Source organism: Lonchura striata, chromosome Z (assembly GCF_050655825.1).
Source record: "Lonchura striata isolate lonStrDom1 chromosome Z, ASM5065582v1, whole genome shotgun sequence".
In the NCBI taxonomy this organism is placed as follows: Eukaryota; Metazoa; Chordata; class Aves; order Passeriformes; family Estrildidae; genus Lonchura; species Lonchura striata.
Window position 1 is genome coordinate 31,545,070 of NC_140740.1, and position 288,358 is coordinate 31,833,427.

A 288,358-nucleotide genomic window follows, 5' to 3' on the forward strand; every position below is an offset into this window, starting at 1 on the left:
GATCTTCCTCTTAGTCACATATTGAATTTTCCCATGAAGTTGATGTGTTTGGTATTTTTGATGTTTGACATGTTGATCAAATAAGTCCATCCAGGTCTCTGAAAAAAAATGTCCTTCTTGTCTCCTTTCTTTCCATGCTCAGTGCAGGAGAATGTAGCATAGTTCCTATTTTCATTATTTGTTAAAGATCACATATACTGTAGGATTGACTTTTGAAATTATTGACATGGAGTTTTTAACTGGGGAACTGATGCTTAGAGAGGCTATCTGGAACAGAGGCAGTGTTAATTAAAAGGCCTTCAAAGGATACAGCTTGGGCAGTACTATAAATTTTGGTCCATTTACATATTGGGGTCAATTGTCCAATTACATCTTCAAGTTATGAAGTCCCATCCTGCCAGATTGGTCTCCTCAATTCACTGTTGTTTACACTTCTTGAGCCTAAAGCTGCTACGGTGTCCTTGGTTCTCAGGCTGGAAAAGGATTGTTTTGTCTAACTAAACTTGCTAACACTTTATATGAAATTCAGAGTTACACACTAAGGCAGTACAGAATCCAAAAAATATGAAAGCTAAGACTTAAGGGATCAGAATCAAGAAATGGATAATGCAGCTGTGATTTGGATAATGACACAGGAAGAAACAAGATTTCTTTTTTCCTCTTCTTTTTTTTTTTGTTTCATTAACTATGTCAGTGTCTGTCCCATATTCGTCCAATGTTAATCTCTGTACTGGGTTTGGGTGGCCAAGTTTTAGTATTGGGATTGCTACAGGGCTTGCTTCTGTGAGAGGCTGCCAGAAGCTTCCCCCATGTCTTTGAGCCAATACTATCCAGCTCTAGGGCAGACCCACTGCTGACCAAGACTGGGCCAATCAGGAATGATAATAAAGCCTCTGTGGTAACATATTTAAGAAGGAAAAAAAGGTTATTGTGAAGATGTAGTCGCAGGCAGGGAAGATCAGGGTGAGAATATGTGAGAGGAACAATTCTGCAGACACCAGGGTTGGTGGAGAAGGAGGGCAGGAGATGATCCAGGTGCCAAAGCTCAGATTATCCTGCAGCCCGTGGTGCAGCTCATGGAGAGGCAGATGCCCCCCCTGCAGCCCATGGAGGTAACAGGGATGCAGAGATCCACCTACAGTATGGGGAGGAGCCCCAAATGGGAGCAGGTGGGTGCCTGAAAAAAGCTGCAGACCAGTGAGAATCCTGCACTGTGGTCCAGGTAGGACCTGCATACCTGTGGAGAGAAACCCACACAGGAGCAGGCTTCCTGGTAGGAATTATGACCCTGTGGGGAACCCACACTGGAGCAGCCTGTTTCCTGAAGGACTGCACCTGGTGGAAAAGGGACACAACTTGAAGCAGTTCATGGAGAACTGCCTCCCACAGGAGGGATGCCAAACTGGAGCCAGGGAAGGACTCCTCTCCCTGAACAGTGGTAGGAACAACGAACTGACCATAATCCTATTCCCTGTCTCCCTGCACAACTAGAGAGGACAAAGTAGAGCTGGGATAGTGAGAGCGTGTGAGGAAAATGTTTTAAAGATTTCATCTTACTTCTTATTATCCTTCTCTGATTTTTTTTTTTTTAATAAAATAAATTATTATCTCTAATTCAAGTCTGTTTTGCCCATGAAGGTATTTGGATCTCCCCAGGTGCTTATCTCAACTAACGCATCTTTTGCTATATTTTCTCTCCCCTGTCCAGTGGTAGAGGATAGTGATAGAGCAGCTTGGGTGGTTGCCTGGCATCCAGTCAGCATCAGCCTGCCACAGGCAGGTCCTTGCCATAAGATCAGATGCTACTGTTAGAAATAATGTTCTTACCTCAGAAATCTAACCCAGTCCCAGGAGTCCCAGGAGTAACTCAACTAACTCAGCAGGTTCTACTAGGCTGTGCAGTTTAGTACACAGTGTTAATAGCTCTCTGGAGCCAACAGGTATATTAAAACAGTATAAAAACTACTCAGAGTGATCATATCTCCTTTGACATCCTCCATTGCATTGACTGCAACGTTTCCTTCAGCCGGGTTTGGTTTCAGCTTTAGTCACTTGCACTTGCAGCACTGTAACATCTAGTTTTTATGCAACTATTAATCAGAGATAATTCTGCTTTTTGGAATCACAGCAAAGAAAGTGAATGAAGACTAATGCCATATGTTCTACCCAAATTACTCTCTAGAAGACTCTAAGCAAATAAAAGAAATAACCTAATTTTCTACAACAATTTTGCAAAACATAGTTTATGCTTTATATATTCATTACTATTTTCAAATAATACTTACACTGGTATATATGTGCCTCCAATTACCACAGATATCATTAGAAATAGCATTTAATTATAACAAAACTAATAGTATACTTTTATATTTCCCTTAAAAGCTGATTTGCTTGAGGCTATTACTAAAACTGATTAGCATTTTCAGTTTCTGGAAATTATGTTAGTGTTTCTTCTTCTGTGTAACATTAATATGCTCCTTTAGTTGTGTATTCTGCTTACATGAACACTTTTCATCCTCCTGTGTCTGTGGAGATCTTATTTCAAGAACAATGAAAAAATTACAGTAATTATTTTTAGGAGAAACAGGAACATAGCTCTCAGCTAATTGTTGAAATAGCTGTGAAAGATTCCTCCTTACCCTTGGAAGTCTTAGCAATGGAAAGAAGGTCTGCAGAACAGCAGCTCACACCTAGTGATATGCATTGTGCCTTCATAGATTATAATAGTTTTACAGTGCTCCTCTGTGATAGAGTGTGTATCTGCTTGAGGGTGTAGATTCTGGCCTGGGTCTCATTAACAGCCTTGGTAGGATGAGGGGAAATTAAAAAGACAAAAAGGAGCAAAGAAGCAGAGAGTAAATTCAGAAGTAATTGAAGTCTTTAAATCAGGATCGTCCTTTTCCAAAGAAGACGCTCAATTTTAATTATGTAATTTGGACTTAATACTTCTGTTTTGTTTTGCTTTGTTTTGTTCTGGGCCTTGCAGAGCTCCTTGATTGTTTGTTGAGAGATGGGGGACCATTGTGCTAGGGGCCCGCCCCCCCGCCGCGGGGTATAGGTGACTGGCGCGGCTGAGAAGGCAGGTAGGGATTGGGATGAATCAGGGTTCCCACGCTCCCCCCTTCCGGAACCGATGGCGTGGGAACCGGAAGTGAGGTCGTGGGAACCAGGGGGCGGAGCGGAAGAGGCGTGGCAAGGGGCGGAGGGAGAGGCCTGGTGGGAGTCTCCCTCCCCGGGGGTGGAGCTGAGGGGCGGGGTGAACCCCGCGTCACAGGGGGAGTGGTTAGGGTAGGGTGGAGGAGGGACATGGGCGGGAAGGTCCGGGGAAGGGGCGGAGCTTCGGGAGGCGGGAAGAAAGGGGTTGTGGGAAGAAGAAGAGGCACAAGTGGCGGGAAAAGAAGACATGCGGTCACCGCCATCTTGTGCCCTGGTGAGAAAAGGAGAAGGGCGGCCATTTTGTGGGAGTCGGGGAGAAGGGGGAGACGAAGGATTTTCAGGCATTTGGGGCACCTTAAAACGAACAGAACTCCTACGGGACGGGACTGTACATTGCGGGGAAGAAGGGGAAGGGGTAGAAGCATGGGCAGTGCCTGCACTGCCCTGCGGGGAGTCTAGGACATTCTCAGAGAGCCCAGATTCTGCCTGCGGACGACGCCGGGATGACTGTCTGAGAATGCCCGACTTTAGGGAAGAGGGAGAGGAAAGAGGAGTAGGGTTTTTCGCGCTAGCCGCGGAACTGGGGACAGGTTTGTCCTCGGCTGGCTGTGGCAGGCTTTCATAATGATTTTTAATAATATCTCTAATTTGTAAAGCCAATAGGGTGAATTTGGAGAGAGAAAGATCCTGCTGTCGCAAGATCTCTCTCCCTACCTGATCCCAAAAGGGGATCTGATATAATTTAGCTGCCGAAACATTGGGAAAAGCCTGCGACAGCCACCGGACAAACTTTTTTATCTCAGATTTTTTAACTTTCACCCCCCCCATTAACAGGATGCCCACAACTTGGGTATACAAGCCTTTCTGAGGCACAGACAGTTTTGCACCCATACTGTCGGTTGGAAAATGTGCCTCGGAGCGTACAGTGGGGGAAATTAACAACTAAAAGGAGAAGACTGTCCCTCCCGCTCTCTCCCTAAGCCTTCAGCCTCCCGCCCGGGAAGGGAGGCACCAAAGAAAAGGGATTCTTTCCCCACCCCAGGGGAAAAAGAAAACCCAACCAAAGAGGGAATAAACCCTCGACCGGGAAGGATAGGGGAGTGCCGGGGGAGCCCAAATAAAGAGAAACCAAGGGATCCCCAAGGGAAGGACAGAAACGAAAAATCCCACTGTATCTCACCGACGAGGGGGAGCCGACTCCAGCGGTGCTGTCTGGAGCTGCCGGATCCGTCCCCCGGGAGCGCCGCCCACTAAAACGCGGGTCTGCTCCCACCGGGGGTAGCTGACGGCCACGAGGATAAAATCTTCAGGTCCCGAGGACCCTAAAATCCTCTGACGAGGGGTCCAGCGCCTAAAAACGGGGCCCCACGTTGGGCGCCAGCTGCCGCGCTCCCGCCCCAGACCCTTGATCTCTCTAGCCCCGGCTAGCTCTCCTTGGGGCGAGAGTGGGCAGTGGAGGCACCCCCCGCTGCTCCTTGATAGGGTTTGGAGGGTGCTTTTGTGGGTCCCTGGGAAGGCGCTGGCAAGCCTCGTCAGTTGGAAGGAAAGGCGGATCCAGTTGGGGGCTGAATCTTCTTTATTGAGGGCCAACGGGGCCAACCGCACAGAAGTGGTGCCAGCCAACTGGAACAATTGGGAGGGGTCTGACACCAGGTTATATGGTCTCTGGGAGGGGAAAACCTTGGGGGAAGGATATTGAGGAACCAATGAGGTGAGGGAAAGGGAGTGGCTCCGGGATGGGGTGATCTGGCCTGGTCCAATGGGGTTGGGGAACGGGAGTGGCCCCAGGTCCTCGCCCAATCACTCGGTGCCCTAAGGAGAAGTTTCTGGATAGAGGGGAAGGAACACCGAGTGACGGACAAGGCACCTGGGAGGGGATAGGGGAGTGACTCAGCACTTTCCAGGTTGATGGATGGGTACTGGAAAGGCGGGAAGGGAGGACCAGGCGGGAAAACAGAACAAAAGGATGTACCAACTGGGTAATAGGGGGAAACCGGGACAAACCATTGGGGAAATACAATTATAAAGAACCGTACATAAAATATAAAGAAAACGCACTACCACATCCCCCGAAGCCCTGGTGTCGGCCACTATCGACCTCCGGTGGTCCCAACGCCGATGCTGACCGAGGAACCCCTTCTCGGTCAGCCCTTCTTCGGGCTCCCCCGAGCCACTGCCAGACCGCCCCTCTTCGCCCTCAGGTAAGTCTACCCGCCAAAAAAATTTGCAGCCCGGCCGTGGCTGCTCCCGGGCAGGGTAGAGAGCACGATGACGAGGGCGCAAGAGGGTCCCGGAGCCTCAATCTTCTCCGCTCGGCGTCCGGCTCCTCTTAGCACCGGGCAGAGCTCCCACGGCCGCAGATGTTCCTCTTCCCTCCTTCTTCGTCTGTGAGGCGGGCGCCCCCACTAATTTGCCCGTTTTTTCTAAAAGCTGAAGGAGGGAACCATCCTCTGCTACCATATGTCGCGGCGCGTGGCATGCGCCCCCCCCTCGCCGCGATACCCCGAGCGGTGGCGTGCTGGGCGGCGAGAGGGAAGAGAAGGGGCGGCCGCTCCCCCCGGGGTGCTCTGCTGTCCCAGTTGGTGGCGCGGGAACAGAGGAAGGCGACACGGGACTTGGGGTCGAACAAGATGGATTTATTCAGTGAGCCCCAAGACCTTGGGGAGAGGGCGAACAAAGGTTTTATACAGAACTTAAGGGGAGGGGAGTAGGAACAGCAACCAATGAGGGTAGGGCTGGGGAGGAGTTTAAGGCGGGACTAACATAACACAAACCTATCAGGGGAAACAGGGGAGTGGAGTAACACAAAGTAACCAATAGGGTGTTGAGCCTCACTGAATAGACAGGGAAGGGTCTGGAAGCAGGGGAGGAGGCTGAGAGGAATGACAGGGAATGTTCTGGGGAAAGGGGCAGGGAAAGGGAGGATTGACAACTTGGAGAGGAGTGGGTTAGGGAAGAGCTTGGGGAGATTGACAGCTGGGGAGAGGAGGAGACTGGGGGGTTGGGGGGTGAACAGGCATTGAACAAATATCAAATAAAATAAAATAAAAACACACCACCGCATACTTCTGTTTTGTTTTGCTTTGTTTTGTTTGGGTTTTTTTCTTTTGTGTGAGGAGTAGTCAGTTTCATAAGGGGGGAAAAAAAAAAGCCAGCAGCTGGATACAATAATGTGTACACTCTCCTACTGGCCTAGGAGTAAACATGTGAATTCCAGATGCTGAGGGTTGTAAAATGCAGATTATTCTTTTTTGCACCACTATTATAGTAATATTGATTTTTAAATTTCTTTTTCCTGTGAGTACCTTGTTTTGAGGATTGAAAACTTACAATAAATCCTTTGATCCAAATTTAATCTGGCCAATGATAAAGTGGACATGAGTCAGCTGTGCCCTGGCAGCCAGGAGGGCCAACCCTGTCCTGGGGTGCATCAGGCACAGCATCACCAGCTGGGCAAGGGAGGGGATTGTCCTGTCTGCTCTGCCCTGCACTTGGGCAGCCTCACCTCACATTCTGGGGACAGTTCTGGGTGCCACAACACAAAAAAGACATTGAGCTGTTAGAGAGTGTCCAGAGGAGGGCCATGAGGAGTGGCTGAGGTCACTTGGTCTGCTCAGCCTGGAGAGGAGGAGACTGAGGGGAGACCTCACTGCAGTCACAACTCTCAGGAGGGGAAGAGGAGGGGCAGGCATTGATCTGGTCTCTATGGTGACAGTGATAGAACCCAAGGGAATGGCCTGAAGTTGTGCCAGGAGAGGTTTAGTTTGGATATGAAAAGGTTCTTCACCAAAATTTTTGTTGGGCACTGAACAGGCTCCCCAGGACATTGGTCACAGCACCAGCCTGAGAGAGCTCAAGAACTGTTTGGGCAATGCTCTTGGGCATGTGGGGTGACTCTTGGGGCTCTGCTGTGCAGGCCAGGAGTTGAACTTGTTTATCCTTGTGTGTCTCTTCCAACTCAACATATTCTGTGATTCTGTTACCCTCAGTATACACATTTCAAGTTAGGAATAAGTTAGGTCTTTCCCCACAAATTAGGAAAATTTCTCCACAGATTAGGAAAACCAATGGAGAAATGTTCAAAAAAACCCTTGTCATAGCAGAAAGGCTTATTTTTTTTCCTCTCCTGAAATACACAGTTGAGGTTGTATGAAGTACTATGTCAATATTATTCCTTACTTGCAGGAATACAAATCAATTAAAGATTTTAAAATATAAATCACCTTTGTTGAATTCAATGAAATTACTTGCTGGCAAAAAGCTGCATGCAAGAATGAGAAAAGAGGGTGCTCCAGAAAACATATGTATGTACCTCTCTTTTAGTTAGCTCATGGGAATCTCCTCAAGCACACATGAACAAATTAGATATTATGTGATACATAGATAGATAGATAGATAGATAGATAGATAGATAGATAGATAGATATTATGTGCTTAGCTTTATTTATCTTCATCTTCTTTGTTAGTATCACACCTGTGATCACCCAGAAAAATAATGTGAAATTTCATCATTGATGTTTTCTATCTATGAACACAGTACCATTAGAAGGTCACAGGATCACAGGCACCTGCTTATCTCAAAGCAGAAACAAAACCAACCATAAATTTTGAGGGCTTTTTCCTAGCTTGTAATCTAGTCTGTTGATTTTCTACATTTCTTAGAAAAATTGAGAAAGTTATTAAGAGGAGGAAATAAGACATTTTCAAAAATTGTCTCAAAATACTCAGTCAGCATAAAATGTTGTAGGGGGTTTTGTTTTTGTTTGTTTGTTTGTTTGGGTTTTTTTGATGGCTTACTTGGGTAATTAGGATCTTCCACCAAGCTCTTTCTTCCTTCTGATTCCAAAATATCAAGATGAGACCAAATAGAAATACTAGGTTCAAATGTCACAGCAGATTATAATCCAGATTATAATTGTATCTTTATGTTCTGTCTGCAATAATAGTAAGTCAAGAAAACAGCTGAGAACATGCAAAAGTAATCTTTAGGTGTGGGGGTTTTATTCTGTTTATAAATTGAGATAAATTTTAGGACCCTCTCCATTGCATGTTAGATTATTTAGTTTACAGCTGCCTACAGCTTCTAAATGGTCATACAAATGATGTAGCAGGATTATGAAGATGAGAATTCTTGCTCATGTAATCTATCCCTTGGTGTAGCCTTCTTCTAAGAAGATAATTTCTGAACTGTAATATTATTTAACCTTATGCCATATTTTTCTGTATTATACAAGACAATCTTATTCAATTATATCCTCCATATTTAAAATTTGAAGTGTTTACAAAAAGAAAACAATTCACTTTATTTATAATATCTTCTAATGATAACTTCTAGTGATACTGATGAGGATGTGTGATACTTGAGTACATCTGACAATTATTGTCTTGTAATTAAGAGTTCAATGTTTGCAGTTAAACTGCATTACAGCAATGAACAGTTGTACAAGCAAAAATAAAACATTTTTAAACTATGTAGAACTCTTTGCTGTTGCTTGACTATGTTTCTTTAATATTTGTTCTATTATTTCCTGAAAGAAGTCAAACCCCTCCTACATTCTAGCCTTAGATCTTGGCAACTTTCAATAATAAAGATATGCTCAGTATAACTACAAAAAATGACTGCCAATTCTGTTTGTGCTGTTGTTGTGTAAGAGTTCTTTTTCTCCCTTGGGACATCTCCTCTTCTCATGATTTACAGTATGGCCATAAAATGTTGTTTTATGCTACATTTTGAAAAGAAATGTAATCTCAAGAAGACAATGTGTTTTTCACAAAATATAGGACTGCTTGCATTTTGTTGCAGTCCATTTAAAATTTATCTTTAGACTAGGTCTTTACCACATTTTCTTTCCTGAAATAGAAGACAATTCTATTAGACACCTAAGTGACTTCTGACATTCAAGAACCAGCCTCTGTTCCCTTAGATACTCTCAAAGTGGCTATTTAAAAAATCTATAAATATTTGTACTTGAAATCAACACAGAGTTTCTAGACTGCTGTTCATACAAAAATAACAGCTAGTTCAATTTGCCAGCAAGCAGATAACTTTAGCTAAACTCAAAAGGAGTTTTTGCATTTTACTTCATCCATGGAAAGATCAAAATTTTTCAGACTAGTTGCCTATATCATTATAAAGTTAATGGGAAGATAGAGAGAGTAAAAGGAGAGAAAAAGAAGGAGGGAGAGATAGAAATCATCCCATCCAAACAGAAACAAAATGGATAGAATTAATCTACTTGTGTCTTTATCTATGGAAACAATCTATTTGAATTGTTCAGAACACAAATGTGTTCAATGTTTCTAATGCCCAGTGAAACAGCTTTCTCAACAAAATAAGAAATCATGGTTTAAGCATTAAAACATGATAATGCAAAATGTCTGAGCTACTTTTATAAGGGATGGAAATGAACATTATTAAAAATAGGAAGGAGCTGATTGAATTGATTTTCATAAATTGCCATTTTCTTATTTATGAAATGTGAACTTTGTATTACTTATTGATAGGTTTTTCTTCCCTTGTTTCTTTTTTATAACATTATAGGAAATATTTTTTCCATGTGGTTTCTAGTTGGAAACAAATTTCATTTAGGAAATCTAGACATCCACAACCCATTTAGCTCCCATTTTCACAGCATTAGCAGTCAAATGGAAGAATTTTCCTTCAAGCCCCAGTGGCTCAGATTGAGAATCCTTTAATCTGAAAATAACTATCTAGTGTCATAGAGGCATTTGGAGGCTACAGGCACAATGAATTGGCTACTGTGGAAATTCCTCATGATTAAAAATAGAAATGGAGACCCTAAATTGGTCACATGAGTTTAGTTGATTATGCAGCACTTGAAATACATCGTTTGCATCTGGTTAGCAGCTCTTCACCCTCCAGGCATTTTTAAAATAGATCTGATTCTCTCCTGTTAGGAAATCAAAACTTTGCCTGTTTTCACATCTCTAGGTTCTAGCAGCTGAAGGCTGCTCTTGTATTGTTAAACCATTTAAAGCTTTTTCTTTAACAGAAAGTTCTATTTCTTCTTCTTCTTCTCTTATTTGATTTTAGGGGGAAAAAAATTATGTCCAAACACCAACTAGTTCACTTCAAAAATGCACAGCAAAAGGAGGAAATTCGCTATTATTAACACTTTTAAAAATATGTACCTAGTGATAACACTTGTTTATAATTTAAGGTGTACATACATTAACTGACATGCAGAAGCCTTGCTCATGGACATCCACCTATCATGCAATTTCCCCTTTTAGGCTACACAGCTGAGTGGTCCATCTTTGAACTCAAATGCCTTTTTCTAGTATTTCCATTGGAAAAACTATTATAATTAATGAATTAAAAAGACATTTTAATACCATTTTTTTAAGATGACATTTTTGCTTTCTCTTATTTTAGCAGATGCAATAATTTCAGAGAGCTGTTGTTGCATCAGCTTGTTATCACCAGTAGCCATTTTTTATCCTTATTACGCAGAAATTGATCAAGGTGAGTCATCTCATTTATAATTAGTCCCATGGTGGTTAAGCCTGTGAATGACAATCTAGTTCTACATAACACCAGAAAGTCAGAGCTGGAAGGTATTCACTGAAGTGAGTGAGTGACCTCCTTCTTGTGCCTGTGCACAAGGTTCATACTGGTGTTGAGTGGCTCTAGGTTCCTGCACATTGTGCACCTATGGTATGTGAATGGAAGTATGCAATCCAACCTATTCAAAAGAGAAATCACTAGGGATATAAACCATTAGAAGTAGGCACATTCAACCTCCTGCAACCACAAATAAAGAGAAATAAAGGCACTTTGCTTCTAGGTTGTGGTGATGAGGGCAGCGGCGCTCTCTTGATTGATCTGTGTGAGTGGCTGAGTATGCTCCCTCCCTTGTCAGGTATCTTCCAGAGCCATGATGAGCCAAAGAAAGCATGGAAGAAGACTAGAAGAAGAAACATGACAAAAAAGTCATTCAGGTATTCAGTTTAACAGCAAAAATGCCATTTTCTGTTATTTTTACTATTCTGTTTACCACTTTAAAATATATTCAGTGGTTTTGAAACATTAAACTTTGGAGGTTTATCCACAGACATCCTGCATATTTTCCACTACTTTCATACAGTCTGAATTTGCCATCTTACACTCCTACTTTTTAAAATTATCTTTGTTGTTATTTGGTAGGGTTTTGCCGGTGGTTAATTTGTTGTTGTTGTTGTTGTTTTTTGTTTGTTTGTTTATTTGTTCTTTTTTTGTTTGATTTTTTTAATCATACCTTCCCATTTTGAATGTCAATATAAGCTATGTTGGGATATGATATAATTCAGGATACACTTGTATTTCATTTGTACATCAAATATATAACCATTTGAAAAAAATTGTCTTCTAATTCAGATGCATCTCTGGTTTCATTTATTGCTTATTTTGGTACAGGGTTCTCATGCTTCTTGAGATTTGTACTCAGAATAAGTGAGATATCAGTTTAATGGAAGATGCTAAACTTAGGCAGTGGTCTATTATTCTATACTTTTTCACCTAATTTTCTAACACCTTCCCACACATGAGGGGCTGACACTCTACGTGTCTTTCCTAGACTCTAACTACTATATAGTATTCCTAGAGAGAGACTTCAATTTTCAGTTTTAACTCCTCCATTAATTAAGGTTCTGAGGCTGTTATAGCTTCATGAGGTTCAAGGAATAATTCATAGTAATCAACATGAAAAATGAAATATTAGTCAGATCAAAGAAAGAGATGGCATAAGAATAAGAAAAAAGCTTGCAGTCAGACAAGAATGACTGAAAATGCCACCATATCCCTGTAGCAGCTCCTAAGGGCACAGGTATTTTGTACAAAATGGAGCATTTCAGGAGGGAAAGGAAGGAAGGGATAAGAAACACTATCTCTTCCATCTTAGCTACAATGCTGTGGGGAAAATAAGTGAATGATATGATCTAGAGAATATATTGCATTATTTACCTGAAGAAAAATATATGGAACACTGAATTCTTTATCAAGACTGTTTGGTCTTGCTTAATTAAGTGCAATATTATCAGCCATTCTCCAAGATGAAATGCAGATGCTTAGATAATTTTACTAGAATAACATAGATCTTTAGGACCTTTAAATATCTGAAAAGAATAAATATTAAATACTTAAATGTTATGGATTTTCCTACAGATTTTCAAAAACCTGTTGTATATGCACTTTAATGGAAAAGAAACAGAAAACCCAAATCAAGAAACAGGCAAAAAATTTACAACAAGCCCTGGACTTCTTTCCTGAGAAAAATTCATCAAGAAAACAATCAATATCTTATGGTACTAATTATGTTATTCTTGCACAGTCTTTCACACTAGCACACTATTGTGAAGGGATCTGTTGCCAAGAAACAGAAAAAACTGTTTGTTGCCCAGACAACCACTGTAAGGGAAGATTAGGTTAGCCTTCAAGACACCATTAAATTGTCTATAAAGATTGAAAGTGATTTGTTAAATACATATCACTGAAATGTTTACTAGAAGAGTTTTTAAAATATGATAACTGCTTGTAATAACTCAAATTCTGCATAGAAATGTCTATATTTTTATTTAGTTTTTTTATCAGCAACATTTACAAAATATCCTACTGCTGCTGAAACACACTTTCTTTTCTGGATATCTTGCTCCCCCACAGAGAACATAGGTTAAAAACAGAGATTATGCTTGGAGAATGTGCATTTCATATGAAACTACCATTATTTTTAGCTAATTCATTGGCAAATTCAACTCTAAATTTGATGTTGAAGTTCATTTGGCAAATCCTCTGGATTGCAAGTGCCAGTAGAGATTTGGTAGCCAGTGCTTTTCCTTATCTGAGTGGTTTGGCTGAGAACCTTTCTCAATGGGTTTTTTCCCCCTCATTTTGTTATGAGCCTTCAACTGAGAATACCATTTGTCCAGCTTAAAAACATAAACAAAACCTCCCAAAAAATCAACAGCAACCCAATGCCACAAGCATTCTAACAAGATTTCATGAAGAGTTTCTTCCTTTTTGCCATCTTCTAATTTTCCTTCAGAGCTGTTCCAGAAAATTGATGTGCACAAGAATGCAACTGCAGAATAAAAGATTAGATAGGGGAGGTCTGGAAGTTAAATTGGCCCAATGGAATTCTTTTCTTCATAATTTTTGAATTCTTGATTGGAGATTTGGTAGTGTATGAAAATTGCTTAAAGGTACTTGAGAATTTCTATGGCAGCTTTGTTTTTGTAGCTCTGTTTTTTGTTTTTTGTTTTTTGGTTTTTGCTGGGGGTTTTTTTTGTCATATTTACTGCTTCTAGTTGTTGTTGGGAGGTTTTGTAAAGATGACAAGAGGATTTTCAAAATTTTCCTAAATTCTGATCTTTAGACCTTGAGGTATTTTTTTCTTTTTGCAACCAGACTGGTTTACAGGGGAAAGAAAATTACCTTCGGTAGGTTCTGTCTCACACAAATTCCAACTGCATTTGTTTTAGATTCCTAAGATTAAATATTCAGTAACCATACGTATCAATCAAAACTGGCAACTAAGTCAATATTCTTCAATTTTTTTTTACTTTGTTTAAATTCTCACATAGCAAAATTATGCCTGTCTCAAACTGTTTGAGATTGTCATTGCTAGCCTATTATTCTGTTCAAAATCAAAGTGTTATCTTCTATTTTTCTATTTGAGTAATAAGCGATAAGAACTTGGAAGAACTAGGTTTTTTAGCTTAACCAATTGCAATGGAGCTTTGATTTGCTAGAATTGTGTGAATATTCCTGAATGGCAGAACTACTTCATAAGTTTGTGGAGAAACTGTATCAGAAACTGTACATTTTAAAGTAGTGTGTTTATTTTTGGGGCTGAAAAAAATTAATTTATATTATATTATATTATATTATATTATATTATATTATATTATATTATATTATATTATATTATATTATATTATATTATATTATATTATATTATATTATATTATATTATATTATATTATATTATATTATATTATATTATATTATATATAATTATAGGCTGGAAAAAACCTCTGTGGTCATCAAGTCCAACCTGCGGCCACACACCACCATGTCTACCAGACCATGGCACTAGGTGCCACGTCCAGTGTTTCTTAAACATCTCCAGGGACAGGAACTCCATCACCACCCTGAGCAATCCATTCCAATCTCTAACCACCCTTTCTGTGAAGAAACTCTTTCTAATTTGCAATTTAAACCTCTCCTGGGGAAGATGACTATGTCTCCTTGTCTGCCACTCATCTATCATGAGAGAGTGACCCCCACTTCACTACAATCTCCTTTCAGGAAGCAGTACAGAGTAGTCATTCCTGTGGATCTCATACACTACTGGCTGTGCTTTGTCTGGTCTATACCTTTTCCTAGAGTCAGCATGATAACCAATCAAAATTTTTGTCTAGAAAACTCTTTCTATAAAAAAGGCTTTCTTTTTGCCCATAAGTTATATATTTGACTTAAAATATATTTGAAAAATAATAGTGCAAAAATAATAGTTTAACACATCCTCACAAGATTTTGAACATTGTGACTTGCCATTATTACATATGTATTTGTGAAAAGGACCATTGGTGTCACAAAATATAGAAACAAATCTGAAGCACTGAAGTAGTAGCAATTTACTATTTCTTATCAGCCCAAAAAGTAGAGGGGTTATATCTCCTTCTTGAAGAATGAAGGCTTGTGAAAGTTGCTATATTACAGTAATACAGAGGACTATGTACATTGCCCAGGTGGCTTTCCTTTTCTGTACTTTTATTTGTATGTACTGAATTGTACAACAACACCTTTGGACAGAAGAACTGCAGCAACTGAATATTCCTGTTATAAGTTTTTATGGTTTATTTATTTTACTCGGAGTCTTTAATTCTATTCTTGAATCCATAAAACTAAACAAGTCACTGAACCTGTAATGGCAATGTAGACTACAACACTGGAGAGTCACTTGCCTGAAATCTACCACCTTAGTAACAGGATTCAAACTTTTTTAAACTACAGGGCCAGCATCATTAGCTTGCACATGTAGCTGACAATTTTTTGCATCTCCATAGCAACATCTTTACACTCACTGGTGTTTTAGGACCAAGATTTATAGGTGTACTGACAGAATTTCTAGACACTGGTGGAAAATATTAAAGTGTATTAAGGATATTAAAAATATTGTGGGTAAATTATTTCTTTCTTTTTTTTTTAGTGGGTGTGACAGATGAGGGAGATGAGGGAGAGCTAGTTAAAGGTGGAAGGGATTAGATAACATCACTTCCTCTTACATCATGGGGCAACTGTAATGAAAATAAATCGAAGAAACAAACCAAGGAAATGCAAGTCTGCTGGACTGGAAAAAAAAAGCCTTAAACTGTTAAACTAAATTGTCACAGTCATTTCAGACAAGGAAGCCCTGAAAGAAATATTTTCAACACAGTTCCTTGTGCCAAGCCTGAAAACTAAACAATTTGCAAACAATCCTGATAAAATTTCAAACCACATTGCCACAGTGTGGATTAATTTTTCACAAATGTCACAAAAGATGCAAATGCTCTATATCCCTATTTAGTTTACTTCCACTGGAGTGCACATTTCACAACGTGTTGTCCAAGCTGTAAACAAGGGTCAGGTTCTGGTCCATCCTTTGCAGATGCATGAAGTAAACATAACTTCAGGCAGGAGTAAGAGTTACCACCTAACACAATTCACCATCAAGGGACAAAGAAATGTGCATCTCTTTACAGGATCGGTCAAAATACATAAAATTTCAGCGTTCCCATTATTCTTTTCCTTTTAGAGGTGCAGAATTTCCCATCAAGGCAGATTACAGGAGACCTACCAAAACTTTATTCAGTCATTCAGAACTGAAAGACAGGTAAGACCTCTTGCCAATGGCAGCAAACATGCAAGTAAAGAAAAATACTTCACTTTAACTAGCAGTGTCAAATTTGTAACCCTGCAGTAGTTCAACATGATTAATTCTGGGTCAGCTTTAAGTATTCTAGAATCATCAGTTCACTGTGCCATAAAATAAGCCACTTACACGTCAGATTCTCAATGTATTATCAGTTTAACAGACCAACAAATTATAAGAATTACTTCCTCTCTAAATGTATTACTTTGTAATTTTTAAGATAACATTGAATACAGCTGAAAATGAGTTTTACTACCATTAAGTGAATATTCCCATGGAGTCTTTTTTAATTAATCTACAATTCCTCCTCCTGATCTCTGACTCTGCACTGTCAATTAGTACACATATAATAAAGGCACAAACAAGTTAGGATTAAACTTTGGCAACATAAAATGAGTAAAAAATACCATTTTACACATGACCAAGAGCATGAACAAAAATGCTAATAAAAATAATGCTAATGTGCTGCGGGATGAACACGCTCCAGCACGGTGTGGGTGGATGGAGGCAGAGATCCCTGAAGCTTGCTCTTGGGGAAAGAGGTTTATTGGGGGTGCAGGAGGGTCTGTGCCTCGTGCTCCCAGGCGCAGCACGTGGCTGGGCTTAAGAGGGTGAGGGAGGGGAGAGACAAAGGGAGGGTTTAGGAGAGGGGAAGCTTCAGGAGGGGAGGAGGTTCCAAGGGAGGGGGAGAGGCCCAAGAGGGGGAAGAGGTTCCAAGAGGGCACGTGGCTTCTCGGACCCCCTTATCAGGGGCTCCTAGGTGGGCTGGGACAAGGCATGGGCCAATGGGGTTACAGACACTGATGTTTTAGGGGTAGGTACAGAGGTGTGGGATGAGCCATACATCTTTTGGGGGGTGGGATGGAACAGTCCATTTCACCCCAGGACTCATCCAGGGGCAGGAGCGACATCCGGCTAGCTGGGAGAACTGTTCTCATCCTAGCTGTATTATTTATGAACAATCATATCTGTCTATCATCTGCAACAATGTGCAGCATTTATATTACTACATATTCATCAAAAGAAATCCACAAAACTACAGGAAGGATCAGAATTAGCTGGTCATTTTGTAAAGACTGAACAAGATTTCTCTGTGGATAATTTGTTTTTGTGAGTCTGTTTCCGTCAACAAAGTAATTAATAAGTGAGAAGTATTTTCTGGTTTTGTTTAGTATTTTGGCACTACCCAAAGTATATTATTACAGAACGAAAACAGCAATATTGGCCTTGAAGCTTAGGATCCCAATGGAAATTTTTCTCCTGGTTAAAACATGGGAAAGATCTGAATCATGAGATGCCTACTTGCTAACACAAAAGACAGAAGAAGCTCATAATGGGAACTTCTCTTCTGAAATACTGAGTGAAATGATTTAGCATGGTACAATATCTCATCTGAACAGTCACTAAGGATTATCTTTCATTTCATGCCACATAAATCATCATGTTTTTAACAAGGAAAAAAATGTCAAATCCTACAATTTCTCAATTTTAAAGTTATCTGGGAGTAAATAGTCAAAAGGCATACTTTGGAATGTGGGTTATTGAGTCCATAAGTGTCAGCAGCCATAGACCATGAATTTTGACATTTTAATATTTCATAATTTTTTATATTAGTGTTAGTACAATATTGTAGTAGGTTCAGCATTCATTTTTATTACAAAATTGAGACCATCTTTAATGAAACAGGATAAAAAATGTTAGGTTAAATACAGTTACTGTTCCTTTTAATTTTTCAAATTTTTAATATATTTTCAAAGACAATAAATTTTTTTTTCATCTACACAGCTTCTGCAAATAGTATTAGTTCCAAGAGTTACTGATGGTCCTGTCATAACTTTGTCACAATAAAGAAAAGGATATAAAATTCTGTTCCTCAATCTGCTTTCACATTAATTTACAATTTCCTCTTCTGCTTTCAGTGCTTTTCAGGCCAGTCACTTGCAGTATGGAATCAAACTTTTCTGAAAATTTCCATACATATTCCATTTATATACCTCTTCTGATATAGCAAGGAATGTCTGAATTTCATCAGACACAATGCATTTATATTTCTGTCTTTTTCAATATTAGGTTGCTTGTTAGAAAATAATCTTCAAAGAAAACAAAGCATCACCAGTTTATCCCAGCCTGAAGACTAATAGCTCACACGGAATAATATGGGAGCATTTGACTGCTTAATTACAAGCAATAAGGAGAAGCAGGCTAATAACATAGAATTCATTAGCTTGGTGATGTAAATTCTGCCATGCAATGTTTTCTGAGGATAATCCATACATACCCCCACATATTTTATTAATTACATATATTAAAAATCTCAATTTATTTGTAAGCAGTACATCCAACCTCTCCTTTTATTGTTACAGAGTCACAAAGGAGAACTTAATCACTGTAATAATCTCCAAATAAATCCACTGAAAAAAAGTAGTTGCATAAAAAAAGCAGTGAATTTTTCCCCCCTACTTTAACATTACGTGCAATTATTTACCAACACTTCTGGTTAGTTGGAAAAGTCCCAGTTGACTGGAAATTACCAATGTAATGCCCATTTACAAGATGGACTAGAAGGACAATCCAGGGATTTACAGGCCTTTCAGACTTATGTCAGCGCTGGGGGAGGTCATTGAGAAGTTTATCCTGGCTGCAGTCATGCAGTGCATACAGGACAACTGGGGGTTTAGGCACAGCCAAAACAGGTTTATGGGAGACAGGTCCTGCTTGACTAACCTGATGTCCTTCTAAGATAAAGTGTCACACTTAGAGGATGATGGAATGGTTGTGGATGTGTGTACCTAGACACAATCATAGTATGCCTACCCAGAGATATCCTACTCTACCTAGAATTTACCTAGCAAAGTTCCTGATGCCATTTTCAACAGTATCCTCCTAGAGAAACTAGGTGTTCATGGTGGGAATGGATGTACTTCTTCACAGGTTAAAAAACTGACTGGATGGCTGGGCCCAGAGGATGATGGTGAATGCAGCTAAAACCATTTGGAAGTCAGCCACTAGTGAGGTTCCCCAAAGCACAGTATTGTTCCAATCCTGTTTCAAATCTGAATCAGTAACCTGGGCAGGGGGGTTGAACAATTCTTCAGCAGGTTCTTAGACAACACTAAGTTGGGTAGTTTTGACCTGGTGAGGGCAGAGGATCCATCTACAGAGGGATCTGGGCAGGCTGGATCTATGGGGCAATACCATGAGTTTCATGAGGTTCAACAAGCCTGAATGCCAGGTCCTACACTTTGATCATAACAGTGCTACAATCTGGAAGAAGAATGGCTTGAGAGTTGCTTGGCAGAAAGAACCCTGAGGAGTGCTGGTTGAGCCAGCCATGTGCCCAGGTGGCCAAGGAGACCAATAGCATCCTGGCCTGTATCAGCAATAGTGTGGCCAGTAGGTCCAGGGCATTGATTGATGCCCTGTACTTGGCACTGGTAAGGCCAGACATCACGTTCTATGTTCATTTCTGGGCCACTCACTTCAAAAGGACATTGCAGTGCTGGAGCGAGTCCAGAGAAGGGCAACATAGCTGTTGTTTAGACAGCATCTTGTGAAGACCTGCTGAGGGAGATGGGGTTGTTTACCCTGGAGAAAAAGGGGACTGGGAGGAACCTCATTGCTCTCCACAACTGCTGGAAAAGAGGTTGTAGAAAGCTGGGGGTCTCTTCCCACATGTCTCAAGTGAAAGGATGTTGGATAGTAAAGGCCTTGCTTTCTATCATGATATGTCAGACCTGCTGCTCTTTGTACTGTATTTACATATAGCTTGTTGGAGTAAACCAGCTCATTTAACTTCCAGGTGGACTATTTAACACAACAGTGTAGAGAATAAGTGTAAGTTCAAACTTGTCCTTGTCATTGCAAAAAAAAAAAAAAAAAAAAAAAAAAAAAAAATCTAGCACTTTTTATTGTCTAGTATGAGTATCAAGTGATTTGACAAGGGTTGGTCACTAGACAAATATTGTACAGGTAGAAAAATATTTTGACCCATGCTTCAGTATGCTTCTGCTTCCACAGTCTGATGTTACCACTAAGAAGGATGCACAAATGATGTGAACAGAAGTGCACTAGCTGTGCATAATTTCATGTAGATACAGTTATTTTTCCTGTCATGTTCTCAGTGCATGCTTTTAATATTACAAATGCTGATCTCTCTGCCTTTTTGAAATCTTTGAGGGTTGTCAAATGTTACAGATTCTAAAAAGGCCTGAATAGATCAACTTTTTGAAAAGTGCCACCTGATCTTTCTATTCTTGCTATTTACTCTGTCACCTCTAAAGTCATGTAACTAAAGTCATCTCAGGTTTCAGTTTTCAAGAATTGAAATTACCTCATATAAAACTGCTCTCCCCCTCCCCCCCACAAATTATTGCATTACAATAAATAAGGATGTAAATTCTGTGTTTTATATGCATGTAGAATTCTATGGCTAAATACCTATAGCAAGTATGTTAAAACTGACAATTTTATTCAGGCTTGCTTGTATCGTAGCTTATAATAGAATTTGTCTCAGAGAAGCAGAGAAAAAGATGAGAACACTATTTGTATGTGTCTGTTTACTTTTAGCTTTGAATAACTATTAATTTTTACATGCTTTACACCCAGAAGAGGCTTTTATAAAAGAATACTCCATACTTTAAACACGTTTTCACAGCAGGCATCTTCTGTAAATATTTAGACAAATGTAGAACAGATCTGGTTATTTTTCTCTTGGATTGCCCTCAAGGTTTTGTTTGTTTGTTTGTTTGTTTTTCACCAGAACCCTGATAACTTGCAAACAGTTCATACCAGTTGCATTACAATAGTGTAAAACTATGGCTGAGTGAGGTTTGTAAAGACTGCACACAGGAAAGCATTCAGCCTTACAATTTAATTCAGCATAGGATTTGATTCCACATCAGTGACCACAAGCTGGGTACACTGCTTCATTCAAAATTGAGCAATGAAAAGCAAATTATTATAGTACTTCATATCTGCTCTGGTACTGAGATATGATAGCCTGAACTGCAAGCAAAAGGAAGACTGTAAAATATATTCTTCCATTTTGATTCACACTAAAAATCTGCCTAGCCAAACATTCATTGGATAGGTGCACTGTTCTCTGGGTTAGAAACTGGTTGGATGGCTGGGCCCAGAAAGTGGACATGAACAGAGTTACATCCAGCTAGCAGCCAGGTGCTAGTGGTCTTCCTGAGGGCTCAATGTTGGGGCCAATTCTCTTCAATATTTTTGCAGAGATCTGCATGAGGGGTTCAAGCTATTTCTCAGGCAGTTTGGAGATGGCACCAGTTTTGGTGGCTGGCAGTGTTGATCTGCTGGAGGGCAGGAGGATCTACAGAGTGATCTGGACAGGCTGGATAGATGGGCCCAGGTCAAAAGTGTGAGACTCAACAGGGCAAAGTGCAGGGTCCTGACCTTTGCTGATGACAGCCTCAAACAGTGCTACAGGCTGGGGACAGAGTGGCTGGGCAGCAAGAAAGCTACCCACCAGAAAATTACCTAGAAGTGCCGGTTGACAATGGCTGAACATGAATCAGCTGTGCCCAGGTGGCCAAAAAGGCAAATGGAATCCTTACTACTATTAGCAATAGTGTGACCAGCAGGACCAGGGCAGTGACTGTCCTCCTTTGCCTGGCAGTGGCAGGAAAAGGGTCCTCAAGTCCTGTGTCCAGGTTTTGGCCCCTCACAAGACCTTGAGGTGGTGAAGTAAGTCTAGAGAAGGGCAGCAGAGCCAGGGAAGGGTCTGGAGCACGAGTCCTGTGAGAAGCAGCTGAGGGAGCTGGGGGTTCTTAGCCTGGAGAAAAGGAGGCTCAGGGGAGACCTTGCTGCTCTGTGCAACTGCCTGGAAGGAGGCTGTAGCCAGGTGGGGATTGGCTTCTTCTCCCAGGTACCATGAAAGAACAGCTCAAGCTGTACCATGGGAGGTTCAGATTGGACAAAAGAAAGAATTTCTTCACTGAAAGGCTGGTTAAATATCAGAATGGACTACCCAGGGATATGGTGAAGTCACCATGCCTGGAAGTAGTCAAGAAACTACGGAATGCAGCATTCAGGCCCATGGCTTAGTTGCCATGGTGGTGTTTGGTCAAAGGTTGAACTTGATGATCTTGGAAGACTTTTCCCACCTTAATGATTCTGTAATTACTTGATTTTATCTGCATCATTTTGCTGTAGGACAGGGTTTAAAACTGAGTGTCTGTAGTGGGATATTTCTTCTGTCATATGTTGTTAGTATCCAACAATCTCAGGACTATTCATATATTCATGTTCTTATGCTGAGACTGCACTGAATTTCCTTCCTGGAAATCGATACATTTCTACTTCTGCCTTCAATTCAAACCAAATTGTTCCATTTCTCTTCCATCTCTCATTGTTATTACGATTTATCTTTGTGGTTTTCCCTTTGATGAGTGTGATTATGCAGCTACTGACAGCACTGCTTCTGCTGACATAATCTTGTCTCTGTTTATTTCTGAGTTAGAGTGGATAGTGTAGTCAGGAGGTCATCATTGTGGATGACAGACCTGATTTAGTTTCTTATATATTGTGAAGGCAAATCACAACCAATGATGTAATAATATGCTACATAAATTCATAGTTTTTACTTGCTGGAACAAGTTATTTGGATCCAAACAACAATGTCAAGGGTCTGTGTTTCTTAGGCATCAGATTCAACTAAGGACCTAGGTATGTTACAGTAAACAATCAATTCCAAAACTGTTGAACAGTGTTTTGCAATTTTTTTTCCATATTAGAAAGTCAGACAGCATAGCCCTTTTCAAATAAATTTTGTAGTGAGTGGGAGATTAAGTCCAAGTAAGGTCATCCTGCAGCCTTCTCCAATTAATTTACTTTTTCATGGACAAATTATTAAATCCGTGATTCATAATTTGTGAGATAAAAAATTCTAGCTTCTAAAGAGAACAAGTTGTCCAATGCATGTGCAAGGGGAAAAAATTGATTCCTAGAAAAAGACCACAGTGGAAGCTAATTTATTCTGATCTGTGTAGCTGGAATCAAGAGAATGTTGTCCAGCTGCTCTTCTGTACAAGTAGCAGCAGTTCATGAAAATTAAATTTTTCAGCTTTGTAGAAGAGAAACTTAAAAGTCTTAACACTGGCTTTTCTGTGTCTTAGCACTGGCTTTTCTGTTCTTCACATAATGAAATTATACTCTACAGGATAGTCTAAATACACTGACATAACCAATGAATTCTTGATGATCCTTAGTTGATTCTCTGTACGGGATCAGTACAGTCCAGTCATGATTTAAGCAGTGGAGCTCATTCTATGCAGTTCATGTTTTTAGTCTTCATTACCATTTGAAAACAATAATTAGCCTAAGAATTTATTTATTTCCTTTGCTTTTTCTTTAAGTAATTTTTTTCTCTGTTCTTGAAGTCTTTTCAAATTGCTTATTTTCAGTGGTGTATAATTTTTTTTTTTTTTTTTTTCTGTCAAATATTTGACATTCCTAATTGGTACATCAGAATGTAGATAAAATAAACATAATTTACTAAAAACTGAAGCTTATGGAAATTACATTATCTTCACACTTAAGTAAATACATGAAGTCATTAATATTTGTGTTTAAAATGCAAGAGTGACCCATAAGGTATAACACCTATTTTTCAGTAATAGAGTTAAATTTTAAAAAGACAAATTATCAGTTCTTTATCTCAGGAAGAGACTGTCACACAGCTTCATAACACGAACAGGTGAAGTAGTGGGATTGTCCCTTTTACAGGGGTGTGCTAGGGCTGTCAGAATTGGGCCAGAGTCCCTTGTGTGATTCTATTTAGTAATGCTATTTTCATTGCTTAGAAAGTTAGTATAACTATGTAAAATAATCCTTCTTGTTACATAGAACACATAATATAATTAAAGTAGTTCAAGTGTAGTTTTCCTAAACCAATACAGAAAGAGAATACAAGTAAATGGGCAAATTATTATTGCACACTTTTCCTACATTAACAATCATGATTTTTTTTGCTTCTTCATGCAGTGATTTTACCAGTTCCTCTTTGACCAGTGCAATAAGCTCTGTGTTTGGATGGTAGAGCTGAATATGCTCTGAAATCTAGTCCCTTCCCTGATGTGCAGGCAGCATGATACTACAGGAGAACAGTGTAAATGTAGACAAATACATACTGGAGCAGGATTAGGAATATTATGTATCAAAAAAGGCAACAAATTTTGCAGGATGGTGAAACATTCAGTCTTTAAGGCTGTTAAATATTCTAATAAATTCATTAACAAAGGCTGATTTCAGCCATTTGTTTTTCACTGCTGTGTATCAAGATGGGTTTAACATTTAATCTCTGAAAGACATTATGCTAATTGAATTCTGCAACAATGTAATTACCTATTTATTTATTTTATCATCTTTGTTTGAAATGGTATCAAATGCTATAGCAAAATGAAGCAAAGACATAGGATACAAACAAGATTTATTTTTTAAATACAAACCTCCCTGGCACTTGTAAGGACTGGCCTGTAGCAGAGCATTGTGAGAATGAAGCATTCTAATGGGCTTACCTCAAAGAGAAATTGCATGATTAGAGTCCTTGTGAAATTAAAAGTTTTAGCTAGTTCTCCATGACTAAAATCTTCATATTGCCTTCCTTTATTGCAGTTATTACAGCACAGCTTAGGAAGCTGATTACATCTTTTTAAAAGGGCACTGCCCCTAATTACCAGCAAGAGTCTGAGTGAAACACCACAACAATTGCATTTGTACTTGCAGGAATAATTAATACAGCTTGGGTCAGCTCTCAGGTTCCTCCTATTGTTGTTTAGATTAATTATGCAAATATTTAAAATTTATAATAAATCTAAGTATAGATGTAACTGATTAACACGGTAGAGCATGTGAATGTTTTTCCTGATGGCACTCAAGGGGTTCTGACCCGTGACCTTCCCTGCACTCTGGCTGAAGCAGCACAGTAGTGGTGAAGACCTGTAATTCCATGAATCATCCTTCCAACCATTATTGTAGATAGATGTTAGATATGACAACTTCCAGCTGGAACCTCTCTTGTTGACCAGGTCTGCAGATAAATGACTGAAAGTGGTTTGGTGAGCTCTAGTGCCAGTACTTTTGGGTGAATCCCATGAACTTCTGTGGTGTAAGTGGCACAGCAAGTCACTCACCATTGTCTCATGGATTATGGGGGCTTCATTCTGCTCCTCATCTCTCTCTTCCAGCTCAGGGGCTGGGGACTTTGATGACAACTGGCCTTACTTTTAAAGACTGGGGCAAAGAAAGTATTTAAGGTCTTGAGTACATTAGTCCTTTCCTCATCCTTTATCATCATGTTTTCCCTGACAGCCAAGAAAAGATAAATTCTCCTTAGCCTTCTTTTTGTTGCTTTTCTAGCCCCATAGGTGGACAGTGAGATAGACTGAAAACTGACTGCCAGATTCAATGACAGTGATTAATGACAGTGTAAGCAACCTCTGCTGTTCTCCATCATCCCCTATGTTGGTCAACTCAAAATAGAAACCTATGAGGTTGGTGAGGGGGAATTCCTCCTTCACAAGTCCCAGGTGACAAGTCCACAGTAACATTTTTGTCCTTTGTGTATTTCAGGAGTGGCCATGAAAAACACTGACCAGTTCACCCAGGACTTGGGGGTGCACCTCATCAAGTCCCATGAACCTAAGTATATCCTATTTCTTTAAATGTTCTCTAACTGCTCCTCTTCTTAGAGGAAATCTCCCTTTTTCTAGGCTTTCCTTCTCATATTAAGAATCTTGGATTGCCACTAATTGGTCTTACCAAGAGAGACTGAGGCACAGAGGCATCAGGGACTTTTTCATGCTTTTTCCACCAAGAAAATGTAAAATTTCTCTTTTTCTGTAGTTAATAAGCTTGTATTTTTGATAGTAGCACCTCTGGAAAGCATGTGAAATGAAAAAAAAATACATAGGAAAGATGACGAGTATCAGTTAGAGGAATAAATCAAACAACCCTGTTGCAACGAAATCGAGATTTTGCCCTCTTTAAAATAGCAGAGTAATAATTATTCTTTTAAGTGAACTTGTCCATGGATTTCCTCTCTAAACCCTTTCTTAAATATCTCCTTCTGTAATTTGCTTTTTGCCTTTCACTGTATTTTAAAAATCTAGGTATTTTCAGAGTAATTCTGATTGCAAGTGGGGGAAAACAATAAAATCTATGTAATATAGAAAACTGACCTATTCTTGAACACTCCTATGAAAGCTTCAGACTCCTGCAAGAAGAAATCTGCTGTCAGAATGAAACTTTAAATAAAATCCTATACTAGAAGTATTGGTTATTTTTTGTTGTTTTTGGTTTGGTTTGTTTTTTTTTGTTTGTTTGTTGCTGTTGTTTTGGTGGGGGGTTTTTTGTTTGTTTGTTTGGTTTGTTTTTTTTTTTTTTTGAGTGAGTTATGACCATTTAAATTATCTATTGAATTGTGAATGTCTCCTTCCATAGGCTGGAGTGTACCAGCAGCGACCCGCTTGGAAATAGTTTGCCTGTTTTAGCAGTTCTCTGTGGGCTAGAGAAGGCTTAGACAGACATTTAATGCAGTTCAACAATGTCCTCTCTCTGGAGAGGAATATTCCTGAGGACCAGAAACAGATTTTACTGAGCTTTGGCCCTCATAATGCCTGTCACTTGCTAAATGAAATTTTAGTAGACAGCTATATTTTGAATAAAGTTCTAAAATACTCTGAGGGCCTCAGAGATGTCTAAACATTGCTCTAGCTCTTGTCTTTACTCCCAAGCTGCATGAGGAGAGGTTCACATTGGATATTAATAGGAATTTCTTCACAGAAAGAGCAGTTAAACATTAAAATGGGCTGCCCAGTGGGATGGTGTTTAAGAAAAGACTGGATGTGGCATTTAGTGGTATAGTCAACAAAGTGGTGTTACTTCATAGGTTGGACTTGATATCTAGGAGGATTTTTCCAACAGAACTGATTCCGTGAAATAATTTTAATTTTCATTCAAAAAAGAAAAATACTTTTTCCCCCCATAATAAATCAGTAATGAATTGTGCTGTCAGTCAGAACCTGTCCAGGTGCCTTCTCAAATTTCATTGCTGATCAAAATCACAGAATCAGTTCAATCAGTTCCAAAGCATGAAATTATTATGAAATAGAGACTTTCAAATATGTTTAGGTGCTTGGAGAAATAATAATTCCAAATAACTTCAAAAATACTGTCTTTTTCCTATCAACAATACTTCTTTTTTGATAAACTACTGCTTATACATAATACAATGAGAGTAAAATCCCAGTTGCAATGTCTGACATCTGATTGCAATAGCTTGTTTGCTGTAATTAAGAACAGAATTGGTTTACAGAACAAACAGTGATAAAATCACAGTGAGATCCATATGTTTAAATTTATTAGCCATTCTCTGGATATTGCTGCAATTTAGACTTTTAATGCAATCACAGTTTTAGAAACTCCTGTGAAGTATATGTTTTTTTTCCATGTCACATGAGGTACCTTTTATTTGTTTCATATTAGTAAATAGTTGAGACTATTCTTGGCATAGGAAACTAAACAGCAAGAGTCTGTGTTTTTATCTGAATTATTCAAATTGTTAAAAGAGTGTTATTTTTCTTTTTTTGGCTACACTGTATTTTACAAATCAGGGAGAATCAAAACTGTTGTTGCAATAAACAACATCTGAATACTTCAATTTAAAAGTTTATTTTAAACTTCCCAGATCTTTATATTAAATAAAGTGTGTGAATATATGTGGCCTAATATAATTGGATATTTCATTAGGTAATTTCTAGAACTGCAGGAAAAATTTACTATGGCCAGATTGATAGTCGAAGCACATGTGACCTGCTGGAAGCATGACATATTGTTTCCAAAACCAACACATGGTGGTGATAGGAAACATCCAGCTATTATTTAGGGCCCAAAAGGTTTTGGCTTCATAATTCGTTTGAGAAAGTTAGGCTAATTGCTACCTAGTAAGGACAGCCTGTGTGTGATAAAATATAAAAGTGATATTTTAAAAAGACAGTAGCAACATCCAAGCAGATCCAAAATATAGTCCCATAACAGCTGCTGCAATCCACACAGCACCATGCATGCTGAACTCCTCTCAGCCTAAAATCAGAAGCCAAATGGGAAAATTATTTGTTTAAGGTTGTGACTTTATTTCCAGTGACACAAATGTTTTGCACCACCTTAATCAAACATACTGTAACCTACTGAAGGAAATCTCCTAAGAAATAGTAGAAAGCTCTTTAAGTGTATGAATTAGTGACAGGTCAATTTCTTTCCCCTATATATCCATACACCCTCTCAGATATTTCCCTGTGTATTTAGCTGAACTTAAGAGGTGTAGCTGGATTCACAGATTAGTCCAGATGGCATTTGTTCTAAAATTCAGAAAGCTGAAAATCTTCTTTCTTTTACTCTTGCATTTCTACAAACCTCTGTAGAGAATAGCCAATCCCTCACAGGCACAATACCAAAGCAGGGGCAGAATACTGAGTGTGGTTTTATGTTCTGTGTAATTTAAAATATTTAAAAATTCAAATTTATTTTTTAAGCTTTTTAAAACCATAGTGCTTCATATCACAGCTTCGTAATTTCTTTATTTCTTTTTATAGCTACAGTGTTTTTAAAGAAAACTCAACAAAATAGTGTGATTGACTATTAGTTTTTATTGAGTGAGTACAACCACCATAAGAATTTTCAGCATCAACTTACAAGTATCAAGTGGGAGTATTTTCTTTTCTACATATTTTTAAAATCAAACTGTATGTATTTATGTGTATATAACCATAAAAATTTACTGTATCAGTGAAGATTTTGGCCTGAATTATGGCCTTGACCATCATAGTTTCTAAATCACTGAAAATAAGTTTGTAAAAACTGACCAGTTGCATCCTTGACAAAATGAGATATGGAGGAATTAATAGATATTAGAAGAAAATTTCTTAAAACAAGTGTTAAAATTGTCATCAGCTGCCCAGCTGAAAAAGCAAGGAAGCCAAACTAAACCAGATAGAAATACCTTGTGAAAGGAAAAGTTAAAAAAGAAAACAATAGAAAACAACTCCTATCTAATATCACTGATGAAGATTCAAATTTTTTTAGGAATAGTTGCTTCCAGTTTTTTGTTGATTTTTTGTTTGTTTGTTTGTATGGGTTTTTTTAATTAGGGGAAACCTATAATAAAGTAATTAGAAATAATGTGGCAATCTATTTCTAAGTAGTGCTCATTATCAAATTTTTGTGTGTCAAGAGATGTAGAATGAGTTTGCAACAGAAGGGGAGCTTAGCAGAGGCCTATTCTACTTATGCCATTTTGCATAGTTCCACCATAAACAAAATCAACTATACATCAAGCCAGAGAATACAGAAAGCAGGAATCAGGTTGTTATAATGCTGGTGTTAATCAGAGATGTTAAACCATTAGGGATGGGTCTTTTTGACCCATCTTCCATTCCCATGTCAGAAAGAATGGACATTGGAGTTGTAAGGCACAGATAGAGCTACAAAAAATCAGTCAGTTTTGGGATTTCAGTGATACCACCTACATGTATGATTAGTTCAATTAAAAACCGTCACATTATGGACATGACCCTCTAGGTAAGTAGATAATTTCACCTAGCTGGTGGCTGGTGATGGGGAGTGCTCCTTTGTCAGGGCTTCTCAATGCAGGCCATTTTGGGTGGTCCACAGTACTTCCCTTTGCCAATGTCTACAGATGTTTCATATTGGATGTTGGAAGTTATACTCCTGCTTATCTCTTACGGATTGATTTTCCATAAGCTTTCTAAGGCATGCTTCAACCTGGTGATACCTCAGAAAAAAATTCTTAGCTGCTGTGTACTGTTTTAAACTGATTTCCTTCTAGTTTCAATAGCTGAACCTTAGCTATTGTATGTCAGTGGGTATCACTCACTTTATCTGCTTTCATGACTTTGTAAACTTTAATCATATATGTTATGATCATATATAGATTTTACTTTGCTTAAATGAAGAATTGAAATATTTTAAATAAAGAATTAAACTCTTTTAAGAAACATCTCATAAAGCTTTTTTTTATCCTGAGGTTATTTTAGGTTTTTGTCTCTGTACGTTTCTATGCACTGTGTCCTTCTTCAGATACAGAAATCAGAGCTGCACAGAGTATTTAAAATGTTGGTGCAGCAAGTTCTTTAATTGAGCAAAATTATGTTCTCTGTCTTGTTCTCCATACCTTTCTCACTGATATACAGCATTTTCTAGGTTTTTGTTTTCTGCTGCTGAATGAGAAGCCATGTTTTTAAGATATGTCAATGTACAGGGACATGAAAATTAATATCTGGTGTACATTTAATTCAGGTAGGTTATTAACAAACCATTGTTAAGGCAATATTGCACATGTTTTGCAACTGACAGGTTTCTAGATTTGAGATCACTATCAGTGTCTTTAAACTGGAGTATTGGAAAGCATTACACTACAATTATCTCTTGCTTGTTACTATTACATTGTACCCACTTTTCAAATCAGTGACCTTCAACCCAATTGGATTTTTTCCTACTGAACATATCTCTAAAAATGTTCAGAGATTATAATAGTCTACAAAAAAAAGTCATATAGTACAGATGTATATTTAAACTAGAGATACATTTTTTTACCTTACATTTTTTCATTTAATTCTTTAATTTCACCTGGAGTAGAGTCACATTAAATGTTTTTCAAATGAGTGCTGAAGCATGGTGTCATAATTTTAGTGGTGGTTGTTCTTGGTATGCTGTATGATAACTATATGTTTTAAATCCTCTGAAAGAGAGCCTCATTGAAAGAGATCCCATATTATCAGTTTTGTACAAATAATATACAATAATAGGCTAAATATATTGCTTATTTTCTTCTACTAGCTAATTTAAAACTCTTGCTGGTATCAGGTTTCGCATTTGCACTTGGAAACTTCTTCTGTTTATCTCCCTTTGGGGCTTTTTTCAGTTATATTGTCTCCATTTTTATTAAGACTTTTTCTCTTTGGTAAATTTCAAAACTAATTTTAATTTGTATTCAAAATTATTTGTAGTCTTTCTTGTCCTTTATTAACTTACAATACTCTGTCATCTACTAATTAATCTTCAGGATTTATCACTGTTCCTCTACCTGTGCAGAATGGATCAGAATGAAATTCAATGGTTCTTCAGGCAATTCCTGAAATTTTTCTCTCTATATTTGATCTAAATCTATAAGCCTGAACTTTGTGAATATCTCTATGACAACAACTTGCAGATCAGCTTCTCTTCTCCTCTCATCTCCTTATCAAATCAAAGCCTTTTTGGGTTTATTTTTTTCTCACTCCCTTTCTCTATTTCTTGATTGGCATTGATGGTAATACTACCCAGCCTATCACTCAAATATATAATGTGGTTGTGACACTCTTCTTAAATTTCTATATTTTCAAATCTGGAACCTTCTCAAAAACCTGATGCTTTTGAGAGTATAATAACTTCAGATGTGGGTGTTATGGATATTTCTTTCCCAAGTAGCCATATGGCTGAAATTCTTCTCAAGACTTTTATCATATTATGTTTCAGATTTTGCAGCACCCTTTTCTGTGGCTTTGCTCATACAAGTCAGAATTCTGCTACAAGAAGTAATTTCTTATCTTTTTATTTTCACTCAGTAATCTATGGTTATTTCACTAGTGCTATCTGCTTCTTTTAATTTTTCAGCAATAAACCTGTAATTCCCATTTTCCCTTTCTATTTTTTCCATCAACTATAATTTTCATTTAGTCTCACTTTCACTTGACTCATAATATCAGTTCTTATCATTCCCTCTTTCTATCATACCTCTACTTTCTCCCAGGCACAAAACACATCCATTGGAAACACGCTTAGTGAATCAGTCATTCAACTGACCCCTCCATGCGCCACTTTGTGACGAACATCATAAAATTGCCAGAAAATAAGTGAAACTTCCACAGCACCAGCACAGTACAAACAATATTTTCATCAACAACATTCTTTGAAAGAATATTTTGAAGATTGGTTTTGTAAGAATGAGCATTTTTCTCTTCTATTAAATAAATATATTCATTTTCTTTTCTAATAATTACCTGTCTTGAGGAAAAAGTTTTTTTCTCTTTAGTTGACTGTTATTCATGGAAATGAACCCCTCCTGTTTCACTAGGTACATTAAGTCCCACTTCAGATTAAGAGATTACACTGATACAGATGAGAGAAAAATCAAAGACTCAGGAACACCTGAATATTTATGAATTAAAAATTGCAAACTCTGTAATATGGTTCCCTGTTTGGCTTCCCCTCCATTAATGAGTTCCAAAAATGTGACACTGCTGATGATTCTGTTTTGATTTTGAAGGATTTGCAAGGGGAAGAATGTATTTAACTACACCACTCGGGCACTATTTTGTAGCACAAATAATCTGTTTTTGTAGAACCATGCAGTTAAAAATATGTGTGCCGCAAGTTAAAAACAAGAGCTCTATATAGGGAAGCAGGAAGCCTGGAGGCAAGTGTCTGAAAATGTGATGGTACAACATAAAATAGCCATGCTATGTGTGCTAGTTTCCAGTCATTTGTACCTCACTCAGTTTATGGCAAAGACGATAGAAAATGTCATGTACTTTGTCCCATTTTTCAGGAAAATTTTTTACCTCATGATTTTGAAATATAAGAAGATTCTAATATTACTGCTTCAGTTGAAGCTGAGAATGATTAAGAAAAGGCCTAATTTCTTCCTCCAAGTGTGTGTAAGACTTCCAAATGAAACCTTTGCTTACATCTTCTGTCTTTATTTTTGACAGTTCCATTCATCTCTCATTTATTCGGCAAAAAAAGAATGTTGAGCTATGTTCAATTCTGACCCTGAACGGCAGGGCACCTGCTCACCATGAGAGGTTCGTGTCTCCTCTGGAAAACTGGATAGCAAAATTCCTAACTAGCAAGGTGTTTCTAATCTGCAAAATAATCATATCTGAGATTTCCACTTGTAGAGAATACAGAATGCTTGTAGTGTACCAGCAAGCCAGTCAGAAACCTTCCTTTTCCCTTGAAAATTCACTTTGAGTATCCTTGTACAGCACATTCCCTTGTTATTTTCAATCAGAAAATTCTCTATATATCATCTTGAAAATGAGAAAATTACTGAATACTTTTTGGTTTGTTTTGGGGTGGGTTTTATCTAGGAGTTCATTATAGTTTGTATTGCGACACTCAAAAATGACATGGTTTTGGGGATCTGAAGTTAGGTTTCTGGGTTTGTTTCAAGATGAGCCTTTTGTTTGGCACACAAGCAACTTGAAAGTTTCAGACTTGTGACTATCCCATCTTAAAGAAGCAATCTTTGAGAATATTTCCAAAGACTGGAAAAGTATTCCAGCTCCTTGACATCTTTTTTGGAAGCTAGGGTAATCTTAAGAGAAATCTAATGCCAGCATTAAATAACAATCTGCAAAATAGCTTTAAGAGTCTAACATAAAAAGAGAAAACCTACTTGGTCTTATGCAATTATCCTATCAATTGCTAAGTTTTGCTCTAACATTAATATGCTCTGAAATAGAAGATATGAGGTGCTGTATCTAGCTTTGATTTTTATGATCAATGGCATTTGTTATGTCTCTCTATGGTAGTTCAACATTGCACATTCAAGCACTGAATCTTGGAATGAAACCCCCTGGATGAATCCTTAGATGGACCTGCTTGAACTTTAGTACCTGATTGATTCTTACAGCTATGAGACTTAATCTGGAATTTATTTATTTTGCCCTGATATGTACAGATCTTAGAGTTACAGGTTAGAGATTATGTAAACATTCTTATCTACCTATTTTGAAGACAGAGGAGAAAAGAGAGAAATATCCTAATATGTTCATGTTACTTCTGGTGATTGTTTGAACTCTTGAAATGTTTTCAGAGTTTTCCATGGCCCAAATCTTCTACTTTTCAAGAATTTTGAAAATACTGATTAATTACTAGAACAAATACTTTTCTGGGTTATTATTCAAAGAATAATGCACAGTTCCCTTGCAGCTACTCAGCCCTGGCCTTTGATGTGCATAATGCTAGTACTTATTGTTTTATATCTTCTTAGTCTCTCAGACATCTAGCATGGAATAGGGCTAATAACATGGCTGTAAGACAGAATGTGTGGCTCTCCTGAACTGCCTAATAAGCGCTCTAACTCTTTAAACAGCAAGGTGACCCAGCACACTAAAGAAAGAACAGAAGACAGCAAACCTCAAGAAAAGCTAAATCTTTAAAGGAAAAGGTTTCCAGTTTAATTATGTGATTCCATATTAAGGCAATATTATGTTCTTTTGAGAAAATAAAATTTTAAAATAATTTTTCATGCTCAGGGAAACATCCCTTTACTAATCTGAATGCCTGATTAATATTTTTATACTATTCTTCTCTTTTAGCTGTTACACATAACAGTCTTGAAAAAATAGGGAAGTTGATTCTTTGTCTTTACCTTGTGATTTCTTATTTTTATGAGGGGAAAATATGTGTATATAGCTTTTATAAACAAGTAATTGTTATTTCCTTTTTTATTCTCACACAGATATTAAGATTATGTTGCTCATGACAGCATGGTAATCTACCTAATTTAACCCAGTGTGAAATCTTAAAAGATTGCTTGATAGTAACAAATGGAAGTAATACTTGAGGAAAAATTGGAAGGTTAAGGGATTTTTTTATTATTATTATTTGTTTAGTTTAATCTGTTTTATCTAAACCCTGCTGCTGGTTTACATATTGACGCATCCCTCTAAGTTTTGTCTCCCAACAACAGGAGGCCTAGATAGCACAGCTTCACTGTCACTGAGCCAAAACCAGAGGACTTTCATCTAGGTTGAAAACAGCAGATGTTCATACATCAGAGATGGAGAATTTTGTCCCTCTTCGTAATGACATGTTTTATTGCTGTAATTTTGGAGGGTAGAAATCTGGCCAACTATGTGGATGAGTTGGAGAGGACTAAAGAACACATTTGCAGATTAGGGATTATGGTCATTTCTGACAGCTCCCTTAATGAAAAAGTGGAGGTTATTTAGAACAAACTGGTTGCTGAGCTGTTCAACCCTGACTAGTTTGAGACAGGAAGATGGTTTTTGACAATGAGGAAGCTGCCCCTAACAAAAATCTTTTCTTCTGTCCCTCAGTCTGTTTTGCCATGTGAATCATCCTCTGAGGAATAGTGTTCTACAAGCCCTTTAATCAATCACAAAGAGATCTTCAAGCAGATGACATTTTTCCCTTGAATATATGCCAAAGCAATTTGAAAGAGCATGCTTCAGAGATGTTCCAACCAGTTGTTGATAACTAGGTACAAAAAGTTTGCTCTTATTCCACAATAATTCATTATTCTACAGCAGTAGAGTCCATTCACCTTATAGGAGTAGTCCACACATTGCAAGTATAGCAGCTTGATAAAGATGTTAATCTGATGCTGTGGAGTGATGAGGCTTCTGTACTATTCCCAAAATACCTGCAGATACCATTTTAAATGATGCACAGGAGTACGTGTATTTCTTCCAAGACTCTTTTCTCTCTGCATATTTATGACCCTACAGTTTGGTGATAATTGTCACTCTCCAACTCTATCTCCTTGGCTTGTCTCTTTCCATGTTAGGGCAGTTGTTGACCTGCTTTCTCAAATGGTATCTGCCTTTTTTTTCTCTTTTAAATCAGAGACCAGAATATATTCCATTTAATTTTCACAGCTGGCATCTTTGATTTACTATTTATCCGAGAGGAAGGAAGGACTGATGGCTCTGAATCACAGAGCAGTAGAATAATCTGAGTTGGAAGGGACCTTAAAGACCATCTAGTTCCAGCCACTAGAGAAGCACTGAACTATTGCTAGAATTCCAATTCCTCTTCATTTTTAATCTGAATAATTTTATTCAGCAATAAGGACAATTTTGCTTCTGGAATGTATCCAAATAGCATTTCAGGGCACTCACAATAATCATACATATTTAATGTGTTTAAATTATTGTCCAAATATATGTAACAAGTACTTCTTGCTCATCATGGGAAATTTAATGAGTAATTGTTTAATTTTATATGCATAATTGTTTAGTTTTGTGACACTTTGATCCAAACTAAAAAAAATATTACAAAGAAAATCAAATATACACAGCAAAAAATTTTTTCACTGTGCAATCAGAACAGGAGTATCTATTAATTAAAGATATATCCTTATTAATACAACATTTGAGGGTAGGGACAGTGTACTCAGAGTGTTTTTGGCAAAATGCATATTTATGTCTTGGGTTTTCTGGTTTTGATCTTTGGAAGTAGCTGTGGAAAAGTCTCTAAGCATATTTGCTCCTCTTTCTTGGCAAATGCTTTGAAATGATTCTACCTATGTTCACCTTCCCAAAACACCAAGGCAGTAATTCCAGCTTTTAATACACATCTACACTGATATTTTACAGTGATTTTCCCTGCTCCACAGGATGATTGAAACTATTTGCTAATGTTGGAACTGGAAGATTTATATTTTCCAAACTATCTGTGTATTATTGGCTAGTAACCTGGGACCAGGTTGCTTTGGTCCCTGAATTGAAGTAAAATTCACTGAAACAAAGGAAACACCCAAGATTCTGTGATGGTATTTTCTTGATATAATGACAATTGACTGGAATTTTAAAATACCCCAGCAATGGTGACCTGAATTTTAATTCAAAAGAAAACCTCTTACTTATGTTAGATAAATATAAAAAAGGAGTAATGTGTGAACTATAGCACCCAAAAAGTCCCCCAATAAATTCACTTCAATCTAATAAATGCTTTCACAACATACTTCAATTTAAAAATTGAAATGAAACAACAACAAAAACCCCAAAATATAGAGATAAGAATAACCAAAAAGTAATAAGATTCTTTCATAAGTTTTCTTTTTAAACAACAAGACACTGAATGTGTGACAAGTTCCATCAGGAAAGTAAACCCAGGATTGTTTTGATCAGTTTTGAGGGTTTAAGTCTCAGAACCTGACAGAGAGCAGGTATCAAAAGGATACCACTAAACTACAAGGTAAGACACTGTTCTGAGTTCAAACACACAGAGGTAGTGAACAGACACTGGTAATTGCTGCTTCAGAGGGTCAGAGACCACTGCCAACTCTATACCCAGGACTTGCAGCAAGCACAAATGCATGTGTGCTTGATTCCCTGAATATTTTCCTCCTTCCATTTCTTTAAGCAATATTTAACTGTAGATATATGTGGCCAGACTACAGTGTAAGAAAAATAGAGCAAATAAACAGACATGTTTCATGATGATAGTGAATCTATTCAAAATTCTTAGCATAGCATATGACTAAAAAGTTTTTAAAGTCTTACTACCGAATCCTTTAATATCTGTGAGGTCATCATTAGAACACTGGAAAATACAGAAATAATTCTGAAGATGTTATAGTAGAAATTAATTCCTTTTAAACTTAGACAGGAAATGGGGAAAGAGAGGGCAATGTGGTTAGAGCATAGAAAAAGCTACTATAAGTAATAAGCAGAAGATTTTTAAGTAACAGAAACAATCTGAAAAGGGAAAACATTTGGAGTCCTAAAAATGTTAAAAACCAAAAGGAAGGAGTGAGTGTAGAATTACAGGGAATATTTCAACCACCCATAAAGATTTCTTTAATTAAAGTATACTTACAGTAGCAGGGAAGTAAAATTGACAGAGAAATAAGAAAACTAACTAGTAAAATAGCTATGGAAATTCCAGCAGAAGAGACAAAGAAATAACAAATTTCATAATGCCATTTTGTTTCATAAGTGAGAGGATAAAACAAGTAGACATGCAAAATATGTATTTAAAATTAGGCTTCTTTGATCACAGAATAGAATATCCTCAGTTAGAAGGGAACCAAAAGGATTATGGAAGTCCAGCTCCTGGTCCTACACAGGACAGCCACAACAAGGCACAATGTATACTTGAGTGCATTGTCCAAAAGCTTCTGGAACTCTGTCAGACTGATGCTCTGATCATTTCCCTGGGGAGCCACTCTCTGGGAGAAGAACCTTTTTCTAATATCCAACCTTAACCTCCCCTAACAAAATTTCAGGCCATTCCCCCATGTCCTGGCACTGTCACCTGTGAGAAGAGATCAGTGCCTGCCCCTCCTCTTCCCTTAGGAGGAAGTTGTGACTGCAGTGAGGTCTCTCCTTAGTCTCCTCCTCTCCAGGCTGAACAGACCAAGTGACCTCAGCTGCTCCATGTATGGCTTCCCCTCCGCTGCACCCTCATTGCCTTGCTTTGCACACCACTCTAATAACTATGTCCTTTTTGTAGTTTGGCGCCCAAAACTACTCCCAGCACTTGAAGTGACCCTAAATGAGTTTTGGGTTAGGAAAGAAGGGGGGTGGTTATATAATGGGTAATTCTGTGTAGGGCACCAAGAGTTTCATATAAGTTTTCTGCAGTTTCATGGGCTGGATAATATTATACTGAAGATAATATTTTTTGGTGTAACTATCACAGAATCACAGAATCACAAAGTATTCTGAGTTAGAAGGGACTCCCAATGATCACAAAGTCTAACTTTAAGTCAATGGCTTGTACAGGGATCAAAACCATGACCTTGACATAAGAATACCATGCTCTTATTTTAAGAATGAATTTTCTGATGAAATGAAATAATTTTAAAAATCAATAAAGTTATCAGACTGATAAAGGATCTATACCTCTCAAAGATATCACTTCAATCACTGATATTTTGATAATCAGAGCAGAAGAATTACATTTGACTGCTAGAAATATCACTTTTTGCTTCTCACAGTTATTTAAAATACATTTGTAGTAGGAAAAGAAGGTGCAGATACTTCTTAAAATACTTCAAAATATTTTTTCTTTGTTGTATTTCTGTGCTTGATCCTAAGGCTTAGCCAAAGTTGGTTTACATACATTTTGAAAAGCCAACAATGCAATTGTGTCCTGTTGCAAAAGGATATACTTCTGATCAGTGAGTGGCCTAAAAACCCAGGGTCCCAGGACACAGATGAAGGTTACAGGGTAGGAGACAACAGTGCAAGTTTGTGCCCTGGACCAGAATTCTGCACTCCTTTAGTAACGTGGAAGGGATGTTAACAGCATGTGGGAGGCTGGGGGCACTCATATGATCTAAGGTGTAGATACTGTAAATCTCTTAACTGTTTTTGCATAGGATTCACAGAACAGGATGCTTACTCAAAGTCTGACTTGAAATGTTTGAAAGGAGATATTATCTTTCTGGCCTCAAGTCCTGCTCCAGTTTCAGGGGCCTGTACTGTAGGGTAGTGCAAAGCAGGTGCCTGGAGAGTACACTTGCACATGGACTTCTGCAAGATTAAACATGGTGCATGACAGGGTGGAACAGAATTTCTTAGATTACAACTGTTCAGGTGTCTGCTTAATATAACAGTTGACAGTAAAGTGGATTCCTCTGACTTCTGACAGGTATTAAATGAAATAAGTTAGTTCCAACTTTTATATACTAAAGTAAGAAAACCACTGTAATTCTATTGCTGACTGATAAAAGTACAGCTGACTTTTTGTATCTCTGATGCCCTAGTTTTCTGTGTTCAGATCTCGGGTTTGGGATAAACACCTACTGTGCAAATACAGCATTTCCATAGAAATACTTAGGGCAGAATATATCCAGAATATGTCAGAAAAAGAGATTCAGTTCAAGCAACTTGTCTTTGTAGTGAATGATTGATCTCGTATCTTATAGTGCAAAATCTTTGACAACGCCACTACCATGTTTTCACTCACAGGACACAGCACTAGTCCTGTAATATCTGTGTGGCTGAACTGGAGCTACTTAACACTGACAGCTGACATATCATCTCATTGCTTTTCTTTGAATATCTTCACTGCCATGTGAAGAAAAATTCCACATTTTACCTTATGGAAAGTAACACATATCATTACCTATTTTTCTTTCTCTGCCTTCTCTAACAGAGGATTTGACTATCACAAAAATCATATATAGGGCAAATTTGGGGAATCCTTTTTCTTAAATGGACAATTATTAAACATTTGGCAGTGGTTAATATTATTATTCATATAATATTAGGGAAGTAGTCATAGCAAGCTTGGCTTTTGCCACCGAAATGGGGTCCAGTGTTGTTTCTGGCAAAAATACTATTTTCAATCAAGGCAATAATTGTCACTAGAATAAAAAATAATTCATCTGAAGTTCTCTGGAAGACAGTAACAGATGCTTTCTCTAATGCAGTACTGCCGCTTACAAAAGCTTCATCAGCCTATTGGTTGGAATAACATTTTGTTAAGTTTTGTCCAATACTTCAAACATTTGTATTTTATGTGGTGCTGCTTGCAATATCCCAGTCATATAACAGAAATATGTCATTAATTGATGCAAACAGGGGCTGGATCTGATTCATAGCCATGTAAATCTTTTTTTTTAACATTTCAGAGCTGTAATATTTCATATTTTCATTGCACTTTTCATTCTGTGAGCTCTAAAGGCTTAAATTTCCCACCCAGGAAGGCAGAAAACACAAGCTGAATGAAGAATCAGAGGTGACATTCTCTTTTAAAAAAGTTTCCTTTTAGTTTGGAGAAGGCTGATTGTCGGTACTCCAAATGTCCCTCAGACATTTTTGGATGTTCTGGGTCCAGGTCAGAAGCATTTGAGACCCTAGCAGGCAGCTGGAAACAGCTGTGATTTTGTATTTGAACCATGGAATCATTTACCAACCTTGTAGGAAGAACAAGAAGTCACAAAAGTTTAGATATTATAGTAGAAGTAGTCACAAAATAAAGGTAAGAATTTTTGAGTGCTGTACAGTGGGGTTTTAGGTCTTGTACATGGGGGTCAGAAGTTTTAAGATGGAGGGATTTGTGCCTGCCCTGTCCTCCCTCTTTCTTCTTCCTTACCTCCATGTTCTTGGTGATGTTGGCACTTGCAGATTGGTTTAGAGTAGAAAGGCACCATTTAATATAGGTAATAGGCATTGGGGAAAAACTATAAGCATTTAACATGTAATGTACCATATAAAAGATAGCAGCAGCCCTGGGTGGGGAGAGAGAAGAAGAAGACAGCAGACAGAAAGGATGTCAGGGTGTGTGTGTGCCTTTGCCTGAGCTGCTGAGCAAACCGCAGCAGCACAGGTTGGAGAGACTTTTCCACCACACAGAGCCACCCTTGACCTAGGGTGAGCTCTGGCAGCTGATGATCTCTTTACATATGTTAAAAAAATTAAAAGACAATGGATGATAGCCTACTTAAATTTGTTTATCACTTTTAAATGTAAAGTTTCACCAGTCTTAGTGACAATGGAGTCTGGCTCCATTACACATGGAAAGTTCCCTTCCTGCAAAATATTGCTTGATTTTTAATATGTCTAGAATATATTTTTTTAAATAATTTTTCATAAGAAATAAAATCTGGTTTGCTTTTACAGTCTTTTCTTCTGCTTTCTGTCACTATATGGAAAAATGTCAATCATTTCTGGAAACTTAGAAAACTTTGTCTAATTTCTTCACCAAAAAAATATATCTCTTTCCAGTGCGTCCAGAAGATTTGATACTGGGTAGCTGTCTTTACAAGGCTTCTTTTTTCATGTCTACTTGAAGGTCTTCATTTCTCTGCAGAATATTTATTTGAAGTAAGATTAATTTTGTGCCTTGGGTCTTACTTTAGTAGGATGCTAAGTTGTTTTTTAACTCACCATGGATGATGATAATGAATTGAGCTTGTTCTGTTCCCACATTCAGTTAGAAGTGACTTGCAACTTATCATCCATTTCAGCAACAGGTGCCCAAGTGCTCTTTTAGCAGAACTTCCTAAATTAAAGCCAATTGTACGTTCTAATAGTCTTGAAAATAAACCAAAATAGATAAATTGGAGAAAAATTTGAATAGATACAGAAATCTAGTCTTGTGGCCTACCTCCCTCTGGAATTTCAACTGTAAGGTATCTATTTTCCCCAAAAAACCCACTCAAAATGCTATAAGCAAGAATCTCCCACTCACCATTTAAAATTGCTATGATCGTGTCTTAAGATAAATTTCATACTATACAAGGGACAATTCCTAGACAACAAGTCTAATAGCATGTAATAATAAAGGAACAGGATGTCTGATTGCTTGATCAATGTATAATTGCATAACCACCTAAAATACGCACTTGTACTTGAAGTTTGTAGAAGCTATCCACAGCTTTAAGCATTTTTATGTGGCATCTTCATCAAAATTAGAAAAAAATTCTATTTATTGATGTAGTTTTGGATTCAGCTAGACAAACACATGGAGTGCTACCTCTTTTAAAAATCCTGAATGTCAAAGAGCACATATGATGCAAGGAGAAGGGACCAACCTACTTCATACCACTGAAGTCTCCTCTCTGTTAATGGACCTGGCATTTATTGCACTGCTGAAGCTTACTGACTTTATGTGCAATGATGGCATGCTAATATACTGTCTCCTAAGTCAGCATCAAGTAAAAAAAGTATCAGACTTGGAAAGATTAAAATTTTTCCAGCCCAGTCAATATGTGCTTATGATTCTGGGGCCATAGGATAGCCAGTTTATTCTCTAGCTGTTCTTTATTACAGCAATTATTCACTAGTTCTACCAGACTTATTGTTCAATAAGCTTTAGTGGCCTCTCAAAGATTCACAAGCTTGAAATGCACATTGGGCTGAGTATAAACACCTCAGAGAAGTTCCTCTTTTAACTAGCTACATTTGGAGCACTGGCAGCAACTTGGGAAAATGCTTTAAGAAACATAACAATGGGACACATTATATGATCTGCTGACACATAAACCCCTTTATTTTTTTCTTTATTTTGTAAATCCCCTACTACTTGGCCTCAGGAATTAATAACCACTGATTTCCATTTGACATCATCTTCTCCCTAACAGACTGCTGCTGTTTACCGTGTTCAGGAATTGAACAGGAGCCATGTGTTTTCTGCTTCAAAACAGAAACAGAGAAACAAATGCTTCATCTGGAATCAGATAGATTCCTTAAAAACAAAAAAAATTGACAGTTTCTTAAAAGAACAGCTGCTTTTGAGAACACAGGAATTAAACTTTATCCTGAAAATTGCTGTTGGTTTTGAGTGATTTGGGATTTTTATTTTATGTTGCAAGTATTTTTCTCCTGAGCCTCTTCCTTTTAGATCAGATTTAGTTTTGCCAGTGCTCTCCATCACTTAATTTCTAATATAATCCCTTCTCTCTCCAGATGGTATAAAAATAAAAGTGAATTTCAGAAGATATTTTTTTAATTTAGACTAAAGAGAAAAGGAAAGGGAAGAAGAGTACAACAGACTCTCCTTAGCAGAGAAAAGTTTAATCTAAGGACTGTGCTGGTGGGAAAAAAAAATAAAGCCATATGTAACTAAGACAGAGACAAGAGCTCTCTATTTCACTCACATTCTGAGTGCTATGCCAAAAAATTGCAAATATTTTAGTCAGCATCTGAAAGACACCTTCAGTTTCTGACAAAAAATGGACATAAGATACTGATGATGATACTGGCTGTGTTATTCCTAATTTACTTTCTATATCAAGTGTATGCATTTTACTAATGCCACACCTTTAGCTCCAGATTGTTGACTCTTGTAAATTGCTTTGCATTCTTACACTTGGGAAAAAACAAAATCAAATAAAAATTAGAGGTTTATGTTAACCTATATATATATAAAGTCTCAAACGTAAATTGCCACCATTAAGTGGGAATTAGCACAAGTTGCATTTGAATGGGAATTTGCTGTTAAATTCTATTCTGTCCCAAGAGAGTTTGAACATTTGCTTTCATTTTCTTTTCTTTTTTTCCATTTACAGGGGAAGGAGGGAAAATGTGTCTGGCAGAAGAGCATAGAGAATGTCATTCTTACTGATAATCAAGTGCTTGCTTTCTCCCAGCTCTAGATCTGCCTATCTGACTAATTGGTGTGACATTAAAGAGGTCTTAAGACAAACGGATTGTGAACCTACTTCAAAGATACTAAAATTGGAATGGGAAAAGGGAACAGAATCTGCTTTTGATTTCTGGCACTAAAGAAGGAGTTCAAGAAAATTACAAAGAAACTCCTGGCTTTGAGTTCTCTTTAGGGTACTTTATAGTAAAACTTCTGGTGGGAAGAAATTTCCATTTTTCATTCATTTTCAGTATGCAAGTATTTACTGAGATTCTAAAAGACACTTATATTTCTAAGTTTCATGTTCTGCAATATCAGTTTTCTCAATGAATATGAACACTGCAGGAGACATCAGTTTGTTTTTTCAAATATCTAAATATCTTTTAGAGCTGCCCCAGTAATACATATAGTTTTTCTTTATGTCCTCTTTGTGTATTATTCCTTGCTGTTTAAAATACTTTGAGGTACATTGATTATTTTGATGTATTTTCAGTGTGTGATTAAGCTTCCATATTCTGGTTATAGTGTTAGATTTTTGGAGAACACAAAGTAAAACCAAACTTTTTATGTGATGCTGCTGTAGTGACATCATGCTTGAAGGCATATAATGGTTTGAAAATGTGGGAACTTCAGCTGCTGAAAAACTAGAAAAAGGTATCCCTTCAGTCTGTGTAAGAGCAAGGAAAATAGAAATGTATTTTTCTTGTTCATTAGTTTAGTCAAATTATATTTATATTCTAAAGTTACTTTAAATGAGGACTCAGAGCTATAATGGAAAATATAAATCACAGAATGACAGAATGATTTAGGTTGGAAAAGACTTCCAAGTCCATTGAATTCAACCTTTGACTGATCACCACCTTGTCAATTACAGCATGACACTGTCACATCCAGTTCTTTCTTGAAGATCTTGAGGGATGGAGACACAACAATCACCACTTCCCTGAGTAGTGCCAGTGTTTACAACCCTTTGCAAGATTAAATTCCTCCTGCTGTCCAACCTGAACTTCTGCTGGAACAGCTTGAGGCTTGTGTCACTCATTTGCCTGAAAGAAGAGGCCAACCCTCACATGGCTAAAGCCTCTTTCCAAGCAGTTGTACAGAGCAGCAAGGTTTCCCCTGAGCCTCCATTCCTCCAGGCTGAACAGCAGCAGCTCCCTCAGCTTCTTCTTACAGGACTTGTGTTTCAGACCTTTCCCCAGCTCTGCTGACCTTCCTTCCCTTGGACTTGCTCCAGCACCTCAATGTCTTTCTTGTCATGACAGGGCCAAAACTGAACACAGGATTTAAGGTGAGGTCTAACATGTGGTCAGTAGAATGGGATGGTCAATGCCCTGGCTACTGTTTTTGGTATAACCCAGGATGTCATTGGCCATCTGAGGATATAGCTGGCTCATGTTCAACCCACTGTTGACCACAGGAGCTGCTGTGTCTGAAGTGTCAACCTGAACTTTGCCTTGTTGAACCTCATCCATTTGAGCTCAGTCCATCAATCTAGCCTGTACAGATTTTTCTGCAGACCCTTCCCACTATCCAGCTGATCAACACTTCAACCTAACTTAGTGGTGCCCATGAACTTATTGAGGATACTTTTGATCATTTAATCCATATTATTTATTGTCAATAAACAGTACTGGGCCCAACAGTTATTCCTGTCAGACCCCAGCAGTGACCAGATGTAAACTGGATGTAGCTGCATTCACCAGCACTCTGTTTTTTTAACAAAGATTATACCTGTCCTAGCTCTGGGCTGACAGCTTTTCCAGGAAAATGCAGTAAGAAGATGTGTCCATGTTTTTTCTGAAGTCCAATTGGATAACATCCACAGCTTTCCCCTCACTCATCAAATGAAAGGAGACCAGGTTGGTCAGGCAGGACCTGCTTTTTCTAAACCCATGCAGGCTATGATGCTGGCCCTTGTGTGCTGAGTGATTGCAATCAAGACGATCTGCTCCATAACCTCACTGGGCACTGAGATCAAGCTAACAGGCCTGTAGTTTCCTTGATTCTCCTTCTGACTCTTCATGTTGGATGGGTGTCACATTGGCCAATATCATCTGAGACCTCCTCAGTGAGCAGGACTGATGGTAAATAATGGAGGGTGGCTTACTGAGCTCTTCCACCAGCTGGCTCAGTACCTTTGGAAGAATCTATATCTGCCTCCAGGGACTTATGAGTGTCTAAATGGCTCAGCAGGTCACTACCTACCTCTTCTTGGATCTCAGGGAGTTTAGAGTGCTCCCAGTCTCTGTCTACCAGCTAAGAGGTTGCCCTGAACTTCATCAGTCTTACTGTTGAAGGCTGAGGCAAAGAAAGTGTTCAGTACCTCAGTTTTTATCTAAATCTAAATGGATGTGTCTGAAGAAGTGGGGCTCTGTGGTATAGCCATATCAATGCTGATACTATGAAATCTGAAACTGGAACATATGAGATGCATTTGAATAAAAGTTACTGAGCTTGTGAGGAAGTAAAATTACGTCTGGCAAACTTAAAATTCCTCACAAGGTGAGCTTCTGGATAGGTAGGAATGTGAGTGCAGAGAGCCTGTAGGTCAGAGGCTGTTTTCAAACATGTCTGAAAGGAAAAGCCCGCTCTGGCAGCATCAACAGAAGTCACAGTGAATGACTTTAATTTAAATTCCTTAAACTTTTGTTGAGCATCACTACTGGTGTTTGTCATGCTATGATGTTCCCATCGATCTTCCTTCCATAATGTTTTGGAAGGACTTCTGAGGAACACTGTTGCCAACCAAAGCTCCAAGTGGAAAATCCCATGGAGGCAAAGCCATGGCAATGACTGTATGTTTTTCCTTTGTTCTGTGTGGTATCCACTGTGAGATATGTAGCATAGCTCAACCCAATTTTACTAATTACAGTTTACTGAATATGAAAGACTTTAAAAAATAGAATTACAGAAAAATACAGTTACAGAACATTTACAGTTCTCACCATAAGAAAATGTATATTTATGTTCACACACAGGGATGTGTGACTGGAATTGATGATTAATTTTTTCCAGAACTGTTAAACTCTGGGAATTTTGAAAAACTTGCTCTTTTCCTTTCACTCACAGTCCTTTCAATCCCTCTCTGACTTTTGTGGTCTTAACACTACTATTACACTAGTTTCCAGTAAGTATGACAAAATGTTCTAATTAAGTAATTTAAAACAACAGTTTGATTGCAAACATATGTGTAACTAAATGTGTTCTTAAATTAATTTTCCACTGCTTTTGTGTGAAGATTAGATGGCTTCGATCATTTTAAGTGTGATTTAGGAAAGCTGGAATTGTTGGAACACACTGTTTTGTGACATTATTTGTTTATTGAAATATAGTGCTGGTAATATATGTTTATAAGGAATATATACAGTTTGTTAAAGTTTAATTCAACTAGCATAAATATTTTACATAATAATGATGAAAATATTTTAACTTAAGGAAGTAGATATCCTATGAACTTTCAAATGTAAAAGACATTGCCTTATTAATGTAAGAATTTAAAATACTTATTTATTTGGCACTTATGGCATGACAGTTATTTAGGTATTACTGTAAAGGACTACTAATGCTGCAGTATTTTTTATCATATTTTAAAATTTAACACTTTACATTTGAGATATCTTTTAAAATCTACTTATTACATATTTTTTTTCTGTAAATAGGGTGTTTGATGATACAGTTTTCTGAAATCAAGATTCTAGACATAAATCTAAATAAAAGCTTGTTTAAGTATGGAATGGAAGATCATGAAGTCTGCAAAAACAGTTTAAACTCAGCATGGCAGAAATTGAAGGTAGGACCATTAATGTGTTGTAGAAATGGCTGGTTTGAGCTCAGTATTCAAGGTGCCTGTTCTCTGTTTAGGGATCACAAGGCATTTATGAAACTGGTCCTCAACAGTTCACTTGCTAAATGGGGACATATTTAGTCTTCTTCTCCACTTCTTGCTATAAATTCAGTGATTTGCTCCAAGCTGCATTTGTTTCAAATCAGAATTCAAAATCTCAAAAACTTTAGAAAAAAAGGCATACATACAAGATGTTTATACCACTTTCATTCAGCCAGAAATAAAAGTTATTGTCATTAGAACTGTCCTTCTGCCTGAGCATACCCAATCTCCTTCTGGGGCTGGCCTTAGGTTACATACCAGGTATTTCAATTTTAAAGGAGTTGACAGCAGCTCTTTTGTCAAATTCCCAGCTGAAATCAGTATAAATTTGTATGGTATAAACAGAACGGGAAAATCTATTTTTCTAAAACCAGTATAGTAATGAACGAGGACATGAGTGACAGGAGAAAAATGAACGATTGTGTTTGTTATATATTCATATTTTTCAATTGATCCACTGTATTGTCATTTGCAGCTCCAGGAACAGAAGTACTTTCCTTCCCAAAGCTACTCTATCAGATAACAATCTCATTCCTTCCCCTCCTCAGCACTCACTGAGTCTGCTTCAAGGCCCAAACTGCAAAAGTGCCTTGCCAAATTACCCTTGTAGGCCACTAGGATTTAGATGCAACTTTCCAGATGCTCTTCTCAGAAACAGAGAATGAGGGTCAGGTACACATCCTCCCGTCTGGGTTGCAAGCACTCTCCCTGGCTGCTGTAATTTACTGCCACTTTACCCCTGTCCACTGAGGTCAACCAAGCCAGCTTTTTAGCTTGCAACATCATGTCGTGACTAATGAAATCCTATCTTCTTTCCTGAGAAATCTAAAAAAACAGAGGCACCAGCTTTACCTGTCAAAAATTTGTCAGAAGGCAGAACAAAGAAATATTTCTAAAAGGATAAATACAGCGTCTTAAGGAAAAATGTGTATTTTTGCTTTTGTTGAAAATGAAGGTGGCTTTACATAAGTTAAGAACTACTAGTAATTCATGAAAATCCTCAGTTCTGCTCATGCACAAATACTATATGTAACAGTTCTCTGAAAATCTAACAGTGGACTGAGACTTGATATGTGCATGACAGACAGAAGGCAATATATTTTAATATCTTCATGGAATTTCACCTCTACAGACTTTAAGAAAATTTTGCTTTATCAAAAATAATTCCAAAGACGTTCTTGATCTGTTATTGTCTGAATACCTTTTGTAACATCAACTCCAAGGTATATGAACTGTGGAAGGGAGTCCAGAAGTCATTCTGAATTGCAAGAGGTCTTTTCAGAGTTTCACAGAGAAGACTCCTACGGTCAAAAGAAGGAGATAGCAGTATAATTTTACAGCCTCAAGAGAAGGGCAATGACCTGCTTCTCATTGTCAAAAGTCTGCTCTGTATATTACTCAGTATTTGATATAATACACTCATAGATAGACAGCAATTTTGACCTAAAGTACAAGCTTTAATTCAAAAAAATTGTTGGAGATTATAACTTAGTCTTTGTAGTTGTATGAATTCAATTTTTAGAGTAGATTAGAATTTATATGTAAAATGAATCTTTATTTTTTCTTCTTGGTGCATTATCTCATCTCAACTGAAGATAATACACAAAAGAATCTCTCAAAATTGTTACAATATGGACACAAAAATCTTCAAGGTTTATTGTTTTCCTTAAGTATTTAAAATTCCATCAGAATGAGGTCAGAAGAAAAAAAAAATCCCAAAGAATAAAATTATTTTGGGAGAGAGAAATACTGTCATTAGAGCTAAAAAGAAAAAAAAGAGAAAAAAAGTGACTGTTTCTGATATAAAAAAAATTTATACACTTTCTGAGTAAACCTTTTCAGGTCTTGATAGTGGAAAGAATATGTTACATGCCAGATGGAGTAAAACACAAGTATTTTGGATATCTTCCAAAGAACAACGTGCCAGGATATTGAAAAGTTTCAAGTATGCCACAAAACAAAGCCAAGGCTTTTTCTCCTCAAGCCAACTGCTTTGCATTAAAGGGAAGCAGAAGCATAAGAATGGAAGTATCTTTTTAGGAAAAAGTTAATCAATGTTGTCTATTCACTTAAATCTTTGTATGATTCCTTTCACAAAGAATGTCAACTAACCAAATATTTAAAAATAATGGTTGGGTTGACAGACTTTCCTCTCACATTTAGAGACTATTCTCAACCTTTGAACCTATCAGGATGTTTATTTGAGAACAGACAAAAATACAGACTATATGGTTAGTTTCATAAAGCTTTGTTTCCTATTTTAAAGTTTTAAGGATATAATAATTTCTAAAGGATGCCTCTTTCTTATACTAATGTAAAAACAGGCAGATCTTTAAAAGGCAAATTGACCAAGTGCTAGACTGTTCACCCACTAACAGAGAATGTTAGTTGGAGTAGACCATGAAAAAACAGGTGATGTACTGGTGATGTACTGATGCAAAACAATGTCTGAGCTTTTGCATAACTTGCAAATTGTAAATCCTGTATTTCAGAAATTTCAACCACGGAAGTTAAGGAAAAAGAGAGCAACAAATTGCTAATATTAATTTTCTGTCATTTCCACACAGAATATTTGCCAGGTGTGACCCAAATGTGAGTCTGTGGCCTCTCAAACATCTGTACTTGGGAAAGGTAGGAATCTAAGTACCAATTCTTAAGGAAACCCAGAAGCCTTGCTCCAGAAGGAAGAGTCTGTATCCTCAGGTGCCTACTTCTCAAGGTGCTCAAGTCCTGCCTGCAAGTCCAGCACACCTCCTGGGGCCAGCATACACACAGCCATGTAAAACTGTGTCCCCTCTTTTCTCAGGTGGCCTCAGGCTGCCTTTGGCCTTGATGAGTTCTGGAGTTGATCCTCTTTGTTTCAGTGGATCCAGTACACAGCTTTTGTGTGACAAGGCCTATTTCTAAGTCCATAGGGCACTTTTACAATAGACTGATGAACTGAGGAGTTTTTGAGATGTCTTGAAACTTTAGAAATGGCAGTTGCCAATTTGTAAGCATCGGCTAAATAGGCATTCAGAGCTTGTGAGGTTTTGATCCCATATATCAGAATTTCTTGCTAGTAGTTCAAAGTTCTGTGTATAATCCCAGCTCTAGTATTTCATTTCCACAGGAACAGGAAGCTGTCTGTGGGTTAAAACACAGTTACAGTAGTGAATATATTTTAACAAGAACTAAGTAAAGCAATTGTAAATATAAGAACTTAAAATTCTAACTCTCATAGTTGATAATTTTTTTTCTTTGGTAAGCAAAAAATTAACAGAAACTGAGTTACCAAGACTTCTAATGCTTGATTTGGCAGTGATTTGGCAGTGCTGCAGAAAGACAAATCTGTAATCGAAATGATTAATAAGAAAACCATAGCAGTTAATTCTGCACAGAATTTTTTTGCATTTTCTTTTGATTTGAGATTATTTTCTTTGTATCTGTATGTGTATAAAGTCCTGTCGAATATGATGTCAAATCAAAGAGATGGTATTTTACACTTACCTCTTTTTATTGTACAGTTTATACTCATCTTTTACTCCTTAGCTTGGTGAGTGCAAAGGACATGCAAAAAACAATTCAGCTATAATAAACTCCTGCACCATAACAGACCTACCAGCTTCAAAAGGCATCATCATATAAAAGCTGAAGCTTGATAAATATTTAAACACTTCAGAATAAATGATCATTGGAGAGAATGGGAATGCATTTTTCCTCACTTCTTCAATAAACACCCACAATAATTACGACCTTCTTGTTACATAAAACAGAAATGAATGTCAAAAATCTTAAACGCTTCAAAAGTTACAAGTTTCTGTTTCTCTCCCTACTGATCAAACGTGCATAGATAAATTATTCCCTTATGCAACCGGCACAACAGTAAGAGGACTTCTGCCTTGACCTGGGGATAACCTGTGAAGAACAGAGCATGCTATCTAGTCTGAGCACACTCCTAAAAATATGCTTCACCTGATGGGCCTTGAGACCTCAGGTCCTTGGCTGCTACACCAACTGGACTGAGCATATAAATGCAATCTTATTAGAAGAAATCTCTCTTTGTACTTAGATTACTTGCTTAGTGCAGTAGCAAAATGTTTGGATCCCAAAATCATAAATGCAAGTTATCAGCCAAGCAATTTCCATACAACTTGGGTTCATGTGTGAATTTAAGAGAAGGCATAGGGACATGGAAATTTAGGAATAGAAATATAGATTCCAGTATCTGTCCAATCAAGGAAAAACTCTTTTGAACTTCAATGAAAAAAAAGAGATAGTCTCTGTTAATTTTAACCAACAAGTTCAAACAATTTGCAAAATTCAGCAGAGTTTGCAAAAAAACAAAGAAGTTGCCTTTGTAGCTCTTTCTTTGTTGTTTGTTTGATTGTTTTTTTCATTCAAATACTGACAAGGTTGAAGTCACATATTTAGAAAGGTAAATTAAATTAAACGGGCCTTTCTGGGTTTTTCAAGCACACTACTAATGTGTTATTTTGCAAATGCAGAAAAAATAATAGCAATTATCAGAAAGGCACAAATAAGCATATTTATATTAAGCCTTCTGATCTTAACCATTTTATCTCTATATGAAATCTGATTTTGTGTAAAAATCTTCAAAACTTTATCTTCAAATATTAAGAAATTGAGTAATAATGAGGGTGAGAGAAAAAATAGGTTGTTCTTCCTTTACTAGTCTTTGTACACCAGAGAAGCCTAAGTTTGCTGTTCTTACACAAATAATCACACAGGATTTTCACCACCTTTCAGACTGTAAATTATATGTGGAAATTTATTTTCAATCACTGCACTGTACTTTTTAAATTTCTTTTCAAAATAAAGGCAATCCATGTATGATCTCCTAAGGCAAAAATATTCAATGCTAATTATATTTAACATTTTTCTATGCTAAAAAATTATGGGAGATATTTATAGGGCAAATTACTAAATATGGTACTTTACACCTGTAGCAAAATTTATTTAGGTATTAGTAAAATTAATTTTGGTATAGAAGTATTCAGCAATATAATTTTAGAGTGATTGTATGATTTGAGACCTCAGAAACATGTGTACTGGGTTAGAGATAAGGTCCCTTCAAAACAGTAATCTGTGTCTGGTATTGAATTACCACAGAACCAAATGACAGTGGCATAAAACCAGAGCACATCGTACAGGAATTTAAGACAGAGACTTCTTGTGACCTGACTTTAATAAGAGTTGAATATTTCTGCTAAAAGATAAGATTGGACATACTGAAAGACTGTCACAAAACAATTTCACAGATGTTTAGACCAAACTGATTCCCTCTTTAAAGCAGGGCCATGGACTGTGGGTTGGACCTTTAGGTAATAAAGCTCAAGTATGTTAATTATAAATGTAATTATTGAGACTTTTCTGAAAGTTCAGCTAGACTGTTTTTCTCTCTCTACATGATACCTACTAATCAAATGGTTACTATTAATCAAGTTATCAGACTTGGTTTGTGAAAAAAAGCCTATATTTGAATGGAAAAATTAATTCTGGCCAGCAATTTAGGTTGTGTTAAAAAAAAAAGAGATAGAACTACCTTTGGCTGCCACCAGGATACAACTGCTGTTTCCAGATGCTTGCTAAAAATATCAGAAACTATTCCATTGTTTTGAAAACAAATAGATATTGAAATACTTGAAAAAGTTGTTTAGGTGTTTGTTTTCATGCTGCTTTCTGTTTACCTGTCAAATGACACTATAATCCAGAGTGCACAGGCTCTAGAACTTGTTCTAGCTAATAATGGACTGGTCATAATTATCAAGGAAACAAAAAGCATGTCCTTGATTACGAAGATTTCTGTTAGCAATAGTTCTTACCTAGGGAGAAGCACAGCTGCAGAAAATTGCAAATTCTCTGGAACAAATTCAAAGCTGAGTTAAACAATAATGTAATTTTGTTTGAATTAGAGTGGTGGATTGGATATTTGTATGTCCACAAAACATTACTCCTTTGAAAATACCTGGCATGACTTCTCAAAGAAACATTAGATAGAATGCGTCATTATGCAGCTGACATTTTGAGGATAGGTCATAGGTCCTGAGAGACTACAAGAAATGATGTAACAGATTGCAGGTAAATGAATGGTGGAAATTCACAAGGAGACTATTTTAGAGAAAATATTGTTTAAAGCAACAACAATTTAAAAAAATCATAGTGTAAAATCATTAGTGTATAAATGAGTAAGATAGGACATTATCATATTGGAAAGTTCACAGATTTAAAATCATAATTATCTGAATTTAGAAGGGGAGTATTGGAATATTTTTCCATAATTTGGAAGATTCTAACTGGTGCCCCTGGTTGCTTTGGTCTGTAATGTTATAGGTTCAGTCCAGTGAGGCATGGATAGAACCAACATTTTCTTGTGCCTTGTCTTGGAGAACAGTCAGTTCATCAAGGGACTACTTGGCACTCACACAGTCCAGCCCAACGTTCATTGGTGAGTAATGGATCCTTCCCATTTATGTTTCTGGCTTCTTTCTCTTTGTTTGCACTATGGCTTTTAACATAATTTGAATCTGGGGAGTGGAGGATGAAGTGACAGAGATTTATTGTCTGTCAATAGATAATTCATCAATCTAAAATTAAAGCCTCAAACATATGAATGTTCACCTTTGCTTTATGGTGTATGACCCAGAAGAAATATAAATTATGTAATTTAAATTGCAGTAGCTGGAGTGGGCTTTGAGATAAAGGCTTTATAAATCCACTGTGGGTCTGCAGGTTAAAGAATTGCATTTTTTACCTTTGTAGTCCTGCTACTGTACTCTAGTCCTTTTCCATGTTTGGGTTAATAATTTACTCTGGCATTTCTCTAGCTCAGACTATTCTTATGGAGGTGCTTTAGGAAAGTATCCAGACTGTTTTTCTGCTGTGTTCCAGATGTTTGCAATAACGTACTACTGAAGTGAATGCCAACAGTAAAAGGATATTCCTCCACAGGAAATACTTTGCATCTGACACCAACCAACAGCTCCTCAGGAGGAAAAAAAAGGCACCAATTTATTAGCTGATAGTTAACCGGTAAACAAAGAATGAATCTTGGTAAACTTAAAATTAAGTATATAACTTCCTACAACTGAGTTTGAAAAACAGATGTTAAAAATTACTAGTGTAAACTACTAGTTGAGGATTATTGCAGAAACATATCCAGCCAACCTTCTCCTTTCAGTTTGACCACTTTGTTTACAACCATACTCTACATTTTGAAAAGGGAAGGAAACTTCTATTTTTTCCAGGCAATTATGCAGGACATATTCCACAGAGAAAAAAATATTCTTTATCTGCCTCCATTCCTGCACTTTAAAAGCATTTTGATAGATTTAGCATGAGAGATGCAATAAGCATGCTATAAGTGTGTTTTTCCTTGCCTGACCCATATAATATCTTTCTCCCTAGAATATCCTATTGATTCACATTAAGACAGCAATTTCTGTTAATTCTTTCTACCACAGCATGTGAGAGTGAACTGAGCACTTACAGTGAGACCAAATACATTTTTGAATGTTTCAAGGCTCTGTATTCATATTGTTCAGTTTTTTATTATTCTCCCACATTAAATTAATAGGTTGTTTTTTATGCTTGCCTATACAGTGGATCTTTTTTGAGTCAAAGAATTCCACAGAGAATTATTTACATGATGCTGGAAATCATAGTATAATATGGAAGGACAAAATTCATAAAATCCAACTTTGACAAAGTTCACATCACCTCTAGATACTTGTATTCTGACTGAATTTGGTTTTATTATCTTATCTTACTAAATCCATAGGCAGTACATTGTTGAGTTTTACAGTGAAAACTATCATTATTGAATCAAAACAAATCATAGATACAACTAATATTATTTTTTGTTTTAATAATATGCTCTATTTCTTTATCTAGCTACTAATGGACTAGTTTGGAGAAAATAAATAGTTTAAATTCTTTCCCTGTGTGCACTTTTTCAAAGCTTTTGACATTTTTAGAGAACTACCGCTAGGTAAAATTTTATGGGGAAAAAAGCTGACTGCAGTTTAGTGCCTGAGGAATATCCCAGATGCAGAATGGGTTCATATGTTATGATTGCTCACAGATCACAAAGGAAGCCTGATAGAACAGAAGTGGTTCAAAGAAGGACTTAATTTCAACATGTTTATCTTCCTGTACTTTCCCATGAAGCCGTAGTAAATCTTGTGAGCTGGAATTCAATACAGAGACATTAATATAGATTTTCTTTAAACTGCGTAAATAAATGTGACATTCCATCCTTAGCAGACTGAAGAACATAAATGATGCAGAGAATACATTTCACTCATCTTCAATAGAAAAATTACTGTGTATATTTTTTAAGTTAGGAGAAAATACCCACACTTTCTTTTCACACCATCAATGAACGAACAAAGGATTTTCCAGATAAGAAAAGTAACTTTTATTGCCATCCTCATTTTACACATTACAAACAACATGCAAGGAAAATAGATTTGGATCCATAAAACTCTGCTCTACTTTTACTTTAAAAGGAGAATAAGATGGTGTTAGGTGTGTATTCAGCTTCTTGGCTCCATGCCTAGAGGTTGCTTTACAAATAATCAATCCTGAACCTTGTTTACCAATATGTAAATCCTTATGAGAAGTATCTGTGGATTGACAGAAAGGGATGACTTTCATATTATACATATGGTATGCATAATTTTGAATAAATATCAAGAACAAAATGGTGGATAAGTAGGACAAGTAATTGGTGCAAAGGGTGATGCTGCCTCTGAATTCCACTGTGTTTTCTAGCTACGTTTAGGAAATAAGTGACCTGAATTCAAAAGTATGTTTTTTCAGAAGTATGTTTTTTATTTTGTGAGACCTTGAGGTTTTTTTGAAGGAATAACCTGTTTTTTAAAAAGTGGAAGAAAATAATATCATTAATATGTCAGAATATAATGTCATCATACCACCTTCAAAAATAGTTTTTATTTTTTCCTTTAACTGAAAAGCTTTTTAGCTTTTGTGCAAATGAACTAGAACCCTACGGTTTCAAACATAAGCAGCCAGAGTGACTTTCTCATCATAACCATTAAAAATCTGTGCAAGAATGAAGAAAAGAATGTACTACTCAGTTAAGTATGGAAGCTTTTTGAAAAGAGATTACCATACTGTTCTTTTAAGGATGAAAATTATGAAAGATGAAAATCTGTCTTTAACAACTAAGTGGAATGCAAATTAGTGGCATTGTACTTTATCTTAGCCCATTGTTTTAATTTATCTTATGATTAATTTTGAAGATTTTAATGAATATTTGAAATAGTATGTGTCCAACATTCAGGCCTCTGGCAATTGATTTAAGCTTTCTTCCACGCAATTTTATTTGGCAAGAAAAAGACAGTTTTACTATTTCACTGCCTCCCTAACTTGTATGTGGATAAGTGGAATATTTCCTTTAAGGACACATTCTCTATAAAGAGAGAATAGAAAATAAATTAAGGCTTTATTTTATCATAAAGATGTAAACATCTTTTTGCCTTGTAAATTATTTGCTTTTGGTTGGAAAGTTCGACAATGTTTAAAATGAATCATAACATCCAGATCTTGTTTGACCTAACAGGATTTATGGAACTTTTGCCTTTGATAAATAGCCCAAACTTCAAACAAAAGACCTCCATCAGGCAACAGCAAATTATTTTTTAATGAATTTATCTGAAATACTAACAACTGGAGGAAACTGGGATGTAGTTTTACATCTATAAAGTGCTCCTTTGGTTTTTATTCTCATACAAGAATAAGTACAAAGATTTCATGGCACTAAAGAAGTCCTTCCAAGTAGGCAAGCATCTAGGGCTTTTTTTTTGGTAAGAGAAAAGTGATTAAATTTAAAACTCATTACATTTCTTATATTACTGCTGTGGCTGACTTTCATGCAAAATCATTTCTGTGATACATGTACATTTTATGATTACTCATGATTTCCTGCATAGTTTCCAAATCTTAGTGACTCCATACGTAAAATAAATAGCATAAACAAAACATCATGACAAAATCACTGCTTTGTGTGAGTGCAGTTCTTTCTATTTGTAACACTTGGCTGAGATATATGACGGGTTTTTTCCAGAAGGAAAAGTGCCATCTACTGAATCACCAAAACAAAACTTTGCAGCATCTTGATAGATTTTTGTGAGAGAGGTCCTTCCCAATTACTGCAAGCCTTACTCAACTTGCAAACATAATTGAGATCACCGCTGACAGTGATCTGGTACCTCACTAAGCATGTGTTTAATGTGTGTGTGGGTTTTTGGGTTCTTTTTTTCTGGAGTAAGTGTTCCTGGATTTCACGTGTTAATGGAAAATCAGTGAACTGTGCTTTGAATGTCTTAAGAATTTTACTTTTTAAATAACTTTTGTCCCCAAGATTTCTGGGGAGACTTCTTAAGCGTCCTCTTCATCTCTTTAACACCCTAAAGAGTCAGACTTCTGGTAAGGAATGACTCTTATTTTGCCTGATTAGCCAGTTTGGGTTTGGTGAAGGAATAGACAGAAAGACTATAAAAACAATAAAATGACAGCACAATAGTAAATAACGTTTTATGCAGAGACAGAAGAAAAAACACTGCAGTTACTAAGAGATAACTTTACTGCAGGAAAGGACTCATTAGTTAACTATGACATGGTTTGGCAAGGCATAGAACATTTTTCAAAGGCATTAAATTGCTTTAAAGACAAATAGGACAATAAACTTTATTCAGGACTTAGAAGAGCTGTCAGTATTCTTCAGGGCTAAACAATAGACACCTGAATGAATATCAGCCACTCTATAATCTTGCACAGCTCTTAGAAGAATGTCAGTACAAAAGTGGAGAGATTGGGAAAGAGAACATGATTAATATCTTCAAAATTTTGGGAAGTCTCCAAAGATGGTCACAGCTTACAGGAATTGGATAACCACAGGATTTCAGGTAAAGTCTTGTCATGACTTAAAACTAACTGATGAGATAGAACAGGAATCACTTCTTCTTTCTTAAAATAAAAATATTTAGAAGTGAGATGTGGCAACACTTTATACAGACGCAATCTACTAATGCTAAAATTACAGTTTCTGTAGCAAATCTGGTAGCAATTTTGTGACAATGATATTTATTTGTACAGTAAGAAACCATCTCTTATCTATGTAAGCCATGTTGTGTATAGCGAGGTATACTGTTGTACAGCAGCCTTAACTTCTGTAACAAAATTGGCTTTTTTTCCCAATTATAAACTGGATGTGTGCTGGTTTCTGCATAGATAATTCCATTGATAGCTTTTCATAAATGTTTTATTTTTTTCTGTTCATACAATACCCCTGAGGAACAATATTCATACATGTTAATTAAAACTTATTCAACAACTTGTGGGTTGCTTTCTTGCTAATTTGCTGGTGACTGCAGTTTGGAAATTCTGACTTAGCCAGCTTCAAAAATCATATGATGTTGTTGCTCATATAGAAACAGTTAAGTAAAAATAACCAGAGGGAATGATTTTAAAAGTCAGGGTTGGAAGAGCTTTCACTTGTTGAGATGAAAAAGAAATCTCCCATTTGACTTGAGAAAAGTTGAGAAGAAAGACAGGCGCTCTTCTTGAACATGGCCTCCTTGAAATTGTTTGAAAGGTCTTTGAGACACTTAGGGAAAAAATTAAACACTATGACCACTAACATTCATAATTTCAGCCAAATATCACAAATTTTATATTGGCAAAATGTGGAATGATAATTATACTTTATCCTAGGCAGTAACAGGTGCTGTCAGGCTCTCTACATTCGTATCCCAGTCCCACAATCTTCCCAGAGAAAAACTGTTCGTCACCAAGTGGGATTTTTACCACATGCAGACATACTGCTCTGGGCAAGGTTGCTTTTCCTGCCCTGCTTTAGCTAGGTTAAAACATCTCATGCTGCCAAACTCTTAAAAGTACTTACAACATCAAAGTCAGCTGCAGCCATGCAGGGTGATGTTCAAAACAGGACTTGGCTGCATGCCCTCTTCTCACTGTTCATAGCTACTGGAAGATAGAAATACCTAAACCAACTCCTTTTAGCTTTTTTGCAGTAAAATGGAAAACCACCAGAGGTTAGTGATATCTTACAATCTCTTCATTTTGCTCCACAGATCAATCTCTGAAGAGTGGTAGGGGAAGGATGTGTTTAAAAGTGGCACTAACCAATACTTCAGAGAAGGACCCTCACAGAAATATTCATGAAAGATACTCTGGCTGATGTGCCTCATTTATTACTATATGGTGTGATACACAACCTTTACTTCCCAAATAGAACAGGATCTACTGATCATTGTGTTTCTGCAGTGCTGTTTATACAGGTGAGCAGGGACATGTAAGTGCCTTTTACCGATTTGGTGACATCCACACAAGTCTCCTTCCATAGCTTCATGCCTTACTCCAAATCGAGCCATGAACACTCCAGACGCGCCAAATAGGTCACTTTACAGTACAGGGGTGTGAGTGCCACCCCTCCAATCGTGACTTTTATCAGCAGAAACAGGCACTGTTGTTGTCTTCTTCAATGAGACAGCTCCACTTTTTAGGGGCAGTTTTGGCATGTTTCGACCTTTTCCCCGTCAGACCTGGTGCGACCCGTCCCGCTCCCGCGGACAACGGCGAGGGGCTCCGGGGAGACAGCGTCGCGCACCCTCTGGGAGATACAGCACAGTGTTCTGGCCCCCATGGGCCTTCGGGCGCCGAAGAGGGGGGAAAGCATCTCTTCCGAGGAGGCCGGCCGGCCCCTGCCGGCCCCCAGCAGCGCGGGCGGCGGGCACCCCACGGTCCCGCTGCCGCGCGGAGCCGGGCCGGGCCGGACCGGGGCGGGCCGGTAGCGGGCGGCGGCGCGGGCGGGGCGAGGCGCAGGCGCGGCGCACGGCGGGCTGCAGCCGGGCCCCCGCGCCGCTCCGGGAGCCGATGGCAGCTGCACAGCGCGGCCGCCCGGCGGAGCGCGGCGCGGCTCGGCGCCCCCGGCACGGGATGCGCGGGCGGGCAGGCGGCGGTGGCGGCAGCGGCTGCGGCAGCTCCGGGAGTTGGAGGGACGGGGCCGGGCGGCCGGTGGCCGCCGCGCTCGCCTGACCTGCGTGCCCCGCTGGCCGCACCGGGCTGCCCCGAAGGATGTCCGCCCAGTCCAAGGGGACCGCATCCTCCTCCTCCTCGCCGTCCGAGGGGCCGCCGGCAGCCTCCAAAGCCAAGGTGAAGGAGCAGATCAAGATCATCGTGGAGGATTTGGAATTAGTCCTGGGGGACCTGAAAGATGTCGCCAAGGAACTTAAGGAGGTGAGAACGAAGGGCTGCGCGGTCGGACCCCCCCCCCTCCCCCCACCCCGTCTGCCCCGTCTGCCCCGTATGGGGCGAGCGCCCCACCGCCCGCAGGGCGGGGTCGGGCTTCCTCCGGAGCTCTGCTGCCGCCCCCAGGCTCCTTTTACCGCTTCTTCACCGTGGGTCGAGCAACTGGTGTCCAGGCGGGGCACGGGGCAGTTCCCGGCCGTGCCCGGGGGCGGGCGTCTGGACATCGCTGCGCTGCCCGGCGGCCCCGCGCCCCGGGACCGCCCGTGCTCCTCACGGCTGCGAGGCGGCTCTATTCGGGGACTTCCCACCTCAGGGCACCCCGCGGAGTTTGTGTTTTTCCCGGGGGGGCCTCTCCTGAGAGGTTTCTGCTGGGCAAGGAGCTGCTGGACCCGCAGCACTGCCCGATTCCGGGCTGAGCCGAGGCAGCGTCCCGGCGGCGGGAGAGGAGCGAGGAACGACCCCGCTCCTGCTCCAGCGAGTCCAAGTTGAGGGCTGCGCGGCGCAGCGCCGTGCTCGCCCCGGGCAGCAGCAGCAGCAGCAGCAGCAGCAGCAGCAGCAGCGCCGCTCGCAGGGCCCGGCGGTGGGGCCGAGCGGCCCCGGACCCGCTCACCGCCGCCCTTGGCCAGGCTGCACCGGCGCGGCGGAGCCTGCTTCAGCCTCTACAGCCGCCTTCTCCGCGAGCTGAGCGCCCTGCTTGTCGGCCCTATCGGGCAAGATTGCCTTCGCGATCTTTGCTGTGGCGGGTGTCATCTCCTCTGGGTTAATCTGCAGGCAGAGTGCGATTACTGCGGGCATGTTCATAAGCAGGGAAATGCAATAGCTGAAGGAAAAGAATCTGGCTGTCCTTTTGGAGATTTCCACGTTGTCTTAATTCTGCTACACAACTGGTCCACAGATGGTTGGGTTATGCACCGAAATTCAAATCCAGAATCTCTGTGTATTGATTTATAATCCTATATTTGACATTTATAATAAACTTCGGTTTTTTGCCATCAAATATTAGTTTTCTATTTTAACAAGGTTGTCAACAAGTTTCTTTCAACAATCTTTTGCCATCTGAAGCAGTCTAAAATTCACGCGGTGCTTTGTATAATGCTGAAAAATGCATAAACACACGGCTCACTAATCACAGCTATTAGGCTTTTTTCACCCGCAGTTCCAGGTTTCTCCTTTTTTTTTTTTTAATATAATTTCTCTTTTCCTTAATGTGCTGCTGTCTGTGCTTTGTAATTTTTTGAGGTATTTCGAAATGGGAATAATGTTTGTAGAGCAGCTCTTGAAACGTTTCTGAGACTGATAGCGTAAACTGGCTTCTGTTGCTGCAGAAGCACATTTTCAGGACCTGGAAAGGATGCGGTGTGTTCTGTCCCATGAATGTAAATTGTTCTCTGCATGTAATCAGTCATAGCTTTCTTCTAGTGAGCAAACAGGATTGCTGTAAGTAGAGATTATATATCATCATTTACTGTGGCATGTTTTACCTAAGCAAACTTAACCATTCTGGTTGACTGCATCTGTAAAAGGGAACTAGATTTGCCTCTGCTTGATAAGGAAACCTGTAGAGAAATGGAGCTGTAACTCTGTTAAGTACTGTGTACCTGTTGAAGGGTGCAAGGATTGGCAATAGCACCTGTTTTGAGAAAATAAAGGTATTTTTATAAAAAGGATAATTAAACCTTGTTTCTGACTACACCTAAGGTTTTTAGTAATGCTTTTCACCAAATATGCCTCACAAAGATGTTCTGTTACTCCAACAAATACGAGTTGCATACACCTACATCTGCTTCATTGCAATATTATCATTATATGCTAAATACACTTTGTGTAACATTTGTTTTGGAAAGTCTGCAAAAGTTTACCATCTGTGTACCTTTAGTTTGTCTGCCTTTATAGGATGGGCTAAATCTCTTGACATAAAAACCTCTTGGCATAGCTGCAATGTATACTTATGTAAAAGTGAGTTAATTGGTGATATTATAAACTGATAAGCTTTTACAGGTTGTTTATAAGTGCTAGGAAGCAATGACAGACTCTTTGTTAAAGCTTACAGGAAGTTAGTCATTAGTCAGTTTTGGTGTCTTACACATAGAAATATGACTGTGCTTCATTTAGGTTCTCTACTGTAGGACCAGTCAAAATGATGAAATAGAGGATGTAAGTTTACATTTTCCACTTTCATTGCAAATTCTGTATTTCTGGAAATGTTGTTACTGCCTTCCCCCTCCCCCCCCCCGGCCCCCCAGGGTGTGGTGTTTGCTGCAACCCAGCTGTTGAGCTGCAACCTTTTCTGTTACTTTTTTTTTTAACTGAGTAATATTGTATACTGGAAACAGCATTTAATTTTTTATTACTAAATAAAAAGTTTTAAATTCTGGTACAGTGGTAGGGCATGAAAATTTTTAGCCCTTTTTTGTGTGGTTCCAGTAGTATTTAGTTGTGGTATACAAAATGCAATGTTACAGTAAATTTTTTTTGTGATTTACATATTTTTAAAACACTATATTTTCATGCCTATATATTTGTTACCCTTAAATATAAATTACAATTATTCTTAATGGATAACTTAAGTTATTGTGATAGACTTCATGATTATCTTTCAGTCTTATTTTTTAAGAGTCATAGTCAAAGTTCTGTCAAAATGAAATATGATTTTGTTGCTTCAAAATGAACTGCTCTATAGCAGTAAGTAGCATGGCTGTACAGCAGTTGTATGTTTTACTACATTTAGCTTGTTATGCTTTACTTGCATTAATATATTTGTGTCTGCCTATTGTTCTGAGCCTTTTTCTAATTGGTTCTTTAACACTTTTCATGTTTTTAAAAAGAGGAGATTGAGGGATGAGTAGAGGATGCCCAGTTGGGCAAACCATGAAGTTTATAAATATTCTCTAGAAGCATGTGACTAAATCATGCAGATTAAAACAAATGTATTTAAAGAGTTACTGTGTCTCAGAAGTGAAACATGCCTTTCTTCCATCCCTCATCCTTATTTATTGTTCTGGTCTGCTTAAGCTAAGTTAACCATGGAATATTAAGGATGGGGAAGGGGGGTGACTGGGAGACATGGAAGGATGGAGTAGTGTTGAGTCCAGAGTCTGAGCTGGTGTATGACTAGTTTTCTCTAGAGTGCTATTAATTTAGGAGAGGCTTAGATGGACCCTTTTGTCTCCTTGCATGGGTGTGTAGCAATAATGGAATGTGGTTTTGCATTGAAAAATAGATTTGAAATTATTTAAGTTGCTGTTATTTGATGAATATTCCAGAGAAAAATCAAAGGGGTGCCAGATGATTGAATGATGCTATCTATTCCTTTAGTCCAGAATATTTCAAAATCAAGTTGGTGGAGCCTTAAACTTTGGTTTTCCTCCAGAGGATTGAATAAAAGACCTTTTTCACTGGGGTTTGTATAGAAAGATAGTTATTATTAAGTCTTTTTTTTGGAATTGATACTTATCTGTCTGGTACCTAAGTAATGTATTATTGGAAATAAAAAAATGTGTGCTAATTAAACTACTGTAAAGTGCGTGATATAGCCCTTTGATTATTTCAGGAGAGATCGTAGGGATGTACATGTACACCTTGGACAGCAGGGCACAGAGATTTATATAACCTTCGTAATGATACTGTAATTTTTAAACATTCCTTGCATTCACATTTTATGTAAATGTTACACATTTCTGTAGTCTTGTGCTTGTTTTTGTGAGGGAAATACTAAAGAGTGTGATAAATACTTTTTGTAATAATAAAAATTCATCTTGCAGAACAAATTCCTGGAAGTTATGTGTGAGACATTTGCATAGCTTTTAATTGGCTAAATATGCTCCAACCTTTTATCGAAAGGAAGCAGCTGTGTAACTATTGCCAGTGTTTAGATTACTCCAAAATAGAGGTGCAGGAGAAACAGAAGCCCTCACATACATCAGTGAAGTTCCAGTCATTTGAATCTACCTCCTCTGCTTTAAATCCTGTGAAAATGTCTTGCTGACAGAATGAGTACATAATCTTCTGCCATCTAACTGATGTGTTTATTTTCTGTAAATATGTGATCTATATAATTTGGGCATTACTTAATAAATATTTTCTAAGTGATGCTAAGACTAGCAGATAGCAACCCCCTCTCCCAAAACACCATGACAAAATTTGTTTTAGGGTAAACGACCTGATTCCATAAGCAGGCCAGTCATCACTCTCATAAGTGAAGGGTGTTCATGTGTTCTGTGGTTTTAATTTCTGGATCAGGACTGCAGAAGTGTATTACAATTTCAACTGCCAGTTTTTTTCATTCTATTTTTGGTTTTGTGTTCTGGTAACTATCCAGATGGCAGAAGGTACTTCAAGTTTTTGGCTGTTAAACCAGAAACTAGGAGGTGTCAGGTCCACCAATAGGACTGGAGCAGCAGTACTCAATCACGTATGAGTATCTCTGATGTGCAGGCAGTGCAAGCACCAATATAAAAATGTTTTGGGTTCATATTCCTGCATGAAGATGAAGCAGGCAGTTATTACAGCATAGTTACTTGGATATACTATATAGAAACCTAAGGATAGGTTAAAAAATCTCAAAACACTTAACCCATTTAATCCATTCCTTCTTCTTCTGATTCTTGCCTCTTTGGATTCTGTTCAGGTGTCAAGGACCTGCTACTCTTTTTTGCTAGGTAGTGGCAGTTGGAGCTTTTTGTGCATATGCATTCCTACCATTTGAAATCCAATTCAAGGCAGATGTTCTTCTTATACCTGAATGAGGGATGCAGGCCTTCTTAACAGTGTTCCTTCTGGAGTCTTTTCTTCTGTGCATACACTGTCTGTTGCATGCAGATCCTGGTCAGTTAGCTGTGTGAGGGAATGAAGCTTTTTTGTAATTTTCTTTTGCTGTGGCTGTGCTTGGGATCCAGTTCATGCACCAGGATCAAGGTGTTGCATGAGTAAAGGTATTTGCCCTTCTAAAACTTGCTAATCTCTCCAGTAGCAGTTTTTTTTTTCCCCTGATCAATTATTGCACTTACCTCTCTGTGCCTGATACAATCATGTACCGCACCTGGATGTTTGACAACAGAGTATGATTTATGATGTAAGAGAAGCACTGCACAACAGCTTTATTGTGATCTGCCCAGGGGTCCAAAGAGGGCCATAAATATTCATTACAGATAATAATATTGTACTTTTTCTTTTCATTTGTTTCTTGTAGTCTGTGAAGCGTTTATACAGTTATAGACAATAAAACCTGCAATGACCTAAGATAAAAAGCTAAGAATAAGTATACACTCTTACGCTAGTAGTGTCAGTTAAACTAAAGGAGCTAAAAGGTAATTGTGAACCTTGAAAAACCCCATGTGTTAAGGTGGTCAGAAACATTTGTATGCTGATGCATGATTGGGTGAGGTTGCTCCACATCTTGATTTGTCACAATGTCTACCAAGAGCCAGTAATTACATTGTGTAACACCATGAAAAGAATACCTATAGAGAGTTGCTTATTGATAATCAAGATACTTGACAGAGGGAAGCATGCTGCTAATTTGTGCTACCTATTTTATGCTTAAACTCATGTCAGCTACTTCATTCCTTATGTGTAATACTGAGCTCTTGCTGGTAATGTATTGTGCAGTCAGTAGCTAAATAGAGCACATATAAATTCAGTTTTCAAGTAAAAACAGTACTACAGTGGAAATATGTATCTTTTTGTAAAATTTGAATTTTACACAGTCTATGCACTGCTGACCATGATACAGAAAACAGAAATAGTGGGGCACAAACTTCAGTCTGTTACAATTGGATTTTTTCTATTGACTTTGGAAGGAAGAAAACTAAGTTTGAATGATGGAAATTAGTTTTGGGTTGCATATTTTTTATTTAAACTTCAAAATTTAGAGAATTTAGTTGCTGCTACACATGTGTATGTGTGCATTATGCAACATCAGTGACTTAGTTGAGCACCATCATTGAAGCGTTGAAAATTTTATAATTTTCTTCTAGCAAGGATACGTTTCTATTTGTATTGCTCACCTTGGCCTAAGTTCTGGAATACCCCTCCTACTTCCAGTAAAAAAAAATCCAGCCAAATTACTGCATATGTATACTACATGTGTGTTGCGTACATCTAATTCATACTGCTCTTGGGAGAGCTGTGGGAGAGGTGCAGATGTTGTCCCTTAGTTTAGAGTGCTTTTCTACAGTGCCTGTTTCACAACCTTTATGAATGAGCATCAGTATTCTCTTTCATTCCTATTAAGAGTTGCAAAATATTGATGGCTCATAGTCTTCTCTTAATGAAAAAAACCAAAACGTTCAGTAACCTCACAGGGTAGCTCCTGTATATCTTGTGAAGATTTCTCCCTTTTTCCTGCTTCAGCAGAGGGTGCTGCTGTGAAGCAGAGTAAGGGGTCTCATTTGCAAATGGACTGCTTTCTTTCCTACATAGCCTATGTCTGACAGCATGCAGATTACCACTAACTTAGTTACCTATATGTAGACAGGGCTGTATTTTTCTTTTGTAGTAGTTGGGCTTTTTGTTTCTTTGTTCTTTGTTTGTTTTTAATAGAAACAGCAAATAGCACTTAATGTACATTTTTTTCTTGGTGAGTAAAATGCTACCTCTTACTTAGATATGACTGTGTGATAAAGGACTGCAGGCTATACATACGTCCTGATTACAGCTCCTGTCCATCTCTATACAAAATTGGCTGGTCATTCTTATTGCTGTGACCTTCAGTGCTTCAATATACCATTTATTACTGTACCCAGGGGAAGAAGAAAAACAGACCCTGTGGGAAGACTGAGAAAATCCTACACCAGATCTCTCACTACAGCTTCCCTCTGTCACGTTGTGTGTGTTGGATGAGTGGCATGATGGGGCTCGGTGGCTGAGCCACTGCCATTCTGGTTTATTTTGGAATTGTTGCAGTACAGCTGATGGGAGACAGTGAGGAGCAATTACTTCCAAACAGCAGTAGTACCATCAGTTGTTCCTTCTGCAAAAACTGTAGTATGTTCATGTCTTTAAAGGTTAACAGACCCATCCGTTATTTCATACCACACTGCAATATGAAGACTGAGAGCACTAATGTTGAATCATTTCCAGATTTCATTGAAGATTATTTCTCAGTAATCTCAAAAAAAATGTAATTTTAAAATGTGTTTAATTTGTTCCATTTTAAAATGCTTTTAATTTTTTCCCCTTACCTTTTTTTTTTGATAAATCCACTGTCATTATTCCAGTGTTGAATCCATGGTGGTATTATATTCTTCTGTTGTTATGTTCTTTGACTGAAGAGCTGCAAGATAGAATCAGAGTAAGACCTCCTTACCTGCAGTGCAATCATTCACCTTGTCAGTAGGAGAAGATAAAACTTACTATCTAGGAAAATAGTGTGAGAAGTTTATTATGTATTTATTAAGTTTATTAGGTGAGATGAGCTGCAGCAGGTTCCTAGACTTTAGTGGGATACCAAAATCTTGATTTGAGCTTTTCATTCAGCTGCAAAACATGAGATAAGTGTACCAAAATTTTGATATCTACTAACATTTCATAATTTACCGGAAATGTCACTGTGTTAAAGCAGACACCTTATGTGGCCTAAAAGATGTAGAGTCTATAAACTTAGTGAAAGAATTAAGAAATTGTTTGGACTTGCTTCTCCATTATAATTTATTGGTTCATAACCATGTAAGAGTGTCCTTTCTGTATAAAATTATATGTGAAAAAATAAAGCATCAAGGTCAGTATGTTTTCTTTCTTTACCGCAATGTAGTAAATCTAAATGTAATTCTTTCTTTCTATGCTTTTTCATTGAGCTTTTCAGCTAAATAAACAACTGAAAGTTCAGTAGTTACTGGACAAAGAGGTGGAATAAATATTTTATTTCTTAATACAGAACTACAGACTGGTTGAGATTCAAAAGGGCCTCTAGAAATTGTCCAAATTGTCAATTAAAGAGTTAACTAGAGCAGGTTGCTTAGGATCTTGTTTTTGAATATCTTCAAGGATGATGACTCCACAACCTCTTTGGACTACCTATATTTCAGTATTGAATCTCCTTTTTTTTGGTCTTGTGTTTAGGCAGAATTTCCTGTATTTCTAATTGTGTTCCTCGTTGTCTCCTTTACTCCTTTTAATCAAGTGTGTAACATAAGCTCCAGCCCTTTCCAACCCCTTTTCTGGACTAGCTCCAGTGTGTTCAGATCTGTCTTGTGCTTGGGAGCCTGCACCTGCACACAATGTTTCAGATTTAGATTCAAAAAATCAGGTGTATATGTTTTGTAAAAATGCTAGGTCACAAACATTTGCTTCTGTCAATAAACATTTTTTTAGCTGAAATTTTAAAATTAGAAGGAGAATATATTATGAATTTTTTAACCAAAATTGCAGTAATAGATAGTGTGTACTCATTGCCTGTGTTTGGAAAAGAGATTTTATTATATTTCAGACAGAATAATAAACAGCAGAGTTGCAGTGTGGCTCCCTATATGAATGTGACATACACAAAGGGCTCTGAGCTGGTATTTGTGAGTGCAGCCACTGGAGCTTCTGTGTCACGTTAGGTGGTGGTGATTAGAAGGGAAGGCTGCAGCCCCTTCTGCTGTTGTAGGAATGCTACTATTCACATATCTCTACACTAAATTGTGATATATCTTTTTTCTCACCTTCAAAAGAAATTGTCCAGGCAAACACAATGTAATTATTCAAGCTAACTTTGTGAAAAATTCAGATTAATTTTGCCTGTCTGCTTAATTTTCACTTTCACTTTCACTCTACTAACCTCATTGTAATCTTTTCAGTCCTCTGAGGCTCTAAGTTTTCTTTTCCTAGCCCTTTTCCTCTTTCCCCCTCATAACAGGTTCAGGCGTTAGTGTAACTTTATTTGCGTCACTGCTAGGACCTGTCAGACATCATCTGTATTCTTAAACATTAGGGTGCTTGTCTCTCCATTCTTGAAAGTTGACGCATGAATGTCAATATCAGTTTCAAGATGGTCCTAAAATTTTCAGGGGACTCTGACATTTATCTTAAAATCTCAGTTGTTCTCTTGCATCTTCTGTGTGCTACTAGGAGATTCTCATGTGTAGGCTCATTGTTGGTAATTGCTTTAGTTCAGTTTCTAATCTAATGTAGATAGAAAGTGAAAGCTGTTGTTTGGATTCAGTTTAACTGGTTGTTATTACAACAGTTAATTTTCAGTTACCAACTAAACTGTACTTTATTCTCTACATGTTTTTGCTGATGATTGCAGAGATGCTTTGAATAAGGCAAGTTCATCATAGCAGATGGTCTCTGCAAGTGCTAAGAAGTTTTATCTGTGATATCTAGGGTGGTACAGTATAGACTTCTATGTCATTCAATACTTATAGGTAATTTTATGGCATATTTTAAGGTTCAGTAAAACTATGGCATTTGGATAAAGAAATAACCTGTGTGTGTACACAGTGTTTAGATAACTTATTAAGACTATACAAGTATATTTACCTCTGCTGAAGTAATAACATTCTGTTCTTTGAAGTCAAAGTACAGGTGGTGAGATGAATCTGAAGGATTTATAGGTTTTTTTGGTCATCTGTTTTTTGACCAGTCTGGGATGTTCCTGCTCAAACAGAAGATGGATGAGATTATGATTGTTATTTTTTCTTGTTCCCTATTGACAACTGATTTGAATGTGCTTGTTTTTCAGATGGTGATTATTTGATTGCAGAATCAAATAATCACCAACTGAAAAATGGTGATTAGAAAGAAAAAAGAAAAAAGAAAAACAAAAGAAAAAATCATAAAAAAGAATGCGTGAATTTTAAGGACTTAAATCATGTACAAACATTTATTTTGTTTAGTTGTCTTAAATCTTAGCAAACAGAATGTTGCTGATGTGATACAGCTTTGACTTTGATAGAGCTTTGCCATTTTGTATTAGCTTGGTTGTTGTTCTTAAGCAGTAACAGTCATTCCAGACATCTCATGTATATGTTTGTGTGCAAAGTTGGTGTCTTGGATTCACATACCTAATTTTAGAAGAAATCAGAACCCCAATATTTGTATAGTCAGTAATGTGTATTAATTGCAATGCTAAAGTTCCCATTCTTTTATTTAAGCCTGAAATTCAACTCATACAAAAGACTTGTAGTCTAAGATTGATTTAAGATATATATACATACAATTTTTACATTTAATATCAGGTAACTTATGGAAATGCTGTTTAAAAAAATCTAAAAATATCTTCTACATTTTAAAAGTTTTTAAAGGTAGTTTTGAAACTTCCCATTCAATAATGAATCTTTTCTGAGTGTTTATTGCAAGATTGCAAGTACGAGAGGTATGATCCTCATAGAAGAAAACAGATTGTATTTCAATGAATGATAGCTTTGTACTATTTCTAGGAGATGAGCACTTGGCAGGTGTCATGAATATCTACTTCAAGTTTATTACAAATTAAAAAAATATATCAGCTCTATCAAAGTCAGAGTTTATTCAGTGTACATCATCTTAGGAACAGGAGCTACTTTATGATAATTTCAACAGAATATTTAACATACCTAGTTATTTCTCCCATAATCTGGTAGTCTTCTAAAAGTTTATATTTTGTCTTAGAATAAAAATTATTTCTGAATTTGCATGTTCAATAGATATTAGTCAATCAGGGGCATAAAACAGGGTACTAAGATAAAAATCTAATAAATGACCCTCTGGATTTATTCTTTCTTTAGGAAACTGTAAGTAAGGAGTGATGCCCTGGTATTGTGTGACAGCTTTTCAAACGGCTTTTGGGTTTTTTTTATCATGATCTTCTGGAAGAGTGGCAAGGCCCAGAGAGAATTTGGAACATTGTTGATCCTTAATTTTCTAAAAATCAAGTTTTCATTTAATAACAGCTTGTTTTGTACAGGCAGAGTACTTCTGCCATGTTCATCTATTATTTCTCAGTTTCATTTACTAATCAAGAATGAGGCATCATTTTTGTCACTCTGAATTACATATATCATATGTCTTCTTTAAATGCATGATTTCTTGTACATAAATGCTGATACACTGCAATTAAATCTTTATCAAGTGGATTTTATAATATTAAATGTCTATTTTGAACAGATTAAATAGTTTCCTTGCTTTTTGTACAGTGACTATAGATACACAATACTTATATGGAATTCTTCCTTGAAGAATGTAGTATTAAACTGGTAGCCTGTGTGGCTAGGAGACAAGACATGAGCATTTTGCTTTTTCCTGGTATAGTGCTCTAGCAGGTGTATATGTCTTTAAGGTTTTCTTCCAATGGAGGAGCTGTTTTATGAGACTTCACATGCTTATTACTGCAGATTGCCATTTAATGCAGACAGGAAATTTAGTACTATGTTTTTGTGGCTGAAAACTATTTAATCTAGGCCAATAATTCAATTGGATAAACAAATAAATAATGTCAAGTAAATAACAATACCAAGATTGTTGCAATTTCTTTTTGCTAATGTTACCACTCAGCTCTAGTAGCGCTTGAATATTTCTTCATTTAGTTGTTCGTGTATGTTGGTACATTAGTAAAGGATTTTTTAAAAATTTCTTTGGTAGACTGTTTCCATTTCATTAAAAAGAGCTTTTCTTGTTCTATTTTGCTTGAGGTCTTCACGGGAATGTGTACAATACTGTAGGTGAGATCTAATCAGAATTTTGTCAGAACTGTATGTTGCTAGATTCTGAAGTTTCATTTCTATTTGGTGAGAAATTGCCCTCTGGCAGCCATTCCATGATGACGCCTCTGAAAAGAGCTCTATGAATTGCTTGACTTCTAGTCTGTAGCACAAAGATATTTAGTTTCTTCTCATGGTAATGATAATGCACAAGGGGATTTTATCCCACTTCTAAGTATCTGAGAGATTTACTTCATGCCTTGTGTATTGTCTATTAGCTCTCCTGCATCAGCAAATTTACTGAGAGCATTTGCAACTTTTGTGACATGGTAAGTAATAAAAATAGTGTATGAAATCAGCCAAAGTCTGGTTAAGGAGTTCCATTAGTGTTTCTTCAAGACCCAAGTCTACTGCTTCTTGCATATCCAGAAAATAAATTAACAATAAAGCAATCAGCAGTCTGTCTGACTTCTCTTTTCAGGTGGTATATACTTAAATTGTAGAATACTTTGCTGCTATACAATATGAAGAAATAGGAGTTTTTATCCAGTGAAGAGGAGAACACACAAAATTAATGAGAGGGCATTCTCTAAAGCCATAGAAAAGCATCTCTGTTCTTTAACATCTCCTTCTACCTAGACTTTAGTAAAGCCTTTGACACCATTACCCACAGCATTTTCCTGGAGAAACTGGTTTCTCCAGGAGTCTGTGGGTGTACTAATTGATGGGTTAAAAACTGGCTGGATGGCTGGGCCCAGAGAGTGGTGGTGAATGGAGTTACTGGTGACCAGTCACCAGTGGAGTTTGCCAGGGCTCAGTGATGGGCTCAGCCTGTTTTAATGGCTTCTGTCAAAAATCTGTATTTTTTAAATTCAAGACCTCTTTATCTTTAAGGCTTTAAAATTATTTATTTATTTCTGTCTAAGTGTGTTAATCTACTGTTATTATATGCCAGGGTTTCTATGATTACTCTTTTTATAGGGTCTGAAATAGTCTGTGTGTGTATAATCTTTTATTGAAGCAGGATTTGAGAAGGATTTATCTGCTTTCACCCTCAGGAATACTTGTGTATTACCATTAGCAGTGGTAATGTTGCAGGTGTTAGTGGACATATTTGGAGTTGAGAAGTGCCAGTATCAGTGAAAGAGTACTTTACTGGACTATGAAGTAGGTTCTGTGGACTAGGTTCTAATTACCAAGCATTTTTATGAAACAATGATTACAATACTGTAGTGTTATTAAATTACTGTTACAGCAATATATATTAGGGAAGTTGAGCTTGCAAGGAGATGAGTTGAAAAAAGTGAAGGAAACTGATGTTGGTCTTCAGAATCTGAGCTGTGTCTGTATGGTCTGGGAAGGAAATCTGAAATGTCAGGACTGCAACCTCAGAAAGATTTTCACTGAAGTTTATCTTTGCTATTTGTTATCCTTGCTATTCTTATTTTTTTCCTACTTCCTGTAAAAACTTTCTCTCCATAATCATGAAATGCCACTCTTATTTTCATGAGGGTATATGCCCACTTTCTTCCACATTGGTAGTCATCTACTATTATTTACAGACCTATATTTCTATTGCTTTGGGATTCTTTTGTCCATATTTTGTTTTTTGGATATTCAAGTGTCACATTCTCTTGCAAATTGCATTAGGAAAGCATATATTGTGGTTCTGAATTTTCTCTGTTTTTTCATACCGTGATTATTTTCTGAAAGCATGTTTCAAAATGCCTTTTCCTCTTTGCCCTCTCTCCCTCCATCTTAGAGTAAACAAATGCTACTTACAAGACTTAAATTCTGTCCTTATTCTAAGATAAAGTAATGGTTCTCGTTAACTAACATTAGGTGTCCTGGCTTGTTTTGGTTTTTGTCAACACCTTAATGCTCTCACCAGTTAACTTCCACAATGTTTCCTGTCTCCTGGGAGGGTTTCCTGTCTAATAATTTTTTCCCCATTTCCTCTCTCTCCAGTCTTCTGGCCTTTATTTCAGGCTCTGAGAAATGTTATGTCAGCATACCCCATCAAAAGTAAAAGTAGTAGTAGTTGAATACAACAAAAAATGGTGTTCTTCTATGAGGGAGTGACATTAAGTATTTGTCTTTGTGTGTTGGCACAAACCTACTCTATCTGTGAAGTAAAATAATGTCAGAAGGACCAATTTGCTATAGCACACTGTATCTTCATGTCAAAGAAGTACTGTCCAGAATCGCTGGGTACATTTACAAATGCATGAAATGCCATTCTGGAGAGTTTACTTAGTTTTGCTAATTTATTTTTACTTTGAAGACAAATATAATGTTGTAGAAGGTGTAACACATCACTAGCTGCCAGGTGCTTCCCATTATAAAATACTACTTTCAGTTACTTTGTTAAAGTCAAATAGTTCAGACAGAATTTTTCAATGCTGAATTCTGTATCATGCTGTTATTATTTTTTAAAAAGCCCCCTTTCTTTTAGACTAAGTAGCTGATCTACTTCAGAGCAATAAGCCTGGGAAAACGTCATGGTTTTGATCATGCTTCTCCTCTTCATGCTTGAAAGCTTTCCCCCACCCCCAGCCCCCTGCTGCTTCCTTTCTGTACTCTAGAAAAGAAGTCTAGTCTTTGCTAGAGTGTAGTTTTTTGATCACAGAAGCCTGTCTGACATGACCAGGGGATGTAAATGTTCCCCTCTGAGCTGCTGTTACAAGATTCTTTTTTGTCCCCTCCTCTCCTGAGGAAGCCGTGCTACTATGCTAGGCTAGGTAGGTGGAGAGATGCATACCTCCAATGAAAGGAGAAGGTTGAGGATAAACTGGGCTTAAGATACTGTGACACACCTAAATTGCATGTACAGTTTGCCTTTGTATAAGGAAAGAGTGTCATAGAGGGATGGAAAAATGACTGTAAATGAGATACCAATACTATAGTAAAATTGTGGCCAGAGGTGTGCATGTTAGAGCTGGGAAGAAGAGAAGTCTGACTGGAAGATTTGAGTGGAATACATATACTAATGTCCCTTTTCTTCAAAGTGCCGAATTAAAGGACTCACAGTATCCTGAATTTTCTTACACCTTGACCTATGAATGAAACCCTCTAGTAAAATGTGCCTCAGTCTTTCAGATCCCTCATCATGAGTGTCAGTTCTCTTGTTTCATTGTGTACCAGTGGTCTTACAGTGATCTACAACTATCAACGTAGTATTAAATGATGGAGTTGGTCTTTTCCTCTATTTTGGTTTGCAGTTTAAACTAGGAGATGCAACATAAACTTAGGTTATGTATTCTTAAAATGGTTTCTTAATTAATTTTGATGAACTTTTCAGTTGCATTCCCATAGCTGTTTTTTGTAAGACTGCCTTACTCAGTATATTTTGTGATGGTTTGTGCTTAGTAATTAATTAATTGTGTGATAGTATGCCACTATAATTATCGGGTGTGATAGCCCTGCCTTATAGATAGCATGACATTCAGGGCTTTTCTGAATGAAGAATTAATTCTCTATTGGCCTTATCTGTGATAAACGTCACTGTGGTGCTGGAAACTCTCATAAATGTTTAGTGAGTTTATTTTCATAATACATTTATGAGGTGAGGGGGTTTTATCTTCAGTTCACAGATACAAGACTGGAGGGTGGCAAATATAAATCAGTAAACACCTCATTTTTCTGTGTATTAAGGACTTTATGGATTTCCTTATTTCATATGAATAGGTTTATCACTGACAAATCAGAAAATAAGAAACACACAGCTGCAAGATAGGTACAATTTTGATGTCAGTTATATCCTATGATACCACCAAGCTGTGTGACAGAGGTAGGGGTCAGTGTGTTTTTGAAATTTATTGAATTGGCTACTGGATCTTACCCCTAACACCTTTTAGGGATATTTTAAGTCTCTTTTTCTTATTTATCTTCCAAAACAATAATTCAGAGCTCTCTTATGAAAAGATATTGCTTTAGTCTTAGCCAGCTCAACTTTTGGTGTTCATTCACATTGGTCTTAGTTGAAAGTCATAAGTCTGGACCACAGATACATGTCCCAGGAGCTCCATCTAAAATTCTAGGGGCAATTTTGGCTTGTTTATCCTAATTTGTGCCCCAGTATTTAAGAGTTAGAGTCCAGTAGAGAGGACAATAAAAGCTTGCAAAATTTTACTAATTAAGTGGCATAGGAAAACTGAAAAATACATAATGGAAACCAACATCTAAAACCAAATTCCTGACTGAAATTAAGCTACTGATAATGGCAATTTCTGAGATGGTTTATGCAAAACAAATCCACAGCTAGCTGAAATTAGCTAACAGAATTGTGAAGTGTAATAGTTGTTTGTTAACTGTTTTCAGCTGAAGTGCTGTTAAAATCAGCATGCATTAGAGGAGAAAATACCACCAAAAAGCTGACTGTATTTTGGGGAGGAGATTTCAGCTTTCTTTTTGAACAGTCTGGTGTAATAGAAGGTGCCTTGCCTGTGGCAGGGGGTGTAGAGTTAGATGACCTTTATGGTCCCTTCCAATCTAAACCATTCTAAGAATCTGTGATTGTATTTTCATTATTCTGTGTTCTCAGAATCTTTTTTAGAGAAGGATTTTGTAGTGCTTTTGTGATGGTTGCTGATCTCAAAGGTATCAGGTATAAGCAGGTAGCTATTTTTAAAGTATTTCAGAATCTGAGGAGTCTAATCAGGCTATGACAGTATATTCAATTATGGTTGAATAAAGTAACTGCAAATATTACTTTTAAATTATCTGAATTTTATAGTATTACTAAATCAACATTTTGCCCTGCTGGTATATGATTTTTTTTTCTCTATAGTCTAAATTATATTAATCTCCTTGTTTAAATTTCAGTCCTGTTTTATCTTATTTCTCAAAGATAATCAGATAATCTAAACTATTTTCATTAAAAATGTATCATGTTCTGATGAAATGTGCACTTGTTTTACCTTGTTGACTAGATCAATAATCACCTTCAATCATGCTGTGACACTCAAAGAGAATATTTTATTCCTTCCTTGTGAATGATCTTGGTCCCTTTCAGAAGAATAGATTAAAAAAAAAGGTGCAATTTGCTTGTGCTTCATTATAGCTTGTACTGTGAAAACTCACTGGTTACACTCCTTTATTGTAATTTTAATTAAGCAAAGCCATCAAGGAACTAGTGTAGATGCTTTTTAAAATTTTAATTTAAATCCTTGGAAAAACTAAGCATATTGGAAAAATCAAATATTTTCTATAGGTGAACTATGTAGCACACTCTATGTTATTTCCGTGGTGCATTTGGTTTCCATGCAGTGTAGTTTTTATGTAGTAAAAGGACACTAAAAATAAAGATACGAATATTTTCCTCTTTCTATCTCTGGTAGTTCCTTATGTCTTTCACTGGATAGTGACATTTTATTCCTTTTTTATAAAGGCAATGAAACTTCTGGTGTAATACACCATGAGGAAAGATACTCTTTAGCTAAAGCTCCAAATTGGTTTTCAGTCCCGAATTGTGTTGCAGCATAAACCAAAAGTCAATGATGTATTATTTTGTTTCACATATGTTGCAAGCCTCTTCACAGCTTGGAAATATGGGAAAATGAGTTTTTTTCCTCCTAAGTTTTTGTTATATTTAGAGGTGACAAATTTCTAGCTTACATATAGCTAAAATTATGCCTAAGTCAGCAGTTGAAACTGAGAAACAGATTATATTGTTATTGCATTGACTTTTACATAGTTTTGTGTTTTCAGGTTAGGGTTTTTAAGCAAAACAGAGTTTAGAGCAGCTTTGAAATGTGTGTACCGCTGGCTGTTCTTTGTATGCACACATGTACAAGTAGACTGTCTTACCTGTTTGGTTTCTTCTAAGCATTTCTTTCAAACTGGATCCTTTAGTAACCTTTCTGCATAATCACTGTGACACTATTCAAGGTCTGGCACGTTCAGAGCACGGTTTTCAGCTTTCTTGCTTGACTGTTGATGTCCTTCCATTGCATGTGCATCTGTTCCGATGCTAGGAAGACCATCTTTGCAGTTTCATTAGCTGAATAAGTATTAGTTTTAAATTCAGTGGGAACTAAGAATTGTTGTTACAGCAAATATATAAGACAGGCCCTGGCTCTGGCTCTAAACAAGAGCATCAGTAAATTCTTCTCTTGGAAATGATTTTACTATCTAAATGTGATTTTCAATTTGAAATTAAACTCTGAAGTTAATAATTTTTCCTTGGTTGACCTAGTTTTGTGTTTCATTACAAGTGTAATGCACCTGGAAATGCATCTTAGTTTCACTGTATTTCATGACCTCACTAGGGTGTTGTAAAAATAACGGCAGTGAATATTGTTAAATGCCTATATATTATAGTAATAGGAGCCATGTAAGTGCCTTAGATAGATAGATAGACAGATAGCATTAATACATTAGAGATTTCCTTGAGAACACTAACCAGATTAAGTGCCAATGTTCTTCTATGTAGCAGTGTTAATTGCCAATTTTTGGCAGTTGCACAGGTGCTAATTACTTTTTAATAGAACCAATGGAAGAAAATTTTCCACTAAGCTTTTATGGATAATTATTGCAATTTTTTTCCTTCCAGGAGCTTGAAACTTTGTTCTTACAGTATCCATCAGATCTGTCTTGCAGATAAGTGGTAGCATTGTAGCATATGCAAGATTGTGTTCTATAGCTTTATACCATCCTTGTTTGCCTTTTAAATTTAAATTATTAGAACCTTCTCCTGTCAGAATAGTTTCAAACTCTTCAAACAGAGAGTTTGTACAAATAACATACGAAGACATTGCATAGTTTTGTTTAAATGCATAGTGTATTTACACAGTGCATTACATAACAGCCACATCTGTAGGGTCTTTCCACTGTAACCAGAGCTTCTGAAGTGAAGCTTCACAACATGAAGATTATATATAGAGGAGTGCTAGGATTTGATGTGCTAAATTTGCCAGTTTCTGTTTCTTTTCTATGGTTCATTCTCTCCTTATATATTGATGCTGTGTTCAAAATAGAAGAAATCATTGCATGAATGGTCTGAGAAATACAAGATACATGCAAGATGCAAAGCATTAAACTCAGTCAAAAGGTGAATGTGTGATTGCAGTTGGACTGAAACACTACTGGTGTTAGCTTATGTCACCCTTCTGTCAAGAGTTTGTCACAGTTCATTGGGATTTTGGTGTAGTACTCATGTTTCATAATTTTCTTAAAACAATATGTCATGCCTCTTCTGTGGTAAAGAGGCTAAACATTTCTGGTTTTGGCTGCAAAATCCCAGTGTAGCTTCAGTATTCCTCATGGGTAAAGTATCAGTGTTGGGCCCAGTCCTGTTTATTGATTATTTGGATGAGGGAATTGAGCCCACCATCAGCAGATTTGCACATGACACCAAACTGGGGGAAAGTATTGATCTATTGGAGAGTAGGAGGGCTCTGCAGAGGGACCTGGACAGGCTGGATCAATGGGCCGAGTCCAACAACATGACCAAGTGCCGGCTTCAGTGCTGCAGGCTGGGTACAGAGCAGCTGGACAGTGGCCAGGGAGAAAGGGACCTGTGGGCACTGATTACCAGCTGACTGGACATGAGCTGGCAGTGTGCCCAGGTGGCAACAAGGTCAATGGCATCCTGGCCTGTATCAGCAATAGCGTGACCAGCAGGACCAGGGAAGTGGCTCCTTCCTTGTACTCAGTGCTGATGAGGCCATACCTCGAGTGCTGTATCCAGTTTTGGGCCTCCCAATTCAGGAAACACGTTGAGATGCTTGTCCAGAGAAGAGCAGTGGAGCTGGGGAAGTGTATGGAGCACAAGTCCAATAAGGAGCAGCTGAGGGAGATTATGTCTGAGTCCAAACCATGACCTAACACCCCTTTGTCAACTAGGCCACTGAGTGCCACATCCAGGTTCTTCTTAAACACCTCCCAGGGACAGTGACTTCACCACCTCCCTGGGCAGTCCAATCAGGCACCCTTTTAATGAAGAAATTCTTCCTAATGTCCAATGTAAATCTCTACTGAGGCAGCTTTGTGTCCTTGTCCTGTAGCTGGTTGCCTGGGAGAAGAGACCTACCCCCACCTGGTTGCAGCCTCTTTTCAGGTAGTTGTAGAGAGTGATAAGCTCTCCCCCAGTCTCCTTTGGTCCAGGCTAAAAACCCCTCAGAGACCTTTTCCAGCCTAGTTGATTCTCTGATCAGGTCTTCAACCTTAGGAGGTTTCTTGAAGAGTGGTACTTTTAAACAGATTTAAATAAATACAAATTTAAAAGGATATTGAGGTTTGTATTGGTCAGAACACCATTAAGATAAAAGGTGTATCTAAAAGTAAGAGTGTTTTGGTGGTTTGTGTGCACATAGAGACAAGGTGTACCAATTCATCCACTCAGTGATGATTGAAGCACTGTTCACACAGTCCTCCACAGTGTATTTGGCTCCAAAATACACGTCTGACAAATCTGATTGTTTGAAAGATTACCAGAATTTGGACTTTTCTTTCTTTCTTTTTATTCGCACCATAATAATTTTCCAACTAGAAAGATGAGGAGAGACAGTGTTTATATGTGAAATATTAATCATAAGGATTTTGTTCTTAATGTTGTTATATGCAATGATTCCAACCTATAAATCTTAAATTATAAATTACATTATGATAGGAAATCATGATCACAGAGTAAGAAACCTGTTTTTATTTTTAATTTTGATGTTAGCAAGGGTGAAGCAATGTTTGCTTAGAGACCTATTAAGAAGCTCTATTAGTGTTCGTGTGTATATCAGGATAATGTGTTTATAATGTATGTAATGTAGTATATACTCATTCTCTTTTCTAGAGCTAGTTGATGTGCATTAATTGTTCCCCACTGCTTGTTTATCCCTTTCTACATGCTTATAATTACAAAAAAAACTCATCAAAACAAACAAAAAAATCACTTGTTTCTCTTTCATAATCACCTTCCCATTCCAAATCATCTTTTTTCACTGTCCTAACAATTTAGTGATTAAATAGTATCACAAGCCTTGCTTACAGTACTTTATGTGGCATTCATTTGCACATTTCAGGCATTTTCAAACTGCAGCTGCCTATGATTTTGATCAAGATGAAAAATATTGTTGTTTGCTTAAAACTTAATAAAATAAAACTGGAAATTACAAAATTTGTTTTGTTTTCTGAACTCCTTGTCAGAATGACAGCACTGTAATCAGTTAGTATTGAAGAATTTTTTAGTCTTTTAGGTTAGTTATTTAGACAGATGGAGTCAAATAAATAGATAGGAAGGAGAACAGCATGGAGAGAAATGGCGTCTAGGGAAAGGAGATCTATTCCAATGGTTGGAATAGATGGATGGTAGCTGAAATATCTGTGAAGTTACCGTGAGCTTTGTGTGTAACTCAGTTGACTGCTTCCGTCATTGCCTAGTGGTAGAAACAGTTACAGCTAGTTCAAAGACATAGTCTGAATAACCAGGGCAGGACTGTTGGGAAGATGTATAAATCTAAAAAGTTCAATTTACCAAGATCAGCCAGACATAGACATGGAGCAGGAAGGCATAAACACCTATCAAAACAGACAGATACAAAAAATCCATGTAAAATGGGGGATTAAGAATGATGCTTCTTATAAAGCACTCTACATTTTGTAGCAGCTTATTCCAAAACTCTCATTAATATCTGGAGGTTGGGCTAAATGGCTAGCACAGACACCAATAATGGTATCATCCTCAGCAGCTGTCTTCTGATAACTTTTAATTCTTTACTAGAATATTGCAGAATATTGGTACATGTAGAAGTTTATTTCTCAGAACAAAATCCTGACTGTGTGATCAGTGCTCACAGTTGGATGTAGTCCAAGGCACTCCTTTCAGTTCCAGGCACTCAAATCATGGACCCTCATTAGAGCCATCCTTCTGCACATTATCAGATCTGCTGACATCACTATTCTGGCACTTTTCCTGCAGTCTGTGTGTGGAATAGGGGTACATGAGGAAATTTGCTGTTATTTTTTGTGTAACATTTTAGATGTTTATTTGCCATTAATATACAACAGATTTTGTGATGTGTTTTTGGAAGTAGGATTCCTTTCTACTTTCAGAAACTTAGGGCATGCACAAAGGCCTTAATTCTGTATCAAGGCCATTACTGTTTCAGATATGATTTTGTCATTAATTTGAAGTTGAATTCAAAGGCAGTTTGTTTTTAGTTCCAATGAAGATATGAACCAGCTTATAGTTCTTAGAAGGAAGGATTTCTTGCAATAGTTAAATGCTGGAGTTTGTCACACATGAAATTTCAAGCCTGTAGGTAACATCAAAGTAAGGACAGGGGGTATGTTTCAATAACTGACATAGGTTTTTAAATCTGTGACTAATTTATTAGAACCCACTAGCATTGGGAAGTCTAAACTGCTGATGCCAAGTCTGAAGAAACCCTAACAGTAGTGCTAGAATTGATTGTGTTTCTGCTAATAGGTACTACATTCTCATTTTCTTTATCATTGTAAATTTATTAGGTATAAATCTGCTGCATATTTTTAAAATTATAATTTCAATAATTTTGGGAGAAGAGAATTAAAAATGTAAAATCATTTTGTAGTCAGAAGTCTTCTTTGATGGTTCAAAATCTGTGTTTCTCTGGTTTTGATGGTAACTACAAATTCTGTGACAAAGCAGCCACTTATGGACTGTTCTTTAAAAGACCCTTAATTAGATTTAGTCTTCCTAATTTTATCTCATTAAGTGCTAAATAGTTTGTCTCTACTGACTGTTTAACAGCCTGGATGATTTAGATTGTATACTTAGTCTTTTTTGGCCCTTGCCTGAGATAAGAGAATTACAATGGCTGTAGAGATTTCTTATTTTTTTAAATGACAGTTTGATTTTAAGGCAGTACTGAAATAATTTCTTGCCTTGTGAAATATTTTCCTTTTAAAAACGCAATAATTTATTATATAAAAGTTGAATTGCTATGAATATTATAAAAATAGATTCTGGGGATTTCTTCTTTTATTCTTACATTGCTCTGGTGACAGTAAGTCTACTTGATGACGAAGAAAACAGTCTTTGGGGGTTGACCTTGGGAGGCTATTAGCTGCTCTGTCGCTCTCCCTCTTCACCAGGACAGGAGAGACAATAAGCTGGAAAAGCTTGTAGATCAAGATGGAAAGAGGAAGTCACTCAGCAATTAACATCGCAGACAAGATCAAAATAATTGGGGAAAATAATTTAATTTATTTCCAGTTAAAAATGTAGAGTAGGGTTGTCAGAAACAAAGGCAAAACCTAAAACACCTCTCCCATACCTCTCCCTTTCCAAACTCAGCTTCACTCCCAGCTATTCTCTATCCTCCCCCCAAGTGGTGTGGGGGCATGGCAATGGGGTTGTAGTCAGTTCCTAACTTGTGGTCCCTTCTCCTATCTCCTCATGCACTTCTCCTGCTCCTGCTTGGGTCCTAATCATGGGATGCAGACCTTCAGAAACAGACTGCTTCAGCAAGGGTCCCCCATGGGTCATAGGTCCTGCAAGAAAACCTACTCCTGTGTGGGCTCCAGGCTGCAGCTCTTGCTGAGACCCTTCTCTGGCATGGCGTTGGTGTGGGTGGAAGCTTCTTCCAGGGCTTATTCACCTGGGGTCCTCGAAATGCTGCAGATGCATCTCTGCTCCACTATGGACTTCCATGGGCTGCAGGTTCCAGCTGCCTCACCATGGTCTTCGTCACGGGCTCTACGGAATTCTCAGATCCAGCACATAGAACACCTCCTTTCAGCAGAGCCTGTAGTGATAGGACAAGGGGTAATGGTTTTAAACTAAAGAAGGTCAATTTTGATTAGGTGTAAGGAAGGAGTTTTTCACATGAGGATGGTTAAACAATGGGATAAGTTTTTCAGATGGTAGATGCCTCATCTCTGTAAACATTCATGGTTAGGTATGACGAGTCTCTGAGCAATCTGTCCTAGTTGGAAATCTGTGTGATTATTGCAGGGGAATTGGACTAGCTGACCTTTAAAGGTGTCTTTTGACAATTGGTGATTCTATGATCCTGGCTGCTGAGCTCATCTGTGCACTGTGGTGGGCCCGTTGGAGCTGGCTGGAACAGATGTGCTGGCATAGTCTCTGCTCTCAGAGGCCACCCTACAGCTCACCTGCCAGTGTCTGGGAAGCTGGCACAGCACAGAGGCTAAATTGAGTGTACAGCTGAATAGGGGGCACCTCTGATGGACAGGACACCCCCATACTGAAGGCAAGATGTGGTGCAAGTTCTTGTCCGAATTAGGAGATACAAAACTCTTTTAGACAGTTTCATATTTAGAATTAGGAGATACGAAACTGCGAGTTCCACTGGTGACTTAGGAATATGTAAAGGTTGTGATTGTTTAATTTAAGTGTTCCCTCTTTATGTGGAAAAAAAAATTGGAATCATGTCTTGTAAATGGCATGCATTATTTCAGTTGCATTATTACACTGCTTTGCATTATTAGAGTTTATATTGTTGATCTAATTCAAAACAATATGGAGGCTCTAAGATCTTTGCTTTTGCTGACTAATGGAAAGTCTGCTAGATCAGTAGCTGAATAATGCAAATTTGAAGTATTCTCAGCCTGCTGCGTTGATACATTTCATTTTGGTTTGGTTCAAGATTTTTTTTTCCCTATCTTCTTCAGTGGTGTTAGTGTTATAACACCCTTGGTAATTTTTTCATAAATATTTTCTTCTTGATATTTAATACCATTATAGTTTTGTTTTTTGATTAAAATGTTAACAAAACTTTGAATTTTAATTCACAGTGAATTAGACATCTTTAGTGTTTACAGTTTCATCTTCAGGAGGACATTTGGGTTGAGGTTGCTGTAGGTGAGAAGCAGGTTTAGACAAATGCTTTATTGCAGCTTCAGAGGGACATTCCAGGTTTCCTTCAGGAAGGAGCTTGTACTTTGAAATGTGACATTCAGCATTGAACTGATGGCATTATGCCAGGAGCTAAGAGACTTTCTTAGGGTATGAAGCTCATTCTGACTTGCCTGAAATGTTATCTATTCTCCAGAGACAGAAGATTGTTGTTATTAGTATAAAACTACTATTTTAATAGGTCTGATAATAATAAGCTGTTAATAATAAGCTTGAACAACATCAGATTCAGTCCTTATAAGAAAAACATGGACATCTTACAGGAAAGAGAAGTTAATATTAAATCATTTGTGTCACATTTCTTTCCAAAAAAAAGTGATTTTTAAATTATTTTGTGACTGAAATTAAATTTGATTGATAATTAACTGATTTTAGAGTCCCCTAACATCAGCATGGTCAGGCAGAAGTATCTGGAGCAGTAGAGGTGAGGAGAACTTACAGCTAGAAGCTAAGTCAAAAGTCAAAAGTGTGTAAATTTCAGAAATAGACAAGAAGTGGCAGTTATAAACCTTTATGCGTGACTCCATGAGTCCCTCACTTGAGAAGTATATATAAAGTATTTTCTGTTGAACAAGTACACTATTTTTTTATTCATTGAATGTGTTTATCTTGTGATCAAGTACATGCTACAGTATGTCATTCAGAGAAGCAGATCTGAAGTACTGAGTTATTCCAGACACTGGATGGGATGAGGACAGGCAAATGAAATGATCTGAGCCTTTTAAAATTCTGAGATGGGAAATACTTTGGTTCAGGAGGAAAAGGAGAAGTGAAAACAGCAGCCTAATTTTGCTTCAGGGGCAACCAGAGCTTCTTCAGTTTTGTATGTGTATTTACCTTGATGCTTGGAACAAAATACTGAGGCTTGTGGATGGAATAAACCCACACAGCTGGGTGATGAAGGGAAAGGATGCTTCAAACAAATAGTTTGGGGTGTAAAATGATTTATATTACCTGGTTATCTATCAGGACCATATTCACCAGATGCTGTAGAAGAATGTCCTTGCTGATTTGCATTGTGACAATAAGGCAAAAATCAATGGATGAATATTAACTGGAAGCGCAGGAAAACAGAATTAATCAATATAATTAGTTCAGTTGTGGCTTTTTGAGTATTTTGTTGGAGTAGATAGAAGGAAGATAATGTTTTCCTGCAGATATATCTAGCCTACCTCTGTGGGATGTCATTGGAGAAAGGTCATAAATTTTCATTTGAAAATTTAACACTGTGGAATAATCACAGATACGCTACTACTGCTGTTCCTGCTGCAAGGCTGAGAGAAAGCTCACAGTGGAGGATGGGGAAGGGAAAACAAAGCATGTAAGGCTTGAAAATGTGATCCACTAGAGAGGAAATGCGTTCAAAAAGACTTTTTAAATCAGCCATCTTACCTGCAATGTTGAAGGTAATTGAGGTAAGTTTATCTTCTTCAAGGCCTGGGAAAAGGATGTTGCAATAAGCTCTACACTTGCTGCAAGATTTCTACAGTCAGACCATAACAAGATTTTTTGGCCTGTGATCTTTATGAAAACTTTTCAGCAGGGTATATGAACAAGAGTGTCCAGTGTAGTACACAGATGTTACAGAAAAACATAACAGCGCTGCCTTTTCTCCATCAGTAATCACTCTGTCTTGAGGAGTGGAAGCCTGTATTTTACACTGACTGCAGAACCTGTCTCTAAGAGCAAGTGATTGCAGCACAGCAAGAACTGAAGCTAGAATGCGATTGATGGCTTACCTGCTCCCACTTAATTAATAAGCCAGAAATTGCAGAGGACAGAAGACATCACTGACTTTTTTTCCCCACTGTTTACCCACCACAAAACTATAAACTGCAGAACTTTTCTCTCTCAAACCTGGCCCAACTCTGTTTTTGCAAATAATACAGTCCCCAAACACTCCAGCTCCTTTACTGTGTTTTTTGCGCTCTCAGATTCCTCAAGCTTAAAAGCAATAACATATTTTGTGATTTCTGTTGTCTGGTTTTCTTAAAATCTCCTACCCTCAGTCTCAATGTCAAGTGTCATTCCTGGCACCACTTTCATGGTGGGTGAATGCCAAGGATTTCAAGACCTCTAGTAACCAGTGCAGTAGTACCTTTGCAGCAAAGATCTAAGGAATTTGAAGAGATGTAAGTGCATCTATTCAAATGCACTGTTTAAACCCCCTCTTGTTCAAGCCATTGGTGTGAATTTTGAAGGCTTTTTGAATTTTAATGGTTGGTTTGGTGGGTTTTATTTCAACTCCTTATTCCAAGGTAAAGATATCCTGTGTGTTCAGGCAAGTAGCACATTTTTGCACTAATCTTACCAGTTCCTCTTCTGGTGTAGTGCCACACCTCAGGTCTTTTGGTCACAGATCTCAGAAGCACCCCTGCATTGCCAGTAAATAATTCCAACAGACTGTGAAGAGTTCCCCTGAAGGAAGAGAGACGGAATAACTTATGTCAGGATCATTTTAAGAGTTTTAAAGCTATGGTCTTTGGAGGAAGTTGTCAGATGGGGCAAGAAAACATCCAGCTGTTATCATCACAGTTCTGCATCATTTAAGGTTTCTGCAGGTGAAATTCATGAGCCCCCTGGATTGTATTTGTAAGTGACTTATGTGTCAGGTTGTATGCAATATGTGTTTCTGGAAGATTATTTTACAGATCCTAATTTTCTAAAACTCTTACAACGTACCATTAGTATCTTGCCTATATGAAGGCTGTTGTTTTTCTGATCTTTGTGCTCCAACTTTACAAATATCTTGTATGTTAATTGTACATTTGATTTTTTTCCCATTTCTCAGGTAGTGAAAGAGATATATTAAAGTACTGTGCATTTTCTAGGTTTATTTGTGTGTATGCAAGATCTTTTTCTTGAATCTATTGCTTTTGCATTATGCAGATCAGTTCTGAGACATCTCGTCTTTATCCAAAGGCTTTAAAAAAACAAAATAAAACCAAAAAGACAGACTGAAATTTTGTTATTGAACAAGCATCAGAAATAAATTATGCTTAGCTCCAGTGATTAACCAGAATGTATGTAGAGCTTAAACTGGCCATTATGCTTTTTTTTTCTAAACCATGCAGGCATGATTTCTCCTGTGAAACTCCTTTTAAATTAGTTATTGCTCTAAGTATGTCTTTGAGGGGGAAAGTGTTTTTCAGCATTTCAATGTGTTTGCTGCATGACTGATGCAGCCTGATATGACTTATCACAACATGACTTGTCATCAGAAAAAAGCTGAGAAAACAAAAGTGAGTTCCTGGAAGCTAATGCTAAGAAAAGAAGTTCTAAGGGCAGAGCAAGAAAAATGCATGCTTTTAAAAATGGCTCCTCTTTTCTTCCCCTTGTTCTCTTTCACATAAAGAAAAAAAATGGCTAGCTAATAGAAACTTGTCAAATAGTAAACTTTTAGATCAGTTATTGGATTTAGAGGCTATTATCTAGTTATCAGACAAAGAGAAAAAAAGATATTGCTTTCATTCTTTTTTTAAGAGGCGGGGGAGAAGGGGACAGGCATTAAACTGTTAATAAAGGAAGAAAGCTGATAATGAGCGAAATAACTGTGGAGGTTGTTTTGTTGCATTTTTAGCAACCCCTTTCAATAGTTGGAAGGTTGAAAACATTTATTTTTAGTAACCTAATGTCTCAAGATTGTTTTTTAGCATGCAATTTTTATTATGTTTTTTATAATTAATTTTATAAGTTTCTATTTTTACAGCTGCTGTTTTTCAGCTAAAGAACTTCATGGAAGTCAAAAATAAAATACAATTTAGAATAGTCTTTATGGTTAAATAGAAACATTTAGTGAATTTCTACATATTTAACAATGTGAACACATGGAAGAGCATAATCATTTTACTGAAGTTGTACTGCTAAGCTCTTGTATGGCAAGATTAGAAGACAGTGATTAAAGCATTGTTAATTGGTGTCTATAATTAATTTAATTCTGTATTTAATTTGGGTAGAATGAGTTTATCTGAATGGTAGTTACACCAAAAACAAATTTGAAGCATTTTTGAAGTTATTTCCAGACCTCCAAATATTTAATGGGGGAAAAATTAGTGCAGCTACAACCTATCACACCTGTTTTTATGTTTCAAAACATAGTCTGTGCCCATGTGGCATGTATTTAATATAATTTTTGCTGGCTTTCTGCTATTTATGTCACACAAATAAGGTAGGATTCTAGTGCAATGGACCACTAATAGGAAGTTGATATGTAGCACCATAACTTCAGAATGAGTGCTACATTATTTTAGCCAGCTACTTTCAGTTCAGGATGGGAGAGAGAGCATGAGTGGAGACAGTAGTCCAAATCTACCAGAAAACTGCTGGTAGATGCAACGTGAAGTCAGTAACCAACATATATATGTTAGGCATATTTTGTGCATTATGCAGTTGAATGCATAAAGTTTCTTTTCCTTCAAACAGACAGTGGGCACAGAGTACAAACTGGCAGCAGGGCAGGGAAGGTGGGGATTGGTCCAGCTGACTTATATTCACTCATGTTTTAATTTTTGTTGTCATTGGATCCTGAAAAATGTGAATATGAAATTTTCATGGTTCTGTTTTTTTTTATTTGGTGGTTTTATCAAGATTCAAGCACATGAATCTTCATTCATGTGTTTGAACTTTATTAGAATCACTCCAACAGAGAGACTAATTTTATTATGTATCACTCACCAGCATTTTCTAATTATATATTTTACTATAAAGTTTGTAATAATATAATATTTCCTAGTTGCTCTTCAAATACGGAGGAAGAACAGCAAGAAACTTAAGACATAGTTTAGCAAAATAGCCTGTATAAGAAATATTTTTTCAGTTCCATTTCCTTTCCGTGCTGGAATTTGTGTTATTTTCTAGTTAAGGGAGTTAAAAGAAATTGTCTTAATACTGTTTGATAATCCTTTCTGAATTAATTCAAAGTGACCTAATATACTAAAGAGCATGTGAATCACTGAGAAAAAATTAAAAGTTGCCTCTTTCAATGGATATTCTCCTTGTTCTCTGAGTATATCTTTTCTTAGTGAAACTTACCACCTGCCTACTAACTTTTAAGGCGTTCTAGTGTATCACTTGTTAATGATTGCCTTGAAACTTTCACTAGATTCAGAGTTACTAAGGATAAAACCCAAATAGTACAGATGGGTCCTTTTACTTATGTAGTGCAAGTGCAGTATGTCAGCTCTAGAAATCTTATTGAACCATATAAATAAAATAAAATTATTTTGGGCTAATGTTTAGTCAGTGTTCTGTGAATAACATGGAAAAGGTACCTAACTCAAAATTAGGAATAAATTGTTATTGAATTTGCATTGGGGAAATGAAATTATGTTCTGATATAATGTGAGTTAATTTGTTCATTGAGACTCCCAGCATTTGTATTTCCAGCACTGTAGTAGAAATTCGTTGGGTTTTTTTGCAGCTGGGAGGTTTTTGCTTTTGGCTGTATTGCTGTTTTGTAGTTGGCAGCTCAGAAAGCTCAGGCAGTTATTTCCCCCCTTATGAACATGTTCCTTCGTGAGCTCTCTGTGACTTCTCAGCATGACTGTAGCCAGCTTAATTTGGTTCTGTGAAATAAGCATCACCACCATGTGAAGCCAATGACTCTTGCAGACAAATATCACTAAGAACTCTAATAAAAAACAATAAACCTATGAAAAAGTCTCACCTAGAAATATTGGTTGTTTCCAAGTATTTTAAAGTGTGATTGTTCTTTCTCATATTTTGTCTCTGTGCAGAACATGTATGTAGGAAATGCTTTTTTTCCTCCCTGAGGGTTTCATCTAGCTTAAGGCAGGGATAAAAAAGAGAGGGGATATGGAAGAACATGAATGAAATACAAACACAGCTTTGAAAGCAACTTACGTGATTTTACTTGTCCAAGTGTTTTAACAGAGGTAAGCCTCCCTTTCCTTTCTAGTTTATATATCTTACCGTATGAGTGGTATCTTGTTTCTTCAATTACCCTTCCTCATGTTTTCCTTGAAATGGATAGAAAATGTTTGTTCAGAAAATACATTTCAGCTTGCTGGAGTGGTTTGACAATTTTTATGTTGTAATAAGTAGTGTTTGAAAGCTCAGTTTAGGAACCATCTGCAAGTATATAATTTATTTTCAGATGTACATAAATACTCATAAAAACTACCTGGTTTATTCATTTAAACAGCCATCTTAGGCTCATCTTACTTATTTCATCACTGCATATCAGTTGGGCAATTTGGAAAATGTAAGATCTCTTGGAAGTGCTTAAGCAATTTATTGAGTGTAACTTTTTTTTTTTAAATGTGACTGACAGTCCTGAGTAGCTGTGATTCTATGATCTTTTTTTTATGTGGCTGATGAATCCCACCTCTGGTATGCTGAAGTGATTTAGTCCAGTCAGTTGCATGTTCCTGCTGGTGATCATCAAGTACCCTTTTCCTTTTAAAATGTCATTAGTTTTTTTCTGCACTAAATTTCACTTAAATGCATATAAAAGGGAAGTCTGAAAAATCCTCTAGTTCTCTAGTACTCAAAAAAAGTCTAAATTATTGTGATAATTAAAAACATCTATCTTGAGGCAGAGATCCCTATGCAAAAATCTTTAGCCCTCCAGAGCAAGATTTCCAAACTTGCATCATAAAAGGTGAATAATCAGGCCTAAAGAAACAGTGTTATTTGAGAAGAGGAGGAAAAGGAATCTGATTGGAATACTTGGTGTAAGCCATAAAGGCAAAATTGCTGTCTTCCACAGAACACTGAATATGAATCCTGGCTGTTTTAATGCCCTCCTGGTGGGGCTTGCTGAGGCAGGCAGCTGTACAATGTGCTTCTTTTTCATCCCATATATGTTGCCTGAGCTTAATTGAGGAACTGATGAACATCAGCACGACCTGATGTTCATGGAAACAGTGACAGGTTTCTTCCAGGATTTCACTTGTTCCATGCATAGGGTTGACCACTATGAGAAATGATGATGCTGGGTGAGGATGGTGTGCCTCAGGTGTCCTCTGTCTCTTACCTACCTGGCTTGGCAGTGCTCTTCCACAGCCCTAGTGCAGTTTGTTCATCTGCAAAGGATGTGATGACATACCAAATCTACAGGGGGTTGCATAGGGGGCTTTCTGTGTGGAATTTCTGACTTGCAAGTCAACAAGCAGGCAGACCTTGCACAACATACTTCCAGGCAGGTTTTTGATCTCCTGATTTGCATCCATTATTCTCAATGTAACTGGAAGCGTTGAAGTTTTGCATCCTCTTAGGATAAGAAGTTTTGGCAAAAATGTTCCATATGTTACAAAATGTGCACAAAGATAGGTTCTGCTTAAATTTCCATATGCTCCCTGGGCAAGCCAGAGCACTTTTGAGAGAGTTGCTCTCAGAACCAAAGCTGTGTTCTTCACAAAGCTTATGGAATTTCCAGTTTTCTGCTCAGCAATGAATAGTGTTCTGTGTTACTGTTCATGGAGTGCTGTTTTAAGTGGTGTGGTTTGTTGGGTTTTTTTTCAGGTTCTTTCAGTATTTGAAGTAGAATGACATCATCTGGAATCTTTGTAATTCCTGATTTCTTAATACATACATTTAAGAGAATGTGTGAGCTGGAGAGTGGTGAAAGAAAATTTGTTTAGACATATATTCATCATTCAGAAATATGATTAGAGGCAGGTTAGCAGATAGAAACTGAAGGGTTCTGTCTGTGCAACCAATGAGTGTTTTACTATTTTGTCTCTTCACAGAGTACTGCAGATGTTCAGTGCTTGATTTAAAAAGTTAGGGAAGGAAAGGATAAGAGCCATAACTAAAAAGGATTTATTTTCTGAAAACAGTTTTTATTTTTTTATTCCTTCCATTGATCCTGTATAAGGGATGCTGACTACCTTCAATGTAATATTAAATAAAATGGATGAATCTTTCAGATGTTCAGTGTTTCTCAGAGTTGCTATATGTGATTTCCTTTCCTCTCTTTTAATCTCATATGATTTTAATCTTTTATTATATTAGTGGTTGTTTCTGAGATACAACTGTTAATAGTAATTTTGAAGAATTATTAGAATTATTTTTTTCTTAGGTTAATAAGCATCTTAGGAGTGTTCTGGCCTCTTTGACCAAAGATGCATAGGTAAAAAAAAGGTATTTTTGTGCCTGAATACCTGGAGACTAGCTTTGTTCTAGGGTATTTTTTATTTAAGGTTTTGGAAATATGACATGACTTCCAGTAAGTTGCCTTTACATCATCATAATTTTTCATCTTACTTAATAGAATCTGTTTTTTTCTTAAAAATGAAAAAGGTAAACTTGCTTTTCTCACTTCAGAGAATCTGCTTTACCTTAATTAAACTTCAAATGGCATGAAACTAGGGAAATAACCATTAATTTGTTCCTTTCACTACTGTCTTTGTTGGCCATGAAAAATAAAAATATTTATTTGCCTTAAACTTGTTAGTTTCCAGGGCTTCAGCTGTGCGGTGAATATGTAAGCAGTTCTAGTATGGGTCAATATTATCTAAATTTCACAGATATTTAGAATACAGAAGTTTCTTCATCATTCTTTGCTCCTTATTTTAAAATTGTATTCTAAAATACTATTTCATTAAAAATGCTCCACAATTTCAATTTGATATCTTGTAAATGAAATAAATGGGGTGAAATTTGGTACATCCTAATTATTTGTCAGGGAGGAGTAGGGATTTCAAACTTGGTGAATAAATAAATAAACTTAATAAATTAAAATTTGTAAAAATTTCAGCACTTGGTAATTAGCATTTTGGTAGAGAAGAAATCTTCTGCAGATTAGTGGACTGTCAGCATATATGTTAATTCAAGTTTAAAGCCATGATGATGGCCCTGCTTCAACAGGGCACTTGGAACAGATGAGCCACTGTGATTCCTTCCAACCTTACCAATCCTATGATTTGCAAAATAATTTCAATTATGTTCACGGTTTGTTTGACACTCATAATGAAGAGAAAGTCTTACTGATCGATTCCAGTACTCACTACTCTTCTTCCTCTGTAGGTGTATTTGTGAATTAATTTCATTACTATTTGTTACGTTTTATGTCTTGGCATATTTTATTCTTTGGAAAAGATCTGTAAACAAAAACAGTGTTTGTGTGAAAGGATGAATATCAAGCCTTTTTGGTGAAGTATACAGTCTCATTTGTTTTTCATAGGGCAAGACATTGGGAAGCTTGGCAAACAAGCATAACTTAATTTGCTTTCAAAGAAGTGAATGCCTCTTGAAGTGAAAAGACCCACTCTGCTGCAGATCTAAAATTAGATTACATATTTTATACTTAAAGCTGGCAAAACAGAATTGCTTCATGGTAAGTGCCATTTCGTTGATATTAAAATTATTTTAAAAATCCTTCTTATGTGGCGTTTTTGGTTAAATTTAAGTTGAGATTAAATACTTTAGACCTTATAGTCCTGTTCTCTGATGGATCTCTGTATTATTTTTTTATCTCAAAATAAAAATAAAGGGAAGTGAAGAAGTTACTGGAAAACTGATCCTTGTCAAACCCTGTGAAAAATTTTTACTTATACTTTTATATATTTTTTATACTTAACATTTATACTAGACATACTTACATAACTGTCATACTTACATTTCTATTTTCACCTTGGCTTTATTTCAGGTTGTCTCAGGTGACACTAGAGACTCGGGAAGGCTTAGTCTGTTAAAACATGCTACCTGTGAGTTGGGTGACACAGGAATGAGGTCCAGCCAAGACCAGGCCAAGGCAGGGGCAGTTATAGGATGCTGCACTACTTAGCAGTTTGGTTGCTTCTGATCCTAATGGGAGCTTTCCAGAGAAGATGTGGCAGGTCTATTGAGTTGACACTGCAGCTTTAAGCAAAATACTGTGGTGTTCGGTGCAAGATAATCATATCTTGCATTGTCTGTACTACCGTACAGCACAGTTTACTGATACTGAAAGCAGTCCTCCTTCTAATCTTGATGGGAGTTGAAAAAACAATGCATCAGATGGGTGTGCCCCTTAATTCAGGCAAGTCTTTTCAGGTATGATGCTTGTCCCAGTCTGCTTTTCATGGTGAAAGAAAATTAGATACAAACATGCCATGAAGGCAATTCCACACCTACTTAATACTGTCTTTCTAGAGATCTCTTCCACAAAAATTTTTTTCTTATTGATTTAGCTTCCTGAAAATTAGTTTGTTGTTTCATAACAATTCACATTTTGAGCATTATTCCACTTAGCAATGGCAGAAGAGAAAGAAATTGAAAATGTACAGGTATAGTATTTTACAGCTTTATTGCTGTTTGTCTTCAGCAAATGCTGGTTTTGCTAGTGGCTTTCTTGTTTTATAGTCCATTTTCCCTTAACCCTCACATCACTTGTCAAACACAGATTTAAACTAAGACAGCTTGTTTTCCTCAAGATGGTTCTCTTTAAACCTTTTTTGATATGCTGAGGCAGATATCTGAATGGATTTCCCGTGCCACAGCTTGAGCATGAGACTGATTTAGTGACAGAAAGTGAGTCATGTCAGTCTTGCCTGAAATATATAGTAAGCATCTAGATGACCTGCTTTACCCAATGGTTCTATTGTGATTTACCAAAACAATTCTTAAAATAGATAATATGTAATTTTAACTCTCCTCTAAATGATACCTTTGCCAATTTAGAGAACATTAATATATCCCCTCCCAGTTTATTGATCAGCAAATCAGGTGTCACATCTTGGAGAGACTTCATTAATTTAATGGCTTCCATTATATATATATATATATAAAGTAGGACTTCAGGGTGGAAAAAAGAAGTTCTTGCCCAGTTGAAATATGTGGGATAGCAACAGTTCCTAAATACTATCATTAATCACTTCTCCGTTTTTAATCTAAATACAGCAAAGTGTGGATTACACTTATTACTTAAAAATAATCATAAACCTGTGAATAGTAATCATGAAGCCTCGGTGAACAGACTATAATGTATATGGAATATATAGTTAATGCAATTACTCCGTATTAGTATAATTACTTCATATATGTAGACATGGTATTGATTTATAAATGAATTAGTACAGTTCTGCAAGACTTTATCTCAGAGATGCTATATGAAAAACACCCCAGTTAGACAGATGCTTGGCTTGTGTTTATCATTGACACATTTTAGGTTTGTACAAAATCATCTACATAACATTGATTCTGGTCAAATCACTATATCATGTCACTTGACTATAGGTGCACACTATGTGTGTGAGGCACTAAGGCCTATCTGCCATAGTTGTGCTTCCACAGCTTGTTAATTTTCTTGATTTGTCAGAAAGGAGCTCATGTAAATAATATATTATTATTTATAAGGCATAAAAGTAAGTTGACTGTGCATTTAAGAAGTACCTAAAGCCCACCAGAAAACAGACTACGTTTTTGCATCTTATGGGTTGGATACAAGAATGTGAGGTTCAAAATACTAACACAAAATAAATAGAAAAAAAAGGTAATTCTCTCTAGTGTGAGAATGCATTGCATGGCTTTTAAGTTTATCTTCTCAAGAGTTGAATTAATAATGGAATTTCTGTCATGCAAGTTCATTCAAACATCTCAGAGAGAGGATGAAGTGCTTGCTCTATCACTTGCTTTGCTCTTTAAAAAACAAAGAAACAAGACTAACCATCCAGCCAAGCAAACAGTTAGCAAGAAAGACAGAATTTTCAAAATATTTGTTTTAGTTTAAGTGAAAGGAAGGATGTCACTGTCAGCTTGGCTGGGCTTTACCTGGGTACAAAAAACACTGTATTTGAAACTCAAATGTTTTGAGAATTAAGTGTATACCAGTACTAAATCCCTTACTTTTTCAGCTCCTCAGAGTGTAATATAAACCTTTTTTATATTTGAAAACAGAGAATTGTGACCTTTAGAAAAACCTGAGTTCAAGAAGTACAAAAAATTATATTAAAAATGTAAGGCTTGTTACAAATACAGGAAGAAAGGCATCCACTTTGGAAGCTGATGTTTACATAAAACTTCAAAATGTTACACTGGTATTTCTATGATAATTAATTAACATCATGCCAGGGGTAATCATAATTCAAATGACTTGTGTGTTTCCTTTCTAACTGCTGTATTTTGTCCTTTTTAATACTTGATGACTTTCATCTAGCCAACAGCCCTTCTGAAGATATTTTTGGTGCAGTACTTGATGAAAATAGATCACTGTTTTTTGTAGAATCCCCTTTAGATTTGTATGGGTTGTTTTCCTTTTCCACACCTCTACAAAGACTTTTCTATAAATTGTCTCCAGAGCAAGTCAGTAGCCTTGTAAGACTTTTTTAAAGCCTATTATGGCATACTAGATGTGTTCTCAAGTGCTTGTAAGTAAAGCTGATTTGAGGAGACCAATAGCATAGAATCAGGTCTTTCATGACATTAGCACAATGTTGCATTGCAAAATGGAGTCCTGTACACAGCTTTCTGAAGCAGTGGAAACACTAGGTAATTATAAACCTCACTTGTGTACTGTAGAAAAACCTTCAACCTAGACAAACTCTTTGTGTAATCATAAAAAGCATCTGACATTTAATTTATTTTCTTTTAATGTTAAATAAATTTTCTTTTAATTTAAAACAATTGGATCATAATTTTAGAGGTGGCATGCTGTTTTTTTTAAAATGGAATGGTCCTTTGATGTCACCAAAAGGTAAAACCAAAAAGGTCTGGGCATTACATTATCTGGAGGAAATCCATTGTTTATGAGGGAAGTAAGTAACTGGCATTGTTTGTTCCTCCTATTGCTTATGGCATTAGAAGATTTAAGGGCAGCTTGTTCCTTTTGCCAGAACTGAAATAGAAACCACCAACACACGACTACTTCAACTGGGGAAGGAGGTTGGGGATGTCTGGTGAAACGAGCTGCTCACAGCGGAGTCAGCCAGAGGGTTAGACCAGTCTGCCTGAGGCTTCATCCTGAGGATCCACATTCTCTGGCACAGTCCCTGTGCCAACACTTGCATGTCCTCCTGGGTAAGGGTTTTCTTACAGTCAGTCCTAGCTTGTCATGTTCTAATTCTTGCAGTTGTCTATTTGGCCTGTAGTGTTAATGAAAAGTATAGTCAGGCAACAATAATGAAAATAGAGTATTTATATCACCAGAACTCAGCTATTATTAATAATGGACCTAATAAATTTAAGATAGTCAGCAAGAGTGTCTTTTTCTGTCTTGACATCCACTTACATGCATACATCATCCTCTGATACTCATTAAATAATTGCAGTACTTAGAGGGTTACTGTTTCTTTCAATGAAAACATCACAGCTTGATCTAAGCATTAACTATATCTAGCAGCAGGAGCTGACAGTGCAAGTAGGATTCTTAAATGTGTTAAAAAGAGGTTTGAAACACTAAAGTTTCAAAGGGAAAGTGATATGTTAGAAATTACTCGTTTGGAAGACAGTATCCAATTCTAGGTTGCTTTTCAGAGTGGAAAAAATCAAGTGACTGAGAGGATCAGCAAAGATAGAGAGCCATTAGAATGTCTAGTGTGCAGTGAAATTTGCTACATATGAAAGCGGAGATTTCAAAGAAAATACTGATCAGGCTGTAATGAACAAAACAGCCTGGCTGGGACACTTGGCTCGAACTAAGTGCTGACACTGAAATGTTAATTAGCTAATTGCTCCTGGGAATCACCTACACTCCCACCCACACTAGGACCGGGATGCAAAATAATCCAGTGGAATCATGGGAGGGGGTTTTGGGGATGAAAAACACCCCAAAATGAACAAGAGGGGCACAGTGGAGGGGGATGGATGGGTGTGCAGGTTGGGGAAAAAGGAACCCCATCCCTATTCTGTGTTTGACCTGTCACCATAACCTGCAGAGGACCAGACTGGAGTGGGCTGTGGGAAGCAGGCACCAGGAATCAGACACTTTTCTTGGTGTTACCAGGAGGGAAGGAGAGGGATAGCTGCTGCTGGACCTCGGCAGCAGGTTCTGCACATCCCCCCACCCTTCGGCTACCAGTGTGCCAGGAGGAAAGGAGAGAGGACGGTCTGCTGATCAGGACTGCAGATACAGACTGGACACCTCTTCACCTCTGGCTACCAGTGTGCCACAGAGACTCCAGGGACAGACTCTGCAGCCTTCTCACCCTTCGGCTGCCAGAGGAAGCTACAACACCCCCCTGCCGAGCTGACTTTTTAATAAAGAGCTGAACATTAATAAAGGCATAGACCCTGTTCACTTCAAGGATTTGGGTGAAACATGCAAATTGTGAATGCTTATGAAAATGAATGGGTCCTTTTTCTTCTGTTATACAAAGAATGGAAATTATTATGGAATAGAATTACTTATCTGTATTTTGGGTCTGCCTCAGTGGGTAGTTACTAGGCAGGTATTTTATTTTCAGTGCTTTATTTATTCAGTTGATTCATTTATTTGGTCTTCCCATATATGACTAGTTGCTGAATCTAAAAACAACTAGGTGTATCAGTTTCTATGATCCATGTCATAAATGTAGGACTGTGTGGTACTGTAAAAAGTGGAGGTGTTCTAAAGGCAGGATTTTTCTCTTCTGTTTAGCATGCTTACAAACTTGTACCTGAGAACAGAGTATCAGGTGTAATATGATCAAGCGTGGCATGTGCAATGCACTGCAGAACAGTACTATTACAAACATTAGATCTCTTTTGTACATTTTAACAACACTGAAAGCACAACTATGGTTTTTGACCATTGTGCCAGTGTTGATCTGCACCTCATACATTAGCCACTCGCTAGATTTGTCAGGATTTCAACTTCTGGACTCTTGCATGTTTTTAAAATCTGTGAAGCCTGTGAAGCCCCTGTGGGTGCTGCCTGTCCTTGCTGCATCCTCTAGCCTTGCCCAAGGGCCTCTGTCTTTCATCCTCGGCAGCCTCTGGCTGCAGGGTCATGGGGTAGCCTATGGGCAGGGAGCTCAGAAGGGGCTGAGGAGCAGACCAGGGGGCTGAGGGAGGGAGGGAGGGAGGCAGGGAGGGAGGGAAGGATCCTGCACAGCTTCAGGCCTGAGCCACCACTCATTTGTCCTTCAGGGAGAATGTTTCCTTCAGGTTGGTCCTAATGCTTTCTGTTTTCTGAGCTTGTTCTTACAAGCTCTCAGAAAAAAGCATTATACCCTTGATAACTCAGCTACCTCAGGTTGCTTAAAAGAAGCAGGATGGCTGCTGTGACAGTGTTGGAAACAAAGTTTTAATAAAAGGCAAAAATTAAAAAGCTCTTTACAGAGAAAAACCGAGTTGGAGTAAGAGGAACTTGCTCCTGCTAAATCCACTTCTCAAAAGTGATTAACATCTTTTGTTCTCTTCTTTTTCTAGGGAATTGCTTAGGCGGGACTTTTTGGCTCCTGTCCAGTTAGCTGTCTTTTAAGTTTGAGGTGAGGTCCCCAAGGTCATATGAGGTGTCTTGTAACCAAATTGAGGAGAGAAACTTCTGGGCTTTTTTCCTTTTTAAGAGGACAAAGGGTAACTTGTTTACTCCATCAACAGGGGCTGCATTCCCACATGGTCCCAGTCTCCTCTTCCCCTCACTGTCCTGTCACACCCTGCTGAGACGAGTTCAGCTCCATGACAGACCTAAACAGGCCCTGAAGGGGTTTGGTACCCCTGGAGCTGCCCCTCTCTCCAGGCTGAGCCAGCCCTGGTCCTCCAGCCTCTCCTTACAGGGAAATGCCCCAGCCACAATCTTGGTGTGCCTCCACTGAGCTGCTTACTGTGATTTATCAGTGTTTCCTACTTGTAACAGGTGCCAAACTGGACTCAGTGGTCCAATGGGTGGACTCAGGGGTCCAGTGGGTGCTGAGTAGAAGCAAGGAAATCCTGTTCTTTTTATAGAAGATGTGGTTGCCTTTGCTTCACATCCAAACCATTGATGAATAATGCTCTTTCCTGGAGTTGCACTGAAGACACATGATTCAGATGCTCAGAGCAGTGGATTAAAACAATAGATGTTTTACCACCATCATTTACCACCACAGCATTATCTGTACCTATTAAGAAAAAATATTACGGTGAAAATCATATATCCTAAGCACAACACTTTATTCAACATTGTTTTGTCCTCTTAAGACTATTGGAGTTTTGTGAAGATGTTGCTAGAAAACTTTCCCACAGCTTGGGTTACTGAAAGTATTCACAGAAAATAAAGAACTTGGGTTTGGTAGTCTTGCAACTTTTTTGCTGATTATCTGGGAACAGCAGCTGCAGCATCTGTTCTGAGTCCAGACAGTCTTCTCTACCTGGTGAAACTCTCATATAGAGTAAACTGATTCAGTTAGTGAAAAGACAGTAGTTGTTCTGTAGCACAAATGGATGCCTTCTGCTGAGATCTTGGATGTTGAGAACTATGTTACCTTTTTATCATAAGAATAGTTGTAGTTTATATCCCTTTATATGAAAAGAAAATACCTTTTCACTGGTGCTATGAAAATGTGATTGGAGTATTTTTTCAGTTTTCCTTCTTACAGAATTTGTGCTAGGCTTACACAAATGAACAAACAAATTACAAAAAAAACCCTCTCCAAACCTGAGAAATCTGTGGTTGTTATGGATTTGGGGCATATTTATGCTGAAGTAAAAAAAAAATCTCCATGTTAGTTCTCATTCTAGAAAATATCAGATAAATAGTGTAGAAATTAGCTATTTCCACAACTTCTGTGTCAGTTTTCCTCATTGTGAATACTCAGAAGAGTCTGAGCTTTCTGTAGTTGGGGGTTTTGTTTGTTTGTTTTCAGTGCAGCAACGTGTGATTTCTGTGTTGTGCGCTCCACTTTACATTTGGTTATTCACAAAGGAGCAGTGTAAGGGAGTTACACTTACTACTGTAAGAGAGCTTAATAATAAAAAAGACTAGGAGAAGGATATAGAACATGGGGCTGCTGTGGCACAGATCTGATACAGAGCCAGACCTGGCAATGGGCCAAACCCACTTTTTAAAAATTCTATTTGGTGCCAGGAATGGGTGAATAAAACAGTTTGGTCAATTATGAGATCCATAAGAGCAAGTTAAGAAGTTGTTATTTCATAGAAACGTTAAGGTTCAGAAAGATCTCTAAGGTCATTGAGCTCAGCCTTTAACAGAGCACTACCATGCCAACTAAGCTATAGCACTGAGTGCCATGTCCTCTCATTTCTTGAACACTCCCAGGGATATTGTCTGCACCACCTCCCTGGGCAGTCTGTTCCAGTGCTTGAAATGTCTTTTCTAATCTTCAAAAGCTGTCAGTAAAAATGCTAAGAAGAGCCTTTGATCTCTTTGTTGTTAATTTTACACTTTCTTGTTTGTTGTGGTAGTTCTTCTGAATACTAAGATCTCCTGTGAATACCAAATACTAATATATTAAAATTGTTGATGTGTTTATTCTGATGGAAGCTGACTACCTTGTCTCTCTTTTTCAGCAGATAATAACACTCACTGCTCATAGGAGATTTTCAATGTTGACAGTTTTGTGGATTTATTAACTAAACAGTTAAGAGAATCTTGGTGAAGTTGGATTCACCTTAAATGCAAGACATGAAAAATTGGAATGCACTATTGTCAAGTTCTAGTGTTTTAATTTTACTTCTCTTATGGGCCGTTAGAATCATGACTGGATTTACTTTCCAGAGATAAAATCAAATAATTTATCAGGTAGAGGATCTTTCTAAATTTTGGCTGATACAACCTCCCTCTCAAATGACCTTTTGTCACTTCTTTAGTTGAGATCACCAGTGAAGCATTTTTCAGAATTTTTCTATAGTTTACTTTAAAGTTACACAAATATGTACTTTAATGCAATTTTGTCTCATCTTTTGTTAGCATATTAGCCAGATAGTGTGGAAAATGTAGTATCTAAATGTGGATTGATGTGTCTGATATGCTTGTCATTTGTTCAGAGGCAATGCACAACTGAGTTAGATGTTAATACACTAGTTACAGTATTTCTATTTTCCATTTTCTATTCAATTCCATTTAAATAAATTAATATTTTTAAACTTAATTATGAAGTTTAAACCAGGAAGATAAGTACTTTCAATGTAGCAAAAGATGCCTACATTCTTCTCTGTAAGCTGGAGAAGGCTGCTCTTGACTAATTTTCAGGTAGCTCTCATATTTGTGACTGCTGTAAGTAAAAACAAAACACCATATTGTATGCTTGAATTATTTAGTATGCATATTTATGACAGTAGTGTTCACGTGGATCATTTATACTCAGTTTGGATGGGGGGCCAGTGATGCATAAAATGTAATGCTAATACACAATACAGTATTACCATTTATGAAAATGTTTCATTTACAGAATACAGCATAATAGGCACTTTGAAGGTCTGATGCTTTTCCTGTGCCAGTAATCCTGATTAAAGTAACATAAGTAGGAATTGACACAAGCTGGTGTAGTCCATTATGCCAGTAATCCATGCTTTAAGGGTTCCTAAGATATTGTGCATGTTGATATGAAGGCACTTTGTTGAACCGTCGTGTTAATGGTCCACAGAAAGATTTAATTTTGTACTTTTCTATTAAATATATCTTTTGTGTCCTTAGGGGAAAAAGTTTTACAGAGTGACTGAAAATAATATTGTCAATAAACAAAGACTCTGTAAGTAACTGGGAAAACCCCACAGATAAATATTCTCTGGTGTATTTTGCAACCATTAAGTAGATGTATATGGTCTATTAAGGCATGGATTTCATTTTTCAAGAAATAAATATTTTGTATTAATTAATAAACTAACAGAAATAATTGGAAACACCTATTAAGATTATCTCAAACTGCTGCAGTACCTAATCACAACAAAATGAAGGGATGACTCAGTGGAAGTTAATCAAACTTGTTTTAGTATTTGTCACCCCTGTAGCTTCAGATGTTGAAACTATAGATGTTGATTTTCATGGTCAGTTTTAAAATAAAAGGAAAAAACACTCAAAAATAAAATCAGATGGATTGCATAAAATTCAATTTACGGGCTTATCATCACATACTTCAAGCAAAGTTTTGTGATTCTTATAAAACAAGAAACTTCAACACTAAAATCTGGAAAACATCTGTCATGGATGACAGAACCTGAGAATTATTTTGTAATAGCAGACACGAAGATTTAGAGAAATTCTAGTAAGAGGTGTTGAATAAACCTCTGTAATATATACTCACTAGTTATGGGAAGGTAGGAAGCTGCTTGATATAAATGATGAGTTGGAGGTAGGATTTTGCTCTACAAACTTGCTGATAATGATAGCCATACCAGCTGCTGTGGCACATGTGGACAGAGGGTGTAAAAATCTTTCCAGATTCAGGGAGGGCTGATTGAAAATCAGTATAAATTACATATAAGACCAAAGTGCTTGAAGGGAGCAATTCCTCTTGAGAGATGCCTAAAGGGAACAGAAGTGGCTAATGTTATTTTGGATTTATTGGGGACAAATATATCAGTGGAGCAAACTGTGATTTGCTGAAGAAAGGGCTATTTGTTTTTGAGAGATGACTATTGATAGCATTCAGGACTAATGATGTAGGTGTTTTTAAAAAACCAGCCAAACAGAACCTCTGCATTTGTTTTTGCAGATATAAATTCCTCGTAAAGTGTCTGAAGTCATTGTGTTAGAATGGCTAAAGCATGAACTGCTCATAAAGGAAAAGATCAAAGTGAGAGTGAGAATGAGGAGTTTGGACTTTTTGTTTCATAAATGCACATTTAAAGAAATGTCACCATGTTGCGTCATTGCGTCTTTAACTGGTTTTCATGAGCTTAATATAGATTTTTTAAAATTGCTGCTTTCTCAAGGCAATTCTGGCTTTTAGTACAAGTGCAGAAGGCATGACAGTGAAACCAGTCATTTATTTAGTTCTACCAATCCAACTCCTGTGCCTAAGAGCCTGCAAAACACAGGGTAGGGGTATTTTTTTTAAGAAAATATTGTGGAAATAGAGAGCAGCTTTATGCATTTTTCTGGCTGAAAGTAATTGGGAATTTTAAAAATGATACACTAATATCACAACCAGGCCATGTGCTTGCTGTGTTTTAAGAACTGTATTTAATTTCTGAGACAGCTTACAGGAGCTCAGCTCCTGGAACAGTGTTCATTGCAAAAAACTGAGATAATTTCTTTTCATCTATAGAGATGCCTATGTGGAAGATTCAGTGTTTTTCAAAAAGAGAATTATGCATTATATTTTACTAATGAACCATGAACATTGAATTGTGATTAGCAGTCACAATGTCTAGTATGATTCTTCAACTAGTTATCAGCTTAAAAATAGATACATCTTTTAATCTTTACTGATATATGTGGTGATTCGATCTGTTTCATACCTTTTCAGAGCTCTTTCAGATCACTCCTATGAAAAAGGTTGTGTTGAAATTATAGTAATATACCAGACATCTGTGAAGCAATGATTGAATTTTTCTAAGCAAGTTAACTAGAAATTGAGCAAGGATTTGGTATCATGTGAAAATCTTAATATGAAATGAAAAGTGTTTATGTGGAACAAATATGACAGTGTGTGTAAGTTTTAGGTTTTTTTTTCTGCAGGTCAATACTGCAGTTTTCTGTTAAATTAAAAGATCTTAAAAAATTACAGATGTACTCACTTCAGATCCCTTTTCCCATACAGCAGTGAAATATGGGTAAATCCAATGAGTTGCTGGCCAAACCCTGGCCAATGCTGCATCCCCAGAAGAGAATAAGCAGAACTGCAGCTCCATCAGGTGGTCACAGGCAGCTGGCGTGGGTTTTGGGAACTGGTTCAAACACAGCTCTCTGAACAGGTGCCAAAACAGGACAACAAAGGGCAAGCAGAAGTAGTCATGACGTGGAGGAGGTGATACTAGTGTAAATCATAAACTGGATCAGTTAGGAATACATTTTGTTGCTTTCCATGGAGTTTTTTTATTGTTTTGGTTGGTTGGTTTGCTGTGTTTCTTTCTTTCTTTCTTTCTTTTGTTTTTAATGTCTTTTTTATAGTATTCTGTTTAGTTTTGGTTTTGTAAAGAGATGTCTCTTGCATCCAAAGCACTACGGCCAGCGGGTCAGGGAAGGTGATGCTGTCCTGCTCTAGGGTCTTCAGCACAAGAACAACATGTAGAGTAAGTCCACAGGAGGCCAGAAAGATGATCAGAGGGATGGAACACTCTCTTATAGAAGGGTGAAAGAATTGGGGTTGTTCAGCCTGGGGAAGAGAAGGCTTTAGAGTGGCCTAATGGTGGCCTTGCCTTTCGTGAAGGAGCTACAGGAAAGATGAACTTCTTACAAGACCATATATTGACAGAACAAGGGACAAAGGGAGGTTTTTCAATGAAAGAAAGTTGGCTTAGATTAGAATTTAGGAAGAAATTTACTGTGAGGGTGGTGAAGCACTGGAACAGGCTGCCCAGAGAAATTGTGGATGCCCCATTCTTGGAAGTGTTCAGGGCCATTTTGGATAGGGCTGTGAGCAACCTGGTCTCACGAAAGATGTCCATGGCAGGTGGATTTAAACTAGGATATCTTTGAGATCTTTTTCAGCCTGAGCTATTCTGTGGTCAATATATGTTGGTAAATCAAACCTGTGCTGGAAATTCAGGCCATCACCTTCATCCTTGCAATTTTAACTTTGCAACAAGTGAAACAAAAGTGTTTCCATCATTTGATTAACACTGTTTCCAAAGGCATTTCATGCTTTCCTACCTGTTTTCTCTGAGATTTAATTTCTCATGAAAACCTTAATTTTCCTTATAATGCCTAGTCATTGAAATGGATACAGAGTATTCAAAAATATAGAATTTTAAGAATAAATATTAAAGGAGAAGGAGGATGTCAGTGTGAGTGTATTTTGCTGAGTCTTACTAGTTCTAAAAGTGAAACCAATAGGAAGAAAAATGTAGGTTGTACATGCATGCATCTAGAGGTGCCCAGGTTTGTTATCTATACAAGAGACATACTTGTTCTTCCTAATACACGGTAACAGATACTGAAAGAGCTGAAGGAAGCTTGGCTAGAAAGGGAAGTAAGCTGAAGAGAAAAGTTTCTTACATGTGTCTCTATTTTTAGCACAGGAGTGAAAACTGCTGCCTGTTTTTGTCTCACTAGAACCTGATTGAGCAGATTGTCCCTTATCAGTAACCCCCTAAACAACTATGAGTACACTAGTGGTTTGTATTGAATAAAGTTTAAAGATGATAAATTAAAAATGTTCCATATTTTGCTCAAATTAATTATGATCAGGAAGAGTCAAATTCTATTGCACTAAAGGTTGTGGGAGAAACATACAATTTAGGCTTCTGGTTCTTGCAGATAGAAAATGCTTAATATTTGGAAGAAGAAATATGCTTAATATGGTTTTTTACCTTTAAAAAGGAATTATTTGGGTATATAAATTTCATGTAAAAGAAGGAGGAGAGAGAGTTTTGTGCACTAATTTGTATTTCTCTATGCATGATGTCATGATTTACTTTTATTGTTGTTTGGTGCTTTTGATTAACCTTTTGATTAACCTGCTTCTGTTTAAAGACCACTTTTGGATACTCATTTGACTAAGGATGGGAAGGGAAAGATGACTTCACAAACTATGGTTTGAGAAGGCAGCTCATTTAATTCTTACAATTTATTTGATGCTAGCCATAAACATCTCAATTTTTCTTAAGAAAATTGACTGGTGTATTTGGTATTTGGTGGTATGTTTGTCTAAACACATTTCAGTGTTTGTGACTTGTTAAAGTGAAAATTTGAAGTTTTTCACCTTTCATTGTCCCTCAAGGTGTTGAGCCTCTGTGAACCTCTAAACACATCTTTGTTGATGTGCTGTGGATGCAAAGTCACTGAATAAAGAAATAGCCCCTAAAGATAATGCAGATTTAAAGACTCTCATGTATCATAGATCCTTAGTTTATAGGCATTGTTAAATCCAGAAAGTTGCTGGAGCTTTGGATTCTTTGGCATTGTTAGAGACACCTAGAAAGTTAGAGATATTGTGGAAACACTTTCTTTGTTGTAGTCTCTTTCTGGTATAGTGGGGATCTGGAAGAGTTTTCAGTGTTCTTGGCTGTAGGATGTTTGGGTGGTGGTTTTTTTTTTTGGTTTTTTTTGGGTTTTTTTTTTTTGTTTTTTTGTTTTTTTTTTTTTGTTTGTTTTTTTTTTCTTGGTGTTTTTGGTTTTGATTTTTTTTCTTGATTTTTTTTTTTCAGAGGTCTTGAAACTATTTATTTGTGTTCCTCTGGCAGCTCCTGAAGTGTAAGCCTTGATCTTAACCTTTTCATGTTCTGTGAAGAAGTATCATTTATATGTACGGAAGGAGCCTCAGGACCTCTGTGCTCTGCACTGCTGCACGGAGTAGTTAGGAAATTGCTACAAGCAAGAAACCACAGACCTGAGTGCCTCAGCTCCTTGTGTAACAATTTGGGAGATGCAGGTACAATTAATTAGGGATTACAGCAATCAGCAGATGGGACAGGGCTTAACTCATCAGGAGAAAATGCTTTTGGTGCTGTGTGGGTTTTAATCTTGCTCCTGGCCAAAGGTAGACTGTCCAGTTCCTTCCCAGTGTTAGTTCTTTCTTTCAGAAACAGCAGAGGCATCACTTAGTATAGAAAATGTCAGGAAGTGTATGGGAGGTGGTGTCTAAAAATAAAAGTGATAATTGCTTTCTGCTGGTGGGAGGATTTATTTTGGAACACAGTGAAAAAAGGAAAGAGTGGAAAGGCTGCAGCCAAGGGAAACCACAGCAGGCTTTAGCCTCCATTTTGGTGTTGTCTCTCAGTTTTTGCAGATATTTTCAATGCTGACTGCTTACATTCCTACTTGGTATAAAAACTGTTAGCACAGATACCTGATGAGCCTCTGATGAGATGTTTCTGCCATTGTTTGATTACATGAACCTGGATGGATCTAGAAGCCATGTAGTACTGGTGGATGAGGAAGCAGCAGGCTGTTGGGTGCTGATCAACCTTAAGTGCAAAATCCCAGACAGGGTAGTTTCATCAGAAATATTGGGAGAGAGGGAAGTTGGTGAAAATTGCTAGATTGGGAGATATGTGTCCTTTTTTAATCTGCAAAATTGCAGGAGAAATGGTTGAGACTAATCTGCACTGCACTAGTTCAGTGCTACAAATAGACAACATTGCAGCTATTTACCCAGGCAACTGTATATTTTAGGCTTTAGTGCCTGAAAGAATAAAACTGAAGAAAGCTTGAGTCAAAATTGGCTCAAGTGGACATATAGTAGTAGTGAATTACATTTATTTATTGAGTTGCATGTCTGTTGAAGTTTAAGGATCACTAAAATGACAAAACATTTATTTTTGTATTGTTAGAAACAGGGTATCTGTTAGTTCCTTCTTTTTCTTAGTCCTTAGTCATAGTACCTTTAAGAGGATGCACGTCTGCATATTTATCAGTATCAAGCTGTGTTTACCAAACCTAATGTGTTTAAATTTGAGATATACTTGTTACACCATTTACAGTACATACACATATGCACAAAATCTTCGAAGGCATTGCTCAAGTAGTAAGCAAAATTGTAGAATTGCTCACTTAAAATAAAAATTTTGTTTTGCTATACTAAACAGATTTTCTCAGATACATTTTCTGGAAGGAATTAAGCAAAATAGTTTTCCAATTCTGAAATTAAAAGGGAAGGTAAGAGATAATACTTTCCTCTTTTTATGCTTTAAGACTGGATCAAAATTGTCTTCTATGAATTTCTGAAATTATATGGACTAAACAAAACTCTTGAGTTGATCTGGTTCAGTGTTCCATTGCCCTTACTCTTACAAAGGTTTTTTAATCGAGGCCTCTTAGTTGCACTTTAAGCAGATTACTTTTTCTCCACTCTTTAGGTGTTTAGTAGCTTTATTCACTCCAGTTTTCCTTGCAGGGATGTCTGTCAGCAGCTTTGGAAAACTATTCTCAACTGTTCTCATCCCTTTTGCTGTTTTTCAGTATACTGTGCTGGGTGTATGCAAGACTGGTAGGAAAGAGAGTTATAGAAAAGAGAAGAAGTAAGCAGCAGAAGAGCATAAAGAAGATAGCGAGGTAGAGATTACAGTTTTACTGGGCTTAGTGGCTGATCATTCAACCAGAAGAATAGGTAGTTTGGATGACATCTAGATTTATACTGATGGGAAATTGTTATATGGTGGTTTGGTAGAACAGCCTAATGATTTTTGTTTGATTTATTTTGGTCAGGTGGCTGTATCTGAGAATTTCCTCCTTTTTGGAACCAATTTGTTCCCTTCTTGACAGTTCTAGTAAAGATAACAGGGAATTTAAGATTAAAGTGTAAATTGGCTTCTCTGTAAGGCAGAAGTGAAGTGCATAGGCAGTGAAATTTCTGGGGCATATCTTCTGGCTGTGTCAAACTCGTATTGGGTAGAAATACAATGTTGTTTCTGGATCTGTCAGTCATGCACCTTTCAGAGCTAATGAAATGCAAGAAGCTTTCTGAATGAGGTCTTATTCTAATATTTATTTTACTTTTGAATCTGCTGTGGCAGAAGTGCAATATTTCTTTCCTAAGACAGAATACAAGATTTTTCTTCCTTGTTGCCATGCTAGAGTACCATTGGCTGTAGCTGTTCTTAAGTCTTTAGCATAATACATAGTATACGGGCAGCCACACCAGAAAGATCTATCTCCAAGAGATTCTTCATTTTGACCCCTCTCAACCTGTAGTTGTTTTTTTTAGCTGATGTTTGAAAAATTTTTCTTTGCAGATTTATGTGGCAGAATGGTAAGAGCTGAAGGCAGTCTATGAAAAGTTCAAGTCACTTTGTATTGTTACATTTCCATATGTTTTACTCAATTTATTAATTAAGAAAGGTCATAAATCAATAGGATACTTAAGTGATGAATAGTGCACCACTTTAAACACAGTTATTGAGACAGTATGACTGACTGTATTGGAGTTTAGAAAATCATCTAGAAATTCAAATTTATTATTTAAACATGATTTTAGTTTTTAAGTTTGATAGCTATATATGGGGAATGATTCCTGTTTCTTCTAGCTCTTTCAAAAGTTGTATGCATTTATTTTTAAGAATATCAGTCTTACTTGGGTTTGAAAATGCAGAATTCTGCTAATGTAATTGTGAAGGCTGTGTAGAGAGACTTGTCAGGAAAGTGTTGTTTGTGAGATGCTGACATGATGATGTACTTTTCCATCCATCCATCCAATTTCTTTTATGTATACAAGACTATGGTTGATGCAAATGGCAAAGTAAAATTGATGTCTGATCAACAGAAGCTTAGGTTCTCTCTTTTCCTGTTTTGATTTGCGATGCACATAACAAGGTCTGCTCTGCTTCTTCCATAATCAGAAAGTACTACATCAGCATCAAGAACAGAAAGCTAAGTTTCAGATATCACTGGGATTTCTTGAATGCAAAATCCAAGACACAGAACTGTTGCTGGTATATGTAATTTTGGCATCAGATTCCTTCTTCATCTGTGTGCACAGGAGGTTGGACCAAGCACAGTCATTGTGCTTTGTGTGAGGCTACCTGGTGACAAAAATTCTTTGCTATGTCTGCTAAACTCTTGTCTCAACATACTAGGAGTTTTTTTTTATCACTGTGGGGCTATGCCAGCTATGCAGTAGCTCATAGCACTCCCATGCTTGAATGGGGCATCCTGTCCCCTTCTCTTTCAACTTAAAACAAAGTCAGCCAGATCAATAGGTTTTATTTTAGTGTTTCAGTCATTGTGGCACATTTGTGTCTTTTATTGTGAACTCTTTAGCTATCCTGTTGTGATCCTGTACATGCTGTGACCCTCTAAGTAAGCTCTTCTACCCGTATGCCCAGTTTCACATCTGGTGCTCCATCTCTTACAGTCTCTGAATGTAGCCAAGAGTCTCATGAACAGTTTTTTATTTTTTTTCCAGTGAACCTTCTAAAGCCCCCCACATATAGACAGTTTAAATTTGCACTTAACGAAGTCAGATAAGACAAAATGTTAATATTTCTCTTGGCTCAAAGTTTGCCACAGGATTCAGCAGTATGTTAGGTGTTTTTCAGGAAGCAAGAATTTCCAGTGATTAGTAGAGAAATTGTCTTAGCACTTTAATCTGTCTGCCAGGGTAGGGTAATCTTAGCAAAAGAAAGAATTCCATGGTATCCTAGGGAACTAATTTACTTAGTATAACTTGCTGTGTACCAGAAATACTGAATATAAAACAGAGAAACTTTCATATAGCATGGCTATATGCAAAACTTTTTAAAATTATTTAATACTGTGGTATCTTTAAGCATTCATGGAAGCTTGTTGCACCTAAAAGTTGATTAAGCTATAAGGTAGCTGAGGTTACTCTTCCTGGAAACATCTGCAGATTTCCAGATGCATATTTTCTGTCATACAGTGGAAATATAAATTTAAAAAAATATACATACTTTTTATAGATAAGGACAACCCATATTCTTGCATAATTTTTCCAGTAGCTCCTGCTCTACATTTAGTCCTTTTTCTTTCTGTATCAAATGGAGTTTTTTATCCCTTTGTTAAATATCCTGTCCATTTCAATGTGTTATAATTTCTGAGGTAAATATTTTTCAAAAAGAGAAGAGTACTTATGAAGGTGGAGCTTCATTAGCTCAGGAAGAGATGACAAAAAGTTTATAGGCATTAAGTCCAGAAAGTTGCTGGAGCTTTGGATTCTTTGGCATTGTTAGAGACACCTAGAAAGTTAGAGATATTGTGGAGACACTTTCTTTGTTGTAGTCTCTTTCTGGTATAGTGGGGGTCTGGGAGAGTTTTCAGTGTTCTTGGCTGTGGGATGTTTGGGGTTTTTTTGTTTATTTTTTGGTGGTGTTTTTGGTGTTGATTTTTTTTCCTGATTGTTTTTAATTTAAAAATCTGCTTTGATGAATAATACATTATTAACTCTGGGTCCAAAGTCCTTTCTTCTGATTTACGTGATTCTTCGTCATGTTGTATTTGTCCAGCTGATCATATTGTTATGTAGAAACAGCACATTGTTGACTTACATCTTACCTATTTCAGATCACATCCCAAGCTGGTGATTTAAATTCTGATCATCTCTCTCCTACAAAACAACTAAATTGCCAGTGCCTATGGATCTAAAAAAGCATAGTCTCTCTTTCTTTATTCTGTTACTTAAAAAGCAGGATGGCAGCAGACCTAAGCCACATATCTGAGCTGTCTAATTTGGTCAGTTTTTCTGCGTAGTTATGACCCATTGGCAGGTGGTCTTTTGGTACTGTTTTTAGTGAGTTTTGCTGGTGGGATACGTGTAGGAGATTGATTAGGATCTATGAGTACCTGCAGCAAGTTTTCCTTTGTCAACAGGCTGTGGGAGTGATGGCACGGTGCCAGGATAATTATCTCAGGTTTCTGGTGTTCAGGGTTATCCCACACTTCATTTTGTGGTGGGACAGGGATGACTGAGAAGGATTTTGTAAGACACTAAATGTGGCATTATTTCTGACATGGTGAAGCCTTCACATTTTATACATCTTACTTTGGGCTCCAGTACTTGAAATTAGAGACCTACTTAGAAAAATGGGGATAAGTGCATTTGTATAACTCAGGTGCTCACAACATGAATCTCAATGGCTATTTTTAACCTTGATGAATTGAGCAGGAAAATGCCATGTGTAAATTCTGTAGCATAATGTATTTGCAAGACATGTGACACGTGTCATGCAATAGATGTTATCTAGATTTTCCTTTTTTTTCTAAGACGCCCTATTCTCCCTTTTCCTTGGTTAATGAAAAGTTTATTTTTTTATTCCTTAATTGGTCCAGTTTCAAGTAGACACACACAGGAATTGGGGGTGGGGGAGTAATAAAACTTACCTGTACCCTGTACCCTAAAACATACCTGTTGCAGACTGTTTTCATAACAAACTTAGAGGATGACACATGAGGAAAAGACCACAAGTTATTGCATCCTTGTGTCTTTCCTATCCATTATACTTGGTACTCTAGCAGGAGCAAATCAGATTTGTTTTGACATGATTTGTTCCTGACCAGACTAGCCAGTGTTGGCTATTACTCATCAGTCTGTTGCTTTGTCTGTGTTTACTCAGTACTCTGTTTCATTGTTTCTTCCAGCAGTTTTTTAGTAAATGAGGGGTTTCCAGAAGTTTCTTGGATTTACAGGGAATTGATGGAGAGCAATAGTATAAATTTTCAAAAGTTGGTATTCTTTTCAGCCTTTTCCAGTCATCTCACACCACAGGTTTTTAAAACAGTTAACCTATCTCCTTCAGTGGTCTGTAATTATTTTCGGCTAGGAAGAGCAGTCTCCCATTCTTTCATGTTACTTAGATTCCTGTTATTTGCACTTCTTTGCTTCAACCAGCATGTCTGCAGTTCCAACTTTACAGAAAGGTAACAGAAGAAAATACAACAAATTGAAGTAGACAATTGTATGTTGCTATATTATTTATTTCTAGTTAAGAAAGAATAATATTCATGAGAAGCAGGACATTGGGGTCAGACATTTTTCTGCAAAAATAAATTTTGCACTATATATAGTTGTTCACCATTTTTGGCAGCAAATGCTACTTAGCAGGCCAGCCATTGTATTCTGTATTTTGTCACTTCAGTTCATGATGAGAATGTTTTTGAAGGTGAAATTCCTGATGCTTTTTGTATCAAGGATGTAAAAAAAAAAACAAACAAAAACAACCCCACCAAAACCTAAACCAGAATAAGAAATAACAGCCTAGACATCAAACACCTCAGAGTTGTTACAGCATAGAGAAATTGTGGGTGCAAATGCTTGATTACATCTATATTCAGGTGCACAAGTCTGATGTTTCATGGCTGATCAATAATCTCACTAAGGATCCAGCTGCCCATTAAAATACTTTGTGGGCAACTTTTTCACCTGCAAGATGAGAACATAACTGTAGAAGTAGACCTTAGGCTCTCCAGATGAAAAATATTCTTCTGTGCAGCTAGTGTCCTTGTGTCCAGATTGACACGTAGCAGTTCAGAAGTCATTTTAACACAGAATGCAACCTGGCACCAGCACATTATGCTACTTGATATTGAGAGTAAACGCTTTCTGATAACTTCTGCTGTAGTGGTTTGCACTGGTAACCTGTGGACTGTTAGGATCAGACAGCAGTACTTACAATTAAACTTAAAAGTTCCTAAACTCCCAGTTAAGAAGTCTGGCTTCAGTTTTTCAGTTTCATGCCTTTGCTCTCTCTCATGTTTTAACTATAGAAATAAAATGTCTTGATAGTCTTACAAAAATGCATAAATTAATTTCCAAGAAACTGGAAAAAAATGTAGTTTTTTTGAGATAAACTTTAAAATTTTTACAATTTTAATTTCAGGAAAAGGAAAAAATACAAATTTCATTCGGCTCTGAAACCAAACATTATTATTCACAAAATATCCTTGCAGGTTTGTAATATAGAATAATAAGCAAGCCTGCTTGTTGGGGAAAAAAAAAAAAAAAGAGTACATGGTACATGTAGCTAGGCAGACAGTTCACTTTTGAACACTGATTTAATTTTCTTTAATATTCTGTTTTTTAATATTTTAATGTTTCATTGGAGACATTAATTTAATACTTAATTTCTAGTTCTCTGCAGTGCAGACAACTTACCATGTTTTAAATGACTAATTTAGTAATTTAAAGGGAGCAGGGGGTTTCCCTCTAAAAGCATGGTAGTCCATGTGAATGTCAAATATGAGTGTTAAAATAATTTCAGATTAATGGTTTTTGAAAGACCAGGTAACTGACAAGTTGTGTCTCTACTGATTGCTTTCAAATCTCAGTTCTTTTGCTGTAGGTTTCTTTTAATTTTCTTAAAATAAAATAGCCATAGCTGTAAGAAGGCATGAGGGGTAATAATTGTTAATATAAGTTTCCTTAAGAAATTATGGAAGACTGAATTAAACTCACAGGTGTTTGAAGCAAATTGTACTGCTTTTGCTAGGCAAGAAATACTACTCTTCTGTTTATAAAAAAGATAAATCTCACAAGTAGTTATATATGTTCTCTGTGATACTGTAGTTGCTCAGGCATGCACTATCTTTAAAATGGTGTCAGTTTCTCTGTGTGTGTGGCACACACACTATTCTGTGGGCAGCTAAACAAGTATTTTTCAACTAATATTTCTGTTAATATTTCTGTTATAAATGTTAAAATTCTGATGTATAAAGTGCTATGTCCTAAAGTGATTATGGAAAAGTGATAAACTTGCTTGTTGCATACATACAAATTAAATAGTTGTTTCTGGTTTTTTGTTTTTTTTTTTACAAGAGGGTCTGTGACTGTATAAAATATCTTAAAACATTACTGTTTATTAATAATAGATTTAGATGGTGATCCAAAGTACAGTATTCTTCCTTTTTCCTATTGACATGCTGGCCCATGTGAGAAGCATGTGTGTTAAGCAAATGACACAATGAGAGAGGAATCATAGTTAAAAGATGTCTGGATCTGGCTATTATGATACAGAGGAAAGAAGTTTATGCTGGAAATAGCTGTTGGAAATACTTGGAGACACACCAATCTTGAACTGATCTCTGATCAATCTGCAAGCAGTGGAAAACACAGTGGGGACAAGATTTCAATTCTCTCCCACAGCTCCTATCTGCAGCCTTACCAATCTTCATGGCATCACCCAGAAAAAAAAAAAAAAGGAAAAAAACTAAACCAAAACTAAAGCCACACAAAAATATATTACCGAGTTGTTTTCTTATGGTTTTAAATATTACCATCTTCTAAATTCTCCTGTTTTTATTCTACTAAGTGTCTAAAAATTCTGTGGCTTGCACTAGATTCAGCAGGCAGCATTGCTGTACCAACGCAGAGAGCATATCAGGTGCAAAACCCACCCAAGTTTTATATAACCAATTTATTATCCATGGAGATGATTTGCAAAGGCTGAGCTGTGTGTTACTGTGGAGACCTTATTAGCAATTTTAAGCTGGATTTGTTATATCCATGTGAGCTGCCGTTGCAGCAGTAACTGCAAGGAAGAATACCCTGAGGGAGAGATAATGGGATTTTTCATTTTCCTTAATCTAGACCAATGCTTAATCTTAAGTGCAGTTTTGTCAAGCTTCTTAATGACTGTTTAGCCTTCCCCTGATGCTGAGGAAGACAGTATTTTTAAACAGTGTTTATGTCCCCATGAATTCTAGAATTTCTCACAAACAGGATGTTTTGCTTTTGGTGACAAGCTATTACTGCTGCCTCACCTCTGCCTCTCTCTGTTGTGGCATGTATTCCTGCACATTCCTGTGCTCCTGCATGTGTGCTGATGAAGAATAATGCATATAGCACCATATTTTAGTCTCTGCCTGGTTTAATATGCCTTATTTTGACACTGGCAGTGGTCTTTTTGCTTATCTTCACAAACATTATTTTTAGTTGCAGGAGCCTGCCCAAGAACCTCTCTGATTACTGCCTAAGATGTACATAGGGAAGAAGGTGACCTATTTTGACTCTCCAGAGGATACTTGCTGCCTTTTCACTAGGACAGTTTCTTGCTTCTTAAAGAGAAAGTTGCCTTAGGCCACCTTTAATACTATACTGAAGGTAATTTATATGCTTTGTACATAGGCAGGTATTATCTGTAAATTCTTGACCACTTTTGAGAGAGACATGCACAGATGGAAGTCAATATTCAAAATATTCAGTCCCTGCCAGATTTGCATAGGGATTTGCTTCACCTATTAATTTGCTGTGTTTCCAGACATCTTTGGATCTGGCTTTGGTGGAATATTTTTCCTCAGCTAGTACCTTGGTATTACTGCTTCCATAATCTGTTCTGTTGATGGGACTGAATTTTTGGTTGCTCATGGGAGTGCTCATTTCATATGGTTGTGTAGGCTTTGGCTGGGTAGTAGCTATTCTGCATGAATCCCTCATTTACTAGTGATTATTATATATCTTATGGAGTAATACAAGCAAAATAAAATCTTGTTACTTTTTCTGGCAAGGGCTTGCTCTGCCATCTTGTAGATGTATTTTAAGTATGCCAGATCAGGCTTTTTTTTTGCATAATCTTTTCCTTTCTGAAGGAGCACACTTAGTTTAGACAGTAACTTCAGAGTCGTTCCTAGCTGGCAAAGGGCCTCTTACTTAGCAGTGCAGCTGGTAGGTGATTAGTGAAAACCTTTCACAAAATATAAAAAAACTTAAACATGGTGTTGACAAGCTAGTGTTTAGTTTTGTAACCTACAGCCTCAAAGTTAATTTTTGATAAGGCCCTTTTCCCCACACAATGCAACAGTTTGGGGAGAGTTTTAGCAAGATTATCTAAGAGCAGTAGTGTGTCTGCTCAGCCTTTGCAATTAGGAACCTGAATTCTGATTAAATTTTATGAGCTACCTTACCAGTGCCAGTTTTATTTAAAGCCTGACGAATTTACATCTTTCAGAAACAGTTTTTCTTCAGCTAAGATTTTGGAAACAGATATCAAGAGACTGCCTGCACACAAAATCTACATGAACAGTTGTTTTGGCAGTTAGGCCATTTAAAGTCAACAAAACTTGGTTTGCAGCGCAGTGGGAGAAATTAACTTCGAGGTCTGTAGCAGGTCAGCAAAATTGACATACATTCTTTTTATCAAGATTAGTACAATTCTTACAGACACCCTTCCGTCTGCCCTTTCCTTAGTGTTACATTCAATCTCTATCACCATGGGATGAGTGGTCCCTAAGGTGGTCAGCTGTAGTTTTAGGTGGGTGGTGTTGGTTTATGCAAGCTGTCAGCATGCACAAACCATATGCCAGGACAGTCATAGTGCATGTTTCTTCCTCTTTGCCAAGGAATCTCTGATGTTGCTGGGATCTCTTTCTCCTTCTGAGAAAATCCGAGGTCAGAATTTGATAGATCCAGTGGATTTTCTGTATGTTGGTCTTTGTTCCCTTTACTGCCTCTAAGAAAAGTGCTTTTTCTAGATCCCAGGTTTGCAATAGGTGATGGCAAGAGGGTTGCTTATAGCTACAGGATCTCCACTGTAATGCTCTATCCCACTCTTGTGATACACCGCTCATACTCCTTTGCACTTCATCCTGTTTCTCCGCTTTTGAGGCTGCTATTGCCACATGAAGCTGCTTTTATTTGATTTCTTTTTTTAAAATGCAGATGACATCATTGTAACAGAGTCTTAAGTATTTAATTCTGTTCTAACTGCTTGTCACTACCTACTATATAAAAATTATGGTTATTTCATGTGATTATTGAAAGATAATTAAAATTATAAGAAAAAGCAAGTAGGCATCTAGGCTTTTATAGGTAAACCAGCAAAACCAAATCTCTGTGCAAGTCAGGACATACTCAGACAAAGCTTTTCAAGTCCCAAGGCCTTTGAGAATCATTAGGACATGTATTACAAGCACTAGTGATACTGTAGTCACAAGGCTACAAAGTGACAATACAAAGCACATGCATGCAATGCATATTTCATACAATGCATAATTTGTTGTATAACAGTCTTAAATAATTCTTAGCAGTCAGGAGAGCTTTTAAATAAGTATGAAAGCCCACAGTGAAGCAATTAAAGGCCTGGTGGAGGTATGGTAATAAGAGTAGGGTTCAAAAACTCCACCATTTTCCAACTTGTAATACAACTTCAAAGGAAGAAGAGAGGTGCATCCTCAAAGTTATGTTTTTATTAAACAGGAAGGATTACCTGCCATATTTCATGTAAAGAGAAGTAGATCTAAAAAGTGTTATTAATACTGGCTCTAAAGGAATGCAGCAAAACGGAAGAATAGGAAACTGAACACAGAGAGGCTAGAAATGCTCAAAGGTGGAACAGCAGTGCATAGGGAGTAGGTCACTAGTTTCAAACTTGCTTTAGGGAAAGATTCAGGAAAAAAACCTTGTAGTAGTTATGCAATTAAAACCATATATATGATGATTGGTCCGTGTCTGCTGGACCTGAGATGGGAGAAACCTGGGAGTCTTAATGCTGCAGAAACATAGGCGATGACTGTATTTCCATACTGATTTGTCATGCTGTTTCCAATGTTAGAACTTAATGGGATTTCTTTGTTTTTCTCTTTAGTTTGCCTGAAACTGCAAATGAATTCAGATGTGGTCATTCTTTAGAGGAAAAGAATGATCCTAAACAATTCCTCTAATCTGGGATTTTAGACTCTGTTCTTTAGAGAAAATGGAACCAGACCAGAAGTGTTCCATGCCTTGTTGAAAAGTTTGCTATGTGGTCAGTGTTTCTAGGACTTTCAGAAATGCAATATGAATCTTTTTTACTATGTTCAAACAAAACAGAGAAAGCCTTGCAGTGTTAAATCAGAGGACTCTGCAGTGTCCTAGTCACAGTTTCTAATTCTAAGTAGCCCTATCTTTTTAATACCCTACAGGACTAAAAGTATTATGAGTTTATGTGTATATCTGCATTCATGGTGATTTGCAGCATCTTTGTCTTAATAATTTTTTTTGTAACTTGTTTAATTTTTTTTGTAACTTGTTTTCTGCTGCAGTCTTTTCACAAGTTTGTTGAACCAAATTAAATTAGGTCTCTAGTGAAAGTAATCTTAAGTGTGTCCTGTAGGCTTAATTTCTCTATATACTGAAATATATAGATGAGAAAGAAGAACCAGAGGCTGTGGAATGAAGAGATTAGAGGTGATATAGGAATGAGCAGGAAATTTCTTTAAAGTGCTGGGAAATCTATGATTCTTATGCTGTTTGATAGGTATAAAATAGGAAAAACACCTTTTTTTTAAGAATCTCTGAACTTCAGAGAACAGGAACAAAACCATTATTCTACAGAATACCATTTCTCTTTTTTGTATGCATGTTTATTCTCAGAGTTGCCACTTTCTCAAGCAATAGATTTGTTTCCATTATGCTGATTACAGGCTTTAAGGATGTTGAGGTTTTTTCCTACCTGTGTGTTGCCCTGATTTTAAAAGTGTTAAATTTTCTTTTATAGTTCTTTTGAAAGTTTTCAAGTTCTCATAAAACTTCTTTAGTCTTCTGATAATGTTTACATATTTCTACTGGAGTTCTCACAAACTGTTCATGTAAATAATGATTGTTTTGCATTCTTCTTTGTGGGAGGAGAGAATTGACGGACTGTTGGTTTGACCAGTGTGGTTGAAGAGGTGGAAATTTCAATCCACTGTCACTTTTAGAATTTTATATATTGCGAGGTCAGAAGCAAAATTGGCTCTTTTTTAAACTTATTAAGCTTCTGTGTACTCACTTGGTGTCTGATAGTGACACCTGTTCTTTATTACCAGGGTTTCTATGCTTGAGGTGAAACCTAAATCTTTTACCATCTGCAACATTCCAGAGTTGGGAATTGTTTTCCTCCTACTACTAATCTTGTTTGTTGTTGTTTCTACTGAGGACCAGATTTTTCTTTCTCAAATTAATACAACCATTTAAAAATAATGTCTGAGAGCAGATAAGACATATTGTTAAAATTTTTGTTCTCTGAAAGCTTTTGAGTGAAACCATGCTTTCAGTAAAATAGGGCCTATCTGGTCTGGGAGAAGTATTGTAATTGTAGGATAACTTTGTGTTCAGTGCTACATTAAACCTGTATTTACAGTGCACCAGTGGTTTTGCTAACAGATATTGTAGGAAAGAGCTTTTCACCATGGGCTGCGGGATGAAGGAAAAGTGAACAATGTTTTTCTTCTTTATGTACAGATAAGAATCAGCTAACCAGACTTTTTAAGAGGAGTCATATTTTAGCCCAAGTGTAAATGGGGCAGATGTACTTTGACAGGACAGTTGGTATCACTTAAAAATAAAAATCACACTCCTCATATCTGAAAAAGCCTAACCCAGAACCCTGAATTTTCATGTGTCTGTACTCTTTAGGTCAGCTGATGGCTTGTGAATTGACTCTTGATTGTCTCCCCAGAAAAATCAGACAGCTGTACATGACAGTTATGTAATTGTCCTTTTTTCTTCAAGTATGTGGATTATTTTATGTGGGCACAGGACCTTGGGTATGGATTTGAGTATTTCAATACAGAAAACAAATTTCAGTAGTGAAATTCAGTAGTATGGTTCTCCATATTTTTTCTTCTAAAGTCTCTTGTTTCTCCCATATTAATGGGATGAATAGTTAGTGAAAGCCTTGGAGGTGATTCATCATGAGCTTCTACAGACTGAACTCCTTTGTTCTGAATTCTAAGTGCTGTTGAGACACCATTTTTAAGTGTTTTTCTGTTTTGACTCATGGTTTTCTTTAGTAAAAAACAGGAAACAGAATGCAGCCTTTTTATTTTAGAAGGGTTTATTTTATTTATAAATGTTTTCTTAAAATATTAATATGGTAACAATATTGGAAAATGTTTTTGAGAAAGGCAGAACAATACTGAAGCTAACATTTTGTGTGCGATTAGATAAATTAGATTTCTAAGATGCTCGCTATAAAGATGCAATTTATTTCACAGAAAGCAGACAGTAATAGTATTTAATGGTTGCTTTCCTCTTTCAGGTGATTAAGAAATGTCTTACTGTAAAACCAAATATTGCTTCTGAAGACTGATGGATAGTAGCCTTCTTCAGGAATTCCTGTATTCTCATACCATTTTCTGTCATTGTTAATTTTACTAAGTTTCAGAAAAATGTGACAGAACTTGGTTTTAAATCTTTGGACACAGATATGACATAAAAATGACTATTTAAGTGTGAGATCTGGGAATATGCCTAGCAGTTTCCCCAAAGATTTTTAAACATAATTAAAACTCAAGTAGCATTGTGTACTGACTGTTCTGGTAGCCTTAACTGTGAGAGTTCTCCAAACTAGGGATTGCTGGATTAAAGTTTAGAGAATTCAGTGGAAATATCAGATTCCTTAGTGTTAGTGAAATAAATTTCAAGTCTCTCTTGCAGCTTTTGAATGTTTATGACACCAGTCTATCTTGAGTATCTCAGTATTAATAAGTTGGGACTGGCAGAAAATGACAAATCCTGAAGTTGTCAAGGCAACCATAAACTTCCTGCCTGAAAATTGGAATCTACCAAGGGAAGCTGTCAAAGGCTAAAATAGGGATAATATTTTAGCTGCCATTAAAAGCCAAAGAGTTCTGGTAGTCTAATAACCTTGCAAATTCTGCATTTCACGTTTTGGCTGAAAATGAAGTTTGTGCTTTTCAAAATGGCAGACACTGAAACAGAGAAGCACGTTGGCATGGGAGAATCTGACCTTTTATGAGAGAATGAGAAAAGAAGAGATAGGGCATATTTCTTGTAGAAACTGTAAGGGAAGGAATAGATCTTGGTTGAAATTTCAGAACATTGTATCCTCCTCCAGTGGTAGTTATTTTATACTGTGGTATTTACTTGAATTGTGTATGCAAAAATTCTTATTTTTATTACAGAAATTTTTGTTGCTGACCTGCTGCATTCTTTTTCATATTGAAATTACCCAATTGTGTGTATGTACCAGCATCCTCTGAAGCTGTATTAATAGAATCTGTCTGAAAACCATATGCTCTGTTTCAAACTGCCTTTTTTTTTTTTTTTTTTTTTTTTTTTTCAAGGACTATAAATGGCTAGAGACCTTACAAAATAGGTCTGACAGTCAGGAAAAATCTGCCTAAGTCTCAGGGAGCATTCTGGAGTGTTTTTATTCAGAACTATGTATTATTTGGAACATAAACCATATAGTTTGGTGTTTCTTTAATATGTAAATATTAAATTTATAAAATGGAAAGATGCAGGCAGCAAAATGAAAGATGACTTTTATTTTTTTTTTTAAATGATAGAACTGACAAATGGAGGACTTGTCTGTGGCTTGCTTATATTCATATTTGAAATGTAAGGAGAAAACTTTTTCCACTGACACTTTTTTTAATGTCAACAGTGTCAGTTGTTTAAAATTATAAATGATAGACAGTAAGTGCATAAAAATTCCCAATGCTTTTTGAACCTAACAAATCAGGTTTCTTGAAATAAAAGATTTATTTCTCTCCTTAAGTACTTTTCTTAAGTGCAAAAAGAACAGATGGCTATTGCCATGCAGTTAGAAATGCTTTGTCTATGACAATACAAAACTGTTCTTTGAAATTCCAGTAAGAAGCATGAACTTCTCAGGCAAGGAAGTTTTACTGTAAATTATAGAACATGAACCTGTGTATCAGCAAGATTAAAAAAAAATAATACATTATTGCTATAAATCATCAATAGTTTATTTTTTTAAAATCTCAATAATGCACTGAACCTAGAAACTATAATAAAAAAATAAAACAAAAGAAAAACAAGCAAAACCCAAGAAATACTTTATAAAAATGAAACATAGTCAAATAAGATTATTAAAAATTGTGATCAGTGTGCCGATGTGTCATTACTATCCAGGAATTTCTCTTCCTGAGATACTTCTCTGACTCTGGTGCTGTTAGGTTACTGCTTTGGGTTGTTTTATCTGTGCAGAGAAAATTAATACTTTGCTCTTGAGATGATTTGTTGTGTAGGTGAACTGAATGTCTTTCCAATCTGCAGTATTTCATACAGCATCACCTAAACTGCACCTGTATGCTCAAAGCTACAGAGTTTTTTAGTTGTGCAGCATTCAAAGCATCCCAAATGCTGGCCAGACATGTTACAAATAATATCTAGTAAACCCATGAAATCTGCTGAGCATCTGAAATGCTTTTTGCTTCTTAATATGCCTAAAGGTCTTCTGTTCAGTCAGCAGTAGTCTCTGAGGTCTCTGTTTCCAAAAACAATTTGAAGCCAAAGGAATTCTGCTCTTGCAGTCACGTCTCTTGTTCCTGAGGGAGGCTAAAGCTGACTGCCTCTGTAAATCGCATTGGTCCTCCTGAACTTGGTGTTTGCTCTTGTTCTTCTTTTTTTTCCTTGACAAATGCTACTTTGATAAATTCATTTTGGCAGGCTTGCTTGAAGAAGAGGCTTTGTATTTACCATTCCTTTATATACATGATTTATTTTTCTCAAAATCAGCTATTGGCATCATTCCCAGTCTCCTCTCTAACTCTATAAAATTACTTGTGGTAATATCCATCAGTTTAACTGCTTTTTAGAGTTTATGCTGGGTTCCAATCACAACCAGCTATCTGAAAGGAAACTGATTTTTCAAAAAGTGTTGAAACTAGAAATGGCTATCAGTGCTGCAGTGTGTGTGTGTTGGAGCACATCTGGGCTGCCTGTGTCTGATTTTGGTGCCTCAGCATGAGAAAGACACTGACAAACTGAGCAGAGCCCAGACAGGTTTCCAGGTGATTGCCTGGAGCGTGAGGAGGGGGCTGGGAGGACTGTGCTCCTTCATTCTTCAGGAGGCTAAAGGAGGTCACAGGCTGCCTAGTGAGCATTTTCTGCAACCTAATGGGAGATTTTAAAGAAAGTGGAACTGGACTCTTCCCAGACATGCGTAACAAAAAGATCAGGGACAACAGGCAAATTGCAAGGAGAGCAATCAAGTGTAAGAAATTTCACAGCAAAGATGATGAGACAGCTTTCTGGGGACCTAGAAAGCAGGGCATACTTAGTGGATTTTTAAAAACTCACTCATTAGAGTAAAAAAAAAAATCTAAGGATTGCTTTAATCACCTGAAACAAGTAGTAATTTTACATTAACATTTAGGTCCCTTATAATTTATTTTAGCTGTTAATTTTAATTGATCTTTGCGGAGCTTTAACAAAGGTATGTGGACACCTTCTAGTTGCAGTACCTATTGTGTATTTAGTGACTAAAGGTGCTTATTGGCTCTGTGATTCATAGACCATTTTCATTATTTTTCATGAACAAGTAGCCTTAGAGAGGCTTTTAAATTACCCCGTAGAATCAATTTTCTTCTCCTTTTGTATCAAGGAAAATGTAAGCAAGTATTTTTTATTAAAATGGTCCAGTAGCTCTGGAAGACATTATTTTCTATGCTGTTTATTTTCAGTTATGGTTATTAAGATATGCTTTAAAACTAAAAGTACAATGGGAATCCAGTTGAACACTTTCAAGGAAAAAAAATCATAATGCAAGAGAGTATATCTGAAATATTTTTCTATTATCTACTAGTAAGGATATGGGTCATGTGTTAAAAATTTGTGCTTGTGTTCCAGACATGCAGAAGTTCCCATGCTAAGGAAAAATAGTGGTAAACAATTAAACTTCAATATTGGGTGAATGCAATTATGTGGAGGGATAGCAGAACAACAACAGAATTGAAAGAGATGTTCTAATCATCTTAAAATGTGAGCCTGCAATTATATTCCCAGACATGTTTTTTTGAATTTTAATTCTCAACACATATATGATCTGTCAGTCCACAGGACTAAAAGATGATTTATGGCTTTCATATTAATGCTTCATTATGCTTAGAGGTTCCATTACATTCCTGTACCAGACTGCAAAAGACAAATATGTAAAATTAAACAAAGAGACATCAAGTCTCATCTTCGGTGTCGTGCCATTCAGCTAAATGAATGAGAACTAATCTCAGAAATGGTTGTTGGTGTTTTCACTGAATTCTTCAGATGGAAAGTGGAAATCTGACTCTTCAGAATCAGAATTGTGTCCATGACAGAATATAGACCCTCTTCTTGCATTTCTGGACCCCATTATGTCTTGATTTTCTTTTGGGTTTTGCACAGTAGTCTTAAATGGAACTAGGTTTTAGAAATAGTGTTAGGTCCAGGAAATGTATAGTTCAAGATTCAAAGCTTTCTAGGCAATATAAGCCTGCAAAAACAAAAAGCTGCTTCCAGTCTATCAGAAGAAGCCATCTGTTTTGGTAGGTTGAAGAATGATTAGGTTTTTGAGTGTCTTTGGATGCTGAGTTCTTCAACATTTCAAAGATGCCTTTTAGTGCAAATTCAAACATCTTTTGAATCTAGAGGGTGGGATAAGAAGAGGAAAGACTAGGGCTCTTTTTATGATTATCTTTCAGTGAGTGCATCATCATCCACCTTAGTAACCAATTTTATCCAAATTTATCCAAAACCAAATTTTATCAAAATTTGATACTTTTAACATTGATATGTAACTGCTGTGCTAGTTAAGGCTTTGTCCCAATGGCAGGCATCGATGAATATCTAGAAAAGTGACATTTGTGTACAGTTAAGTGAGAGTTATCCATTTTTGTTACAAAATTAAAAATCCTTCAGATATTGCCTATTTATCTAAAATGTTGTCAGTGTTTTCCTCTCAGCTGTCCAAAGCAGAAGCTACTGCCCTAATACCGTCATTGTTTCTGTAGCAAGGTTGCAGTCATCCATGCCATAACCTCTCTAGCCTCTCTGCTAGTCACTCTGTCTCTTCTCACTATCATATAAATGAAACCTATGCTTGTCTCCTGCCAGCTTGACTGACCTCTCCACTGTGAGAATCTGGGCTGGTTAGGATCATGTATGCAGTGGCACTGGATGTAGGTCATTTTTACCCTTCTGCAATGTCTGTGGAGGAAGCATGTACATGTAATGCCAATGGACATCTTGCTTCTAAAAGGATTACAGCACACTACCAGAAATAGAAACTTCTATGGGGCCTCCAAATCTTTCCAGCCTTGCTTCTCAAACAGTTATTGTAAATAATAATATTAAAATGAGATTTAGAATGATAAAACATTTAGCACAATTTTTAAACAATATTTTCTTATGCCTAAAACACATAGAATCTCAGCATTTGCCAACTTACTAATAAGCAAGGCAGCGTCTCCTGCCATATTGATATGAATTCTTTAAAAATCATTTAAAGATAAGCAAACCAAAACAAAAACTCACAAAAATACTCACTGTCTCCTACTGAGATCCCAGCATTCTGACTTGGGCTCTAGCTTTGGCTCATCAGTGCTGAGTGGAGGGCAGTGATTAACTCCCAAGTGGCCACTGACTGTCTTTGCTGTAAGGGCACACTGCTTGGTCATGGTCAGCATGGTGTCCAGCAAGTCCTTCTCTGCAGACTTTTGTTCCAGTCACTTAGCCACCTGGTGCCAGGAGTCATGTGCTTCCAGCCCCTTTCTGCATGGGTCTCCTGCTTAGATAATTTTGGCTTTGCCTGCTCTGCCTTTGGTACCTCAGAGGCTGAGGCCTGTGAAGCCATAAGGCCTTGGAGGAGACGCAGTCAGTCTCATTCTTCTCACCTCTGGTAGCTTCCAGATTGCTCAGTTTCTCTGTGGCATGAGCAGCCCACCAGCACGCACGTGCTGCAGCTTCCCTGCTGTCATTGCCTCCTAGGAGGCAGCAACTGATACTGGTATTTCTTGTGAGCGTGAAAAAATGTTAAAGATATGTTACAGACCCTGTACAGGAAATTTCAAGTGATCTCATATCCTCTTACACTTGATTTTTGGCTGCATGTTGAGCTTTTTGGTTTTTTCATAAAAGGTCATTGTGAGTGCATCTTCATGAAATTTGGCAACTCTTTTGATTTCAGGACATTCTCTGTTTGTCAGTGCATGGAATTTTTTAGATGCAGTGATTTTTAATTTTCTCTTTAACTGAAATTTCACAGATGTCACCTACTAAATTTAATCTTTTTCTGTGCAACTAGGAACACTATTAGTCACAATGTTGGCTAATGTGCAGTCCAAGAAGGTTTCTATATTTAGACTCGTTTCTCAGGAGGGTAAGTAATAGGCAGCCGGATGAGAGGAAATGTCACTTATTCCACCATGGTACAGAAGTCATGAGGTGAGGGGAGATCTTCTATGGCTTGAAATAAGCTTCTCCATTCATGTAGAATTAAGCATCAGGAAATAGTAAACAAACTGAATATACATTAGAGCCTCTTCTCCTGTGGCATCTGACTGAAATTAGGTTCTACTCTCTCTAAATCCATTTGCTAGGGTAGGCCACAGGTATCAGGAAAAAATAAAGTTCCTTAATGTTATTTGATGAGAAATTCATGCCTTTAATTCCAGAAGGTGAAATAGCTGATCTCTCATTGGAGGACAACAAATACACAAGGCCAAATAATAAATCATATCAAGGTTGATAATTGCTATCAGCTCCCATTTATAAAAATACTTACTCACTAACATTTTTAAATTTGGAATGCTTTCCAGTAAAGAGATTCATAGGACATTTTATTTTCATGCATGAAAAATTAATTGGGTAATTTTACAATGGCATATAAATATTGTTGATTTTGATATGAGCTAAGAAATCTTGTCTTTTATAGCTCTGTTGTAGTGGTTAATATACACAAATATACACAATATAATATAATATAATATAATAATATAATAATATACACAAAATTCCAGCTATCCATTTTAGCACTCCTCCTAAGTCTGATAGTCCTTTATATGAATATCCACATTTCTGAATGCGCAGCCAGGTTCTGAGAAGATTCTGCACTCCTGAGAGACTCTTTAGCCTATTTTCCAGTCAGTATGATTTTAGAAACCTGAGTTCAAGTAGATTCCTATAAAAATGTTGAACAAAAAAATTAAAAAATCTTGCCTTATACAATGGCATAAGGAAAGGAATGCTTCAGGCAAAGCAGGACAATAGGAAAAGACCAGGTCTTTCTTGAGAGGTTTGAGCCATGCAGTCATCACATTTGTTATCTTACAGTCAACATGATGTGAATAGAAGTCAGATGCTCATTAATTCTGTCAGTCCATCTAAGCAAAGCTTGTGCTGTTTGAACTCATCTGTTCCATTTGTTTGAATACTTTAGTACTCTTCATATTATTGAAAACTTCACGTTTTTCCAACAACACACCATGATGGCCAACATATCAGCCACTAGGTGTATTCACTACTGGTTTTCTTTCCATCAAGCTATTGTAGTATTTGCTTCCAGACATCGTTAGGGTATCAGCAATACTTATTATATGTTTTCTAAATGTGAAGGAAAATGCATGTTCAAGAAGCATCAAAATGCAATATTTTGAAATTTCTCCAAAATGAGAGTCAGAGGGACTTTATAATTAAAATTGGAATTATTGCCTTTAATTTGAATCATCTGTAACGGTAATTCCTGTATATTAGGTCCAAGGCACCCTGCTCTTCCTTTCATGGAGATATTTCCCAGAAGATAGTGCTACTCAATTACGGCAGCTAGCGTTGTTGTTTTTTATTTTTTTTTTTAAATTAAAACCTGGTCTTCAAAGTATTTAAGAATTCAGAACAAGGCAAGGAAAGGCATAGTACATAATTGGAAAAAGAATCTTTAGACTTACTAGGTGAGAATCCAGGGTAAAAGGAAATGGCAATCAAGATCACTTTCTTCTTTTTCTCCTCACTAAAAGTACACAAAGTTTCAGGAGTAAGACAATTCTTTCCCTTTGCTGCATAAATGGAAGAAATACAGAAATTGTGTTTATATAACTTGTTCTATGGAAAGAGTAGCTTGAAACTCACCAGCTGTAAGATGAAGTCTAGGAAATTATTGCCAACTCAGCAAACATGTAAAGAGATTATTTGAATTAATTAAAAAAATTAAAATTAAAATGTACTTGATAAAAAAGAAAATTAAATGTACTTGATGACTTACAAAGTGCACTGACACTGACTTATCTCTTCACATCATCAACTTATGACTCATGAAATTTGTTGGTTTTTCTATTATTGTTTTATTATTTCTATTTCCTCCTTTCAATTAAAGGAAAAAAAGCAAGAAAATTAGTATGTTTTGTGCTAGGAAGTCACATATTCTGAAGGTAGCCAATTAAGAATATGTGAAAAATAAAAGCATATATTAAATTTTGTGTGTTAACCTGGAATAATTGTATTCCCTTAAGATGTGACTGAATGTACATTAGTGAATGTTACAATAAATAAAGCAAATATACTATAGGAAGTGTTCTTCTTAGATGTGAATGCCTTTTCTTTCTTTTAAGCAACATGTTTTCCTGAGTGTGCTGGTATTGCAGATGAACTGAACTGACACATAGCTTCATCATAGTGAGTTGATTATATCAATTTTAACATCTGAAATGTGTACTCAAACGTGTTATTCCATTTATCCTGATGGACATCTGTCTCTAGGCTGTATGTACTCAAGGGGAGTGGTTGATAGGGCTGCTGGACACACCAGTTAAATCAGTAAGCATCCAAACATGTCTTACTTCTTGACAGTGCAATTATCTGTAGCTGTGTTCACTCTTACCTTTTCATTAGTCCTTCCTGTTTCACATTTATTCACACAGGACGACTCTCCCACTCTTTAGAACAAGCTTGCACTAATATGTCCTTAATTGCCCCAAGTAAGTGGGTTTTTTCAGTAAGTTGTGGTTCTGCCTTTCTGGGTGAAGAAGTCAGAGGATGGTGCATGGCTGGAAATCTAACATTTACCTTAAATCCTTGGACTTTGTGTATTTCAGATCCACTTCTCTGCAAGAAAAAAGGAGGGGTGTACTGGAGGAGAACATATAATCCATTGAAAACATTCAAGTTATAGTTCAACTTTCTTAAGGAATTTTCTGAAATGAAGGAGTGTTGAAAATATAAAAGAATAGATGATTTTAGCTAAGACGAGAATTTTAGAGATGCTGTGTCTTGAAATTGCATCTTGATACTTTCATTTAATTCTTATATTCTACATTATAAGAGCAAGTGACTAATCTTTTCCTTGGTAGTGGTGAATAGGAAAAAGATTAGTCACTCATACTAAAGTGTTGGTGAATAGCAGTTGTGATTTGATTAAATCTTTCAGCTGTCACTTTTCTAAGTTGAAGAAACTTTATCTAGTGTATTTTACTTTTCTGTACAAAAGCCATTCCATTGTCCTTCCAGTTGCCCTTCTAGCTAGCTTTTCTAATCCCAATGTGTCATTTTTGGTATGAAACACCAGAATTGAGGATACTAGTCCAAATACAGCATATTTTGGATATATTCACTGGCCTCCTTTCATCAGTGACTAAATTCTTGTTGTAGTTAAACTTTCTATCTTGTTAGTTCACTTGGTTTATAGATTTGACTACCCTGTGCTGGGTAAACTGAATTTCTAAAATCTTCTCTTCAGTGACAGAGGAGGAAGAAGAAAGGAAAGGAGAAAAAGGGTAAACATGCATTTCAGTTTGGTGCAGTTGTACTGAAGTATTCAGGGAGTTTCATACTCTTTGTAATATGTACGTTTAGAGTTTGTTTGGAAAACAACAATTGTGATTATGAGCCTATTCATCTCAAAACAAAACGGGGTTGGGGGTATTCCTCTGATTCTTATTTTTAAATCTTAATATAAATAGAAGCAGCATGGTGCTTTTTATCATGCAACAATTGTTGAAGTTTCAATTATCTTTTTCTATATCTATTACACAGAGATTCCGGGCATTGTTGAATATTTCCAGGGGCAACATGAAAAAGAAGAGGAATTATGAGGAATGATGCCCTGTTCAGCAAGTTTCTGCCAGGAAAACTTGCCACACCACACTAAGCAGTTTTGTGTGGAAGTCTGTCTTAATGTAAAACTTAGCAATTTTCTAAGCAATTGGTGTTGCAGGCTGTCACTTCAGCTGGAAAGTAGCAATAAGGAACATCAAGAGTAAGCAAAAGATTGGTATGATTTTCTTTCTCCTGGTGGACATTAATCATTGATTTTTAGCAGCAAAGGAATTTTCTTCTGGTTTGTAGGATGGATGCTTAAAGGAAAATTAATGTACTGATACTCTTAGTATTTCTAGTGGTGAACTCATGGGATTTTCTTTTCATAAACTTTTATGAGTAAATAGGTCATTTATAATTACAAGTATTAATGAATTAATAAATGCCTCTTTGTGAATTCAGTGTACAGATGTAAGCATGGAATTGCAGTAATATATGCTGTTACTATAAAAGCAGTAATTTAGTAGTCAAGACAGAGCTCTGGCCTCAACTATGAAATCAAGCTTATTAAGTCTTTTCTGACGATCCTGCATAAAATTTTACTGCATAAGATCTTGGCAATGCTTTGTCAATGCTTTGGCAATGCTTATTTTTTACATGTCCCAAACTACTGTGCCTTTACAAGCATTTCCCATGACTGACATCACTGCACACACTTTTATTATTTTCTGTGTGATAAGATGCATAGCAAGAAAAGGACTAAATTTTGTTAGTTCTTCTCTAGAGCAGGAGACTGCCATTGTAATTTTCCTGTTTCCTGGGCTGGGACTGTCAACGTCATTCTCATTGGTTCCCAGGGCATGATTCTTTCCGCCTTACTCTCTCTGTTGCTATAAGAAATTGAAAGATACAATGGATTTTTTTTTTAATGTCTCTTCTTTTGTCTAATTAAGTTTATGATGGTATCTGCCTCAGCATATGCATGAGGAAACCTTTGCAGGGGGTTCAGATAGTGCACGAGAAAGCCTAGAAGTTTCCCCTGGAGCAGCAGCTGCTCCAGCTACTTTACTGTTACACTCACTTCTTGTTCTCACCAAATCTGCAGGTTCTTTCCCTGGCCTTATGATCCTGGCTTATTATCTGCCTGGGTCCTTAAAAATGAGATCTAGGAATCAGGCCTTGGGTGCCTTATGTATGGCATTTCTTAGATCTTTTTGATGCTTTAATAATTTTAAAACTTATTAGAAGCTTTTACTTTATAAAAACAATTTAGATGATCTCAAATAATCCATCCAATATGCTGCCACATTCAGACATTACATATGTACCATACTTTGAAAAGAATGTGCATCTTTACGGAAGTTTATTTTATTTTTCATTAGTGAGAAAACTAATTTCCCATCACTAGCACCAGCTAAATTTTTCCTAAATTTTTCCAGTTAATTTTTTATTAATTGTCATAGTTAGGCATTTTTTGGTTTTATAGACTATTATTTTGCATGTAATTGCATGAAATTAGATGAATACTTGATTTGTTTATATATGAGTCTGTGTCAATGTTCATAATGTACCATATATAATATGCATATAAATTGAAAAATAGTCCTGTTTTATGACAAACTGCATTTGTCATATACAGGGTGAATGCACAGATTAATGCTTTTGAGATGAGGCACTATATTCAGTAAGGATTAAATACTCTAAATGGCTTATTACCACCTCTGTTGAATTTAAAAGCAGTTAAAATTCCTGGCTTTTCACAATATGCCTGGACATACACAGCCAGTCGACATTTCCTGAAATATGGCATCTTTATTATGAAATGGGCTTTGAGCTTTGTGTCAGCACCCTGATTCCCCTGTGAATTATTATTTTAATTTTCATTTTTTTATTATTTTCATTTATTATTATTTTTGTTTTCTCCTGGATAATTTTCATTTTCAGTCATCCCACAAAGGCCATTTGACCAATGAAATATATTAAAAAGTTAATTTGTGTTTGGCTGTATCTTCTCAATGGAAATAGTAATGACTCTTCTGGGTACCCTTTAGTCTTTTTACATAAATCTCCTCTAGTACCTAAGAGGTGTTGTAGGGGAATAAACGCAGATCATATTTCCTACTATAGTACTAGGCCAGCATTTCTAGGAGTAGAAGTGCAAAATTGTGTTGATAATTTTTCTCTCATGCTCTGAGAATAGCACTTAGCCAAACACTTACTTTGACAAATGTAATATTTTCACTGGTGTGTGAACTTGCATAATTCTATGGCTTCTGTTTGGGCAGTTACTCATCTCTTGAAGGTGAATAAAAATAGTTCAAGTAATGTATTACACAAAACCTTATGCATAGCCCAGCCAACCTTCTACAGTCCTCTTTTTCAGCTGCAGAAAATCTCACTAAAATTTATTTACTATTTTGTTTTCTGTAACATAGTATCACTCCCAACACTCCCTAGTCTCATTATACTTGGCATAAAATTAAATAACAGTGTTACACAACAGCAGTAAGAACTACAAGTAATTGCACTCAAGACATTTGGGGGTGTGGGAAAGTAAGGACTTGTTTCTGAAGTTCATTTACTCAGTAAAAAAAGCCCTGGGATCTTATCAGAAGCTGTATTTGGTGTAAATATAGACTGAGAGAAATTGGTAACAATGTTGAATTAAAACCAAATAAACCATGCAACTACATCTAATCAACTCCTCAGAACAGTTAAGTTGTACTCTACGTTAAAAACAAAAATTGTGTGTATTTGGGTATCTTTTGATAGAATGTCATTTTTAGGGCATTCAGAAAAATCAGATTAAAAGAATCAGATTAGAAGAATTCTTACTTTTCAGCACTGACTGTATTTTTAGAATTTTGCTGACAGTTCTTTCCTTCAGTACAGACAAATTATTTTCTACAGTTTAAGATTCACAATTAAGTAAAAATTATTTCACATAATCCTCCCTCAGAACCAATCCTGATCACGATCTATAGTATTGCAAGGGACAAAGAAGCTTTTTACTGACTCTTCTGTCTCCAAAACTGATAGACCAATGGTACAAGGGAAACTTCAGTAGAGTACCAGTTGGTAAGGGATGCTAGATGCATCTCCCAGGTATCTCAGGAGAACTAACAGAAAATGCTAGATTGTTTCCAGAGCTGGGAATTCCAGGGTTGGTGAGGAAAGTGTGCGAGCATTGCTGATCGAGCATGAGCCCTGGAGACTGGCGATTTTGTCTACTTCAGTTTGTGTAAATGACTTTTGATATCTGAAGTAGCTCCAAAGCTACAGTGAAGTCTTCTGCTGTCTTGACTGGCAAAGCCTTTTCTCTCTTCCCTTTGTCACAGGCCAGTGGAGAGCGCTTTTCCACAAGCATGGCTGTGCACAAGTGCAGCAGAGATCACAAGGCAACATGAGCTTCCTTTCATTGACATAGGGCTGGCTGATCTATGGCTTTCCTGTTAGAAGTGCTAGGCTTGTCCTCAAGGTCTACTGACTGGTTAGGCCAACAGAACTTCACAGCTGTTGTGAAACATGATGCCTGATGCTACAATGTGGGCAGCACCGGGGAGCACTCGGCACATGCAAAGGTGATTGTGCTGCCTGGCAGTGGTAAACAGTGCTGGTACAGGAGTAGTAAATAGGGTAAAGTGGAGGTTTCATTCTGCCACGGCTGCACAGTATGTCTCACAGCCACTTTACATTCAGATGATGAACAGGTTTATTTCCATATCTAGCAGTAATGGATTCCCAACATCCTCAGGAGAGTTTTTAAGTTAAATTAAAAGATTAGTATGTCTTTTTGAAGTTTTGCTTTTCAAAGTCTTCCTTCTATCATCTTGTTAGTATTGTACTTGCAGAAGTGAGAAGAGAAAATATATAAATATATATATATATATGGATATCTGGCTGATTGTGCAGTAGTGTTAATTTCATATGGCTGTAATCACTGTAGGGTAGTTTTCTCCCTTCAATCTCCCTATTTCAGTTTTTCTAGGTCTCAGACATCCAAGACATGCAGGTAGGTTACATTTCTCGTGCAAAGATGCATTCTTGCTTATTCTCTTATTGTCTATTGGAACAAATTAATTCAGTGATACACTCATTAGTTTGAAGATTAAGACCTCTGTAGCTTTGAAGCATGGAACATTATTAAGACAGCATGTTTATTTCTTCTTAGAGTTGGGTGCTACTAATGATTGCTAAAGTTTGATGAATCTGAATGGTTCTTACATTTTAGTTGCTACTTGGATGTTGCACATGCATAGTCTGTTGTGTATGAAATCTTTAGTGACTGCTTTAGTATTGTCAGTGCTGTTACTGCAATACTTCAGAGTGATGCAATCTGGAATATCGATGTTGCAGCAACAATTGCAATTCGCCAATTGCTATGTTCAGATTTTAAGAACATGAGCGTAGTAGCTTGTGCTGGTGACCAGAACAGGATCTCAATGAGAAAAACATTAATTTTCTTTTATTAGTGCATTTTAATAATGTGATTTTTATTCAGTAAAGCCATAGGTGCTTTAAAAGTTGGCCAATGTAAATGTCAGTTATGCTTTGAACTAACATGGTTTTGCTCTTTCTTTGGCTCAAATGTTAAATATTTTTTACTGAATCCATGACTGCAGGAAAGTTGTTTGGCAAAAGATAACACTGAAAGATTTGAAAAGCAAATAGGTGTCGGAAAATTCGGATATTGAAGTAGTGAAAAACTGTGTTTAATTTTGATCATGTGTTTAATCAAAATATACTGGAGGATTAAAAATAATGTGATAGAAGTGGGCAGTGTAATGAATAGGTGCAATATTTGCATATAATAGATTTCAAAATATTTGAGAAGGCAATATGAGTCAACAGAAAATAGAATTTAATTTGATTTTCATTGAATATTGCTTCTTTGATCAAAATTTTTCATAACTCATGGATTAAAGATTAAAGACAGCTATGGCTTCATTTTCTGTGATGAAAAGAATTTATTTCCCCCCAACAATGGGTATCACAGGAATTATTTTTTGCCACTTTCTGGATTGTTTTTTTGGTTTGGTTTTTTTGGTTTGGTTTTTTGGGGTTTTTTCTTGGGTTTTGTTTTTTTTTTTGGTAGAATATACAAAATAAGAAGTTGGAAGGTCTGGATTTAGTAAAGAATTTGGATGAGCAAGTCTAATTTTTATTCTTTCAAAATTTTCATTTTATTGAGAGAAGGAAGTAGATCTGTATAAAGGAGTTGAACTGCTCAGAATGTGGAAAGAAAGAAAACCTAAAATCGTTTCCCTTTTTCTCTTTTTTCCTGCCTAGTAAAAATTTTGTATGTTTGGAAGCCAGAGTGCTTTGTTCCAGCCATGAGCCAAGCTTACAAATATATTACTGCTTGCTTCTTTTTGTAAGCAAACATGTTAATCAGGAAATGAGGTGCATTTCAATGTATAGACAAGCTTAGGTGTCTTTTTCAGTTAAACTCTAATGTATAGTTTTCAGTAAAATCTCCTGGTTTATTATGGATACAACAAATAATTACAGACTTAAGTATGTATTCTATGAAAGATTAATTTCCACAGCCTGGAATAATTTATTTGTATGTTCATGAATTCTCTTATTAAAACTCTGCCCTTAGAGAGGACTAAAGATAACTCTGGCTATTAATAGCAATGTCAAGAACTGTATTATTGAATTTGTTCCTAATTAGGATTTTAGGATTAATCACTCTCTACTACAGTGCAGTGAAGAAAAATACAGATTCTTATGCTCTGCAGTTCTCTCTTTCACTCCATGAGTAAAAACTGTCAGCATGAATGCACATGTTCTGTGTCTCTACAACATCTTGGCTCATGGAGTCCTCTTTTTATTGCTTCCTTTATATCATCATGATGCGTTCTTTATTATCTTTCTCTTTGTTGTAATAACAGTGCCACCCTTTCATCAGATCATACTTGCTCATAGTAAGGAACCTAGTTTCATCTGCAGAATCAGAATCTGATGTCAGTGAATAGAAATAGGTTGATTTAATTAAGAAGAAAACTTAAAACTTTATTTCATTATCTGCAATGTGAGTGTGCTTTCTTAAAAACATCATAGTATAGTTGTAATGCTTTAAAGATTTAATCTTTTAGATGTCAGCACCCTGTTCTGCCTGTTAACTCAGTTTATTCTAACTGAAAGCCTGTAATTTGCAGGTAGATAATCTGAACATAAGGGTGTTTTTCCTTGCTAAGCTTTTGAAAGTCCTGCATATTTTCTGCTTCAGTAGAAGTGAATATTTACTATATCACAATAACTTTTCTGATTTCACAATTATTACACAAAAAAAATCCAGACCAAAAAAAAACCCCAAAACCCATAACAAACCAGCCAACCAAAAAAACCCCAAACCCCAAAAAACCAAAACAAAAAACCCAACCCCTTCCAGAAAAACCCAAAAACACACACCAAAACAACTAAATTCTCTGTCTTCTACTCTCCACTTATTTAATGCTACCATGACTACCTATATGTAGTACATTACATTATTCTCATTCTGTGATTTATATTTCTGTGTGTCAGAGGTGCTGGAAATTTCGAATTCTTTATGTACCTATGCGTAAGGCAGCCCATACAATGCAATCTCATTAATAAGCTGAGACATTTTAATGCTTAATTTGCTTCATTACCTTTCTGCTGTGACTGTTCGTATATATGGATTCAACATACAAAGTTTTTTATAATAGTTGACGTAATATCTGCTTTGAAATGAAAGCATGTTTGTATAGCATATAATTGTTTTTGCTGGTCATTGAGGCACCATAGTGGTGTTTATTTTTGTTCATTGGATAAAATGCTCAATATAAGTTCTGATATTCCTTTATGGGAAAAAGTAGTATTTTCTGTATTGCATTAAACACAGCTGTTCCTGTGTGTACTACAACTCTTATGCAGGGAAATATTTAATCTTTCAGTTAATGTGTATATTTATTTTGATTTCTTTTAAAAAAAAGGAATCTTGTTTTCTTCTTGAAGTTTGGGTTCTCAGACAAGTGGTTTATATCACTTCTTAGGCAGATATGAGTAATGTTTGAATGTGAGCAAGATCTAAGATCCAAGCAGTGCTGGGTTTGCTATGAGAACATCACTTAGTAGTCATAAATGGTTTGATGTGTTCGAATTGCCATGGAGACTTTTAGTCTTATATAACCTAATATGTCATATAGTTAACACCCGGCTTTGGAGAACATGTAATTTTCAGAATAGCTTACGACAAACGTTATCTAAAAAATAACTCCCAAATATGTTTTTATATGTAGGGAATTTTGAGTGTTTTGTTGTTCATTGTTGTCTTTTTTTTTTTTCCTAAATAAATGTTCCAATGCATATGTTACAAGGAAATGTCAATGGAAAGGGTATTTGAAGTTTAAAACATCGACACTTGGTACTTGACTGTGTTTTCTGTATCCTACTGTTGAGAGAACCTATCAGCCAACAAGATTAGCTGAAACCATTCCACTTTGCAGTACTTTAGCAGAACAATAGTAAAAAGTAGCACACATTTTGGAGGAAAGGTTGCATGAGAAGTGTAACCCTTGTGCCAGAGCATACAATGTAAATGGATGGGAAATAAATAGTAAAGAGAAAAATGGTACCACATAGAGATGGAGCTCCTTTCTTCAGTTAACACTGCAGTTACATGAATAGCAGAGATGGAAATTAGAAACCACTGGGCAGACTCCTACCTGCTGTCATCTCCTTTAGGATAACCTGAGTAGTATATGAATACGCAGCCACTACATTCAAAGCAATTGTGATTTTATTTTTCTGTTTGTTGAAGGACTTAATGATTTTGGTTTCGCAGTATGATCATGTTGTTTTTAAACTTAATTATCTGGACAAGGGGGAAACATCTGCTCTTAAAAATACTTCCAGAGGTTTCAAGAACAACAAAACTACCTGCTATACGCATGGGGAGAGGAATCATCGGTGGATCCATTTTTTTTTTTGTGATGGTTTTATCAGTGCAAAAAGGCCACTATTGTAACTGTCAGGCTAAAAATGTAATTTTTGCCCTTGGATTTTACTAACCTAGTGGAAAGAAAAAACATGATACAGAGGTCACCAGGTTACCTGGATATTATAAATATCTGACAGCAGGTGTAAAATAGAATATAATAGAATATAATTGTGCATATGACACTTGCATAAAAATGTATATAAAAGAGATGGATTAAGAAAATCTGTACATTTAACAATGTCTATGGTGTTTTGTGAAGCTGTTTTTGTTTTAACTGAATAGATGTTAGGAATAGTCCAAACAACTATTATCCTTGCTTATACATTAAGGCTGAGGTTTTTTATCTTGTTACATTTTCCTTAGTACTTCTGGTTAAGAAGGTAGTTGGCATGTATCACAGTCGGTAGATTTTAAATAGCAATATTTATTAAGCAATAGTACAACTAATGTTGTACCAATAAAATATCAGCTGGCAGTAATTTAAATGTAGAAAATTATATCTCTAGAATATAAATATTATTTATAGAATTGAGGAATGGTTTGGGTTGGAAAAGCTCCTAAAGATCATCTATTTCCAACTCCCTTATCATGGCAGGGACACCTCCCATTACATGAGGTTGCTTGAAGCCACATCCAACCTGTCCTTGAACATGGCCAGAGATGGGTCATCCACTTCTCATAAGGTCAACCTCTTCCAGGTTTCCCTACCTTCACAGTGAAGAGTTTCTTCCTAACATCTTCCTAACATTTCTTCCTAATCTAAATCTGCTCTCTTTCAGTTTGTACCCATTATTCCTAGTCAAGTCACTGCAGTTCCTGATGAAGAGTCCCTCTCCAGCTTCTCTGAAGGCCCCTTCAGATCCTGCAAGGTCCATGAGGTCTCCAAACACCCTTCCCTTCCCCAGGCTGGACAGCCCCAACTGTCTCAGCCTGGCTTTGTAGGGGACGTGCTCCTGTCCCTTTATCGACTTCATGACCCTCCTCTGGACTTCCTCCTACAGCTTCACATCCTCTTTATGTTGGGGACACCAGCACTGAACACAGCACTGCAGTGGGGTCTCACCAGAGCAGAGCAGAGGGGCAGAATCTCCACCCTAGCCTTGCTGGCCACGCTGCTTTTGGTGCAGCCCAGGACACGTCTGGCTCTGTGGGCTGTGAGCACACGCTGCTGGCTCCTTTCCCATCAGCCATTCCCACCAAGTCCTGCCCCACAGGGCTGCTCTCAATCACTTCTCTGCCCAACCTGTGGGTGTGTCAGGGATTGCCATGACCTGGGTGTAGGACCTTGCACTTGTACTTCGTTGAAGTTCTTGATGTTCACACAGTCCCACTTTTCAAGCCTGTCCAAGATCCCTCTGGCTGGCATCCCTTGCCTCTGGCATGTCCCTGCCCCACACAGCATGGTGTCAACAGGGAGCTTGCTGCAGGTGCTCTTGATGCCACTGTCCCTGTCACCAACAAAGGTGTTGAACAGTACCAGCCCCAGTACTGACCCTGGGGAACACCGCTGCCCAGAGGTCTCCATATGGACACAAAGCTCTTTTCCAAAACCCCCTCTATGCAGCCATCTAGGCAGCTGTTTATCCACCAAATGGTCCATCCATCAACCCTATGTGTCTCCAATTTAGAGACAAAGACATCCTGTGAAACAGTGTCCAAAGTTTTGTGTAAGTACAGGAAGACAGTGTCAATTGCTCTGCCCTTATCCACCAGTGCTGTAGCTCCATCACAGAAGACAAGATTTCCCCTGCAAAGCCATACTGGCTCTTTGTTTTCCATGTGCCTTAGCATGGTTTCCATAAGCTTGCCTGGCACAGAACTAAGGCTGACTGCTCTATATATCCCCAGGTCTCCCACTTTACAGTTTTTAAAAATGGGGATTATAGTTCTCTTTTCCAGTCATCAGGAACTTCACCTCATTGCCATGATTTTTCAAGTATGATGGGTAGGGACATAGCAATTCCTCTACCACTTCCCTCAGAATTCACAGAATTTCATTTAGTGTTAAAATTTCCTTATCCCTGAATCTTCAATATTTTACATCTAGCCCAAGGTCCTGCCATGAAGGTGCAACCTAGCTAGCTCTGTGTAACGGGTTTTCTCCTTTAAAGGTGCCTAATGTCTCAGAACTTAACTTAACTGCACTTGAGTAAATGTAGTTCTTTTGACTGAACCTAGTAAAAACATTTCTTATGCCTTTAAAAATTATATGCAAGTCCGTAGTATTTTTAATAATGTTCATTTGAAACTTTAAAATAATTTGGAATACTGACCTTTCTTTAGACATTTCAGGATCTATTAATTTTTCAAACACAGTTTATATTTTTCACACATTTTGCAGCACTTTATTAAGTTAAAATTATATGCTTTTTGCCTCAGTAGTCAGGTCCATTTTTTGGGCCTGACCCAAAGTGTCTACATTCACAACTTAGATTTGCTTTGCCAAAAGTGAAAATATTTGCTCTAGAATAATAAGTCACGGTATTAAAATATGAGTTATGGCTTTCAAGCTTACCTTTATGATTATCTTTTCACTAATAGCCTAGAAAATGAAATAACTATTTGTTCAATTTGTTTGTATATTATTACATTTTAAAGAGCAATATATCTGATAAGATTCATGGTATCTTTCAGTGCATACACCAGAGGTCTGTTGTGCTTAACATCTCACCAACCATGTTCTTTTGAATGGTGGAACTGTATTTTTCTTTGAATGAAGGCCAGCCAAGCTGACCTCTATAGGATAGCAGCAGAAGAAGGGACTTGATCTGTTTATCTGTTTTTCTAGTTCTTCTCTGTGCATTCTGCCAGCTGCACTGGAAAAATCCCCTTATTACATCTTTACATCTAAGGACCACTTCAAAATACTAGGTACAAAACATTTCATTCCTGCTGCCACCAGTACTACAGTTATAAGAAAGGGATTGGTTTATAAGGATGAAATGTGAGGACTCTTCAAAGTGGATTGTTGGCAATCAAAGGAATGCCTTAGTACTTGAGGCATTGTGTGATTGACCTGAGCAGAATTTCTGATGTATTAGGCAGGATGAGGGGAGGAGGAAAGAAAGAAGGGAGGGAGAGAGAGGGTGAGAAGGAAAGGGAGAGGAAGGAATGTCTTGTAAACCCAAGAAGAAATTGTGAAAGGAAGGTGCAGCAAATACAGACAGCTATTTTTTTTCTCTTGTCTTGAGGTTTGGATCAGATTTTCCATATATAGTCAAAAAAATATATACTGAAAGATATATTTAAAATAAATATTCCATATAATTTTTAATAAGATGCTAACTCAACTGAAAACACTTTTTAGGAAAGCCAAAAAGCAAAATCAAGCTTCAAAGGCTAAGTATCAACAAATCTTTTAAAGGAATGAATCATTTTCACTTTATCTTTTGTTGGAAATTTATGGTAGCTGTACTGAATCTTGACTGCAGTTTGTTATTTGCATGACTGAGACAGACAGTTACTCCCCCACCCTGCTCACCACTGTGTTTTGCAAATCTGTTTGGAAATGGTTATCTACTCTCCGCACAATATCTTCTACTACTGTAGTTTACTTCTGTAAGGCAATTACTGACTTACCCAGGAAAGCAGACCTCTTCAGAATTTCACCTTCCGCCTTTCATTAATATCTCTGAAAGTGATGCCTCTCTTCTGCATTAAAAACAGCAAAACTAACTATATCCAAGGGAAACCTATGCCACAGATGCAGAATCAGCTGAACTGAATACACAGGAAAGGGACTGGACCACCATAAAGAAAAACACAGTATTGTGGTACTGAGTACAACACCATGTACCTTGTGGGATGCCCAAATTCTCTTTCAATAGTTCAGTATTTCTGGGAGAGCAAGTTTGTTGCAGGCATAACAGGCCCAGCAGCTTTGTGGAATATGCAAAAGCAAAGAAAACTCTCTGTTTTCTTGTGTTATTAGCTAGTTGATCTGCAACAAGAAGCAGAATTGGAGCAGCAGCTACTTGTGCCAAAAACATGAGCTAATGGTCGTATAAGAACAAAAATTTAATAGTCTTAGCTTGAAAAAACATCTGCGGTTTTGTATTTTGGCACAATGAACTGATTATCACCATCAAAAGTGCTGGAATTAACTAAGCAAGAGATTTCCTTTTTATTTTTTTTTAATTTGTTTTGTTTTGTTGTTTGTTTTATTTTGGAAGGGCAGTGTATATCATTGCAAACATTAGCTGTAAACTCTGCTCCTTTACCTTTGCTCCTCATGCATTTTCAATTATGGTATTTATTAATTTATTTTTGGAATGGGAGTCAGATAGATGGCTTTCTTTGAACTCTAAAATAAGTGACTGGTCAAATTCAGCTTTAACTGTAAAATAACTGACCATCTATGTAAACATGTAACATTACATTGTTTGCTTTGAATTTTGTTAAAAGCTCTCTTGGCAATGATCCTATTATGATAATATGAATGTGCAATTATTGGTGAATAATTTAATTATTTATTTTAAAAATACTTAGCTACAGTTTGGTTACACTGTCTGAAATATGTTAGTTATAATCACTTAAAGGGCTCAGTTTTAGATGTTTAATAAACAGACAAAAGTTTAATATATAGAACCAAAAATGAGATAAAACTATTTTTGTACATACTTCTCAGGTGCCTATGTAGCATTTTATTGAAAGGAATCTGAAAAAATTGCATTCTTAAATATTAAGATAAAATATTTTTAATTAAATTACTTAAATATGTTGCAATGCACTGCAAGCCAAGGTAATTTAACTTGGAGAAACTAATAATTAAAAGGCAACCATTAATTTTAAATCTTTATGGTTCATAGCAATTACTTTATCTGTTTACAGAGTTTGCTGATTCAGTATTTTTGTTTATTAGTGGTGTAAGCTCACCATGGGCTATCTCCTGTGATGTGTTTTGCCCAGTACATCCAGATGGAGAAGGTCAGATTGAATTCCAAGAAGCCTTCAATAGGGTCACTATTGCAAAATATTCTGTGTTCCCTCATTCTTGGAAAAATGTCTGTAGTAGTCTTACTTCCTGGTGTTAGGTGCAGCTCACCAGCAGGGTGAGGGGGAGGTGGGAGCTTGTGCAATTAGGATCTCCCAGCAGAAAAAGTTGCAAACTTTCTAATAATAATCATCATTACCTGTTGTGGGTCTCAGATTCAGTCAAAGAGAGAAACTGAGAGTTTCTAGCCAGGCAGAAGCCTGGGGAAGAGTTGGAAAAGAATGTAAATAATTCTTTATCTCTCTTGTTATTCACATTGTTTATAATTAAATTCTCGCACTGTGTTTTGTCAAGCACTTTGCACCAATGGTGTGTGTTGTTTTCACTTCAGAACCAATAGAGTTGGTCCTCATGAAGCTCTGTATAAAAAAGCGGTGCATTTTGAATAAAGAGGAGTTTTACTCTCACAGCCTTCTACTCAGTTTTCTCATTCCTGTCCTGCTTCAACAGCAACAACCTGTAGCACTATTGTTATTGTTTTACCTATAGCATTGTTTTTATTCAGGCAGATAGTTCAACCTGTTTCGTAAATAGAACCTCTTTCAAGGATTAACAGAAAGATAATTGCAGGTATGTCTGAAAGAAAGTCTGCATTAGCAGTCTTTCTAGTTCTTTGAGTGTAAAAAGCAGAGATTGCTGCCCCTTCATCTAAAATTTGCTTTAAATATTGTATTTAATCCTCTAGTTCTGTTCATCTGAGTTAAAACTGTATTTTAGTAAGTGTCCAGCAGGACTAAATCTTCCAGGTTGATGTAAATTTCTTGCACATTTCATTTGGGCTTAAATGTTACTTGGGAGCTGTAACCTAAATGGTGCTGAAATACTAAAATATGGAGGCCATCTAGACTCAAAGTAGTATTTTACTGATAAAGTTCTTTAAATCATAAAGTCCAACAGCCTGACATGTGGTCTCCGAAAAGATATACTGGCTGTTCTTGGAGAATGGTTTTTTTTTGTTTTAGTACAAAAGGATGATAAACATTTATTTCTGGAGCCTATTTTAGAGGGCCAGAGGAAAAGGAAGGATGCCAATTATACTCTGCATAGTGAGATGGTCTATTTAAAATCAGAGAAATATACCCAGTTCTTAAGACTAGCATTAACAAAAGAATTGCAGTGGAAATGTTTATCATCTTCTCAGCAAATTTTTTGGGGGGTATGCTAAATATTTAAAATTAAATATTTAAAATTTTTCAGAGCTATAATGTTAGAAGGGCTGTTTTCTTTTTTTTTTTTATTTAACAATAGCTGATATTAATGTATTTGAAAAGTGTACCTATGAAAGTATTTATTAAAATATGTGATTTTTCTAATTCTACAAAGGAACTTCTAGTCTCCACAGTTGCCATGGTTAGCATTAATTAACATACTTTTAGGAACTTCTGTATTCTGTTTACCTTAATAGTTAAGAGCTTGGACAAATATTTAGCATTCATTTGAATTATTATGATTCATTTAATTATTATTTCTAATTAGGCAAATCACTGTATTTGTAGTCATCGTGAATGACTGTTTATATCAAAGAGTCTATGTAGGGACTAAAATTGCATTTACAGCTGGTTTACAACATGTTTATTCAGAAAACATTAGCAATAATGAGAATGCACAGATTAACCATTCCTTGGTTTTTGTCAACATGCAGCCATTTTCAATTTTGTTATGTATTTTGAAAAAAAAAAGCAGTAGTAAGCTGCAAGGAGTATAACTGAAACCTGTAAGCAAGGATTTAGTATTAATTTTCCTAAGTTTTCTACAGGGAAGACTTTTTACTTTTATTTACATGCATATTTAAGCATAGAATGCTGATTAGCAATGTCTTTTAAATTTTCTTCTTTGTGCCAATGAATTTAAAAGAATTGTATCCAGAATTATCTATCATACATGCCCAGCTTTATACATTTTTCCTTATCTAATCACATAAAGATAAAATTTGGATATTCTTTTTATATAGTCATGCAGGCTACATCTACCATGTCAAATCTAAATTTGAAAAGTAAGAAAAAGGAGTATAATTTACATCAGTCAATTACAGTAGAGAAAAATTGCTTATTTCCCATTAAGTTCCAGTTTTCTTTGTGAGTCATGAAATCAAATTTTCTTTATATTTTATAAAGTAGTCTTTATTCATTTGTTTAGTACTTAAATCCTTTTTTTTCCCCTAGTTCTGAGTATTTTTTCAGTGTTCAGGACAAGCTGTACCAGATCTACTTGCTGCTCTCACAGTCTGCTTTTAAACAGATTCCACTGGGTTAACTCGGTTAGCTAGTTAGCAGTGCTGCCTATAGAGACATGCATTGTACTTGCTTTTTCTGTAGTCTGGTTTGCTATGCTTACACAGTGCTGAGCCTGAGCTACTTTCAGCTTGGGTAACGAGCTACCTGTGAAATCATTGCATTACTTGCCAGAGTTAAGACAAGTGTCATCATTCTGTGATAATCTAGATGTGACAAAACAGATTTAATCTGCCTTATTTTTAGTGAAATTATTTATTTTCCTATATTGCCAAAATATGAGATGATTTGATTATTTAATATCACTCATTTCCAGTATTTCACTGGAAATGTGAAATTCTGTTGCCATTAAAAATGAATTAAACTGAATCAGAACTGACTTGTTCCAGTTAATATTTTAGAACAGTTATTTTTTATTACAAGTATTACTTGAACTTGCTTTTCTCAGAAGGATTTTTTTGTTTGTTTTTTACTTTATTTTCTCAGGGTTTCTGTTTATTTGTTATAGTTTTATCAGGATTCTTCTGTGTGTGACAAGAATTGTAATTGTACTGTTCATCAAGAATACATGCTACATATCTGCCTTCATGTCTCTGTTCTTCCAAACATCATCCCTATGGGACTTTATCCAAAAGGGTTCAGAGCAGAATTGCCATGGCTATGTCAAATTCTTAAAGGGAAACATGAGGAGCAGCTTGCTGTAATTGCTTTTTTTTTTCCTTACCATTTCTTCATGGAAAAAGAAGTATTAAAAAAAAAAAAAAAATTTGAATGTGGGCTTCCTAGTTTTCTTTCCCTGAACTGCTAATTCAGAATCATGATGCTGAGTTTTCATGGCCTTGTTACATTTGCAAGAGCCCAACGTAGTCTTAGTTCTCACTTACATAGTTATTTCCAGCCTCACTTGGTGTTCAGTCTACTTCAGAATGTAAGGGAACAGTTGTGTAATGTCTGTCACTGAAAATAGACATTTTTAATTTCATTTATATTCAGAGGCTAAGATGGACTGTACTGCATCCAGCTCTGGGGTCCCCAGTACAGGATCATTGATCTGCTGGAGCAAATCCAGAGGAGAGCCACTGAGATGGACAGAGGGATGGAACACCTCTTCTATGAAGAAAGGCTGAGAGAACTGGGATTGTTCAGCCTGGAGAAGAGAAGGGTGTAGGATGACCCCCACCGCAGCCTTCCAGTAGTATCTGAAGAGAGATGGAGAGAGGCTTTTTGCAAAGGCATGTAGTGATACTACAAGAGGAATGGCTTCAAACTGAAAGAGAGTAGGTTTAGGTTAGATCTCAGGAAGAAATCTGTTTCTGTGAGGGTGGTGAGGCACTGGAACAGGCTGCCCAAGGAATATGGGAGTGCCTACTTCCTGATAGTGTTCAAGGCCAGGCTGGATGGAGGTTTTAGCAGACAGATCTAGTGGAAGGTGTTTCTGCTCATGGGCAGGGGGTTAGAATTAGATGATCTTTGAGACCATGTCCAGCCTAGGCTATCTGTGACTCTGTGTTAGTGTACTCTTAAGCATAATACTAGTTTGCTGAAGTTATTAATGTATTCTTTACCCAAAATTTTGTGGTGGCAACAACTTGATGTGTGTAACTTTGCTTAGGATAGGGTTGATCTCTTAGATGCCCTAACACTGATGGGCTTCACACCAGCCTTGATCTTTCCTGCTGCTGCAAGGTGAGTGACTGGGCTGCTGAGATACTACTGTAAGAGAAAGCTGAACTAATCTGCATGGAAGTTTGTATTTATTCAAACACTGAATTAATCCTCAGTGCTTTGTTACAGTATTTTAGCATAAACACTCACTACTTACTACTACAGCTTCATATATTTAAAGATGTTGATGGATGCATTGTAAAAACAAACAAAAAACCAACCCACAACCTAATTGCAAGATTGAGAGAGATTCTATAGCTGTGGTTTCACAAAAGAGCTAAGCTTGAGAATTATGCAAATTCATTAAGCACTTTGTCTATGAATGCATCTGTTTTTTTTTCTTGAGCAGAAAGAAGTGTAAGGTGGCATATCCATGTAATGAATGTGGGTAACTGGAGGATACTGCAGATGCCAAAAGTTGATGCAGGTTCAACCAGATATAGGCATGTTCACATGTTCACTGTAGATAAGTGTGTCAAGATCTGCTTAATACAAAATCAGGTAGGAAGTTCTTCAGTCAGAAGTTGTTTGAGAATGGAATAAGGTTCTACACAAATATTTCTGTGAGACTTCTCTAGTATTCTTGCCTGAGCACCTGCTTTTTGTGATTTTTCACTATATTGTACTAAGTAGACCACTGATCTCTCCTGCTACAGCTTTTCTCTTGCTTTTTTGGCAATTTTTTAGCTTACACAACTTTATAAACTTGTTTCTAGTCTAATTTTGGTTCTGTTTCTTCTTGACCTGGAAGCTGTATTCTCTGGGGATTGGGGGAAAGGAAAGAGGTGGCACTGTAGAGAAGTTTGCTGTAGGAAAATACAAAGGATATGACCAAGGATTGAAGCTGAAATACATGCACCTGAAGAAAGGTTATTATTCTACTGTTATGCAGCTTAAACTGTAAAGGGAGATATTGGTTCTTTCATTGTTAACAGGGACCTCTGTTTCATTCATTTTTAACTCTGGGATAATTTGGGATTTACAGGCACTTGGTAAGGAAGAAGCTTTGTTTGTGTCCTTAGATATCACAGAACTAATCACAGAATATTCTGAGTTGGAAGGGACGCACAGGAATCATCAAAGCCAACTCTAAAGTGGATGGTTCCTGTGGGTCCCTTCCAGCTGCTGTGGGTCCTATGGAGTGATCAAAACCACAAATCTGGTGTTATTAGCAGCATGATCTGACCAGCTGAGCTAATCTCATGTTCCCCATATATATTGAATACTCATTTTTGTCAACAAAAGTCTAATAACTGTACAGGAAATCGTAAGCTAAAGTAATGCAAATGTATAGTTTTACAGCTGTCTAGAAGATTCCAATACTAATTGTAGCGAGTGAACAATTTCTTGTAGGATTAGAGATGCAATCATGAGATGTTAGAGCTACTGATACAGCATATTTCCCAGTCCTTTACTTAAAGGCAAGAGAAGCTTTTTCATGGTAGAGCTGATTGCTCTTTTATTCTTAATTATATATTTGTTTTTGTGGCTTGTCAGGTAGTTAATTTTTACACAAGAGGTGCAATATTTGTCTAGGTCAAACTTCACAAGTTTTTGGCATTGCTTTAAAAATAAAAAAAATAATGCATTTTATTCCATTTATTTTGTCCACTTAATTTTGTTCATTTCATCACTAATTTCTTTAGTTCAAAATAAGAACTAGTATCATGACATGATTGATTTTGGTTGATTTAAAATCAAATTCAGCATCTGTCCATAACTATTCATTTTCTAGTAAACTTCCAGCAAACTTTTCAATCTTGTATCTGCACATATCTATGGTGTAGTATGAAAGAGTAATATATGAGTTATACCTATTCCATCTTTCCATCTCAGGAGTAATATCACCTAAGTTCCATTCTGCTTATGCAGTTGTTTTGAGGGCTACTAGCCAGTACAGAAGCAAGTAATAAAAAAAAAAAAAAAAAAAAAAAAAAAAAAAAGAAAGAAATCTAGTTTGTAACTCCATGTGAATGTTTGAAAAACATAACAGAATTGCAAATGGCTGAACATTTTAAGAAATGTTACAACTTTTTACTTCTGGGAACTTAAAAAATCACAAATCTTTAAGTGTATATTAATTTCCTTCCTGAAAAGCAATTTGGTTTTTTATTTAAGTGTTGCAAAAAAAGCTCAACAATTGTCTGTGGTGGATTGAGGCCAGACAGTAGATAATTCATTTAACATTGGTATCTTCCTTTAAATAGGAGGAAAGCCAAACCTGCTGAAGCATTTATTGTAAGGAGACAACAAAACTCTCTATAGATGCATTTTTGGATGTGTATTAGATAATCACACAAAGAAAGAATGAAAAAAGTGTTTGAGAGACAAATTGTAGAGACACTTTTCAGAGAAGTTTATGGATACAAGTAAGAAGTACATGTTACTTTCTGTATCATCTTTTAGTCTTAAGATTATAAAAGCAGATCCTTGGAATGAGATCCTGGCATCCTGTGAGAAATATGGAGTTTTGAGTATTGGTCTAATCAAGTTAGGACATTTGCCCACAAAAAGTCTTCAAGAGAGGAGCTAAAAACTAGACAAAACTTACAAGCACAGCTCAAAGAATGGAAATATTAGGTCAGCATTGGCTGCTTTTGATAATCAAAAGACTTTTTCTTAAACTAGATTCTGAAGTTCTTTAAACAGGAACTGTAGTTTGACCTTAGTGGAAAAGCAATACTTTGTGCTAGCTCTATATTTTTAAGCAATATTATATAAAAATTTGGTAATATTGAGGATCAGGTTAAGTGTAAAATATCTTTGCATTGCAAGTTGTTTGCAATTTCAGTGGGGATTTTGGGGTTTGGGGTTTTTCTGTTGTTATTTGGAGTTGAATAGTATTTTTTTTCCTTTTTACTTGAATTTGATTTTACTGATTAATTCTCCATGCTCTGTTAGTTGCAGCACTGAATTTCTGAGTCCAAATGCATGTTGCTAAGGATGTAATCTTGTATTTTGGTAGAGAAAATCCAACTCTGGGCACCTAATATTGTTAAAATAATTAGATGTCTTAGATAAGATAAGATTAGACTGATGTCCTGGTTCGTTCAGGAGTGTCACACTGGATTCTACAGAGCTTGAAGCTTCAGGATACTGCTGGCAGGATAGAAGTGGGCATATCTGCAGAGCTCAAATACAGTTAATGGCTAAGGGGCTCCTTGGACTATAAAATTATGTATCCCCAATATTTTTACATGTGAATCAAGTCCTGTTTCATTCAGAAATTAAAAAAATTGAACACGTTTCTGCACAACTAGAGCACTTTTTTCTTTTTTTTCCTTTTTTTTTTTTTTTTTTAATTAACATTATCTCTCTTACTTCCACAGAACATGCACTGGGAAACAAGGGATGTTTTTTTCTCAAAATGTTTTTTTCTTTTTAACTACAATAGTTCCACTGTGTTAGTCACGGGTTCTTGTGTTGCGTTTTCATCTTATTTGAAATTTAACTTCTGGGACAAAAAGGTAAAGAAAAGAACAGTACACAGACTCACAACTCGTGGTGGGAATGAATCTGGGCAGATAAACTGTGTTGTTGTGTCAGAGCCATTTCATGCTGGATTTATGTTCTACAAACGGATAAGTGACAAAAAAAATTTTGATGTGTACTACATGTTTGCCCAGAAGACATGAGATTAACTCTGTAGACATTAACTTGAAGGGTAGTTCATAACAGATTTTCCTGTTACTCTTGTGAAAATTTTTGCTCTGCAATGCATAATTTTTCTGTTTCTTTGCTTGTCAAGGAATTTCTTGGGTTTATGTTGCATCAATGCATTCTACCACTGTTATAGTATAATAAAAGATGATAGGATGCAGTAGTATATTTAGATATATAAAAGCAGACCCTTATATTTACACAAATCCATACTTAGCTTGCAGAGGGATGTTTAAATTTCAGTCTTACTGTTCAGAACTTGACTTTCTTTTCTTTGTTCCTGTTTCCTTCTGAGAAGTTCTCTCTGCCTTATTTTACTTATGTAATGGAAGGTGATAATAAGAGTTCTTTCTGCTGTAAACTGTCATTCTTGGAATTAATTTTGGTACAGATGGGATTTGTCTACCTTTATTCTGAAATTTTCCAGAGTTCTTATATGCTGTATCCTGGAGGGGATGTGTGCGATCTGGCAGTTACTAGAGTTCAACTGTACACTCCAACTTCTAGAAATTTTTTTTTAATCCTTACTATTTCAAGGATTTAATATCTTTGTTTTAAGGTTTTTTTTGGGGGGGGTATGGGGTTGTGTTGTTTGTTTGGTTTGGGTTTTTTTGAGTAAAAATGGAAATTTAAATGCAACATGATACTGGACTTAGAATGTTGGATAAATTAGTTATTTTCAATACTTTTGGAGAAAAAGTATTGTAATGTATTTTCAAAGATGCTTGAAAGTTCTCTGAACAATGCTTGTTTGCATGTTTGCTGGTTTTAGGAGAAGTAAAACTGCATATGAATGTTTATGAATTTTGCATTACACAACTCAGCTTACTGTATGAGCAGTGAAAGCTGGAGTGCTTTTTCATTTTTATGGTGGGTTTGCTTTTATTATTTACCTTTTACTACTGGCACATAAGTGAGGGACTGATTTGACTGAATAAAGACTCACTGGCTTCAGTAGTGACTTCCACTTTTTTTGCAGTTATTACGTGACTCATATGCCTAAAAATAGTCTTAGTTTGAAATCAGTAGTATCAACACCAAAATATTGAAAGCAGGAGGTAGAAGTGAAAGTTCCTGTGGCACAATGGCCACATCTGGTTTAATTTCAGATCTATGGGGTTGCCTCCTCCAGAACATGATAGATCTCCCAGAAGGAGCCTAAGCAATGGCACAGGTTTTTATTCATGCACCAAAGTTAATTAGCAACATTACTGATTACTTTATGTACATCCTGGGAGGCTGTGAAGGACAGAGATCAGTTTTTAAATGTGTCCCAGTGCTACTTCCTGTGGTATCTGCTGTAGTTATGTGTAGCTTATAACTACAGTTGTTCACCCGGGTACTGAATTAAATGCAGTTTTCAGTTTTGTCATATGAAAAACTTTTCTACCCAGTAAATGCACTGTTGGTTTCATGCCCTGTAAAAAAATCAGCAGAAAAAGGAGTCCTGAAGACTAGAAAAGATCTAGCAATGTAGAATCTAAAATCAGAATTCTGGGAGGTAGAGGAAAATGTCAAATAAACTGCATGAGTTCTTAAATACTTGTGAGTGGAAACCAAGCACCATTTTCTCTTTCAGCAAATGCTATTTCAGGATTGTTTTGGAGGATTTCTGATGTTATGGAAAATGCTCATAAAGGGAGATACGCAAGAGAGAATTTATTTCTCAGAGTCTCTTTTATGTTAAAAAATTGTGAAAAAATTGTGTATCAAACTTATGATTCTAGGTGTATAATATCACCTATACAGAGAATGCATATTTAAATCTAGAGTGTTTGAAAGGTCAGAGCTAAAAGATTCTCTGCAGATTTTTTGGGTTCAAAAGCTGTCATATAGAAGCTAAAGTTGAGCAATTTTGTCTCCTCCTACACTGGAAGGCAAAGCATAATACTGAAGAATTACACTTCACTCACTATGGTACTACCACGTAAACCCTGGAGGGAAAGAAAGTTAATTTCATTCTAGACTGTGTCAAGTTATATTTTTCTTGCATTCAGGTTATGAGCTAGCAAACTAGCCATCCTTATTATAATCGTCATCATTTTTATTATGATTATTTTATTACATTGACAAGAAAAAAGAAATAATTGTTAAAAAAAATTGGATGCTTTAGTTCTGGGGAGGACAAGCTGATAGTGGAGAATGGTTTTGTTTTTCTGTCCCTTCTCTGAGGTACGCTTTTTTCACTGTTCTCGCTCTGGCTGTTGTGCAGGTGGTTGACCAGATTGACACACTGACATGTGATCTGCAGCTGGAGGATGAGATGACAGACAGTTCCAAAACAGACACCCTGAACAGCAGCTCCAGCAGCACAACAGCCTCCAGCCTGGAGAAGGTCAAGGTGCGGGGCAGCGCGCCGCTCATCAAGCCGCCTGCGCAGCCCTGTGCCATCCTCACCGTGCTGCGGAAGCCGAACCCGCCCCCGCCTCCGCCCCGCCTGACGCCGCTCAAGTGTGACGAGCCGCCCCGGCCTCCTGCGGCCAACCCAGTCAAGACCAACGGCACTTTGCTGCGAAATGGGGGCCTGGCCGTCGGGCCCGGCCGCGTCCCGAATGGAGACGCGTGCTGTGTACCGAACAGCAGCTTGGAGAAGGTGGTGATGCCGCCGCTGGTGCACAGAGCTGAGAAGGAGCGGTGTCCCCAGGCCGGGGCGAGGGAGCGCGTTCGGTTCAGTGAGAAGGTGCAGTACCACGGCTATTGCCCCGACTGTGACGTTCGGTACAACATCAAAAACAGGGAGGTGCATTTGCACAGCGAGCCGGCCCGGGCTGCAGGAAAGCTGCCACCTCCTCCACCTCCATTGCCTCCATTTCTTCTGGAAAATGGAGGGTTGGGGATAAGTTCCAGTAATAGCTTTCCTCCTCCAAGACCTGCAACTGTGCCTACACAAACTGTACCAAAACCCCAGAAGACCATCTTGAGGAAATCAACCACTACAACAGTGTGAAGTATGCCCCTTGTAATAACTCTTTGTTTTTTCCTATATATAAGCGTAAATAGGTAATGAGCACTTTCTACTTGAGCAATAAAAAGACCCAATGTATTACACCTTCTGTCCAGTGAAGTGGCGTAAAAATCACATGGTAAGTACAAAGAGGAATACTTGTTGATCTTATTTATACTCAGCAATGTTAGGAATGAAACACTTGACTCAGCCAATATATCAAACAGAAATTCAACTTCCTAATTAATTTGGTAACATATGAGCAAAGACAGCACTGGGTACAGTGGTGAGGGCTTTCCCCTCTGACTGCACACCAGTTGTTGGGCTTGCTGGTATTTATCGATCATATTCATGCATATTCATAATCTTTTCCTAGGTTCTATGTGAGCTTTCAACAGTTTCCATTTCTACCTTTAACATCACAGTTCTATATTCCAGGGTGATGAATCTATGATGGTAATGTTTGGTTTCTTTCCAATTTCTATACCCTATTCTGTCCAGATGGCGGGATCCAACTTCTATTTTCTGGGATCATTAATCTATGGTAGTGATGTCCAGCTTCCCCTTTTGATGTCACTAATCAGCAATCTTGATGTCCATCTTTCTCCAGGAGCTTGAGATAGGGTCACTTCCCTTCCTGTTTTAATCCTTTGTACATTCTAAAGCTACAGTTTAAAATCCTTAGTAGTAAGCAACATTCTAAGGTTATAATTCAAAAATCCTTATTATCAACCAGCTTAAGACTTATCTTTTCTAGAAGAACAGTTTAATATCCTTAATACTAAGCAACATTCTAAAATTATAATTCAAAAGTTCTTATTACAGAACAACTTAAGACTTATAATTGTTATTTACACACAAAAGATTGGTTCAAAAGCCTTCTTTCATGCTTTCCTTGGCTGTTTATTAGAACTCATCTTTATAGCTATCCTATGGCCGTGTTCCACACATTTCATAACCACAGCTACGCAAGTTGCCTTTGTTTACCTGACATGAAACACAACTTTCTATTTCACACCAAAAATACCCTTACAGCAAAGGGTGCTGAAAAGATAATCATTATTTAGCACCAAAGTTATAAACATCTGTAGCAGTTTATTATTTGTAGTGTGGTTTAAAAGACAATGACAAGAAAGTTCAGTGTGAAAATGCTGCGTAGTGGTATGTGATAGGTTTCAGTCTATCTGACATAAGGGAATAACCATTTCTCTCCTGGATTTAGGGACTTTTCAAATGTCTTTTGATGAAGCCAAGTGGAGTACCAGGTAACAGCCTTTGACTGAATTCTAGCAAATGCTTTTTTTCTCATCATGAGTGCTTTGAGCAAACTCACTGTATGTGGTGGTTGCAGTAGGGAGTAATCACTGGATTCTCAGCAGCTTGGTCTTTGGTGGGGAAGTAAAAAGATAATGGAAATGTATGTTGGTGTGGCTCTAGAAAACTGAGTTTCATTTTGCTTTGCACTGTCTCAGTGCATCATTACCAATGTTTGAGATGAGCAGGATGGTCCCATTAAGTTCCCCTTTTTTCTCCATCTGCAAAATGGTAGTGATATTTTTTTTCATGGTGCAATGGCAGTAGGCTGAAAAAACAAAGCCCAGTCCTGTGTTTTTCACAAAGCTTTTGTCTGGTGCAAATCTTCTTTTTGAAGGCAAAGAAAATGTTGCTTAAGGCCTCCAGGGACATCCACAATTCATGTAAAGAGCTTTGAAGTTGAAAAGCTCTGTGCAATTATGAAGCATTAACATGCAAAATAAGATACTTTACATGTTACCACATTTTAATAGTGAACCCAATTAATATTCTTACTAGTTGAAAAAAAAAAGTCCTCAGTGTTTTTAATTATTTTATGAGAGAATATCCTTTTATTCCCACAAAGAGAATTGCAGGGACTTAGAGTTTAAAAAAACATCCAGTCAATTAATAAATCCGATACTAAGTCTGTTGTTTACAAAACTTGTGCCAAAATAATCTCAATGGCCAACAGTAAATACTATATTTAAAAAAGTCAGCATATTTCAGATGAAATATAGAAGGCACTTTATGACAAAAAAGAAAAATCCAGACAAAACAGGTTTTGAATTTTAATTTCTATTTACATCTAGTAATAGGTATTAAACAGATATTATGTTTCCCTGTATAGGTGTTCTAATATTTAAACCAAAATAATAAGAATAATTATAACAAAAGTCCCATCACATGACTACTGTTTGTAAACCTTTGCAGTAAGCAAATATTTTATTTTGTGCGAATACACATCCGGGGTCTAAAGCCTCATGAAGTATTCCCTGCATAAAAGGAAAGAAAGGAAATCCTAAATTCTTAATCATGTTTTCCCCTCATGCCTCCCATGTGTTTTTCATGATGAATTTTACATTTGGTATTGTTTGACTGTACTTAATCCCACAAGAGCTGTTGCCAAGTGCAGTAAGTCCAGGCACTTGCAGCAGGAGACAGTAACTTACCCTGCATCTGTGTGAGATCTCTGCTGCCCAAATCAGGATGATGGCAGGTGCATTCTGCTCATGTGCAGGAACGCCACAGCACCTCCCTTGCTCATACATTGAAAACTGCATTTGAAATCACTGGAACAATGTGCGGACATATCCACATTGGATATGTCCAATATGGATATGTCCATTGGTTATGTCCAATATGGATATGTCCCTTTTCTTTTAAAAAGAAAATTCCTGCTGTCCCTACTTTATCACTGCTTTACAGATCATACACTTGCTCTGAGCTAGTTTAGAATATTTTTAATTCTTAAGCAAGCTGCTGGTTACAAGAAATAAGATAATGCAAATCAAATATTGCACATAAAATACTAAAGGAAATAACACTGAGTAATTTTAGAGTGTTACAGTTTGGTGCATATGTGTTACCTCACGTGGGTTTGTTTTTTTGGTAAGAACTCACCTCTGATAGCAGAGCACTGCATTTCTCCTCTGGGCTTGTCAGTCTTGTGAACATGTGAGCACCTCCACACTGAATGTGCATTGATGTACATGGAAATTTCAGTTTTGTAAGAGTTATCAGCTGTGGGAAGCTTAAACAGCATCCAAGTTTCAGCAGTTAGTGTTCATTTTTGGTACCCAGTATCTTGCATCTCATACTTTGTCTTCTCCTTCAGAAGTGCTTTCTTGTCTCTTTCCCCTTACCTCCTGAATATCTTCATATGATATGGCTGTGCCATGAAGAGGTGCAGCTTTTCAAATGCAATGCTATCTCTGACCAGAAATGCAGCTTCAAAATGTGATGGAAAAACATTGTTTTTCTGCAAAGTTTGACAACCCAGGCTTTCTTTTATACAACATGTTCCAAGGTCTCTGTTAAATTATAGAACAAACATCGAATCAATTATGTTTTAATGAGAATGTCTCTGGTGTGTGTCCTGTTCTAAGGTATTTTTGTCAGAGTAATAATTTCACATTAATAATGTGTCAGCATAAAATTAAGGTTAAAACGGTAAACTTGCAAAATTTGGGAAACAATTAACTTTAAATTTTGGAGCACTGTTTGGAAACTGCTAATAGAAATGGTGTAACAACAAATGCAATAGTGTATTCAGCGAACAGTATTTTTTACATTTATATTCGGAATGTAAAGTCTTTGAAGCATTTTTGAACACCTACAAAACAGTATGTTTCACACTATACTGAGGAAAACCCAATAAACTGACCAGAACTGGACAGGAGTTGTCTGCATATGTATTGTAAATGTAATATTCTCTGAGATTACATTTAGTGTTTTGCAAATATGCTTCTACCTGAAAAAAAATGAAAGTCCAATAACAGTACTCAGAGCTTTAATTCAGTATTTGTCATCACATCAGTCTGCTGTCTAGCTTTAATTTCCTATGGTATTTTAAAATATAAACTGTCCAGATTTAGACTTCCCAAATGCAAATAGGAGAAGGTAGTTTCTATCAATTTAATGAAGGACACAAGTTTAGCAAAAATAGAATAAAAAAATGAAAATTACTTAATTTGTAATAATGGCATTTATTAAAAAAGTTAACCCATGAATGCATTGCAAGAAAGGAAAACTAGGAGAGTAACATCCAATAACAATCCTTTTGAATGACATAAGGTAGGAATCTTCAAAAAGATAATGGATCTTTCTGCTACCTGGTAAGTCACTATTCTTGCTTCTGTCTTATTGTCTGGAGTTGCTACCTTTCATCACGTCGTCAATTTTTTCTTAGAAACAAGAAAAAATTCCAAATCTTCATTGATGTTTTTTATTATTAAATAAATATTTTATTTAAAATTAGATGTGAAATAAGTCAAGTATGCTACAGCTCTTTTATTAGCTTTCTCCAGATAATTTACTCATTGGTTTTGAAGCAGAGAGCAGTATGAATTCTTTAATGACCAGAGAGGTTTTTAGGTGGACGTTTGCTCAGATCTCTTTCTCTCCATGTTCTAATTACGGCTTTCCTTTTAGTAACGCCACAAACAGTAATCTTATTTATGCATATAAAAATCTTACTGTGGTTGCTGTGTCACCTGTCTGATGTAGTCTTAAAGTGGGCATGAGTATTGGGCACAAATTTTTGCAGATGCAGCATTTCTCATGCTCTATTTGTATATGTACTGTGAGCCATGCTTTTTCAGGGGCAGTATGTGTGTGTTTAGAAGCAAAATACCTAACGACTGCTCAAACTAGTAATAATATTGAAAGCATTAATACTCACTAGTGCAGAAGGGTCTTGCAAGTGAGGTGTGCACAAAGGGATGTGGTAGAAATGTATATGGTTAACCTTGCTAAGCACAATCACTAGAATTCTCAATTTGAAAAAATATATGGCATCTGTTTCATAAACACATTGTATTTTGTAGGGGTATTTGGGATATATCTCATGCAATATTTACATGCTGCAGCCTAAAATTTCTGTATCTGTATTAGCACAGACCACAACTGAAGCAGCAGCAGCAACAACAGCTCTGGTGTTACTGGGTCAGTATGTTGTGGAGCAGTGCATGCAAACTGCAGTGCAGCCTCATCTTTGCTAGCAGTTTCATGTTGATGATTTTTAGTTGACAAAGTAGCAGGGATTTTATCTCAATCACCTGTTTTATGGTGGCTAATAGTCCAAAAGAGCAAGGTTCCCCATCAGCCGTAATTTTGTCAAGGGATTTTTAAGTAAGCCATCTTGGGATAGCTCTGGGGAGCACAAGCAAGCTGACTTTCAATTCTGATCCTAAGTGATTTGACATGTCTCTAACTCATAGAGCTCTCTTGTTAGCTGAGGCTGCTGGGATGAGTATCCTGCTGCATGAGAGATGCCCCTGCTCAATTCAACCAATGCAAGTCTGCTCCTGTTCTCTGAGCCCTCACATTTTCTCATGTATGGCAATGTTCTTGTTGCTACATTGTGGGAGAGTTTTGTTAAGAATTTACACCTGCAATGTGTTCATCAGCTGAGCTGTATTGTTTCAGTGGTGAAGTATGTCTGTATTTAAGTTGCCTGGTCTTTTGTAATGCTAAATCTTTAGAAATTTTGAATGAAGGGTTTTCTTACTTTTGAGGTAATCATTCTCCTGTCAGGTTGCACAAATAAGATGAGAATCATCATGCAGTTATGATGAAGGTGTAGTAGAACTTTTCATACTTTGAGGGATTGGGTTTTTTGTTGAAGGACTCTGTATCTTTTGTTGCATGAAAATGGTTTTTATAGACAGCTGGGAAAAAAGTAGAACATAAATTGCACCCAATAGCAGCCAAGAGCAGTACTTTGAGGCATGAGTAAAACCAGAATAATTCTGCTGCCTTTCTTGGGAAAGATAAGGAGTCTAGGAAGGTCTACGAATTGCTTCATCTTTTCCTCATGGCAAGAGGCTTTTTCTTTAATTCCTGAAATGTTGGATGTGTATACTACAATTCTTTATGGAACTTAGTACAATCTACCTCATTGTTGCTTGTAAAGTATATTAATGAAAAAAAAAAAGATTTTGTAAGAGCTTTCTGAAATCACAGCTGTCTCTAGATTTTGTTTATCTGACATTTTGAATAACTTCTTGTGTAATCTTGCAAGCAATAATGGGAAAAATTACACCAGAAAGGAAAATAATAGGCAAATTTAAAAAAAAAAATCTTTCAGCAGATGTGTTTAAGTATGTTCTTCAGTGGTTTTTACATGATGATAATAACATCAATATGAGAGCTTGTTTCTCTTTATGTAGGGTTCTTATAATTACTTGAAAATCTTAAATGATGAGATTAATATGACTGTATTAACTGGTAAGGAAAAAGCCAGTCAGTGTCAGAAATTCTCATTTCCTTTCCAGTTCAGCATTGATTTTCCTAAGTGAAAGTTGTGTGTGTTGGTCTTCTTGGACAAATTAGCATGTAAAAACCAGAACATTATGATAGTGTCTTTTTATATAAACCTCTAATGCCTACAGGATATTTTGGTTTTCCTCTTTTTTTGCAAATACCGTGATGATTGTCTACTGGAGTTAAATTTTGTTTTATGTCCCTATAGCCCTTCAAATCAAATTTAAAGCTGTCTCAACAAGCCCTGGTAACTCCTAAGCTAAGATCCCTATTTGTTGACAGTAGGCTTGGTGTTGTATAAACTGAGCTGTGATCAAAACACCCGAAGTTCTGCTGGTCACACCAATCTCTAAGCCACATATTACTCTTCATGATTTTCCTGTTTCTAACCCCTTCATTCCCTGAAAATGAGAGGACAGAGACACAAGTTGTATTCTCCAGATCCCTTGACCAGTTGTCTCAAGGCCCTGAGGACATGCCTGATTCTTGACAAGAGTCAAGAAGCCTTCTTGACGGGATTTCATTGCCACCTCCCAGAAAAATCAATAGAGACTGATAATCAGTGGCCTGTACCAGGCTGGGTTGTTCCCTGGTGATGTCTCTTACATGGACCTCAGGGAGGCAACAAACCTCCGTGTGGGTTGGGTCTGGTAAGCATATTGGGCCCTCCATTCCTCTCAAAAGGGAGTCACCAGTGACTACTGACCTTCTTTTTATTTAATTCAGGAGGTCATGGTGTGGGGGTGGGCTTCTTTGCCCTAGGAAGGTCAAGAAAGTATACAGCCCGTGATGAACACAGACTGGTAAAGTGGTAACAGCAGACAAAGAGAAGGCTGAGGCACTAAACTTTTTTACTTCATTCAATGGCTTCAGTCAACCTCTCTTCCTCTCAGCTCTCAAGTGGGTAGAAGCTAAGTTCATCCCACTGTAAATGAGAATGAGATCTATGAGCACCCAAAGAGCCTGAATGTATGTAAGTCTATGGGACCCAGTGAGATGCATCCCAGAGCACTGAGGGAATTGGCTGCTGTAGTTGACAGCCCACTCTCCATGAGACTCAAAAAGTTGTGGCACTCAGGGGAAGTCCCAGGCAACAGGAAAAAGGGAAACATTGAACCAATTCATCTTAAAAAAGGGTAGAAAGGAGAAGCCTGGGAGCTACCAGGCTGTCAGTCTTACCTTGGTGCCTGGGAAGGTCATGGAGCAGATCCTCCTAGAACACACATGGAGGACAGGAAGGTGATTTGAGACAGTCTGCAAAGCCGATCAACTTGTGATCTACAATGCAGAGACTACATCAGTAGGCTTCCTTCCCCTGAAGGACTACAGGCATTATCTGACTCTTATAGGGCATTTGAGTTTTCTCCAACATCCTTCTTTCTGAACTGGAGAGGTATGGATAGACTATTCAGTGAAGTAGGGATTATTTGGATGGTCACATCCAAATAAGAGGGAACTGGTGAACAGCTTGATGTACAGATAGAGATCAGTAGTAAGTGGTACCCCTTGCCTCTGGGCTCTGTACTGGGACCAGTATTATTTAATATCTTTATTAGTGATGTAGATAAAGGGGTCAAGTTCACTCTCATCAGGTTTGTGGATGACACAAAGCTGAGCGGTGTGGCAACACTCCTGAAGGACAATATGCCATCCAGAGGAACCTGCACAAGTTTGAGAAGTGGGTCCATGGGTAACTCATGAGGTTCAATAAGGCCAAGTGCAAAATGCTGCACCTGGGTCAGGTAAGCCCCCAGTATCCATGCAGGCTGCAGGATGCACAGATCAAAGGCTGCCCTACTGAGGACTTAATGGGTGCTGGGGGATCAGAATTTGGACATGAGCTGGTATGTGTGTACATAGCCCAGAAAGCCAGCTGTATCCTGGTCACATCAAAAGTGTGTCCTATGGGTTAAAGAAAGTGATTCTGCTCCTCTAGTCTGCACTGGTGGGACCCCAGCTGGTGTACTGCCTCTGCCTCTGGAGTCCTCAGAAGGAAAAGATACAGACCTATGTAATCAGGTCCAGAGAAGGGCCTCAAAACTGAGCAGAGAGAGCACCTTCCCTACAAGGAAAGACTGACAGACTTTGCATTATTTAGCCTGGAGAAGAGGTAGAGAAGTAGAGACTGACTTTGAACCCAGGAAGGAGGAAGGCATAGAAGGTGATGTAAGATTTAGTTTTTATTTGTTATTTTCCTACTCTTATTTAATTGGTAATAAATTAATTTCTCCAAATCCAGTCTGTATTACCTGTGATAGTAATTGTTGAGGGGTATCTTCCTTTACCTGATCCTACTCTTGAGCCTTTTGTTACATTTTTTCTACCCTGTCCAGCTGAGGAGGGGGAGTAAATAGAGCATCTTTCATGGGCTTTCATCCAGCCAGGGTCAGCCCCCTTACAAGCAGTGTCTAAGAGTGCCAAGATCTAGTGAGCCGTTACTGGAAAAAAACTTTTCCTTATAACTGATCTTCAGAAGAAGTGCAAATTAGAAATTCAGAAAAAGAAAATAATTTCATAGTAAAAGTTTAAAATTTCTGGTTATTATTTGATTTAACTTAAATTATTAAATATCTAGAGGGAGCTTATTCATTAATTCAATGGAAATAAAGTTTCTGAAAGCAGAGGACCCATTAATATTGCAAAAAAAATAGGTATTGTTATCTGAGTTAATAAAATCCAACTAGAAATAAGAGTAAAATTCTTCACAGTGAGAAGAACTTATTTGGAAAAGTAGGCAGTAATCCACTGTATGAAGTCTTTTAATTAATTCCGCATTTCTTTAAAAAGGAGGCACATGAAGTCTAAGGAAAATACTACAGTTGTAAGGAGGAAGGCAAAGTAATTTACTCTAATGCTCACTGTTAGCCATTAAAAGAACTGATACACCTTTCATTAAAAGACAGATGAAAAATATACTTTTCTGATGTAGCCAGCAGGTGCAGTTTTGTACTTGACAGAGAGGAGGGATGAAAAGAATCAGTTAAGCATGCCAGAAGCAATGAAAAAATTAAAATGTCAAACTTCATTTTTTATAGACAGGCACAACTCAGTACAAATTGTTCAGGGTGTTAATGAATTGCTTCTACTTGTATGGTGACTTGAAAGGAATGTGTTGGATGGCTTTTATGAATATATAGTGCTTCTCTACCATCTAGAATTATGATTTCAGAGCAAACCATCTGTCTATATCTGTGTTGAAAATCTACAGCAGAACAGCATACTCTAGATCAACTGTACTGACAAATCCTTTCGCAGCCAAAATGCTTCTCAGCTATGCAGGTATCAATCTCAGGATCAGTCAGTAGATGCAGCCATAAACAAACACTCTTAAAATTCCAGTGATGATATAACTTAATTTTACTCTGATCTGTTTCTGGGAAAAACATCCTAACTCACTTTTGCTGATCATTCCTGTGTCCTATATATATTATCTTCCTTTTCCTTTTCCTTTTCCTTTTCCTTTTCCTTTTCCTTTTCCTTTTCCTTTTCCTTTTCCTTTTCCTTTTCCTTTTCCTTTTCCTTTTCCTTTTCCTTTTCCTTTTCCTTTCCTTCCCCTTCCCTCCCCTCCCCTCCCCGTACAGAATGGAGAACTTTGTTCCAAGTTGTGTAATTTGATGTAATCTGAGGTTGATTCTATCACGCTCAGACTTAAGTCTCCAAATGGGAAACCACATTTAAAGCCTGAATTGTATTACTTAGGTAGAAGAAGAATTAAATAAGGAAAGTGTTGCAGCAGAACAGTAACTACATATAAACCTAAGGCTCAACATTTAAATTTTCTAGTACTAAGGCATTTTTTTTACATGCATTGCTCATTTTCATCCACTTCTTTTTTTGGTACTCAGATCCAACTGTAAGAAGACATGGTGTTCAGTCATTTATTTTTAGTCTAGCAGGATAAGAAATAAGGTTGTAAATAAATTCACTTATTTCTAGAAAGAAGATGGCCAGTGCAGCAAGCTTCACTGTTGATCTTGTCTGAATTCTCAGACTGAGGCAGGAAAACTATTAGAAAAGCATTTATATGTACTAATATGTTTTTTAACAATTTTCTTTCGGTGTCACTCATTAATCATGCATACATTAATTATTTGTCTCTCAGACATGCAGTGAATCTTTTAAAGCATGTTTAAATGAATACTTCATGAGCTTTCAGCACCTGTGCTTTGTGGTGTGTTTTCAAGAAAAATTTGATCTATGAGTGGAAGCTGTAAATGTTGGAAACACAAAGCAGGGAGCTTTATCATAGAACCATAAGAGTCTAGGAAAAAAAGGTATGCATTATTAATTATTAAATAGACCAGAAGGCTACAGTATAAGCTTACTGTTTAACAGGAAATTGCTGGATAAGACAAATTTATATCATCTGCTTCATCTATATTGATTGGAAAAACTATGAACTGTACATCAGTTCTTCATGAGGAAAAGGCTGAAGTACTCAACAGGAGAAACAGTTGCTGTACCCATCACTAATGAGGGTGTAAAGGAGGACCCTGGGAAGTACCAACCTATCAGCCCCATCTCCAAGCCTAGGAAGATCACAGAGCAGATCCTCCTAGAAGCTCTGCTTCTAGGCACATGGAGGCCAGGGAGCCTCCATGTGTGTGGCTGCACACTCTAGAGTATGGCTGCACAAGGATGAGTCCTGCCCAAGCAACCTGGTGGCCTTCTGTGATGGAGTGGTTACACCAGTGGGTAAGGGAAGGGCTACAGGGGTCATTTATCTGGACTTCAGTAAGGTCTTTGACATGGTCCCCCATAACATCCTTCTCTAAGTTGGAGAGAGATGGATTCTGCAGATCAACTGTTAGATGGACAAGGATTTGTTGGGGGTCACATCCAGAGGTTAGTGGCCAAGGGCTCAGAGTCCCAGTGGCAAGTAGTGTCCTCAGGGGTTTGTACTGGGACCAGTGTTCTTTAGTATCTTCATTAATGACATAGACAAAAGGATTGAGCGAATTTGCAGATGACACCAAGCTGAGTAGTGTGGTGACACTCCTAAATGATGGGATTCCATCCAGTGGAACCTGGACAAGCTTGAGTTGTGGACCCATGTGAATATAATAAAATTTAATAAGACTAAGTGCAAAGTGTTTCACCTGGGTTTGGACAAGCTCTTACCAGCCCAGGCTCGGGGAAGAAGGGATCAAGAGCAGCCCTGTGAGGAGGACTTGGGGGGGCCGGTGGGTGAGAGGCTGAACATGACCCAGCCATGGGCACTGTCAGCCCAGAAAGTCACACGTGTCCTGGGCTGCAACCAAAGCAGCATGACCAGCAGGGGAGGGAAGGGATTCTCCCACTCTGCTCTGCTCTAATTAGACCCCACCTGGAAACCTGCATCCAGCTCTAGGGTCCCCAGCACGGGAATCGACCTATTGGAGTAAGTACAGAACCGGGTGGACTGATCACCAAGGTGATTAATAGGATGGAGCATGTCACCTATGAAGAAAGGCTGAGAGAATTGGGACTGTTCAAGTTGGAGAAGAACAGGCTTTGAGGTGACCTAATTCCAGCCTTACAGTACCTGAAGGGAAGAAACCTGTAGAAAGACTTAATACACTACAAGACAAGAGGGAACTGCTTCAGACTGAAGGATGGTAGGTTTAAATTAGATATTAGGAAGAAATTCTTTACTGTGAGGTTGCTGAGGCATTGGAACACATTTCCCAGAGAAGTTACAGATGCCCCATTTTCAGAAGTGTTCAAGACCAAGTTGGATGGGGCTCTGAGCAACCTGGTCAAGTAGGAGGTGTCCCTATCCATGGCAGGGGGCTTAGAAGTAGATAATCTTTGAGGTCCCTTAAACACAAACCATTCTGGAATTCTGTGATTTATGCTAATTTACTCTGTGTGTCTTTGCTGTGTGGTAGAAGATGGTAGAATGATAATCATCATTATCAACCCAGTTGTGTTGATAGGACCACATATGGTCAACTATGTCCTACATGTCCTGTATTTTAATTTTGTAGAAACTGGTGCTTGAAAATAAAGACAGATTAAGGATGCTGCTGTGCTCTTTGCTTTTGCCAGGGAGTGATATTTTTGGTACAGACTTGGACTAGGAAACTCATACGTTTCCTAGGGCCTCAAATTTATATAGGGTGGGTAACTGCATATGTTCAGTTTATGTCGTAAAGGGATGGGGGCTGTGGGGGTAACATCTATGACAAGATGCCAGAAGTGGTCCCCATGTCAGACAAAGCTGTCTTCTCAAAGATGGATCTGCTGCTGACCAAAGCTGTGCTATCAACAGTGTTGGTGCACATCTGTGATAACATATTGTCCTTATTTCCCATTATTCCACTCTGGCCTTTGATTGGCAGTAGGTCAAATTTTTCAAGTTGACTCTGTTTTGCATGTGATGGTAACAGATGAAGGATCTCCCTGTCCTTATCTCTCTATGCTGTTAGCATTTTGTTATATTTTGTCCCTCCATCCAGTTGAGCAATAGGGTGTTTTGGTGGTCACCTGGTGGCCAGATGAAGTCAACCTACCAAGTGACTTATGTTCACATGCCTGGCACTGCCTTGGTGGAGTTGATCTGTTGCCCAAGCCTGGCCTAGGTGAAAGTCACAGCAGCTGGAGTGAAATGCATATTCAGCATTTCTTCCCATAGTGATTTGCTTAGGTGGCAAAAAAGGACACTCTCATTAACATGAAGCTGATGCCATCATTATGGCTTGGTTCAACATGGAAATTGGAAGGGGCTGGCCTACCTTTTCTACCTGGCTTTTCTTCTCAAGACCCAAGCTCTCAAATGTATCTGCAGCATGAAGCTTGAGTGCAGTGGCACATGCTGTGGTCTGTTTTCATAATGCATTACACAAAAAAATAAAAGGAAAATTTTCTTTAAATTTCAATTTCACATTTATTTTATTTTGTGTTAAAAGAACAATTCCAATTTCTATAATGTTGACAAGAGTAAATAAAAGGATCACAGCACAAGAACTAATTTTTCAGAAAATTTTTAGTATATGTATTGTTTGATTATGAAATTATATACTGTATATTCTCTTACCTGTGATAGAACCAGAGCTGCCTTTTCCTTTTCTAAATAAGGAGTTTGATGTCAGTTTTATCTTCAGAGGAACCTTACAAATTGCAGTGAATATAAGCAAGCAGAACACATGATTCTGGGTTGAAATCAAATGTGATTGCTATTGGATGAAGCAGATACTACAGTAAAAATTTCATTTATAAACAATGTTATATTGTTAATGTAGCTAACCATTGTAGACTTAATCTTCATCACTTTTTTCTTTTTTTTTTTCCGAAGAATGGTAATAAATTACAGCAGGAACCCAGAAGAATTAATGTCTGGGTAAATTGAATCCACCTAAAGGCAGGCAGCAGTGAAGTGTAAAGACATGCTGAAGAGTGCAGAGGAAGGATGATTAGAAGGTATTTTCCCTGACTTATTTCTGGAGGAACTGAAAGGGAGAGAAATCTAGTGCATCTAGTGGATGAACAGAACATGTGCCGCAGGGACATGGAATTTTAGTGGTTCACTTTACTCCCCAGTTTCTTCATATGGGTCCAATTTATTGTGGTAACTTTTTTGTCACTTACTGTCTGTTTCTAGTGATGCACAACATTGAAATATTTGTTTGGCCTCTTTCCTTTGGAGAAGTGTTTTGGTCATTTCTCATTAATGACATGAGGTATTACAAACCAGAAATTTTACATACTCACTTTTCATAATTTTTGCTTACTGTCAGAGAGCTTTTTGGCTGTCCAAACTATACAGGTGCTACATTCATTTTGCATTAGAAGCTTTTTCAAAACAGTCAGTAGCAAGTATTTTGGTTTAGTGTTAAAATTTTAAAACTATTTTATTTCCCTCAGTTAGCATGGCCATATTTATATGGAAGCAAATATTTAAGTGTTGCTAACAAGAACAATGGAAAAACTAGAAAAAATGCTCCTCTGGTCAAGCTTTCAAAATATTAAACTTCTTTCTGGGCACATAATTCTAGAATGATGCTTTAATAATTTATTTTTAAAAGCCAAAGCTCCAACTTGAATGGAAAAGCTTGCTACTGTTTCAAACATGAAAAATTTAAAAACATTTATAAGCATTTCTCTGTGTGCATATCTGTACATAACAGTGTAGCAGCAAACAACTGCAAGTTTATGCTGTTATTTCCTGCCTTTTTTAAAACATAATTTTTTATTGGGCAGTTACAATTTGATTCCCTTTAATACTTGTCAAAGGTTATTAAGCATCAGATGTTGGAACCTGGGGTATTTTTGAGGGTTACATTTGTTGAGGGCCTGCTGATTGCAACAACTACTGTGGAGAGCAATAAGAAATTACTACCTACTCCTGCTTCAAAAGGCCCAAACCTTAATTTACAGCTCAGAAACAGCATTACATGGCCAAATGCCATTGTCAAAGCCATATCATGCCATACCATTGCAGGGCTGAAAAGGAGAGAACTTTGGAGAAGATGGATAAGCAGGATTAAGAGGCACTGAAAGGAAGGATCACACTGAAATGGAAAGCAGAGGATGAAGTAGAGGTGCAGAAAAAAGAATGAAAGAAGAATGCAAGGATAACAAGCTAACCCAGAAAATATTTTAACTTCATTATCACTGTCTGACATCCCACCTTAGATTAGGTTTAAAGGTAACCTCTTCACAAAATTTCTTTCCTGAAGAGCATGTGATACAAAATGATAAAACACTTAACATTCATTGGTTTTTTTATTGAATATGTGAGGAATGGGCAGAGGACATTTACTTTAGCTCTGTAGTTTATTGTGTGTATTTTTTTTTGGTTTTTTTTTTTTTTTTTAATTCACATTATGCCTGGAAGTCCTTTGACTAACCAGGAAGTTTTCTTTTGAACTTTATGACTAACATAACCACAGGAAAGCTAAGCGCATTGCTGGGATTTCAAGTAGAAGGGCAGCATGAAGGAGATATTTTATAAAAGCCATAGAAGTGGTCCTGGGAGTAAATGGAAATTATAGAAATACAGATGCATCTTATAGAACATGACAGTTAAAAGGGAGTTGCATTGAAATGTCACTTTAACTAGCTTAGACAAAAATTAACCCTCTGAATAGACAAGACTAAAACCATCCCTAGAGCCAATGCCTAGGTTATTGCATGAGGGGTGAGTTGGGCCCAACATACTTATGATAGGATATGGAGCTTGAAAAGGGCATGAACAAAGATGAATTGGAAACAGATGTCAGAAATAATTTTTAGAATCATGCATTAGTAGCTACTGGGCAAGATGGTTGATGAAAAACACAAAGGGACAAGAAGAAGGAAAAGAGAGGTTGACATATCTTACTGCTTCAGCTAAAAACAGTCTGTGCAGGTGATATCTGATGTCCCTAACATTTCTTCTTTTACTCACTACCACGTTGATATAAAATGGCAATATTGAAACATGTTGAATCTGTGTCTTAATATTTTGCAGTGTATCAGTCATATTATCAAACCATAGGATAGTTTGAGCTATAAGGAACCTTTAAACATCATCTACTCCAAGCCCCTTCCATGGGGGTGGCATGGGGTGGATTCATCTACATCTGGTTGCTCAGATGGTTGTTCCATTTTTTCACTATGCTCATCATAAAAAAATCTTCCTTATATGTAGCCCTAATCTATGCTCCTTTTGTTTAAAACCATTACTCCTTGTCTTACAACTGCAGGCACTATTAAAAAGTCTGTCCCCATTTGTTTTTGTAAGACCCCCTTTAAAGTATTCAAATGCTGCAATGAAGTCTCCCCTTACTCTTTTGTCCAGCCTGAACAATGCCTAATCTCTCAGGCTTTCTTCATAGGAGAGCTTCTCCAGCCCTCCAACAACTTTCATGTCCCTCCTCTGGACTCGCTGCAACAGGTAGGTCCATGTATTTCCTGAGCTGGGACCCCAGAGCTGGATGCAGGGTTCCAGGTGGGGTCACACCAGTGCAGAACAGAGGGGCAGAATCCCCTCCCTTGCCCTGCTGGCCACACTGCTTTGGGTGCTGCCCAGGTTAATTGGCTTTCTGGGCAGCACCTGTCTAACCTCTCATCCACCAGCCATATTTTTGGCAGGGCTGGTCTCCCTCTGTTCACTCCCCAGGCTGTGTTGATGCCAGGGGTTGCCCCAGCACATGTGCAGAGCCTCCCTGCACTTGGCCTTGTTTGAAGCTCATTAGGTTAATGAGGGCCCACTTCACAGCATTGGCATACCTCATTCAGCATGTGTCAGGTTATTAAGGTTATGGAAGTAATTTTATAACTACTTTTCACAACTCCAGATTGAAAATGTTGTCACAGAACTTCAGAGACACTAACTGATTACACAGTGTAGTGACATAGAGCAAGCCTCTGGTGCTGGGAGACTTACTACAGGATTACTTTGAGGGAACTCTTACCAATGGCTGCAATAAATAATATATTTAATACTGATACTTACTAACAGAGGTCATCAGATGGCCACTGGATATTTTCAATGCCATGTACCCAACTGCCTGCGGTGAGAAGACAGGAAGTGATTTTTTCCAGATAATATTTCTGATTAGACTTAACACAATGCTTGCTGTATCTAGGTATTTTTCCATTTAAATCACACTGTAATAATTTAGCATGAAGATAAGCACTCAAAAAAAAAAAAAATCAGGTATCTAGTGTAGAGATAAAAACTTCAGTTTGAGGCATTAATTCAAGGATTCTTTGCAGTGGCAGTGACCAGTTACATAAAGTTATATGGATTCTTAGGTTCATATATAGTCACAGATCTGTGCATTTGTTAGCAGTAAAAATCCCAGGTAAAATGAAACTTGGACAATTTTATGATAGTTCAGAAACTCTTTAAGAGCATATATGAGCTTAACTGGAACGACCTGCCTAGCTTGCAGTTTAGACTTGCACTAAGTTTGAAAGCTACTTCCAGAACTGGAAGTGCCAGGTCTAAGTGCTAAACCACATATGCCAGATAACCAAAAGTGTAATTTAGCTGAACTGATATTTTTGATTTTCATTAGACAAGGAAAATTGCATTTTTGATCATTGAAACATTCAGTGAAACAGAATGTATGACTTGAATCTTCCAAAGCTATGAATGTACTGAGAATGAAATGCTGCTGCTTTTTCCCCTTTTAGATAAAATAAAGCTGAAAATGTCAGATGAGTGTGCATCAACTCTGTTCTATTGTATTCATGGTAATACTGAAGCAAACAGATCCCACTCACCTTGGAAAGGTGATCCTCACCTGGTTCTTCTGACCTGTAAAAGTTTTGAAGGCCCCAAAGACTGATCATTTTCAGTTGTTATTCTATCCTTTTATGCTTTAATTGTTCAAAATTGCATACCATTAATTTTATATTTTCAATCAATGTTCTAAAAATTCAAAGTATTTTCTACATAAAACTATTTATGATATGTTTGGACTGTATATATTAAATTTCATTCCGTGTAGGCACATTCTCTTACAATAAAATCATCATACTGTTTTTCTGGAAACAAAAACTTTTATCCTAAAAAGGTATGTGTGGGATACCATTCACTGCTTTATTTGTTCCCCCAAAATTAGCTCTTGAAAGAAAAGAAGACGAAGTATTAGTGTTTCCTTTTGTACTCTGGTTTTATGATTTTGTGCAAATACTCATAGGTAGCGACAGCTTCTATATTTTAGATGCAGTTGAAACCTAATGATAAATCAGCTGCAAATATTAAAGACACAATATTGTTATTTGTTTTGGTGTTTTTTCTTGTTAGGTTTTGGTGGGGGGTGCTGTTATTGTTTTTATTACATTTCATTTAATTGGCCAAAGGGGAGTTTTGTTTTGCTGGAATTTGTTATGTAGCAATCTGTAAAAGTATTGGACTGATCTGGAGGCTGATAAATGAATCCATAGTTTCACACATTTTTCCCAAAATATTTCTTGCTTCAGTTAAATGTCCAACAAAGTGGAATTGCAATTGATCACCACACATCACATAAAAAATGTAATTTAATTTTCTAGTATTTTCAATTTGAAATCCATGTGTTCACCTGTGACACTATAATATTTCATGTTCATGGTGATCTGCTGTAAATGTTGCTGAAGGTTGAAAGTCACAAATAGCTGTGATGCTCTGTTCTATAATTTCACTTCACACTTCAAAAAGGGAAGTTAGTGGTCTGTTTCATTGTGAAAACCCTGTAGCATATGCAGTAGGTTTCTGCTTATTATTTTTCTCTGTTAAATAGTCTGTGGCTGTGGAGCCTCGTTGGTACCCGTAGCTAAATTCAGCACCTGCAGAAATAGACAGATTTCACCAGTTTAAGTATAACCATTTCTACAAATAGGGTGTTTGATCCATTACAACTTTGAAATCTTTATTCAGTTTTCCCACATTGTAAGTTATCCTTGCATGTCTTGTATGACAATAAAAACTTTCTCTGAGCTCTGGAATGTTCATTTCTGCAGATTTTGTCAAGTTTGGATACCACCTTTTAAATTAAATAGTTTAAAAGGGCATTGCTTTTAAGTACATTTTAATGCCTGTTTTTCCAAAATTTTTAACGTTTAACATAAATGCACCATCTCTAGAAAAACAATGAGCCCCATTAAATATTAAAATCTATGTGAAATGTGTTGTTAAGTAGAATTTCACACTGAGTTGGGCAAGATAATGCAAAATTACAATTCTAAAGTTAAGGTGCAGATGAATGACAATTTAGATGTACACTCACAAAAAATTTTTAAAAATCTGTTTTTTTTAAATAAACTAAAAAATTTTATTTTCTTTAGCAAGGGTTATTTACAGGAGAATAAAAAGAAGTTTTTACTGTCTTTGTTACAGAAGTCTTAGCTCTGTGCACATTTATAAAATATTGTTTCTTAAGAATTGTTATTACATTTGGTTAACTTCTGAAAACTGTGGCGTTCGTATTGTAGGGTCTGTCTGGAACAGCTTATATTACAGTTAGGAAAAGAAGGCCTAATCGTGTAATTGAGGAACAGGGTAATTAGATTTTTAAAGAATTAGGTAATAATTAAGTATTTATTGAAATTAGCTGTATTCAAATGACAGCTATTTCAAAATTCTTGAAACAACATGTTTGAAGTCTGCATAATAAAATTTTAACTGTTTGTCTCTTTAAACAGAGACCTCCTAGACAGAGCTGACAGAGCAAATCAGATATTTCACTTTACAGAAAATTTTTCAAGCCTGCAGCATAATTCCTGGGTTTGAAATGTGTAAGTTTAAAAGCATCTTGAAGAACCACAGAAAGATGCTTAACTTCTGTGTTCTGCCACAGTTGCTGGGCAGTGATGGGGAGCTGATTCCTGGGTATGGCCTTTGGCAGCAGGTGCATGAGGTGCCCTTCTGCTCTTTCTTGACAAAATGTGCTGTGATAAATCTCTAACAGATTATCCTCCAGAATTAAACCAGATTCTGTCACTTTCCAGGAGTATACACAGATTTGTAGTGATCAAGTGGGCAGATTTGCACTACAGAAATTCCTAGGATTAATCCCAAGGATAAATTAATAAAATTCATTCCAGCCTACCTCTAAAGATGAAGTAATTTTTGATAAATTCATAAACTTTATTATATTGCTGTATAAAAATACTTTTCGTGCAAAGCAAATCTGCAGTTACTCATGTATGCTGTTCTAGACCATACTTATTTCCTCAGGATATGCAGTTCGCCAAGCAGTGTAGTGCTCATCTGGATTGGTAAATTAAAAAGGCCTATACTATTCTGGATACTAAAACTTAACTTCCATTAGTAGGATTATCCTTGATATTCATAGTTTTTATGTATATTTTATTATGGTATTTGTTATATTTATTTTTATGGGGTTTTTTTCTGGGTTTAAAGGGTTTTTTAATATATTTTCCTGTCATATTAAAAGAAACAGGGAAGGAGATACCGTCTAACTGGTATTGCTTCCTAATGCAGACTGGTAGATATTTCTTAGATATTTTCATTTTATAGATTATGTTCCTGTATACCTGAAAAGTTTTAACTTCTATTAGACCAGACTGCCTGAAGCCCCATTTAACCCACCCTTGAACATTCCCAGAATCTGAGAATTTTTTACAGTTATATATTCAAGCATCAGCAGTGAGTTATTTATGAACATTTCTTATGCTGAGAACAATTAAGTGCTGAAGGCAGAGGCTCAGCATGCCATAGAAACATGCAGAGTCCCTGGAAAGATTTTTTTTTTTTTTTTTCTGGGAAGATTCAAATATGGACTGAACTCCACTTATTCCTTCTGGTTTTTCTCTGATCTTTTTGTCTCAATTAGCTGATTGGAGATGACTAAAATGATCTAATCAAAACTGGCTCAGAAAGTTGATGCCTGTTTCATCATCCCTCAACATGTGGAGCTTCACTAATAGGCAAATATTGATAATAATGTCTAGTTTAGTAGTGAAATTTGCTCCAAAAGATGTGTTTGAGAGATTTCTATGTATTTTCTAAACCATGTATTAAAACTGTTTTTGCTCAAAGGTCAATATACTGTGAAAGGTAGATTTTAATACATGTATATGCCATGGCCTATTTCAGACTTAGAAAGATGTAGAAAACTATATTAGAATTATTTCATGTATGCAGTGGTTCTGGGTAGTTTGGTCTTCATTTTCTTGAATTAATTGAAAAGTGGAAAAAACATGAAGTGTATGTGAGTCTGAATTTCCTCATAAATTTGAAAACTGTGTTTCAGTCTTACTGTGTTAATACTGAGTATTGTCTAAAGTCACGTTTAGCACCATTTTTCTCCTCCTTTAGGGATATCTGTTATAAGTACGTGAGTCTGTCCATTCAGGCTGTTCACTGAGCACTTTTCTTGGTTCATTCAGTCATTCCACCGCCACATATATTCTTAATTGTGTTGCTTTGTGAACTGAACGTGTTGCTGTGTTATTAGTACATTATCACTGTTTAGAGTTGGAGACAACAAAGATATTTAGGATTTTCACTGGTTTTAGTTAGTGACACTCAGCTTCCTTCCCACAGTAATGTCTTTGAGCTCAGTCATGCCTGTCTTTTTGGTCCTGAGCACAAGAATGTGTCTGCTTTTGCTCCAATATTCATTGATATTGTCAGTGTACTATCCAAAGATGCTCTGGCCCACTGAATTAATTTAGTAGTATGCAGAGTTAGTGTCTGGATGTGGTATATAGAAAATAACTTGGTCAAAAAAAAATAGTGCTTTTATCTGTTTTTTCTTTTTTTTTTTTTTTCCTAAGAGATATATTTCCTTTTTTGAATTTACTACCAAAAGTTACATAGAGGATAACTTCGACATATTACTACAAAAACTTTGAGCATGATGTTTTCAAAAAACAAAAAACAAAAAAAAAAAAAAAAAAAAAAAGAAAAACCCCAAACTTGAGTTTTGCCTGTACCTCAGTTGGAAACTTTTGGAACAGATAAAGTTACATTACTGTTATGGTTACCTCTGAGTCCATTTTTCTCAATAGCAACTCAACATTCCTCCAAAGTGTTTCACACTTAGAATCACTTTGCAAATATTACCACTATATTCCAGCAGCAATGTTAGACATTGTTGTCTTGAATATCACCTGCGATAAAGCAACCCATGATGCAGTTTGTTCTTTTGAGAGATGAAAATTATTGCAATTTCTGAAATAGCAGTAGATCTTGTAAAATAGTTTTTCATGAAAGTATTCATTTACTTTGCACTTTCATTTGCTTTGTAGAGAGAGAAAATCACAACTGCATAAAATAATCCTCATAAAATAAGCTCATAAAATGTTCAGGCTAGATGAAAGGTTGGGAATGGTGGTGATTAAATTACTATGGACAGCAGCTCAGGCACTTTACATGTAGGGATAATGCAAATAGGTGGCAATTATGTGGAATTAGAGCACTCAATTGCTTCCCAAGTCTCTTACTGCAGTAAATTGATTGACATTAAACCTAATCTAGATTGTTTCCCTAATCTAGATTCTCTCTTCAGGCATTCAGTTACCTGGAAAATTTATCCAGCCTTTTCTGTTGCTCCTGTCTATCTGACTAGTGCTATAGTTATTTATAATAATAATTATATGTAGTTATAATATTTATAATAACTATAGTAGTAGTTATGATAACTAGTTAACTAGCTAGTTACATACTAGTCATCAGTAGATCCCAGAAAACACTACCTGCTCTCTTACATTGCTGTATAACAAAAAAGCAAGAAATACCAGCCTTACTTGCAAGCCTTATAGCCTTGTAAATACTCAGGAAATTACCAGTTGAAGCAGTCAATAAGAATACAAACTGTGGAGTCAATGATATGATGACTTTGGTTTGACTCCATGATAAAACTACTGTTTTTTGCTCTTTAGTTTCATGAAGTAAATTGCAGTGACTCTGATAGTACATCGTATGTATCTGTGTGACAGCTGGCATAACTACTCTGTCTGTCCTTTCATATATATTTTGGGCATATATTTTTCATATATTTTGTATAGTATTAGGTACTGTAGGTATAGCAGGTTATGGGGGCAGATTGTGCCACTTGGAATAAGAGCAAAGTCTACTGCAGAGCAAGACATTTAAGCATATGGAATGAAAATTTTTGAACAGATAGAGAACATTTAGCATTGTGGCACTGGCAGACTTCAAGAAATAGACAATTCTTTAATAAAAGAAAAGGTAAAGAAATTCTTTTTTGAGGATTGTTGACTTGTAGGAAGCTACCAGATAACACTGAGTGTAGAGCAGTTCTTAAGGTACATTCTGATGAAAGGGAGACTTGTCGTTTCATTTTGATCATATTCATTTTGACCCAGAAGACCCAAATTGCCTTTTCCAAACATTACCATAGTCTAGGAGCTTTATTGGAACCTAACATTGAAAATTGAAAGTGTTTTTTGGGTCTTAAGCATATTCTCCTCACAAATATGCTGGCAAATCCACCTGAAAATTGCATCCCATGTCAAGTTCTGAGAAAGTGTTTTGCATATAATTTCTCTGCTTAGTGGCCTCAGGTAGCTGTCAAAATCCTTTTGGATAGCACAGTATTAGGATAGAAATGAGAGAACAAGACTGTTTCAGTGTAAAATGTATTTCTTTGTTTATAATCCTTTTTCATCTGTATCCTCCCTGTGTCTGTAGTGAGTAATTAATTGCAGTCATGCTGTCTCTTTGTCAATGTCTTGTATATTATTTTCTAAAAAAGTTGCAGAGTTTCAGCAAAAGTAATGGGGGAAAATCTCATACTCACAGTAATTTGGAATCATGTTTTTCTTCTAAGTAGTAGATGGGGTTAAAATCCAATCACAGGAGGGAAAGAAATGTTGCTTTTCTCACTACTAGAAGGATATTTTAACATTTAAAATCTACTTTCATGTCTAAGGTCTCTCCTTTTCCTTTCTCTTCTATGTGCATTCTCTAGATGGATTAAAGAAAAAAAGAAAAAGGGCTCTTCAAGTAGATTTGATATGGTCAGTTTTTACTATGAAAATCTATGTTCACAGAGAAATTATTTACACAAGTGCTTGTTTCTGAATCTCAGTCAGCTGTGAATGTCAGCAAAGCAAAGTGGCTCAGCCCTGCAAATGTCTTTTGCCTATCTACAAAGCCCAGAACACATTAGGTTGCAAATTTCAGCTTTTTAGTGAGTAAAGGCATCTCCAGTATTCAGTAGTCACTAAAAATAGACATTTAAAGGTAGTAAGTTACAATTTTGTACTTATGCTTTTTTCCTGGGCATCTGTGTTACCAGGTTTATTTGCGGCATGTAACATAGGGATAGGTGAACTTCAAATGAGCCTTCTAAGATAAATTAGTGGCTTTCTACCACACCACTACCTGAAATTCTAATAACTATTGGCAAACTTCAGATATGTCTAGGAACAAAACCAAAGTTGTTATTTTCTATTTCATGTTGCCATATTTCACTTTGACAGGGCAGTGTTCTTTCTGTTCAATTTTACTGGAAGTTGTTGCTTTTCTTGAAAATTTGGTATAGTCTAGTTGAAATTGCTTTACATGGAATATACATAACAGAAGTCATACTTTCAGTTGGCTGATGATACTTACCTATAAAGCAAAGTAAAATCTTGATAAATATGGCATTTCTGTATATTATCTTGTGTCTTAGAAATTTTAGTTTGGTATGCATAACAGTTTTTCTTTAGATATATTCACCCATGAGAACACTTGTTCTGAATTGTTTTGATTGGTTTACACCTATATTTTTATATATACAACTGGATTAAATTCTGTCTTATTTGCATCCTTTATGATGAAAATCAAAATACAGTTTAGCCCAAGCAGGCTTTTTCTGCATTTTCTGTTATGTTTTAGTCTCCCAGCAGTTACCATTTCTTCCACTCCACAAAATGCAGCTTTATTTTGTACTTTTGAACGTACAAGCTTTTTCACTTTGCTGTGGAGGGCATTCTATTATTTTCCTGATAGCAATATTACAGACTACAGTTCTAATATCATGCATATGATTTAATAGTAATAGTTCTATTCTGATCACCTCACTGTGTTTGTCTTTGCTTCTTTGCTGTCCTGGCTCACTGGAACACTGAGATTTGGGGAAGATGGTGCTCAGAGGAATATCACTTCCTATAGTGGATGCCACAGTGAAATGAGGGTATATAAACTTTACAGATTATAAAAATCCAGTATGCTCCCAGAAGGTTCTCCAAGCAGATAGGATAAATTGGTACCATTATCTCTGCTGAATGCTCTTAAAATCAAAAGGGTATCTGAGATTTCTCTTTACAGGCTGTGTTGATAAGTTCTACAGAGATTTTTTCCATAAATACCTTTTATTAGAAATCACTGTGAAAATGGTGGTGCAACATCTTCATGGCTGTGCCATTTGACTCTTTCAGGCACAGAAACCTCTCAGACTGTACTTACATCCTTAACAATAAGCTTATCTTGCAATATCCTTCATAGTGAGTTGTAGGATGTATTTTTTGCCTTTCTGAGATATGGGGGATTATTGGAAAATAATTTAGCATTTTTATCATTTCGGGATCACCAGTAGGGATGGGAAGAGTCCCCAGGTTTTCCTTCTCTTGGAAACTACATGGATCAGACAGAAAACAGTATTAGTGGTTTGGGGTGTTAATGATGATGAATTTAAGAACAAGTCTGGTTACAGGAGGAAATTAATTCTGGAGCAGAAATTAATTTCAGACAGTACACATTTCTGAGTTCTTATGGAGATGTTTGTTGGAGGAGAAACTTCTAGAATTTCAATTACTGAGAAAATAGTTTAAATTGAAATATTTTTTTTCAGCTGAGAGTTAGTTAAAAATGACACATTATCTGTCCTCTGTGTGTCTCTAATGAAGACCAAAATGTTTGTAGGCCAGAACATCTTTCAGAGTCATGGTCTATTATGTCACCAGCTTTATAAAATGCAGGCATTTGGGATAAGTGCAAACCAATTTCAGCCCTGTGGTTATGACCAGAATTAGATAATAATGCTTAAATGAATAAAATTATTTTAAGAATATACCTGTTATGAAAATGTGAATGGTAAGGTGAAACATGAAGAAAACTACTTTTTTTGCAGTGTCCAAATTATAATCGTCACAAATTATAACATTTAAAGATGACTACAGATATGTTAGTATGATCATGTATTTTTTCTGATAGTACAAATCTTGTATGATCTACAGATTCTTATGTTTAGACATGTTGGCTGCACCTTCAGATTGTTGAAATTTGTATTTTACAGAAAATTCATCAGTAAAAAAGCTTAGTGTCTAAACAGAAATAAGGTTACCAGAAAATTTCAAGAAGACTAGTGGATTTTTTGACACTCAATCAGGTGGATGGCTTAAGCAAATATAATAAATTTACTAACTGCTCTGAAGAGTCTTACAATATCTTCATATTACCTTTAAAATGCATCAATATAACAGTTATCTGTGCATTGAACAGGTTGTGTTGAAATTAAATAGGCGATAAAGAAAATATACCTCCTGATAGTTACTGTGAAATGTTACAATTAATCCCTGTAGGTTAGATAAAGCTATAGAGTGTAAGTTTAAAACATTGAAATTTTAAGTTGCATAAGCATTCCCTCACTAAACCCTGAGTTATGAGAGCATCTATTACAGTACTTTGCAGCTATTTGCATTTAGATATCCTATAAATAAATTATTAAATACATTATTTAAAAAGTTTTGGCCTGCTATGTGATTTCTGCCATGTGTACAAAGTGGGATAGCTTTGTAAGTCTGAAATACACCCTAAAGTAGTTAATGATGTAGAGACATTAAAATATCATCTTAGTTGTTATGTTCAACCTAGACTTTCTTGCTAAAACCTTCTTAAAATTACTGAATAACTCTCCTGTGCATTAGGATTTTGGTATCACAGTTTTATGTATTTTCTGTAATAATTAATGCTGTGATATTTGACAGCAGGGCCAAATTGCATTGTTACTGTTAATTAACCATGGATTTTAGAAAAGAAACAGGGAAAAAAACCCACCGATACTTGGAAATACAATTTCAAATTATTTTTGTAAGTGCATTTGTTTTAATTGTTAAGAAATATGTCTATAAATTTCATATTTTATAGGAATATTACTTGGACATATCAATATCTCTTTTTCTTTTTATTATTTAAATTGAAGCAGGGCATGTAATTTATCAAAAAGGAGACAAACTATTTAACTATTAACTATTAACTAAACAATTTAATTTCCTTCCCTAAATCTATTTTTCTTTGAGGTTGAACTGGGCCATGAGAAACTCTGTAAATTCATTGTAATGTAATGCTTGTGCTTTAGAAAACCATAGTATTTTCAGCAACTCTAGTAGATGTCACATGGTTAGCTAAAACATGTTTCTCAGTGCAAATCCATTGCTGAGCCCACACTGGGTCAGCATTGACTGAGGAATTCATTAGGAACAACAGAAAGAAGCTACATGAGTGTCTCAATGACTTTTCCAAAGACCGTGAGAATTCATAACAAAGAGGAAACTATGACAGAAAATAGAGGTGAATTTTTGGCTGTGTAACCAATGAATGTTTTAATTTTGTAACTCATTAGTGATGTAAACTTGTGAGAAGAAGGTACATGCATGTGATAGATAGGGAGCATGCTGTCCTTGTTGAAGCCTTGTCAGAACAGTCAATGGGCATTGAACAATGCAAGAGCAAAGGGCTGAGCAGCCATGCTGAAAGTACAATTAGTATAAGTGAGAAACTGGAGAGGGGATTGCTAGCAACTCAGATGTCTCACAAAATAAAAAGTTTCCATTTGTTGACAGAAATTTAGTCTACTTGTAGCATTACCTAAATTTATATACATTTGCATTACTGGAACAATCCATTCTGAGGTTATCACCTCATTCACATGTGTCAAGTTCATATGTATTTTATGCCAATGAAGAGAAAAATACCTAAGTTAAGATTAGGAGTTAGAATGTTGGGACCATAAATGCGTATGGAAGTATTAAAGTCCAGAGAGATTACATGAATAGACCCATTTGTACATTAATGTTTTACAAGAGTGTCACTCTTTGGGAGAAGGTCAGAAATATTGGAGTGTCTTCTAGTTATTCGAAGTAGTCATGTAACAGTAGCAGTAAGGATCAACATTATTGAGAAGGTTTCAAGACTATGAATATACATTTCCCTGGAGAGGACATTTGCATTTTTTCAAGAAGCGAATTCCACCTTTGTTAAGTAATGCCTTGATAGAAATATTCCAGAAAATACCAGAAGAAATGAAATGACAATACTCATTTTCAATTCTGAAAATACTGAATTTTTCAGAATGTGATTTTCCGAAGTAAGAGTGTGTACCACACTGAATTGCTGCACCTTGGCTGTGAGCCTGCCTGCCCTCAGAGGAGCAGAGACTTGCCAGAGAGGTGGGACACAGGAAAATGTTCAGGCAAGAACAGCAAGCCCAGACAGCTATTGTGTCTGCGCCCTGTGGTGGGGGTGGAGACGCACTATAGGGAACTCCAAAGAGGCAGTACAAGTCATCCCTATCTCTGCCATGGGGCTGTGTCTGCAGCTCTTCTTCCTGGAGCAGATCTCCCACCTGTGTCCAGGCTCTTCTGTCAGCCCAGGTGCACAGCTTAGGTAGGTGGGGAGGTGTCCACCTGCTCTGAGGCATCACCATGATGAAGAGAGTGGAACAACCCAAAGATAGATGCAGTGTTCCTTTCATGTAGCTTCTGTATTAAAGTTTTGTTTGAAAGGTGGAAATCAATCTGCATTAGATCACATGAAGCATAAATTATTCAGCATGAAACAGTTAATACAAATTTTATTCCCGTATCGTCCATCAAAACCCATCAATTTATCCCTACTAAGGTATGACAGAAGGAATTAGATAAAAAAATCTATTGTAAAAGCCTTAAAACAAACAATAATTGCTTCAGCTGATGTTTTAAAATTTGTTTTTGAAGTACCCATGCATTTTTGTAAGTACTGAAAGGTACCCAGTATATTTATGAATAAAAGCAGTTCCTGGGTATAAGACACATTTTAAATTTACTAAGAATATGTCACCTTAGGGTACTTTTAAACATAGACTCTGTAATTATGTGGAAAATTACATGAGAAATTAAAATTCTACTAATGATTATTATTCTTCATGTTTCTATATGAATCAACAACAGGAATTACATTTTAATAAATACAGAAAACATAAATAACTTCTTTGGATTTTCCTTCTAATTCTATCTCCATTAACAGGCCTTTATGTCAAAATCCTAGTAAACAAAGGGAGTTTATTTGTTTATTCCTGTGATTTTCTGAGAGGGAACTTTATGGTATTGTCTTAAACCAGATCAAGAGCATATTGATCCTTCTGCAATAAGATCCTTCTTTATGTTACTTTTTCCTGATTGCTTATTTTTAAAGGGGAAGAACATTATCTGAGATGCTATCATCCAACTTAGTTTCTGTAGTGCCACTATTAGACATCTTCAATAAAAATAAAATTATTAATAATTGCTTCTATACATAGATTTATAAAAGAATTACTATCTCAACAGCAGAAGACTTACATTTCAATTAAAGCTTCTAAAACACAATATACATTTTAACTACTTCTGATGCATCCTTATCAGTTAGTACAGTGTTCAGCTAACTCTTAAAGTTTGCAGTTTTTGAGATTTCTTATTTATGGGGGCTATTTTTGGGGTAAAGGAAGGAGAATAATGCATGGAAAGAATTATTCACCTCTAATCTCTACTGCAGAAAATCCTTGCATACCATGTAATTCCCTTTTTTAATTAGTATATAATTTTACTTCAGCCCACAGGCAAAATAGAAGGTTCACTGTTTGGTTGCTACCTATAGCTCTACAGTGACATTTCTCTTGAAATTAGAAACAAGAGAAATATAGTTAACACAGTACTGGTCTCAGAGTCCAAGTCATCAAAAAGAAAAAGAAAAGTGGCAGTTTTAGTTTTCCAATATTTTCACCATCTGAGGTGGCATTGTTTCAAGTAATGCAAGCCAGCAGGGCCAAAGGGTTTGTTTGTATCCATCCTTTCAATTATAACTCTAAGACAGTGGATTTTGACTTGTAGTGAAAGTAAACATGAACGGTGAATTTGTGTGGTCAAAATGAAAAACTGAAATGTTTAATTCCTTTCAGCATTTAGATAGTCTTTCTGACACAAATCCAATTGTTTTTCATTCACTCATAAATAAAGCATGGGACAGATGTGCTAGGTTTACAAATTGCTGGAGAAGGAGATGGTGTTTATAGACTGCCTTTTCTTTTGCCTCTGTTGCTAGAGATAAGAGAAATCCAAATTGACTTCTTTTCTCTGCCTGAGGCATTTTGAACTCACAGCTTCCTTGTGTCTGAAGCATGCTCTGTGTTTCTGTATGTAGCAGTATGGCTTCAGCTGCTCATGGCTGCTCTGAGATTTGGTAGTGGAAAGTGCTGCAAAAAAAATAGAGTACTGAGATGATCATTGGATTTTGGAAAAGCAAGACAAGTATCATGCTGAAAGGACAGAGTAACTGTTTTTTCATCTGTATCCTATGCTAGAGGGATGGGGTGAATTTCTCTTTTTGCAGCCTCCACAAACACACCCTCTTCAGTGTGTCCAGCAATTATGTATGTACTTCCAAGGGCACTCATTTGGGGCATTACCCCTAAAGCCTCCCCATTAGCCACAGTTTCCCATTAGATCTCCTTCAGACCCTGAGCTGCTGCTTCTGCAAATGTTATCACCAGCCAGGTCATGCTTTGTGCCAGCTGTTCTTCTTTCTCAACAGCCATAAACAGCAAGTGAAAACCTCAGCAAATTCTGTCTTCCTTCTCAGGTCCTACACCAGAAGCTGACTTCTCACAAGCTGCAGAGGAGGTGAAGTGTTCTGACTCTTTGACTTCCCTCCCCACAGTCCTTTGAGTAAAGCCATATTCTCTTGTGGATGAGTGGAGTTACCTGACACTCATTGCAGCAACAAAGGCAGCTGAGCCAACCGTTCTCTCCTGGAGTAAGTTTAGACATTCCTTAAAATAGTCTAAAATTTGGTTCTCAAAGTAAAATAATTTTGGTTATCCTGAGACTTTTAATGGAAAATTTCAGAAAGCTGTAACTAGCAATTTACTGTTCAGCACACACTCTGTGTTGGTGGGTGGAGTGGTAAGACCACTCAAAATGGAGTCTGGTGGTGGTATGGAAAAAGGCTTTTCAGAAATGAACTGGCAGCTTGTTATTTGTACATTATATATTTTGCAGTTTTGATACAGTACATGAAAATTTTCTTACAACATCACTGAGCTTTCAGCTGATTGCTGACTTACAGTTGAGGTTAGTGTAGTGATTTATATGCTCACATGCTAAGAATTTCCTATATTTCTTCCTGTTCTTCTGTTTCTTTGTTTTCTTATTGGAAAATTGCTATGGCACAGGTAAAACTGTTTACAGAAGTAAATTTAGTATCTTGACTTTCAGTGATGCTTATAAATTGATGCCTTTTTTGTTATCTAGGGAATGTATTTTGAAAGTTCAGTATTCCTTTGCAAACATTTCCTATGTTGTTCCAACAACTATGTTGTTCCAATTATTGATACAGATGCTTCAGGTTATTATCCAGGACATGTTTGTGGCTACAAAATACAAGAATTGGACATAAAAGCAGTTGTTCCAGTTTTCAACACTAAAAAATTATTGTATTGCTCTTACCTAGATGCTCTTTGAGATATTAAGAGTTAAGAGATGCTTAGATAACTTTAAAGGGAAGTGATTCTGAGGAATAATATATTTTTAAATATCAGTAGTGAAGAAAGTTTGCCTAGGTTTAGCAACATAGGTATCTGCTGAGGAAGGCAGAAGCCTCCCCTGAAATGAAAAAATGTAGACCCCTTCCCTCCAAATTGTTACAAATTTGAAATTAAGGGGCGCTCTCAGGCAAAAATATGGGAATAGTAATAATAGTTCTTTATGAGGGAAGAAAATAAAAACATAAAATAAACAATGCAGTAAACCAAAACAACACTGACAGAGTCAGAATACAACCTGACACGCTGTTGGACAGCAGTCCAATTGGGAATTATGGCTGTAGTCCTCCTGGAGTGCCAGGTGTGGTTCTGTTGGAGTAGTGATCCTGTAGAAAAGGGTGTAGTCTTCCTATGAAAAGGCAATGGAAGAGGCAGCTGTTCCTCTGGGAAAATCCAGCACAGAAAAAGTGGTGCTGGTGGGCCAGAATCTCAAGACAATATGCAGATAGGAATGCTTGGCTCCTCCCTCTGGCCAGAGCATCTCACAATGGGATGTTAAACTTCTTATCAGTCATGCAGTGACACTCAACGGCCCATTGTCAGCAGGTGTCTCCCAGGAGGATTGCTTGTGGAAGAGATAAGGAAAAACTGCCCACTTAACACAAGACAACTGCCATATAGATGGTAAATAGAATACATCTTGTTTTTCAATCTGGGACAAGAAAATTCCATCACGCTAAAGCTACAACTTTGCTCTTTGAGTTTGCAGGAGAAACATGGAGCCATTTTATTTTTCATGACTATTTTAACCAGGTAAGAATTTCCAGTAAATACTTCTCCATTTTGCTGTCCAAAATGCAATTCTTTGTACACTTCCATGCATACACACACACACACACACACACACATGTGGACACAGAAAAACTAAACAAAAACCCCCCAAAAAATGAAAAGCCACTATGAAAACAATACAGCGTGCATTATGTCTGGAACAGAGGGAATTTTCCAAGTTATAGACTCAGCAGTCTTTCCTTCCCCTTTTGCTCCTATAACATGATCTGTAACACATATAACAATGTTATGTCACAGCTATGTAATCACATTCTGGAAGCTCATTTCTAGGACTGCTCAAAATAAACTAAAAGGCATAAAAGTGCCTAAGAAGAATGTAAATACTGATATTTCTAATAAACTGCTATTTCCTCTTTTTTTGAGTAGGGGATAAGAAAGCTAATAAGTAGATTTTAAAAGAGGATGCAGAGGACCATCTATTGTGTATATACAGGTATTTGCAAGAGCTGTTGAAACATAAGTTGATCCCTGAAAGGGGAAGTTTGCATTAAATCATTGTATATTTGCAAAAGTTATAAATTCCTGTATTTATTTTTATAATCACGTACATTTATAAGCACGTACATTCTAGTAGAGTAATCAAAAATTAGAGCTCTTTTCAAGGTTAACTTTCCTGGAAAACATGTAGTGTTTTTCCATAAGGAGACTTCCAAATGTCTTCAATGTAAATGTCTTGCCAGTTTGATCTCTTTCGTGCATATATGCTGCTGAAAGTACAATGCATATGAAAATACCAAATAATATCCCAATATTACTTTCACCTTCCAATCTAAAAATATATTTAGTCTCTGTTGTGGTTTATATTCCATTTCTTCCTTATACCATGATTTCCTTAGAAGCTCAAGAAAGTAACTGAGTAAATCTTGGTAAATGAATTCATAGAAGTATTAATATTTTTATTTCACAGTGCAGAAAGACTCAAGCAGTTGATGGAACTCTTACTATTCTGCCTGCTGGAAAAGGGCTCTGGCTGGGTGGGTGGGAAGTCTTCCAACAAGCTGTTGAGGCGTGTAGTAAACTCTATTCATTGGACTGAGGACCTCTACTGGATTTTGAGATTTCTGCCCCAGATTCAATTGAAAGCTACTCAATCATTTCTAGTAGCGAAAGCTTCCTAGAAACAAAGATAGAATATCCCAGTGTCCAGCAACCTCACAGAAACCAGTTTTAAAGAAATTAATTGAATTTGAGTATTTTGACTAACCAGAATAATAATGAATAGTAATATTCATTAATAATAATAATAATAAATAATAGTAATAATAATGAATTACTGTGTGCCTTTAGTCACATTGGCGTGTTTAGGGAGAACAGGATAATGTAATTTCAGTAATCTCCATATATCTACTATCAGTGAAATTAATACTTTTTCTTGTTTGGCAAAATATTTGTGCCAAATGATAAAGGCAAAAATAAATCCTGTAAAAGCACATAGTAATGAACAGCAAGTGGTTAGCTAGAAAAAAAATGCATCAAAGAATTTATAGATTTTTTTTTTATGTCTTTTAAGTCCTTTTGGCTTGCAAAGTAGGCCTAATCTTACAAGGCTGATGGATTGCTTGAGTAATTTGAAATAGATAAAAGATCAGTAAATGTCAAAGAAAATAAAAGGCAGAAATATTGATAGTTACATTGTGTCCTACATGTCTCTTTTCACCCATATAGTTTTTGGGTTTTTTTTAAAAAAATAAGGAGGTGGAGGGCTGCCTGCTCACTTATCATCTATCCTTCTTAGCTTCAGGCTGAGTAAGAAAAGGTTACTCCTGTCAACTGGAAGATGTACTCTGGGGAGAATGATTTTCAAACCATTTACAGGTCATTTTAAGACATATAATTATACAAAAACCTCTAAACTATAAAAATTGAAAGTTTCGTTTTTAATAATAGCAGATGCAAGTCTTTTAAAGCATTTAACTATTCTTTGTGAACTGTCAGTTGTAGTGATTTTAATGTCCCTTTCCCTGACTAATAAAAGATTTTTTCCTTTCTCAAGTAGATTATGCTGTATACCAAAGTAATTTATTTTTATGCATTGAGTGCAGGTTCACGGGGATGTTTATTATTTTCCTGTTTTCTGTCATATAGTCAGCTCCAGGTACTGACTGTTTTAAAAGCATGCCACAGGATATCTGAATTTTTACAGAAAAAATATTGACTTACATGGGGAACTGGGTGCTAGTATATTTTCTTACATACCAGACCTTCCATGTTTTAACTTTCTGCCAAGAACTGTAAGGCAGAGATTGCAAGGCCCTCAAATTAATTAAAGAGGTATTGGACGCAGTACTGATAAGGAACTTCCCAGAACTAGATACTGGATATGACATACTTTGGTAGCAATTCCAAATGCAAGCCTGCTTCATCCGTGATATTTTTTGTTTCAATATTTACTTACTCTGATATGGCCTATGTGAAACTACCTAGACAAACTTTGTAAGCAACTTCCCAAGTGTTTTAGTAAATATACTTTACAAATCATTAGAAATAAAATGTTGCATCTCTTTATTTTACTAATCTTTGTTCTACCTCTAGTTGACACAGATATGCATTCAAACTAATTAAGGAAATTTGCTTTGACTCAGCATGAAAATAAAGGCAAAAATAAGGGTATATGAAAATAGTATCTAGTATTACCTAGCTGTCATGGTTTGACACAGAAAAAGAATTTTTCAGAAGGAAGAGGTCAATTTGGATATTGACCAATTGAGGGTGGACACGCCTCTGAGAACACAGAGGGGTTAAAAGCAGAATTCCCAGGGGAACTCGCTCTCTTTGGTTCCGCTCAGCCGCAGTGCAGCCTCTCCCCTGCCCGGCCGTGGCTGGTGGGGAGGGGAAGGCCCATGGCCTTACTGAGGTGGGCCAAGGGTGGAGGGACTGGAATCGGGCTGGCCCCAGCAGATGGAAGGGTGGAGAAATCTGGGATGTCTCTGTCCCCCCCCACCAGAGTTTCTCTACCGAGAGGGAGAGAGAAAGAGACAGCAGCAGTCTTGTCAGCAATTTCACCGAGGGGAAGGAGGAGCCGGGGGGGCCGCAAGGTGCCCAGTGCGTAGGAGCCACCGGAGAATCCGGGCAGAGAGCCAGCCAGGGAGTCAGGACTTTTAACCCTTCCTTGAGAAATGAAAGCCTTGTGAATTTTTTCCCCTCCTCGGTTTGAAAGAGAGGAAGAGAAAGAGAGTTTGGACCCTGGGATATTAGAAGGAGAAATTCTAGATGGGAGGGGGACAAGGAGTGGCTTTTGGCTGGACTTTTTCCTTGGTAGCCACTGACTGAAATCAATTTTCTCCTTCAAGAGAGACTGTATTTTGGGAGGATGCCAGTGAGTCAAGAGACCTGCTTCAGCTGGGAAAAGACAGAAGTGGAGCGAACAGAGGAAAGTTAGAGGGTTTGTGGTGGTGCCCTCTGTCCTCAGAGAAGGAGAAGAGAAGAAGATCTCTGTTCTTGGACCCTCGTCCCCAGGGGAAAAATGGGGGGGGACTGTGGTCCCAAACAATGAAAAAACTGAACTGTTGTTTTCTCCCCTCTTGGCAGGGCATCCTTGAAAGGAAAAATCCTAAAAGCAGTCTGTCCATCCATGCATTGGTGGTGAGAGCACTGTGCAGGGAAAGGAGCAAGGTCACCATGGCAAACTTTTTCTCCGGGCGGTTCCATGTGTGACATGGAAACACAGGATGTGGAGCTGTGTTTTCTTGGGGGGTCTGTGGCACAGGAGAGACTCTGTTCCCTCGATGGACTGAGTATCAATTGTCTGGAGGGTGGAAACCTGATTGGTGTCCAGATTGTGTCTCACTGTGGTTTGTTGGAGTTGGGTGGTGGGGGGAGGAATGCTTTTGCAAGGTTTTCATTTTGATCTTTGTGTGTTATTTTTTTTTCCTTTCTTTTTTCCTTTTATAGTAGTAGCTTAATAAAGTTTTTTTCTGTTATTAAGCTTGGGCCTGCTTTGCTCTGTTCTCGATTGCGTTTCACAGCATTCAATTGAGAGATTGCATTTTCATGGGGGCACTGGCATTGTGCCAGTGTCAAACCATGACACTAGCTCTTATGTTAAAAGAAATGCTGCAAGAATGAATAGGTGGGTTCCCTGGACCATAGGAGATTCCCTTGGAGCATCTCAGATACACAGCTTTAATCTGAGAAAGCATCAGTAGGCCTCAGGTTTAGGTAGATGTTCATCTGCATCCCTCCATACTCAGGGAAGGATGCTGAAGAAACAAGTTGTTCACCACTAACAGTGTAGGGTTTATTTGTTTCACAAGTGTAGCCAAACCTCAACAAGCATCAAAACTCTTTTTTAGTGTTTTGGCTTGTATGTTGAGTATTTCAGATTATTCACTTCTGAAAATAAACAGAAATCTGTAGAGCCTGAAAAGGACAGAGTGAAATAAAATGCTAGCTTGTAAAATGTTGATTAAAGTTATTGCTTGGATCTCAAAAAAAACTGTAACCAAACCAGAAATGCAGCCAAATTTTCTTTTACAGAGTGAAGTGCCTCATATGCTCGACTGAATTTATGGTTTGATTATTGTCTACTGAGCATATGGTACAAATTATTTCATAACCCCTCATGAAGCAATGCTCAAGTACTTTTCTTTTTAAATGAACTTACAGCTAAACAATTGATGTCTTCTCTTGAAGAACCATCCCAGACATTAAAGTATTTGTCAGTTCTCAGTAATTTCCAGAGTATCATTAGGATGTATTTGCTATGGATGAAACTAAGCTGAAGTGTGAGTTTTTCTGTATATAGAGACCACCCAGTGTAATTCTCACATGAGTTGCTGCTGTTGGCACAACTGTAGTGGCCACTTGTGCTTGTGGATGTGACCTTGCAAACTACAGTTTAACTGGCCGCAGTCTTCTGGGTATTGTCCAAGATTTGTGTGGCATCTAGCCCAGGAAAGAGAGAATTAATATGTATATATTTTCATTATATGTATATACATACATAAGACACATAAATAATGCATAAATACAGATATGAATGTTTATGTTTACATATCAACATACATATTCTATTACAATTGATAAGCAAGCATTTATGTGTATTTAGACTTGCTCTTTAAGCAAATCTACATTAGAAGCCCGTCTGCAAATAAATATTGGGACAAGCTATAGCTTCTTAATTTCAAATTAAATGCATAGCTCAAAGTTTATACTCTACAAAGAAAAAGCTGGTGTCATCTTCTTGAAAAATTCTTGCTTTTTTAAGCATGTTAGTAAAGTACAAGATGATTTTTTGAGAGAATAATTTCCTGGGAGCTGGTAAACATGTATCTGAGGGACAAAATGGATCAAAACCACCCTCCCAGAAATATTTGTGAGTACTTTTCTCATGAAAAGTATTATAACATATCCAAAAAGTCATGAGAAAATAAATAAGCTTCCCAGGACTGTGTTCACATTTGGCATAACCAATTCTATCTTAAAATACATGTTACGATACCACTAAAACAGTTTTCTAACACCTAAGGATCCAAAAATGAAAGGAAAAGAAAGTCATGTAAAGAAAAATTACCTGATGAAAATGTTTCTAAAATTTGAAATGGCAAACAGAAATGTACTGTCACTGCCAAAAGCATGTCTGAGGAATTCTAAAAATGCTAATTTAGATATACTTCATGTGCATCCTATACAAACTACTCTACTTAAAATTTATGTGTACTTCTTTTAAAAGGTGACATGCTTCTGACCAGTGAACAAGACTGACAGGATTTCCCAGGATACATCATTAGGTATTTTTCCAGTGACATTCTTTTCCCTATTAGCATTTTTTTAATTGGAGTTTTTTCATTTTTTGCATTCATTGTAGCAACCCATATTGTAAGTTATTGACTTCTGTGATGACAAGTTACTTGGTACCTGTTACCTTGTAACTTTGGCTGCTTAGATATCAGCTATACTGGAAACTAGTTGAATCAACAAAAAAACCCCCAAAACCAAAACAAAACAAAAATCACCAAAGAACAAAAAAACCAAAGGCTTGATTGCATGTTGTTGGTCCTACAATATTAATTCTTTCAAATCTAAACTGTTTGGAATTTGACTAGGACAAGCACTACATAAATTTGGCCAGTAGTACATAAGTAACAAGCAGGAGATTTTATTAGTTTTATATCTTGATTAGCACATTGCCTCTGACATTGATTGCATGCTTCTCACTATAAAAATTACAGTAGCTCTCAATGTTCTGGTGGTCTTCCTTCTGATGTGCAAGCAGACAAATATAATAAATATCTACAAATACTCTGCTTAAACAGTTGGAGTTCTGTTCGTTAACCATATTTAGTAAATATTTTTCTCATGTACTTTCTGACATAATTTATAGTTTTCTATTCAGTATTATATTTGTAGAACTTTGTATAGGGAAAGCTCTGGAGATAGCAAAACTGGCATGACGAAGAACTTTATAATATCATTAAGGAAGTGTTGCTAGGAGAGGCTAGTGAGATCACAAGAATACCATTGTAGAAGCTCATACACACTGTCAATGCATAAATTAATTGTAGTGTGTAAAGAAGAAAAGGAAAATGTGTACATTTCATTTGTAATGTGTAAATATCTTCATTTTTCATGCCATTTTCAATCTCTTCTAAGCTTGGAAAGATAAACTTCTAATAAGCAACTGGGATTTCTTATTTGCTCATTGACAAATAAATTATTTATGGATTGAAACAGTAGGATGGGCAATCACACCTAAATATATTTTCTGAAGCTTCTGATGAAAAAAGTAGGAATAATTATAAAAAAAGTTTGATGGTGGATTTGTTAGCATCATGTGTTGCTTAGATTTAGGTGTTTTAGTTTTTACAGAAAAAGATGTCTCAATAGGTATCATGAGGATTTCTTGGACAATAGAAACTAGCAAAAATCCCCAAAATTTTAGAGAAGCATTCCCTTTGCTTTTAGTAATTCTTCAATGAGGGAATTAGCATTGTAATTAATATTTCCTAAAAGTATAAAAAGCTTGAGATAATCTAAATAAATCAGTCTATGTATGAATCTAAATATTTCTATATCTTTCAGGAATAAGTCATTTATACAACAGACAATTGTACTGGTTTTGCATTGGAGCCACCCACAGAAGTGATTTTTTTTGAGAAGAGCTGCTGAGAATCTTCTCTGTGCCTAGCAGAACCAAGTGCTGGCTAGCTTTGAGAATAGGCATGTTAATAGCCAATTAACATGATCCGCCTCTGTAAGATTCACATTTTAAAACTAACAAACACCGGGAACACTCTCTTGTCCTTCCAGAATGGGAACAGGTAACAAGGCCAGCCTGGCTTCCCGGTCGGGCCAGGCTCCAGCGGCTGTCAGGCAAAGAGGGGAGGAATATAATTGATACGTCAGACTCTTTTTCCGTGTAACTCATTTAAAAGTATGGGGGATTGTGGCTTTCGGAGGTCACTTGCGGCTTTCCCCCGTCCCTCCCCAGCCCCCGGGACCCTCTGGCTAGCTGTCCCCTCCGGGGCCGGGGTCTGCCGTGGTCCCGCTGCCCTGGGCTTACCAGGCAGCGTCTGGGTTAGCACGGTACGAGCTGCGGCGTTGCCTCAGTCGCCGCTAGGGTTCGAGATAAAGAGACCAAGAGAGACCAATGGTATGCTTGTCCAGAGAGATTGTATTGCCTGAAGCGTTGCAGTGACCAAAGGCCCCAGGCTATTGCCCAGATACAGTTTTATACAGCAAAATTAAGAGATAAGGTCTAAACAATAGAGACAGTGTCCAGCCTGGACACATCAGAACCACCCCAGGGGTCAGATCCAATGGGAACTGCTCAGGGGTGGGGAGAAGGGGGTTTACAGAGGAATGCTGAAGCGAAACTTTCCCAAAACAATGGGGCATACATAAATGTATCTTTTCCTCAGTTTTCCATTCCCAAGGCCTTTCTAAAACCCTTCCTCCACACTAGCGCACCAGTGTGATAGCAACAGGGGATGAAGTGTTCAAATTGTAGATATGAGCAAAGGCATCTGTACTAAAGCAAGCAGCTGAAGTAGCTGTGATCCCATGAGAAGTTGGAACAGAGAGAGACAAGTCATGAAGACCCTTTACCCCCAGGGAAAGAAGAAGAAAACCTCTGTTCCCAGAGATGAAGATGATCTCTTAGATAGATAAAGAGAACCTTTGGTCTTGAACAGTTCATCCTTAAAATAGTACCCTATATGACATAGCCCATAAACATAGCTGTGGAAAGGCTGTGAAAAGATGGGAGGGACTTCACAATTGTAGATTCCTGGGTGGCTGCTATTCATGGAAATTAAACGCCATGAGAGAACTGTTTTCTTATAGAGAACTCTCCATAAAATGACAAGAGGGACTCCTCTCACTTAGTGAACTGAAGACTGTTCTAGAGGTGATAAACTGACTGAATTGTTTCTGTACATTGGTAGTGGGAAAGAAAGGATTGTAGGGAGAGAAGTGTTCTGAAGGTTTTATTCTGATTCTTATTATTCTTTTATGTCTGTTAATAAACTTTTCTTTATACTCTTTAAGTTTTGAGCCTGCTTTGCCTTCCTCCTAATCCTATCTCATAGCAAGAAATTAGTAAGTATATTTTAGTGGATGCACTAGCGTTTAGTCAGCCTTAGACCCACAACATTAATTGGTGCATTGGCCAGGAAATCTGAAATTGGCCAACCAAAACATAACAACAACTTAACAGATGCCATTATATTAGTATATAAACAATATGTATAAGATATTTGCACTATGTTTAGGAAGATTTATTACTATATGATTTTTTGTATTTTTTTTTTTTCAAAAAGTAAAAACTTCTGTTGTACTGAATATGTGAGTATAGATAATTGCTGGGCATGTGCTCTGGCTGGCAGTGTACTTACAAAAGATAATAACATATGTCCAAATTACAGTGTCTGGGCTAAAATGGCCCAAATAATGATGCTTTTCTTTAGGCTAGACTTTCAGGTGCTTTTACCAGATTTACAATGATACAGAAATTACATGGTTTAGTAGAAATCCAGTTAATCTCCATTGAACATGTTTCTAGTTGTTTTCTCATTTTTTCTTGATAAAAGGCATGAGGCCCAGCATAGAAACCTTCAGTGGAAGTGTTCCTTTCTGTGATCATTGGCATTCTCACTGCACGTATCACTTCAAAGTTGATGATGTCTTCTCTATCATTTTCTTGGTGTCTTCCAACCATGCCACTGGATTTATCTGAGAATGGTGTAGACATTTTGTGGGTCTGAGGCTGAAAGGAGGCTTCCCTTAGTAACTTTGTCCCTTAACATTTTCTATCCACAGGGTTCTGCATAGCAATTTGTCCTGAGACAATATGGTCATGGCCATGATGAGAATGGTCATGGTCATGACAATATTGTTGTGACAGTATGGTCATGGCCATGTTGTTGTAGGTGGGACTAGACTCACTCTCAGTTTTTTAAGAAGACTGATAAACAGAACAAAGCAGAAGGATGTAGACAGTTTTCAGGTAATACAGCAAAGTAAAATTTATTTTTTAGTATGAAAGAAGTGGTTATCTAGTTTTGAATAATGGGGAGAACAGCAACATTGGTTTCTTTGACTCTCTAGCTTTTGGGACTAAATAATGATGCTGTAGAAGGAAGAGAATGACATGGTGATGCTGTCCAAGTACTGAAGAGAAGAAGGGAGGTGAGTGAACAAAATTATTTCCTGTAAATTATCTGAGCCCTAGCCCCCAGATAATGACTTTAAGAAGGTCAGGGTTTTATTACAATGAGGTTAGTGATAAGGTATGCTGCAACAAAAAGATTTTGTAATGATGAATTAAATCTGAATGTACAGCCTTGCTATCAAAAACAGTACACACTATAGGATTATAGTCTATAAGGAGTCTGTAATTAGTAGGCAGGTGGTTTTTTCAGTAACTGGTGTTTTTTCACTAGCTTCTTACTTCTTCATGTGTACAATAATGGTTTTCAAGTGTAGATTTTGGGGGGAGGTAGCAAGAGGAACAGCTGGTTTTTAATGCAGGCATTGCCACCTAATGAATATTCCACTGAGCAAGTTTAACCATAATTTTTAATTTGAACATATTCTTTATTAATGTGTAAAGGTGCAAAATATTTTCATTGTTCTTAATCTTTAGCACATTTAGTATAAAGAAAAAAAGGCAGTCTTTTCTTCCTTGGTAGAATGTTGATTAAATGAGGGTGGATGTCATATGGTTGAATGATTTGGAATTAATCAAATTGTGTGGGTTGACAGCTCAATGACAGAGATGATGGAGAAATTCAAGTATGCTTGATAAATCTCTTGCTGGTTTTGTAAGCAGTCACCTGGGTTTGGTTGGGATAGAGTTAATTTTTTTCTCAGTAGTGTTTTGGATTTAGAATGAGGATAATGTTGATTAACACACTGGTGTTTCAGTTGTTGCTAGGTAGTACATACCGAAAATCAAGGACTTTTCAGCTTCCTCTGCTTCTCTGCTTTGCCAGTGAGGAAGTGCATAAGAGGCCATGAGGGAGCAAAACCAGGAGAGGTGGCCCAAACTGACTAAAGGGATATTCCATACCATAAACTCATGGCGGGGAGTTGGGTGGGAGGTGCTCATACAGCTTGAGGACAGGCTGAATGTCAGTCAGCAGGTGGTGAGCCAGATTGAATTGTCTGTCACTTTTCTGTCTTGGGGTTTAGTTTATTTGTCTTTTTTTTTTTTTTTTTTTTTTAGCCTCACTTTTGTTACAGTTGTTTTTGTTTTCATTATTATTACAGTATTTTAACTTTATTATGGTTTATCAATTTTTTTCCCAGCTTTTTTAGTCAACCCACTGTATCATGGGGGGGGATTGTGGAACTGCATATTACTTAGTCTAGGATTAAACTATTGATAGCGTGATACTATGTTTATGAATTGCAACCCAGAGGAAAAGAAAGAATCATATTGCTCTTCATGTCTACAGTGCTCAGCATTGTATTTTACTATATTCAGAGTCTAAGTTTAAGGAAAAACTGTTTTCTGACAACAAATACTATTCATATTTTCTCTTTTATGAGTATTATTATAATTATTTTAACAGTATATGTTAGTTGTACTATATTCATCTTGTTCCTGAGAATTTAACTGCATTCAAGGACAATACTGTCTTTTTTGGTGATCTTTATGAGGTAATAACATACAGGAATCATTAGCCCAAATGTAATTGAAGCCTGAAACTGTGATAGCTGAGAAAGTGTTTTGTGGTTTTAGTGATATGAAGACTGTCTTCAGTTTAAAAGTAAAAGACATTTAGAACACTTTTTTTTCATTAAGAATGTGAGTCAAACTCTGAATAGTTGACTAGGAAAACAACTTCCTGCTAAGCCAGTGATATCACAAATCTACCATGTTTGCTAAGCTGTTGGGTTACACTAGGCCACTGTAACAATTCTGAGTGTTAAATATGTTTCACTAAATATTTCATCTTTTCATTTAATGCTGGGGGAAAAAACTGAAAGTTTACATACACCAAATTCAGATTCCTTTTTTTTGTCTGACAGAGAAATTCTGCCCTACCCCTTGACAATCTGACAATCTTTGTCAATTTAAATGGTTCAAGTAAGAAATATGAGGAAATGTGAATGAGGGACTACATTCACAAAGCTAATGGCAAAGAAGTAATCTTCCTCCTCTCTGAAAGATGTAACTCTGGGTATAAATCAGCAAAAGCACGTGACAAAATTGTTATCTTTTCCTCCAGAGGTGTGAATTTAATCCTTTAACTCGAATTAGTGTCCTAGCTACCAACAGGTAAGTATTCTAAGATACCATTTTTAGATACTGCTGCTTTATCTTCCCTAATAAATAAAGCTAGGAAAGCTCAGTAAGTCAGTGAACCTCAGCATTAGATTGCAGCTTTATTAGTGTTTTATAAAAATTAAAACAGTTTCACAAAAATGAATATGAAAGACCCAAATCAGAATATATATAATATTTTAGTGACTAGAAAACTTGTCAGATGGGGAAATTCTGCTGAGTTCACTTTCTGTTTCATTTACAAACAAATATTAGAGTACAGATTTCACAGGAGATGTAAATAATGTGATTTCAAAGACACTGTTGAAGTTAAACCCATTTACCCTAGTAAAAAAAAAGTGAAAAAAAAAATTAAGTGCAACTATAAAAGGTCGTTTCAAAATGCCATTTTGAACTCCTGCTTACATGAAAACTGAAATGATAATTCATAATTATATTCTGTTTATTAACTTGCCTATTTAACGTAACATTTTTTATAACTTTGCCCTTCTTTTTTTTTAACAGCACCTTCAGGCTTGAAGGAGTATCTATATATATGGAGGTACGTCAATTAATTTGCATATCAGATTCATCATTGTGACTTCTTGCAGGCCAGATCTGAGAAGTAACCAGGAAACCTGACCCTTAGTGGAGAATGGAAGAACCCTTGAAGTCAGAGCACAACTGAGCACTAGTGTAATCTGCATTTGAATCATCTTTCTCAGATCTGACAGCTACAAGCTGAGTCCTGGCAAAAGCCACAGCCTTAAATTCCATTCAGTGGGAAGGAAGGATAAGAGAACTCAGTGTTTTGCCCCATTGCAGAAACTGCTGTCTCCAAGCCTGACACCTGAGTTCTGTGCTGAGCAGCCAAACAAGAAGTTTTTTATGGGTACAGTCAGCATCAACAAAGATTTCAATATGTAGCGAAAAGGAGAAAGGAAGCACTTAGTAATTTCAGAAAATGGATGCATTTATTGTAACAGAAGAATGTTACTGTCTATGGGGAAGAAGACCTCTGTCATCCCTTGTATATATCCAAAGCCATACAGGAACAGGGAATAAGTGAAGTCACTTAAAAGGCTGTCTCCTGTCCTCCACCCAACTTCGAGGAAGTTCTGCTCTTAGAGATTGCATCTCGATGCACTTCAATTATTTGCACTGTCACTTCCATTCAGGGTAATGATGTGTGCCACCATTTGCACAGATGGCCCCAGGAGATTTTTGACCACAACAAGCTATACTTTGCCAGGGCTTCAAATGGAATTTAAAATTAGAACTGAAGAAAGACATTTATGCTCTCTTTCACTTTGGGGATCTCTTCACAGAAAGGATTACAGTCCTTTCTTAGGATGAAATAAATACATGCATATACATGCATATACATACATATATACATATGTATATATATGAAAAAGCAGCAACATGATAAGGTGTATTTAAAAAGGGGATATAATCTTTTTTAAGAGCATCCATTTTTTTATCATATTAGCAGACGAGAAATTTAATCTATTGAATTGTACATAAAAAAATGTTCCTGTTGAACATTGACATTTAGTCCCAGTTACTGCTAAAGAAGTAATTTGTAATATGTACTTGACATAACATTTTTCTAGCCATTTGTCTATACTTCATGGAAAAATCAAACAGACAAGCAACATTTTCAGTTTATTTTTCTAAATAAATGTGTTGTTTGTATTATTTGCAGTCACTCATTTTGGCTGATTTTCATGATCTCCAAAAGTGATTTAAAGACAGAACCAAAACACAGGGATTGTTTGTTCTTGTTAAGCTGTAATGATTTGCTGAATGAAAGCTTTAATATAAATGCTGTAATTTGTAAAATGATGAAGTATATTTATATAGGCAAATATGTATGGAAAACAAAAGGAGGTATTTTAACTCTTTATTTTAATATCCACAGGAAGATATTAAATATATTATGGGATAGGGTTTTTATTATCAGTGAGTTTTAGTAAGTGAAAATTTGGATGTGTAAGAGTGAAATGAATGTAATCAAATAATGGTGGTTTCCCAAATTATACAGAGATTTTTGCCAGCTGTCTCGTTTTACTCAAAAACTGGTTTAGTCATTTGGGGAGCTAGGTTTTTATGAGGTGTGTATGTCCTAAGGTCTTTGTTTGGTGGGTTTTTTTGTTTTGGCATACTGACAAGACCATGAATTTGATAGTATTTGCTCATAATTTTAAAAGCTACAGAATAAAAGATTGTTTCTTAGAACAATCTACAGTTTGCAGTTAAGAGCAGTCATTGTTATCCAACTAATGCAGTGTTTTGTTGTGGAGTTATTGAACATTTCAATGCTAGAGCTGTTTTTAATAAAAATTGTTTTTCCTTTTTTTTTCTTAGTCCATTAGCCTATGTGTAGTTCAAAGAGAAAAGTAGTGCATTTGTTTCCAAATCACTTAAATAATTTCTTTTAAGTCCAATTTTGTATCTGATTTTTAAAGCTGAATAGCTTTTCTTTCAGTTCATTGCTTTATGGAAGCATTTAAGTGCTCACTAACAGAAAAAATAGCTTTCAACAACAAAAATTAATTTTAAAAGATCTGTGGGTTAACTTTGCGAAGGGCAGATATCTTAAAAATGTGTTGCTCTGCTCTAATGTGCTAACAAATGTTAGTGCGTGTATGTTTTTGTGTGTGTGTGCACGCATAGCACCCTTACCTGCTCATGAATGAAATGCCAGCTCTGCCAAACTAAGTGCCACAAGTCCTGTTACTGCAAAAGATATTCATGTTACTGTATTTTTTGGTGAAAGACCTGACCTGTGTCTTTGCTTGTGATCTGAAGCCATAAACAGCTTTTGAAGTTTGTCAGGAAGCTGGAAAATTAAGTAAGTTTATGTTAGGCTCCCTCATTTGGCAAAAAAACAGATGATCTTATGATTTGACTCTTTATATGAAAGTTAGTGGCCAATTTCCTTTGGTGGAATGGATAAATGAAACCTTTGTATTTGTTAAAGAATGATGTCTGTGTTTTGTTCACACACAATTTAGCTTTTGGCTTATAGTGTTCTTACTGTGATGTTATTTCTGTGTCATTAGAATATGTTATTTGGACATATAACTGGCATGGGCTTGGTTTTCCTCCCTTTTTGGATAATCTATATTTTAAAATTGGAGAGCTTCTTCTTTGAGACAAGTATTCAGTTGTTTGAGAAGGGGACAACATTATTGAAACAATAAGAAAATTTCAGAATGATAATTTGAACACTTCCATAATTGGCTAATAATAACAATTGAAAAAGCTCTTATTTATGTGAACAAAATGCATTCATCTGTATTTGAAAATAGCCCAATAAAAATTCAGTGGAATAATTTGTTACTTCTTGCAAATACTATTCTGCTCTGCTGAGTTTTAGATCAGCTTGTGTGTGAAATTTTTATTGCACAAAACACACCTAAAACTAATGCACAGTTTTCTTCAGAAAAATACATGAGATACAAAAAATAATGATGTGGTCCCAGGAGTGGTTTTATATAATGTGTGCAATGCAAAAATTATGAACATATACCAACATGTAGGCCTAATTTAAGTGACAAATACAATTAGAAGATAACACTGCAAACCACATGTCTCATTAATCATATGTGCACCTCTGCTTAACTGGGACTTCATGCTGGAAAGTAAATTTCAGTGTGCATGCACACTCATACAGTGTCATACATCATGTCTTATTTTACTAGCAGTGTCATTGGGAGAAATTCAGTTTGCTTGATTTTCATAGATTTAAATTAAATTCTTAGATAAGTATTCAATATTGGATATAAATTGAGATGATCTCTGTATATTGTGCATATACTCCCAGGAGATAGCATTTCAACACACAATTTCAGAAATTATTGGCAAATAATTATTACTGAAATGCTTTTTCGTAACTAAAAACCAGAGGAGACAATTAGATTATCTTATTGAACACCAAAAAATGGTGGTATTTCTGTTATGTTCATCCAAGCATGCTAACAAGACCTGCAGAACTTTTGCAACTAAGATGACTTTACAGCAACTGATGGGCCCTTTTGTAGATTTATGTGTCATGCATATAAGAAATGCCTATAGAAATAGTTCTAGAGTAATAGTTTCTGTAGTAATAGTATTAGTAAATGCCATTGTTTCATTAGTTAACATTTGAAAAGCCACCTGAAGCAGCCAATAGGCTTGATAGAATGAGGTGTACAAAATAAAATGCTGACAGTTCTAGATGTGTCTACAAGACAGAATTTCAGCACTTGAATTTTTTAAAAAACAAAGATCACCGTCATTCATTAGAAAAATTGGGATTTGTTAAAATAGATCTTTTGTGGACTGGAAGAAAAGGTTAACAAAAAACTGGTGATCACCAGGATGATATAAAAGTGTCCCTCTCCTGACAAGAGTCACATGTTGTGAATATCCCCAAGGGACAGGGTTTTCTTTTTTCTCTGATTAGTGATGTGCTGGGTATATCGGAAGGCAGTGATGCTGTTAATAAAAGCTGACCACAAGATAGTGGTAGGCTATTGTCTAAGGAGGGGTGGAGAAGGACAGCCACCACTCTGCCCTGGAGCTTCCCCCTGGGGAGGAGGCTGTTACTGAGACTGGATCTTAGAAGGAGTCTTAGAGGACTGCTGAGACTAAGTCAGTGGTTTTCATGGACTGGACTGTTGAAGATGCCATGAGAGAGGAAACAAAAGCCAAGTGGATGTTGTTCAAAAGACTTATCTGTCTAGATTCAACATCCTTGCAGAGCTGCAAGGAAGCCAAGAAATCTCCCCACAGTTCTGAACTTCTGAAAAGACAATTATAAACAAAGACTCCTGTTAGGGAGAAACTAGAAGGATTACTTTAGAGGGTTAAGTCATGGCAGATGGCACAGATCCTATTTAAAGTATTATTGAAAGCAGAGAACAAATATATTCTGCTTTGCTAGAAAAGCTTGAGAAAGGGTAAAAGGGAAACCACATGGCTAATCAGCAGGGTCTCAGAGGCTCCTGAGGGCAAAATGTCCTTCAGCTAGCTGAAGATTTTAAAAGAAAATGTAAGGACTGAAAAAAAAAAAAAAAAAACCAAACAAAAACCAACAATAAACCCAGAGCAACATTAATCAAATCAATTCCAAGATATTTAAGAGATTTTTTGACTAAAATAGTTGAAAGAAACAAGAATTAAGAAATTCTATTTCTACAACAGATCAGAGGGAAGTCTGGGAGACCATCTGTAATGCTGAAAAATAATAAAGGAAAACAGAAGCACTTAGAAGAAGCTATAGGAACAAAATGGTCAGAACATTTTAATTCTGTTTGTGCTATGGAATGACTTGTAGATTCTCACACCTAAATTTTTTTGTGGGGTAGCTCATATGAAGTCACTTTGATGTGGTACAAAACAAAATGAAGGGATATACACCTAAGATTTTTAAAGACACTCGGAGATGAAATAGCCAAACGGTACCTGTGGCGTACCATTAATTCTTTATTTAAAGCTATTTTGATAGCTTTTGAGATGTGGGGTTGCAACTCTGTTGCCAGTTTTAGATTGAAAGAGTATGGTCCATTAAATCAGTATGAGGCAATAGGGTTGAAAGATATAATAATATCTTTCTAAAAAGAGCTAGAACACATCTAACAGTGTCATTATTACCAAACACCACAGGAAACTGCACAGATGGCTAAGAAAAAAACACAGAGGAAACTTCAGCTGGCTAACAGGAAAGTTGTTGCAGTCATAGAAAGATGTAAAATACTGGAGAAAATATTTTTTGTCAGTTTTCACAGGTAACAGAGGCCAAGAGTGAAGTTCCAGAGGTGATATTCTGTGATCCATATGTATCAAAATATATTTGAACATATGAATATGCTGGAAAAGTAGTGATAATTATATGGTAAATTTGGTGATAATACTAAGTTATTAAAGGTGTTAAATAGAAGTGGCCTGAATGACTGACTAAATTAATTTTAATTTATTAAAATTAAAAATTAAATTCAATGAAGATAAATATAAACAGATATGAAAACAATTTTATATTTAACATATTTCACTTAGCTTTAATTTAACAGTTAAATGTTTCTGTGAAAATGTTGGTCTGGTGCTTAGGAGGTTAGAAAAAATGCAAATATGCAGTTAACATTTATTAGGAAAGCAACAGAGAAAATAAGTGAACACTAAATTTATCATTGGATCAATCAACAGATATGCAGCAGCCTAATATGTTTAACTTTTTAAATACTATGCCCAGTTCCTGGACTGGAAAACAAACAGATATACAAACAAAAAATGTGATCAAACAAAAAGCTTTAGAGAATGAATGAAAAGGTGGAAAAATAAAATGGTACTATTAGATTCTGTCTGTGGAGTGACAGCAGGTAATAATTCTTCTGCTCAACAAAGGTATGAAAGAGAAGTAGAGTGTCAAGATCATGAATAGCATCAAGTGTGCAGTAGCAGGGGACATCAAACAAACCAGCCACTGGGAAGGTCAAAAATAACACAAAAGTGTTTATTTAAGCAATGTGGAGGGAAGCTGTGGTACTCTCACTCAAAATATTGCATTGCTGAAAGTTATGGGAATTAAAGGCTGTGAGAAGAAAAGGAAAAATAGTAACTGAGAGTTGCTAAATGAAATTATCCTGATTTTCCTTCTACTGAAGACCCATTGGTGTCACAGTGAGTATAATGAAGATAAATTTCTACATATGTGTTCTGGATCACTGTTAGCTGCTTTTGTGGCTCACATATTCCATTTCTATAAACTGAAACCGGGGGCAGAAAGTTCTGCTTTTGCGATGTGTACTATGTACCTTACAGAGGCACAAACAAATTCGCAAAACCAGCCAAGAACTTCAATATGGAAAGTATAGGAAAAAAAATCTTTAAGACAGGTAAGTGATGATGTTTTAGAGGTTGTGTCATTATTAAAAATTCACCTGTTCAGTAATGTGTTACATTGAGGTTTATCTACTGAGATTTAAATAGACATGTCTACTTATTAAGAAGACTAATGTCAAGCAAGAAATTAATGTTTCAGGAAGTAAAACAATACCAAATTTAAAAAAAACCCTTCAATCTTTTGATTAGTGCTTACATATTTCTTTAAAATAAATGTGTCTGTTTAATTGTTTCCTTAACTTTATCACTGAAATAAATATCCTTTACCAATAAATATAGTTGCATTGCAAGTTGCGAATGGAAACCACCTGGATAATCAGATTGAGAAGCTTAGATTTTGAGAATCTGAGCCCCATGTTGATCAGATGAACTCCCTTTGAATTAGCTATATTTGAATAACTGGGGAGTTTTCATACATCTCCACAAAACTGACAGCAATAGGGCATATGACAAACCCATTATTTATAGAGGAGACTTTGACATTTTCTTTTGTTAGAGAGATTAATACCTAAAATATATTGCTGGAAATACCAGTCAATAGGATTTAAAACTTTTGAAAATTAAATTGGTAGACCATTTAAGATTATAAATGAACCAAAATCTATATGTAATATGCAATGCAATGAAATTTATTTGATTTAGCCTAGTATTTGTTTCCATTTAAACAGATTTTGCAACAGCAAGAAATAAGTTATGGAAAAATAATTGTACAATAAGATCTTTTTCCTGAAGAAAAATGTTTTAAGTTGTTGCATCTGCAAAAGTGCATACATTTCTAATTGTTGTAATTCAGTGAGCAAAATATTTATTACTGTTGTGACTATCACTGTTACAATTATGGTACTATTAATGGAATAGGACAGTACATTTGGTTTTAAAATTAATCTATCGATTTTTAGAACAAATGCGTGCTTTTTCTCCAGTTTCTCTATAATGCTCTCTGCTTTCCTATTGCTAAAAGAGACTTCTGCTTAGCTCATGCCTCTGTTTTCAAACCACAGTTTTCACTGTGGCATTATAAAACTAACTCAATTTATCTGCTGGGAATTAATTTCTGTTGATCATATGCCCTCTTCTTTTTGCTGAGAAGGAGATATTGCAGGATGGTTAACATGCTTATTTAAGTTCACTTATTTATACTGATTTTATCTTTTGTTAAAGTAAATGCATGATATTTGTGTGCAAAAGCTTGCTAAAGATGCCGTATTTACTATAGACTGTTTAAACAGAAATTTCTAAGTTAATTTCGAATATCTTGAAAATGGATGAGAAGTATTTCCATGTGGCTGGTTATGGCTTTGTTCTATTTGATATAACCATGTATTGTTTTGAGTGGAATGAATTTCACTGAATGAAATCAGTATCTTTTTATACTTTGCAAAATTATTATTTTTTGACATTGTAGAGGACCCTACCTCACACTTAAACTTTAAAGTCTTTCATTAGGATTTAAAATTTCTTTATATAGTTATTGTGCAAAGACAGTAAACAAACAATGATAAAATGCAGAGTATCAAAAGGGAGATATTTTCAAGAATAAAACAAAAAGGTAAGCAAGTTCAAATTTGTTTTGGAAAGATGCAGTCATAAATGAACTGAAAATTCATTATAAGACATAGCTAGAAGATCTAAATTGTGACATGAAGAAGAGGTCACACTGAACATTAGGTTCTTGGAACTGATGCCTGCGGAATATGAATTAATAAAGGGAAAAATATATACCATCATTTTGTCTTCAAATTTTCAAACTTTTGCAGTTAGGGCAGATTAAGCTAAGCAAAACTAAAAGGTTTGGTTAGGATGCCTTTCTGGTTAAAAATGTTCTGGTTTTGCTTTGGAGGTGATCAGTCAAAGCTTTGTCTTCATAACCTTCTCTGATGGTACAGCCATACTTTCTATGGATCCTGGTATTTCATCATGAAAACATTTTTCCATACACACAACCTGATCTATCCAGCTTGGTCCTCAAGGTCACCGTCCCTTCTATAATCGCTTTTATATTATTTGTTACCGCTACAAGGCGTTTATCTCTGCTTCTTCAAATATGGCCGTTAGCTTTGACTTTGCCAGACTAACACCAGCTCCTTTCACTCAACCTTCCTATGCCAGTCATGTCCTTTAGGTCCCCTGTAGCCTCTGCTGCAGGTTCTGCACAGTTCATGCAGCTCAGGGCAAGAGTGTATTGTTGGCTTTGTGGTCAACTCTCACCCTCAAGTCCTTTCAGCAGCTCATCCAGTCACTCTCCACTGCCCACATCTACTCTACCCTAGGTGCAGAGCTTGGCCCTTCTGCCTCTTTAAGTGTAATGAGTCTTCTCTAGGCAAAATCTGTAAGTTTCCTTAGATTCTGTTGACATTGATTTCCATCATTCATTATGTCAGTCACTTTTCTTAGCATTGTCCAGAAAATTGTCAAGTTTGCATTCTATGTCATAATCCAGGTCCCTGATCCCATGTTGCATCATGGCAGTCATTAAGACTGGTGGCATGATTTGCCACTGGTAAATCTCTGTGTGTTGTTCCTGATTGCCTTGTTTTCCATGTATACTCAGAAATTAATTCCAAATTAATGCTATTTGTGAAATTTCTGGTGTAAAATGTGGGGCTTATTTTTTTAGTGTTCCCTTGATCTCCCTTCTGTCGTAATATGAATATAACATTTTTCTTTTTTCAGTTGTTGAGGACCTTTATTGATATACCATGATTTTTAATAGATGATAGTATCCACGTGTTCTCTGCAGTCAGCACTTCTGACACATTGAGGTCAATTTGATTTGGCATCCTGTACTTAAGTTCAACATTTTTAAGTTGCTCCAAACTTCTTCATCTCTTAAAAGCCTGCTTCCAAAATAGGACAAGTATGTTCAGAATTTAAAATGTAGGCTTTGACTGAGGTGAAAATGTCATTAAATAATTCAGCCTTTTCCATATAATCTATCAGTCAACTGGCTCTCCCATTCAGCAGTTTATATTTTCTGTGAATTTCCTTCTGGTATTACATGCTTGTCAGAATTCTTCCTATTACATTTATGTTCCTAACTAGTTTTAGCTCTAATCAGGTTTTAGCCTTTTTATCCTTAACAGAATGAACAATACTTTTATAGTCTACCTTTGATTTCCATTCTTGTTTTTACTTCCTGTATGAATTCTAGCATGTAAGTTCTTTGCATAATGGTTCAGGCCTTTGACAAAAATTTCTGGTCTACCTGCATGAAGGGGTCCTTTTCTCCTGAACTCCAAATAATTTTTCTTTAAAGTCAGCTAATTATTCTGTATATACCTTGTATGAGGCTCCAAGGGTATTATTCAGCAAAATTCTAAATAAATAAAAATCTGCTGTCCTGAAGACAAAATGTTCTGTCCAGAAGGCTGTTCTCTGCCTTTCTCCAAATCCTGGCTCATCTTCTCCTGGTCACTGCAACCCAAACTAACACTCATATGTATTTTTAACTCTTAGCAGCTGGTCAAACAGAGTATTTCCCTGGCTGGGCCACATTAAATTCACATCAGAAATTCATATACAGTGCTCTGAAGACCCTTCTACAATGCTTAAGGTTTGTATTACTTCTTCAGTAGATGTCTATATGGTCAAAATCCCTGTAATGGACCAAGGGCTCTGATCAAGGGATTCCTGTTAATTGTCTGTAGATAGCTTCAGAGATGTCATCTTAGTCAGGCAAGCTGTAACAGATGTGCATCAAATCATGCTGCTTCATCCTCTTGGACCTAGACCTGGAGGGTCTCCACAGACATCTCCTTGGTTTCACACCAGATCTTTCCTCAATCAGGAATTTTCATCACATAGCACATATCTCTGCTTCCTCTGTATCACCTACCTTCCCTCGGCAGGCTTGTGGAACAGATCACTTCAGTCTACTGGAAGCAGCAGTGCTATGGAACTGAAGAGGACAAGAAGTGAATACCATATGTCTTGCAATCTTCATCTTTAGAGGTCTTGATGCACACAGTAACCTGACAGGGAAGATTTATGCCTGGTTTACTACCCGTGAAGAGGCAGGAGCATGACCTAGGTAACATTTCCATAAATGGGAGAAAAGTTGTCAACTGGGATATGAGGCTGGGAATGTGGATATTACTAGCTTAGTAATCCACTGGGAGCAAGGAATATAAGAAAAGAAGGTGAGTGAGATCCTAAGAATAAATGTGAAAGTTACACTTGCGATGTACCAGTCAAGTTTTCAGACAGCTATGTCCTGTTCATTATGATACATAGGAATAATGTTAAAGAGGCCACCAGAAACAGCTGGATGACTCAGCTGAAAACATTAAATATGTAGTTGTCAGAGTTTTGAAAGGGTTAAATTTTTGCAAAAAATTTACTGCAAAAGAGTTTAAAAAAATCTAAAATTTGCAAACCTTGAATATTGCCTGTTATGCTGAATGAAGCTTTGCGACCAAAATAGTCTGTCATTCAGGCAAGCATAAAAGTTCTTTTAATATATTATCTGAATTTGCTTTTAATTAATTTGTGCTAAACCCATAGGCATCTGAAAATAGATGACTATCTGTATGGACAAAATCAATACAAAGGGGAGAAATATTAAAATTGCTTGAGACTTGACTTCCACTTAATCTGGATACTTAAGAGGATGAAAAATATATGTCCTGCCACAAGTAGATTTATTCTCACTTTATTTTTTATTTATTTTGACAGTATAATGCTAAAGGATTTACTTATATTAAAATCTTCTCTCCTTTCTACTACTGTTTTCCTTCATCAACAGCAGATTGAGTCATTAATGTGTGTTTGGCTACTTGTAGGGTAGTGCCTGAATTAAAAAAAAAAAAAAAAAAAATTGGGATTTTTTTCCTCTGAGAATCCTAATAAAGTTTGCATGGAAAAAGAGCTGAGAAAAAATAGTATTTCTTTTTCATTATTTGAGATCTACTATGTGAGAAGTAGAGTTATCTTCTGCATATACAATCTTTCTGCTAGCATGAAGCATGAGCAGATGGGAAGCTGATTTAGATTAGCCACTTAACTTTAATTAAAGCTACTTAAGATGAATCCTTCATTATTCCAGATAATTGAGATCAGTTTTGACCAAATATGGTCATGTTTAAAAAAATTTGGCAATTTAGGGCAATATCCATGGATGGAACATTAACTTTAAAGATAACAGATATGCAGATAACAGATATGCATTTTACCAGGAGTCTTGTAGCACATATAGGAAAAACCAATTTTTTGGCCTTGTTAAATTTGCCATAATCAGAAACCACACTGATACTAGAAGGAAAGGTTTACCTAGATAAATAGAAGATAACAATTTCCTGGCTTTTCATAGTTTTTAGATTTGAATAAGTATTACTAGGTTACCATCTCTACTTGCCTGCATTAATATTTAACAGGTCTTCTTTTTAGAAGCCACTCTATATTTTTATTTTGGGGAAATCATATTGAAAAAGCAGAGACATGGGCAGATATATGTACTCAGAATATATAATTTAAACATGAACCTTTCTAAGCTAAAATATTTCTTTAAATTTTTTTCAGACCTCCATTAATAGGAAATGGGCATCAGTATAATCCTTGAGGGATGATATTTTAGTTTTGATTGGAACAGGAAATGCAATTTAATGACACCTCTAAGGAAGAAGGATTAGGGCTGCAGGCAAAAATATGAAGAACATAGGGATTTTCAAATGCTTGAACAGCAGAGGTAACACATTCTGTTCTTCTACCTGCTATACTTAAGTATCTGATAAAAGTGTGCTTACTATATAGATACAGAAGGATAAAGATTACAGTCACCACCTGCTGTTCTGTCTTGCTGGGTTTTCATGTACTGCTTCATCTTCATAGAAACAATCAGTTTACCAGGGGGATGTCTTGTGGAGTTTTTTATTATTATTATCTTGTTTTAAATTTTACCCATTAGGGATTGAAATATTATGGGTTTTTTTACAATACTATTTATTCTAGAGTCTAAAAGCTCTTTTAATTTGATGGTACAAGTATTTTGAAAGTGCTTTATTTTGCTCAGAAGTTATGGATACCAAGAATACTTTGAAGTTTTTGGATACCAAGAATGTGTGTGACCAGATTTCTCCACTTAAATTCCTATCTGTTATTTTTGTTTCATTGTTTATCAAACCTCATGTCTTTTTTTATTTGTCTATTTTTTTAGTATAGTTTTCCAAAATAAGCCTTTTTTTCTGCACAAACAAGGCAGCATAATGCAAATTTTTGTTACAAGGATATTTAATTATTTTATATATAGATCTGTATTTATAGGAATGTGTTTTGTGTTGGAAGAAAGTTGCAGAAAATTACAATTCTGATGTTTGAAATTTTTAGATAGTACATTATTTAGTGCCACAAAGATTGCACACACTGATGTTGTCAGCTTAGATCCTTTTCCCTTAGTTTTGGATGAAGCAGTTTTGATATCTATCTTCATTGTCATTGTGCCAAGGACAATTAATTTTTTTAATATTTTCCTGAAGAAGGGAATGCAAACAAGTATTGTAGTCAAGTATTAGACATGATACATACTATGGTAAAGAGTATTCCTGATGCAACACTAATGAATCAATAATGTTGTACAATACAAAAAGTAGGATGACTTTCCTTTAGAATACATATGACAATTTTTGTCTTTCTAATGTCAAGTATAGAAAAGCTGCTAAGGTTTTTTTCTGGATCTTCATAAGATTATATTTCCAGAAATAAATATTTGTCAGAGAGTGCTTATGTAACTCATGATCATCTGAAGGCAGAATATGTTTACTGACAGTTAGAACTGAGAGTCTCAGTCTAACTGTGAAGTACTGAATCCCTGGCTATTTACTCCTTGGAATCCATAATAGTTATTTCTTTGATTAGAGTGTTTTTTGCATAAATAATGGTTAGTGAGCCAATAGCATAAACAAACCACTCAGAAAGAAGCATTTTTAGCACTGCTAAAACACTGATGATATGCTTTAAATGACAAATGAAGTAAATATATTTTTGAATGAATGAAAATTTATTTTTCAAACATAAAGAAAATTTCACTTGTTGCAGATGATAGATATGACTGTTCTCTCAGCTAGCCGGATGTCACTTCTGCCCTTGGATGAATCCTGGAGTGAAATGGACTGTTCCATCCCACCCCCCAAAAGATGTGTGCCTCATCCCACACCTCTGTACCTGTCCCTAAAACATTAGTGTCTGTAACCCCATTGGCCCATGCCTTATTCCAACCCACCTAGGAGCCCCTGATAAGGGAGCTCCGAGGGGCCATGCGCCCTCTTGGAACTTCCTCCTCTCTTAGAACCTCTCCCTCCCCTCCTGGGGCTTCCCGTCTCCTAAACCTTCCTTTTGTCTCTCCCCTCCCCAACCCACTCAGGCCCGGCCACGTGCTGCGTCTGGGAGCATGAGGCAGAACCTTCTGCACCCCCAATAAACCTCTTTCCCCAAGAGCAAACTTCAGAGATCTCTGCCTCCATTCATCTACACCGTGCTGGAGTGTGATCCTCCCGCATTCGCTGTCATCATAAGTGGAAATATGCTCTATCATGTACAGTGTCAGCCTTTAGAGCAAGTAGAGGGACTGACAAGTTAGTCTAGAGAAAAGAAAAAAAAAATAAAAGAAAAGGAAAAGGGAAAAGGAAAGGAAAAGGGAAAAGGAAAGGGAAAAGGGAAAAGGAAAGGGAAAGGGAAAGGGAAAGGGAAAGGGAAAGGGAAAGGGAAAGGGAAAGGGAAAGGGAAAGGGAAAGGGAAAGGGAAAGGGAAAGGGAAAGGGAAAGGGAAAGGGAAAGGGAAAGGGAAAGGGATTACTGGAATGGAAGACTGAATGTCTTGCTAAAGATCAGAATTTCAAGCACTTGGAGGAAAAAATAATCAGTCCAAAAAGTGTGACTTTCTGAATTATGCCTCCAGACAGGACATACCTTTAATAGCAACTTCAGTAACTTTTCAGAGGCTAATAAAAATTTAAATACACAAATAGGACTTATTTTTTTATATTCCATATAGAAAAATTCCTGTGCCTCAAAGTCCACATCCACTTTTTCCAGGGGATATTTTCTTATGTCTTATATACTGCTAGAAACCAGGAACCTGAGAGAAACATATAAATCATTTGGGAGAAACTAAGCCCTAGGCAAAGGCAAATTATTTAACAGTATTTCAGAAAGATAAATATAAGGACATTATTGAAAATGACATATATAGCAACTAGGGTCTTCCACAGACATAGAGAGAAAGCTCTCTCATTGAGTCTGAGAAATAATATGTCTTAATGGATAAATGCAGGATAAAATGAAGCCAAAAATTTAAAAGTGTGTGGCTTCAAATAGTCTGGATATAGAAGCTTTGACTCAATGTATACTGGAGTGCATTAGGAGAAACTAAATGGAAGAGCAGTAACAGCAACCAGAAACAGAATGTGAAGACTGTTTTTGCCAGCACTGATGGATGGACAAGTGGGAAAAATAATTAAATTAATAAATTTCAATTAGGATGGTAATTAAAAGGCAGATTGGGAAAGCAAGCCTGTTTGAACAAATATAAATTTTCTTGAATCTCAGTTCCACCAGAAAAAAACCCAAAAACTGATAGAAGCACCACATCTTTTTCTAACAGAAAAGCTTTTTGAGACCCCAGTGTTTATTCACAGGTTTGAGTTATTTTACTATGTTGACAGTTTTTGCTCAATTTATTTTGGTATTTGGCCTAAGTATACATATCTGTTCTCACATTGCATGTACCATATTGGAACCAGCGTACTAAATTTCATTTTTGAATACGGTTGTGCTATTATTGTTTGGAAATAAATCATTACTATTTACTTTCTCATATTCAGCTTTCCTACAGTGACAGCTAGGTGTAGGATTTTATTTTTTCTTGTGATTTGCTATTGTAATATAACTCTAAAGCTGCATTTTTATATGCAAGGTGAAGTAGATTATTGAAGGAATAACAATCAGCATCACTATTTTTGCAAGACAATAGGACTGATCACTACTATTTTCTCAACCTGCAAAAAACTCAAAAAACAGCCACCAAACACAGGGAAAAAAAACCCACAAAAACTCCCAGACAAACCCCAAACCAAACCAAACTCCAAACAAACTACCAGCAAAAAGGGAAAAACAAAAACAAAAACAAAAACAAAAACAAGCTAATCAGGATTTTTAACTGCCCTGCAACATAGGAGATGGCATTCAGGAAGCAGTGACTCCATCCTTCTGTTTTAATTATAGAAACTTAAATAAGATAAACTATGCATCTTGAGTACCTAGATATAAAGACAGAAATACTTCATATATTTCAGAAATACTAAAATATATATTCCTGAAAAAGGAAATACGGGTCAAAGAAAAATCCTCTGGCTTTATCTCAGTTGTATTTATACCATTTAATCTTACTTTATTTAAAAAGTGCTCAATATTTTATCACATCTGTAAAAAGTAATTTAACTTCAGCTATTCCAAATGCACACAAAAGCATTTCAGCAGTATAGTAGCACTAAGTAGTTCATCATTCTATATGTTTCACCTTAAAGAAAGGATATACATTTGGGTTTATGGGTAGCAGTTTAAAATTGATGGAAAGCTGTACTCCTGAGCATCAGGTCCTTTATGGAAGTATGAAGAAATTCTTACAGTTCTAGAGCTTGTGGGTCTACCATCCAAATAAATCATTGGCACATGAAAGAATCTGGAGACTAATTTTATCAAGATTAATTTTATTTAGTCATATTTAGTCACTGGACTAAAATTCCAAGCAAGACAATTTCTGGTGTATGTTTTGACAAATTTGAAGTACATAACAGTGACTATCAGTTATTTTACAAATCTACTCTCTTGTGAGAATTCAGACCTTTTATATATTTAAAAATTTACCTATTTACAAATTATCCACCAAGAAAATAATTACTTTGCTCAATTCCTTTTGATTATATCCAATTACTTCTTTGTAAAAAAGAGCCTTTTAATTTTCCAGGTCCTTTTGGGAAAAAAAAATTCCAAACCAATAAAATCTGAATCCTGGGTTATTGCTGAAGTTTAATCAAGACAGCATTTTGCTCACCTTCATCAAGATAGCAGCTACAGACTAAATGCAAAATTACAACACATAGCACACCTATGACATGTGAGTATTTGAGTCAGGATGGGAATTTAATGAACCTATGTAGAAATAGGTTCTTATCTGTCTGTCTCTAAATGAGTGTTGTCTCTCTTCTGACTGTTTTTGTTTCTGGAAGATTTTAATAATCACTTCAATTTTACCTTTTTTTTTGTAAGAAAACCTGACATATTCTGTCAGCAAGGAACAGCTAAAAATCCATGTATAGATTGAATGTGAGAGAAAAGAACTTACACTTTTTGGACCAGTGAGATTCCACAGTCATTAGGAGATTTCAAATCCGGAGTCCACTAGAGCACAAAATAATGCACCATTTGGGTTATTAAAGGCATGCATACTCTATTTTGCTGAATTTTTATAAGGGACTTCAATAATTCTCAACAGAATAAATCTCAGCTGGTTTTCTTTTATGCTACAGAAGAAAAAAATGCTTTAATCAAAATTTCTCCATTGACCTGAATGCCACTGATATTTTGATGATAGTGGTTTATAAAGGATCTTGCTCCTATACTGAATATAGTAGATATTAAAAGACTTATTGAGATAAGGATATGTACTGGCTCCCTGTGCCTCACAAATAGCTATTTACAGAGAGCTCTGAAAGGCTCATGCACCTCTTGTCTCAGTCAAATGCATGCCTTCCTGTTTAAAAGGTGTTTAAAAGGTGTTTTTCATTTTATTTTCTTTGTTAAAAAAAAGTGTTTTGAAACAATCTGACACTGACATTAATACTGAACTTACTTTAAATGCAGTTGCAAGTTATTTTTTAAATACGCTACTCCACTAGGACATCATCATGCTTTTATTAAAAAGTGTTTATTTCATGCTAAAACCTCATTATGTTCTTAAATAAATCATTTGGTGTAGTAACAACAGTAATCTTTTTGTTGGCTTTGAGCCCTTCATTTCACTAACAGATTATTGTTAGAAGTGTAATATAGTTTCATCTACAGAGAACAAAACTGAAAGCATATGTATTGGAGACTTTGCAGTGAGTGTACAATAGAGCCATAATAAAATCTATCATCTCAGTGTGCAGCCAAGATACTTTGCTTTACCAATGTAAGAAGAAAAGAGACAGAGGCAGTTGCTATGGTGTGCAGCATGGAAGCTATGTGTTTCAGTCTTGGTTCAGACAGTTTACTGTTTCTCAAGCATCATCTCAAATTTGTGATCCATAGAGCATTTTCTGGTGGTCTGTGCAATGTTACCTCATTAAAGGATGCTGGTATACTTCCGCTGAACTGCCTCTTAAAATGGCTTAAGCCACAAAGCAGACTTGCTTAATATTCCTTTTTCATGCTAAAAAATGCTTAGTCATTTTGAAGATGTGAATAGCATCAAGCAGTCCAAATTTTGGGATGTGAGCTGTCAACCAAAACACTTTGCAGGTCATTACTACCATTTATACAGCAGCAGAATATTTACTTTCTTAAGTTCTTAGGTTAAGCACATCAGTTTTGTTGTGTTCTTATGAAATGGTCTATTTCACCAAGATTAAAATGTTTAAGATGCTCCTCTTCTTGCTCTGTGCAGGAGGTTCAGAAGAGGTTGTTGATGAAATACTTAAAGAAATAAATCACCTGATTCATTGTGGAATAGCCATGAGACCTGCTGAAAAGGATAAATGTTTCATCCCCAGTACACAACATTTTGGTCAGGTTATTATTATGCTTTGGAAATTGTGGGTTCTGTTTTTTCTTCCTCTGTCTGGGTCAGGATTGAAGGTACTTGAGGCAATAGTTCATGTTCGGACTCAGGTGTTTACTGTTTCTTATCAGTGAAACAACCTCACAGCTGTGAGTTCTGCAGCCTTTCATTAGCAAAACACGGAATGGCTAATTATCTCTTGTCACAAGGTCTTTAAGACTAGACTATCCAATTAAGAAATCCAATTAAGACATCATTTTCCTTTTAACCCAATAACTGATCCCTCAAAGCCCACAATGTTGACTTTTCTCTCCAATTACAAAACATCACCCAAACCCGTAAAGAAGAAGGAAGAAGGTGAAGAAGAGCAACCTGCCTCTGCCCTAGAACCTCCATCTTGCTTCATATTTATTTCTATATTCTAAAACCCCAAACTCTAAGTTTTCCACCCTGTGATATTACACACTTCTAACCAACTACACACCCTTAATCCCAGTGCTGTTAATCAATTTTGGAAGTCTTCTCCACAGCTTCAAGTCAAATGCAGTGCTTGCCTGTGAGTCTGTGCCTTTCAGCACAGAAAGTTTAAAATTCTCAGCAGCCAGGATTCCAACATCTCCCCCTCTTGTCTGAACCAACAGGAAAGAATTGTCATTGGCTTCTATCCTCTAGTTAAAGTTTACCCAGATACAATATCTACTATTATTCTTGAGTGCAAGGATTTTTTATACCCCAGTTTTAGTTCTGCAAGTGGTTCTGCTTTTTATTTTTAAAGTCAACATGCAAGAGTTTAGCTGGCAATATTCAATATGACTGCAGCTTTTCAGACACTGAGCACTACTCACAGAACACTTTCAGTGTAACAGTTTTTTTTCTTTTTTTGGATTCTTTGCAGTCACTCTGTGCCCTGGAGTAATGTTATCCCAAAATTCAAATATCTACAATTGTTCCTTGTTGCAAGGAACTGCACCTAAATTAATTTTTCTACAATGTTCTGCTGTTTCCAAGCCAGGATGAAGTACAGCTTCATCTATTTGTAAGGAAATTGAACAAAAATATTGGAAGTTACCTGTTTCAGTCCATCCTGTTAAAATAGAGAGTGAAAATTATAATGATACCATAGGTTTTAAAATAATGTTAAGGGTTAAAAAGAGGGCAAGGTTTTTTTCTTATTTATGATTAAGTGCATTTCAGTGAATAATATTTCTTTTGAGACCATTCTACATCGTAATACAACTTAAAACATAACTATGGAATTAAATGTTTAGCAGGGATGAAGTAATGTAAGTGGTATCTGCTGTAATTTAGCACTAAGCACATTGCTCATAAATCAATTAAATTATGTTAGTCATCCTACTGAGAGCACAGAATAACTCTCTTTATATACTAGATGATATAATAGATTCCAGGAGGGAATGGGATGTGGCACAGTAAAGGAGAGAGCATAGGAAAAAAAACTTGTTATCCAAATGCTGTCATGGTGAATTGGCTACTAGTCCTGACTTTGTAATGAAATGTCCTTCATTCCCAAAATTGTTATGCTTTTCAGCAAACCAAGCAGAACAGGCATTAGTTCATATTATTTTACTCTGTGTTTCATCTTTTTAATCCAGATGTCCTTATTTCAGATTTTGGGTTGTCTTCAGTGCAGCAGCCAACCATAACAGCTCACATAAAATGCAACAAGTCTGTTAAATCTCAATCTAAAACACCACAAATTAAAAAGCAACTAGCAGTAAAAGTAAAAAGCACAGGTCTGGCCCTGACATGCTAATCTGTGCAGGTTTGGATGAGTATAGGTTTTCAGTTTTTATTGAAACTTTGAGAGAAAAACACATACTGATGAAATTCTTCACCTTTTGCTTGAAGTCTGTCTTTACTGAATCAGCTGACACATATGGATTTTAAGATTCCACAGGTTATTTTATTTTAATTTAACTTCATGTTTTTCTTTTTGTTTCCTGGATCATTCCCTGATGAAACAAGGCCTATGGATTTGTGTTGTCTCCTTCTACATCTCATTTTTGGAACTCTTGGCCATAGCCAGCCACATCTGACCTAATACAAGGGGCTCAATGAGTGAAGTTTCCAAGCTCCGTAGAGACAGACAGTGTGTACAGCAGCCACTTTGATAGGCAGGTAGGGAAGGAGGTAGGTAGGAATCCCAAATTTTGAACTTTGCAATGTGACTGTGGTTAGATGTTGCATCCCAGTAGAAATTAAACTAGAAAAATACCAGTATGTTATTGTCAATTCAAATCAACCTATGCCACAATTTTTGTTAATTACATTAGCCTCTTTTGATTCACTGATGTCACCACAGTCACTACTAAGAGTAAGCAGAGAAAGTACTAACATGCAAATAAAATTCTTTTGTCTCCTAAGGGAATAAAACAACTGTTAGAATTATATTATACTATTGTACACTTAAACTTCCAGCTCAAAGCACTGCAGTGCTCAGATAGAAATTAATTTGCTTAAGTTAGTCCTTACTAGTCCATTTCATTATCTGTTTTTATTATTTTAGACAAGTTTCATAAAATCACCTCACATAAAAATAATAATAAATATATTTAAGTTTTGTATGATTTCTTATATAAAAATGTCATAAGAAAAAGTCTAGATGGGTTGGAAGTAGGAATGTGGAAAAGGACTGGAAATTATTTATATGGTAATTTTCCTTTATCTGAAGTATATTTTAATAGAATGAACATTTGTAAACAGTGACTTGAGAATTGTACGGAGATATGGAATTGTATAAAGGAGTATACCCCAAATTATCCTAAATTATACTTGGAGTAGCACTGAGGACCACAGAGATAAACTGATACGTTTTTGTATAACTTAAGGCACAATTTAATCTATTTTTCTCTAGCAGGACTATTCATTATGATCACAATTTAATCTTGCAGGCTACATTTATCTGACAGATAGATACATAATCCCTAAGAAAATGGGCTATTTTTTCTGGATCACAACTGAGCTACAGTGGTGCAGCAAAGTAAGTCATACGGCATTCTGCAGAAGATTTTCACATAAGTGATAGAAATGTGTGAGGCATAAAAAGCCATTCTGACCAAAGAAACAGGGTCATACAGCACCTAGACTTCCAACTGCAACCAATGTGAGCTTACAGTTAACTCCAAGTCGGGAGAGAAAAAGAAATATTATGAATGCTGTCTCATCTATATATTGCATTAAATTTTTGAAGGCATGCAGTCACAATGCTGCAATGCTAGTGTATTGAGAAATCCTTAGCCACTTTGAAGTCCTTGGAGCTTTAGGAAACTGTGTCAGATATCAGAAATATTTCCCACATGTTGAATTGAGTCACACCGCTTAGTATAAAATTCTATGCCAATAGTGTTCCAAAGGAAACTTGTGCCTGAGTTACTTTGCTGCCAAAGTTTAAAACCCTTTGAACAATGTTATTAAACTACCTGAGCACCTGAAAGGAATGTTTAGTATCTTGCAATGGTCTGTGAAAAAATTAAATTTTGTAGCATGAAATAGAGATGCCAGAAGAAAACCATACAATTGTAAAGTGTAGCTTCCAGCAGTACAAATTGTAAAACATAAGCTCAAAGGTGCATTTCTCCACAGTGTTAAACAAATGCTTTGAGCTCACCAAATGCAGCTGAGCTGCAGCTTGCTAAGGATTGCCTGTCCTGTATATCCACAACTGGCAAGTCTGCATGTACCAGTACTTAGAATGAATGCTGTTGCCTTAGGAGGCCAGCATGATTTTGTTTTTCAAATGAGTGACACATGCTATTACATGATACCCCATGACAGTTTCTGTCATGACTGACAACTGCATCAGCTTCCCTCAGTGATAAAGACAGAAAAAATGGAAAAAACAAATGCCTCTGGGTCTTTAAAAGTTGTTGGCTGTTTACCACAAATGTGAATTAATTTAATCAATGGGAAGGCATCAGGATGAAAATGCTGATTTTGATGATATCACAAGGAAAATTTTGACTTTGAAATGGTGACAGTCAGGAAACCATCAGTTTTAGTTCAATTAACATGTCTGCTTCTGTGTGCATATTTATTTTGGTGGGTTATTTTCTACTCAGGTGATCATTAAAAGAAATACACATGCACTTGATAGGAAAAAAAGAAGATATGAAGATATTGAGCTTAATTGAACAGAAGCAGTCCTCTAACCTGAAATAGAGATTTGCGAAACATAGAGGAACTGACAGCATTATGTCAGTGTAGACATGTGTGGGGTGTGGACTTTATCCATCCTAACCCTACCCTGAAAAGTACAGGGCAAAATAAAGCAGAAGCACTGAGCTGTCAGGTGCAATCTAGGTTAGGTCCAGATATGGTGCAGAGATGTTACAGTTCTGGAGCACTGTTGAGACTTGGAGATTATTAGTTCAGATGTAATTCTTGAGTTAATGTACATTCCCTGATTCTAGATCTGATCTGACATGGCATTGCTTTGATCAGGGTGGTTCTGAAAGATCAAGCAAGTGAACATACAGAAAGTGGTCCTTCACTTGCCTTGTGAAATAGTCAAGGAATAAATTTACTTTAAAAAAATAGGATAAAACAGTGAGAATAGGTAAGATGGTTTACATATAAAACTCACTTGTTTAAAATCTTTTCTCAGAGAAATGTGCACCTTTTGGCTGATACAATTTATATTCTGCAAAAAAATTGTTACTTTGCCTTCACAGTCGAACTGTCATGCACAGCATTTTCAGGGAAAACTTTTAGAAAAATCAAAGAGTTTTCCTGGGGATGGCAATGCATTACAGCCAAAATTCAGATAAAAACAATCCATAGACCCCAGTGACAACACTCCTGGAGAAGGCTTATGGATTATTTTCCCAAGAGGAAACAGATCAGTCACTCACAAAAGTGTGCACTCTATAGAGTCTGGATGAACAACCTAGAAAGATCAACCTTCATTTTAGGCAGAGACATATCAAAGATTAATTGTTTTGTTGGGTTATTAGGAAACATAATTCAGTAACATACAGCACATTTTTTTTACTGACACCATTTCAAGCAGATTAAGGCACTTGGGGGAAGAAAATGAACAAGGAAAGGGTTCCAAAAATGTTCCAAAATATAAAGCCATGTTTTCAGTAGCTGCATAATTTTTTACTATGAAGACATGCATTTATTAGTTCTTAGTAAGATTCTCATTTTGTGGAGTATTTGAAGATATTAATGCAATTGTACAGCTCTTAAAAATTACCAAGTTTACAAATTGTGACAGAAATTAACAAAGACAAGCTTTGTGTGCTTATAAAGCTTAGGAAAAAGAAGTTCAAGTACAGAATTTGCAAGCTTTTACTCTTATAAATTTTAAAAGTAGCAGAGTTTGTAAAAATACAAATTATTTTAGTAGAGGTTGCTTCATGCTTTTAACTAATCAAATTGGGAAGAAAATCCCTTTATATTCTATTTCAATACCTAAAAATTTACAAGAAGGAAACTAAGATGTGTATGAAGGGTTGTCTCATTCAAATGACATCACTACTGTCACATAACAACCAAGACAGCAATAAAAGATTGAAAAATAATGGTGTAAAATCAGGGAAAAAAAATTTATTCTTGTTCTACAAAATGTCTTAAATAAATCCTGGAATGGTAGACGAAAATAATCTCCTGTTCAGCTCTCAGATTCTCCTTGCTTCACATGCTTTCCACTTTTCCAGGCTATGTGAAGCTCCCTCTTTGTCCCCCTAGCAGCTTGGCTTCTGCTCACAGCAGTCAGAAGAAGCCTTCTTACATCTCAGGCCCAGATCTGTGCTCTAGTCAGTCAAAGACACTGTTGGATTCGAGGGATTTTTTTATGTTAAACACAACCTGTGTGACTAGCTCCAACTATTTTGAGAATGCCTTAAGTTAAGCTGGGCCAGGGAGAGTCCTGCAGTTTGTAAAGACTGAAAGTAGAAGATGTTTCTTTAGAGATCAGAGCATATATCCAACTAACATACAGTTTTCTGTTTTCAGGTGTGAACCTGTTATTAAAATATTATTAATCCATTTCCCCAGCTCCTAATGAGTAGAACAGTAATAAATAAAAGAACTTATAATATTTATGAAATCTTTAAATTTGACAGAGGTGATTTTTATTGCAGCAGTCTTTGGCAGCAAATACACAATACAGATAGCTGTGTTCCACTTAATGGGTCAAAGTGTTAATAGAAAACTGTACTAGCTCTCTATTTTTCTGCCACAGGTTGTTTTCAGAAAACTCTTTTGCTACTATCAAGAGAAAATAATTACAGGATATAAAATTCTGCAGCTTTTACTTTTCAGATCCACAAATGGTGCAAATCCCTTTGCTTGTTGGTGCAAATGCCCTTTGTTGGTCTAGGCATGTCAGAAGAAACAGCTCTTCTGTGAAGCGGTTTTTGCAAGCAAACCCCTAAGTGTGTATTTCTATAAGATAACTTGGCTAAATTAATATCTCTTCTCCACTGGGATGCATTCCTGTTTCCTTCTTTCCTACATGATGAGGTCACCTTACCCTCTCCCTGGTACTTATCTGATCACATAATAATTTGATTTGGTTCAGAAGAATAGAAAACTGACTTGGCAAGCAATAAAGAAAATGAAATATCAACTTTTGGTCTGATTATTTTAGTTTACTCTGTGTTCACAACAGTAACAGAGGCAGTCTCCTCCCATGAACCCCTCAAATCACTGGAGAAAACACCAGCTTTCTTCTGGTGAAAATTAGTTGTTCTCATATTTTTTGTTGCATATATCATCAGTTCTTATTCTCTACTTATGCCAGCACTGAAGTAGTTTTCTCTCCTTTCCCAGCTGATACTGTGACACATAATTCTTCTCTCACACACTTTGCTCTTTATTTATTTAGCATACTGCTGTCCTGGCAAATCCTTGCCAGTTCTTCCCCTATGTTTGGTTTTCAACCATTTTATATCTTGATATTATTTAAAACATCAATATTTAGTCTGAAGTGGTGGAAGAATGTGTCTGAGCATGTATGAATAAATCCATTGAAGGTTTACACAATTTCTGGCTACAAAACAGGTTTAGATTTATATTAAATAAATGAAAGACTGATTAATTTTTAAAGTAGTTAACTGCTGAACTGTCAGAAGAGCTTGTGTTAGAAGTTTTGCAAAGCTTTGAGAAAAAAGAAGAGTAAAATATGATAAAACTTGCTATTACAATACACAGACTTCAAAAAATAACAGGCCGCAGCAGCTGAGCAATGGGTTACTAAGATTTCAAAAAAATCTAGCTTATGTTTCCTCACTGAACTAACCTGTATTGACCTAGCAGTGTCTAGAAAATAATATCTAATTTATTCTAAAGCTCTTCACTCTTTCATTTTTGATAAAGGAGAACTTTATTTTTGAAAGCCGGACATTGGTTGTTTGCCTGATATAGGTGAACAAAAATTGCCAAGTGCACAGGGAGTGATGCTGAGGGTGAACAGCAGGGAGAGAATCCCAGACAGGCCCCAGCACATTCCCAGTTTGCTGTTTGCCAGGACACACATCACACTGGCATCCCCAGTGCCATCCCCACAGGACCCTGTCTGTCCTCAGAGGGTGGCACACAGCCAGGACTTGTTATAAAACTTCCCTCAGCTGGGAGTGAGGAGACTTGTAATGTGCAACCAGTTTCCCAACAGCTGTCCTGATGCTGCCTGGATTGCACAGCCTTTCTTTGTGTCTTGCTTTCCATGGGCAGAGACCTGTAAAACACTGTCACAGTGTTTTGGTGGGCTGACTTCAAGGGGATGGTATCAACAGGTTTCCAAATTGCTGGGATTTTGGGCATGTAATCTTTCTCAGAAGCCTGCCTCTCTCTTCATTTTTTTGTGGTGAGAGGGGAAGGACAGTTCAGTTCAGTAAGTGTCTGAAAAAACCCCACGCAGATAAAACCCAAGAAAACAATTGCCCACATAAATTTTTATGTCCTCATTAACTGGTATCTCACACACAGAGCTACCAAAAGTGTGAAATCTAGGCAGGTTCATTTGTTTAGAATTCCACATGTAAAATAAAACCTCACATACTATTTCAATGAAAAGCATTCAAGAAATGAAGGAATAGACAATTTGGTGGGTTTTGCAACCTGAAAAAACAATATGTGGACCACAAGCTGAAGCTGGTCTTGCAGAAACACCTCCAATTTTAACACTTCAGGGAATATACCTGGTTTTGCCTTACCTGCTTAAATACATAGGATTTTTTAACAGAATTGCATGGGTGTGTTTTGCTTGTGGGCAAATAAACAGAGGTATAAAAATTTTTCTTAGGGTTGAATCCTGAAGGCAACTGTGTATTCAGTTTTCCTAGAAACAAAATTAAGTTATCATCACATACAGGGAATGGAGAGCTATTCCACTGCAGAAAACTGCATTGTGCCAAACTACAAACAATTCTTTGAGCTGAATCATTGACCAAACGTATTTCCTTGAGCTTTGTGAATAACTAAACTCACAGCTCATTAACCAAACCAAGACCAACAATAATTGCAAAGAATATTTCTGATTGACTTAATTTGTTCCAAATATTTATTTGAGATCAAGCAAAACATTTACAAATAATCAGAGTTAAAAAAAAGTTCAGTTGCAAAGTGTTATATGTTATATATGTATATATATGTTATATGTTGTACATATAACATATATGTATATATACTCTAGAAGCTAAGTGGAAATTCAACTTTCCATTTAAGTTTTTTGCATATTATATCTTAGTAATATATTCTATCTTAATAATCTTACTCAGCAGACTTGGGTTTTGTGTACAAATTTTTTGTAGTTCAGACTGTTCATTCGTAAACTATGCTACACGTCCTTTCAGAGATATCATGTTCTAAGTGTGCTGGCACTTTCTTGTTTTCATGCTGAGAGATTAGTATTTTAAATATTTTTTTAAGTGAACTTTTCTCATACCTGGCGAGCATCACTTCTTTCCATTTTGCAATAAATTTCTATGCACTAAACCATTCTCATTTTCACATTAAAACAGGTTAAACATGGCACTTCCTTATTAAAACAGAACTTTATGGGTGAATATAAATCTGGCATTTAACTTACATTGAGGTCCTTTGGTTTCATGTTTCTTAAAAAATTTTCTTCACACTACCTTCAGAGTATCCATTTTCCTCTTATTGACTACACGCTATAAGAATTCAGATTAAAATAAAATGTATATTATATAAAATGTATAAAATGTATAAAAATTATATAAAATGTATAAAAAAGCTGGAACAGCCTGTGTGCTTGTATAGCAAGATAATGGATAACATTTATTAAGTAGACTGTATGTAACAACACTGTATCAGGAGACTGATTGGAATGGTCCAGAAAGCTGTCTTCCCTTTTATATACCAGAACTTTTCTGAACTTCTGCCTCTGATTTTCCTTTCTGCTATTTCTTTGCAAATGTCTATATTTTCTTTTTGTTGTTCTCCTTTATACTTAAAAATCTGCTCAGTTCAGAAACATTTACAGATTTCATTGAAACAGCTTTCTGCATCCAAGTTTCTTTAACATCTTCATTAATGCTCAGTAAGGGGATTAAGCTATTTTAAACAAATCTGTGACACTCAGCATTCTGGCTTTAGTCTTTATCCTCATTTATTGTGTTTTCTGACTACAACAAATGTTATAGGGGTATTTCATGCAGCAAATATTTCATGAAGTCAGAATAATAGACTAAAAAGCAAAGCCTATTTCACTCATGTCTGAGTAAATTATATGAATATGAAAATATAAAATAATAATTAAACTTACTTTCAAACAGGTAAGGAGGATTATCTTCCACAAAAGAACAGGGTAAAAACACACCATGGACAAAACAAACAAACAAGCAATCCTGAATAGCAATTAGTTCTAGAAAAATTCCCCTTCCCTCTCATATGGAGACACTGCAACCTCTGAAACTCCTATTTTTTAGGCATCTGTAGAACCTCATATTATCTAACCAAAAATGTAATTCATCTCAGCACTGCCATATCTGCCTATAGAACTACAAGCACTGTGAGCCACATTATTTATGACACTCTACTGGGATTGAATCTAAAATGTTTTTTAATGGAATAATTTACAAAATCTATTGCAACATAACTGTGATCTCAGCCAATATATCCAAAAAGATACTCCCAAAGTCAACAATCCCTCTTAAACAACTTACCTAGTTTATCATGAGGTGACATAGTGATTGAAAATATGGTGTGGCCTCCTAACCCCCAAAAAGATATTACTAAGGTGAGTAAAACTTAATGAGCTGAATTTCAGGAAAACACATTCATTTTCACAACACATTACCTACATGAGACAGTTTTTTCCAAATAAACAAAAATGGTGATGTTTGTAGTAATATAATTTTTGCTCACAGTGAACTCTCGTTGTGCAAGGTAACTAAAGAAGTTGCAAGAGGTTTTCAGTGATGACACTTAAATAAAATAGTAATGCTGATTTTGGACTTTACACAGAAGAGCTCAAGGTTATGTGTGAGATCTCATCTTCTTTAGATGTACTAAAACACTCTGAAAGCAATGGATTAAATTGCATATTCTTATAAATTAATTCATTTTTAAGAACATGTAATTTGCTTTAAACAACAGAAATATGAAAGAAATTAGACCATTAGGAGTGTTTCCTGAGTCTGTTAAGAGTAAGGTTCTCTTATGTCTAAATTCTGTCTAAACAATATACAGAGGAAAATTCTTTTTGGCTTAACATGTCTTTTTAAGCCATACACCACAACAGAGCAATGAACTCCTTTTTGTTTTGTTTTTTTTTTCCCTCACAGCTAGCTCTAGTAGGAGCATCATCAAGGGAAAGATAAATTCAAATCCTGGAGTAAAATTAAAGTAAGCTGAGAAATCAGCCTTGCTATTTATCTATACTACTTATTATGCATGGAAATAATCTCAGAAGCATTTATTCCAAGAAGATTGTAATTTAAAACAGCTGAAGTGTGGAGAAAAAAAAAATTAACATGAAATCCTCTTCCAGTTCTACCAAATACAGAGTGAAAACTGAGTCACTGAATTACCTGGTTTTAACTGTAACCAGGGAAGGGAAAGAGTACCCAACTCTGCTCTTTTGTCCTGTTTCCCTACTCTTTCTCACATAGACACATGTATGTCTTGGGTATGACATTTGGTCTGCTCTCCTTGCATAGATATATCTTCACTTTGCCAGTTTCATTATCTGATTATCTGTGAATAGCTGAGGTATATTAAATTCACAGCCTGATGGACACTGTATGACCTTGTATGAAAGAACTGAATATAATTTTAGGTGTAAGTTCCCAAAAGAAATAAAAATAAAAATCAGGGGGAGGAAACATTAAGGCCCTGATGGTCAAATCTTTAGTTGGGCCTAATTTTCACTGAAATAATGAAAGTGAATTGCGTGAGTAAAAAAAAAAAAACTATGCAGTATACCTGCAAAAGCATTACACTATAAGGTAAGGTCTGATGAAACTTGAAAAGTTGCACAAAAATGTTTAATACTCATAGCCATCCCTTAACTGTGAAAAAGCAAAAGTACTTTGGGTGTGAAATTCTCACATCAAAAAATAACTCAAATAATTGGAGAATTTTATATGTTGCTCATCAGTATGGGACATAAATTGAATTTACTAAACTGTCTTTTTTCTGCCCTTTATTCTTTTTGCCCTCTCAAGAAGACCAAGCCAAGAAACTACAAACCAGAACCTTATATAAATGAATTGGTAAAGACTTGACTGAAAATATAATACAGCTGTGTGTATTTTTACACATTCTATTTTATGGCAATAGGAAGGAGGATAACTGCTTGCATTTTCAGGGTCAGTTAAGAAGAAGAGCTTCCTAAGAGAAAATCTAGTGTATTCCAGTCCATTTATTGTGATTTAGCTTTTTATGTAATGAAAGAGGATATAATTTCAGTAGATTTGACACATTGATTCAGAATCTTTGCTTATCTCCTGAAATATAGTCTACTGTTCTCTGGATGTTCATCTTTTTTGGTAAGGAAAACGTCTCATTTCTCAGACTGTGGAATGGGCAGAAAAAATCCCCCTTGTTTCAGTGTGAGTTTGGATTATACATTATAATAATAATAATAATGAAAGAAAGTTTGTAAACTAAGTAAACTACTAAGTGTAAATTACTAAGTGTAAAATGTTCAGCTCTCCATAGTATACTTATACTGCAAAACAAAAATTGGCACATCATAGTTCGCTCACCAGACCAGAAACAGTAAAATTCAGAACAGTTTTGTTAGCTTTATAACAGACATAAAAACTCCAGTGTTAATGTAAGTAAAAATTAAAGAAAGTGAAAATAACTTCATTGTGTGCATTTGTGTTATGCACTACCAGTGGTTATAGCAATGAAATTAAAGAGAAAAACATAAGTAAATAAGTACCACAGCAAAAGTACATTAATTTTCCTCTTATTAGCTGAGGCTGAGGTACCTGGCTAGATAAAGGTGCAGTTGTAACTTAGTGCCTACAGATGTAGAAAAGTTTGATCAGAGAAGGCAAAAAGGCACAGATTATAGATTATACGGGTGGGCCACAGAACTGTGTGGACTTCTCAGCTACTGGGTGAGTGGAGAGCCTTGGTGATGTCTATGCTGTGATCAGCCTGGCCATGTTTATCCTCTGGGAGGAAACAGCTCCCATGTGCCCATCCTGTGACACTTAGCAGGAAAACATGCTAAGTGAGCCAAATAGTGCAGATCAAGACTCACAATATCAATTGGCTCAGCTAAATTAGTGTCTACAAACTGAAGTACAGCAAAGTGGGCCAATGCTCTTCACATCTCAGTAAAACATCTATTCCTTTCCAGTATCCTGGAGGCTGAATAAAAGCTGTTTATTCAGAGAGGCCCTGAGGCTGACTTTAGTTTTTTACACTTGCAAAGCAACGTCAAAAAGGTCAATGGTTCCTTAGAGGCACATTTAAAAAAAAAAAAAATAAAATCAGGATTTATGCACACAAACCTTATTATTTAAAGTGCAAGATCTGCTCTAAAAGTCATTGCACAAGAAAAGCACAGAGTAAGAGGATTTAATATTTATTGTTTCAAAGATGTTGAATATCATCTGTATCTAAGCATCCAAAACATCTTCCTACAACCATATAAGATGCTTTCTTCCTTTCTTTTCTTGGTTAGAAATGTGCAGCTGGACCTAATAAAAAAAATCACTGATAAAATGTCTGCTAAGAAAATACTCAAGCAATCTCTTCCTATACTTCATTTACAAGAACAAAAAGCCTTCAAAAGCAATATCTTCCTATTTCTTCTGCCCAAGATAAAGAGCAATATTTATCAACAACAAATGAATGTAACACTTCAAGATTTTTTTTTTTAATATAGATCTGATTTGATTTTGTTTTATTTGCATTTTCTTCCTTTTATGTGCTCATCAACAGTTTGGACTCAACATCCCTAGGGAGTTCACAGAGAGGTAGAGTGCAAACTTTGGGTTAGGTAGAAGGCCTTCAGTTATCAACTGAAGTGTTGAACTGAGTGTTCAAGATGCTTAGTAAGGACCTGGCTGTAGGCTGTGCAACTGCAGTGATGGTAGGTAAACAAAGAACTTTCCCACATGGGTGTTAAGCACTAATGTTATAGAAACAGCATGTCTTCAGCTTTTTGAGAGTAGATTTCTAAAAAGCAGAAGTGATATAATTTGATTTTAATTTGCTTCAGGCATGCATGAGACCACATTGAAATGTTAAATCTGTGGCTGCAAATTTACTCTGACATAGGTCTTTATTTTCAGAGAGAAGTTTGTTTTTTTTTTTTTCAGAGATGTACCAAACAGAAGTATGAGACAGTCATGCATCAATGTATATTTGGGAATCAAAGACAAAAATTATGGTGAGACTAACTTAATTTGCATGACCTATATATAATATGATGTCTCATGAGATTTGCACTAACAAACAGTATAAAGACTTGTCTGCTGGGAGATTATATTTCCTTCACTTTACTCTGCTTTGAGTTTATATTATGAAAAATGAACTTACGAAGAGAAATTCTGCAATTTAAAAGTTCATGAATTTGTGTGAAAATGTAGATACCCTATGCTCTCTGACATCTTTGGTCATCTTACACCAATTGTAAGAACCTTCTGCTGTTAAGAAAAAAGTCAAAAAATAAATCTGCATTGACAAATATAGAAATGGCTGATGGAAGGGACAATACCTTGGCTGATGCAGAGCAATATTGATACAATACTCTTTGCCAATTTTTATTCCATTAGTTTTCTACAAAGAACCCTTAGTAACATGACTTTTGATCTCAATTTTAAAAAAATATTGTCTCAATTTATTTATTTTTTTATTTGCCTTCTTGTTTGTTTTCCAATAGCATCATACTTTGTAGAGTTAACAATTTGGCTGTAGAAGTGGGGAGGCTTATTTGCTTAAATACAGCAGGAAGTTAGAGCTCACTAATTTTGTGTGAAACTAATACCAGTTTCACCCTCTACTTGTGTTCTGTGCTACACCAATCAAAGATTAATTAGTAGTGGACAATATTAATCATAAATGTTCTTTTGATGTTATGGAGATGTGGTGCCTGCATTACAAAGACAAGTAAATAAAACTTAATCCAAAACCCAGTTAAGTTGACTGAAACAGTCTTACAGGATATGTTGAATTTCATCTGATGCGTTACACCTGCTGAATAAGCTCTTTTTTTGTTGTTGTTAATGTTTATCAATGAAAAATAATGATAAGGAAGAGTTATTGAGCTACCTTTGTCTGAACGTGAATCTTGCAAAAGCACAAGCATAGAAAAAAAGAACATATGGTTATCTTGGATTCCACAACCACTGCATAAGCAGTAGTGAAAGTGCTATAAAATAAAAAAAGTGCCTGGAATAAATATGTATTCTATATTAATTATAAAATGAATCACTGTGAATAACCTATTCGTTTAAGCAACTAAAAGAATTTTATTTGAGGTACAAATATGGTTATATATTTTATATATATATATGTATATATAGGTAGATAAAATAACATTTTATAGCAGCAATGTTAATAAAGCCATAAAAGTGAACCAGAGTTCATTTGAGATGGCTATTTTTTGTCTTTTTCTTCTCATAAAAATCAAAAAGTATCTGTGAAAAGCAACAGCTATTATTATTCAGTGGAATTACCCATTATTACAACCCTCAAAAATTTATTTTTAACTACAGTAGTACAGTTTAGCAATATTTCTCTGCAATCTTTCTAGATTTCTTTATAATAGGTGTGAAGTAGCTTCATGTAGAAGATACTTAAGAATTTTGCCCCATTCTACTTTAGAAGTTGTATGCTTCCCATAAATCATTATCCTTATAAACACCCACATCATTACCACTCTGAGAAACACAGTATTTTTAACATCAGGAATGGGTTCTCCATATTATACATCTAAAAATGTACTATCAGTAAATGAAAAGGAAGGAAAATTATACATTTCTACTATTGTCATTGTAGAGGAAAATCCTTTTACTCTTTCATGAAGTTGATAAGATTTTTCTGGGAGCAGGGAAATCCTTTCCTGCATTCATCAAACAGAAACAAGGAAAGAGTGTTAGTATGATATTAATAAAAATAGTCATAGAAACTTAAGAGACAAAATGGAAGCCTATAAATGTGTAGATAAAATGAGAAAAAAAATTGAAAGTGATAATTTAACAAAAATTAACCTATGTAAAATTCACAGAAAATTATCACTGGTATCTTTAAACTCTATATGGACTCCCATGATGGCAGAGTAAGAATAAGATCAGCAGTGCAGCAGCAGAAATTATATAAAGGTTAAACACTGGACATGCTAGTAGTAATAATACTGAAATTTCATGTAAATATTATTACATTTTTATTAAAGCAAATGATAAGTCTCTAATAAATTTTTGAGTTCCTTCTTTTTTTCCAACAACAGCTCTAGCTGTTAAGGGACAAGGCATGGCTCACAAAATAGTTGTGTGACAAGATATGTTACATAAACATATAATGAATGGCTCACTATCTTTTTGCATGCTTTCAATTATTTTTCCTTAAAGGTGACAGAGATAATGAAGATAAATAACATTTTTATTTTTAGACATGAGCATTCAACAATTTTCAATTAGTTTTAGTAGGTGACACACGAAGGTGGAATCAAGTCAAGATTTCAGATACGATTCCTGACTTCAAAGAGACTGGATTAGTTAATTTATAATGGATCCTATCCTGACCAAGTATTTCCTACCTCTAATCAAAAGTTGAAGACCAGAACTACACAAACACACACACAAACAAAAAGAAAAATAATACAGATGGTGATGTGTTTCTTGCAACTTTTTGCAACTTTGGTCACACTGCAGAATGGATCCCTTTGCCCTGACCTTATGTCCAACTTTATAATTTGTTCACAGAAAACAGGGAAACTTGCTGTATCCATATCAAGTTCCAGCTGTTCACTGTTGTGCTTAAAATTAACCACAACACTGAAGCAGGCCTGATGATTAAAAAGTTGGAGTCCAGTCAGGTCTTGAACTAATTTTTTAGTTCTCCAAAACAATGGAGACATTTTCATTTAGACTGCTTATAATTCTCTTTTTATTAATATATTTTAAAATTACAACCATGGAAAATTTTGATAGGCTTGTTTGCCTTTATTTGTATGCATCATCAGATGGTAAAGGATTTATATGATATGACTTGCAGAATAAAAACCCCTTTATTTAAAGAAGAATATTTACAATCTTAGAAATTACTTTTGTTTCTTTTAACAGCCTTGTTACTTGTGTTGCTTAACACATTTTGTGATTGATTCTCACTATACTTATTGCTTTATAAGCACAGAATAATTACCTAATAGTTTTGCTTGTGGATCATATGGTTTTAACTCCTTTTGAATTAAAAAAAAGAAGGGGATTATGGGAATTAATGTCTGGAAGTCTAAGTATTCTCTGATACTTGTTCATAGAATCACAGAACATCCCAGGTGGGAAGGGACCTCCAAAGGACTTCCAGCCCAGGCTTTTGTGGGAATGGGAACCTATATGGAAATATCTACCACCCTCTTTAATTGCATCTTGAAATTCTTCAGGAATAGGGACTTTACCCTGTACCAGAAGAGGTGGTTGCAGCAAATAAATGTGCTAGCACTAAAAAGTAACTGCATCTTTTCTGTCAATATGAAACCTCTCCCACTTCAGTTTATATCTATTTCCCCTTGTCCTCTCTGAGTGGCACTTGTGAAGAGGGAACCTCCATCCTCTTTGAAGCTGTCCACATTTAAGTCCTGTGTTTAGATCCCATGCAGCCCCATGTTCCCCAGGTAGTGGAGACATAACTGCTTCAGTATTTCCGCACAGGACAGGTTCTATGTCCTCTTACCATTTCCATGGCCCTCTTTTGGATCCTTTCCAGACAGCCCACAACCTTTGAATGGCAGGAACCAGAACCTGACACAGTGCCCCAGGTCTGGCCTGACTGGCACTGAGTGGCATGACCATGTCTCTGTCTCTGTGAGAACCCCAGCCTTGCTCTGGGGTCTCATATGGTGGTGAAATTCCTCCTCCAACCCGTGCTTCCAAAGAAAAACTCCGCAGGCTTAGCTGTTCGGTCTCAAGGCAGTTTATTGCTAGTTATCTAACAGATTATGTTCTTGGACTGCAGCTATTTGATCAGTGGCCTGGGTAGAGGCACACACACACACTGACATCCTCTCTATCTGCTGTCTTCTTCGTCTCTCTCTCCGCCCAGGGTTGCTGCTATCTTTTATAAGATATATTACGTATAACATGTTTACAATTATTCCCCAATACCTACTACCTACGTTGCCAAGTGTTTTTCTACTCTAAACCAATCTGTGAGTGCCAACATCACCAAGAACATGGAGGTAAGGAAAAAGAAGAAGGAAGAACAGGATCAGCCCACTTTCCTCCATCTTAGGACTTCTGACCCCCATGTACAAAGTGAAAACCCCCCTGTACATGTGCTAAAACACCCCTGTACAATACTAAAAATATTTCCCCTCTACTTTGTAACTACTTATACTATACTATCTAACCTTTTGTGATTGCTTGTTCCACCTCCAAAGTTGGTAATTCATTCCATGGCTCAAACTCAAAATCACAGCTGTTTTTCAGCTGTCTGCCAGGGTCTAGAATGCTTCTGACCAAGGCCTGGAACCTCTAAAAATGTCTGAGAGACATTTTGAGTTCCCACATGTCTCTGCCACTAATGATCCTGCAGATGCCCCCCAAGACAGATTTGTCTTCACTGCTGCAGCAGCACAAGGCTCGCATGCAGTCTGTGTCCACCAGGACCATTAAAACAAGGCAGCTTCCTATCCACACTGATCATAACAAATGTTAAAAAACATCACCTGGTGTTGAAATCTGTTAATTATTAAGGGCTCCTTTCATAGAGCCATGGAATCATTTAGGTTAGAAAAGCAGTAAAAATAAAATAATTGATTTCACTAACTTCACACTGGCAAGTCCACCAGGTGCCACCTCTACATGCCTTTCAAATACCTTCAGAGATGGTGACTCAACAACTTCCCTGGGTGTTACAACCCACCCCTGAGGTGGCATAACTGAGGTTCTTGTTAGTAGATGCATTTGAACAATTACAGTGAAATGACACTGATTGGTGTGTGTGTATATGTGTATATATATATCGCAGGTTTATTTTAAAACAATTTGAAAATGGAAAGGGGGTATTGGGCCTTTTTTTATTATCTGTAAAAAACCAGCAATATAAAAGTATAAAAATATCCTTTAAGGAAATACACAAGTTAAAGAATAGAAGAAACAGAAAACACAAGAATAGATAGTGGGGACAAAAAATACTGCTACCTGTGAACCCAGTGACAAGACTCAGGTTTTTTTAATTTCAATGTTCATTGATTAAAGTGGTGGTTTCAGTCCTCATCTGTCAGGGGTGGGCGAGCCCCCAAAATAAAAAATTTCGATTGGTTAATACACATTCAGTTTCAGGTGGGAATGCTAAGCACCCTCCCTGTGGTAAGAGTTTCATGCTGTCTGTTGCAACACTATGGAGCATGCACATTCCTCTGGCCAGAGAGTCAGAAATTAGTCTGAGGGGTGCTTCAGGGGTTGCTTTATGACCCTTTCTAGGACATAAGCATTGTTTCTTATGCCTGCATAGTTGAACCTCTGGCTTACATGTAAATGTCCCAAAGTTTTTTCCTACTCTATGAAGCAATGTTCTGAAAACCAATAACCGAGACACTTTGTACAGCAGAGCTTCAGAATAAATTGCTGTAAGGTGAGATTTATTTCCAAAATCTTGTTACTTGGTGAATAATTAAGATTGATATAGGAATCAGTATTGGTGTTCACAACCATTCGTTCTCGGTTGGCATTTTTCAGTAATTTTAATTTATATGGGAAAAAATACTTAAAGGTATTTTATGAGTGATCAGTCTCTGTGTACTAGAAATTCTAGGCTTTTTGTTTGAAAATAATCTTCTTTTCCCTTATACACTGTCTGATTAAATATCCTCTGTAATCAGCTTTAAAAATGCCATTGTCCTTAGCCTTCTCTTTAATAAAATAACTTTGAATACACTTACTTACAAGCAACCACAGCAGTAATCAATCAGTCCCCCACAGAGGGATTACAGTGTACACTGCTTTGTAAACTTTTTTTCAGTCACACAAAAGACAATATAATCATGAACAGTCACCAAGGGTTTACAAAGGACATATTTGACCAGCCTGGTTGTACTTTGTGACTCTTACACATAGGCAGGAAGACAGTAGATACCATTACCTTAGTCTCCTTTGACACCATTATCATGGCCCTCTCACTGGGAAAAATAGAGGCTGGAGGAATGGACTGTTGTTAGACTGGAATTTAATTGGTTACTAGGCTCAAAGGGTCATTATTAACTCCGTTGTTACTTGACTGGTCAGCACCCAAATACAGATGGAAATTTGTGGACAACCTCCTAACAGGGATAGGGCAGATTGAAAGTTATAAATATTTTTCTTGACAAAACCATGGCTTATTTAATCTGCGTTGGCTGTTAGCCTTCAGGTGGGAATTTGGGCTAGGTGATCTCCAAAAGAACCAAAGAACATTTTTATGATCTTATAATTTTATTATCTATGACTACTACACAGTGAAGATTTCAGCATTGTGAGTCAGATGCACCTCCTCTATTATTCCTTTATTATCATCAATATAAAGTACAATCTCAAAATCACAAACTTCAAAGATCAGTGTTCTGCTTACAAAATACTGAGAAAAACATATCACTTATTCTTTGTGAAAAATAAATCAACTATCCCATGAATTGACTTCCTTCATCCTAATACTCTAGATCTACCAAATTAAAGTAAAATGTTTTAAAGTAAGACTTTATTTACTTTATTTTAAGGTTTACTTCATTTTTCTTTGTTGTAAGGTTTCAGCCACTTTAGCTGTTAACTGAATCTCCCCATAAAAACTCCCCTCACCCCTTAGTCAGTATAAATAGCAACAGACTGTCTGATAACAAGCAGAATGTTGTGAAGGAGGAACAAAAGGCTAAATCACTAGAGGGTCCATTAGAGGACTAATGTACTTCACAGATAATGTTCAAATAAGAACCCTTAAAAAATTAGATCCTGGCTATCATAGGAAATAATGGAAAGGTCTTACCTGGAGTTTATAGAGGGACATTTCCATTGGTCTTGTGGGGTTTGTTTGGGACTTTTTTGTGGGTTTTGTTGTTGCTGTTGGTTTTGGTTTGTCTGGTTGTGGGGTTTTTTGGTGGGGTTTATTTGGGTATGTTTAAAAAAAATTATTTATAAAAATCAGTAGGCTATGTTGCCTAGAACTCATTGCATAGATATAAAGAGTAATTTTTTGCCAAGTGTCTTGCATAAACTTTCTGAAGATTTTGTGTCTTTTGCCTCACTGAAAACAATAGCAAAGGGTATTCTTTCAAAAAGTAATTTTCAAGAGTAGGACTGACTCAAACTCTCTATCAATGAAAGCATCTAGTGTATGGCTTGGTAACCTATGGCATTGTTTCAAGTATAACAATAGTCACCATTAGCCTCAAAACCATTGTCCTTTATTTTTCAATTTGGCTCTGCTACTGAATAAATAGGAGGATCTATTGTTCATCCTAGATATAAAATCGTGTTTGCATTGGTCCCTTAGGCATTTGCACTTAGGAAGAAGTGCAGAGAAAAGTCTAAAATGAAAACCTTCAGCAGATTGAAAATTAAACTGAGATTTGCTGTTCAAGTTACCAATAAGGAATATTGCAGGAAGGAAATTAATATGCATTAAACATAGGACATTCTCTGTTCTCATGGAAATATTGCCTGCTTCAGCAGTGGGTAATCTAACTATCATTCATATCTCATGTACTTATAAAAGAAGAAATAAATGAAAAAAGATGGCAATACTTTTGTAGAAGTATGTAATTCTGCTTATTAGGAGGAAGATGTCTACACCTAATTTGTGTTTACCAGAACAAACAGTTGCAGGTATCGACATAAGAACAGTGAATTTCATGATAGTAACAAAATCATGTTTGGAGGGAAATGTAATATTTTATTATATTAATTTATTTTAATTAATTTTTGACAGAAGGTCACCAATGCAATTTATAATTTTCTATTATTTTCTGTTTGTCTTACTGCCTCTATTTTAAGAGAAATCTGTTTACCTTAACAGGGACTGTGCTGCCTAGAATACATTAACTGAGCATTAGGTTGTATTTCAGCAGTTGAAATGGAGGGAAATTATCTATCTCTGTGCTATATTTATCTTGTCAAGAAACCTTCTCATATTTTTACCTCTTAGTTTCCTTACTGTTTATTTATTTATTTTATTTATTGTTTATTTATTTAACTTAGGAAGTGATTGGATTGTGAAAGACAAGTCATACTGAGAATCAGGATTTTAGGGTGGACTTTGTTATAAGAATGATACTGTTGTAAATGAAACATACTGTAGTAATTGAAACTTTGAAGCAATATATTAAGATGAAGGATCTGTTAAGTCTAGATCCGGAGTAAATGGAAGTAACATTTATCTTAACCATTTGATTAACCATTGATTTTGTCAGGCTTTAGATTTAAAACCAGCAAGTTTTTACTTGACAGAAACAACTATAAGAAATCATTCCAAGAAAGTGACAGAACTGAAGTGTTAGTTTAAGCCCTGCAATACTACTGATAGTCAGCAGCCTGTTTTTAAAAATGTTGCAATGCTGCTAGCACTAATCTGAAACCTCCCTCAGCTGCTCTCTGACATAAAACTTCCTGTGAAAATCACAGCTTCACACTACTTCAACACTTGTTGCACTTATAGAGAAAATGAATAATCTTTAATTATGTCATGCTCTGGAATAAAATAGACTGAATTTGTTTTTTTTTGGTTTTTGGTTTTGCTTTTTTTTTCCCATTTTTTTGGGGGAGGTGTTAGGTTTATTTTGGGGTCAGGGGTTTGTTTTGCTTTTTTGTGTTTGCATATTTTGGGACTATGTGTGGGTTCTTTTTTCTCTTTTATTTTGTCATTTTTTTCAAAAGGCACAAAAGAGCAGACCTTCCTAATTTGGTTCAGTGCTTCCTTTGCCATAATGGACTATGGAAAGACTAAAAGGTATGATATTTTATTTCAATCAGTGTTATAAAGTTTTTCTGAATTTATTCTAGCCTTAACATTAAATTATTACTACTAACAGCTGCTAACTTGCTGTATTTAAAGTCACTAAGAATGGAACCATTCCTATCTCTTTCAGATATAATTTTGAATTGACAAGTCTCCGAGTTGATTGATCAAAACCTACCTGAAGCCTTTGTTTTCCTCTCATTATTAAAATATATGCAAAGCATATGCTTTGGGGAAATGATACTTTCATTTTCAAAGATTTGTTCCTTTTAATTAAGTGTAATGCTAACCAGTACATATGTGTTATAGTAATTGAATACTATTGTTCTATTGTATATTGTTGTCTATACCTTCATTTCAATCATACTAGTAAGGTCACTATGTGATCAGAAAAAAGGTCTTGGCTAAGTACACTCACAAAAATACTGGTGTGTTTTTCTCCACACAGTGAGAACATCAAACTCTCTTAAGGTATCTGAGAGGTCTGCATTGGTTACCGTAAACACCATTAAAGATACACATTATGAGACATTTAAAAAATTATTTAAGGGCATAGTGGAAATAAAAAATACACTTGATTGTAACACACTATTTTTGCTAGCAAAATATAAAGCATCAAATATGGGAAAAAATTATGGCACATCTTGAGCCATAATAAGAATTTGATTTGGTAGAATGTTGGAATTCATTACCACATGAGAATTGCCTTCCCTGGAGGTGAAGGGAGGAAGCAACTTCACACTAACAATACGGGAGTTAAATCAATGGTTCATGCAGATGTGTGTGTGGCAGTGTCCATAATAGTGTACAAATGCATACACACATATGTAAATCTCCAGTGGTGTATATGCTTAGGTTTTTGCAAACCTACTAAGTTAATGTGGTAAGGAATTTTATGAGAACTCTTTATTATCTTGTTTCTGTCTAATGCTTGCAGTTTCAATAAGATAACAAGAGGCATATGGGGTTCTTATCATTGAGAATAAATATGGTATAACTGGAAATTTAAAGTTTATTTTTTATCTTGTGTATCAGATATCTGTTCATATCTCCACTTGGATAGAATGATTGGAGATAGTAGCAACCCAGTTGCTGTGTTAGAAACATTTATTTAACTGTGTTGATAATTTTAGCACCAAAGGATATCAAATATGTGTGCATTCAAGTGAGTGACAGCAATGTCAAGTGCTTCATTTAAAACATCCTGCTAATTAGAAAATTGATTGATTAGAAAATTGATTTTTTTTGCCAATTTAAAAGAGCTTTACTGTTATGAAAAAGTTCATCTTAAAGAAAAACCTATTTTATAGCAATAGAAAATAATTACTAAAATGTCAACAGTTTCTCTATTCTACCTAACAAGAACTTAATATATGCAATATATTGACAATTATAGCATATTGACAATTATAGCAACATGAGAAGATTACTGATTTAACAAACTGAGATTTGAATGTCGCTTAAAATGGGGATGGGCAAAAAATGAGTGATATACATACAAACGTACAGAAAGGAAAACATAGCTTTGATATTACACAACAACTAATTACATTTTAAAAAATAGTAAAATGACATTAAAACAAGCCTGAGATTTGCCAGTGTGGAAAGAAAAGCAGAAAATTAGACGAAAACTTGGAAATCTTCGACTTTTTGCATGAACATGTAGCCATGATTCAACAAAAACCAAGAAAGAAAGATTTCTAAAACCTCATTCTAGTTCACTAGTAATTTCCCTGGTGTGAGAATAAGTTTATGAAGCTAATTGGAAAAGCAAGCAAGATATGTAATGCTGTTGTAAAATTCATGTTGGTGAGAAATTTAATTATCTATTAAAAGGACGCAGGGAACAGCTGGCTGTAGTTGCTGCTATGTTGCTATTAAGGCTGCTTTAAATTATATTGTGATAAAAACATTTTCCATACCACTAGCATGCACATGTTTAAGGCAATAAAGGCTAAATTTAAAAAAATAAAAAAAAAAAAGAAAGCAATTTTCTACAAGCAGATCAGGATGCTAACTTTATCTGAAAAATTGCCAATTCATAGGAGTCCTAAGTTTTAAAAGTTTATAGGATCTCGCTGGAGTTAACTTTCCCTTTAGCAAATTTTACAGTACTGTCCTTTGTTATTTGCAGCAAGAATGCTGTGAATGACACACCAGTATTTGCCAACTACTGAGCTGTGCCTGCACAGCATCCATTCCGTCTGTTGAAACCTCACCAAGGCTGGTAGGCTGGGCGTGGGAAAGAGACTTAGAGGTCACCAAAGAGATATTCCATGCCGTATGGTGTTGAGATCAGAAAAAAGACACAAGAAGAGACAAGGAGAGAGGGAGGTGTTTCTTATTAAGGTGATTATCTTCAGAATCAACTGCTATATTTATTTTAGCCCTACTTCCCATGCTGGACATCACCAGCTGAATGGAAATAGGCAATACACCTTTCTGGTTTGTTTTGTTTCCATGCATGAATTTTGCTTTTTCTCATTCAACTACCCTTATTGGTATCCATATGGTTTTCACCTTATTTTCTCTTCCACTTCTGCTTAGGAGGGGGAGTTAGAAAATGTCTTGGTGGACACCTGGTGCCCTTCCAAGGTTGTTCCTGTGCCCACTGAGTGACCACTCAGTGTCTCCCTGCCAGCTCAGACACTGTGACCACAGGGGACACTCTCCTGCGCTCTGGAGTGCAGGAGGGCAGCTAAGGGTTATGAGCTCTTTCCCGGAAGAGACGCAGCCTACAATGGCAAAGGAAAGGGAGTAGGCAGTTCAGAGGGTATAAATCCAAGGTTTATTGGAAGCTCCAGGGAGCCCCTTGCTTCAGGGGACATGACTCTGAAAAGCCCCTGATGAGCCTGAAGCAGCTTCTTTTATTGGGGGGGTGGAAACAGGGGAGGGGTTCGCCTCTCCACCAAGGAGGGGATAGAGGGGAGTGGAACATGAAATAACTGCCAAACACAACAGCATATCAGGGAACTTAAAAGGAGGGACCGCTGGCCCTTGACCAACCACTCAATACCCTTCGTGGAAGCTTTTAGAGAAAGGGGATGGGGAGCTGAGTGAAAGACAAGGTGACAGGGAGGGGATTTGAGCATTGACAAGGAAATTTCTAGGGATTCGGGTGGAATAGGGATGGGATTGACATCTGGGGAAAGGGGAGGCAACCTAGGGCAAAACCACCAAAGGAAGGGGGAAAACGGGGACAGGGCAAACAACACAATACAAAAACTAAACACAGTGCAACACAGGGTGAACCCCCCACAGTTCTTTCCTGGCACTCAATGTCAGGCAGTTTTGAATTTGTAAGTCTAATAGTTATTAATTGGCAGACTTGTAAGAGGGTCACACAGTTTAATTGCTGCACTGCTCAGCTCTTTATTTTGCTGAGGTTGGAAACACACTAATAGAAAAAATGGCTATGTGCCTGTCATTGATGTCTAACTGTGCTGGGGTATCTTTCTGGTGGGCAGGATAAGAGAACATACCCTGCTACTAATTCAGGATTGATGTGGGTATTTTTGATGCTCAGGTTCCTGAGACCTGTGATTACTTTTAGGTGAATTGTTTGATTTTGTTAACACTGTCAGCTTCTTGTCAGGTTCCTGAATCCAATGTCATCAGGGAGAGATGAAGGCAAAACATGCCACTAGGCAGGTGGTCCCTGTGTGGCAGGGTGTGTGGAAGTATTTGGGTGGGTGTTTCAGGCAGTTATCACCTCTCACATAGAGTGTGATTTGAGATCTGAACCAAGCTAATAACTTCAGTGAATTCATCCACCTAGAAAAATCTAGAAGAGTATTTTGCTCTCTGAAATAAAACCCAGCAGCTTCTAGCACTATTTTGAGGCTTGGCCCAGGTGTGTTGAGCTACAGTTCAATATTATTGGAGTGGGTGGTTATGATAGAGACCCAGACTGTCTCTGAAGACAGGTAGACCAAGACAGTGATCCAAACTACAACTACGAAAATCAGTTGAGACAGGGACCCAAACCTGAACTACAGATAGTGAAAAAAAAGTACTGAAAAAAAAAAAACAGTGGACATGAAGGTTGATGGATCTATACAATGTATGTCCTTTCCTGGGGACTATGAAATTGATGGAGAAAATAAAAAAGAGGCAACCATTTGCAGTCTCTGGAGGATGTTTCTGTCAAGCATGAAGTCAAGACAAAACAATGAGCAGGACTTGCTCAGTCTTCAGTAATCCCACATGGCCAGTGAAAGAAAAAAGGAGAGAGCGAGCCAGCCAAGGAACAGCAGTGAGCCCCAGTGAGCAGTGCTGAGCCATGATGCAGTTATCCCAAAATCTACCCACAGAACCAGAGACCGTTCATTGCGTCCAAACTTTCTTTGCCACTTTTTGGTGGAGACCTTTTCGTGACTTGGTTGGAGAGCCCATCCAGCGTATCTCCTACTGCCTGCCCCATTTGAGGTGCTGCCAGGGAAAGTCTCCCTGGAGACGAGGCTTCCCCGCTCCTGGCTGCCCACTGCAAGTGGCGCCGGCACAAGCCCTATCTCCTCATGTCTCTGACAGCCCTGACAGCCAAGGCTGAGGCGAACTAAAGTGGCTGAGTCAAAACTAGATGGGCTCCTAACATTTGGCTAAATGCTGTTGTGCCACACACACCAGAGCTTTAACAGGATGTCTGCCAAGTTGTATGCTACAACTGATGCTATCTATATGTTTTTCCAAATTCCTTTGGCAGCTGAGTGTAAGTTATTGCTTTCACATAAAGCAGTATCTGATGCACCTGGAACTAGCTGTCTGAGGGGTTTAAGCACAATCCCACCACTTGCCATGGAATAATTCAACCTTCACTGGAACAGAAGAATCAAAACTGCTAGCAAAAGGAAAACACTCAACAAAACCCACCAGTTCATTAATCTGCTCTTACTTCTTTATGATCTGGCTTCAGAAGTGTCATAGACTTCAGGCTTTTGTCAGGATCTTAAAAGTTACTACCCATTTATCCAGAAAGGATATTAATATGTTGTGCTGGTCTTAGCTGGGATAGCATTGACTTTCTTCACAGAAGCTGGTATGGGTCTCTGTTCTGGATTTGTTCTGGAAACAGTGTTCATAGTTCAGGATTTTTGTTACTGCTGAGCATTGCTTATATGACAACACACAACTTTTCTCACTTTTATTCTTTTGATTTTCTTCCCATCCCACTGAGGGTGCATGAGTAAGCAGCTGTGGGAGGCTTGGTTGCTGGCCTCTAAACCAGGACAGACATACCTACAGAAAAGTTCAGTGTCACAGGAGAAGCAGGCACAGGAAATCTGAGCAAGGTTGTTATGCTGCTTTCTCATAGCCTGAGATAGCACAATTGTTTTTTCACAGCACTTCAAAAAGCAGGTAGCTGTAATGGATAATTCAATACTGTGGGTTTCAGTTATGCCTCTTTCTTCATTTAATCTTAGTAATATTAGTTGTTATAAATGTGTTGACACATGTTGCCAATGATTTATGAAACTAAGATATAACAGATGAAATTCTGTGTGTATAAACATTACATCAAGTGAAATCATGCAGTTTGAAGTAAGAATTGGAATTAAAAGAACATACTAGAAAATGAACATGTAAAAAGTAAATATCTTTTTATGTTACCTTTCCTACACCCAAGTTTTGATCTTTCATAGAAGCTTCTTATACAGTAGCTCCTAGCCACTCTGTGAGGCAGTCCAGTAGGAAATGAGTAAGATTTATTTCCAAATTTTCTGGTTTAAGATTCCAGTATTTATTAATATCTGGAGTTCAAGCAGACCAAGAGAGCATCTATTAATCATTCTTTATAGGTGTTTTGGGCTTACATGGCCTGGGTTTTGGTATCAGGGGTTCACAGAGGTGGCTTCTGTGAGAAGCTTCTGGATCCTTCCACCATGCCAATCCCTGGTGCTTCCATAGATGGACATGCTGCTGGCCAAGGTGTGCCAATTAGAGATGGTGATAATGCCTCTGTGATAACATATTTAAGAAGAAATAAAAACAAAAGTTTTTGTGCAGTTTTAATATTCAGAAAAGAGCGGAGTGAGAACATGTCAGATGGAGAACCCTGTAGACACCAAGGTCCGTGTAGAAGAAGGGGGAGGAGGTGCTCCAGATGCCAGAGCTGAGATTCCTCTGCAGCTCATGCCAGTGAAGCAACTTTGCCCCTGTAGCCCATGGGAAATCGTAAGGATGCAGATCCACCTGCAGTCTAGGGAGGAATGCCACACTGGGGCAGGGGATGACTGGAGGAGGCTGTGATCATGCGGGAAACCTGAGGAGAGAGAGGGGTCCTGTGCCCATGCTGCTACAGCCTGTATTTACAGAACTGCACCCCATGGAAGAGTGACCCATGCTGAAGCAGTTTTGGGAGGACTGTTGTCTGTGGGATGGACTCATATTGCAGCAGCTCTCAGAGAGCTGCTGTTTGTGAGATGGATTCACATTGAAGAAGTTAATGGAGAACTGTCTCCCATGGGAGGGACTGCACAGTGCAGGAGGGGAAGAACTCCTCTCCCTGAGCAGCAGGAGAAGCAACAGGTGATGAACTGACTATAATCCCTATTCACTCTCTCTTTGTGCCACTGGGGTAGGAGGTACCGCTGGAAAGAGGGAAGGGTAGAGGGTTTTTGAGCTTTATTTTCCTTCTCATTACCTTGCTCTGATTGTGTTAGTAATAGATTCATTTCATGTCTCTAAGTTCACCTTGTTCTGCCCTTAATGGTATTTGGTGAGTGATCTTTCTTATCTCAACCCATGAACCCTTAATTAAATTTACTCTTTTCTGTTTAGAGGGAAGTGAGAGAGAAATTTCATGGGTGCCTGGCATCCAGCCAGTGTCAACCCATAACAACAGGGTCGAGAAGCCAGTGGTCCCTTTTGTTGTACTGACTTAGGGCATACTTATCTGGAATGTACTAGAGGAGTATCTGACCACTCTAGTAGGAGTTTCTTCTTTATCATGAAGTTTTTTCAGAGGTATGCAGCAGTGTATGACTTTACATGGCAAGGTTTTGATAGTGGGGGGCTATAGGGTTAGATTTTCTGGGAAGATGCTGGAAGCTTTCCCCATGTCTGATGGAGCCAGTGACAATTCTCCAAGACGGACCCACTGCTGGCCAAGGCTGAGCCCATCAGTTATGGTGGCAGAGCCTCTGGGATAAAATAAGAAGTGAAAAAAAATTCTTACACAGAAGTTATCTCAACAAGCGAATAGTGGAGTAATCAGTTGTGAGACAAACAGCCCTGCAGATAAAGAAGGTCAGTAAAGAAGGAGGGGGAGAATGTGCTCTAGGCACCAGAGCTATCCCACTGCAGTCCTTGGAAAAGACTTGGGGATTCACTGTTGTCTCCCTTCTGCCTATGCAGTTCCATGGAAGACCAGAGATCCACCGGCAGCCTATGGAAGACCCCACTCTGTATGTACCCCACAGAAGGGATCCAAGATGGAACAGCTGGTGAAGAGCTGCAGCCCATGGGAAGTCCTCACATAGGAGAAGTTCATGGAGGACTATCTCCCATGGGAGAAACCCAGTGCTGGAGTAGGGTAGGAGTGAGAGAGTCCTACAAATGATGGAGAGGAAGAAGCAGAAGCAGTATGTGAAGAAGTGAGTGCAGTCCCCATTCCCCATCCCTTCATGCCACTGGTAGGAGGAAATAGAAAATCAGGAATAAAGCTGAGCCCAGGAAGGAGGGAGGGATTGAGAGAAAGTGTTTCTAAGATATATTTCCTTATTATCCTCTTCCGATCTGATTGAAAATAAATTAATTTCCACAAGTTTGGAGGGTCTGTTTTGCCCATGATATTAATTTGTGAGCGGTTTCTCTCTGTCTTTATCTCAGCCCATGAGCATTTTGTTGTATTTTCTCTCATCTGTCCACTGAGGAGAGGAGTGTTAGGGCACCTTTAATGAGCACCAGCCATCCAGACAAATTCAAACCAGCACGAAATTATAGAAGACTAATGTATACTAAGAGTCAATTTAAAAAAAAACTATTTTCTTGCTGTCAGTCAACTAGTTAAGAACGTTTTTTTTTTTTAATTCAGAGAATCCATCAAAAAGTATGCCTATTAATGTGTCTGAGTCATGGCTGTTAATGTGTCGTGATTGTAGGGGTGCTACTAAGCTGAAGTGGAAGAGATTCTGCCTTAGATTATTTATTCAATATTCTAGTATTCTTTATTTATTTTGACATACACTCCAAATTTAGAATCAATTAATATGCTTTTAAAGTGTAAATATTAGAGTCTCTCAATGCTGTATGACTAAAATGGGAAAATTTGACATGTTACAACTTTGAAAAGGATTAAATTTTGATGTATCCATTATTTCTCTTGAGGTAAAGTTTTAGGAGATCTTGATAAGCCCATATTTAGGAATTTCTTTTTTGTGTATGTGCAAGTGGATTTCTTTACAGTCCTAACAACTTCAGCACATTGAATGTGAAGGATTTTCCATGTAACTGCTTCCTAGAAAAGCAATTCACACAAAACTGAGTCTGAGCTAAGAAACCAGCCTCGGCATGATAATGAGGGTTTGGTGAGACCCTTGAGTTAAATTTTGAGGGTTTTCTTGAGAGGAGGAGTATCTTGGATGACTAATGGAACAAAGAAGGGTCTTGTGACAGAGTCTAGAGTTGTGACTAGGCTTGCATTCACAAATTGCCAAACTTGTAAAGCAACCTTTTCATTATATGCTTTTAAAAATAGTATAATAATACAGATCATTTATGTTACATTCACAAACTTTGAAAGAAGTAAAGAAATTGTTCCTGAATATAATTTATTTCTGGGATTCTAACTCATTAGCATTGCAACCACATATTAGGAAATTATGACCTAGAGATATACTAACAATAATATCAGTCTTGGCTTCCTGAAACAAGAGTTGAAACAGTCCTTTTTCTGAACAGATTTAGTCCAATGTCTATGTTTTTTTCCTTTGGGAGTTCTTTTTTCTACTTAAGCATTCTATTTCTACAAACTGCTATGTCCCTGATGGGAAAAAATATGTAATTTCAACATACTCAAGCAATAACTAATAAAAGAAATTATCAGTCATAAAATAGTGCAATTTGAGAGTATAATGAATCAGTCATATAGAAATTACTATATAAAATGATTTTAAAAAGTTATAGAACAAAATAAGTAAATGCTGTGCCATGAAATATTGGGTGATCTTTCCAGACATGCATAAACACATTATCCCTGGTCATAGCCAAGCATGATTCATGGTAAAAGTCTTCATCCAGATTTCCAGGGAATGGTTATTTAACTCATGCTCCTGTAAACAAAACAAAAATACAAACTGAATAAGTGGTAAGAAATAATTCAAAGTGCTATAAAAGAACCTCAGCTCGTATTACCATCGTTCTTTAAAAGCTTATATTTTGCTGTATTCAAATGGTTTATAAAAATGCATGTTTTGAGGAAGCAAGTCATACAGATTTTCTTATGAGCTGAATCACAAAAAAACATGTCTATTTGAAATATTTTGGTCTTATACATGCGTTGTTTCCATTCTTGCAGGAGAACAACTGGAGATCAACATATTTTACAGGAGATCTACATATTTTAAGATTTGTCCTCTGTAAGTATTCCCTTTTTTGTGTCAATATAAACATTATTAATTGGCTGTAACTTTTAAAATTGTACATAAAAGTACACAAATCATTCTTTTTCACATAGTGTTATTGTATATAAATCTACTGGAGATGAAGCATAAAAATGATCAAGAGAGGAACGAAAAAGAAAAAATCCTCCATCTTCCACAATTTCAATTGAAAAATTTGCATCTTAAGTAATAAAGTGATAAATATCTAAATAGAACGTACATAACTTAAAAATAATTATTTAATAATTAAAATTTTCAATAAACAAATTCTTAAGCAGAAGTTTCACTTACTGAGAAGGTTTAATCACATAATGTTATTTACTGAGCTTATATATGTTATTCTTCTACAAAATTTTCCAGCTGATTAAGACAGTGAAATCTGCAACTTTTGCATACTTCAGTTGGATCTCACATTTATAACGTCTGCTCATTTGTCAGTGGAACAGTTACAGAGGGTTCTTTTCTTAAGAGCAAGTAAATTGACTGGAATATTATATACAATAGATAACACTCATGCTCTTTTACTGTATCTGAAGAGAGTTACAAATGTTAGTTTTATTAGTTAACTAATATCTAAGGCTGTTTTCCAAACATAAGCACAGGGCATGATGAATCATTCTTTATCCATTTATACAGAAGATAGCTTTTCTAGATAAGACTCATATTGCTCCATGGTGCTTGAAATATTAATCAGGGCTAATCTGTACCCAGTTCTATGTCTAAAATTATGAGCGTAAAAAACATTAAAAAGTTAAAAAAGCTGAAAAAACTACTGATCTCAATAAAGAATGATGATCTTAATGGAAAATGAAAAAGAAATCCTCTTGAAAGGCATGGGGAAAGATTTGGAAATGCAGGGACTCAGAATTACTGAAAGAGTGCTTAGTGTTTAAGGATTACAGTTTACATTGCATTTTGCATGGTATTACATGCACAGGTTTACACTATCTTGACAGTGAGGTATCTTTAAAATAAAAATAAATTGGAAGAGCCCGGCTGACTAGACATCCCAGACAAAAGATGTGTCATCTTCAGTCTTTCTCATACATCCTGAGAGGAGATATTGTCCTGAAAACCTTTATGTTAGTATCTGAAAATACTGTTCATGTCTTCTAGATGGCTGAAGGTGAGCAAGTTACATATCAGAAAAGATGAAGGAATTTGGAAAGTTTTATAATACAGGAGAAAAAACCTTGTACAAGAACTCTATGGCTTTTGGGAGACGTTAGTTTTAACATTTTTTAAAAATCAACAACCCCAACAAAATTTTCATATAAACATATAAAAAATAAATTGAAGGAGTCAGAAATACAGTTGTGCAGTCCTTCTGAATCTCTAATGTGGCATCAAAGTTGAGTGTCAGAGCCTGAAAAGGAAGATTTTGAGAATTCTGGGATGACAGAGCACAAGACCAGTCTATGTGGCTCTGGAATTGGCCAATAGTTGAAGAAAAGCAAAGAGAATGGCAAGCTTGTTTTTATGATTTGTCTCTTGAAAACCATAAATTCTAGGTTCTGTCCTAAAATTTTTCTTTTTAAACACCTAAGACATAACCTGGTATCTGTCACAAAATAAATTCTTTTATAGTACAAGAGTTAAATGTTCATAACAAATTAACATTTCTAAGGTGTATCTGAAAGAGCATCCTAGAGAGGTATATTCTTTTACATCTCTTTTTTCCCCCTATTTGTGCTGGAGAACCTTGAAAGAACATGGAAATATTTATGATAAAAAAGGGCAGATTTGGGTATCCTGGGAGGATTCGTAATCCTTTGGATTTCAAGTTGCTGCATTTGGAAATGTTTGCCATATAATTTCTTTTTTTTTTTCTTCCAACCTGTACATACACTTAACTCAGGTTAAAGTGAACCCTGTTCATTCAGATTTAAAAAAAATAATCATTTTCCTTCAGGATTTTTGAAAAAAGGTTTTGATATCACTTCACAGGAGAATATTGTGGCATGTGTCTGTGAAGAATTCTGTTTATGTTTCATTATTTTCTAAGTACATTTACTAAATTTTGAAGTTCACTGATTCTCTGAGATAAAAAGGATTTTTAGCTAGAACCTATACAAAGGTTTTGCATTATTATTTTTTTTTCTTTTTTTTTTTTTTTACTTTGAGATATGTTTTCAGAATATCTTGTTTGGTGAACCAAATTACTTCCTTTTGTACACTGGACTTATCTTATTCAATTTTTGGATACAGGCAAATTAGGGGCAACACTTAAGTGCAAAAAGTCATAGTATGGTGAGACTAATTCCAGTTAATGATATCTGACTTGCCACTTATTCAGCTGATTATCCATTTATCATTTTATACTTGAGCCTTACTTTATCTCCAGAATATTTGGAAGCTGCATTGATAAAAAGGGGGGAAAAAAGAAGATAATTGATTGTGCTTCAAAATGGATCATTACAAATCATATTTTAAATAGCCCTTCTTTAAATATATTAAGTAATGTCTTATTCTGTCAGTTTTTATCAGTGTAAAAAAATGTCATAGCATATGTACTGTATTCCAGGTATTTTTCTTTAAGTCCAGTACTTCTAGTCACAGTGTAGTTCCTTACCCACTGTAATCCCTGGGTCCACATGCTTATTCCTTACACATATTTTTTTTGTTATTCTCTTGAGAACTTACATAATAATAAAATTCCATGTGAGAAATCTTGAATATAGAAATCATTTTGTGTATGATGTGTATTGGGTGTTTGGTTACTATTTTGTGTAATTTTTGACCTTTATTTTTTTTAATTTTTGTATGGAAATTCACATAATCAGGCTATCATTTTTGCCATTAGACTTTCTCATTCTCATTTTTTCTAAAATAAATGTGATTCTTAATAAATTTTTCCTGCAGGCATGATATTTTTCACTTTTCTTTTAGCTTTATTCAATCTTTGTTTTCTCCTCATTGTTCTAGTGAGTCAGATTTTCATATTTTAAAATTTTAGATTTTCTTGAAGGAAGCAAGTATATTATAGTAATTTTAAATGTCATTACAAAACATGAACATGTTTGGACCCTAATCAAGCATTTTTATTTTCATTTTTATGTGGCACTTTTTCAAGAGGAAGAACAATGGCCAAAACAAATGTTTGGGCTCACTACATTTTAGCAGCGGTAAGATTAAAGGATTTAGGGTGACATTACCATTTGTGATGGCAATGTCAGAGACCAGTAAAAGAATTAAAAGTAACTGCTATTCACAATATGTTTAGAAAGTGTTGTTCTGACTTGAGGACTCATCAGTTCTGTGGACTTGCTTGCTGCATTGGTATTTCCTACCATCCTATGTAGGCAGTGTTTAGTGACTCAGATGATTTTGAGAGAACTTCTTTGAATGACCAGTGCAGAAACTCAGGGTTGAACTGAAAAATCGGGCATGGAGGAAAGATTTTTTCAGTCCAAGCTCTCATGAATACAGCTCCATTTCTCTTAAAGAAAAAAAGAATAATTTTAAGAATTCCTTCTTTATGAAAGTGGAATTTTTAATTATTCTGAATAAAACACATTATTTCTAGTGAGAAAATTTTAACAAATGCAAAAACCAGGAAGAAAAAAAAAGTTAAAAGGAAATTGGGATGACTAGTCAAGTTTTGACATTTGTCAGAAAAATGTTCAAGGGGAAGGATTTGCTTATGGATTTATACAACTGCTCAGTGTAGAGGACACCTGTATTTACTCAACATCTCTGTCCACACACATGGGAAGAGGACTGTAATCATCAGACTAGCTGGTATTTAGGGCTGGATTACACCATCTATTGTATTAACATTGTTCTATTCTGGATACTATTCTGGCTAGAGACTTGCACACAAGTATCTTAGATCTTAGCTGACATTCCTGGAAGAAATAAAGGCTTTTCTTGTTTGTAGTTTCATGTGGCTTTTTTTTTTTTTTTTTTTTTTTTTTTTTTTTTGTAGTCCATCATATTTTGAAATCAAATTCAATGCCTTAAAAAAGAAGAAGCAGAAGCAACAGCAGGTCATGCTACTTTCTTAATGTCACTGAAGCATGCTAATCCCACTGAACAGCCTGTTGGAATGCCAACACCTCCAGAGACTTTGGCTTAATGCAGTTGATTTGATTCTAGAACATACTTGGCAAAACTCAAGAGGTAACATGATTTGAGAAATACCTAACAGGAAATCCAGGATCATGCATAATGGTCAAAAGCAGTACACAGAATAAAGACAGAATGCTACATAAGCAGAATATTAGTCTGTTCCACCTTTCATTTCCACCTCCTGCCTCCAGTGTTTTATTACTTCTAGTGACCAATTTAAATTCTGATTTGTTTTAAATTAGTAACTTGCTCTTATCTTGCCAGGGCATAGAAACTTTGGTCTCGATGAAACCATAAAGGATGCAAGTATTTGATTACTTTACACCGAGTATTAAGTTCAATTCCTTTCAAAATCAGTAGAACGTCCCCACTGGTGCCTGACCCTGGTCCTTTATTCTGTCTTCCCTATTAGGAGGTCAGCTATTATGAACATGTGGCTTAACTTTCTCCTCCTCCCTGCAAGAATGTTTACTCTAAATTCAAAACCAGCATCATTTGTTTCTTCTCCTCAACTCCTAATGAAGCCTCCAACGAGGCAGTGAGGGGTAAATAGTATCAGTGTAGGCAGTCATTCACCAGTGTACAAGTATCAGGTTTCTCTCTTACTTTCTTTTATCTTAGCGGTATGTGGAGATTGTATCTGAGTAAGAAACATTCTCAGGTACCCAATAGATGGGGCTACAGATTCTAGGTTTTTAATAGAATTTTCAGCTTTGCTTTAGTTTCCCAAAGTTAATAAAATTATGATAATTCCTCCTCATTTCTATCAGATATATTTTCTTCTGGCTAGTGAGTATATTAGTGCAAGGATTTATTTTGTCTAGCTTCTTAGTTTTTTTTTTTTTTAATAATAAGACATCCTGATAATAAACTGAAATATATTTTTTGTATTTAATCTCCCTAACCAGATCTGCACTGTAGAATAAAATTGACTTCTGAAACTACCCACAATATTATTTTTTACCTTAGTATAATCATATCTTTATTCTATTAACTCTATGAATCCCACACTATTTTTTGTCACTTTGTAATTATATCCCATCACACATCTGATACATAAGGAAAAATAACTTTTACAGTCTGCTTTTCCTTTATTTTAAGATTAAAATTATGGAGCTCATGGTCCCTCTTTATGTCTTCAATATGATGATGAAACCTTTCATATCCTGCCAATTTTAGCTAAATAAAATATTGTCAAATATAACTTGTGGTATCAGACCACTTGTGGCAAATAATTGCAAATGGTGTTCCTTCCTTAAAGGGATAGAATTATGTAATTAAAGGTTGCATTATGTTCCTTCCTATGCAAGGTAATTTTTATTTTCTCTTTTTATAGTTCACTTGCTAACTACTAATAGGAATTTATGCATCCAAAATTTTCAGTCTTGAAAGTCTGTATGATAGAGAGTCCTGTGAGTTAAAAAGTTACAAAATTCAAGTAACTACAAAACTCTTCTAAGGTCAGATTTTTAAAATAAATAATACTAAGTTATGGTCAAAGCCACTTAAATGTATTTTTAACAGTTCCCTACACTTTTGGGTTCTTGATAAAAGGCTTGAATTCGTAATATTTTCTTCTACACAGTTGTTAGTTTTCCTGTAGATTTTTGGAGCACAATGTCTTTGCTTTTACTGCTCTTTACAGTGTAATGGATTTGAAAATAATTTATAGCAATTTTAAAAAATTATTTTAGGTACCTGCAGATATATGTTTTGTACATAGGCCCCTACTTCTCACAAATACTCTGAAGTGGAATTTTAAGACTACTCAAGTGAATATAAAATGTCAAAATATGTCCTAAAGAAATGTTACCCAAGCAGGTAACAGAAGAATACAAGCCAAGTATTTTTAATCAAATATGGGATTCTAAAACAGTTGCAAAGAATTTTTGCAAAGAATTTCAATATGAGAAATAGTTTTGAGAATCAATACATTTATGTACTGTAGTTGTAAAATGAACTTCCAGCTAATAACTCATCTCTATCTCTGTTAATTTCTTTGTGACACACACACTACTGCTAAAACCACTGTATTGGAGCTGGTGCTACAAATGGCTCAAAAAAAATCAAACAAGCATTTAAGTAATTTACATGTCAAAAATTTAAAAATGAAAAATAAAAAAAAACCACAAACCAACGAAACAAAACAAAAACCAAAAATGGAAAAAACCAAATCAAAACCCTGAAACAAACAAAACCAAAAACCAAACCAAAACAAACCCAAAACCAAACAAAAGACAAAGGCAAAAACAAACAAAAAACCAACTAAACAAAAAATTAAACCAGAAAAAAAAAGTTGAAGACTATGCTCAAATAACTTATTTCATCTCACCTTCCAAAATATTTGACATTACATCAAAATCACATTTGGCCTGGCAGTAGCTGCTCTTTTCAGCACAACAGCTTCGCCTCATCACTGCTGTTAAGATAATCCTTTGGTCTTGCTGTAATGGAACTTCAAGGCTTGCCTCATCAAGAGAATTAGATCATATCTTGTTCTTGATCCAGATAAACACTACGAATTACTGAAACAATATATCACCTTAGATGTTTTATTTTCTGGGAGACTAGTACATCTGGATTGTTTTTCTGATTTATCTGCAGTGTGTAAGGCGAGTTGGAGAACAAATGTAAAATCAACATTCTTAGCTCCAAAAAAATTAGAATCTATCGAAGATGCTTTGAAGACTGACACTTACTCCTTTCTTTCTGGCAATTTAAAGACCTGAGAGACAGATTTTGAGACAAAAATGCTATGAATTAAGAAATATTTTTTTTCAAAATCATAAAATCTTCTAAAAATCCCAAACATAAAAAATGGACAGATGGGATCAGTTAATAGGATTTTAATTCCACAATATATACCATGATGGAAACAGTCATAATCATGTAAAAAGCAAAGACTACCTGAACCAAGGAGATCAGATTTGGGAAAGGAATCGGAATGTAATCCAAATAATTTCTGCACTTGTTTTCTACTATGTGGACTAGGAAGTGTGATGAGATACTTCTTGACTCTAATATGGAAAGTATTTGCTCTGAGCATTTAAGAAATATAAAATCATATATAAAAGACACTGTTCAAGTCTGGAGAATAAATAAAACTCATTCGTAAAATTAGTAGCTTTAAAATAAAATAATCTTAAACAACTTTCATAATAGAACTTGTAATTGTGCCTGCTAGCTATTTTGTATTTCTGATGTAAAGTTCACTTGGGGAGCTAAGTTTTACTCATTCCATTAAAATGCTCAGGATTGTGTGAGAGATAAAGTTACACACAGCTGTCTACTTCAGTCATATGTAAAACCAATACTGAATTTTCTGGGGCTTCTAAATATTAAAAAAACTACAACCCAGAAAAAATAATCTAAATAATTTACAAGAAGAGTTGTTATTCTTTCTCATATTTATGAACATTGAAGTTTGGTGTAACTTATCTCTATAATAAGTTATGCAATGCACAAGAGAAATTCTTACATGACTGTTTCATGATGCAGTGAAGCAATAAAAAGAATCTAGGACATTAGATTTCCTGAAAGGCTTATGTACAATTTGATATATTTTGTGAAAAAATGCATTTAAAATGTTGATTTTATTTATTTAAAATACACCTTTCAAATAAAAGGCATACCCTATTATCCACAAACTTCACTTAAATGGTGCATTGATACATTTTAGTCCATTAGACACAGGAACAGTGAAGTTAATAAGCTAAAAATTTTTGTAAAATATGTGAAAATTACATCTAGTTTCTGTGCTTCATGGAGCTTATGCAATGATACCTTCACTTTGATTTCTAGCTGCAGCAAACAGAGCAGCAACCTGTACCATCAAAATCGAGCCAGCTAAAAGGAGTAATGACAACTTCCTAAACCCTTTCCCAATAAATTGTAACTGCTTCTGCCAAAAGGAGTTTTACAGATACATTTATTTTGCATAACTCCTTTGTCCTTCAAATCTGGATTTGTGGCATTTCTATCATTTGAAGACACAAACAAAGTATATAAAGTACATTGGTACAAAAAGGTAAATTGTACTTTAATACAATCACCAGTTTTTAGTTGCGCAAAAGTAGTATTTTAAGTCTTAGTCAATTTTGTTTTTAAGGGTAATGAGTAAACTATTGTTATAATGAAAAATTTGGATTCATATAGATACAAGAAACATTTACCACAGTTTGACATGCTAATTGTATACAATAATTATTATAATGTTCACATATAGTTTTCAGACTGTAAAACTTTAATATTACTGTAATGCTTCTTAAAATTATAGACCTAAAAAGGGATCACCTGGTTTTTTGCAGATGTGAAGGTTTTCCCTTTTTCCTAAGCATCAAGATTTCACTATTATTCAGGATTATTCAATCTACCTCATCACAGAATGGATATCACAACCCTTTATTCTTCTTCAAAAGTTATTTCATCCATTACTTTTACCATAATAATCCAGAGCAGAGCACTCTTCTGCTGTTTTTGTCCTGTTATTTCTTTTCAAATCTTTACTACATAAAATCATGTGTGGATACAAAAATTAATTACATCAGTTACTTCAATAATTCCTATATATACTCATCTTCTGTACCTCAGTCATGTTTTTGAAGCTCTTAATCTTGTTTTATTTTTAACATAGGTTTGAATTTTTTTTTTAATTACATTAATTGTTTCCCCTTGTGTATTTTTATTGAAGAGACTACTTTAGTACTTCCTCGTGTGTTACAAACCAGAAAATATCTCCCAGGCTAAAAGATATTTAGTAAGTAAAGTAATAACAGTTGTCTATTTTGACAAAGAGTAGAAGGAGTTCGGCTTTTTAACTTGATCTTTCATTACATTTAATTTTCAATGTTTTTGAGCTTCTATTTTATTAAAGTCAGAATAATCAGGGTTTTTTTTAAATTAAAGGAAAATAATTTTAGTCAACCAGATAAAGCTCGAAAGTACAGATCACTATAAAATTATCTTGTAGTTTATTGAAGAAAAAATGTGATGTGAAAAGTCATTTTGCCCAAAGGGACTTTCTTCAATACATGTTCTGTTGCCTGAAGAGAAGAAAGAAAGCTGTCTCCAAATAGCATCCAAATTTCAGTTAATGTCTAATAACTGTTATGATTTTAAGATTTTAATATTAATTTTAAGATTAGAAACCGGTGATCAAAAATAATATGAATATATAAATTCAATATTTGTATGAAATAATGAATTATGAATAAAACAGGGTAACATATGGACTGCTGAACATTTAGCCCAACATCTCTGAACTGTTCAACATCCTTGGAGGACTACCATATCAGAACCCTGAGGAATGAGGAGATTAGAGTGGCTGATTCTGGGTGAACTTTCTAGAGAAAGGAGACATACCAGATAAATGCAATTAGCCATAAACACCCAAACTACATCAAGGCTATAGAGTGATAGCTTCTATTGTAGGAGAAAATGTGTATCAGCTATAGACTGAGAAACACTCAGTTCATTTGGAAACATTAAGAAAGACTGCAATACTACTTTCTTCATAAATATAATTTATTTCAAGAATTTTACTACTAGATGTTTATTTCCTGTGAGAGTGAAAACTGCCTAATGAATGTGTTCATATGTACTATATATCTATGATCTTGACTACAAACACAGTGGATGAATGAGAAGGGCATTGATATGCAATAGGAAGAAAAACTGCTTGTAATTTCAGGCATATTGGTATATGCCTTTCCATTTTATTTCTAGGAGCAACATGTCCTACCATTTTCAAGTTTGGCCACTTTCCACAGTTTTTTCACACAGGGTGAAGCATCACTAAAAACCAGCATGAAAGCTCTGTCCATGTCAGTGATGATGTCTGCCTACTTTCTTCAAAGTTTGCCAGTCACTGTTAATCCTGCACATCAGTTTTAGTTTAGACAACCATTTGGTCTCCACTTAAAGAAAATTTTGTCTAGCTGGCTGGTAGTGACCTGCCACTAGTTAGGACATTTATAGTCCAGACACATACACATAGCACACACCTCTGAATCATACCTTCTAAATTACACTGACCAATACCAGACTTGGTTTCCTGATGAATGATCATTGTTGTCATTGACCACGATCAGCTCTGCTCTTCTGCATGTTTTATAACTTCATTTTCTATTTTAGTTTCCTTTTTGTGAACACACTGCTCAGTTGCTGTATTTCCTAAATGTTGTGGAAATACATTCCTCTGTGGGAGAAAAACGTGCTAAAAGCTTAAGCTGCATCACAAAAGATGAGAACCAAATGAAATACATAGGTTGGACATGATTTCCTTTCTATATTTTCTCTCAGGTCTAAAACATTTCAAAACAAAATTTCCCTAATTATATAATTAGGAAGTCGGGCACTGGCACTGGCTGTCAGAAGAAATGCACTAGTCATATCAGCTGACTCTAAATCCTGGCATTGCTTTCCTATCACTGTAGTGTATTCCCTTCTACTTGAGTGACCATATTAAATTGCTCCAGGCTCTTTCCAGCTCTCTTGTGAGTCAATTTGTTGGATGAAGATTTGAAGAGTGCTTCCCGCAGGAGGGAGAGGAAAACCAGATTAAAAATTCCAGTAGAGAAAATGGGAAGGACAGCACTAGGGAAAAGAAATAAGACAAAAATTTCATCTCAAACCAAAGTACTGGTATGTCAGGTACTGTCATAAAGGAATGGAAACAAATCTCATTGAAATTCAAACTAAATTGACACAAAGAACTTCCACCATTGCTGGTTTACATCTGCTATTTCTATAAATATCATTATTCTGTCTCTCAGTTTCTAAAAATGTTCTGGTTCATGCAGTAGAGAGAAAAAGCATATCTCAGCCACCCAAACTGTCACTTGGGAGGGGATGGCATGATGCACCTTGTCAGTATTCCATTTGAGACACGGGCCAACAGCAAATATCTAAAGAACTCTAAGTTAAAGTTGATATACAATGAGAACAACTACTGGCTTTGTATATTTGACAGTCTATTTTCTCAATCTGATACTTCCAGTGACAATACTGGAATCAAATTACTCATTGTGACTGCCCCAAAAACACTGTCAAGTGATTTAGAATCAATTAGTCATTTGCACTGGAAATACTGTGCAAAACTTCCAGCCTTCAAAACATTTCTTACTGTATGGCTTCTGTTGTTTATAAGACTACAGGCCTTTGAGTGATTTCCAGAAAACAAAAATTAACAACCTCAGAGTCTTCATGGCTGGTGGATTTACTACAGTGGAAGCTCACAAGTAATGCCCAGACAGAAACCAATAACTAGGGGGTCTTTCCCAGCAAAATTTCTGCTGAATCCCAAGCTCCAAGCTTATAAATCTCAAGGTCTGTGAAACTGTCATATGAACCAATACAAACTATCCAGATGCATTTCTCAAATCAGCAGAAATCTCCTTCTATTTATTGCTATTTCCAAGGGCCAGGTATGAGAATCATTCCCTAGTTAAGAACAATTGATGATAGAACTTACTCTGTCATTATCCAGTCTTAGTTCATATCTAGCAACATAGTTCCAAAATATACTATTAAAAATTTTATTAAAATCTTTATTGATTTGAAGATCTTAGAAAATAAGTTTTCCACCCATTTCTTGACTATATTTATGTATGTATATCACAGTCCAGCTTTATGTCTTGAGACCTATAAAGATGATTGAGTTCCACTTGTTCTACAGATAAAATGATTTCTTGAACTTCTGTGTCATCAAATGCGCTATTTGAAATTTTAATTTGCATTTGGGGACAAATCAGTTACCTCATTTAATAAATCATATTGTTTCATTTTTCTTCCTTCTTTCTCCAAAACTACTTGCAATAAACCATTATTATCCAATTTTTCACACATAAAGACTTTTAAAAACTAAGTTATATTCATCTTCTATTTCTGACACAATATAGACGATTTGGTCTTTATTAGATAAAAGAGTGAAATGATAAAAAGATCTGAATTGTAAATTTGGAGATACATTTAAAGTTTGAATTCTGAGACTGGAAGTAAAAATAAAGGAAGGGTGCACTATAGTTCACTGAGAAAAAAAGACTGAGAAGAAGATCATGTGGTTGTTCTTTCCCCATGAATTGTTAGTCTGTGAGTTTGGAGCTTCATTAGATTCCTTGTACTAAGTTTAGTGTGAATTATCCCCTTAGCAATGAGAGCATGTAAAAACTGACAAATGACAAAATCATCATTGCGTGACTTCTTAAAAAGTCTAGATGCTATATCTTTGCTCTTTTAACCTTTTACTTTCAAATGCAACATGAATCCATCATGAACTATGTCTGTATTTTGAAGTATTATCTATGAATTGCTTAATTAGAAGTGGAAGAAGATAAAAGTTAAAAGATTTCTTCACCTACCTGACTGAATTTCAAACTTATCTATTCAAAATGACATTCATAGGACTGGCAGTGACTATCCCTTGTACTGGGCACTGGTGTGGCTGTGCCTCAAACACCATGTTCAGTTTTGGCCTATTCTCACTCAGGGTGAACTGAGTCTCTGAGGGAGCTGGGGGTGTTGGCCTGCCGAATAGGAGCCTTGGGGGAGGCATTGTTGCTCTCTAGCACTACTGGAAAGGAGGGTGTTGCTGAGGAGGAACAGGGCTTTTCTCCCAAGTAAGTGACAGGATGACAGCCTCAAGTTTTACCGGGGAGGATAAGATGAGATCTGAAATAAAGATTTCTTCACTGAAGGGTTGTCAAGCATTGAAACAGGCTTCTCAGGGAACTGTGGACTTAGCATCCCTGTAAGGCATGTGTGCATACTGTATAAATGGGAACTTGGGAACATGGTTTAGTGGTGGACCTGGCAGTGCTGGGTTAAATTTTGATGATCTTAGAGGGCTTTTCCAAACTACATGATTTTATTATTCTATTAAGTGTTCTTGTTTTCTCATTTTCTACATGTCAGGCTCAGCCTAAATCTTCCTTTCATTCTGTGAGTGCCCTGAAATTGATGAAAGCAACTTTAAAAGAGAATGAAGGGAACTTTGAAAGCTCCTAATAGAAGGTGGTAGCACCATTTTTTGTATTATAAAGTGAAAAGGGTCAATGGATCTTTGCATCTCTAAAGACTGGGCTAAAACTGAAAAGGGAGACCCATAAAACAAAAGAGTTATAAAAATTTAAAATAAGCATAATTATTGTGGCTTGTTCTGCTGTTATTCAGGAATTCAGATACCTGTATTACCATAAAAGTTACCAAAAGACTACAGTGAGCCTGGAAAAAACCATCTGGTTTATAATTTAAGACAGCACTCTTCATACTAGATAGGCAGAAAAATGGAAGAAGCTGGAAAGAAGAATTAATGGTGTACATCTTACTACATGCACATGGCATGTATAAAATCAGTGGAAATAAAGATGCATTTTCATAATTATAGGTGATACAAACAATATTTAGAAAATCTTATTTACTTTATGAAGATGTTTTGAGAATTCTAATCTTAATACAGTTAAATTAGGTCACTGCTACTGTTTATGAAGAAGAGGAAAAAGTATGTACAACATGATTTAGATAATTTGTTGTACCAGTAGGGAACCAATAATAGTCTAAATAATATTAATGAATAATTAAGGAATGAGAGATTCAGGACACTATAACAGCATGGATTAACTATGTACTCAGACTAAAATGAATGATAAAAAATCAATGGCAATCAAAGTAATCAGATTACAAAATATGTTGAAAATTTTCAACATAAAATGTGTTGAAGTACAAAGTAGTTTAAAGACTTGTTATGTTTCCTATGGTTTCCTTCACTGTTTTCAAATATTTGGTAAATTCTTGCTACTGTTACCATTGGTATTCTCCTCCTCTTGCTATTGAAAACTCTAGTCTGAGCTCCTTTCTTTGCCACTGTCTCCTTTGTTGTGCTGAGGTTAAGCCCTAAAAATATTATAAAGCCATTAATGTTAGGTCAGATTTCTATCATGTCTGTTTTAACAGCTCAGGCTATTTTGCTACACTGGCATATAGGAGAAGATTTCAAACCCAGTAATAATTTTGTAGCTACAAGTTATTAAGATTCACATGCAGCTGAAGACTTGCACTGTATTTCCATGTCTGCATTGCTGTAAGTGTTGAGAAAACAAACAAACAAACAAACAAAAAAACAAAACAAAGCAAAAGAAAATTAGTATAATCACAATAAGGCAGAAATCTCTGCCATGGCAGTGGTCTGTAAGAGGTACCAGCCACCCTCACCCCTCTCGTTCTATCTGCCTTCTCTCAGCAGACAGGTATCAGCCATGAACTGCCTGTGGCTTGGTGCCTGAGGGGCAGCAGCTGGTGGTGCTGCAGAAGGGCAGTCTGGTGTGAGGAGCACAGCAGGAGAGGAAGATCAAGGCAAAATGCAAGCCAAAAAGGTAGTAAATAGGAGGACATTTTAATGGAGGGGAATTGTAGTGAGGACCTGAGAAGATGAGAATCTTGGTTTGCTTTCTTCCTCTGTTGGAATTAAATAGATAAATAAAATATCTTATTTGAAATGATGGTAAGCACTGGATGGGAAAGTTGCTGGGCTTCAGGTTTCCTTTTTTTTAAATAATAACTTAAAATCTTCTAGGAACCAGAAGAGATCTGCTGTGTCAAGCTCCCATGAGGCATTCTGTAGATGCTAACATTGTTCTTTGATGTTATTAAGATGGGAATATGCCGGTATACTCTGAAATATGTAAGAGAAGCTATTAGCATAGCAGCAGCACGTGTCTTACCTGTAATATAAAGGCAATTTTTTGGCTTTGGAGGATAGGGGCTCAAGATCTAAGGAGCTTTAGAGAACACTTGAACACCCACTCTAAGTGAAGGAGGAGGACAGCAATTAGCAACAGCTGTACAAGTAATGGGTTTACATTTAACTGTACAAAAAATAAACACCTCCCATGTAAAGAGTACTGAACAAGCTTACTGTACTAGAGTATGCAATACAAATCTACAGGGAAAAGTATTTTTTTAATATATAAGAATTATTTCTGTACAGAATTTTTCTCAAAACAAAAAAAAAAAAAATCCTAATCAATATGACTTAGAGTTTGAACTTAAGAACTTTCAGAATCAGCTGTACTGATTCTAGGGTCTGCATATTTTGTTCCAAAGTCATAAAACTTTCACCTTCCCTGGTAATAAGGACATTTGGGAAGGACATAGAGTTTATTCCAGGTGCTCTCAGGGTAGTTTATGTCCTAAGTTAAACTCTCATTAGATCAATTTCAGGAGCAAAAAAGCTCTGAAATAGTTTGGGGAGCAGATAATTCAGAACTCCTTAGCTACCAGTTTAGTGACCTAATTACTCTTCTGCTTGTTCTGTATGTTCTGGCTGTGTCTCCCTCTGGTCCTAAGCATCTGAGCAATTTATTGTATAGTGGTTTTACCCTCTTCCCCTTCTTCCTCCTTCATGATTAGGATAAATTGATATGCAATTAACTTTTTCTAATGACAGATTTATCTTTATTATTTCTATTAGTTTTTTACCACTACTTATTTATATGTATATGTTATTCTGTCAAAGTACATTTGACATAATTCAAGTCATATGTTCTCTTTAACTTGACAGAGATATACAATCCATTTAGGGCATTGATAAGAAATAGAACACTGCAAAGATACAGGTGGGATAGAGAACATTTTAGGGGTTTTTTTTGACATTCCTAAATATAGTGTAAAACTATTTTGCAAAACCAGAGACCATGGCTTCATTAGCATAGTGTTTAAAGGATTTAAAGGAGGTAAAGTAGAACAGACTTCAGAGGAACAGCAAATCTCCATATAAAATCTTTTCTGCTACTTGCTCTGTGCTGTATTACACTTCAAATTTCGTGGTTGAAAAGGAAGTGGAAGGCTGCACTTGTCCTTCACTCCTCTATTTCTCTTGTGTTTTTCCTCGTCTTTTACACCATCGAAATCACACAGGAAGGGAAGAGTGTGTGTGTGTAATTGGATGTCATTTCCCCAAAAAAAGCACCAATATGTAAAATTAGCACTTTTGGGAAAAGCTTCCTTTAACAGACTGTTTTACATCTCATCATTTCCACAGTACTGCCATTCACTGTCATACTTGCTGTCATTTTCATGATCAGCAGTGACTTGAAATGGATGTGAGACATAGCTGGCAATAATTTCTCCATTGCATTTGTTTGTGTGAGTGTGCATCTGGGGTTCATAATTTTTATCCCTTGACAGAATGTTTTACATGCAGAAAACAGAGCCAAGCATTATTTTGAACTTTATTCACAACCTTTTTATTAATGAACATTACTCAAACTCATTCTGATATCAAGTTCTCAGTCATATAGAGTGAAATTATTACAAATTATTTAAATTTATTAGAATTTGTGTGATATAGGTGTTTAATAAATTATTAGATACTAAGATCAGAGCACCATGAATATCCTAACTTTAATCCTATTAGAACATCAAATAGATTTGCTTGGCCAGTCTTAAAACCAAATTCTTGGTGTTTGACTTAACACTATTTTAAAATATATTTTACATATATTTTAAATAGATTCATTTTTAATAAAAGCAAAAATATGAGGGAACTGCTGTTGCCTCATTTTTAATATTTTTTACCTTATTAGTTTGAGATGTTCTGGCTTAAGATGAGGGAGGTTTAAAATTGAAATCGAACTTATAAGCAAGATCATGTGGAAGATGTCATAGCTTTACTTCCATTAACACATCACTGCTTTTAGAAGTGGACTCATTGTAGTCTTTAAATGCAGTGGGTACCTCAACCAGTGCAATGGAGCAGAGATAAGCCTTTAGAATTACTAGAGCAGTGGGGAAGGAGGGAAGAGCAGCAGTGATTAATACATTTTTCTCCTTTTATTTAGTGTACTTCATACTCTAAAATAGCAACTTCTTTATGAAGGATGCATGCATTAAACACAAGAAATAAGACAATGCAGTCATGTCTTCCTAAATTACAGACTGGTTACGAATTTGCCTAAAAATTTGAATAAGAGAGTATTCTTGTGCTGTGAATTTTAAATTTCTGACATAAAAACATGCTTCAAAAGATTAATCCTAGCTGTTAAGAAAGGATGAATTGTTACAGAAATTGCTTCCTTCTAGTCTAAGGTGTCTGGCCATTTTCAGGATCTTCATTTCAGTGAAATGTGAGCTTTGGCTCAACTGTACAACTCCTTTTTTGATCCCACATGTAATACAATCTCCTCAATAACAGTCTTGCACATGGTACAGGTTCATGTGCCCCTGGACACAGCTGCACATTCCCAGTGCTTTCTTTGTGGAGCCACTGGTGCTCAGTCAGGATATTTTTGGTAGATAAACTGGCATTGAATGTCTTAGTGGTTTACACAGGGTTAATTTTCTAATAGTTTAACTTCTTAACTAACATCCATGCAGATGAGCATGGCAATGGCAGAAAGAAGGTGGAGAAAACTTGTTCAAAGGGTCAGAGATTGAGGATTCAGATAACCCCAAGGAGTGGATGGAATGGATCATTGGATTGCTTTCTGTGTGAAGCTTTCTGTGTGAACCTTAACTCAACCACAAAAGCTGTCAAGGTGTTGTACTAAACTGTAGGTAGGGGGACTTCTGAGCTCTAACCTCTCTACTTCCTGAGGATGAAAGAAGAAATTAAGAAGTCATCAATATTGTGCTTGTGGTTCAAGCTATATGTCAGCAGCCAATCTCGTCTTCAAAAACCTAAGGTATTCAAAATTTTTTTTGGAGTGAAATATGTAAGCAGCAGATCACTGAAGTATTTGTTGAATTTGCTAAAACTGAGAAGAAAGAAAATAGATTTAATTTTTAAAAATTATTTAATAATTATTTGATTATCAATATGCAGGAAGTATGAAAAGATATAATATATTCCCTTGTTAGTCTTATTCTGCTTTCATTACACCAAAGTATACATTTGTATAGGAAGATTTGATGCTGAAATTTGTATGTTTCTTTTCTGTGAAACGTATAGAGTCTTTATCTGAAAAGACTGAATTTTTTAAATTTATTTGATTAATTTTAAGATCTTCAAATTTTCTCAGTATATATTCCAAACATATTGTCATTCATATATTTGTTCTGCATTTACTGCCTTTTCATTAATTTATCCATGGAAGTAAGAACTTTTCTTCTCACCATTCCTTCCTTTCTGACACTGATAATGGACCAATATTGACTTTTATGGCTATAAGGATCAACAAATATTAAGAAAATATTAAGAATTAATCAACATATTTATTATTTTAAAATTATATTAACAAGTAAACAAACAGAAAATGTTGAGTAAGAGTGGAATGAATCTGTACTCAAGAACCAGCTAAAGAAAGAAACACATTGGACTAGATAGAGATCTTTAAATTAGGAGAAATCATGAGAACTTTTCTTTCCCTGCTTGTTTATTTTCCTATGTAAAATATGTGAATACAGTGGTAGTATAGAAGATGGTAGAAATAATACTGTCTCTGAAGAAATTTTTCTTCTAAACTTCTACACACTGAGTAGCAACAGCTTTTTGAGAGCCTCTGAGGCAGTATATTTTTTTTTACGTGAAGGCATCTTGACTTCTTGTGACTAGAAAAAAAACAAAGGAAAATGTAAGAGAGTAATTTACCCTCACATCAATTCTGACAAGCTGAATATGCAGGGACTGAAGCAAATATTTACAAATAAGCAACCTCCTTCATAATTTATATACAATTTCTGTGATGTCATATGTTCTAGCCTTAGCTTTTGCATTTAATTTCTGTATTCTTAAGAAAATAGTTTAAAAATATTTTAACTTAATATTCACATTCTTATAACTCTTTGTGAAATTAATTTATTAATACTCTTTCTGAAGTTGATGGTTCCAGATGAGGAGACAGAAACAGCCTGTTTACTTTGAAAGCTTTTGCATCTTCAGCTCTACCTGTTCAGACATTCTAAATATCCTTTAAAATTATGTTGGAGAGAATTAATTTTCTTTGAGGTTATTTTTTAAGAGCTCTATTCCATTTGCATGTATTCCTGCATTTAAATCACAGTAAAGAGCTATCTGGCCAGGAAAATATTCTCACCAGGATCTGAAGCCAAAGGAGATTTAATCTGCAGTGGTATCTTTAAGTGGTCTTGGTTTATGTGTGAAAGTATTGGAGAAAGGTCTGATGTATATAATTAATCCTGTTCCTTATTTTAAATAACTTTAATGATTTGAAAGATGGCTAAGCTAGGAAAAAATGACACTACTTGAATTCCTTAGATATAAGCTACATTTTTTTTTGTCAAATGTACAAAGTAATATTCAAAAATAAGAGTTACAGGAAAATAAAAACTAAACCAGGTTTGAATAAGATAATAAAAGATTGCTCATTGAGGAGCTAACTTATAATGTACTGTGAAGAATTTGCATGGTGCATGCTCTAATCCCAGTTTAGACAACATGTTGAAATTTTTTTATATACATGCAGAAATAATTACATCATTTAAATAAAGAGAAAATTAAGGACTGAAAGGAAACAGATTTTCTGGTGTCTTACAGTTTGAAGTTTAGTTTTCCATATCAAATGAAGAAATCTTATTGCAACTAATGACATAACAATGAGATTTTCCTCATTAATTAATTGGAAATTGATTAAATATTTACTTTTGTGTTTAGGGATCCAGCTCTGAATCTTCTGATGAAGTGGTTGGAAATTGCAAGGGTAGTATCGGCATCAAAAACATCATCTGAAATGCTGATTAAGCTAAAGTTGGAGAAAGAGGAAAATATTGGCCCCAGCTGAGCTACAGCATGAGTAATGAGGAAGAAATTTCATCAGCTATGGTGTGCATTAGTGGTATTCAGTTCTGATAATTTCAATACTAGTAGTTCACAGCAGAGTTTGCTATGTTCACGTTAAAGCTGTATACTTTTGGACTTTTCCACTCCCTCTGTCCCAACCAATATGATGAATTTAAGATGAAAAACCCCAAAACATTGTAATATATGCTTCCATTCAGAAATGTGAGCAAGCACTAAGATTAATGTTAAAAAGGTAGATCTTAAATAGTTACAAAATATCAGACTACCTTCCTCTCACATTTTCAATTTCTTTACTGTGGCTTTTAACTGGAATAATTTCAGATAGTTATTAAGTACCTTTTTTCTTTTGGCAACTGAACTTCAAAACTAGCTATAAATTGAAATAAAATTCTACTCTTATGGCTTTTCTCAAGATATTTTTTTATTATTGAAGTTCTGATTATAGTTTTTAATTCTGTTTTCTTACAAAACATTGATTTTTAAATGAATTTATTCTTGTACAATAGGAAGAAACGTGGTGGCCACATCTCAAACCTAAGTAAAGCAAAGGAAATTTAGATATAATTACATAAAAATTAGTTATATTTAGCCAACCAGAAAATGTAAATGATTATATAAATCATGTAAATGTGCATGCAAATGTAAATAAAATATCTGTACCTAGATATTTACAGAATTTTTAATAAATCATGTGCTAGTGTTTTACACTAGAAAACTCTTCATATTAACATTTCTGAAATATGGGAAGTAAGGAAAGTTTACTTTTGATTATTTGGGGTTAAAAGTAGAGAAAAAGTCTGTCGTCATCTTATTTCAAATGCAGACTTGATCTAAAGATATTTCATGGAATTATAGAATCATTAAGATTGGGAAAGAGCCCTAAGTTCATTGACTTCAACCACTAACTTAACCATTGACATGTTCACTGCTAAAATGTGTTCCCAGAAGCCACATCCACAGGTTTTTTGAACATTTCCAGGGATAGTGACACCACCATTTCCCTAAGCATCCTCTTCCAAGACCTGACTTCCTTGGGGTGCATTTTTTTCCTTTTATCTAAAGTAAACCTCCCATGGTAAAATTTGAAGCCATTTCCTTTGCTCCCATCATCCCCTTTCAACCAGGCTAAACATTGCCATCTTCCTCAGAGAGAAACATAATTTGCTAGAGATCTCAATTGTTTACTATAATTCTGTATTGTATTAATACTGTAACAAACATTCTCTTATTTGTTTTAGTTCTCTTTGCTTGCTGCAGAGGCTCTTGGCTGAACACGAATCACTAATTGTAAAGACAACAGTATGAAGGTTTTGCAGTTCTTAAGATAATGTAATGCTTACACTAAAATCCCAGTGTAAACTTGGACATTGTGAATTTTTTTCATGTACAGGATCTCAGTGGTTATCTCAAGCTCTTGAAAAGACATTTCATTACCTCCTCAGGGTTTCATTGTACTAGGCAGTCCTTTTTTTTTTTTGTGCTTGTTTTCAAAGATGGCTTTGAAAACCTCATAGACGTTTTGTAACTTGAGAGCAGAAATGATGCCACACATTTTCATTGCCACCCTTTCTGAGATGTTCCTAACACTTTTTTTATCATTATTAATTTCTGTCCCATAAAAATTACGCAGAACAGCATGAAAAATCCTAAATCTCCTAGAACAGAATTTTATTTTGATTTGGTTCTGGACAAAAAACCCAACCAACCAATTAACCAACCAACCACACTCACACTTGCACACTCACTCACCCCAGAAGACAGAAAAATAACCCCAAACCCCCCAAACTGTGACATTCAAGTGAAATATTAATTGTCCTCCTTCAACTATTCTGCTAGAGTTGTTGAAATATATTCAATATATTATGTTATATGTTATTACCATATATGTTTTGTTATCACCATTATTATATTGTGCCCAATGGCATATGTTGAATTCTTTTAATTATTTTAATTTGTGAATCTGCATTCTTAATTAATTTTAAAACATTTTAAAGTTTCTAACACATAACTACAATCACTCTGCACTGTGTGAGTGATTTCTATCCATAACTTCTCACTGGAATAGCAGTGAAATTCAACACAGGAAAGAGCTGTAAAGTACTGTAATGGAGGCAAAAATTTCTTTCCTTGCTCATTAAGGTTTCAGATAAATACACTCTTGAAGGACCTGAAATTTATTTCCTTTTCCTGTAGTGGAGAGAAAATAAAAAGATAATGAACAAAGAGACAGTGTCATGGAAATGGGGAAAGTCTGGGAAGTGTCAAAGGAACACATTATTTGTTTTGTCTTGCCAAGAAAGGTCTGTTCACCTCCCTGTATAGTCTGTCCTCTTGCTCTGATAATAGGGGAAGAAAATAATAAAGCCAAACTAGTATGGTCAGGAATTTAACAAAGGGATTTTTCTATTAATTAATAGTTAATGCTTCTGGTATGTGTTTTAACGTGCAGCGATTCAGTTAATATGGCATTGTTTTGATGATGAGCTGTTTTGAGAAGTGCTTTCTTAGCCCCAGACTACAATGTGAGCTGTTGAGTGTATGCTTAAAATGGCCTTGTCTACAACTTTTCTCTGCAACTTAGGAAATGAACTTCAGTAGTAAATGACCTATAGTACTGACCTTGTCAGCATAGAAGGCAGATGGTAAATGCATGCTTTGCTAACTGATCATGCAGCTGGGACACAGCAGCAGGGGATTTTTCATAACAGGTAAAAATTTAAATATTTTATAAGAAACCCTAATTAATCTGTAAGCTAAAAAACCTGATTTCATTACAGATTACTTTCCTTTTCTCCCTTTCCCTAAAGAAAACCACAAGAACCAACTTTTGGAGGTTTCTTTAAGAAATCTTCTTTTTCATACAATTAGAATGAGAGAAATCTTTGGTCTGATAATAGGATCTACAGCTCTTACAGTGCGATAAAAAACCTGCAGTAAAATTTTTTTATACAAAGTTGCATATGACAATAACCTTGCATGTTCCATACTTCTAGGAAAATCATGATCTTGTCTTGTGAGAAATCAGGTATTTTACTGAGAGGTAATTTCCAAACCACTGCACACTCATTTCTGTTAAAAACATGAATAATTTAGGAATCTTTTTTTGTCTTGAATGGAAGGTTGTTGTGAGACTGTTCTCAAGGCTGAGGATTCACAGTGTGTCAACCTCTGAATCACTCTGAAAGTAATTCCATATAATAATGAAGAAGGATATCTGGAGAGGGAACAAATTCTTTGTCTGGTGTCAAGTATTTTTGTATGGGGAAATATGATCTCTCCTGGATTCACCACCCTTTCCAATTAGTATTAACCCATGAGCTGTTGCCTGCTTTCAGTAAGAGATTTAACTTTTCTCACTCAGGGTCTGATAACTTCACTACTCTCCCAGTTTTGTGATGATTAGACAGGCCATCTTGAGAATAGAGTGCTATTTGCATTCCCTTATTTCCTGGGTTTTGTACTCCTAACTATTTGAAAGAGTTGAGGAGTGTCCACGTGTTACATGATGTTGTCTTTAGCTCACTGATGCACAATAAAGCTGGGGTTATGATCTTCTCCTTATGCTAATGTTCTTTTTAGGGTTTTAAAAATTCTTCTGTTAAGGTTCTGATCTGGCTAACTTACTTTAGTTTGAACAGCCAGCTGATCCAACATTTTTCTTTCAGCTGCAGGCACACTTATGTGTTCAAGGAGCTCTAACTCTCCTTTAATTTTTCTGTGCCTTTGATTAGTCAGAAGTTTACTACAGAAGCAGTCCTGTAGATTCCTAGCAGTAGATAGATTCCATACAGGGGATAAGAATATAAAGGTAATATTACTATTAAATTGAAAAAAACCTCAAGATAAAGTTGGAGAGCAAAATTCTGACAAATAATATTTATCTGGAAGCAAAATGCGGCTAGACTTTCATAGAGGACTTCAGAATTTCTTCTTCATCCCACCTTTTTCTTTTTTCTAAAATGAAGTGGATTCTTAAGAATATAGAAAGGGAATATGCAACTTATCATTGATTAAAAGGCTCTTGAGGTCTACGTTTATCTTGATATCTGTCATGGTTTGACACTGGCCCAATGCCAGTGCCCCCATGAAAATGTAATCTCTCCCTTGAATGCTGTGGAGTGGAATCAAGAACAGAGCAAAGCAGGCTCAAGCTTAATAACAGAAAAATCTTTATTAAGCTACTACTACAAAAGAAAGAAAGAAAGGAAAAAAGAAAAAAAAAAAATACACAAAGATCAAAATGGAAACCTTGCAAAAGCATTCCTCCTCTCACCACCCAGCTCCAACAAACCACAGTGAGACACAATCTGGACCCCAATCAGGTTTCCACCCTCCACACAATCGACACTCAGTCCATCGAGGGAACAGAGTCTCTCCTGTGCCACAGACCCCCCAAGAAAACACAGCTCCAGATCCTGTGTTTCCATGTTACACATGGCACCACCTGGAGAAAAAGTTTGCCACGGTGACCCTTCTCCTTTCCATGCACAGTGCTCTCTGCACCAATGCATGGATGGACAGACTGCTTTTAGGATTTTTCCTTTCAAGGATGCCCTGCCAAGAGGGGAGAAAACAACAGTTCAGTTTTTTCATTGTTTGGGACCACAGTCCCCCCCATTTTTTCCCATTTTCCCCTGGGGCCGAGGGTCCAAGAACAGAGATCTTCTCTTCTCCTTCTTTTGAGGACAAGGGGGCACCACCACAAACCCCCTAACTTTTTCTCTGTTCACTCCACTTCTGTCTTTTCCCAGCTGAAGCAGGTCTCTTGACTCACTGGCATCCTCCCAAAATACAGCCTCTCTTGAAGGAGAAGATTGGTTCAGTTTGTGGCCAACATGGAAAAGTCCAGCCAAAAGCCACTCCTTGTCCCCCTCCCATCTAGAATTTCTCCTTCTAACATCCCAGGGTCCTAGGTGTCCCTCTTCCTCTCTTTCAAACCGAGGAGGGGAAAAAGAAATCAACGAAGCTTTCATTTCTCAAGGAAGGGTTAAAAGTCCGGACTCCCAGGATGGCTCGATGCTCAGCCTCCGGCTCACACGCACTGAGCACCTTGCGTCCCCCCTGGCTCCTCCTTCCCCTCGGTGAAATTGCTGACAAGACTGCTGCTGTCTCTTTCTCTCTCCCTCTCGGTAGAGAAACTCTGGTGGGGGGGGACAGAGACATCCCAGATTTCTCCACCCTTCCATCTGCAGGGGCCAGCCCGGTTCCAGTCCCTCCACCCTTGGCCCACCTCAGTCAGGCCATGGGCCTTCCCCTCCCCACCAGCCACGGCCGGGCAGGGGAGAGGCTGCACTGCGGCTGAGCGGAACCAAAGAGAGCGAGTTCCCCTGGGAATTCTGCTTTTAACCCCTCTGTGTTCTCAGAGGCGTGTCCACCCTCAATTGGTCGATATCCAAATTGACCTCTTCCTTCCGGAAAAATTATTTTTCCGTGTCAAACTACGACAATATCTTGAACTTAGCAGAGGATGGTAAAAATTTGCTCAATTAATTGAAAATTTAAACTGGTCAAAAGTGATAATTTTTATTTCTTCTTTATTTCTTCTGTATAATTTTAAAAACCCAACCAGTATTTTAAAAGGATGTACAATTATTTAACTAAACTCTTACTAGAAAATTCTATGGGTTTTTAAAAGAATGACTGACTGCTTTCTGCCTGTCATACTCTCTGTAATCAGAAAATCAGAGTTATGCCACATAAATCAGTATATGAAATGTAAGATGTACAAGACACTACTAGCAAGGCCATGGGTTTGGAGAATCTGGAAGTGTGGAAATATGCATTTTTTTTCATTTTATAGGCCTGAAATTTCATTACATTTCCTGAAACATTAAAAAAATAGGAGTTTCGGGCTCCATGTTATATTTGAAAATTCTGTCCTCTTGTAATGGAACAGGATATTCTTTGTAAAATATTTTTAAATTTTATGTAGAATTTTATGTGTCTGATTCTTGCTGTCAAAGTAATTTATTGGCGTTTTCTAAGTTTGCCTTCTGGTATCTTGTATTAGTTTTTCACTGTTACTTTTGTCATTATTTTAATATATATTCCTTCCTTTCATCTATGGAATAGAATTGAATATATTGTACACATTTCTTGTGTACGATATGCAGTTCTAAGCAACCATCCACTATAAATTAAAAAGCTGTTGATTTTGTGGTCTTTGGAGTATTATCTATTCCTACTCTGACAGTCTACAGAAAGGATGTGCATGAAAAGACACCTTAGGCAAAGTAAATTTTCAAGTGCTAAAGTGATTCTTCTATGGCAATAATTGCAGAAGAAGGCTATTTACTTTTAATATATATATTTTTTTTAGGTAGCTTGATTTTTACCTTTACAGCAGTTTACATTAACTTCATGTGTATTTACTGAGTTTCCAATTTCTTTTAATTTCTTTAATTTCTTCCTTGATAAATTTCGTTATCTACTACAAGCTCTGTTCTCTCAACAGTCATCAAACTGACACATACAAAATAAAAGTTGCATTGTGAGCTCAATTAGAGTGCAGCAAAAATAAAGATGTGTTCCCTCTTTTAAAAGTGATGTGATTAATATGCTACATAGGTATCTAATGTAGTGTACTAAAAAAGGGTGTTCTTCATTTTTTTTTCTTTAAAAAAAAAAGGGTGGAAAAAAATCTATACAAGGGTGTGTTAGCTCCACCAACTTCTCTCTATTTGTTTTTACAGTGATCAGAATAATGGGAACCATTCTGATTACAAACCATTAATCACAAAACTGTGAGCTTAGTGTATATGAATAAATACTTGTTAGACTTCCAAAATGAGTTTTCATAAAGAGAAAAATGAAATGTAGATGGTTTTTAAATGACAGTGCTTTCAATGGGGACAGGAAAAGGCAAATTTGTAGAAGAGACAGATTAAACTTGGAGGCCAAACAGAATATTAAAAAGTTCAGGTTTATAGTTGATCCGGTTCCAAGGAGTTGTAAATGGAATATTTAGCACCTCAAATTAGGTTGTTGCAATACCTAATAGTGAGGACAGCACTTACCTCTTAATTGTGTATACATCTTCCTTTTGCAGGGTTACTGACATCTTTTTTGATGCCATACATACTTTATAAGTAGTCGCATATCAAACTACTGTTAGTGATTGAATTTCTAAAGCTGTGTTTTAAAAGAGTGCATATATCCCTAGAGTACTTTTTCACAGTGTCAGGGTGATGCTCAGAATATATCAAATTCACTTGATACACATGCTGAGATTCAACAGCACCATGCCTATTTGGTTTACTCTGCAGGTGGTCTTGTAAATTATGTGGAACTCCTACTGCTATTCATATATATAATGAAAACATTTTGGGTTGTTTCTTCATTTTACTTGAAGTTTCTTGTGTTTCTCAGTGAAAAATGGCCATTCATTGGTGTTGATTCTGTGATAGACGTGATTTGAAAAAAAAAGTCAGTCTAATGTAATACAAGGGATGCTGAAAATCATTATGTTGTAAATAAAATTTAAATTGTGCTCATGTTTAAAAATTTTTAAAACTTCTCTAAAAATTTATTTTATTTGATAATTTTTCAAAATACAGTAACTTAATTTTTCAATGCAAATGCAAACCAGTTCCTTTTAAGACAAAACACTAGCAAATCCTCTAGGTGCCCTAAAGATTTCATGTAAATTAATGAATTTTTTAGAAAGCAGAATTTTGTTAATAATAGTTATTACTTCAGATGGTCTAATGTCTGATTACATGTTTCCTGAAAGATTGTGTTTATAAAGAAGCTGCTCAGTGTATTTACAGGTAGTTTTACAATTTGTCATAACTGTATAAAAGCTTTCATATACATCTGAAAATTATTTCTTTCAGGTGCTTTTAGTTATGTGATTAATAACTATTGCCCAACTATTCTGTGGGTCTTGTCTCTGTGGCCCTTAGTAGGGAAACTTCTGAACACTGATGTCATGATGCTATATTTTCCAAAAAATGGTTTCAGAATATAAATGCTTTATGAACTGAGGTATATATTTAAGCAGAATTTCATATTGTTTTAGGAATAAGTTCAAATCCTTGAGTTGCTCAGAGATTTTTCTAATAGAATGGCTTTTTGTACTGTTTTTATTCTGTAGAGAAGAATGGTAGATACTGTCTATACACCTCTATGTAACAAATCATAGGCAAATACAAATCTTAAGCTGCAATACTTATGATGCATTCAAAAGAAATATAGATTTTCTGCTTGCGTTTGATTTTGTGTGTACAATTACCAAATGAAATCAATATAAAGTAAAATAATATGGAATTTTCACAGCTAATAAGTGAGGTATTCCAGTGTCCTAACTCCTGTTTTTCAAACTAAATGGGCAATTTTAAAAATGCGGGTGTTGGAATAATAGTCGCTGCTGCCTAGAATCTGTCCCCCACAAGTCTCTCCTGTGGAAAAGCAAGTTGAGATAACCTTTAGGTAATGCAGTCAGACCTTCACTCAACACTCATGGCAGCTGGCTCAGTCAAGAAAGGCTCTTTTTGCAGGGTTTTATTCCAGCAAAGGATATCACATGTGGCTGAAGGGGACCCAGCGAGGTAAAAAGACAGCTGACCACATACAGGAGACAGCTTAAGAAGGGGTAGGGGTGGGGGGAAGAGCTAAGGGCTGGGCAGAGGAGTTTGGTCTCCAGGTGTCCTAGTTTAGAGCAAATATGGGGAAAACCCTCTGGAAGGAGCCCCCAGAAAACAGACCCCCACGGCCCCTCCCCACCCACCTGGTTCAGGAAAAACAAATATCTCTGAGAGAAGTGGAAAAGAACCTGTTTATTTAACAAACAAAGCACTCCCCAGCACCAAAGAAAATAACAACACCAGATGACAACAAAACTCTTTCACCACTCTGAAGATATGAACAAATCCAGAAAGTCTTTCCAGGGGGTGGTTGCCCAGGTCTGGGCACTGGGGATTGCTCTGGCACTGGGAATGGCTGCTGCAGATCACAGAGTGCAGGCTCTCGGTGCTCCTCGGTGTATCCAGGTCCCAGTCCGGAGCAGGTTGGATGGTATTCAGGAAGAGGAAAGGAAAGGAAACAGTCCAGGGAAAGAATTGGACTGCTTAGGTAAACTAACTAGGAAGCAAAGGCAAAAGCAGAAGCAAGCAAAGCAAGCAAAGCAAGCAAGCAAGCACCAGCCTTTTCTAGACAGCAGACCATGGGGGGAGGTGAACCGGCTGATAACAAGGCAAAACAAACCTTCACTTTTAGAGTCAGTTCTGAAAGCACAGAAGATTATATCAAACATAAACAGAACACATGACTGGAGATACAAATACCATAACATCACCCTAGGACACCAGGGAAAGGGGGGTGGCCACCAGGGATACCAATGCAGTGAGAGGACAGGAAAAGGAGAAACCAGGGGAAGTTACACAGGGGACATTGCAGCACACAAACCCAAATGGGAGACTGTTTTTCTACCCAGAAGGACTAACTCTATGGTGAATAGTTACTGCTGTTGCCAGGGCCAAAGGCTTGGGAATTGACCAAGGTGGGAGAATTCCTGGGATGCTACATAATCTGACTTTCTGCAGTAGGACTATTGATAGAATAAGGTGTTATTCAGCTGAAGGCAATTGAAGATCGAAGGACATGGACATCTAACTGTGAATCATGAACTATGCCAGTTATTTTCACAAATATGTGTGCATAATGCGTGATTTTATGGGACAACACGCTGTATAAGGGAAAATGCATTCCTCCAATAACTACAGATAGAAACACAGAATTTTTTCTTTCCATTTATTCAAGTTCTGTATGTGTTTTCTCCTAGTCTTTATGAAAACAGCTAATGTGGGCCTTCCTGCAGTGAATCAGACACTACTCACTTTCTGCATATTTCTCAAAGTTCTGCATAAGGTAATTAGTAATCAGATAAGACTCGGTTAAATGTTTTCCACTTCATAGTGTCTTAAACTGGGTGAATAATAGAATGTTTTGAGTTGTGTAGGAGTCAAGATGCCTGAGGATATCAGTCTCAGCCCTTGGGAAATGGCATCTTCTTAATCTGCAGGGATAGGACTTAGTCAGCAATCCCATCACATATCAAAGGTGGGCCATGCAGCTTGGGGCAATTTACAATGCTAACACCCAATATTACCATGGCACATAAAAGAAAATTGGCCAGATTAAAAATATCTACTCACCAATTTGAAAAGGATTGTGATAAAATTAATTATCGGACCAGGTCAACTAAAATTGTAATGTCTGCACTACTGCCATGAGTAGCTGGAGCCAAAGCATTAAAACAATGAGACAGAATTGGGTGTTAGCTGAGTAGGCAAACCAGGACTACATTAGTCACCCTCAGTGAGATGCCCACAGATGTTGATAGCATCAGGCATGTGACCTTACAGAATGGAGCAGTCATTGATTTCCTATTGCTAGCAAGTGACCATGGTCGTGAAGAATTCAAAGGTATGTGTTTCATTAGCTCTCCAGTCATAGTGAGTCCATTCATTGCAGCATAATCATGCTAAAGGAAGGGGCTAAGAAACTGCAAATAATCCAAAGAAAAGACTGGAAACTCCGAAGTTACATGCTTTCCAATATCAAGAGCAAACTTATTGTTAATACTTCTAGTTGCCATACTAATTTTGTTACCTTCTTTGTTTGGTTACATGCTGAAAATGTTTCAGAATTCGTTAAGTGCTATGCTCATAATAAAAACAAACAGGAGAGATGTAGGATTCAAGCTGTCTGAGGATGTCAATCTCAGGCCTTGGGAAACGGCCATGTAGTCTGCAAAACTCATGTTCATGTTAGGGCGAGCAAGACTCCTGCATCATTGATTTGTGAGAGAAATGTTAATTGAGGTCTTTATAAGGTTACAGTCCTGGAAAGTTCATGGTTCTCTTTGTTCCTATTGGTTGTACTCCTTCTGCAATATTTTACATAGTCTTAGTCCTCACCTCTTGTTAGACCATCAGATTTAACCTCCACCTTTTCTTTAACCTTATAAATATACCCTACCTACCCCAGTTTGGGGTCCTTTTGTTTTATCCCACACTGCAGTTGTTCATCTGCTGTTTGCCTTCTGGTTTGTTATTTTTGTTATTATTAAACCTTTTGCTTTTTGGATAAATCTATTGACTGGTCCTTTATTATGGCTAACGTAACTTTGGCCAAAGATTCCAAAGTAGTGGAAGGTTAGACTGCCACAGGGCTGGAAGAAGTCTTAAAGATCATCTAGTTCCAACTCACCTGCCATGGATAGGGGCACAAGACCAAGTTTACAAGATCAAGTTACTCAGATTGACATCCTGCCTGGCCTTGAGCACTTGTAGAGATGAACCATCCACAAGATCTCTGTGTAACCTGCTCCAGTCCCACCACCCTTACAGTCAAAAATTTCTGTCTTTTATTTAATTTAAACCTACTCTGTTTCAGTTTGAACCTATTCCCCCTTATTCTGTCACCACATGCCCTTGTAAAATGTCCTTCATCAGCTTTCATGCAGGCACCCTTTAGGTACTGGAGAGCTCCTCTAAGACCACTCTGAAGCCTTCTCTTCCCCATCAACCATCTTCTTATCTCCAACCACCCCATTTATCTCAGCCTGTTTTTTCAGAGGAGGTGGTCCAGACCTCCAAGAATCTCTGCGGCCTTTCTGGACTTGCTTCAGTAGGTCCAAGTTCTTACGTAGGGGGCCCCAGGACTGGGTGTGTTTCTACAAGCGTGGTCTCTAGAGAGCAGAACACATAAGAAGAATGACCACCCTCAAACCTGTGGTCACATTTCCGTCAATGCAGACCAGGATTCAGTTGGCTTTCTGAGTGCACTTGATTGAGCTTTTCAACCATCAGTATTGCTAAGTGCTTTCCAGGGATCAATTTCTCAAACCATTTTTCAATTCATTCTCCTGACAGCTTGATTTGGGCTTTGGATTGCCCTTACCTAGGCATAGGGCCTCTTGTTCTTGAAGTTCATGAGGTTCACACAGGCCTGCCATTCCCCCTCGCACAGCCCCCTGAATATCAGGCTAGCCCAGAGGTCTGAGGCTGTGAGGGGAGAAATATCAGGAGATGGTAAAGATTTCCAAAAGAGGGTCTTACCCCAATATATGTTGGTTCAACTCTCTTTATTCTGTGATGTCCATGTGGAGAGCGGGGCAAAAGAGGACGAACAGGAAATGTCAGGGGTCTATATAGACTTTGGACAGGGTGGGCTTCCCTGGCTCTCCGTCAACCCCGTTGGGACAAGAAAGAGGGATCCAGGATTATCTTGATCAGAGTCACAGGGTCCCAGGGACAGGGAAAATAGAGTGCCCATGAGCTAACTGTAACACAGGCCCACCTCTCAAACCTGTCAAGGTCCTTCTGATTGGAATTGCTTCATTTGAGGTTGTTGATAGCACCATGCAACTTGGTATTACCTACAAATTTGTCAATGGTGGGTTCTGTCCAACAGGCTGATATTGAGCACAGCTAGTTCCAGTAATGACCCTCAGAAATGTAATTTGGCAGTGGCCTCCATTTGTATATTGAGTAAAGTATAACTTTTTGAGCGTGACTATGCAGATAAATCCTTCTCCACTGAGTAGTCCACCAATCAAACCCATGCCTCTCCAATTATAGAGACAAGAGTGCTGTGCACAGGCCAGCATCAAATGCTTTCTGCAAATCCAGGTACATGACTTCAATTTCTCTGTAACCCTGTTAAAGAAAGCCACGGTGTTTTTCAAACATGACAAAGACATTAGGAGAAATTTATTAATGAAAAGTATTTCAAAGCATTGGAACAGGCTATGGAGGAAACTGTTGGAGTCACCATTCTTGGAAGTATTTAAAAGATGTGTGGATATGGCACTTAGGATCATAGTTTAGAAATGGACTTGGCACTATTAGGTTAGCAGTTGGTGATCTTAGAGATGTCTTCCAACTTAAAGGATTTGCCCTTAGTGAAATTGTTTTGGCTGTCACCAATCACTACCTTAATTCCAAGTATCTTTTTATAATTTTCAGGGAGGTCTGCTCTGTGATGAAAAGTCTCATGAGGAGCAGCTGAAGGAGTTGGGGTTTAGCCAGAAGAGGAGGCTCAGGGGGACTTCATTGCTTTGTACAATTACCTAAAAGATGTTGTTACAATGTGGGGTTCATTCTCCCAAGTAAAAAGTGACAGGATGAGAGGAAATGGCCTCAGATTGTTAGATATAAATAAAAATTTCTTAGCTGTAAAGACAATCAGGCATTGGAAGAAACTGTCCAGAGAAGTGGTGGAATCATCATCCCTGAAAGTGTTCACAATACATGTGGATATGACACTTGAGGATATGGTTTAGTGGTGAATAGAGTGATACTGGGTAAACAGCTTTTGCAATCTGAATTATTCTTTGTTCTTGACACATACTGAGGAAAGGCTGATCAGCTTGTATTTTCTCAGGACTTTCTTTTTAACAGTAAGTTCCGTTTCCAGTTTTCCAGAAGGTGAAATCTTCACCAGACTGCCAAAACTGCTCAGTGCTAGTGAATAGTGGCTTAGCCTGAGGTTCCCTCAGGACCTGTGGATGCGTCTTATCAGCTTCCATGAATTTCAGGTTGTTGTACATGGTCTTGAATCTGATTTCCAAAGGAGGAGGTTTTTCACTCTCTCAATCCCTGTCCTTGTCTTCTATGACTTGGGTGGGGTGGGTGGAGCACTTTCTGGTGAAGTGTTATGCAAAAAACCAATTCAGCCTTCTCCATGCCCTGGGTAACCAGGTATTCTATTTCCTTCCAGAAAGAAGGATCTTCCTAGATGTAGAAGCTGAACTTATTATAAGGTGTGTGGTAGTGTCACTGACTATTTCTTTTATTAACTATTTAAAAATCAATGTACCTGTATTTTATGCATTCCTTTTTATTTTTTTTTTTTTTTTTTCCCAGGGGTCTTGCTTATAGATTCTGCTTTTATCCTGACAAAAAGACAAAATTACAATTAAGGTTGCAAAGAAAAATATTTACTTAATCACAAATTATGTTTTCTGCTCTATTTTCAACCTTAGATAAAAAGTATTGTAAAAAGTTACAAGTTTTCTGTACCTATGAGTTCTAACACTTAAAAGTATTTCAGTATTTAATAATAATTTTAAAATAAGCGTTGACTAAGTTGTTTGTAGTCCTGGTGTAGTCCTAGTGATAATGCTGCTGTGAGTAAAAAATACATGCTCACCTATTTAAACCATGTTTATTTCTTTTTTTTTCAGAGGTTTTTCGTGTCAGGTTGAGATGGATTTTTTCATGTGCATGTGTTTGTGTATTACTTACACTAGTTTTCTGGATTAGTCTGGGGTGAGATCTAGAGGATCTAATTAGTAGAAAACTGCTAACCTAGATCAAGGTAGTCTTGTGATAGACTAATTAAAGGGTCTAATACTAATGGATTAAAATTTATATGTTAGGATGTTGTGTTACTTGCCCTTCCTGTTTTTTCACAAGTACAGAACAATACGCTCTCTATATTAAAGCAGTTTGGCACAACTGCTAAAAGATTTGGGAAATCTTAAAGAGTTCCAAAATCCTCTGTCTACAGGGCCTTAGCTCTCGAAGGCCTAGTCTTCCTAGAAAATTGTAGGTCAAAGAGGGAAGAAAGATTGGGAAAAATATCTTTGTTTATAAAGTAAATAAAGACTGATAAAATTATCTAAAAATTATTTGAAGCAGTCTAATAAATGGTTACATATTTTTTCAGAGGAAAGAAAATTAAATGTGCTTAACTTAGCCTTCTAAATAAAAGATAGACTGGGAAAATACATGCCAGGATTCCAGGTTTTTTTGACAGAATTTGTTAGGAGGAGAGAAGAAACAAGCATCTTTTAAAGTCATCCTCATACCAAAACTCAACAATTTCATTGTTGAAGAAATATTTTTAGATTCTAAACAGGATAATGAACAGCTGTAAACTTTGTATTGTTCACTAATTTTTATAATTTAAAAATAAGATATCTTTGATAAATGGAAATGGAATAGTGGTGAGATCAGTGCTTACCTCTTTTAAAGTTAAAAGTTTAATCACTTGGAGTCCAAAAAAAAAGGAGAGATGTTTATATATGGAGAGACTCACTCATGCAGTCTATAAGAGGGCATCCATTTTAGGAGCTTGGACTATTTTCCATTATCATAGTCAACAGAGAGATGCCAGCTCTTCATTGGTGCTGCTTTTCTTCACTTTCAAATGGGGATTAGTTCTCCAAGGTCTGCACTTGCTTTATGATGGCATAGTTGTATGTTGCCATTAAAAGGAACTCATGAAGCTGCTGGGTAAGATTGATAGGAAATTGATTCAGTCATAAACTAAGCTGATGAGGGAAAAAAAAAAAAAACAAGACCTTTCAGTCAAATTAATCCTCAGATCTATCTCTTTGTTTGGATGCATGAATACTGTTGCTGGCAAACACAATAACGTGGGAACGCACAGGGAAAGTTCAAGGAAAAGCATCTGTCCTGGTTTAAAGTGATCCAAGCCCTCAGGTAATGTGAGTGCTCTGCTAGGAAATATTTATTCGTATATTCTGTATTAATTTATCTGCTTTTCTGCCATACCTTTTTGCATATGCTGTGTGTCTGGGACTGAAGCCACCTTTCACTAGAATAGAAATTCATTTTCTGCTTTGGGCTTGTTTTTCTAGTTGTAGTCAGTAACTTATCCTCATTTTCTTTTGAAACATCTGACCTCTGTAATTGTTGCGGTGATGAAATTGTATTAGAAATAAAACTTAACATGGGAATTTAACTTATAATAGAAAGCCAGTATATGACTGCTGCAAGGAGTGAATAGAGATGTTTCTCTAGGAAGAAATAACTACCTGTTCTCTCATGATCTGAAGGACTATTGGTGAACACTGATTTGGTTACATCTGTCATGCTCACACACTGCTGAGGTCTTCAAATTACCCAAATTACTTCAAAGTGTTATTTCACCTTACAATCGCATGAGAGCTTATCTTCCAAATGCTGAAATCCCCTTGGCTACCAGACAGTTTCCATGCTAGCAATTTCTGTAAAGCTAGGTGTTATGGTTTTACCCCAGCCAGCAGCCACACCCCACCCAGATGCTCACTCCATCAGTGGGATCAGGGAGAAAACTGGAAGGGTAAAAGCCAGAAAAAGTGTGGGTTGAGATAAAGACAGTTTAATAGGGAAAACAGGTAGCACACACACAAAGCAAAAGAAAGAATTAAGTCACCACTTCATGTGCTGACCTTGATGTCAGATTCTCTGGAATATCCCTTTCATCAGCTGGGTCACCTGTGTCTCCTCTCAACATCCCAGGCACCCCCAAATCCCTTGCCAGGGTGGAAATGCAAAAGCAAAACAGGCCTTGGTTCTGTGTAAGACCTGCTCAGCAATAACAAAACATCCGTGTGTTATCAACCCTGTGTTCAGCACAAATCCAAAACACAGCCCCATACCAGCTGCTGTGAAAGAAATTAACTCTACCCCAGTGGATAGCAGCACATGGACTTTTGCACTGATATACTGAAATGATTCTAGATAAATTAATTAGTGTTTGCATTTCTTATCCCACTGAATAATGTCACATATATGGCAAATTTGTTTTCACTGGTTCTAGCTTAACTTTTAAATTTTCTTACTTTCTGAAGTCTGACAAAGTTCTATCATCCTTCTTCCCTCTGCCTTTCTGCCCAGGCTTTGGGAGAATTGTCAGACTAGATGACATAGAGTTAGTTGCAGTGTTAACCTTCCTAAATAAGAGGAAAATGTTAGCACTCTTTCAGGATACTATAATTTTCTTAGTTAAAAACTTATTTAAATCACTAGATTGAAGGGGCAGAAAACTGATTTATGTTTTTATTAATATCATTATGTTTCCATTCTCTCATAAGGGAATATCATCATCCTCTTTAAAAATAAATTGATAAATGAAATTTTAAAAAATTATACAATATTCTGACATGTTTAAAGAACTATTCTTCCTATTGTACCGGACCATTTGCAGTTTCAGAGAATATAAAGCTAATTTTGTGATTCTAATTAGACTGAGTATTTATATATTTTTCCTCCCAACATGTTTTGATTGTGCTACTGATTTTTGAATTTTCTGTACTTAGAAATTCTAGGGCCTCCTGTGTTCTTGTGAAAATGGGCAATGTATCTCCAGACATTCACGGCACACTCATCTGTTCGACGCCTTGAAGTCTTTCCATGAGTTGCAATGTGAAGCTACAGTTAATAAAAAATACTCCTAACAAATAAGAAACATACACGTACATACACACACACACATGCACACACACCATGCCTTGCAAAAACCCAAACAAACAAACAAAAAAGTGACTACATAAAAAAATGTCTCAGAGGCAGATCTGACCAGAATTTGTTTCTATTAACGTTTTCATTATAATGACAAAACAACTTAGGATTCATAGTTTCTCATGCTGTTACCTCCTCTTGTGGTTTCCTCCTGTGCAATCACTTACTCAGCACAGTAAAGTAATAATAAAACTCTACTTCCACTTTGGGCTTGTTGCAAGCCCTGTATTTTTGAACACCATGATTAACATTTGGAGCTGAAAGATGGGAATAATTTTCTCTCAGTGAATGCAAAAGCTGTGACAATATTGTGTAAAACATATTTTTTGTTTCGCTT

The 288,358-nt window shown here is 36.6% G+C and overlaps 1 protein-coding gene across 36 annotated transcripts; it reads left to right on the forward strand.

The window, feature by feature from the left end:
* The first annotated feature begins 60,812 nt into the window (after positions 1-60,812).
* On the forward strand, positions 60,813-216,127 carry PRR16 (proline rich 16). 36 transcript variants are annotated; one of them, XR_014951323.1, is made up of 6 exons: positions 60,816-61,116; positions 155,390-156,260; positions 186,648-188,232; positions 188,318-188,361; positions 191,691-200,125; positions 200,636-216,127. XR_014951323.1 is itself a non-coding variant. In XM_085566732.1 (3 exons), exons 1-2 carry the CDS (start codon positions 60,955-60,957, stop codon positions 156,122-156,124), a joined length of 897 nt encoding a protein of 298 aa, XP_085422858.1. In that variant the 5' UTR covers positions 60,813-60,954; the 3' UTR covers position 156,125; positions 200,636-216,127. The 36 variants fall into 36 exon arrangements, 1 of the variants encoding a protein (XP_085422858.1); XR_014951325.1 differs by having other exon boundaries at positions 197,659-200,125; XR_014951327.1 differs by having other exon boundaries at positions 186,648-186,821; positions 188,120-188,232; positions 188,318-200,125.
* The last annotated feature ends 72,231 nt before the right edge of the window (positions 216,128-288,358 follow it).

What these genes read in the sequence shown, in the direction of transcription:
- PRR16 (XM_085566732.1), top strand. Translation starts at nt 60,955, where the DNA reads ATGTCCGCCCAGTCCAAGGGGACCGCATCCTCCTCCTCCTCGCCGTCC. An exon ending in TCGCCAAGGAACTTAAGGAG is followed by an intron (nt 61,117 to 155,389) that starts GTGAGAACGAAG and finishes GCTGTTGTGCAG; the next exon opens with GTGGTTGACCAGATTGACAC.